This window comes from Passer montanus, unplaced genomic scaffold (genome assembly GCF_014805655.1).
Source record: "Passer montanus isolate IOZ18808 unplaced genomic scaffold, ASM1480565v1 scaffold8, whole genome shotgun sequence".
Taxonomy (NCBI): domain Eukaryota; kingdom Metazoa; phylum Chordata; class Aves; order Passeriformes; family Passeridae; genus Passer; species Passer montanus.
This window is the reverse complement of record NW_024373256.1, coordinates 6,068-278,549: the sequence shown is the minus strand read 5'-3', so window position 1 is coordinate 278,549 and position 272,482 is coordinate 6,068. Positions and strand designations below refer to the sequence as shown.

Genomic DNA, 272,482 nt, shown 5'->3' with positions numbered 1-272,482 from the left:
TAGAAGGCCTTACAGCTATATGGACTTTCTCCTTGTGACATTCTGCAGAGATATAATTTTAAATATAGGTATTTTTCTCACTCAGATATGAGAAATATTAACTGGCCAAACTTTGCTGTGGCTGTCACCCTCCTTTTAGCAGTGTGATTGCCAGCAGGGATTTATTGTCCTCCCTGCACCTGGGTTATTTGAGTTTTGCTTTGCTGCAGGGCCAGGGCAACAATAAATTTCCTTCTCCTCTGGAACATGCTCTAACCTCTCATTTTCTAATAAAGTGTTAAACCTTGGAGCAACCACAGTGGCCTGGTGCTGGAGAGCAGTGGAGCTCCAGCTCAGCCAAGGAGCTGCCTGTTGTGGGCAGGAGGGCAGCCCTGGGGGCAGGACGGCTCTTCCCACGGTGGCTGTCTGAATTCTGGCTCCCTTTTCCTGGGAGAGCCCCCTCCCCACGCAGAGGCTGTGTCCTGCCTCTCCCTAGCAGCCACAGCCAGCAGAGAAGCGTGGCTGGAGGCATCAAGGGAGGGTGCAGGAGAACCCACCCAGCCCAGGACACGGCAAAAGGGAGCAGCTCAGGAGATCCCCCCCAAACAGTGTGTCCCCAGGGCAGCCCCTGCCCACTCCAGCCCCAGCAGGCAGCCCTCAGCCACTGGTGGAGGGACAGCAAGAGCTGCTGGCAGCACTGAGCCCATCACCAGCACAGGGTGAGGCTGCCAAAGGGGTCACAGCCAGCAGCCTACCACCCCACCACTGCAGCCCCTCCTGCTCCTGCAGGGCTGCAGAGAGGCTGAAGGGCAGGAAGGATGATGGCTGGCTGGCTGGCTGGGTGCCACAGCTGCTGTGACAGAGCCAGAGGTGACTGCAGCACCAGGTTCCACTGGCTGGGCTGGTCGGTGAGTTTTGGCAAGGAGCCGTGCTGTGGAGATACAGTTTTTCCAATATATTCTGTTTGGATTGGCAAGTTGGTCTCACTCCTTCTCAACTGACTGATAAAGCACTAGACAGGGGATTAGTCCTCTTGGAAGCTAAAGAAAGAGGTAATTTGGGTTGTTTATAGCCTGCAGGGGTAGAATCAAAATGTACAATACTGAGAGAGTCAAACTTTTACAGCGTATGGCAGAGCCATAACTCAGAGCAAGTATCACACATTACAGTCCTGTGAAATGCATTCCTGTGACAAAGGGCTGCAAAGGCAGAAAGAATGAGAGGAATTAATCTGTTCTTGGGACAAATATTGTAATGAAGACAGGAAATGCCAAGAAAACTAACCCCCACCTGGTTCAGTGCTGGAATTAGAGTGTTTAGCCCAGAAGTCCTGGCTCTGTGCTTTGGGCAGTATTGGAAACAGCCCCAAGCCCCAGTGTCCCTGCGGTGTGGGCAGAGGGGAACCCTAGCCTGACCTTGGCTTTTCTGTACTAAAGGAGTAACAGCTTTCCCTCAACTGGGTTTTGCTGGATTTCCATAGCTATTAAATCTAATTGCTGAGATAGAGTTATAAAATTATAATTTTAACCATGCAATTTAGATGGAGTAACCGGTCGCCTATTTCTGTGATTATCCCTGATTATTAAATGAACAGCTGCCTCCAAATATGTTTGCAACAAACTAATTCAATGAGTGCATGTGCCTGAATATTCATGGCTCTTATTCACAGCACAGACTTTTTCACTGTGACTTTAAAAGTTAATTTATCCTGGCAATTTAAATAAATCCACTTCCATCAGGCTTGGTTCAAGCTCCAGACGCTGACACGGAGTTTGGCAGCCAGGAAGGTGTCCCAGCCCCTGCCTCGGCAGCCACACCAGCCCAGTGTCAGTTCCAGGCTTCTCCCCTCTCTTGTTTGCGGGTTTGACAACTCTTCTCTGCACAGAACTAACACAGTGTGACACTCCACAGTCTGTTTGCTTTAGCTTTTCCACTGAAATTTGCAACCATGCCAAGCAGTGAGGAAATAACCCGCCCTCCCCAAGCACTGAAATATGGGTACAGCTGGCCAGCACGACAGCCAGCCGGAGGCTCCCCGGCCAGCCTCGGCTGAGCAATGGCTCCAACAGCTAGCAGTCATCCTGCTACCAGGAATTCAATTTTCCTCCTTGCAAAGGAGGTGCCTTGCATTGCCACAGCAGCATCCCAGAACTGTTTCCAGCCTGCAGTGTGCCAGGGGTGGCTGTGGAGCAGCCACGGGGCCAGGCTCAGCTCTGGGGCAGGAGAAGGCAATGGGACGTGGTGCCAGTGCCCTTTGGCACCTGGCCCCTTTGGCCATCTCCTGTGGTCAGGGCAGACAGCGCAGACTGGGGCAGAGCTGTGCCAGGGTCTGGCTCCCCGTGGGACAAGTGCTGCTGTCCCCAGCCTGGCCTGCAAGAACACTAAATGGATTTCTTGGCCTTAAATCTCTGTGCACTCTTCAGGGCAAGCTGCAGTGCTGCTGACCACAGGAGCATTTTAATAATAGCCACAGCATGATACAGACTGCTCAGAAACCTGAAAGTACTGCCTGAGTGCCCAAGAACTGTTATTTCATCTGATGCTGTTTGCATCATGAAACTCTGGAGTTCCCCCTGGGGTCTTCCAGTGGCAGCATGCAGCCTCTGGACCCCAGCAGAAACCTCCTGCACTTGGGAATGTGCTAAGCTTTACATACTTACTGGAGAGAAACAGCAGCTGCTCGGGAGGCAAGCTCAGCTCCCAGGACACATTTCTGAGGTGCCTATTAGGCAAATGCTGGCAGCACATGCCTGGGTTCTCCAGGCAATCCATCCATCCTGCCCCTGTGGAGGATCAGCAGCCACTCCACTGGAACAGGCACGCACCAGCCTGGAACACCAAGCCTAGTTGGGGCAGTGACTTGAGCAACCTCTGAGTGCAACAGCTTCCTCACATCCCCACTGACATGTCCTTTGGCAAGCAACCACCTTAAAAAAAGGGTCTGTTTAAAGCTCTTATTAAAAATCCAAGGAAAAAAAAAGAAAAGAAAAATCTGTTAAAGCATTTGAAATGTAAAGTAGGGCTTTCATTTCAACAGCATCCCTGCTGCCTTTTGTCTCTTCCTGTACAGAGGTTTCACAAAAAGAGCCACAGTTTGACAGATGTTCAGATAATATTAAAGAGGGCAACATCTGATTGTGGGGGAAAAGAAACAGTTCAGCTGAGCCAGGCCAGAGCTGCTGGACTGTGACTGGCTGTTCTGCAGAACCAAAGAGCAGCAGGAAGGAGGGCTCAGAGGGGCCTGGCAGCCCCTGCTAGAGAGAGGAGCCCATTCCACAGCCTGCCCAGCTCCTGGAGCCCAGCATGTCCTCCCAGGGGACATCCCTCCATCAGTGTGTCCTGGGCCCCAGGTACAGGGGTCGGGGTCTGGCTGGGGGTCCCCCACCTCTGCAGCTCCCATGGCTCAGTCAGGGCTGTCTCCCCTGTTGTTCCCTGGGCGCTGAGGCTGCATTCCTGTTTGCCATGGGTGGGCACAGAGACAGGCATCTGCTCCAAGAGATTGCCCTGTTGCTGGGCTCTGCTTGTCCCAGGCATCACCTAAAGAAACTTCCAAAGATCCACATGGAAACTCATCCCTGTGTACCAATCCCTCTGGGAGAAACAAAACTTCTCCTCAGCTCCTGTATGGTTGCTCTCAGCCCTGTGTCCCTGCTCTGTGGGGCTGTACCCATGGGCAGGGCAGCAGCAGGCCCTGCCCTGGGACCAGGGCTTTGGGTCCTGCCCTGGGAGAGAGGTTTGGCAGGGATGCCACCCTCTTGCAGCTGGGGAGGCAGGAACAGGCACCAAGGAAGGCTCCTGCTGTTCTAACAAGGAACAATAGATTAAAAAGCTAGTTAAAAATTCATCCAGGAAAGGCAGAGTTTCCCAAGCATATCAGAGTTAATATTTATAAAGGGGATTGTTGCTCAGTCTCAATTATCCTAAAAGCTTGGTACAACTGATGCATTGGAGAAACCACGAACACAGACTTGTCAAGGGAAAACCATTCCCTGTGACCGCTAACAAAATGCAATCAGATCTACAGCATGTGGAGCCAATTGATTTTCAACAAGACCTACAATGTAAACAAATGATTGATTCTCAGCGCTTTCATTTCTGAGCAAGCAGCCAGACACCTCTCCAGCTCCCAGTGCAGGTGAGGCTGGAGGTAAACGCGGCTGCAGTGGGGCAGCTGCAGCCCTTTCATCACCAGAGAACAGCAGGAGCTTTGATTTTTGTTTCCCTGGCCCCTTAAGCAGCCACTAAATAATGAACAATTCCTCATGTAAGCAGCCCCCGATCATGTGAAATCCTTCTGCTGCCAGTGGTCATGTCAGACCACATTCTGCTTCAACGGGAGTCAGGAGTTTTTCATTGCTTTTGCATTTTGCGTCCTCTATGTTTCCAGGTCTGCTCTGATTTACTCGAGGCAGATGAGACAGGGATGTCTCCAAGAGCTGTATCACTGCTTTGTCAGTGGCTGCAGCAGTGCTGGTGTGTGTCTGTGCCAGCCGTGCCGAGCCGCCCAGGCTGCTCCCCTCTCCCTGTGAAACCAATAAGCCATCCTCCACTGCACAGTGGCTGTTGGACCATGCCCCTGGGGATGCCAAATTAAACCTCAGCCCAGCACGGGCTTGAGTGAGACTGCCAGCATCAGCACCTGGCCCCGGGCAGGGGTGGGTGCCCGGGAGCTGGGGCTGCAGCTGCCAGTGCAGCCCCACAGGACCCAGGCTGTCAGCCATGGGCACATCTCCTTTCCCCCCTCATTCGCTCCCCTGGTTGCCCCCTCCAAACTGTTTTGGTGCCATGGGGGCATCAGTGTGGGGCCTCCATGTGCTCCCCACCCCCCAAGCCCTGCTGGATGGAGTAACGGAGGGGAAAAATCACATTTCCATGAACTGCAATAATTATTGCAGCAATAGGTATAAAACTGCATTTCCAGAGCTCTATGACCTGCCTGTTTCTGCCTCGTGTGCAGAGTGATGAGCTGCCTTCTGCAGCACAGGGTTCCGAGGGTCCCCGGGGAGGAGGAGCCACTGCCCATTCCCAGAGCCCCTGGAACAAGGGGCTCTGCTCTGCCAGAGGTGCCAGCCGCCTCACAGCAGCAGCAGAGAGCTGCCCTGGGGGCTGGGGGCTGCAGACAGCCACATCTGGGTGTGCAGTGCCTTCCCTGCATGGTGGGCACAGTGTGGGGCTGCTGCCGTGGGTGTCTGTCCTGGGCTACAGCTGGCCACAGAGCCGAGCCCTTCCAGAAACAGCCTCCTCTTTCCACATCTCCCTGGGGCTGGGCAGTCACGACCCCGCGGTGGGGGTCCCACCTGGCCACCCCGTGTGTGCGTGGTGGGACAGAGCTGTGGGCAGCCTTGGCGGCTCCTGTGGCGTGCCAGGGCCGCCAGGCATCGTGCCTGCTCCTGCTGCCAGGGCTGGCACCCTGCCCCGTGAGTGGGTGCAAATTCTTCCTAAAACACAAACAAAGAAGGAGGCTTGCGTGGGCACTGACAGATTCCTGCGCATACAGGGACTCCAACAGGGCCAGGAGTGTTCCTGTTTAAAACTAAAATGGTCTTTTCAAAGCAAATTAAAACTCGTGAAAGCAACCACGAACATCTGTGATCTCCTCACAAAGGCCTTCCTGGCTATTTTAGAAATTACCCCGTGCCCGTTATAGTATCAGCATAATTCTGCCTCTTTATTTCCAGCTTGCAAGATATTTATATTTTAAATATTTTTTACATAGTTCAAATGTGAATCACAATCTGGTTTTTCTGCTTGTGTATTAATTGCATGTGTGTGTCCAGTGCTAAGCCTTATTGCCATGTAATTTGTACAACGTAATTAACCATGTAGAAACCATATTACGTTGTGTTTGGAAGTGTTACATCCAGTTAATCTAATTGACTAATAACATGTTTTCATTTAGCAGCACGTACTGTATTTCCAGTGATTGAATTAATGTCATGTTAACGGCTGCTTTTTGCAACAACATTTGGCATAAATTGCATTAAAAATTGATGTTCGTACAAATGTATTTTGAATACAGCTCAGCATGTGGCCTGGGAAAACACTCCTGCTGTTTATAAAATCAGCTCCACTTACGAGTGCACTGCGAGGCACAGCACTGCTGCCCTGCCCGTGCGCTGGGACCCCCTGGACCCCTGTCCCACCCCAGCTGTGGCACAGATTCCTTGGGCTGGCAGTGCCCAGGGTTACCACTTTGCTGCCTGGGCTCTTGTGAAGGGTTTTTAAAGGCTTCTGTGTTGGTGAGATTGTGATGGGCAAGCTCCAGGCATGTGCTGGTACCCCTGCCATGCCCTCGCTGAGCGCCCAGGGCTGCCCTGGCCAGCCACAGGGACAGGGGGGACAGAGCTCCACAGCCACCTCCTGCCCCCCGCCGTGTTCAGGTGCTCCCCAGGGCGGCGGCTCGATGCACCTGTGGCCAGGAGACTCTCTCACCTGGACTGGCCGTGGGAAACAGCTGGAAGAGCAATGCCCAGCCCAGTCTCCACAGCCACCCCCTCTGGGGGGCCAGGAGAATGGCACGGGCAAGGCCCCTGCTCACAGCCAGGCCAGTGGTGTCCAGGTCTGGGGCCACAAGCCCAATGAAGGAGCCCAAGGCTCTCTCTGCTTCTCTTTGACAGATTAAAAATCCTGATTTTTGTTATTCTATACAGTGTATTCTGTTTCTTCTGGAGGGAGTTGGTTTAAGATTGTGAAAGCAAAGCTAAAAAAGAACAGGAAAATTGTTGGTTGTGGTGGCACTTGTCCAAAGGCAGGAAAGCAGGAAAACAAGGCACAGATATATTTGTGCTGATGGCAGCTTGATGTCTTGTTTTCTCACGACATTTGCCATGCCATTGCAAAAGCGCTCTCTGCATTTTCCCCACCTCTATAAGCACCATTCTGGTAAACTGGAGGGGCTGTAAAAGACACCGCAAGTGGTCTGTGAGCCAGGGAGGGTTCACAGCTCTGCGGGGGAGAAAGTTTCCCTTCCTTGGTTTGCTGTACAAGCCTGTTCTTTGCAGGCTGTACAGGCTCCATTTTCCATCTCTCCTACAGTCGCTGCTGATCAGCTGCACGGGTGAGCATCCTGTGGAGGGAGACACTGGAGCCCCACTCCTGCTGTGGATGTGCAGCTGTAACCCCACGGCATCCACGTCCCTGTGGGAGCAGCAAGGAACCACCACAGCTGCTGTGAGGGCAGCGGTGTCCTGCAGACCCTTCTGGGATGGGAGGGGGCAGAGGTGTCCTGCAGACCCTGCTGGGATGGGAGGGGGCAGCGGTGTCCTGCAGACCCTGCTGGGATGGGAGGGGGCAGCGGTGTCCTGCAGACCCTGCTGGGATGGGAGGGTGCAGAGGTGTCCTGCAGACCCTGCTGGATTGGGCAGAGGTGTCCTGCAGACCCTGCTGGAGTGGGAGGGGGCAGAGGTGTCCTGCAGACCCTGCTGGATTGGGCAGAGGTGTCCTGCAGACCCTGCTGGAGGGGGAGGGGGCAGAGGTGTCCTGCAGACCCCGCTGGGGTGGCAGACACGGTGCAGAGGGCAGTGCTGAGCAGGACAGCACCGTGCAGCAGGGCACAGCCTTTGCCTCCCCGCACTGTGGGAAGGCTGTGGGATGGAGCTCAGCGTTCAGCCAGGAATGCTGCTCTCAGGAGCCATCCCTGTGGGTTTCACAGGCAAAACATGGACTCAAGCTCCACCTTAGAATCAGGACAAAGAGGAGTGACAGCCTTGACTCATGGCAATGTACCTCATTGGACCCCAGTGTGTTACTGCATCCCGGCAAAGACCTCTGAGAAACAAAACCAGAAAGAAACTTAAATCACAGAACCTCAGAGCAATTAAAAGTCATGTTCTTACAGAGCCATTAGCCCTGATTCTCACACTCTTTACATAGGAGCAGAACATAATAATAATTTACAATTAAATTATGTTTCTCCAAGGTGCATTAACCACTTTTATCCGTCCGTTTAATTGGATGCATCTCTGCTGCATGGAGCAGCTACACCACTCTAGAGGGAAAGCAGACAGTTAATAACACCTGCTGCTGTGGTGCTAAAGCAGGAACACTCTGCTGCCAAACCCACAGGCACATTCACTGCTAACTGTCCACCCAAACACAGCTCTGTGGCTCCCTGCTCCTGCGCTGTGCTCTGTTCACTCCTACAGTGTGACGAGGGCATGCACCAGACCCCGGGCTTCACACCAGCACTTGGATCTTGTGTTCCCTCCCTTCCAGGACATGGCACCTGGCGGTTCTGTGGGAAGTAGCAGCTTCTGAGAGGAAATTGCAGAGGGCCCAATTTGTGCAGGGAGAGCTACCCTGCTGCCATGACCCAGGGATGAGAGTTTAGTTACTTGAGAGGGATGTATGTTTCCATGCAAATTCTTTGGGCACCCAATTCTTCAGACTCCTGAGTGAGAAGTGAAGGCAGAATTTGTCTCATGCAGAAAAAGTGAAGTCTGTGCAACACAGCAGCAGCAGCAGGGCAGCATGTATCTGAAATACTGGAACGGGACACCCAGATGTGTGTGGTGGCCTGAGTGTGTCTGCAGAGAAATCACAGACACGAGGGCAGCTGCACCTGGGATGGAGCCCCAAGGTCCCTTCCCACAAAGAGGCAAGAAGAGATCTTTAAAAGAACTGTTTGCTGACCATGGGGCTTTGTGAATCAGCTCAGTATGTTCCATGAGCCCTACCCCCTTCCCATGATTGCAGTTCCTCTGTGGGAGCAACCACTTGGGCATCCCTTGGGGATTGAAGTATTCTCCTGTGACAGGAGGCAGTGCCAGCATGGAAACAGCCAGGTGCACCCAGAGCAGGGCACACATGGACCCAGGTGGAGGCACTGGGGAACAGTGAAACTGGGAGGGCACTGGAACGTCCCCAGGGTCCCTAAACCAGAGACGTGTTGAATTGAGCAGGAATGGGACAGAGGCAGCCCAGATCTGAGAGGCAGAGGTCTTTTCCAGGAGGCCTGATGAGTGTCTGACCTGACTGGAGGGGAGGTGTTGGGATGGCAGAGGTGTGTGTGTGTGCTCCCACGTGCCCGTGCCCACGCTGCAGGGACAGCAGCATTCCTACTCATTCTCTCTGCAGGCGTGGATAACACACCCTCAGGAGCATGCAGTCATCAGAATGTTACAAATTGGTGCCTTTTAAATAGTGTGGTAATTTGCTAGTCCATTACAGGAGGAGTTGTAGGATACAAGGAGCACGCTATGAAACATTAAGCCTTCTGCGTCACTGCTGACCTGCGCAGCTGAGGTGCTCTCAGAGCTGCTCCTTATGTCAGCCTGCCCTGAGCAATTAGCCACCCGGCAGCCCTCATCAGCGTGTCACCGTGCCTCAGAGGCCAGCGGGGCTGGCAGTTCCCTTCCCCGAATCCTTCTGCGGGTGCCAGTGGCCCTGTGCCACCCGCCAGCCACCGGGAGCTGGTCCCGGCAGGGAACCCCCTCTCCTCTGCAATTAGAGCGCTGCCACAGCCATCGCTGCGACCTGCACCGCCTCATTTCAGCCCAGCAGCTTCACTCTCCAAATTCCCCAGACTCGGAACAATCCTCTCCTGTGAGAAGCAGTGTTTTCGGGGGCAGTGCTGCTGCCCAGTGCTCTCGGTGCAGAAGGCAGCCTGCTCCAGCACAGCACCACTGATGCTGCCCAAGTGCAGGCGCTGCTCTGGGGCTGGGACAGCTGTGCTCCCCGTTCAGTGTCTTGCTGGCAAATTCAGCTGGACATCCAGCTCACACCAGGAGAATTATCTTCCTTATGCCAATTTTGTGCAAGGCAAAGGGATATGTCTCCTAACCCATGTTTAATTTCTCAGCAAAAATCCCCTGAAACTAAACTTCCCCTTCATTTTATATGCTTAGATATTTTCTCACAAGCTGCAGGTGAAATCCATGTCCTGGCACACACATAAAAGCAAATGCAGGAGGAATGTGTCCTGGCAATATACTCATCATCCCTGGAGATATATTTTTTCTTGCTGGAGAGGAAATGCACAAACACCAGCTACTATTTTTTCTCAATATATATACACCTCTCAGGACAAAAATAAATATGTGAACACAGGACATGCTACTCCCAGGCTTTCTGCCCAGAGCCAAGGTGACAACCAGCAGTTCAGAGGAAACTTGCACACAAGTCACGCTCAGCCAGCTCATTAAAAACACATCAGGGATCCTCCAGTACCCTGGGAACCCCAGAAGCAGTTTCTGATCCTATCACACAAAACACATGGGCTGCTGCCATTCTGCTCTAGCAAAACCCTTCAGAATGGGAAATGCGAGAATGGGTGGCAGCAACATGGGGCCAGAGGCTGGCAGAGCCCTGAAGGGACCCCTGCAGCCCACCCACCATGCCCGGGCACACAGTGCACCGCTCTCCTCCCAGGGATGAGCCAAGGCTTCCACCAAGGCTGGCTGTCCTGGTCCCTGTTGGTGCAGGACAGCTGTGGGCCAGCAGGACCTCCCTGGTTTGCATCCTCCACATCACATTCCTCACAGGAGCACCAGCAGGGAGCTTTGTGGGATGGTGAATATGAATTGCTTTGACCTCACTTAGTCTGATATGGTAGAGTATTAAATCTCTATTTTTCAAGCATTAAGCCTGTGTAATAGAAGGATGCTGTGAGCAATTTGCAGTAAGATGAAGGGATATTACTGTCCTGGGAGACAGACAATCCAACCACATCCACAAATTGATAACAGAGATAGTGGCTTAGGTTCATGCTAGCTATTAATTAAGGGCATGTTTTATGTGGAAGACAATAGCAGCTTACACTGGCAGGTGCTCGCTGGCCTCCTCTCCCCTGCGGTGAGCGGCGCTCCCGGAGCTGGAGCGCAGCCAGGTGGGTTCATACCTTGCTGAACCACAGTTCACACGTGCACATTTGAATTTTTGACAGGCAAAATTAATTTCTCAAGCCTTTAGCATCCGCAGCTCCAGGAGCAGCTGTTCCGGCTGAGGAGCGGCCGGCAGCTGCTGGAGCTGTGCCACAGGAGCAGCGTGCTGGCCCTCCTTCCAGGACAGCCCAAAGAGCAGCGTGCCGAGGGCTCCCACATCTCTGGCTGCTAACGAGCACTAACCATGGCCCAAGCTCTTCCTCTGCCCCCAGAACCCACTGCCTCGTTAGCTGGCTGATCCGCAGCTCTTAGCAAAGAAATCCAATACCAGGTTTCACTCCTCTTGCCTTGGCTGTGGCAGCATCCCACTCAGCTGTCACCCCTCTCCTGCTTGGTGCTCTCAGCAGGCTTGTGTTTCCTAGCCCTGTGGCAGGACTCTCATCTCACATCCACCGATTAACCTAGGATGATTACACAGCCACTAATTTTGTCCAAATTACCAACAGAATATTACCCTTTTACAATGTTTTGCTCCTTGCCCTAGAATTTAGCAGCAAGCCTGCAACACGCCCTGACAGCTGACCCCTGTGCTGGCACAAAAGACCCACCATGGCTTCAGCTTTGCTGAACAAGCCCTCTCCCCAGCCTCAGACAGGTTCCCTGAGCAGGGCAAGCCCATGCAGGGACATTTGCCCTTGGGAGTTCACAGCCACCCATGGCACAGGGTGAAACATTACAGAGGGGAAGAACCAAGAGACCCCAACCAGTATCCCTGGAGCCTGCCCAGCTGATGGAGCCAAGGTACAAGGCAGATCCAGAGCACCAGCAGTGCCACAGTGTCCAAGTGCTCTTCTGGAGAAGAGGCTGCTGCAAAGCCAAACAGTGCAGGTCAGCCATGGAAAAGAGCACAGACAAACCAGGGGGCTGGTCTGGGGAGACAGAAGAGATTTGTTTTTTCCAGATGGGACTAGGGAACAGCTGGAGAATTGATGAGGTAGCAAGGACAGGAGATAGCTCCAGGCTCCTGCCAACACATGAGAGCCCCTGTGCTGGGCCACAGGCAGGTCACACACACCTTTCTGGAAAACTGTTCAGAGATGGGGGCAGCCCTTGTCAGGAAGCAGCAACCCTTACAAACCATGGCAGCTGCCTTCAGGCTCTCTGATAAAGTGTCTCCTGGCCACTGGCTCCCAGAGACATCTGTCAGAGCCATGAGCTGGACAGAAGCAGACCTGCTCAGGCATCCCAGCTGAGCAGAGCAAGCACAGCAGGCAGGGAGCTGGGTAGGGGCTGCTGGAGAGGGGTGTGCTGGTCAGGGGTGAGAAATGGAAAAATTAACAAAACAAAGGGAAAGGAGGACAAGCTGGAAGTCAGGCCACAGAGGATGGAAGGAACAGCCCTCATAGTGGGAGAGTGCACAGCTGCAGATATATCTGGCCACAGGTTCACCCTGTCTGCAGGGTCTCCTTTAAATGCTTATGAAGCCAGAACATGTCCTGGGCTGAAGTGACCCTCCTCCCAGCAAGTGTGACACACCTGGCACCTGTAGCCACATCCCCACGCTCTCTGGAGCCAGGTCTGTGCCACACCCAGCATCCCAGGCTGCCTGCTGCAACCCAGCTGCATGTCTGGTCTTGGGTGAGAAATTTCTCTTTATACCAGGCTGTCTATTCAAGTCATAAAAATAGGCTTTTTTTCCTTCTGTAAGTGCAACACTTTTCATATTTTTACTTCCAGCTGTCTAGATAGTATTTCACTTTTTTCATTTCTAGTACTCGCTCTCAGTTATTTAATGTGAATTTCTAGGGCACGGTGCCCTTAGCAGACATCAGAGCAATATAACACATGAAATCAGATATACACTGTTCTAGGAGAAGGCAGAACAAAAAGACAAACTAGGCTCTTAATACATATGGTGCTTTTGATTCATGGAATATAGAAAATTGTATTTGATTAAATCTGTAATGGATCCTCATAACTTTAGATTAGGCTTATGCTGATGGCCCAACTAATGGACAGTTTATTGCAGGAATAGATTTCATCCTATCATATTTTTTCCTGATATCAATTACTTGGAATGTTTAAATGTCCCATTTCTGTGGATGTTTATTGCTTAATTTTCCTTTCTAAAAAAAGCCTACATGCACACAATGCCCTGGTGCTCCTCTGCTAAGGGGCAAGGAACTCCAGGGCTGTGCTCCTGAGCCAGAGTCTCCCATCATCTCTGGCTGCACAGGCCAGGAGATCCACTCAGGGGTTCACAGCTGCTGGCACCACTGTGGCTCTGAGCTGTGAGGGAGCACAGCCAAAGTCCCCTGAGCACACAGGTGCTGCTACTGGGAAAAAATAATTAAAAATTAAAATACTTATTAAATTAACCTCTCTCAAAAGCCAAAGGACTGTGTGGGATTGCTGCCACGAAGTCAACAGCAGAGCTGATGATAAGAGAGGTTGGAAGTAAAGATGGTTTGGTGGAGAGAATCTCATTTGCAGTCAACTGAAATGGTAATTTTATTAATAACAACAACAGTAATAATAATTCCAACAGCAATTATTAAATAATAATATTATGAAACCCTGAAGAGAAATGCTTGTTTCCTAGTAAAGAGTTTAGGAGGCTGTTGAGGCACCAGAGAGGTTATTTATTGATCCCAGAGCCAGAAGGCAAAGAAGTGGATTTTTAATTTTTTTTTTTACTTGGCCTAGCTGTAATCACACCTGAAATCCTATCCAAAAAAACCCTGAAACAAACAAACAAAAACTCCCAAAGAAATATAAAACCCCTCAAAACATAAAAAAATTCTAAGCAAAGAACAGTAACAGAAAGATCCCAAACAATAAAAAAAATCCAACAAACCAAAAAACAACAACAAAAACACAAACAACCAACTTCCCCAAAAAACCCCAAATCCTAACAAACTTGCAGAGAAACATACCACCTTTGTCACTTTAAATACAGCTGTTTGACACCAGTGACACCAGAATGCCCTCTGCTATTTACTTTACACAAGCGTGCCTTGCTTCACTCCAGAACAGTGAGTTCCAAAGGAGGGCCGTGAGCTTGATCTCCCTGAAGAGCAGCAATCCCAGACCAGGAGCAGACACTGAGCATCACGGGCACCTGTCAGGGCCGTTGGCACTGGCAGGGAACACAAGCTGCACGTCCCAAAGGGTGTCCAGCAAAGGGAATTTTTACTTTTATTAACCTTTAGCTGAACTCTTCCATTTGCCCTGCAGGCTGAGAGGGTGCTGGGGCTCTTCTGTCCCAGTGCCTTTCGCTGCCACAGCCCCTGTTTCCTGGGGAAGAAGGAGCCTGGCAGCAGGGACACACGGTGGCCCTGTCAGAGGGCAGGGTGGCAGCGAGAGGCATTTCCTGCTGTGAGGGGACATTGCCTCCTGCTCCTGCTGTGAGGGGACATTGCCTCCTGCTCCTGCTGTGAGGGGACATCGCCTCCTGCTCCCGCCTCCTCCTGCAGCCTTTCCCCCCACACTCAGTGGAGCCCCCACACCCAGAGCCAGCCTGAGCAGGCAGGCTGCTCAAGGACACAGGGAGGGAGGGAGGGAGGGGACGTTGCCTGGGGACAGTGCCCCACAGGGCTTAGTCCCCCACAAGCCCCCTCAGCTCGCTCGGCCGTGCTCGTTCACATACAGGTGGCATGTTATTGCCACTTCAAGAAGAGAGCTGGCTCCACTTATTTTTTTTCATTAAAATGCAAATTAATTTAATAAAAAGTGGAATTGTAAATTAATGAAGCGCTTTAAAATTCTACATAATACAAGGCTAATACTTACTCTATAGTATTTCCTCTAGTTAAAACCACTACTAACTCCCCTGAGTGGCACCAGCTCCACCAGTCTCACTGACTGGGATGGGGTCAGAGCTTGCAGAAATGGGCACAGTGCCTTCCTACACTGGCCCAGCTTCTGGGGCAGCTGCCAGGCTCCCTCGTCCTCAGGAATCTCACCCCAGAAGGCCAAGGCACTTGAGAGCAGGGACGCTGCCTTTGCTCTATAAATAGCAATGGATCCCTGCAATTTACTGCAGCCCAGCAGTTCACATGGAGACTGAAGGGGCTGCTGCCCAAACCAGCCCCAGAGATGAGCAGCCCTCCCAGTGTGGTGTGCTGTAACAACAATCAGAGCTGCCTCGGGTGCTGGGCTCCCACAGAAACTTTAGGCATATTTGAACTTACGAGAGACTGTGGATCCACACAGGGATTTTGTCTTTATTTTTACCCCCGTACCAAAAGCCAGGTTCAGGTACTGACTCTGAAGCCAACCCGCTCTGGGGTGTCTCTGCACACAGGGCTGCAGCCACACAGCCCCACGGTGCTGCCATTGCCTTCCACCACGAGCAGCTGCACAGATCCCCCCACACCTGGCCAGGCTCTCAGCAACCCCTCCATCCCCACCCCTGCTGCCCCTTCACTGCAGCAGGGAGCAGAGAGACAGGAGAAGGCACCCAGGCAAGGCTGGCAGGGGGCAATTACTGCTCAAGACCACCTGTCTTCAGGGCAAACCTGGCTCAGGAAAACATTACCTTGAACAAACACGTGCAAGGCTTGTTCTCTACATCTTCCCTTTCTAACATCTACTTGCATGGAAATACTGCAGGAGATCCATCCTTAGAAAATGCATCCTTAAAATAAAGTAGAATCAGAGAAGCACATTACGAAAATATTGTGCATTTCCAACAGGTATTTCCAACTGGATCTATCCCTCCTGACTTACAGCTCCACATCTGAGACCATCACCTTCTGCTTTTTTTATAGTGAAAGGAAAGAGGCAATTCTGAGAATAATTCATCCCTGAAGGAAGCATCTCAAGTGGGTCGGCAAAACAGCAAAACCCTGCCCTTCGCTCTCTGCTGGTGATGGAGTGCTCAGGCAGAGCGCTCCTGGAGATGTGGCACTGGTACGTCCAGAGCTGGGCAGCAGCAGTGCCCCCTCTCAGCTGTCCTGGCAGGACCCTGCTCAGCTCCAGCAGAGCCACGGCTGCACAAGCTCCTTTTGCTCTGACCACGCAGCTCCGTGCCGGTGTTAATCACCCACCACGCTCCTTTTCTGCCGCGTGTACACCAGACATTATCCCTTAAATAAAGCTCACCCACCCTATTATTGTAATGTCAACCCTGAACCTGAGATAAGCCCTACAGACAATTTATAATTACACAGCAATAGCTCTTCTACGCTGCACGGAGGGGCCATCGAGAGAGGATTTAGGTCTTTCACGGAGCCAGCGTTTGACAGGTCTCTGCTGTTATTTCATCCTGACAGCTCCCTGCCACCCGACTCCTCCCGCGACAGCACACTCGGCCTTTGTGCTGTGATCTCAGGTGAAGAGAGCACGTAATGGGCGATAATTGCGGGCGATTACTGTTTACTTGTTAACTCTGCTTGGCGGAGCAGCTGTGATGGACACAGGGACTGGAATATTCCCTTTTATCGCCTGTAGCACTGAGAGTGAACTGGTGCTTAATTCAAAGGCTGAAATCTATAAAAAAGAAGACGAAACCCATCATTAAATTTCTCTTAGTGGCTATGTGCATAATTCATCCAAACACCATCAAATATAAATGGCCTCGTGTCAGGCTGAGCGGCGCAGGCACAGCACACCCTCCCCGCGATGAGCCGGCTCCCGCAGGACGGGGCACGGCAGCGCCGCTCCTGCCTCCGTGCTCCTGCCAGCCCCGCTCCTGCCTCCGTGCTCCTGCCCTCCGTGCTCCTCCTGCCAGCCCCGCTCCTGCCCTCCGTGCTCCTGCCAGCCCTGCTCCTGCCCTTCGTACTCCTCCTGTCAGCGCCTCTCCTGCCCTGCGTGCTCCTGCCCTACGTGCTCCTGCCCTCCGTGTTCCTCTCAGTCCCGCTCCTGCCTCCGAGCTCCTCCTTTCAGCGCCGCTCCTGCCCCGCTCCATCCAGCCCCGCTCCTGCCCTCCGTGTTCCTGCCCTCCGTGCTCCTCCTGCCAGCCCCGCTCCTGCCCTCCGCGCTCCTCTCAGTACCCCTCTTGCCCTCCGTTTTCCTGCCCCGCTCCGTGCAGCCCCGCTCGCTCCGGCCGGGCAGGCACCGGGGTCCTGCCCCCAGCGCCAGGAGCCCAGGGCAGGCCCGGCCCCGATCCCCCGTCTCTCCTGCTGGCATGCTGTTGATTAACATTTCCCCCTCCTACAGTTAAAAAGGCTTGCATAGATTACAATATCCACATTCTTTATTGCTCTCTGCGAGGGTCTGGACGTTGATTAGGCTCTGAATGTCCTCGATTTCACCAGCCACAGCCGGGTACACAGCCCTCATTCCACACTGCAGATGTCAATCTGCAGCAGGTTAGTGAAAGCTTGCAACAAGTTTTCCAGAAAGTTTTTTCCAATTATTTGAAAAACACCTAGCTGTTTAATAAATCACAGAAAGTTGTTTTGCAAAAGTATCCTTTGAACCATTAGATATTATTTTGAATGCCAATTTTTCTTCCCACCTTATGGCAGGATAAAGATACCCCACTCAATTTTCATCAAAAGCACATGAAAGCAATTAAGGCTCCTGTAGTTTCTATGGAAATAAGGGATGCAAATTGGGATTGTGTGGTGCCTTTTTTCTTGAATTTATCCATAAAAATGCAAATATTCTTCAACAGATACTGAAATATTTGCCTTGTTTTAAGGGAGCAGAATACACAGACGAGGCTCTTCTGTCCACTGGCTCTTCTGGCAGAGGTTTGACAGCCTGTGGAGCTGAACGAGTTCTGCCAGAGCCCGGATGGCAGCAGAGCTGCTCCAAAAATGTGTGCCCAGCCCAGAGGATGGGGCTTCCTCTCACAGGTCCTGCAGTCAGCAGCATTAGCAAATGGCTTCTGCTGCCTTTGCCTGCAAGGGGACCCATCTCAGCCACAGCACTGCACTGATCCCTGCCCACAGTGCCAGGCCACCGGCCCTGTGGCTCTGGATTAGGACAGTGATGCCACCTCCTTGGCGTGGAGAGCATAAACCAAGGGACCAGCCCAAACAAATCACACTTGATTTGATGCATCTGCTTTACTTTCCTGCCAGACACTTCAGAGCAGAACATCCAGTACAGAACATCCTGCTCTGTTGCTGGGACTCATCTTGTCCTGCAGCAGGGATGGATCACAGCCCTGCAGCACAAGGTTTAATTAATTCCCTTTCAGACTGAAGGATACAGAAGAGTTAATACTAGCAAAGGTCTCTGGATTATTCCCCGAAGTGCCGTCCAGCTCTCTCCTCTCTCTGCAGGCTGGATGTAGTGAGCATCATAGAGCATTCACTAATAAATAATCCAACATCCTGAGGAGCTGCCAGTCTGCAGCTGGGCACCTCATGCCTGTCAGCTCCGGGTGCTAAGTGCCTCCCATGTAGGAGGCTGGGGCTCCTCCCCAGCGTGTGCACTCTGCCTGTGGACTCACCGATGTTGAAAAGGTCAACGAATGCTATTTCAGATCACTCTTGTTTGCCAGAATTGATGACAAACCCTGGCAACTCAACTAGTAAAACTCTAGGCATGAACTAGAGCATGCTGCAACTGCACAATTAGCAGCCTGCAATTAATTAATTGTGCTGTCACTATATGCACCTGAGAACAACAGTAAGATCAAAGAACTGAGCAGAGATCAAAATGATTTGTAGATCACCTTACTTACAGCTGAAAGTGCCAATTAGATACAGAAAAGACAGAGTCTGGCTTAGCTGCTTAACAGCTCTGGGAAAGAAAAGTCACTCAATTGACTGTAGGAAAAACCCCGTGAAAGCTGGATTGCTTCCAGCCTGGGCAGAGGGGAGCTGTGATGGACTGTCCATTGACTTCTCCCCAAGGGTATAGGATATCTCTGTGCCTGTAACACTCGACAGGTGAGTTGCATCCACAGCTTGGGCTGTGCTGCAGTGAGCTGGGCAGTCCCACTGACTGGTGCTGGGACCCAAAGGCCCCTCCAGCAGGTCCAGGAGCCCCAGGAGAGCCAGGAGCAGGAGCCCAGCTGCTGGCACATCCTCTGCCTGTGACCTGCAGCACTGTGAGGCTGAGCTGTGCAGGCAGGTTGTGGAAGTGACTCAGGTGACAATGCCCAAGGTCTCAGTGACATTTCCCAAGGCATCAAGGGCTGACCCATAGCACCATTCTCTCCTGCAGCCTCTGCAAGCTGCTCCACACTGACTGAGCCAAACACAGCTGTAGTTATGGTGTGGATTTATAATTTTCTGTAAAGTTATTTGGAAAACACATTCCAGCTGCACTTTCCTAGCCTCCAGGAGGGACTTGTCCTGCCTGTAGACAGCCTCTCCCCTCTGCCAGCACACTGAGGGCAGCAGTGAGGAATCCTGCAGATTGTTATCTTTCAGTGAGCCACACTCTAGCTCACCCAAACATACGAGCTCCCTGGAGGAATTAAGACTTCATTTCTGGCACATGTTAACCTGGATGCCATGTTTGTGACCACAGAGAGCAGCTCTGACTGCTGGGCTGGTCTGTCTGTCTGAGCTCCAGGCTGAGATGATGCATTAGGCTGAGTTCAAGGGATGCTGCCCTTCCAGAGCTGGCTCTGTGAGTCCGTCGAAGTCCCCACATTCCTCACCAAGCACCCAGCTCCTGAGGCCAGAAAACATCTGCCCAGGTGCCTAGAGGAAAAGGATTTGCTGGACTCTGCTGCTGGCACAGGAGAGAAGGTGGCAGGAGGAGAGGCCAGACCAAGGAGGAGAAATCCCTTAAGAAGAGGGTCCTGAGCAGGCTCAGGTGCCAGCCCCCCCTGAGACAGGTCCCACGCTGCAGTGAGGTGGCTGCACTGACACAGACAGCTGTTCGTGTGGCTGCTGTACTGGGTGTCCTTCCTTAGATGTGCCAGCTTTGTCTCCATTGTCTCCTGTTTATCACATTGTTTAATTCCTCTTTTTAATTGACTCAGACATTTTTTAATTTCTCTGTTTAATTGGTGCAGACTGAGAGGCTGCAGGCAATGTCATCTTCACATCATCTCTCAGAAACCTTGCCAACATGAGGGTGACATCATTGGCCATACACAGCAAATTGTGCAAAACCTACAGCCTCTCCCAGCTGGGGCCAGGGAGCAGGAGCAGGAGCAGATTCACATCATGGGTGTCTGCAGGACAAAGGTGATTAGCAGGGAGCTGTCCTGGGCTGTAGAGGAGCTGCCTTCATTTAATATACAAGTGGGATGGCAGGCAGACAACTCAGCTCCAACACAGATGACACAAGTATGTGCATCATTCAAACCCAGAAATTCCTGGAGGGAGCTTCTGAGGCATCTCACAATGAGGTGAAAACAGGTGAAGACAGTGAACAACAAAATCCTGCCAAGACATGTGGTCTGGAGCAGAGACTGCAAGGTCTATTTAAGCCACAAGTTTTTCTTCAGCAACACAGATTCAACAGATACCTGAAAATCTATTGAACAAATGTTCCTTTGTATTTTAAAATGCCTTGAATCTCACGTCCTGTATTTTTCCAGTCACATGAATTACTTGAACAGATGCGTTTATTTCCCTGGGTTCAACAGGGACAAGCCAACGGCTGCTTCATCTGCCTGGTTTGACAAATCCAGGGGCTTCAGGAGGTGATTTTCCACACAAGTTTCTTTCAGTGGGTGCTGGACAGGACTAAAAGAACTAGAGGTGAAAAATGCAAGTTCTGACTTTCCCTGGAGAGCTGTGAGTGTTTGGAGAGATGCAGCACTGCTCACTGAAAAGATTTTTAATAGCTTTGACCTTTGTGGGGTCTGTACAGTCTCCTTTTGTCAAAAAGTGTATGTGGAAGAATTGTGGGAAAGAGCTGAAGATAATACACATGTTCTGCAGCCTGCAAGGGGATTACAGAGCACTCCTTACTTGCTTGGATTATTGTTCCCAAGTTTAGACCCTCAGCATCAGCTGCTGCAGGTGTATGGGGACTTATCATCAGAAAGGACAAACCATTGCTGGTCATGAAGCAATATAAATATTAGTTATTGCAGATGACGTATAAATAAATAATTTGAAATTACAAAATTAATCAGACAATTCACCTGACAAATAAGTATTTGATCAGCTCTGTCTGAACCACTGTGACCAGCCAGGCCCTCTGTAAAGAATCCCTGAAATTTATGGGAAGCAATATCCCTTCACCTCAGGAGGCTCAGGCACAGAAACTGTGGGGCTTGGTGGGGAGGGGAACAAGGCAGGTTCCAGAAGGTTCCTGGGGGCAGGGGCAAGAGCAGGCACAGGGCACAGCCCTGGAGTCCAGCACCCCCAGGCTGGTGGGACACCGACCCCTCCCTGGACACGTCCAGGGCACCCTCGAGGGGCCCTGAGGTTTTGGGCAGAGAGGGGACTGCTGCCAGCCAGGCGCTCACATCATTTTCTGACTGTGCCAAGCTAACTCGAGCAGGGGGTTATTTTTTCCCCAAACCTACAAAATGAGTGTGTGTCAGTCTAATAGCTCTGTGTATTCTAAGTCTCATTTGTATTCAGCACATCACCAAAATGAGAGGAAGAAAATAGCCCCTGAAAATAAAAGTGTGAGAGAGAGAAGGAGACACGAGCCATTAAAAAAGCAAAAAAGCTCCCTGCATGTGCTCCACCAAAGCGGGTGCTGGACACAAGTCCTTCCTGCTCACATTCCACATCTCCAGTGCCTTTATCAGAACCATAAGCACTGGCCTTCCCTTGGGCTGGCACATCCTGAGGAGTGAGGATCCCTTGAAAAGGAAAGATTCCATGTCCCATCTGCATATTTTAAGAGGAAGCTTCCTATAAAATTGCATACATGTAATTTTCCTATAGTCTCCAAATCCCCAGCTGCTTTCAGCTGATGTAAACAAAACCTGTTACACGTTTTGCAACTCTTGCACCTCCCCGGGATGGGGGGATTATCTGAAGCCACGAGGAAGGTCAAACTTCTCATGTCCAACAATTTCACGGTTGATTTTTATACGGGAGTTTTAATGCCACAGAGAAAACAGCATCAACCCTGCCAACAGCAGTGACACCACAGTCCCCGTGGCTGTGTGGCAGGGACACAGCAGTGGCTGTGCTGGACAGGCCCCAGCAATGAGGGGGGACCACGGCTGGCGAGACCCTGCCAGGCCAGAGCCACCCTCAGCCAGGGGCTGTGTCAGCCCAGCTCTGATTTGGCCAAAGCCTGCTTTGGAGACGTGTGTGCCACCCTGCAGCACACTCCTCTCCCTGGGATGCCAGGGCTGATCCAGGCTGGACGTGGCAGAATTTTCAGGATTGATGTGGATATTTTCTACTCTGTCAACCTTTTATTTAAATGACATTTGGCTGCAGTGCTAGAAGTGTGATATTGAAAATCAATAGCTGGAAAGTGTTTGAAAGCCAATCTAAATCAAATATTACAATATGGTGAAGTTAATCATCTGAAATTAACCTTATAACTGCTTGAATCACTCTAATCTATAAAGAAAATCAATATAAGCATATCAAACCCTGCTGTGAGCTGCTGTCTGTTTGAGCTGACCACGCAAATGGAAAATAATAGCCAGAGGATGTTTATTGCTCCCTGTATGTTAACACTTCTTATAGGGCTGAGATGAGTAGATGGATTCCCCAGGGAGATGTGGTTGTGAGATGCAGGCAAAGACTCCTGCTCCAAAGAGCCCCAGCAGCTGTGGAGACCCCCTGAGCCACCCTCCCAGCAGTGGATTTCAGAGAGCTGTGAGTGACTAACAGGCTGTTTCATGAGGAGAATTGATTCTCCCTGAATGAAAAACACTTGCCCATGCACAGCATCCCCCGGCAGCAGCTCAGCTCCAGGTCACACCATGGTGGCACTGCCACCCTGCTCGCTCAGCCCTGGGCTGAGGGAGGACACAGGCACACAGGTCCCCAGCACGAGAGCAGTGTTCCCCTGCCAGCAGCATCCCCAGCTGTGGCAGCTGCACTGTGCCCACTGCAGTGCTCTCCTGGGGCCCTGGCCATGCCACAGCAGCAGTGCCACTGTGACAGGGGTGTCTGGGACAATTCGCCCCTGCTGGAGGCTCTGCTGGCTGTGCCACTGTGTCCCAGCTCCAAACCAAGGTGACACATGCCCACCCTGGCGGGGGCTGCAGCCCCGTGGTGGGGGCACAGGTGACAACCCACCTTGTCCAGCTGCATCCCCAGAGAGGCCACCAGCAGGCGTTTACTGGAGGCTCTGGGGTGTGACAGGGATAAGTGCTTTGGTAGCAGACAGATATCTATAAATAACAACAGTTTCTCTCAAACCCCTCATTTTAAAATAATGAAGACATTTCATAAAGTGACAAGTGTCTCAAACATTGAGAGTAAAAGCTTCGAGAGGCTTTTTGAAGTTTTGGGAACAGGTGGGAGGAGTGAGATCCCAGCAGCAACTTGCATGGCCTCAAGAGCCTGGGACTAGTCAGAGCCAAGGAGATCAATCACAGGCTTTTCCCAATGCTCCTCATGGGCACCAGATTTGAAGAAGGGTGGAGGTTTCGGAGCAGATGCCATTGTCCAGGGAGTGCAGCTGCTTCACACCACTCCTGCCTGTGCCAGGGTGAAAAGCAGTATTTGCCTCCAAGGTCTGCTTGCTGTGCAGCTTCCTGAGCTGCCACAGACCCCAAGGTGAAATTATTTTCTGCATTACAATATAAGAAAAAAGTAGTGCTAATCCTTCAGCTGCCAATGTGGCATATGCTGGCTCCCATCCTGGTCTTGGGCCAGTGGTGTGGGCAGACAGACAGACAGACAGCAGCAGCAGCTGCATGTCCCATGCAGAGGGGTGGCAGCTGGACAGGGGTGCTGTGGCATCAGTGGCACATGTGCAGGCTGTGGTGCCCCTGCAGCTCATGGCAGCAGCTTCCTGGTTGCTCATGATTTACCTTTTGCTGTTCCTGAGGTATTTCCTGCATTCCAAATGGAGATGTGAACGATGTGGATGATGTGCTGCCCCAGGGAGGGGCAGGAGAGCAAAGGTGGAAGTGGGCAGCAGCTGTCCCAGAAGTGAGCACACCAGCTGGGAGGCTGAAGCTGCTGTTTGAAGCAGCAGGTTGCCAGGGATTAGGAATGGTCCTTTGATATTGGAAATGTGTTTTAATGAGTTTCCTGCAATATATACATCATTTGGGTTCCTGTGGAAAGGTGCCAAATGATTCCCCCTTTTCCTCACCCAAAAGGACATGAAGATGTAAAAAATACTTCATTTTTTCATATTTTAAGCCAAACAGGTTTTAAAGAACTGGGAGCTTTCTCAGTGCTTAAATATTTCTTGCTTTCTTTAAATTACAAGGACAAGCTGCATTTTCAGAGTCAATACCCAGCATGTACAGACAGCTCTCCAGGTGAGGAGGCTCAGCAGCAGAGCTGGGCTCTCGGAGGTTGCTCAGTGGTGAAGCTTTCTCTCTGAGCTGTGGAACAGGGCAGCTACAGCCCTGACTGCAGCAGAGCCAGGCTGTGACACTGGCAGAGGTCACGACTCCAGCAGAACTTGCTTGTCCACAGCACAGGAGCCCCTTACTTTGCATTATAATTTATTTTAGAGTTTGAGCTTTATGAGGAAGAGACTGTATCTAATTTAGTGTGGGAGAGAGCACACACTGGCCAGGACAGAAAATCTGTGTCTGCTGAAGCTGTGAGCTCCTGCACAGTGCAGAGAGTGAAGTAAGGGCCAACATTAATGTGAGCATTCACCCGGGGGTCTCGCAGCAAGAGCTCAGGGCAGGGTGGCACAGTGCCAGCGAGGAGGGGTGCCACCATGGGGAGAAGGGGTTTGCTGCCCTCATCCTGACTCTGAGCCTTCACAGACCCTCCGAAGAGGAGCTGGGATAAACGCCCCTGGACGTGGTACTGCTGTGAGCTCCTCCTGCAGTGGGGGAGCAGTGCCCATGAGAGGGGTCAGGCTCAGCAGGGTCCCTCTGCCTCACCCAGCCCGTCCCTCCCACACCCGGGAGCATTCAGGGGGAGGCAGGGATGCCCCGGCGGGTCAGCAAGTGCCCAAGGGTAATGCAGAAGGCAGGCTTTGCCCAATGTCACTAACACCATTCACAGCCTATTGGAGGGGACAATTGTCCCATCAACAAACCCAAAGACATTCTGGATTTCTTCAGCCTCAGGGCTTGGAAGCAGAAAGCATTTACTGCCTAATTAAATTTTCATATACTGGCAGAGTACAGCTCTTCTAGTGAATCTGTATTGGACAGTGTGCCAGATTTTGCAGAAAAAGAGCAGGCTCGAGTTGCCTGGGGCTGCGGGCAGCAGCTGCCGCTGGTGTGGATTGCCCCGAGCACAGCGGCCAGGGCATCCCCTCCCGGAGCTGCAGCTCAGCGTGCAGCACCCACCCTCCGCTGCCGGCTAACAGGCATCTCAGCCAAGAGGCTTTCTCTTTCTAGCAGATGAAGAACTCTGGTGGCTCCTCTGCTGGTTTCTAAGGGGCAGATAGCAGCCGAAAGGGCTGACCCTGCTCCAGGCAGAGGTGAACACCGTGCGCCTGCTGGCAGCGTCCTGGGCATGTGCCAGGCTCCTCGTGCTCCCACTTTGGCCCCAGCAGCGTCCACCGTGCAGCACATGGGCTCCCTGCACCTGCGACTCTCAGGGCCAGGGTGGCTCCTTGCCTGTCCCCACTATGCCAGGTCAGAGCTCCACACTGGGCTCAGCCTTCCTAAAAATCCTGCTCCTGACTCTCCTGGTGTCTGTTCTGCACACCAGGACACAGATGGAGAGCCCAGCAGACAAGCTTACTGCTCTTGGATGCCCCTTGTTGTTTCTGCCATGGCCCAGCCCTTACCTGAGTGCCCGTTGTCCCCTGTGGCAGGATGGGGACAGGGAGCCCAGTGCCAGCCCTGCCTGGGGAGAGCCCCTCGCACAGACGTGCGTGCCAGCATGGGGCTGGCACCACTGCCACGCTGCTGAAGGTGCCCAAGGGCTGTGGTACCCAGCCCGTATTTCCCTGGTAAAGAAGTGCCTGGAAAGCACCCAGTGGAGACCAGGGAGAGGTCCTGGCTCCAAACCTGTCGTGATCATTCACAGGGCAGCTCGTACATTCTCCTGTGCCACGGCTCTGCCACCACGAGCTGCACAGGAAACATTCCCACAAGACTCCAGAGCACAGGGCTGAAATAAGGTGCTGTCAAAACAACCCAGGTTTGTGCAGCTGCTGCCAGGAGCTGTTGCTATTGTATTGTTCTCTAACAGAGAGACAAGCCCTGGAGCTCAGACCACGGCAGGCGTTTGTGGCAGTGCTGGGGCAGCGTGAGGGAGCAGGGAGAGTCTCCAGAACAGCCCAGGGCTGCCACAGGCACCAGGCAGGTGCCAAGGGCTGAGTTTACTCCCAAGCAGACTAATGCAGAGCATTCCCACTGAGCAGGTCACATCCAAACATCCCCTCTGCGGGCATGCAGTGCCAAGTTACAGACCCCAGTGCTCTGCTCCCAGAGAGGTTCAGCACTCCTCTCCACACACATCCATCCATCCAGCCATGCCTCCCTCCCTCCTCTTGGCCACGCACCACTGCTGCCACCAGCCTTCAGCTGGGGCTGAATGCAGCAGGAAACCTGCACTGTGCAAGGTGCCAGCCACACACACCCAGCTCCACAAAAGCCACTGCTGGAAGTGCTGGAGGGTGAAACAGAGACAGCAGCAGCCACTGTGCACTGCCCCACCACAAAACATGTGCACACACACCCATGCAAACACTCCAGAGCTGCTGCACACAACGTGAAATCCTGAGCAACTGAGTAGTTGAAATGCTCTGTTTCAGTGCAGCCAGGGAAAAGCCAGTGTTTGATCAATATTTTCCACAACAACCACTTCCATGTGATAAATGCAGTTATAGGGAAGAGGAACAAATTAACCTTCTGGTGCAGATGGCAGCTACTGCCTGGGAAAAAAGATGGCTCAATTCTGCAGGGAAGCAGGGAAGGGCCATGCCAGAATTCCTGCAAAACTGACCAGTCGAGACAGCATCTGGAAGGCATTAATGAAAATCAGCCCAGGAGCACACTCCCACCTACCTGTACAGGGGGAAGGCAAAACCAGACACTGAAAGTGGCACCTGCATGACTCGGAAGAAGCTGAACCAGTAGAAAATATATGAACTTGGGACAGCTGATAGATGAAGACATCTGAGGAACTGTGCTGCAGCACCGTGAATGTGGGAAGATAAAAGGCATCTCGGAAAGTGCTTCCCAACATCAATCCTTCCACTGGTGACAAATTGTCTGAAGTCAGGGTAGTTCAGCAGCCATCTGGATCAGAGATTCCATCACAGATTCCTCAACCGCAGGCAGCTGGATGCAAATGGCCGTGAGTGGAGATGTGCAAAGTGTGCACTGTGTAAGGTACAATGCACAGGAGCAGCACAGCCCTGGGAAAACCAGGAGCCTCAGAAGTGGAAGGATGAAAAGGCAATTGCCCATGCAAGGAGAGGAAAGGCAAAACCAGCACATGGCAAGGCCCATCTTTGGGCTGGCCATCAATAACTTGCTCCTTAGTCCTGGAGTAGGCAAGGCAGACTTCCCAAACAGAAAAAAAAAAAACAAAAACAAAAAACAACAACAACAACAAAAAAAACAAACAAACAAAAAAAAAAAACAAAAAAAAACAAACCTAGAGAAAAAGATCAGAAACCTCATGGGGATGAAGACATCAATTTCTCTCTGACCATGTATCTCTGACCATTCAGGTTACATTTACTCTTCTACCAGCCATAAATGTGGGTGAATAGATGGTTCACTGCTCTGCAATCTATCTTGAACCTGCTTTTGTCTGTATCTGAAAGTAACCTTGTGCTGTGTCAGCCTCAGCATCCGAGTACAGCAAGGAGGATTCTGTGGAGCCTGGTCCCTGAGCTCTCCAGGAGCTCTGCTTTCCTTCTGAGCCCCGTCCTGCTCCTCTGTCACTGCCAGGCTGCCTGGCTTCGTGCTGCTGTCACTCTTGCTGTGGGGACAACACCACAGGCTGCTCAGGAGCTGGTCCTGTGTAACAGCCCCCTAGACTGGCTGGGGTTTTTCTATCAGATTTTGCCTCCTGGAATGAGTGACAAATGCAGTTGCACACTCGCATCCTGTAAACGCCTCCCTGCCGTTAGCAGTGAGCAGCCCCAGGTGCTCCACAGAAAAGCCAGAACTGTTACTACAAAGCACTGCTGGGAGGAGGCCCAGAGCAGCTGCACTGCACAGCAGAACCCTGCTCTGCTCCGGGGCTGACACCCTGCCTCACCTGAGTCTGCCTTCCAGGCAGGAGATCCTGACCTTCCGGGTCTGAATCCTGCTCTGGAAAAGGCGATCAAGGAAAAAAAGGATCACACGTGACCTGGTAATGGTGAACGCCGAGGCACAGGGGTCATAAAATATTGCTGAAAGAAGATGAAAGCTTCTTTGTGTTCTGGCTTCCCACTGAAACAAATACACACGGCATGAATTTGCTGAAAATTCATTAATGTTCTGCATATTTCCAGGAATTTAATTTATCAACTAGTAACTGCATAAATAGAACAGGCAAAAATGCTGAAAGTAGATTAAACATTGATGTAAGTATATATCGATTTGAACATTTCTGTGCCTTTGCTTGTGACACATCAATAAAATTAAATAATATCTTAATAAAATGTCTTGGTAATTATGTCTTTTCCCTTGCGTAAATGTGCCCTCCAGCAATGTAATTAAAATCAAAATTACATTAACCCTCCAGTGACCATTTGACAAAAAAAAATTAAGAGTCTAGAGATCTCTGAGCTCTCCCACCGAGCCAGATCCCTCTTGGTCACACAGCCTGCACACTCCACTTCCATTCTGATGGCTCTGATTGTGCTCACTCACAACGTGTGGTGAGTGATATCCAAGCAAGTCAGAGAGCTCTGCGTGGGAGAACAAAGATGGTTCAAAGGGGCTCTGGGAGGACCTGGCTCTCGTGCCCTGCAAAGCATTCCCATGGCTCTCGAGCAGTCAGACAGGCCCTGGTGCCTCCCTGGCACAGAGCAGGATCCACCCGTGGGCTCTGCCACTGCCATGGGACCTTTGCTGAGAGGACACCCAACCGACTTCTCCTGTCCTGGACCCAGAGAACCATGGCAAAGCCAGAGCTGCCTGGGTTTGCCCACCTGTTCTGGTGGCAAGCTCGTGCCTGGAGTGAAGAAAGGAGCTCCCTCCTACCTAGCACAGGGGCACCTGCCACAGCTCTGAAGCAGCCCTTCAGAAATGTCACCAAGAAGCTTTGCAGTTTCCAGGAGTGGTTGGAGAACTGACCAGTGAAATACCTCGTGATTCACATTTCCAGGGGGACTAGCCATTGTCCCACTGTCAGAGACACTGACAATGTGGCCTGCCAGGAGCCACCCATAATCTTTTTCTGCAACTCTGCTGTGTCACACTGTCAGTTTGTCACCCAAACTTGCCGTTCATATAACCTATTAGTTGTCCAGTTTGTCTTCCTGTCGTGGACCATGTGATGCTCAGCACAGTGACTCTGTGCGTTTTTATTGCTCTCCTTAGTTAATAAAGCGCCACTTTTGAATTTGGGGGAAATGAGAAGACATCTCTGTCACAGCACATCCCTGTCCTTGGCACGCAGCATGTCCCACCATGCTGTGGCATCTCACCAGAGCAACCCATCAGGACAGGAGCGAAACTGCCACAGCCTTGATAGGGCTGCCACACAAAAACACCTCCCAGCCCGCTCGGAGCACCTGCTGAGGCTGTCACAAAGGCATCTGCTCTTGCCTCAGACAGAGCTGGGCATGGATTCCACCACCTCCGGGCAGAGCAAAAGGTCCAGAGTGAGACAGCCCCCAGCCTGGCTTTCATACCTTCTGCTTCACTTCTGGACTTCAGAGTGAGAGGGGATTGCAAGCGAGTCCTGCCTGAGGAACAGGACGCTGCTGGCTGTGTGGATGGAGGGAGGCCAGGGGACACTGATCAGCTCCAGTGCCAGATTCAGCAGCAGATGTGTACTGCAGACAGGGACTTGGAGGCTGAATTGTGTCAGATCAGAGGCTTCTCCTCCTGCAGTGATGCTATGAAGTGTTTGTGCCAAGTAAATGCATCTGTGTCCCAGAGACTGGGTCCAGGACATTGGTGTGGCTCCATTGGGTGCTAGACCCACAACTTCCAGAACTGAAGGCAAAACCTTCCCCCATCCCTAGGAGATGATCATAGCTCTGTATCTGATCTGAATCCAGCAGAGCAAAGCCTTCAGGTCCTGGCTGGCAGCACACAGCATCCTTTGAAAGGTGACTGCACCCTTCACTGTGCTCCTGTGGGTATTTCATCTGAGGGACTTGCAGAGAACTTTGTAGCCATTCATTAGCACAGAACTTCCTGGCACCATCAGCTAATGAGAGAAGAGAGACAGATGAAAAAGCTGTTCCTAAAAACCAATATCAATCCTGAATTCACAGCAAAGCTTTTTTTTCTGCTTATTAGGTTTGGAATTAAAACAATTTGGCCTACTATTCTACTACTCTGCATATCTAATAAACAGACATTTTTCTATTTAGATACAATTACAAAATAAACCTTGAGTTGTACAGCAAAGAGCTTGGAGTTTCTGCCCACTCACCTTTTTATTGGAATCCTTGTAACGCTGTGTGCCATACTTCAGCAGGCAGTCAAACACCGTAGTTAAAGCCCCAGTATGACATTTTACACCTGACTTAACCAGCACTAGATTATCGGCTGTTGGCACAAGAGTGCATTTTTTACAACTTGCTACTCTCTGAACTTGTATTAAAGGGTTCTGGAAGCCTAGTGGGACTGAGCAGGCTCAAGACAGCGCTGGTATAACTTTGCAGCTCTTGGTGTGCTCACACAGACCATTAGCTGCAGATGTCCTTCTGAAGATCAAGAGCACTTCAAAGTCTTCTAAATTCCTTCCTAAGCTCAAGAGGCTTGGAACATTTGCACAGCTTACACCAGCTGACCTCGATTCATGAGACAGCACTCAGATCCAGACTAAGACTTCTCCTAAAAGTGTTTTAAATGTCTCCCATTCTCTGCAATGAAATAATCGGCAGACCTCATTTTCAGACATTTGAAAAGTTACATTTTCAGTAGTCTGCCTTGTCTGCAGACAGTTGCCTTCACAATAAACTCGGAGGAGACTCCCCATTCACTCTGTCTAGGCCAGCAGTGGGGACATTCCTGTTGTTCCTGGCACTCTTGGGACCAGGCAGCAGTTTGCATTAGTATTTGCAAGTTCACAAGGAACACTGAAAATAATTACTGATTTCTGAGGACTATTGTTAGCTAATCTGCAAATACTCTAGTGAGTGACAACTGCCTTGGAATTTGATGATCACTGATGACTCCTTTTGTCTGTGCTTATTGTTATGGGGGGATTGTTATGGGAACAACTGTTTTAATATTAGTAGCAAAATAACTCAAAGTCCGATAATGTAAATGCTTTGTGAAAGAAAAAGCTTTGCCAGGCAAAGATCCAGGGTTATGGACATTACCTGGGGAGGCAGATACTCAACCTTTACCTGGAAATTTGGGAGGATGGGAATCCCTGGAACAACAAGCTCATTCTCCCTCTTTCCACTGAGGACCTCCTGATTTACTGGCATGACAAGGATAATTAATTTCGATGTTTTTAAGAGAATGAACCAGGCATAGCCCAGGCAGGACAGTCCACAGCCTCGGAAACAAGCACCACAGTATTAACAGAGACCAGATGGGCCACACACGGCAAGTGGCACAGCAGCATCTGCTCCAAAGCAGGAGCTCACTCAGCATCATCAGGGGTGCTGCTCTGTGGAGACTGGGCTCTCCTTTAGCTCTCTCTCCTCCAGTGGATGTTGGCTCTCTCCACAGTGATGGAATGTGCTGATGTCTTAAGGAGCTGCCAATGGGATTATGCAGAGTTATTTTGTCAGGTTCAGGAGCTGTGGGAAATGGCATAAGCTGGAAGTACAAGACTGCACAGCCCTAAATGCAAAGACAATGAGATCTGAGACAAAAGCCTTGTCATAAATAAGAAAAGACATGCAGAGCCTGAACATCTTCCATATTTCAGAGCACAAAAGTCCAATCCCTGCAGATGGTGGGCATCAGGAGCTGCTGGGTTTTATAGCCCAGGCAGGGATTTCTGCTGCATGCACACCAGAAACTGAGAGCACCAAAGCAATGAACACCCTGCAGCAAGAGCACTGCAAGGCTGGTCAGCCCCCTCGTGTTCAGCACCACTCCCTCCCACAGGAGGGACATACCCAGGAAGAGCAAAGGATGGTTCTTTTATGACCTCTGCTACTGTCGGGACCCTATAACAAGAGCTCAGGCCCTTCTAGCCAAAGGTGAACAGCTTACCTAACTTCATTAAAAAAACAGCAACATTCATTATTTCAGCCTTCCAGGGCAGGCACAAAGATAGATGAAAGGAATAAAGGCAAGCTAGAAACATCAATAAATTACTGCATCTTCTTATTGGCTGCAGTATTCAATAGTTTCAAATGTTTTCTGCTGCCTTTGGCAAGCAGAAGGTTTGCAAAAGTGCTGAGCCTGTCACCTGTGACATGTCGCCATCACTTATCCTGGCTAAGTTGCATTTTCTGTCCCTTCCCAGGGAGTGCACATGACTGCAAATGGCTGCAGCAGTGAACTGGTGACGGCTCTGGGCTAACAGGGCTTGCTGGAAATAGGGCAGTCTCAGATGGACAAAAGCAACAGAGCTGAGCGAGTGCAAGATAAAAGATGTACTTCAACTACAGTTCCCAATTACCTACAAGAGTTGGACTTCTTCCTAGGTGAGGGGATGTGCCTGCCCACACACAGACCTCCCCAGCCTGCCTGCCAGTGTCCAAGAAGGACGCTGCTCCCCATGAAGACTCACATGTCCCCAAGCAGTGATGAGCCCTGCAGCCAGGGACAGAGCTCCTTGTTCTGTTACTGCAGGGGAAAGCAGAGGTGAAGTCTTGGGTTGTCTTTATAATGAGCAGCTGATAATGAGTCACAGATCCCATTCCTATGACTTGACTTGCCCAGCTCAGCAGCTCCTGAGCAAGCTGGGGGATGCCCAGCCAGGGGAGCGGGGCCACGCTGCGCTTGTGGGGCGCTGGGCTGGGGAGCAGCCTCTGCCCAGGGCAGCGTGCCCAGCAGCACTGACCCTTTCTGGGAAAGAGCTCTGCCTCCAGGTGTACGCAGAGAGCCCATGGACAGCCCGCACATGGAGGGCAGGGGATGTGGCAGACACGGTCTGGCCAACGAGGCACACAGGGTGCGAGCCACCCACAGCACCCTCGCAGCAGCCCGTGGGGAACCAGTCCAGTTAAAAACAATCCTGCATGGCCTGCTCCCTGACAGTGACGTGCACCTGCACCAAGGATTCTCACAAGTGTAGTAGGCTACACCACGTGGCTTTGACTGCTGTTGAAAATATTTAATAAACTCTAGAATATGAATCACTATCAAGAACCCTGAACATTAATTTCAGTCACAGCTGGCCACACTCTATCACCCTATAAACACCTCTCCAGTTTCAATTAACATTTCGCTATCTCCTGTCTCCCTGAATATTATATTTAACTAATTTAAGAGGATTGGTAAAGATAGTTTTCACACTTCACATGAAAGCATAATGAAATAATGATACCTGTACCCACAAAAAGCATGAGGATACTGCATAAAGAGCTTTAAAGTCATCTGAAGCAAAAACTTCTCCAGGAGACCTTAATTCTAGCTTTGGCTACCAAGGTTCCCGTGCAGGTGTGTGCCATCCTTGGCACAGTGTCCAGCTCTGGACCCCAGCCCTGAGCAGCCACAGCTGGCTCAGCCACAGTGCCCCTGCATTTGGGCTTCCCCACGTTGTAACAAATGCCTTAGGAAAGAGCAGGCATTTCCCATGGCAGACTTAGAGAAACTGATTATTGTTTGTCCTTATCTATAACCTCATTTGCAAAAAAATAGTACTGCAGGTTTTCAAAATAATGGAAATGTAGGCCTAAGAAGGACAGAAGACAACTGAATGCTGTCCTTTGTGCAATAACCTTTCCTCTGTTTGAGGACTGTCACTTCCCCACCTCTTATCTTCCCATTTCAGGTCAACAACACTCAATTCTTTCAGCCTTTCCTCATGAGTCATATATTTTGGATCTCAGCATCTCTCTCAAAATTTTCCAGTACTTCATCAACTTCTCTGTATTTTTTCTTAGAAGAAATATATATTTCATTATTTTTAAGAGATAAAATATTTTTATTCTCTGATATTACAGGCTGGGGGAATGTTTATACCTGGGCCCATACAGGCACCACTCTTGTTAATGTGTCCTAAAATAAAGCTTTGCTTTTTGGCATCGTCACACCCACATCCTTTCCTGCAAAAATGTTGCCTTGCCAGATATTTCACATATCAAAAGCAGAATATATAAATACTTAAGTATATATTCCTGTTTTTTAGTTCTCCCTTCTATGCAGAATGTGGACTTTCTGTATCAGTGCAGGCTACTTTCCTACCCTAATTGTGCCCCAGGGACTGCTCAGGCTCTCATCTACATGACTCAGGCCAGAGTTACAAGGTTTATAAGCATGTAGGCTCTGCCCTCATCCCCAGCTAGGGTTTAGCAGACCTCCCAATTTCCTATATTAAAGAAAACAATTTTCCAATAATGTGCTTGCTTCATGCCCCCGCTGTGCAGAGCCGCAGCAGCTCCCTGTGGGAGCACAGCTGCACCCGGCTGCCACGCGGCCAGGGGCTGAGGAACACCCCGGCTGGAGGGAGGTGTGGAGGATGCACCCTCACCCCGCTAACAGCACCATCCCCACCCAGGCTCTCCTGCCTTCAGCACCCCAAAACGCAGCCGCGCTGGGGCTGCAGTGGGACCTCCTGCTGCTGGCAAGCCCCTGGACCTACTGGCACAGGGCTCCAGCCCTGGCAGCTGTGACCCCTCTCCCCAGCTCTGTGTGAAGCAGAGTCCCACTGGCTGCAGCTCTGCTGCCGCTCCTGCTGAGCTGCCACCAAGCTGAGGTCACTGTGCCTGGGAGCACTGAAGGGAGGAGCTGTGCAGGCTCTACCAGAGGGGACAGGCGCTTCCCAGGCAGCCACCCCATGTGCCATCACCCCCTCTGATGTTTTCAGCCTGCTTTTAGACACTCCATGGCATGGCAAGTCCTTTCCTGATGATGCACAACAGCACAGCTGCACCATTGCGTGTTCCAGCCGAAGGCAGGAACACGTTGGGCTGCAGGGACAGGTCAGGCCTCCACAGCTTTTTCAGGGCTGCAACACAGCATGCAGCCACAGCCACACACCCCAGGCACTGCTCCACCAGCCCCTCCAGGACAGCTCAGGACCACCCCATTCCACCTGGTTTAAAGCTCCTCCTCAAAGCCCCGGGCTCCATCCTCATGGGAGAATGTGTGCGCCCACCTAGGCACAGCTCACTGCTGTGCCACTGGTCCACCTCCCCACCAGCACCTCTGCATGCCCTTCTGCAGAATGCCTTCAGCCACTGAGCTCCTGCTGGAGGCTCCCTCACTGCATTTCTACTGCTGACAAATCCCTCAGGCTCCATTCCTGGGAGGTGCAGCAGCAGCACAGCTGGGTCTTTGCAGAAAGCTCAGCTCAGCCTGAGAGGGGTTTCCTCTATCCTTCCCCAAGCACTGACTGTAGAAGCCAACAGTTTAATGTTGTCATTTCCTTTAGACTGCAATGTTCTCATTTTAGCACACCAACTTATTTTTTATGGAGTTTGGAAAGATTTCTTTTTGTATGTCCTCACTTCTACTCCAAGCATGTTTGCTCTCAATTTATTTCTGCTCCTCTTATCTTCTCAACAACTGCATCTCTTGTTCCTAGTCCTGCTCATTTTCTGCTCCATATTGTGATTTTTCTTTAATTTCATCTTGTTCCCACACTTCCCAATCACACATTTCATCACTTCTGCTTCCCTATTGCCAACAACATGTGATTTCTTTATCTTAATTGTATCACCCAGTCATCTGGCTCCAGGATGGCATCTCTTTACCTCACAGTGCCGTCCCTTTAATCATTACTGCTTCTGGCATGTGTAATAATAGTTGAGACCAGCTCTTAGCTTTCACCTTCCAGTTACAGGCACAAGGGATTTTTTTCCTTCCATATAAGTCCTAATGACAACACAAACTGAAACCATCCAAACATCACTTCACACAGGCTGCAGAAATAAAACCAGTGCTCCATGAGCTCCTCTTCCCTGCTCCCCGCTAAGCAGCAGGGAGCTGCCCAAGACCAGCCCTTGAGGAAACAAAGTCTTTCTGAAGGATCAGACTCACGCCCTTGCAAGGAGCCCATCAGCAGAAGTACCTGTGGCCCACAGTCTGGTCACAGATCCCATTTCTGCTGTTTGCTCCCATGTCACTCCCAGGGATGTCGCCTTCCCACAAAGCCTGTGCTGTATCCAGAGCCCTGACAGGGTTCTGGCAATGGGCAGTGGTCTCCATGGAAATGCAGCCTTCCCCCACAGCACATGGGACCCTTTTTCCTCCTATCTGCCAGGCTACACCTCTCTGATGCCCACCAATCCAGCCACAAGTGACAGAGCTCCACACAGTTGGCAGCCAGCCTGAGTGGGCTCCTGCCCACCTCCCTGTTAGAGGGTCCTTCTCCCACCAGGCTGGGGGACTGACACCAAGAGTCTTTCTCAGTGCATAGCATATCCTATAGACCAGTTGCACTGTCTGGGGTGCTGCCCTTGTCTGTCTCCAAATGCAGGAGGTTGTGACACTATGGCATTCTCTGGACAGCAGGTACACAAGCTGCTGTAGGCAGTGCCCTCTGTGCCTCAGATCTCCATCCAGCTCCTCCCTCCCTCCCTCCCCCAAAAGAACTTCAAATAGCTGATTCAAGTTCAAAGCATCTTCAGGATTTGGGGGGGGTCTTGGTCAGTGCAGGCAGTGACAGCTCCTTTTCAGGGAAGCTGAAGGGAACTGGAAGTGCCAGCCCAGGTTGGGAGGAGACAGCTGTGCCGGGCTGTCAAGCAGCCAGAGTGGAGGTACCACCACGGGATCCAGTTACTGCCCATTCCAGGTGAAAATTCTGCTGTCTGGATCCACCTGTCTAGCTCCAGGAAAAGGCAAAGAGCTTTGAATGCATCACAAGTTATCAGCAATAAGAAGTTTTACATGGTGGTATAGGGAATAAAAACTGAACTACAAGCTGCTTAAATGCCACTGCAAAAGGCAGCATGGTACAGGAGTCACTGTACAGGTCTAACTCAACACCTCTGTCTGTATCCTGATCCACACGTGCTGCTTGGAAGGTCAGCAAGAACCAGGCTTCTGCACAGAGAAACATTTTACATCTGTCAGAGGGTGCTGTGGTGCCAGCCATGAATCAGCACAGGAGAGTGTCTGGTCACCTGATTTACACAAAGGTAGAACTGAATTGGAGCTTGAATAATACAGGTCAAACAAAGAACAGAGTGGGGGATTATACAGCAGGAAAATCTGACAAAAGGACTTATTTGGTCTGGAAAAAAGCCATTTACACAGGGCACCACACTTTGTCAATGTAAAGCAATCCTTGCTGATCTGTGTCTACACAGGCCCATGCTAAAAGTCAGCAGCTCAAGTGGAGAAAGAATGTGCTCCATCAGCACTTGGGGCTTGAGCTGTGTTCCCACTCTGCAGAGCAAGGCCAGGACCATGGCACCCAGATGTGGCCAACACAATTAACTGTTCTAGCACAGCAGCAGAGTCAGTCAGAGGAGAAACATCCTGTTCCTTGACTTTGCTTTGGACTTGATTTATCCCCTGGAGCAACTGTGCTTTCAGGGCTCAAACATTTAACTCATCATAGGAGTCACCACTCACAAAACCTGGGCAGAGAGAGAGCATGGAGCAGGTGTGAAGCATTGCCAGAACCAAAATGTGCATCAGCTGTTCAGGATGAAGAGCTGCATGTAGGAGAGAAGAGGAGAGGAAGTTTCTACCCAGTGGCAAGAAAGCAGATGTTGTACAAGGGCTGGATCGGGATAGCTTTGCTGACCTAGATGTCTGCATTTACCTACAGAGAAGGAAAATGCACAAAAAACTAAACAAGGCTCTAGAGTAACAGAATGTGTTTAAGGGCCCCATAAGCCTTCCTGCCTCTACTCCTGCCAGAGCCAGAGGAGCAGGCAGAGGTTCAGAGGGCAGTGCCACAGGCTGGTACTGAGCCTTTGCCTGAAAGGCTTTCACAAACCAAGGCGAGTGAAAGGGCAGCATGTACAAACACTGACAAAGATGTACATTTTGACTGTCAAAAGAGATGTTGGCAGCTGGCAGAGATGAGGGGAAGGTGCTGCCTCATCCCTCCTTGTCCCTGTATGCTGAACCTGCACAATGTGTGGTTTAAAGCTTAGGCATTCAAGGCATGTTGATGTATTCAAATATTTCTGCCATGTAAATAAGACTCTATATAATCCATTCTAGGCAGCTGTAACCTAAATTGACGGCTGAGGGAGCCTGCCACAACCACGACAAACAGATAACAGATAACAACCTTTGAGGGTAATACCCCAAGAGTCAGTCCTGGATGGATGGGGAAAGCCCTCCTGGGCACTCAGGTCAATGAAACCACAATTCACCACATGGGTTTGGGCTTATTGAGCAAGTCAGTGTTGGCACTTTGATTTTTCCCCCTAAAAAAGAATTGCTGAAGGAAAAATAAAATCAACAAAGAATGCCATCTGAAGCAAAGTCTCAGAGTCTTTGAGAGGAGCTCTTTGAGGACGCGTTCTCCCTTCTCCCAAGGAAGAGCAGCTGCCAAGAAGCACACAGAGCCCAAGGTGCTGCCCTGTCAGCCCCCACAAGCAGACACTGCAGCCCCCAGGCCAGCTGCTCTGCTCTTCGGTCTCTGCAATGCTTAAAGACCTCACACCTGGCTTTGACCTGTCACCTGCCCTCACTGCTTCCCCAGGGCCCACTCCATCCCTGCCAGGCCCATCACCAACACAGGGCAGCTCTCCACTGTGTTTCTCCAGGCAACTTCTGACAGTGCTCACCCTGCTGCAGCTGCCCGTCTGGAGCCCTGCACTCAGGCCTCGCCATTCAGGCCTCGCCAGGCTGATGACAGAACATACATTTGTGGGCAATAAGGCCAGGAGGGATCTGATCAGAGAAGCATAGAATGGCTTGGGTTGGAAGGGACCTTAAAGCTCAACTAGTTCCAATCCCTGGCCATTGGCAGGAAATCTTCTATTCGACCAGGTTGCTCCAAGCCCCATCCAACCTGACCTTGAACACAGAGGAATGGGACATCCTCAGCTGCTCTGGGCAACAGCTGCAGCTTTTTTTCCCTCATGGGGAAGATCTTCTTCCTAATGTCTAATCTAAACCTACTCTCTGACAGTTTGAAGCCACTCCCTCTGGTCCTGTTACTACATGCTCTTGTAATAAGCCTCTCTCCATCTTTTTTGTCAGCTCCCTCCAGGTCCTGGAAGGTCACAATTAAGTCATCCCAAAGCCTTCTCTTTTCCAAGCTGAACACCCCCAATTCCCTCAGCCTTTCCTTACAGGAGAGGTGTTCCATCCCTTGCCTCATTGTCCTCCTCTGGACTTGCTCCAGCAGCTCCGTGTCCCTCCTGTGCAGGGTCCCAGAGCTGGATGCAGCACTGCAGGTGGGGCCTCACCTGAGCAGGACAGAGAGGTGATGATCACCCAGGATGACCTTGTGCCCAGCACAAGCCTTCAGACTACTCTGGATTAACTCCAGTTTGAGCAACCAGAAGGTTTTTTTTATAAAGAAAACATTTGATCTTCACAGACAGCATTTCTAATGAGGAAGAGACCTGAGGTCCATTGTTCCAGTGCTTAATTACATTCAGTTCCCACTGTGTAGCTTCTCTCTAATCTAAACTTGTCTGTGTTCAGCTGCATCTAGTTAGAGAGACCTTTGTCCTCCAGACACAGTGTCTGCTACCTGAGCTCTGTCCCCTAAGTAGGGGCTGAAGGAAGCTGCTTGCACAGCCTGTCTCTGACAAGGAATAAGAGATCCTTTCCTGCAGGCTCCCGCCCCACAGCACGAATTCATTCTCCATAATCTCATAGCTCTTCCCAACTCTTCTCTCTTAGACATCAACTTCCACCTGCACAGCTGGCAGACCCAGGCACTGTGTTTCAGTCACAGATAAACTTCAGCTTCAACCTATTCTGTCCCGTGTCCGTGAGGGGATGACTATTTAGATTTTATTGTGTTCATACAAAAGAAACAAGTTGAGCCCTAACACCCCCCAGCTCTCCCTTCAAAGCTACCTGGAAGGTCTGGTTCAGGGACCATGTCCTTGGAGCAGAATGGTTAACAAGGTTAACAAAGGATTAACAGCTGCTTTTCCTTGGGAAAAACAAGGGCTAGCACAGAACTCCTGAATGCAACTCAAAACTGGGCACTTGTCATGTATGGATTTGGAAACATGGGGTCATTTTAGCTCTGGTAGCATGGGACCTCCAGGCACATGACTCCAAGCAAAATATCCTACGTAAACCTGGTCTTTTGTCCCCTTTCCGTAGATTCACGTGGAGCTATCCTCCTCCATCACACATCCTGTTTTCCACAGCAATCAGCCACCTCCCCACCTCATACCCTACACACCAGGACACCCAGCACACTGACCCAAGAGCACTTCTGCTGAGATGGACCTTCCCCAGTCCCAGCAGCTTTCTGGCTAGTGGTTTTCCCACGTAACTTTTCAGTTAACTTTCCCAGCAGGTCCCAGACACAACAAATAGTTGCAATGGACTCTCATAAAGCAGCAATTCTAAATCTTCTTGTGTATCTTCCTGGCATTGATACACAGCAATTAAATAACCTTGTTAATGTATCTTTCCAAGCTTCTTACTGCACAGACAGGAACGCCTTGAGATCCTATCACCCCTGCCCAGAGATTTATAAGCACAAGCAGCAACTTAGATAAGATAGACCAACTAGTGCATGAAATCATACCAAAGCTCTCCCCACTTGGCTCACAACAGGAAATGCAGCCTTTGGGGTAAAAAAACTGCTTCAGAGAGAACCAGAGCTCCTTTCTAATCAAATTGTCGTGCCAATGCCAGTCTTTACCATCAGTGTGATTAACCCCCTCATGCAAAAACACAAATGATTGAAACATTTCTGCTCTCCAGGCTCTGTGGGACTCACACATCAGGTAGGAGTGGTGCTGGTCCACCCCTGTCGCTGGGAGCTTCTGTGGCTTCTCCTGCCTCCAGCAGCATCGTCCTCCTGCACTCATCTCCTCTCAGTGTGCACTAAGCACCAGCACCAACCCCACCTCTCTGTGCTCCTCTTGTCTCATGGAAGAAAGAACAGAAGAAAAAAACCCTGAAGCCCACAAGACTTCATAAACAACCGGTCCCCTGCTCCTGTAAGAAGGGCATGTCCCACACACTTGGTGCCACAGTTGCCACCATGTGAAGCAAATCAGATCTGCCCAGTGAGAGCTGTTTGTCTCCAGGTGACACCTGCCTGGAGGTCAGCCACACTGTCAGCAGTCAGTGCTGGCATCTGGAAAAGAGGACACACCAAATACTGGAGCTTTTCCCTGCACCTAGCAACAGTGCCCAGTGCTGAGGGAACCAGCCCTCAGCTCTGCAAGAAGCACTGGGAGCGACAAGCTCTCGGGCTAATTCACATGAAATATAAAACACTTTACATGGAATGAAAAAACACTTTATACATTACTGTGGCAGCCATTTCCTACACACCAAACTAATGCAGTATTGGTTGTTCTTTCAGCCAGTCTTTCCCTGCCCTAGAAAGAGCTCTGAAGTGCTCTTGAGCATCCACAGTGCTGCTAAACTGTTGCTGACTGCATCCCCTCCCCAGGGACACTTCAGTGGAGGGCCCTGGCCAGGCTGTGCTGAGGTGCCATTCCCAGGGGCCGTTTGTCCCTCCACAGCTGCTCCTGGCCCTGGCAAGCCCCAGTGAGCAGAGCCCTGGCACATGAGTGCAGAGGAAGGGCCACAGCCAGGCAGGTCCAGGGCTCTGCTGCTCCCTGGCCATGGCCGAGGGTAGCCAGGTGGGCACAGAGCGCTGCAGGCTCTGTGAGCAGCTGGACACAAGGCCACATCTGCAGCAGGCAGCTGCCTTGTAAAGCCCTAAGAGCTGCTGGAGTATCCATTTGTAGTCAGTACTGGTGATGTATTACGGGAGGATAAAAAGCCTTTTCCTCACACACGCACTGGCAGCAGCCACAGTCCCTGCAGCAGGCTCAGCGCTGCGGCACAGCTCTCCCAGTAATCCAGCCCCACCACCAACCCCAGCCTCCCCCTGCTCACAGCCACCGACAGCCCACTGTGCAGGTCTCCCAGGAGCAGGCACTCCCTGCACATCAGCAATTCCCAGACAGGGATATCAGAGGCTGCAGCCCAGTGCAGTGAGCTGACATCATGTGCCTGATGTTGCCAAACATGGATGAGCTGTTGCTAGAACAATCAATTTTTAAATATCTCTGTGCTTGTTACCCTGAGCCTGCAGTAACTATAGTAACATGCTCCGGGGCTCCTCTTCAAAGGCACCACAGCTGTGCCTGGGGCTAGGGGTTTCTGGGGGCTGGGAAGGCTGATGCTTCCTGGGCTGTGTCCCAGGATGCTCTGTGGGTCACCCTGCAGCATCTCATCTGTTCTGTTTTGGCAGCACCAGTCCAGGAACTGGCAGAAGGACTCTGCAGACACCAGGCAGCTCTGGCCCCTCTGACCAGGGAGGAAGCATTCCTGTAAACACTGCCAGGGTCTGCCTCCATACCTTGGGAACAGGAATCCTCTGGAAGGGGCCACAATGCCCAGCCACAAGGCTTTTGCAGGGCTCTTTCAGGGGGATCCAGCATGGTCCTGCAAAGCAGATTTGCTCTGGCACATGTGGCTCTTGGCAACAACTGGAAGAGTCCCTGACTGAGTGTGCTGAGTGGCAGGAGCTCTGTGAGTGCCCCCCACCCTAAACTGCTCTGTCTTCAGCACTGGTGCTCACAGTGCATGCCATGAACACTAATGAAGAGGAAACCAGACTTAGCTTGTTTGCTGAGCTGAATTAAAGGATCAAGCAATAAATACCAGGCTCAGAAGTAGGAAAAGGCAGAAGAGTGATGTGCACTGCCAGTATCGGACAGCCCAGTGGCTGCCAGCTGACCTCTGGGCTCCCTCAGCGTGCAGCGTTGCCATGTCCATCACCAGTGCCACAGACCTCTTTCCAGAGTAAGTGCACAGACACAGCTCTTGTCCAGTGTCAGTGCAGTTCAGGGCTCTCCCATCCTCACCTCTCTGCACGCACACAGCCTGCTCCAGAGTGCAGCATCCACCACCTGCAGCAGGATGGCATCTCCCTGGGCTCTGAGACACCTGCCCCATGTAGGGAACACCTCATGCTGTGGTCTGGGCTGTCCGGGATGTTTACCTTATTTTTCTCCTTACCTCTATACTGCTCAGCAAAAATGCAAACGAAGTGTTGTCAGTCTGATCACTCTTTCTGCAATGCAAATGCCGTGTGCTCCCTCTGTACCTGCTGCTTCCCAGATTGAGGGGGTGGAGAACAAGGAGGGAGGTGGGTTGGCTGAATTGCACCTTAATTAGGCTCCTCCCCAGACAACCCACACTGTGAGTTTTTCAAAATCCTATAAATTGTGTGATATCAATTATTCAATCATTCTGCTAATCTAAAGGCTTCCAGAAGACTTTTAGCTTTGTAGGAAAGCTAAACATGAAGTATCAATAATTGACAGCCTTTCCATCAGAGGATTAACTCCCAGAAAATATCCCTTTGGAGCACAAGTAGAGCATGCAGTGCTCCCTGGGGAGGTATTACTTCACTAGTCAAAGTGCTCTTGGAGAGGTGTCATCACACCAAATTCCATCACTGCATTTCATAAATCCTATCCTATTAGATGCATTTATCCTGCAAACAACTTTGCAGTAGCGTTCCTAGGTTTTTCCCGGACATAACTGAAGTCCATATAACCAAGGTACATGAACGAGCACATTTGACAGCCGCATTTGCAGATAATTTCTGGAGTGTCCCATGGGGCTGGACTCTGCATGCACGCACTGGATCAAGGAGGGTCACCTCCTCTGCATGCAGTGCAAGCTGAGAGGGGGCAGTCCTGTCACACCTCAGGGTAACTGCGTGCTTTGCCAGCCCTGTCCACCGCCCCCAGCCCCAAACCAGGCAGTTGCACCTTCCATCTGATCAGAGTGGGGTCGCATTTCGACCTTCTCTCAGAAGCCGGGTTTTCCCGGCACAGGCTTCTCCCTTTCCCTGGCTGGCTGCATGCAGCTCCCGGAGGGCGTTCCCCGCAGCCCGGGACGATCTCCGGCGGTTTGCGGGGACAGGGACCCTCCCGGCACACGGCCCGGGGCAGCAAGGGGTTGAGGATGATGGTTTTCCCCGGCAGCTCTGGAAGCACTCGCTACAGAGGCTGCAGAAAGCCGCGAGCCTGCCAGCACCACGCAGAGCCTTTGGATGCCTCCTACAGGCAGGAGGGGCGCAGAGAGTTAATTAAAATGCACTGAGCAAGTGTAAAGTTTCATTACAAGACACAAAGGTAAGCAGAGTTCCTCCTCCAGCAGACATATCTGCATAATTCGGCCCGGCCCTGCAGCTGCCGCTGCTGCTGTGCTCGCTGCTGCTGCAGACACTGTTTTCATCTGTTTTGTTGAGTAAACACTACCCCAGGTTGGAGCTGCATAACCAGTCCTGCTGCGCAGTAATGCCTTTGCTTTCTTCCTACAAAGCTAACATAAAAGTGACCATCCTGCAGAGCGGCATGCCCCTCCTCTGCCACGTCTGGCACAGGGGACTGAGCATCCCCATGCACAGTCTGCACATTGGCTGCTGGCATGGCTGAGCCCAGGACACCTCCAAAACCTCTGGTGGTTGCTGGGGTTGCAGCAGACTGGAGACCATCCAGGGTCAGCAGTCCCACTGCAGCACATCTTCCCAGGAAAACATCCACAAAAGTATTGCTGGTTCCCTGGCTGAAGCCCAGCTCAGCCTGCAGTGTTTGGAGTATGACTATACTGTACATGTGAACGGCAGATTTGTTCCACATATTTTCCTTGAAGACTGTATGTCTTTTCCTTTTTTTTAAAATAATGTCAGTCATAAATGTCATGTGTTGGAGCCCAGATCTCATTATTGTGAGCAGAGAAATGTATGCCAGGTAATAAATTCTTTTGTTGGAAATAACCCTGGTGACTAGAGAAATTTATGAATTTATTACTCTTTGTAGAAGCCTTTCCTCCTATGACTTAAAGAGAGATCTATCATCCTGCAGGAGACCTTGCTGGTTCACTAGAAACCTTTGTACAGCTTTATGTCGCATTCCCTGCCTTCCTGTCCTAAGGATTCATTCACATGCATGGCTCATTATAAACAAGGCGTTCTGAACGCGGGCAGCAGCTCAGCAGCACTGCCAGCGCCTCCCAGGCTGGCAGTGCTCCCACATGGCCCGGGTGCCACGGCCCTGGTGGGGACAGTGCCACCAGCGCTCCTCCTGGCAGCCATCCGTGGGATGGGGACAGGGCCAGCGGCGCTCTTCCCCAGCAGCCATCCGTGGGATGGGGACAGGGCCAGCGGCGCTCTTCCCCAGCAGCCATCCGTGGGATGGGGACAGGGCCAGCGGCGCTCTTCCCCAGCAGCCATCCGTGGGATGGGGACAGGGCCAGCGGCGCTCTTCCCCAGCAGCCATCCGTGGGATGGGGACAGGGCCAGCGGCGCTCTTCCCCAGCAGCCATCCGTGGGATGGGGACAGGGCCAGCGGCGCTCTTCCCCAGCAGCCATCCGTGGGATGGGGACAGGGCCAGCGGCGCTCTTCCCCAGCAGCCATCCGTGGGATGGGGACAGGGCCAGCGGCGCTCTTCCCCAGCAGCCATCCGTGGGATGGGGACAGGGCCAGCGGCGCTCTTCCCCAGCAGCCATCCGTGGGATGGGGACAGTGCCACCGGCGCTCTTCCCCAGCAGCCACAGCCACCGCCGGGCGAGGTGGCACTGGGTCTGGGCCCTGTGGCGTGGGGCTGGTGGCTCCAGCCCTGCCAGCTGAGCGCTGCCAGCCAAGCCCCTCCTCAAGCCCCAGCACTGACACTCTGCCAGCCGCATGGCTTAGGGCTGAGGGGCGAGGTGGGGCTGGCAGCTGAGGAAGATCAGAGGATCTGATGGCATCAGTTCAGCTCCAGACAGCGTGCCAGCTGCAGAACATCCAGAGTGCAGGGATGGGTGTGCGATCACCTCCTGACAGAGCCACTACAAAATTACACCTTGTTATCTCACTGTCAATTATATTTTCATGTAGGTCTGAAATACTTTGAATACAAACCTTTTCTGTAAGATTACAAATCACTCAAGCACTTCTGCAATTTGGATGGCAGGGGGTCAATTATTTGGACATGGGTTTGCATATAATGGCTTGCAACAGATTGTAAAGTTTCTCTGTTAGTGAAGCAATTATGAACACTGAATCCAAACTACGGCTGGAGGGCGGTGGAATGGGGCCATCTGGACGTGGAGACACATGCACAGCTGTGAGGGGACTCCCTTGCCCAGTGCTGTAGGTACTGGGGTATGTGTATGGTCTCCACAGAGCCTGCTGGGGCAGAGAATACGTCCAATAACAAAAATAAATACTACAATTATAAATACAAATACAAATGTAAAAATAGGAACGAGAAGGGTCAGATTTTTTTTTTGCCAAGAAAGAAGTTCAAACTTCACTTCCATGCGATTACTGTTTATTCCAGAAGACCATATCACTTCATTCATTTAACAATTCAAAACATGTTATTTTCAAAAATCCTTAAAAGCTTTCACAAACAGACTCTCATCCAGCCAAAATCCAGCTGGCAAAGCTCCTGGGTGTGAGGATAGACTAATTTATCACTTCTCAGCAAGGAATATTAGAGTTTATTTGTTGAAAAGGAAAACCAGTCAGGGTTTTGACTATCCAAAGTGGCAATCACTGCTGCTAAACACAGAACACAGAGTGCCTGCCATGAAAGACTCCAGAAACCACGTCCATAAGAGCACATTCCCAGCACCAGGCTCTGTTCCTGGGCTGTCTCCACAGCTAGTTTATCAGTTCCAGGCTCCTGTCCTGCTCCCCACCACCCAGGGCATCGTGTCACCTGCTCTCCTCTAGTGGCACACGGACCCAGCAGTCCTGTGCTTCTCTGCAGCATTTCCCCACCACGGTGTCACACTGTGCCCCAGCACGGCTGAAGCCCTGGCACAGCCTGGCACAGCCTCCTGCACTGGCAAAGCTGCCTGTTCCACACCCAGCCACACACCTCACAGCTACGGCCCTCATTTCCTGTTTTTTTCTATCCCTTCATAAAAAATGGATGTTGAATGAAAGGTTTTACACAGAAAACAGAACTGAGATTTAGGGCTACAAATGTCAGATTTCACAACACTCTGCCCATGAAACTGAAAGTCACATCACCAGTAGCATGAACCAGGGGATGGGATCACAGATTTCCTAAAAGTAAATGAAAATGACATCTGAAGTTATTTTTCTCCTACTCTTAAAAATCAGCCTAACAGGAACATCAAAGTAATCCATGAGCCTGGTCATTCCTGTAACACATTGGCATAAATCAAATACAAAACTGTGGTTGAGCAGGGTAGAAAATCATCTTCCAGAGACATCCAACTGAGCTCAGCAAAGGAGAACAGGCTGACACAACATCTTTAAACATTTTTAATTACCCTGTCAAAGTGACAATTATAGAGCTAATTATTAGGAAGACAATACCAGATATACTGAATAGCACATCAACAGTGTTTTTATGTAATTATGCAATTTAATGAATTGAAGGCTACAGTAATGGACTATATCTGGTTAATTAGGGACTCCCTTTCTGCTAATAATGCCATTTATTTTCAATTCACTATATTTCTTTTTCTGTAAAACGCATTTCCATAGACAATGAGGGATTTTTCAGAGCAGCTCATACTGCTCACCTTTTCATGTATGGGTGGGACACAGAGTTTTTCATGGGGTGGACAATGAGCTCCTGCTGTTGCTCTTTCCACCTTTGCCTTGTTTATCTAGGGGTTAGTTACACCCTGGGGCTGGGCTCCTGGTGTTGGCACTCGCCTGCCCAAAGCCACCCTCTGCCCTGCCCTTCTGGCCCAGTCCCCAGCCCAAAGACAGCCCAGGGCACTGGCACAGGAGGTCCCCAGTGGCACACAGATGGGTTGAGGTCGCTGTCTCTGGAGCCTTGCAGGACATGTGGGGCCTGTTGAGCCAATTCCAGGTGGACCCCACCCAGCAGCACCCAATGTGCATCAGACCCCACACCTCTGCCAGCCCCTCACCCTGCTCCTGAGCCACAGGGCAATGTGTGCACGCCTGGGGCTGGCTGGTGGTGCTGCTCCTCTAATACCAGTCACAGGAAGGAGAAGAAATAATCTAAGCATTTTCCCCAGCAGACAAAATTTTGGAGAGTTTCAAGCTTCCTAATTTCTCATTGTTGAACAAAAAATCTCTGATAAATTATTAATTGTATTTTAAATGTACCCATAGAAGTAATTTTAATTCTTTTTTTTCCTCTTTTTGAAAATAATTAACCTGTTTAAATTTTTTAATCACTTGAAGATATTTCCCAGTTGTTGTTACCTGGTGGGGAGGAGCCCTGCCTGCCAAACAAACCCACTGGCTTTGGAACACTGGAGAGGGAGGAACGGGCTGTGGGAAGCCTCATGGCCACACTCCACTGCTGCACCAGATCCCACATCCCAGATTCCCACAGCATTCCAGGGTGGCATCTGCCTCATCAGCCTGTCCCCAAGGAGAAGATGTTCTACAGGAGAGGTGTCATCTTGTGTCTTCCTCTTCATGGTCCACCTATCAAAGACAAAAACGGCCCATCTGAAAACAGCTGAAAAACTGCCCTTGGCCCCTCAGTTCTGCAAAAAGAGCAGTCGAGCTGCACCTGCTGCCCCATGCTCTCCTGCAGATGCACAGCAAAAGCCACAGCTGGCACAGAACCCATGGCCAAGGGGCATTTGGGCTGCAGAGAAGAGACACCTGTCATGGCAGAGGGGTCCCAAATGGTAACACAGGCACAAGCTCACTTTGATGCCCACCTTGACTCAGAGGGCAATAGAAAGCAGCTCAGTTGAGGGGTTGCATAAAGCTGCCAGTGAAGGCAGCTTGGACCATTGCCTGTACAGGGCACGGCAATCTGCCAAGGTGGGTATGAAAACGTGGGTGGTGAAGCTTCTGCTGAGTCAGATGGAGCCACTGTCACCACAGGTTCCTGCAGGAACTGCTTGATGTGCTGTCTGCCACTGAGGTACAGCTCAGATCCTGGCCTTTCTCCCCTCCTTGAGGAAGAAGTATGCCTGCCCAGGCCACAGCTGCAATCCTGCCAGCATCCCCCACACCACCTGCCAGCCAAAAACACCCCTGCCCTGCTGCTTTGGTCTCTGCAGCTCATTTAACTGTTGTTATGGGACAGGTTGACAGGTCCCAAAACATCGATAAAAACAGAGGTATTTAATTCCAGGAGCAGTGAGAAGTATCATAGTAACAGGCCAGCTTTTTCAGGTTCTGATGCCAACTGGGTACTTTCAAAGAAGGTGCCAATATGTATTTATGCCAGAAATATCCAGAACTTAAAGAAGATGTGGTGGAGGAAGAGCCTGTGTTTGCACCAAGTGCTGGTAGAACTTGCAGGCTGTGCAAGAGCCTCATGTCCCACCAGCTAGGTGACAGTCAGCTCTGCTCCCAGAGCCAGGCCTTCCCATGGCATGGAGGTGACTGGCAGTTTCTTCCTTCTGCAAAGAACTGCAATACCTGACAAATGAAAGTATCAAATTCACCTTTTCACATTTGCAGGCTACCAGCATTAATGGCACAAATATTTGGCAGTGACCCTTTGCAGAGTTTTACTGGCTTTACCCAAATACACTAAAGGACTTCCCATCTAAGTAGAAGCTGCTGTTAGGAAGGAAGAAATGCAATAATGTACTTGTAAATTAATAAAATCCTGGCAATTGTGAAAACATGCTGGGCTTTTGTTGGCCTGGAGATTTATTCAGTCCTGATGACTTCCCAGCTGAGGCAGAAAAGATCATAAACCTGCTAAGAGAAATGCCACTGCAAAATGTTCCGGGCTCAGCTATAACATCCCTCCTCCTTTTGGCACAGCAGCCAAGGTGCCCCAAAAAGGCCAAGAGCTGAACTTGCAAACCCTGTCCCATCTGTCCTTGCCAGTGGCTGGTCAGGAGCACTAAAGCTGACAAGAGCTAACTGTTCTGCAGTTAGAATTTGGTTTGGGAGGATCTTTCAAAGCTTCCTTCTTTCTAGGAGTATAGTAACCCTTGAACTGTGTTATGTACCCATCAAAATTCCACGGGGGAGTGTTGGGAGGGGGTTGTGGTTGTCTGGACTGTGCACAGTCCCTGCTGTCAGCTCAGGCTGAAGAAGAGCCTCTGCTGAGCTGCAATGGGAATGGTCAGGGCTGAGTTCACATGTGTTGAGGCAGACCATCCAAGTGTGGGGACATGCCCCGTTCAGAGCACAGCACCCAAGTCAGGGAGACCAGGCTAAGCTGCAGCTCAAGGCAAGGGCGGCAGGAAAGGGACCAGTTGAGTGCTGCAAGGCACAGCGGCAGCAGGAGCAGCTGTCTGGAGTGATAGTCACGTTCCTGCTCCTGCCTGTTAAACAGGGTAGACACAGCTCCCCGGCCCTCGCTCCCCCAGCGATGCTCTGAGGCAGTGAAACATTTTGCTCCTGCTGTACAAGTCAAACACATTAACTCCAGCCCTCTGGGGAGTCTCTGAGCACTGTACCGAGCCACTTCCCCGGGGTCAGCAGCTGATCCAACCATCCTCCCAGCTATCTGTCAAGGCAGCAGAATTCACCACATGGTGAATTCACCACTCGGATTCATAAACACTCCGAGTCCCCGAGCCCAGGTGCAGGAGATAAATGCTCTCTATGAGTAGCATCACCACAGGACAGACCCCAAGGACTCAAAGGTGCTGATGGGAGCTCTGGCTGAAGACTTGCAGCCCAGATTCCAGTGGACAGTGTTGCTTGCCTGGGATGCTTTGCCTTCATAAATTTAGGAACAGGATGATATCCAGGGTCTGGAAAGGGCTGAGCAATGAGGATACCAGGGCTTCAGTCAGACATCACCAAATATTTAATAGAGAAATGATCCAGAACCAGCTCTTCTGAGGCACAGCAGCAGTTCATTTTCATCAGGCAATACTCAACTAGCTGATTTTATGACAGTATGTCTTCTTTATGTATATAAAATATGTGAATTAATTTAGTGCTTGTGAAACCAAAGAAGTAATCACACTGCCATGGGCCATGGATACAGTGGAAAGAGTGGCCAGCAACTTGGGTCATGAGCTAGCTCAGAAACATGTGCCGCACCACTTGTACCACAGCAGGAACAGCAGGAAGGCAGCTGCCCTGCTATTCCAAGCACTCCAGATCAGACAGGGCCACTTTCTGAGACTCAGTACTTCAGAAGGAGAATCTCCACCAGCTTCAGTGCAACACTCATGAAAACAGAAGTTGGTTGCACCAGTCCTTGTGTAGTGTAAGTGGTGCCAAGGAAGATTCATGCAGCTCTGCTGGATGGAGATTCACATGACTTGTCTCCAGGGTGGTTACTCAAAATGTCCCAAGAGGCAACAAAAGAGAAAGGCACAACTTGTTTAATCTACTTCCACACTGGTGTAAGAAGAACTGAGCTTCTCCTTCTCCAGCACCCCAGAGCACCTTCCCTGTTGTGGTCTCTGTTCTCTTGCTGCTCCTCATTTCCAGGGCAAACCAGTACTGGGGAGCCCTGGGAAGAATCTCAGGCACACCACGCCTTCCCACAGCATCATTCCTGCTTCCAGCCCTGTCCTCAGCCTTCCCTGTCTGGATGCATTAATGCCAAACTGTCTGCAACCTTATCCAGGCCTTGGCAGCATCTCACTGCAGAGCCAGCAGTGACCAGGGTGACATCACACGTGCTCTCCTTTGCCTCAGTCCTGTGTTCCCACCTGTGTTCCCACCTGTGCTCCCACCCCTCTGGCTTCTCTCCTTCATTCCTCCACAGGTTTATTAACTGTGCTGTCACTGTGGGTTTGATCTCTCTTCTTCTCCTTTCCATGCAATGACACAGGCAAACTTTCTTTTCAGTAATTTACAATTTTTTTTTCTACTTTACAATCTAAGATTTTCTGGCTGATAACAGAAGGATTATGAGGATGGACATCCCCACCACTTTGCTCAACTGACTCCCTCTTGCACCTGCTGGGCTTTCAAATATCCAGGGTGCCTTGGATGTTTTATCTTTCTCTTTCTGCTCTTCTGCTGCCAATCCTTCTGGGCAGCTGCTTCCTCTCACCCCTCCTGCTCTGGCATGTCTTTGGCACTAGGTCACGTTGGATAAGCAAAGTCATCTTCTCTGGTCTGGACCTGTGAAATGCCAGATTTTGTACCCGAGCTGAAATTCCATCTCCTGCTCAACCATCCATCAGCCAGAGATACAGACTAAGCCTTCACAGAGCCCTGGAGAAGGTGAGAGGCTGGCAGAGCTGTGGGCTGAGGGCAGGAGGGATGATCAGAGCAGAGTGAAGTCAAAACTGGTCAGGCACAAAGGCAGCACCACTCCCAGCAAACATTATCCTCTGATGCCACCATCCCATTGTCCCAGGAGCAAAGCCATCCAATGCCAGAGCGTGGTGTGCCAGGGGGCACTCACAGAAATAACAAGGGGGGTTCTGGTGCCAAGGAGCTCACCCTGTACAAAACAAATGCTCCTTCTGCAGGCCCAGAGGAAGGGAAAGGCAGAACTGGGGTTTCAGGGAAACAGCCCTGGAACTGAGGAGTGGCCCAGAGCCCCCCAGGGCCAGAGCAGAAGGAACAGCACTGGCCACAGGGCTGCTCTGCTGGCAGAGCCCACCCAGCCTGGCCATTGCCAGTGCCAGACTCTCTCTGCTGAAGCTGCTCAGCCATCACCCATGGGGTGCCCACTCCGGAGCATCCACCTGCTCTCACTGCACCGAGGGTGCCCCATCCCACTCCTGCCTGCAGACCATGGGATTGGCTTCTGCCACCCTAGCACGAAGATCAAGATTTTCCTAATGACCAGTCCACAGGGACTGTAGGGTAACCGGAGAGCTGTTTCCTGGCTTCCAAATGTTTTTGCAGAGCTCCATCTAGGGGGGATGATTCTGGGCCAGGCTGCAGATCAAGACAGGTATTAGTAAAAAACACAATGGCTCCTTCCCCTGGCCTGAGGCCTCTCATCACACACTTACGGTGCTAATTACAAAGGAAGGAAACAGCCTATAAATTTTACAGTTTATTCTAATTTCGGTTGCAACTGATTTCAAAAGAGCTGGTGAAGGTAAGTGCACCTGTGCAGATCAGTGGTGCATCACAGCAGAGAGCCAGAGCACTTAATTAAATGTTATTCTAGGAATAGCCCTCATTGGACAAGACTGAGTATTAAAGCATCAATTTTCCAAAGGAGACTGAGTGTAATCAGAATCTCTTGCTATAGAAAAACAAAACTAATCCCAACTCCAGACACTAATGTCCCTCAGAGAGTGGCAGAGGAAAGTAGCACAGCCCTGGAAGCTCCTAGCATTTCCAGTGGCCTGCAGAGAGAGAAGCCCCTGGGAGGTCTCAGAAGTCTGCTCTGCTCACAGTTGGCCCTGCACAGGGAGCTGGGTCCCAGATCACGCTGACAGTGATAGCAGCACAGGTGCTGAAAACAAATGGGTATTTCCCCAGCCCTGCTGCAAGTAGAACTGATAGATGCTGTGTTGGGAAAATTGTCACAGCTGTGACAGCAAGCAGCAGGTTGGGTCACTGACAATCCCCTCAGAGGGGATAGAACAGATCTAGCCTCATCCTCAATGCCTTTTTATTTTCATGGTGTCTCATTTTATGGCCTCAGCCCTGAGATAAAAGAATGGTGTTAAACTTCACAAATCCTCTAATATTGCTGTGCCTAGAGTTGGAGGCCTCACATATGCAGATATTACTTCTCTATTGCTCTGAGGTCTCTTTCTAATTTAATACTTTAACAATATTGCAAAATTCATAATGTGGGTTTCTCCAGAGGAAAACAGTTTATCTTCCAGCAAAGGGGGCCTGTCACTGCAGTGGATTCTGCTGTTCCACCCTGTCCCCATGTCTGGATGGCGAGGCAATGGCTACGATGCCAGCACATACCTCTGCCTCCAGCCGGGCATTTGGGGTCCGTGCCAGCCTCGGTGAAGCTGCAGCAAGCACAGGGCAAAGGTTGTGTCTGTGGGCCCTTTCCATCCTCCAATGGTCTCCACACCCCCCACACGAGCAGGAGGAGAGAGAGCCAGGGAGGGAGGAAGGGGGACAGAGGGGCTGGCAGCCAGATTTGCCCTTTGCTGTTACTGTCACATCAAATAGCTGCTAATTGACCATTGTGTCTCCTTTTGCTGAGCTATTAGCCACGGCACCATGGCAGCTTCCTGACATTAATTATCCGTGAGTTAGCAGGGTCTGAAAGCATAAATAACAATTTGCCATGATGGCAGGGTGAGCTCAGTGCTGCAGGCATGGTGTGGTCACTGTGCCCTGGTGTGGTGGGTGCCCTCGCTGGGCCCGTGGCCAGCAAGGTGTCAAGCACAACGCAGAGCAGCCAGTTCTTCCCAAAAGCACTCAGTTTGATTGGACTACCATGGTGCAGGGGTGCCCTGCTTCTTGGGCCACTTCAGCAGGACAGCAGTACCAGAGACCTCAGCACCAGACAATGGTATCAGCAGGAGCACAGCACGCTGGTGTGAGCCACGCTGGCTGGGCTTTGCCGCGGTTTGGAAGCGCTGTCTTGCAGCCAACACAACCACGAAATGCAGCATGAGGGTCATTCCTCCAGCAGACCACCACCACAGAGAGGAAAGGATCAAGTACAGCAAACCTTGGCACGTGTTCACTTTCCTGGCAAGTCTAAGAAGTTCCCATTAGCCCCCTTGGTTAGAGGGGCTCTGACTGCCCCCTCAGCAGCCACCTCTGAGACCAGCAAAGGAGCTCCTGCAAAGCAAATGGGCTCCTGGAACTGCACTGAAGGAGCAAGGAGGCTCTGAAACTTCCTTGCCTCATTGCAACACAGCCCTGCACAGACCTGGCCCTCCTGGGCTCACTTGGGGGCTGGGACACTTGTGGCACCTCTGCCCTGAGGGGATGGAAGTGGCCCCAGATCCATGGCACACATCATCCTCCCTGGCATTTCACCAGCTACCAGGTGGGCTCACCTCCTGCCAGAGGGGGGCTGCTTTCAGAGAATCCAGACCTTTAGCCAAAGGGTAGATGGATGTGACCTGGAGTGTAATTACAACAATTATGCTATTTTTATTTCCTAGTAGTTAAATTATTTCAAAAAGTGAATGACCCAAGGTCATTAAGCTTTCTAAAGAGATTAGTGCAGGTATTTCCAGACATCTATCAGAAACCAAGTCACCATGACTGCAGTTGACTAGAGGAGAGCACAGGTTGGCAAACAGTAAATCACCCTCGTTTATATCCCTTCAGAATTTTTGCTGAGATCTCCTAGTTCTTCATGTCTAATTTGATGACCATATTGCTTAGAGTTGAATAAGAGGTACCCTTACCCTTTTATCACCCTCTCTGCTATGAAGAATGAGTCTAACTTGTGAGAATATAATGAAGATAGATAACTGTAGAACTTGGGTTCTTTAAACCAGTTTCTGATTTAAGGATTGTAACTTTTGGGGATAGTTTTGCTTGCCTGTAATATTCAAGAGACATGCAAAGATTATTTAAAAGTTATAGGTTGCAGAAGTACAACATCACCCTTGACTCCATGAAAGGGGCCCTAAAGAGCATCCTTGCCACTCCCCTGGACAGCAGCATCATCCCTGGTGTGCCCCACGCAATGGACACCATGTAAGCAATGACACCCTTGATGGCCATAGGGTTTTCCTGGGGCCCTCATAGGGTTTTCCAGGCCAGCAGCCCCAGTGCTGTGTAGGACTGGGATGGCACATCCACTGCCAGAGTGAGCACCTGTTCCCAGGAGGACCCTGTCTTTAGAGGCCACACAGCAGCACCAGACACTGCTGCTCATGGCAAAAGTATGACACAAACAGATACAGCAGGATTAGATTGGATTATTTTTTTCAATCTTTTTGCTCTGTTTCAGTGTGGGAGAAAAAAAAATCAAGCCAGAGTTAACATGATCAAGGTGTGAACATGAGCAGCCAGAATGCTGTGAATCACATAAAAGATTTGATCACAGTCAATATCAGCTGCTGAGCTATAATAGCTTTTGTGACTCTCCTAACAGGATTTTAATTTTATGTTTATTATTTGGGGACTAGCAAAGCACAGGAAGTGCCCTTGTGGTAGTACAGACCCCCTTCCCTGTACTTGTTCTATGCAAGCCTGGGAAGACTCAAGTGCAAAGCAGGCTGACTTTCAACATTTTCAATTTTTGCTTGTGTTCCCCAGGCTTGGCAGGAGAGGGTGAACTTAATTAAAATCAATGGAGAAACAGAACGGAATAAATCACAATATGAATATTCTCGGTGCCGTCATTGAAGCGCAGCACATGGCTCTGTCACACTCAAACAGTGACTCCTTCAAGGCTGGAGGAGCCCCCAGCCCTCTGCTGTCCCCACTGCAGGGGCTGTGCCCTCCATCCCTCGCTCAGTCTGCCAGGATGGGAAGTGGGAAGCAGGTGGGAAGCGTTGCCTGGCCAGCCTGGGTGTGCTGTCCCAGGCACACAGCTTGTTCTCCAGCAGCCTTGGCCTCAGACCCAGCCCTGCCTCACTGGCCAGCACAGCCCTGTACAGAGGGTCAGCCTCCCCAGTTTGACAGACCCCAGGTCTGTTTCCAGCAGAGGAGTTATCTGATTCTTTTCCTCAGCCAGGAAGTTTGGTTGGGCAGTGCTTGTTCTCCACAGCCACACACAGCACCATCCTCTGCGTGCTGGCAATGCCTGGGACACTGTCGAGCCAGAGATGGGGACAGGCCTGGGACACAGTTGGAGGGGGCAAGAGGGGGAGTTGCTCCTCATGGTGGTTCAGCTTCTGAACCCCAGCACAGACCACGAACAGGCCAGGAAATGAGAGCAAAAGAAGAGGTGAAAGAAGAAGGAGAAGGGGATACTGTGAGGAACTGCCAGCCCCAGCCCCTGCTTACTCCCAAATAGGCTGTTTATGGGCAATCTTGGATTGCTTTTCAGAAGCAAATAACAGCTTTTTAGTCACCTGCCAGCAGGTGTATGTACTTTAAAGCTTTTCCACATCAGAACAGAATTGCCATGTATAGTGTGCTGAGTGGTTAGCACCAGCAGGTTAGAAGAGTGCCAGGAGTGCCTCACTCCAGGCTGGCCCCACATCGCAGTGCTTGCCATCCACGTGCCCACAGGGGCTGTGTTTGGGGCATCCAGGTGTCTGCCCCAGACAAGAGCAGATTCTCTATCGCTGCCTTGCAGCCTCCTCAATAGCCATTTTCCCAAGCCTCTCTGACTGTTACAAACGCTATATAGAGCCACAAAGCTGAGCAGCAACCAGCTTGTGCCTCTGCAGCAGGGGAGAACCCTTGGCTCAGCGAGGATCATAACGAACCCCAGAGCCTCAGGCAGGCCCAGGCAGCCTGTCTGCCTCACCAGCCTCAGCGCTGTCCTGATCTGCCTCCTCCTCACCCTAGAAACCTGCAACCAGCACCACACCGGGGCTCAGTCCTCCCACCGCATTTAGCTGCTGCCATAGCTATCATGCAAGAGCAACAGGGCTTCCTCTCTCCATGCAGCCAGGGGTTCAGATTTCATAAAAAAATTCATTATACCATTGTTTAACACCACATGCCAATCCCTTCCAGATGACTTAATTTGTTAATCACACTTTTAATGGTGGAGACGGTTAGCGCCCATGAGGGAGAGGTTAATATTAGTGCCATTTAACTGTCGAAAGCTTTTCATGTCGTAAAGCAGGCGCACGGTCGAACAATAAACCCACAGTGTAATTGGCGGGTAACAGGCCCCCCGGCGCTCATCGCTCCTGCCTGACAGCCGTGTGCCAGGCCAGGATGGCCAGCGCTGAGAGGGCACTGCCACAGCCCCCGGCCCACAGCCCCCGGCCCCGAGCCCCCGGCCCACAGCCCCCAGCCCAGAGCCCCCAGCCCAGGTCCCCCAGCCCCGGGCAGAGCGGGCGGGTCCCGGTGCCACCGGCAGGAGCCGCGGGTGAGGACGGTGGGGTGGCGGGGCCACAGCCCCTGGCCCAGAGCCCCCGGCCCGCTCGGTCAGCGGGGTGACCACAGAGTGACTGGGGGGCAATCACCGCCTCCGGGCTGGGTTGCTGCCAGTGGCAGGGATGTGCGAGTGGGTGCATGGCATGAGAGAGCACTCAGCAAGTACGTGGGCTGTTCCTGACTGTATTTTTCTTACAGTCAATCTTTCACAGATTTATGCTGGAGAAATGGGAACATTAAATATCCCCTTGCTGTAATTCAGCATGCCGCAAGAGATACAGATTTAAATATTTAGTAGCACATAACTGGCTAAAAGCCTCGGCAACATTTTAAAAAATCACTTTTTAATAAAACTGGACTGAAATATTCCCCACAGTTAGAATTTATGGTTTGTAATCGGTGTTCTTGTGATAAATAGGAGTGAATATATATTTATGAACAACAAATGTTAATGAAGAAATAATATGGGAGCCCACCTTCAGGCTGCTGTGTAGCTGCTAGTGCTCTGCAGCATTCCCCGAGGAATGCTGACATTGAGCAAACAAAAAGGCCAGATCAACAGTGCTGTTAGACTGAAAAATCCAAGCGGGAAGGAGCATGGCCTGGGCACAGAGGCCAGTTCAGAGGCGCTGCACTCAGCGAGAGCCTCTGCACACGACTGCAAAGGCACGAGTGAGCTGAACTCGCTCCTGCCTGCGGATCACAGACACCGCGTGTCTGCATCGCAGCCGGCAGCGCTCCAGCACGACTGATTGCTATCGGGTGAGCCATTCATCTGCATGTGTTTCCCCGTGATAATAAACCTGGAGGCAAAGCCCACAGTACTGCTTCTCTCTTCTGTCCGATGGCAGGAAGAGATTTATCTCGGGGTGGTGATCTCGATTACTGCCTGGGCGCAGCTCAGGCAGGAGCAGCATGCTGATTTCTCTGCACTTCACACCCAGTAGCAGCAGTCTGGGTTTTAATACTGGCCATCTTCTGCACCAAAACGTCGAATTAACACAAGCCAGACTGAGGAATGCCAGAGAGTGTGGAGGATCTCTCCTCTCACATAGCAGCATCTGCACCTGTGGGGGCTGTGCACGCCAGCCTGGACTGAGTGGAAGGAGGCACTGGGCTGCCCAAGGTTTGTGGAGGACCTGCATGGACTGTGCAGGCAGAAAAGCAGTTCAAACACCATCCCAGGGGACCAGCTTCAGGGAGTGAGATCCACAGCAGGAGCTCTTGGAGCAGCCGTCACATCTCTCTGCCCCACGGGGAGGCTGGCACTCGCCCCCACACTAGCAGCACTGAAGAGCTACAGCAGCCAAAGGAAACATTTCCAACATTAAATAAAACAGACATGTTTATTGTACAATAGAAGCTCTGTGATCTTGGAACACAATTTGCATAAACAGACAATTTGGCTATAAACAATTTCAACATTAACTAGTATTTACATATAGAACAACTCACTCGAAGTACAATTAAAGTCCTTGATGGATTATAAAATGTCAACATATTTAAAAGGCTACAATACATGCTTGGTTTATGTCTCCTTGGTCAGACATAAAACTGGAGTTTGTTTACATTTTCTCGGCCAGAGCCCAGAGCACAAGGGGCTTCTGGCTTCCTGCATCAGGACGTGCAGAGATCAATTGGCTGGTTATTCCTCCACATGGGGAATAATCTCTGTTTTATCTAAGAACATATTTAAAATAGGGAGGCTATGGTTCACCTCATCACCCCACTCACTCCATACCTTAAAAGAATCTGCAGGGCCACTGTTTTCCATATTGCCCAAACAGAGGCTGGTAGGATGGCATTCATTCAAGACTGAGATATTGCAGCAGAAGACAAGACCTGGATCTCACCACAGGCTGCCTGAAAGCAGAAGAATCCCAAATCAGCAGCAGCCTTTTCCAGTTTGGGCCAGAACCTCTAGCTGTCCAAAGCATCAGACTCCTCAGCATTTACCAGAACAATGCCAAAACCCACTTCTCCCCACTCCCCACAGAGTCTCCTGCTCACAGGCTTGCTACTTCACCCCACCAAAAAGCTAAGTACCTAACACAAATGGGAACATCTCCAGTATCAGCAGAAAGTCCTCCCCACCTCAAAGAGGCTGCCTCACTACTGTGAGACGTGGGAGATACATGTCCAACCACCCTTGGAGAAGAGGTACAGCACAGCTCAGTCACCCACATCCTGAAAGATGCTCTTTCCTCCCTCCAGGAGGAGGGTGCAGGCAGGAGCTTTGCTGGCACGGCAGACCCGCAGAGCTCAGCTCACCAGGCAGGAGCTTTGCAGCACATGGCAGCCAAGCAAGGTGGTGAGAACCAGGCTGCACACTTCTGTCTGGTTGAGCTTCACACCCTCAGAGCTTGGCTGTCAGAACCAGCACACAAGTCACCCAGCCAAGACTGTCCCAACTGCCAGGAGTGACGCATCTCTGAAAATCTCACCAGACACTTGGTAACTTTACCCTCAAGTTCTCCGCCTCTGACTGCACACTGAGGTTACCTGAGAGAAAGAGGAGGCTGGAGTTTCTTCCCAAACCACACCAGCCAAACACACCAACTACTGCTGAAATAATAAGCAAGAGCAATTGTCCTGTCTGATCATTCTGAGAACATTTTGAAAGCTGCTCACAGCATTTCTTCTCTTCAAGGTCAGATTCTTCAGGGACTGAACAATTCTGCATTCATCCTAAAAACACAGAGCTTATTTATAAACTGCCTAATATGTTTTAAAGGGCAGACACTCCACATTTTACTTTTTATTGCCACTTATCTTCCATCTCTGCTGTAGTTTTTTATCCTCTGCTATGCCAAGGCACATCTCCGCAGCCCTGCTGGTGTGTGGCTGCCACGGTGGAACACTGTGAACTCAGTTAAGTGCAGCCCTTGTAATCTGTCAGAGCTCATGGAGGGGATCCGGATGCTTCCCCAAATACCACTGAGCTTATAAAGCAAAGCAAAAACCCATAAGCAGTCATTGACTGTGTAGCTCAAGGAAAGACTGAGAGCTATACTCACAAAACCCACAACATCAGCCTGGGAAAGTGGTGGAGGAGCAGCTCCAAAAGCGAACAGGCTTTGCTCCTGGCAGAGCAGCACCCTTGCTGGGATTCTGTTCCATCCACAAGGAGCCATTTGCCACCCTATACTCTTTTATTCATTCCTTCCAGGCTGCAGCAACTGTCCAACTCTGTGCCAGCCTGTGGGACAGGCTGCACGTGAGTCCAGGCTCTGCCAGCACACTGAGAACCTCTGCACCCTGCTCCGGGGGCACAGACAGCATGGGCAGCTGGTGCAGAACCTCTGGGACATGGCTGCAGCTGGAGAGAGCAGAGGTGCTGCCCAGGCAGCCTGTGTGGGGCTACCCACTCCTCTCCTACTTCCCAGCCCCTCTGCTGGGCAATGCTGCCCCTCTGCCCACAGACCCTGCCAGCTGCTGGCACCACCAGCCCCACTTAGCACAGCAGCAGAACAAAGAGCTCCTTCTACTCCACCAGGTTCAACAGCTGTGTATTAATTTGGCTTGTGGAGGGTTCTTATCCCTCTTTAACCTGTCCCTCAACGCCACAAGTACCCAGGAGGGCCTTCCTGTGCTGACTCCTCAGCTAAACCCTCCTTCTCTCGCTGTGGTAGAGCCCTTTTTTCACGCTGCTGCTGCTGCTGCTACTGCCCAGCAAGTCACAAGCATTATTTATTGCAACACAGCTTACGGATGCTCTCTTTTCTATTTGTCTGCATTAAATAATTATTTAAGCTATATTAGGTATTTATCAAAAAAACTGTCAGCATTTGAAGTTTCCTTATTATAGTTGGAGATAGAAGAGGGCAATTCGTATGGATCCTAGCCCTTGCATGGAAAGGACTTTCTGCAGGCTGAAATTATGACATGACCATGTTTTCTGAGATACTAGAACTTAACCTCAGAATCTGGGGAGATGGGAGAAAGGAGTGAGGGGAAGCAAGCTCTCCGGGTGCCTGACACAGCAGGAGGCTCCCAGTTGTGCTTCTCCTGGAAGCTCAGGGGCAGCAGCTGATGGTGGGGCAGTTGCAGACAAACCAACACGACTGTCACCTCTGCTCAGGGCACCCACTGAGACTCTGCAGTGCTCCCCTCGCTCCTCCTTCCTGAGCAGGAGAGGGACTGTGCCTGGCTCAGGCACTGATGGGGGACTGACCCCTGCCCTCCTGTCCCTCCTGAGATCTCAGAGGCCTCTATGAAAGTGCTGCAGCAGCCAACACAAAGCTCACTGGAAGCTGAGTGCTTCCTCTCAGGATCCTGTCCACAGCCCCTGCACAGCACATTTGGACTGGGTCTACATCATGGGATGATCAGTACAGAGATGGAAACCCACACAGTTTTCAATTCCTGAAAGAAAATACATTTTTTTCCTTTATAGATTCTTGATAATCAACCTACTCAATGCTTTTTATTTGCATTGATCACATTTTATAGTATGATTAAATTTGTATGGAAGCAAACCAATTAGTTTTGTTTTACACTTATTGAATCCACTTTATGGTCAGACAAATTAACTCAGTTAGTTAGTTTGATTTATCTAGCAGCATAAAGCTTGACAACCTGGGCTCTCAGAGAAACAGTTTAAATTTGTTTTGTTTTGTTATTTTTCCTTCTTGGGAAAAACCATTAAACCTGGAGGCAGGTATGAAGAAGCAGCAAACACCCATCACAGACTGGCCCTTCCCAGCAATTTCAAAACTCAACCTGACTGCCCACTGCCAAAGTGTCTGTTGAAAGGCACCACCATATTCTGCCCAGAGAGTGAGTGCCAGCACAGTGACCCTCTCCTGAGGAGTGAGTGCCAGGCTGTTTTAAGAAGGTCACTTTACCCCCTGTTAGGGAACTGCATGTAGGCACAGGACTAATGGGTACAGTGGGTGTCCAAGATGCTCCCCCAGGGAGCAACTGGAAATGCTGAGCCAAGAGGGTGTACCCAGGCAAAATTACCTCTGGGAGAGCTAGAGGAGATCTCAGAAAAGCGAGCAGCCTGGACAGCCTATACAGCCCTGCAGGGAAACCTGCTAATAGATGCCCCTTCCCTTCAGTCTCCACCTGGGCTCTGCCTGTCCTGAGGACAGGAGCTCCCACTGCTGTGGCAGGCAGTGGATGGGATGGCCCCAGTCAGAAGTGTGCCTCAGGGGGCAGGCCTTGCTGTACCCCCCACAGGTCTCAGAGCATCGTTCTTGCCAGCGCTGTGTCACTACAGAGACGTGTGTCAGGATGGGGCACAGGCCACAGCTGATGGCTGCCCTTTAGAAGTGGCCTGCTCCAAGGCTGGCCCCTCTCTCTCTATCACTTGGGCAGGGCACACAGTTTGGAAGAAATGATTGCCAGTGCTGGGGATGTGTTCCTCTGCACTAGAACAGAGCTCTTGCAGCTCAGCACCAGAGATAGGTCTCTGAGCTTGGTCTTCCTCCTGTGTAAGCATTCCTTAGCCTGGGGCTCAGCAACCCTCTCATGGATAGCAGGGCCCATCAGAAAACAAGTTTTTTACTGGCAGAGTGCAACTGTCATTGATAGAGGGACAAATGGGCCAAGGATGTTTCCTGGCACCTGGGCAGCTCTGAAGCCCAACCTCATTTGTATTCAGCAGTTACAAGAAAAAGAATTTGTTCCCAGTTCGTAAATGAGATTTAGTTAATAAATTGGCACATGTGATCAAGCTGCCAGTCATTCCCATGCAATGCAATAAATGAAGAGATGGAAGCTTATTATTTTACGAGAAGAAGCTGTTTTGTTACAGGATGAGGTGCAGGAGAAATGTTATTTTTTGGCAGGCAGTGGCCACATTTGATGATCATTCATTTCATGGATCTTCACACGGCAGTCAGAATACTGCCAAGTCTGCTGAACTGTGCAGGGGAGCCCCTTCCTGACAGCTCCATCACCACCAGACTCCTCAGGTATGGGGGGCTTCTGTCACTGATGCAAGCCCCAATATAACATCTACAGAAGAAGCCACATCAGGTTACCCTGTATAGCTGCTAGATAGGAAAACCTGTTATGTTAGAATGGAAAACTGCTGGAGAAAGAAGGAAATCTGGAAATCCATTATCAGGCCTATCATATGGGGCCCCATTCCTTTGGTCCTTATTGATCCTGTAACATAAAATTCAAAAGTAGCATCTATTACCAGATAAACCACTAGTTAGTCTCTAAAATATCAAGCCTAAATATGATACTGAGAGACTGAGACAGCAACGGACTTCTAAGGTGGGGAACAGAACTGTAGTTTGGAGGACTGCATCCAAGAGAGAGGAGCATCCCAGCACTCCTCTGAAGTGGGTACAACTTTGCAGGGTCCTTAGAGGACACAGTTGCTCCTCTCCCTTACAAATGGTCTCCTTGAGAGGCTTCATGTGCACCGATTCCACAACTGCCATTTGGCCAAGGCATGAAGCACTATGAAAGTCAAGCCTTGGACTGGGAGCAGCACACCATCTGTTCAGGCCTGAAAGACAGGAAATCACTATCACAACTACAATCGAATCATGATCAGCTTCCTGGCAGCCGACAAGAACACACGCTGTCTGGTGAAGAGCAAAAATGCCTATCAGCTGAGCCCTGCAAGAGAGAAATGAAGTGTCTGATGGACTGAGGGAGAAGTACAGAAGTGGGTAGCTAAAACAAGGTTAATGAAAGAGGAGAGTGATGTGGTCCAGTGATAACCAGGGAGCATCTGCACAAGGTTCCTCTACTTGCACCTGTACACCTGTACTTTGTACCTCTAAGTTGAACCTTGTTGTTTTGCCCTTGAAGAGTTTTCTCCCAGACCCTATCTCAACTCATAAACCCGTCCTTAATTTTTTTCTCTATGCTGTCCACCTGTGGACACCTGGAAGATAAAAAAGGTGAAAAACTTAACAGAGCCATTATCTGCAGTAATGGTGTAACAGCTATTCCTTGAGCAGCACAAATCACAGTCCTGCCTGTGCTCAGCTGTGCACAGGAAATGTAGAATTTGCCCATCATTGTTGTTTCCTTATTGATGACATCTGGGATCTGTAACAGACATAGATTGTCCTGAAATGTCTCCTCCACTTTTCATTTCAAGCTTGCAGTTTGAATCAAAGGACTTGCTTAAAGGTATTTCGAGGATTTTTTTTTTTTTTTGCATTTTTGCTGTGTATGTAAGAAGTTTTAATTGTTTCCAAAAGAGCTTAGTTTCAGACACCTTCAGCATTCAAGGTAGTGCAGCAACACAGGTGCCACAAAACACATGGTGTCACACCTACAGCCTTCCACAAGTAAACACGAATCCTGCGTGCTGATCTGGGCCAAGACACAGTCAATACACCCAGTACTTAGGGAAACAGAAGGCATGTTGCATTTGAGTAAGATGAATGGCTCACTCCAGGATCACTAAACACCCTCATGGATCACAGAAAAAGGGAAAGAGTACCAGGGAGGACAGGAAGGAAAAGTCCCTCTTTCCCCAGCCCCACAGCCCATTAGAGCTGCCACTTAGGGAGAATCTGACACTCAGGACAATGCTGACCACCCTGTCACTTGCTCACAGACACAGATCCATAAGCCAGGGGTAGCTGGGTGCAGGCCAGGCTGGCTGCAGGGACAGGGATGAGCTCGGTGTCTGTGCCATGCAGGTTTGGAGGCTGGGGGCAGGGCAGTCTGGTCCTCTCTCCTGGGGGCAGATGGAAGCAGAGCCCAGGCCAGGAGGGTCTCTGCAGAGACAGTGATGGAGATGCAACGGCCCTGTTTCCATGTCAGATGGAGGGAATGACAGCACCTCCCAGAAAAACAGAGCATCTTCCTTCAAGAGCTGTAGCTACAAAATCACTTCTCTGTGGTTGAAGTGATTCAGGATGTGCATCTCAAATGGTGAAGGGCTGCAGCAGGAGCAGCTCAAAGCCCTGACCCAGAGGAGGCTCCTGCAGGCACGATGCTGTCAGAGGAGGCAGTGCAGAGTCTGGGGAACGGTGCATCCCCCCACTTCGGGAGACCCTCCTCCAGGGCAGAGAACACACGTCACTGAAGAAACTGAACTGGAAGTTTTCAGGCTGCTATGATACATCCAATTTTGCTTTTTAACAATTGCTTTTCTTTTTCTCCTGTCTTTGGTCTTTCATTTCTTTCTGGAACAATAACGAGAGCAGATAGGCATTCTTTAATCTGCTCCCAGGGAAAGGTGGAATGTGGATTGCTTGCTGTGCCTCTTTTGGTCAAGCAATTTTATCCTGAGTTGCTATGGGGAAAGGTCTTGGCTCTTCAGGCACCAGCTTTTGTCTTTTCGTGAGCTGAAGGATTTTTCCCAAAGTGAGTACCGAAATGCTTCAATGATCTTTAAAAAAACATTGTGCAGATTTTTTGAGATTTCAGGCTGCAGTAAAAGCAAAATTTAACATGCCGAATGTCTTTTTTTTAAGGAGTTAAGCAAAAGGCTACTGGAGCTGTCAGAGTTTAAGCTTCAACCTTTATGTTTACAAAGCAAAAAGGGCAATTAGATGTGGAAAAATAAATTTTTCCAGGACTCTGTCAGCAGCTGTGGTTTGTAGTCAGACTTCTGAATGACAGGCTAGTTTCGTGCTGCAGGCAGAGAGTCAGTGTAGAGCAGCCCTGACATTTCTTTGATGCTAAGCAGTGTACCCTAATAAAGATGTGCTTTGAAGTCACTCCCTCTTGCCTGGCATGCAGGCATTAGAGAGCATTCCCAGGGCAGCAGGACTGGGACTGGCTGCATGCTCCAGGCCTCCCATGCCTGGCACTCTGCTTCCCTCCTTGCTTCAGACTTCCCCCACACCTCCATCCACTGAACTTGAGGAAGAAAGTTTTGGAATAAATGAAAGATATAGCTAATAGGCAAGTTCTGTGCTTTCACCTCCCAGCTATCTCACAAAGCCTGTTTTCACCAAGGAGTTGAGGACAGAAAACCTCACGGTCCTGTAAGCAGAGTCCATGAGTGAGCACAGCCCAGCCTGAGGCAAGGACAGGTGCCCAAACTTGCAACCAGTCACAGTCCTCCAAGCACCTGGAGCAGCTGAAGGCAGACCTGCTTTCCCAGCAGAAGGAGCGCGCTCCTCTTGGCTCTTTCCTGTGCACCCTGCCACTCAGTTTTGAGCCTGTGGCCAGGCCAGCAGAGCTCCCTGTGAAGGGAGGGCATGGACTGCAGACAGCAGTTCCCAGTGCCAGCTGTGGTCCTGGCTGCCATTCAGGGAAGGACTGCACTTTCTTCCCATTCCCTTTCTATCAGCCTCCTGTTCTTCATGCATTTCTTCTCTCTGCAAAGACCAAAGTGCAAAAAGAGAGATGTACAGAAGTGGGGGAAGGCACTGGGAAGCCCATCTCCAAGTGTGAAGTGAGAGCAGATGGCAGAGGCACTGCTCTGTGGCAATGAAAAACGTGTCAAAGCAGTCATTACAGCAGCCTGCCCGACTGCCTTGGCTCCCAGCTGCCAGCACTCCTTGGACTTGGATCTCCCAGGGACACAGCACTTTCTTGAGCCTCCTCCCACAAGGCTGCAGACACAGGCACTGGAGCAGCTCCTCAACCCCTCAGGAAGGATGCAGCAGAGCAGGGTCAGACCCCGGACCTACAGCGCAAATTTGCTCAGCACTGCCTGGGCATGAACTGCTCCTCACACGCTCAGCAAAGTAACACTGTTCCCTCTGCCTTTTGCTACCCAGGGTGGCTCATGCCAAGCAGGCTTTTGGCACAGCTGGCACACAGCCTCCAGCCTGGGCACAAGGCTGGGAGGGAGCAGGGCCACAGCAGCAGCAGCACACAGCTGCCAGTGGACAGAAGACCATGGTCCTACCTCAGCACTGGAGCAGGGCATCCCAGAGTGAAAACTTAATTAATTATAACACTAAGCACTGCTTTGATGCCTTTACATTTACAAAGCACTGGGTAAACACTAACTAATTCATCTACTCTACTTAGCAATTATATAGTTCTTTATATTTTCCAGGTCCTGTGCAAACATTAGCTAATTAATCCACTCAATTATTTCCATGTTTTGTATTCCAGAGCACTGCACACTGGCAGCATGAAGAGGAAGCCTTAGCAGGGGTAGTGTAGCAAGCACACTCAGCTTTTAGGTGCCTGACACATTTTGGGGAGATGTATTGAGAAGGTGACAGCAGTCCAGGACAGTCCTTCCACCACAGCATGCCAACAAAAGTAGACAAGTCAAAACTAAAGAAATGTGAAGCATTTTCCATCAGAAAGATCCTAAAAGAACTGAGTCTGCCAATCACACCCTCTCCAAACAAGGATTAATGTGCACCCCCTCATGCAGAGCCACAGCTCTTGGTTTATTGCATTTTAACATTGTCAACAATGGTTGCTGCGGTACTTGCTGTGCTCTGCTGACCTCCACTGTTTGGGATGGCATGTGAATTGATTGCAGTTGAAAGATTCTTACTGGAATAAAATGAGCTTTTCAATTATTGCTATCCAAATAAATCCCTGTGTTCCAGTGATCTCCACCAGGAAGCACTTCCAAAACCCAATGACATGGGGTTTCATGACAACAGGTATCTCCAGCTCACAAAATAAAGGTAACTGTGTTGTCATCACTGTTGAGGTACAGGACAGGGGAGGTCAGGTGATGCTCTTTACGACACAGGGAAGGCAGGCTGTGGGGGTAGTGTAGGGCTTAGTGGTGTGTCTGATGAATAAATGATAAACTCTCTATCAAAGCAAGCTGCGGTCATTTTTTATACCTTTTGTCAAACACAGTGCAGGAGATATGCAGGAAGTATTAACAGGATGATGAACAGGTGAACTAGATGAACCAGCCTTTCCTTGGATGTCTTACAGTAACCGAGGAGCTAGTTGCTTCTTTACTGTGCTTCTCTATAGCACTGCCACAAAGGCACGTATGCAAAATCATAAAAGAATATAATTTGGCCAGAAGAAAACATTTTTTTTCTCTGAAGAAAGGGGTGTCTAATACAAATGAACTCCAAATATCCAGAATTATCCTGAAGAGGCACATTTGCTTCTGGTGAAACATGTCCTGTACTGCAACAGAGGCACTTTTTTATTTCTTTCATTAGTTGTGGAGAGTACACACACACTCTGAATATACACACCAACAGAGCATTGCAGTGGCAATATGTACAATCAAACAGCATCCTCAGGGGGAAAGGAAAATAGTGAGGTTCCCTTTTTAAAGATGTCCTTGGTGTACTCACTGGGAAGTGATCTGAGATCAGAACTCTGCTGCTGGTCTTCCTGAAAGGGATTTCCTTGTTCTTTGTGCATGATGGAGAAAAGCAAGTGCAATATTTTGTGGGTGGTGCCATAAAATTGATTGATAATACTTAAAACGAGGCATCGTGCTGTGACAAAGTGAATGGTAACAACTTGCCACCAGTCTGGTAGTGAAGATGTTGGTGCATGTTCCCCTGGCTATGAGAAGTTTCCAGGAGAATAAAGAAGAGCATCTGTCATGATAGAAGAGACAATGTTTGGACAGCAATTTGCAAAAGTTTCATGTTCCTAAAGTAGATTTCTTTGCTTAGAAGTAACCAGCACTTTTCAGAGGTCAATTTCTCTTTAGCTAGTATATCTAAGAAAAACCTTCTAAACACACCATCACATAACTCATACAACACACACATCCCTCATGTGTGGTGCTGTGCTTCCAGGACATTACATCCTCTGAACAGAGGTGCTGTATCTTCTCCCATGTCGTCTTTTATACTTGATCTTGCTCAAGTCAGCCAAAGCACATTTATCTTGCACCAGTTTTGATGATTCTCCCCCCCACATTCTGCCTGCAATGTCTTTTGGAAAGGGAAATGATCAAGGACTCGGTATGCAGATCAGGAGTGGAAGAGCCATTGGCATGAAGGTGAGATGCACCAAATATTGTTTCTTATCACATTTTCTGTGAATTCTTACACAATGTTTCATATTTTGACTACAGGTGTGTATACTGACCAGTTTTCTCAGCTTGACTGCAATAATGCTGCTCTCAATTCAGAATCTGTATGGTACACTGATGATTCAGGTTGATCGTTCCAGTGTGCCTTGTCCTGCATTTGTCAGTGGTGGCTAACACTTCATTTCACTTTGCTCTCAGCTGACACTTCCATGAGGAGAATGGCACACAAACTCCCCGTTGAAGTCTCTACTGCACATGTTTATCCACTACTGGAGGAAGTGGCTTTCTTGAGGTGATCCTCACCAATCATCACCTCTCAGACAGACACTCCAAGAGATGGATACTCAGCAAAGGAAGTAGAGTATGTGTCTTGCAATTCAAATGTGATCCCATTTTCAGATGGTCTGCACCAGCCTGGATCACTGAATCACTTTCTCCTGTGTTTCAGATTGTTCTGCTGTAGATGAGGTCACCACCCACCAGCTGCTGCACAAAGTGCTGCACTGTTGCTGCTTCTTTCTGAGCAGGGTCTTCTGTGATGAAGGGCTCCTCCCTCCTTGAAAACAATTGTGGAGTGGGGAGCAGACCCCTAAGCACCCTAAGGTTGACATCTATGGGTTACTACATCAAGCATCCAATGTAGACCATAACTCATGTGTTATATCTTCATGCAACAGGAAAATATTTGTTATAGTCCTGTTCTCACCTGAAGCCTGTCAGCATGCATGCCCCTTTCTCCCAAAGCCTGCCAAAGAGGGCTGGCCCTCTCTCCCTGCAGTTACAGATGGCGGTGCCAGCCAGCTCCATCACCACAGTGTGCCATCCTGTCCTGGCAGCCTGTGACTGCTCAGTTGGAAGCAGGGAGATTTTCATGATCCACCATAGCCCCTTGGTAATATCAAATCAGACAGAGGCAAGCAAGAGGCACACTCTTTCCCAAGGTTTCCTGAGTCTTCTGTTGCAGACAGATACAGCTTGAGATTTGAAGAGTGCCACATGTCCTCTGCAATAAGCAGCACCAGCATGAGCAACAGCTGTGACAGGTTTCTGCCACAGCAGAAAACAACTACATGGTCCAAGGGACAAAGGCCAGAAGCTGGGATGCAGCACCTGCCAAGGACCAATGATCACACAGCCTGATTTCAGCATCACTCCACTGCTGAATCAGCCACACCACCCCAGCCTGCTTGGACCAGCACCCTACACACCTACGCAGTCCTGCAGCCCTGCTGCTGGCTCAGGCCACGAGCCCAGGCTTAAATCTAGGCTCAGCATCTGCTTCTTGCCCTCTGCTCTTGGGCCATCCTCTCTGCACATGCCAGGTGGAAAGGAAAGCAAGGCTGAGAATCTGGACAAGAGATAAGGAAGCCATGGTGCTGTGCCTGCTGCTCTTGGGGGAGTAAGGGGTGAATCATAACTTTATCAGCCTACAAGGAAAAGAAGCAATTATCTGGCAATTGTATGAAGTCCATTTCAGTGAGAGGCTCATAACCTAACCAGCCCTTGCAGTCAGGGGGAATAAAATATATGCTGACATCAGTATACAGAGATTCCCATTGGAAGCCACTTTCACTGCAGTGTTGTGAATCTTTTCAGAGGCAGCTTGAAAAGATTCACTCAGTGTATCAATCTTCCTGGGGAGCAGAGCTGACGATGGTTGTACATAATAATGCTTAAGCCAATTCACATGCACTGTTAGTGTCTGTCTACAAGTCCTGGCCCTAATCAGTGCATTAAATATAAACATATAAATAATAACTCTGAAACACCCTCTTCAGGGGCAGTGAAATCTTCTGCCTTGGCCACTCTCAGCTCCTCAAGCTTCCTCTATAGTGGCACAATCTCCCCTTGACTCCAAGAGGGAGAATGGAAAACCATAACTCTTCTTTTTGTTCAGGTGACATATTTTTTATGAGCCAGATTCTTTACTTTCGGTTTTGATGGTGATTCTGTGACTTTATGTTTGCCCTGTAATCACAACGCTCCTCTGAAGCAGGAGCAGAGCCCATAACTGCTACTGCCTTAACCAGCTTGTGCTGGAGGGGAAGAAGCTGCCCCACTGCAGCCCCCTGAAACAACCCATTGCTGGGGTACCATGGGTGCCCAGCTTTCCACCACGACAGCTTCCCTCTGGCAGCCAGCCAGCCTGGACAGGCGGACCTGCACTCTCCTGGCATGAGGAGCCCAGGAGCTGTAAGCCAAACAGCAGCTAATGGAGCAGGTGACTCGGAGCTCTCTGGATCAGGACCTCCCAAGCAGTCAGGATTTCTTGAGCAGTATTTGTATTGCCATACCTGTTATCACACATACCCCTTGGGGGTGACACCTTGGCAAGGATGGAATAACCTTAAATGCCACATCTTCTGCAGAAAGTATGTGATAAATCCTTACCAGACACCCATGTGCTGCAATACTGCTGGCGCCACTCACTCCATGTGCAGGAAAATCCCTCTAGAAGCAGCATAATGCTGTTGCAGACTTTCCCATGTAATAGAGTCAGTGTGTCTTTTTCTTTCTTTTTGATTCTTGTCGGGTTTTTTAACAGGTAGTAAACCACCTTAAAACTTCCCCTTTCATCATTACACAAACAAAATCTGACCATTAATCCCCTGTTTATCCCCTGTGCATGTACACCTCTGGTTACTGCAGCTGTGGGAGTCTCCCATTTACTGAATTAAATAAACAGGCACCTAGTTTTTGCTGCCAGAGGAATGTGACATTTGAGAGAGAACACAGTATTCCCCCTTCCTTACCTTGGTGTCTGCTTTGCTGCTGGCTCACAGGTATGCCCTGCACTTGGGCCACTGAGGAGGCAATGCAGGTCACTCCAGAGGAGGCAGCCCCTGAGCATGCTGTGAGCTCAACTAGGGGGATGCTGCCATCACTTGTTAAACTTGTCAGGTTTGTAGGAATGAAGTGTCATCCTAGACCAAAGTCTTGTGAGTGACTTTCTGTGAAGAAAGGGGATAGAAAAGAAAGCATCTTACAAAGCAGATTATAGCTACCTTCACCTTCCCCACCTCTGTATGACTGAGGTGCAGCTCCTGATATATTGGCTGTGCCCTGACTGTGTGGGCAGCAGCTCTGAGCTGGTAGCCTCTGTGCCATCCTCCATAAGACACTGAGGGTAGGACAGCCCAGATGGGGTGTCTAGGCCAGGCTAAGTCCAAATCCAGTGTTAAGAGTCCTCTCTGTATGTTGTTTTCTATAGCAGCTGAATCACAGATGCTGCTTCATCAAGCTTGAGATTCATCAGCCATTGCTAGTGTTTCACACAGTAACAAAAAAATATTTTAAAGAAAATGGGCATCAGAAGAAAGCAAGCACACTGGCTTCTGGGTCTGCCATCCCCCACTGAAGCCTGGCAGCCTGCCTGCTGCCAGGCCTGACAGGTAGGCAGAGGTGGGAAAACCCCTTATGGCTCTTTTTATTGTGATAGCCCTATATGAAGCTGCAAACATATCTGTCACCTTCCAGCACATTGTTTACCAGCTCTCCTCAACATTCCCCAAACAATATTTTCTAGAGACTGTAATTCAATACTCACACCCCAGAGCTGTAGCATCAGCCCAGAGAGCAGCATGATGAATGTATTGTGTTCCTCCAGAGCTTGGGCTTGGGAACTGGTTTGTGCTGTTCCAGCTGTTAATTATCCCTCTGCTTTTTGCTATTCTCATCCCACCTGTGCCTCTGTATTTATCATGTGGGTCTACATGCACTAAAAACATCCTTACTCTTTAAAGTATAAGGAGTAATTTATCCCTTTTGTGCAGCACAAGGCAGCTCAGGGGACCAAATGGCAAGACTTGATCAATAAGGTGCTCACTAGATTAGAGGCACTGGGGCTCAGACCTCAAAGTGCTTGTTTAGAAGAAATGCAAGAGAATGAACTAAGAATGTTAAGCACAGACACAAATACAATTTCCACCACTCTCCCTTCCCCATCCTTTCACCAGCCTGCATCCCAGAGGCCTCCTCCCACTAACCACTGCTGAGAACAGCCTCCAGAGCCAGGCCAGCCCAGGTCAGGCTGCTCAATGGGAAGAGCTGCTCCTGGCCTCTCAGGCATGGCAGCGCTGTCTCTGCAAGCAGCCAGTGCACTGGAGGAGCACCCACGTTGCTGGGACGCAGCACACCAGCCTCCATCTGTTCAGCCCCCGGCACCCGCTCCGCACAGAGCACTGCTCTCGGCTGTTGTTACCTGGGCTCACCCAGCGAGCTGCAGCTGCTCCCCAGAACACTCCAGAGTCCCACCATGGTTCACTCACTCCTTCAAACCTTTAGTTAGTGTGGAGTATAAATGTTGAAGGCTGCACACATTCATGCTCATAGCATGTGATCCAGAGGACCAACCAGTAAAAGTGACAGGTAACTCAGAGGCGCCAACACCTGTCCTTCCTGTGTTTCTAGAGAGCATATCTTAGACCTTTGTCCACACTGTTCTGCACCTTCCCTTTCTTACCACTCCAGTACTGCTGCAGGTCTTTCTCACATCTCTGCTGAAGTCTTGTTCTCTGCTTATAATGACAGCTTGGATTTCTTAGGAAACCTGCAGCCTTATGAAACAGCCATGATGTACCCAACTCAGAATCCCTGGCAGGATTGCTGTCCTGCTTTCCACCAGTGGCCAAGAGGCTTCCTCCCACTGAGGCACCACACATCTCACTCCTTACAAAGGTGAGGGGTAGTTGCTGACCACAAGGACACTTTGGTTCCAAGGACCTCATACAGATAATTAAGACAGGTAATTAAGACCCATGCTGCCATTTCTTGCACTGGGAACTGCTGATATTTAACGACATTTCCAAAATATTTTTAATAGAAATTTCAGGTCTTGTTTCTAGTATGACATTTATCTTCTATTAGCATGAAAACAAATAGAAAAGTCTGAAAATCATTGCCTATATTATAAATTACTTTATTGTTGGTTTTATTACCTTCTCCATTAAGCTGTCATAATCTGTGCTTCCTCCCATTTTTGTGATGGCCAGCCACTGAAATCCATCGTGTTTTCCCTGTGATTTATACAGGACCCTAGTGATAACTTTATTCACCACGAGGATAATTATCAGCTATATTATTAAGGCTGCTCAGTTGCCCTAGGGGATAATGTGTCACAAAGGTTAAAATATTGACAAGCAATAAAGTATGTATTATAATTACACCAGTGCTGGGATAGATAACTGGCTGTGAGCACGGAACTGACCTACATCTTTGCAGCCTTCTCCCAGGAAAGACAGCAATGCTGTGGTCACACTGAACACATCCCTACAGGACTGCAGCAGTCTTGGCCCATCACCGGGAGGGGACCCCAACAAAGGCAGTGCCCCAACCCATCCACATGGACCCCACAAAGGGCATGCTCCTCATTCACATATATTGACCATTTAAGCCCTGACAACTGTGCCCTCAGTGAGTTTCTTTATGATTCATAATTGAACAGCATGCGTAGCTGAAGTAGAAGAGGGTTTTCCACAATCCTTCTATATTTCTTCCCATGTCCCTTAAAAAAGCTTTTCTTCATAAGAATGGCAGAAGGAGGGAGAGGAAAGAACTGGCATCTTTGAAATGAAACATTGATTTCTTCTGGAACTGGAGCAACCAGGTGCATGCCTTATTGGTATCATGGTATATAGGTATAATCTGAAGGATGTTACTGAGATAAATTGCTTTTTGGTTCAGGCACTAACAAAACGAAGCACTGAATAACTTGGCACTGCATCTGAAGTGAGACCATAAAAGTAACCTTGGTCATTCCTCCAGATCTACTATTGTTACATCAAGAAGACTAGACCAGGGATGGAGGAGCTCATAAATAATTTCTCATGGAAAGCACGTACAACACCCAGACAAAATCTCTCTCTGAGAAAATGTGGAAAAGTAGTAGACTTAACCTACTTCAAAATGTCATTTTTTGAAGAAAGAAAAAGCCAATCCACGTCTCTTTCTTGATGCTTAAAGGATGTGTCTGTACCACAGCAGCATGTTAAGCACCAAGCCCTAGACCTGGCTTTTAGCAGCTGAAAGAGCTTTGCTGCATCAAATTCTGCCACTTTCCTCCAATATAATCATATTGGAAATAGATGGTCACCTATTATGGGTAAACATGACTGAACAAGAACTGTAAGACATTTAATAAACTACATTGCTTTACTTTCTTCTGCTAAGGAAGTGCCAAGGACTACAGAAACTGTATTTACCTCAGGTTCATCTACATCTCACTGGATTTGTCCAGGGGAACATAAGTAGTATAGAGGACTGTGGTCCTAGAGATGAGGGTCAGAGCTCTAGCCCAGCCAGCCTGAGACACCCTGCAGCATTTCTCTGGAATATGGGCTCATGCTACCCTTTCACTGCCCCTTTGAATGAGTCACGGATGCTGGAGAATTAGAGGTAATTCAACAAAATATAATTTCTCTGTTCACCACAAGTACAAAAGTTAGAGCTTTTGGCTTTCTTTGATACAGAACCAAGAAGCCTGGTGCTATAGATGCTGCTTTGTGCTCATGAGCAACAGCTTTTCAACCTGAGAGGTGATGACACAGCCCTGGACCAATAAGCAGATTCGAGAGCCCTACAGTAATTACAAATCATGCCAAAAAATAGCTATAGGGAGCCCACAATGCACTCCAGCTCCCCTCTGCAGACGCCCTGGAGTCCCACAGGAGATGCTTAATGCAGTTCTGGTGGAGAAGCTCCTTGGGTACTCAGAACCGCATCTGTCTCCAAGCTTAACATTTACCCTAGTGCTGGACAACTTATTTCTGCAGCACACTGCTCAGGGCTTCAAATGAAAAGACCTCTGCAAGGGTGACTGGGGAGCTTGCCTTCCTGCCTGATCACCAGGTTTTTCCTCCTCCATCCAAGGAGTTGTCTGGCACTCAGGAAAGTATCAGAGCCAAGCCTGACTTGACTTAAGGACCTACCCGTGTCATCCCCAATGCCATCTCCAGCACAAATGCACCAAAGTCCTCAGAGCATGCCATCTGCTGCCCGTGCAAGGGGGTTTCCACAAAGAAGCATCACTGCAGTCAGTGCTCCCCTCACACAAGAAGGAAGGCTGAACCCCCCAGAAAGGTTCCTTTTCTCTGAAAATTTGTTGTTGACTTCCCTGATGACCCCCACACCATGCACTGCAGGAGGTATTAAAACATGGACGGATAACCACGAGTCTCCTCAGATGACAACTTTGTGGGACTGATTTAGAATGCCTGGTTCAGCCTGGCCACAGCTGGTACTGCCCAACACCCTGTGACAGGATGAGGGAGACATGAGCAGCACAAGCTGCAACAGGAGCTCATTTGGTCCACAGGCACCTTGGGAACTGAACATGTTTTACAGTGTCACATCAGCACACGAGGAACAGATGACATAAATGGAGGTGAATTAAAACCTACGTCTCATGAGGGCAAATGGCTGTGTATGCAGCATCTGCTCAGCCTGCAGCTTCAAAGCAGCAGAAATTTTAAGTACTACCATTTACAAAAGGTTCATCTTCACCTTTTGTTTGACCATAAATCTCTGAAGCTCACCTTGTTAAGGAAAAGTGTGGAACAGCAGGAGTCTTGTACCTCTGCCACACCTCCCCCAGTGCGTTCCTCTCTGATGCATTACAGATCATCTCTAGGAGAGATACATCTGCATTGCAAAGCATGACTACTCCTTTCAATAACAGACATGTCCACCACACGCCTGACAGCAAGAGACAGAGTATTTCATTTGCAGTCACCTGCTCCCACCACCAGCCCAGCCTGCTCTGGGCAGCAACCCGAGGAGGGGTTTCCTAGGTGTGCCACAAGGAGCAAGAGCACTGGGCTATTTGGTAGGAGTTTCCCTGTGCTTGCCTTTGGCCCATTATTGGAACGTCCAGACAAAATCACAGAGAGGGGCTGGTGTCAGCCTGGGGAAGGCACAGGTAGATGGTCACTATATCTTCTCTCCTACCAGAAGCACTGAAGGCTGAACTCCCTCCTCATTTGAAAGAAACACTTCATATTTACTGACAAAGAATTAGACAACACAGACTCTTAGAGGAAAGCATGATTAAATAACACACCGTCCGTGGCACAATGCATACAAATGCCTATGCTGCCTCTCTGTATGCTATCATCTAGCATTATCATTCTTTCCAGAGCACCAGAAGACTGTCTCTACAGGACTATTACCTCTGACTCGTGATAAAACCTCTCCTGAAGTATTTTCTTTCCATTGTGCCTTGCAGATGTTTCCCTTTTTAATTTGTCAGAGACAAGTAACTGCATCTCTGAAAATAACATTCTTCAACAACACTCTGTTTACTGCCAGGTCTCCTTCCTCAGCTAGTACTGGTAATGTTTATCCTTGTTTATCAGATGGAAAACTGCAACCAGGCCCATGGTTTAGGTTAACAGCACAAACATGTTCAAATAAAAATCAACTTTATATTATTGAAAGCTCTATAGCTACAAAAAGATGGAAAACATGAAGTCTTCTCACAGCACAAGGGTCCCTGGCACTGGGCTACAACAGCAGACTGGAGAGCACTGATGGTATAAAGTCACTTCCCCGTCCAGCTTCTGCCACAGAACCTGCAGCCAGAATGTACTTGATTGCATGCAGGTCACAAGCCTCTGTCGTTACTGGGTTGCAGCTGCTGGGAACATACAAATCACTCGGTGCCTCTTCAGGAAACCCAATAGCACAGGGCTGGGAAATTCCTACCAGCTGCTGTCCATTTGTGCTATAGTCAGCATAGATTCAGGAATCAATACTACTGCTTGTAGGAATTACAAGTATTAAGGATGTTAGATAGAAGGTGAGCTTGTCCTTTCCTAGAGCTAAATGCCTCTTCATGGCATTTAAGCAGCCTAGTAGTAATCTGCCCTTGCTGGATGTACAATCACAGGGGCTCTGCCAGCACTATAAACAGATGTGGAGAGTAGAATCAGCATCTCAGAGGACAGTACATCAGCAGAGCAGGTGCCAATGTGACCAAGGAAAGTTTGAGAACAGAGCTCTTTCTCAAGGGAGGTGGTGCAGAGAGGTGCCAAAGTCTCTTCCTTTCCTCATGGGATACCCTCAGACTGAAATAAAAAACACTGAGCAAAGGTGTCCCATGCTCTTAAGGAAGGTAGAAATTTCAGGATTCACCTACCCTGGACCCAGAAGCACTGCTGTTGAAACCCCCAGTCTTCACAGCCCACAGACCCCTACCTCTACAGAAAGTCCAGTTCTACTAAGATATATAAAATGAGGCGTTTTGTCCTGCCAAGCTCACCTGTAAGAAGAAACAAAATTACCTGTCCCCGTTTCCTTCAGTGAGCTGTAAACACACTTCTGATACAGCCCTTTGACAACGGCATCCTTGTTGCACCTGAGACTGGCAAATCCATGTTAGTGACCTCACACTGTCCCCCAGGGTAAGTGCAGGGCAGGTTTCCAACTCTGCAGGCTGATAACCTTGCAGGGTTGCGTAGGCCAAGTAAAAAGTATAGGAGGGATTCTTCCTCCTAAAATTAAATAAACCTTATGTGAAAAATGCCATTTTGAGTGTCTTGAGCTGTCAATTGCAGGAGAAAGTGATATTGATTTCTACAGAAACTTTATTTGAGTAACCTATTAAATGAAACTTATTTGACACCAGATGACTCCTGCAATTTAATTCCCGAGTGAAGTGTTGTCTCCAAGGCTTTGTGATGTTCTTTAACCTGAATGATGAAAGGCATTTTCCTTACAGCCATTTGCTGGTGGATCTCAGGGTCTTTGCAAATAAAGTCCTCCAAAAAATCCGGAAGATGCTTTCACTGGCAAAGTGCAGCTGATACCCCAGATACCCCAGAACATACCAGGCTTTAGGAGCAAAGCTAAAGGTACAAAGAGCCTGACAAGAGCTGCCAAACTCTGCGGCCTCCACCTAAACAAAAGTGCTGAGAAAAGCCCCAGGATCCAGGAGTTGAGTGGCCACAGGTGTTACAGTCCTGCCCCAGACAACACTTGTGCCAGGGCAGCCGAGCTCAGGGCTGGGGTATGCTCAGACCTCAAAACCTCCTCCCCTTCCTCCTGCACATTTCTATCCCCAAGTGCCTCAAGGCAAAGCTAGAGCTGCAGAGGCATTTGCTTTTCAGTCCAGCCCCCTCTGCATTGCACCTTGAAGACTTGTTAGCTGCCTGTGATCATGAAGCTGTCTGCCATGCTTCAGGGGCCACTCACTTCTGCTCAGCAAACCTTTTACACAGTTTGTTCTTTTAAAAGAAGCCAATTTATTTTTTATTTGAATTTTACAATAAACAATTAAATAGGAAAAGTGTCAGATTCCATTTCTTTCATCAAAATGGCTTAGTCATGTCTGGAATGCCAGCACTAACAACCCTAGTCCTTTGGTGCTCACAGCCCCAAGAGCTCATGCTGCAGCACCAGACCAGCTGTGTAGAGCCCTGTGCTCTGTCATACATACATGAGCTGAAATATAACAGGGAACCCAGTGGTCATTGATCCTCAGAACAAGGCCCAGAGAAATCAATTCACTCAAGGCACACTACAGTCTGCTTGTTCAAAGAGGACACGGTACTGATGATACATGGATTCCACTGCAATGCACCCAGCTCAGCTCAGAGCTTCTCCCTCTGCTCCCAGGGTCATCTCCATCAAATTTAAACACAATAGCCGGGGATCTGGGACCTAAGAACTTGGACAGTAAACACTGCAGCCCAAAGAAAATCAGAAGAGCTTGTTGAAAACAGATAAGCTCTCAGCTAAGATGCACAGAGCACCACTGCCTGTCAGCAGCAGTGGAGGCTAGCTGGAACTGCTTTCTTGCAAAGAATCACATATGAGTTGTCATTCCAGGGACTGAAACTGGGCTTGACGTATACAGAGTTAAATTAATGATGACCCTTTCCATGTTAGCTGCCTGAGGGCTGGCAAGCAGCTGCCACAATCATGTTCTCACAACTGGCCTGTCTGCTGGGAGCCTGCAGGGCATCTCCTGCCCTCAGGAGGGTCCAGCCTGATCCAGAGCCACTGTCTCAGCCACTGCACAATCCAGCTAGGTGCTGTGCTCCCAAGACAACTCATACCACAGGAGTTATTCTAAGATCAGCCCAGCCTTCTGGAGGGAGACCTGAAAAGCTTACTAAAGCCTCAGATGGAACAGCAAAGGGAAATTAGGGCTCACTTATGCCACTGGCAATGCTTGGCAGCCCAGGATCCTGTCAGTTCAGCTCTCATGGGATCAGAATCTACACCACTCTGAAGAAGAATGAGGTTTTCCTGGTTGAGCACATGGCATGTATTGTCACAGAGGAGTAACCAGTCTAATCACCCTGTCAGGTCAAAGCAGCAGCTCCTGACAGAGACCAGCAATTTGCCACTGAAGCCAATTCCTGCCAAAGGTGTTGGGGGGCTGCTGGAGTCTGTTACACTCAACATACAGCTGATGGGCTGCCACATGGATCTCTCACAGCTGTGTACTGATAGCTGATGGAGTATATTCTTAAAGACAAGTTTCCATCCTTTAGTATGTTTGTTTTCTCTCCCTGCTTCCTTTCCAGATGCCAAGCCTTCTTTAAAAAGAAAGCACACAAAGCAGCATTTAATTTATAAAACACTACTTTCTTTCTGAAATTTCAGCAAAGCTGAAACTTGACTTGAAAATTAACATCAGCTGCATTTACTCTACAAGTAATTAATTCACTTCATCCAAGTGCTACCTTGGGAAAGAGAACAAGTCACAAACATATTCACCTGTCATTAAAAAAAGGCAGACAAAGTAAATAATTCAAGAGGTTTAAAAATAAATTCACACATTCATAAAGGCAGACTTCCAAGCTTCTTTTCATCTCCTCTCTGCAGCACCCTGCTGTATGTAATGGAACAGTGATACAAATACAAAGGGAGAGAACACAGAACAAGTCCTGGGCTTGACTCACTTGGAAACCAAAGGAGTCTGTTTGCAGTGACAGAGCCCTGTAGAATACACACAAAGGCTTCTGGATTTGCAGCTGGGCCCAAAGGAACCAGACCCTTGATATTCTGGAAGCAAATGCTGGCTTACAGAGCAGATCAGATCAGATCAGGCTCTTTTGACTGGATCGGGGAGGGAACCTGCAGTGCCTCCTCAGAGCTCTGAAAGGGGATATACAGCTGTGTTGTCTAACAGGAACCACATCAGCTTTGCTGCTGCATTTATGATGCAGCATTCATTACTATTGTGGTTCCAGCTGGTACTTTCAAGCCCTACATTTATGCTCAGCATCCTTACTAGAATGAAATAGTACTGCAGGTGCATCAGTGAGGGGGCTGGCTGCCCCTGCTCTTCCCAAAGTTCTGTGTGCTTCTGAAGGATGCCAGGAGAGTGGCATGTGCCTGACTCCACTGCCGTGGACCTCTGTCCCAGGCTGGGCCTGGGACTGTCCAGGGCTGGGTGCTGGCAGACCTCACCACAGTCCTTTGCCCAGGAACAGACTGCTCAGGGACTTGCCCCAGAAGATTGTCCCTTCAGCAGTTAAAAAGCATTTCAGAAATGATGGGTTTGGAGATCATCCCTAGAAATAAGGAGGAAGAGTCTTCCCTGGCTCCAGTCTGCCCAGGATATTTTAAACCAGGGCAGTAAGGCTACACAGGATCGATGTTTCTTCCACCTAGCAGTATGTGCCTGACTATTCTACATAGAACTGGGAAACATAATTCCTAATACCAGGAGTAATGATCCAGGACTTTTAGTATCTTCAAAGTCTGTAGAATTTTATTTCCTGAAGTGTTTGAAAATTACTCTTTGCTAATGGCTAGCTAAATGTCTTTGAAGCTAAACATCTTTCTGGAGCCATGTCAAGTAGCTCAAAGCAGTCACCATCCCTTGGGATACAGGAGTCACAGCTCACACAGACTTAGAGAAGTCCCTAGTTTAGCACTCACAGACTGAGGCAGGGAACTGTGCAGAGACAGAGCCCCAGCAAAGAGCTCCCTTTAAAGTATACAGAAGTCACGTGGTATTTTGTCTGTAATATTCCCAGTGCAGATTCTTTTTTTCCTCCCTTGACATCCACCAAGCTATCCTCTTCACTTTCAGGTCAAATATGCTTTATTTTTGAGAAATCCTTTTTCCTCCCCTCTTTCATAGAAGCAGCAACAAGAGTGGGAAGGTCTCTGGCACCTAAGACAGAATTCCTTGCAATGCCTTCTTGCTGAAGTCAAGAGGCTTCCTGTCACGTGAACTTAAATCGACCAACCTCACACAACAAAAAAAGTGAAGCCATCTTTCAGCAAAGAGCAAGAAATGGCAAATTCTGGCAGATCCATCCAAAGCAGTAATAGCATATTATTCCTTAATGCAGTGTCAGATACTTCCATAGTACAAAGGAACTATATGGATGTTACTATACATTGCTCAAAGATTTTGTGCTGAACCCCCTATTTGGGCAGCTCTGTGGTAGGATGCTCTCACTCCTCATCAACTACATGAGTATGTGGCTCCTTGAAAAGATTGCATTTTATCTTTCACTACATGAAGAGCTCCTATTTTCTTTTAGTTCAGTGTACACATATCCATACCGAACAGCACTTTGCTCACATGCTGCCTGCTTTCCCAAAGACTTAAAAAAAGTCCTTCCAGTGTGTGCTGGCAAGAGACAGGGTCCCAGCAGGTCTGCTGCACTTGGACTTTATGATACAGGCCAGAAGGAGCAGAGAGCCAGCATTCAGACTGACAAAAAACGGATTCTTTTAGCATCTCCTGTGGGGACTGCATGGGACACCAGCATTCTTTGGGCCCACGAAAACTGGCTTACAGCTGGCTGTGACAGAGAGGAAAAAAAAACTCTCTTACAAATGTAGTTCCCTGAAAGTGTTCCTCCTTGGAGAAGGATAGAAAGAAATGAGGATCTGAGGGTGCCCCTCTTGGGGTGTGCAGCAGAAGCAGGATAGCTCAGGTTGTGCTGCTTTGTGACCTGTGATGACAGCTGAACACTGGGGATCTTCCAGGAGCTGGCTGAGCCAAGACTGAAGAGGAGTTGGTAAAGATGTGCTCAGGGTCTAGCAGGGAGGCAAGATCAATGTGGATCTGGAAGCCTGGCACAGAGCCCTGTGGTTATCTGCTGGGGTGAGGGAAGAAGAGCCCTGTGTCAGCACAGCTTCTGTCAGAACTGCTCTCAGTCTGCCTCAGCAGCCACCACTCCTCTGCTTGGGAGGAGAGAGAAGAGCTCCTCTTTGATAGAATTTCATTTGTTCTCTTTTGTAATCCCAGCAACAGGATGGAAACAGATAATGTGCAATTTGTTTTAATTCAGCTTTATCTTGTCAGTCCTAGCTATAACACTGCAACAAACATCATTCTGAAGAATAGAAATGTGATGGAGCAGGGTGAGATTCTGCAAACCTTATTGATTACATCACAAGTCATCACTATAAATATTTGAAGGAGAGAAAAACTCTTGATCTAAACATGTTCATGTAACAAATTGTGCAATTGAGAGTGAGTGAGAGATGGTTCTAACAGAAGAGGGATGCTAGAAAGCAAAGCATTTAAGCTGCTTAGCTTTCAACCCAAATAACATCCATTAAATGGAGCATTGTGGAATTCATGCTGTGAGAAAAGACATACAAAAGGCTCAGTGTTCAGGAGCCTCAGAAGCACGTGAATAAAGCATGTCATGAAGGAAGCGCTGTGTTTCTAATCACTACAGAGAAACTAAAGCACTTTCTACAGCTCCTTTAGGGACCGAGAGCTGCTGTGAAATTGAGGGAGCCTCGAATTGCTGAGTGGAGAAGGGTGCTGACAGCCATTACAGACAGGAGAACACCGGTGTAGCACAGCAAACCCTGCTCGGTGTTCCAGGTTTGTTGCTGTGCCAACACTTCTCACTGTGCAGGAAGCAGAGAACAGGGATGTCTGGCAATCCCTGGCCAGCTCGTCTGCCCTTGGAAAAACCCTGGGCTCTTGCTCTTCTTCAGAATAAAGTCAAATTCAGGGAAAAGGCAATGCATGCTGTCAGCACAGCAGTCAGTAGCAGCTGAGGGCTCTCACCAGCTCTGCAGAAGTGATGAACACAGCCAGTGGCTGCTCCCCCAGAGCCAGCACCTGTGGCCACAAAGCCTGTTCTTTCCTTGTCTGTAGGAAGGAATCCTGATTCATTCAGACAGCTTGTATTGATCTTCTTTTTTGTTTTTTTATAAGAAATTAATTGTGAGGCAATTTCCCCTCTGTTTAAACTTGAGGAGATATTGTGACACTTCCCTCTCTGACAATTTTATTGGGTAATAGCCACAGACAGTGTAGGTGTGCACAGTCAGTCAGACCTTTTATACTATGTGTGTTCCCATAAAAATGATTGGGTTTAAAGCATTATTCTAGCATTGTTGTGATTGTACCACAGGACAAAGCAGCCTAAAAGGCAGATGTGAACTGAAGGCAGATCAGTAAGTGTGCCCTGCTCCTCCCTGTCCTCCATGCCCAGCAGGGAGAAGCCAGACTGATGTCTGCCTGCCAAAGCAGACAGCATAGAAGAGGAAAGCACAGCTCTGCTGAAGTTCAATCTACAAATTATATGCCGACACCCCAGCTCTCATGGGAAAGGGCCATATCATATTTCTCTGGCATCCCAAAGCAAACATGGCTCTTCTGTCACTCGAGGCACATTCTGCCCATGACAATGTCCCTGACTCAAGCTGTGGAAGTGCCCAGGCAGACAGTGCTGGGCTGCCCTTCAGTGTGACATAGCCAGAGCTCATGGACCTCCGGAGCCTCTGGTACCCCATCCCTGCCCCCAGATCTCCTACAACAATGTCCAAGGGCACGTTGTGCTGCTGCTATGAGAACCCAGTCATGCAGACAGCAAGCTCCGTTTATGGCACAGCTTCACAAGACAATCACTGAGAGCTGTCCTATTTTTTAGAATGTTTTAAAATACTCCACTGTATGCAGCTTGGAGGGGTTTTGATCTGACTGTAAAGCAAAGGACAGTCCCTCTTAAAAGCAAAACTGAAGGTATAATGATGATATTACCATCCCTACTATTCTAATTCCAAAGGAGAAACAGCTCCCAGTTTTAATCCTCGGGACTGTAGTGAGTTCTGTTTTACCCTTGAATTCTGTGATTTCTCTTGAAACCAATTGTCCTTTCCATAACCATTATGTGCCTTGGGGCAAGGCTTCTAGCAAAAAAAAAAAAATTATTATTGAAAACATGGAAGTTCACAAAATTGACTTCTCAGCAGCTCAGACAACAAAGGCAGGTGACATATTTGCTGCAAATTCCAAAGACAGAAAAGTACTGTTTTTATGGTAACAGGAACACCTGAATGAGACATTAATAGTTCCTTGAATCATAATTACAGAAGCTGTCCTTTTCCTGAAATGAATGAACACATTGGTAGCTTACCCTCAAACCCTCCCTAGTTAAATTAGTATTCCCTAGACTGGAGTTCAAACCAGACTGATGAAAGCCTGTGTTTCCTTTTGCTGTAGTAAAAGCATAATGACCAGGGATGCTCCTCTTGGCACAGGAATTTGCTCTGCATAAAACATTATAAACCATCCCAGGTTCAGCTCATCTAAAAGAAAGCTGCACAAGACGAGCCAGATGGCCCTACCCTGCAACTCTCACTTGGTCCTGAGGGAAATATACTGTAACCTAAGAGGTCTTTCCCAGCTTTTACTGTGATGACTTTGGAAGGAGAATATTTTTGCCCTGAGTAAAGAAGAATCTACTCCTATCTATAAGTATAATGGCAGAATTGCCTCTGTCCAACAGAGAGAGTTCCCCCATGGACTGGCACAGAAGCCAGTCCCTCACGGTCCCTCCACTACCAAAACCTTGCCATGTAATCCCAACACAGGACAACGCTGCCTGCTCCACCTATTCCTCTGCTCCTCCTGGCCCTGCCTCCACCTCTGCAGCAGGTCATGGAGGAGGGCATGGAACCAACCAGGTAAACAAAGGGGCTAAGAATCTAGATCACTCTGGATAAGTGCCTTTAACTGACACACACACCTTTGGCACTAGCTCCCTTGTCATCTAGGTCCTGCAGGTATTTATTAATGAAACCCTCCTGATTGTTGATTCATTTGATTGTTAAAGCTTGTGGAACTTGTGCCATTATTATTCATTGTTATTAATGTTCACAACTCAGCCTGTCTCTTTCCAATATGCTCCACAGAGGAAATCGAAGGCTGAAGCCAATCGTTGCAGTAAATGAGTGATGGAGATGCTGGAGGACAGGACAGAGCCCATTGCTCTGGGACTGAGGCAGCTTTTGGGAAGGACGTTAATCTTCAGGCACAGGGATTGCAAAATGAGTAGCTGTTTCAAGTACATTCTCTGGTGTGTGCAGTGGTTGCTCAGTTAAGTCACCAGGGAGCATCACCCTAACAAATCTGTATGTGCACAGGACCAGTGACCCAGGCCAGATTCTGATCTGTGTGCAGAAAGTTCAACACAACAACCCACACAGATGCTACAGGCCACATACAAAGCCTTGCAGAAAACACATCTCCATGTGATGGCTGAAGATGCACTGAGGAAAAGCAGAGCTGGATAACCTCTGGAAGCTCTCTTCACTCCTTTGCAAGGCACAGGACAACACCAGAAGGACACAGCTGGTGGTGTCCCAGACCTCAGGAGTGCAAAACCCCAGTGTGCTGAGTCGGGGCAAACAGCATGCTGCTTGCTTTAGCACGCTCCCTCTCCTCCCCTTCTGCAAGCCTCCTTCACCTTTTCACAGCCTCTTTGCTGCACAAAGGTTTGCCCATTCTTGCATTACATATAAACACCACAGGCCAAGATGGTCCTGCTCCTGCAAGTTTGGTAGTTGGAATGCTTCTAAATCTTCAGCAGTGTTGTTATACCAGCTCTCCAGAACAATGTATTTGCTCAAGTTATATCTTTAGAGTCTACAGAGCCATCACATACCATATTCAAACCATTATTCATCTCAAACAGAGAATTCTGCAAAGCAAGAGGAAATAAAAGAGAGTTTAACACAGCTTTACTAAAATGGAATTTGCCAAAGACTCACAGAAAAATGGATTTAATTAGGGCTGCTAATGGGGAACAGTTTGTTCCTGTGATTTAAAACAGAAGTTAGATAGTGCCTGTAATTCCAACATTTTTAAATTATATATAGGGGGTTATTTCTCATTTCTACCTTAATTATAAAAATCCATCTTTATGAATCACAATTTTAAGGCAAATAAAGCAAAGGCAGTAAAAATGATGTTTTAGTTAATAAAACTTTTAAGAACTCACCAAAGAAGCAAAAGACTTCAGCATGGATGAAACAGACTTAACATAGCAAATCATAGTTGTAGGCAGTCCTCTGGACACTACTTGAGAACAGCATAACAAGGTTAAGATTTTTACTTGGGAATAGATGTGTTCTGTTACAAGAAATGAAATCAGGTGTTGATTTTAGGGAATAATGGAAATGTCCTCCATTTCATTTCACAGCTAGGTCTCTTTAAGTTGCAGGCATTAATTGGCCTGACATGCTCCAGATAATAATCCCAAATTCTAGAATTCTCTGCTACCCATTCTTACACTGACTACTATAAAATTTTCTGAATTGCCTGCAAATTATTCGTTCTGATTCAAGTGGACACAATTATAGAACTGTGAGCCTCTTCTGCAGCCTTTTGTTTTATTTTAAACTAACAAATGTTGGTTTTGTGAAATTTCTCCTGTTAGCTGGCTCTGACCACATGACCTACGTAAATGAGTCCCAGCATTGTAAAGCACTGAATGATTTAATTACAAGTAGCCCAGACAACTGATAAGTAAGCTGGGTCTAACTTCTGTCACTGCTGCAGATTCTTCACCAACCATACTGCATTTTAATATTACACCTTGGATCAGAACAGAATCAATGAGTGAAGTTCAAATGTGGCACGTTTCCTATTTCTCTGACAGCTTATTTCATGGATCACAGGGACCAAAGTACAGCTGCTTATTCAACAGAGGAAAGAATGAATCAATTTTCATTCTTTAACACACTGTGTGACCTATTCTCTTATGTTCTATCCTTTACAATGGCTTCGGTCTCTTCAAGACCTTCAAATTTGTCAGATACAGAAAATTTAAAATAATGACAAAATCCCCTGCCCTAGGTCTGCTTCCAACTGACTGACTGCTCTGCTGGTAATAAGTCCAAATCGAAGCGATTAGGTCACTCAGGTTGAATTAAACAGACAAATTATAGTCCTAGATCATTAAAAATGAACCAATCTTCTGGAAGATTTCTGTGACTTCACTCCAAGCTCCCCACAAAAGGCACTGGATGCCACAAAGCTTGTGATCCTCATGTGCTCCAGTTTTCTTCCCCTACTTCAAACATGAAGGACTAACATGAGAGGATGGCAGCCAGGCAGCAGCTGCTGACCTGCACATTGCACAGGTGGCCCCAGCGTCTGCCCCGTGCAGCAGCACTGAGGCCAGCTCTGGGCACCCAGGCCAGCAGGCGGACAGCCACAGAGGTGCAGGGCCCCCTCCCACCCCACTGTCACAAAGACCTTGCCACTCCAAGGGGATATCAGAGCTCTACTGCTCGGCTTACCCCCCCAGACTCCCTGAAGCTAGCAGATAATGTCACAGTTCTTTAGGTACTGCCATTTGGCAGAATTAACACAATGAAATGCATAATTTTCCAATTTCAGTGTGAATTATTTTTTTTTTTTTTTTTTAGAAATAGCCCTTGGTATTGGGGTTTAAAATACTTTCTGTGTACCCTGTGTTTGTCTTCTTTTACTGTTAACCCCAGTTAATTGGTGACACTTGTATAGTTCCTTTCATTGATAACTTCGTATCAGCTTGTGCTTTTTACTGTAATCAATTTTCAGAATAGGAAGCTTATATTCTGAAAAGGAGAACAGAGCACAAGGGCGAGTGCTGTGGTCACCCTCGGCAGCCATGGGCACCACAGGCACCATGCTGGCACCCCAGAGTCAAGGCAGCAGGGCCCCTGCAGAGCCAAGGGCAGCGGGCAGCAGCCTGGCACCAAAACAGAGGGGCAGCTAAAGCGCCAGACAGATGGTGGACTGACAGCATGGCCTGAAGTAGAAACTCTGAAAGTGACAAACTAAGACAATTCTACCAGCAAAGAGGATTTCTGGATCTCCTTTTTCAAACTCTTCTCCTGCCTCATTCTACTTTATGACTGACCCCGTGAGGTTTGCCTGGCCTTAAGACATAAAAGTAATAAATCCAACCTTACCAGGATATTACCCAGATGAAACACACATATCACAGCCAGCTTTTATTTGCTTCTCGCTCTGCATATCCAGTAGTTCAAATCTAGGGCTTTCAAAGCAGTGGATTTGACAAATAGCAGTACTTCAGGACACTCGGGCAGACAAATTGCTTTTTCCAGTTCATAAGATGAATCTGGGACAAGCATGGGTCACTAAATGGTCACAGCAAATGTTTTAGTCCAGACCTGTGTTTAAACAGGCCATGAGATGTAGCAGAGGTGGATGGTTTGCTTTGTTTTCCCCTGAGAGACTAATTTTCCTTTTTTATTTTTCTGCCTTTTGTGAAGGAAGACCAAAGACCCATCACAGCTCAGGATGGCTCAGCAGTAGTAGCCATTCCACTTGCTGCTTTAGTGTAGAAGCAAACAAAACAGTCAGCTTGTGAGAGCTGCTGGCTGAACTGTAAACTCTTCAATATCTGCCATCTCTTTTCTTACCCAGCCAGGAGTGCGCTGCAGCTAAAGAAAACACCTGAAGTTCCCAGTGATCAGGTTTTGGCACAGTTCTGGAGGACTGTAATGTGAAATGGAGGCTGAGCAGCCAGCAGGCAGTAGACAGATGATGGTTTGGATGACACTCACCAGATCAGCTTTGGGTGCACTAATGAGAACTGTGCATGAACAAATACCACCACAGAGGTTACGCTCAGCGTGCCTGTCACCAACACCCATTTGTCCCCTGGCTAATGGAGACAAATGCCCACCATGTTCTGCTGAAGTAATGTTCACAATGGAGTTCTAACATAGCCTTTTCCCTTCATACAGTACAAATTAACAGTCCGCAGCATTTGAAAAATGGCCCTAATCCCTGTCCACATGGGGAGTTTGTTCCCAGTGCAAAGTGCCAGATTATGACAACAATATATATTTCAAGTGGGTGAAAATGAATGAATAACAACATCCTGACAGTGCTGCTATTCCTGAGTCTTAGGAGCTGGATAAAACTGACAGTGCAAGATGAATATGGCACTGAGATGTTACTATGCATAGCTGGTCAGGAGAATCCAGACTTACTTGTCGTTACAGATGGGTTAATTCTAAAGGCTGCATTTGATTCTGAGCCATAGTTGCTCTCTGAGGAAATAGGGAAGGGTCAATCACATGAAGGACTGAATTGCAGTGATAAATGGGTGATAGTCCCATTTATGAAGAAAGCATCAATGATCCTAGAAACAAAGGATGCAAATTTGCCTGTTGCCTCTGCCTCCAAGAGCAGGCTGAGTCCCCTGCCCACCCCTGAAGGATCCAGTCAAACGCAGTGGACAAGTCACCTACAACTGCAATCAGGAAGGCAGGACTGTCCCCAGCTGGTGGGATCACCTGTCACACACCAAATATTCATTAGCCCATTTTCATAGCATAAACATCACAATGTGCCAGGGAAATTATTTGCTATCAGGCTGACAGAGGAAAGCCAGTGTGACCCCAGGATCAGATGTGGCTCTTTACCAGGAATCCTGTGGAGCCCAGATGTACTCAGGATTTCAATAGGCTTCAGAGACACCCCCGGAGCACAACCCCATGTGCTAGCTCAGAGCAATGGTCGAACACAGACACTGCTCCAAAGGACTCTGATCATGATATCAAGAACACCTCACCTTGTCTGCTACAGGCTTTTCAGAACCATCTGCTAATGGCTGTGGCCAAAGAGAGGCCCTCAGTCAGCCAGCCTCCCATGGCTCAAGGAGCTTTCTCTAGATTGTTTTCATGGTGGTGCTGAGGGTCCTTCCAAGGCTTGTAACTGCCAGCAGCCAAAAGCAGCACTCCCCAAGCTCAACAGAGGATCCCCAGCAAGGGGAATCCCTGTCTCAGTTACTTCTGCCCATCCCCTGCAGTGCTGTGGCATGTCCCCTACACCTGTAGCATCAGGTAGGCTACATCATCAAAGAAGGCTCGGCCTGCAGTAGCAGGCAAGGGTCACTCATTCCCCAATACTTGACACAGCTGCACCTTGTTCCCACTTCAGTTTAAACGCAATCAAGGGCAGATCTTCCCTGTCCTCAGAAGACACAGAGCATGTCCCTTGCACCTGTACCTCTTTCCAGGAGTAGAGATTTCATATGACAATAACCTTGCAGTACATTATCCTGGTGAAATCATCTTTGCAGTGATGTCAGGATGGTCTCTGAGCCTCTTACCCCAGACACCCTCCTCCCCAAGAGAAGCTGGTTCCTGTAATTACAAAGTGGAGTCATATTAGAAGAAAACTAATCAGCTTCCTGGATGCCAACAAATTAAATATTAATCTAACTATTGTGAAAACAAAAATATTCATCTTCAGATATTTTCTGGCACAAGTGTCAAAATCAGAGTGGAACTAAGACTTTATTCATTTTCCATTATCAACTCAGATAAAAACACTCAGAAAAATGGGCAATGATGTGCAGAACCACTCAGCACAGATAATTACAGAGTAAGTTTAGGCAGCTAATCACTTCTAGAATATGCTTCAGATCAAGATAACTGACTGGCTTGTTTCCTTGCCTTGTTAAATCGGGCAGATTCTCAGCTTTGCCTAACGGGCACGGAGCTCCCAGAGTCAGCATCTTTAACAACAGGGCTGTCTGGCAGGCATGCTTATCTCACCAGTCAGAAGCAGACTGAGAGATGGTGTCCCTGCATCAGGAGAGCAAGACACAGCAGAGGCAACAGTGGCAGTTGGGGCAGGCAGTGGGCAGGGCAGGGACAGTGGGAGAAAGGCAGGGCAGAGCAGGGTATCTGTGGCAGCGGACAGGCAGACAGCCACAAGCAAGGACATATTGAATAAGGATGAGCCACAATCTTTGGGTGTATTCTGCTCAGGATCCCAAGGGCTTGGCACATGGTACTGACAGAAGTCAGTGAATTATTCCAGCTGAGCCTAAAAAAACTCGAGCTTTTGTCGATATAAACCAAAAATGACCGTGCTCTCATTCTGGAAGAAACTGTGGTATTAGAAAGCATAGGTTTGACAAGACAAGCTAAAAACCTACACTCTTCAGATTCCAGTAGGTCTATGCCATATTAATTATTAATCAACATGTTTTCTTAAAGTAGTGTCTCTGTGCCTTTAATTTTCAATTCCCTTAATGCTAGGAGGATCTCTGCTGGCAACACATAAATTATTAACAGAGTTAAAACAATATTTGTTTTGCCCCAAAAACATTTTTGAATGCTGTCCTCATACCAGTTACGTTTTTCTGAAACTTTAATGAAGGTCTCTCATTTCCTCCAGACTCATGGCTGAGGCAGAGGCTTTGCTGGGCCTTTGATTTGGCTGTGGGAGCACATGTGGCACCACATCCTCACACTGTTCATCCCACTGGCGCTGGGGGAGTGATCAAGAAAAACAGCTGTGATGAGGCAGGAGAAACAGCAGCATGTCTGTAATTGGGAATTTCAGTAGCTGAGTTCAGAGGTTCTGTTTTTCTAGTGACTGTTCTTCATTTTTTTATTTCAGCAGCTGTCCCTAGGCTCAGCATAGAGAGCCCATGCTTCACTCTTCTTGGAATACTTTTCTCCTAACAAAGAAAAACACAATGCAGTTCCTTTAATCTACAAGAGAGCCATTTTGATTCAGCAAAAGGATACTTGAAACATCATGGGTTTAAGAATTTTATGCAATCTCAGCCACTTCTCTCTCTGCCAGGGAGCATATAAAAAATTAAAACCCCAAATATTGCTTCTTGCTCTTCTAGGCCCTAATTACAAATACATTTTCAAAAGGAGGAGTCAACTTAAGCCTAATATTGTGTGAAATCTCATACTTTCAATACAGTCTTCACTTGATGTGGATTGGTAATTGGAGCTGTGGAATCAATTTTTCCCACACTTGAAACACTCAAATGAGTATGAAATGTGTTGCATTTGTTCCATGCACGTTTACAGTTCTGCACTTTGCTTGGAGTGGAATGATCATTCTGATGTATTTTTTATAACAGAGCAACATTTCCTCAGACTTTGATGTTTCATGTACAGAGCTATTATAACCATTTGCCATTTAGGTGCATGATCCATGGCTAATCTCCAAAGCTTTGATGCATGCAATAATTATTACTATTGCACCATATTTAAAATATGAACATCTCATTGTAAGTCTACAGCTAGCAGAAAAGAAAGGCAATCAGTCCACACCAAGATGGGAAATTCCCTGTTGGTAAACATCTGAAGGTGTGTAAGATGACATTCCACAGGCTCCAGTGAGGCAGTGATTGTCAGTGCAAGGGCTCTGAAAACAGAAGGGTGATGCAATGTGTGTGCTGGCCTCTGCACTGAGAACAGCACTGGGAAATTGAGAACTGGGGTCTCCAGATGACATATTCTGACAATCTGTCTTTGAAGTTTGACTCTGAACTCAAGCACATGGCATGTTTCAGCAGCTCCTGCACCTAGACCTCTGAGTAATTTTATCTGTGCCCTGTGTCACTGGCATTCTGGATACCAATATTCATTCAAACCATGGTTTCCAGACATGACTAAGCAGAACACCTGGAAGTGCCTGAGCTCTCTCCTGCCTTTTTATGAAATCTGGGTCTGAATAGATTGTTAATTGGGACACTGTCATGCATGTTTTCAATGAGGGCTGAAAATGTGTGTGCCTGTATTAATACTTTCAACTTGCTAAAATGTACCTTACAGGTCTCTAATTACACTGAAACAAACTGCATTAATGTATTTAGTTAATGGTCCATTTATGCTACTGACAACTGTTTCTGGAAAGTCAAATTAACAACTCTGAACGTCTGACTAATAGAAACAACATTATGTTTTGATTGTACATGAATGTTAATGGTTAATAAATTTTCAAAGCTTCTGTATCAGAATGAAATCAATATTTCCTTTAATTGCCTTAGCATAATGCTGTAACTGTGGAAAAACTTACTAGAAAATAATGACAGAAAGCAGACCAATGTCTTCAGCCTAAAAAGTCACATGGGTCTGAATGCACTGGAAATAGTCTGCCTGGAGCATATAGGACAAGATTAGTTTACTTCTGAAAGGTGGAAGGCTGAAGCTGCTAAGCTTGGCCTGTGCCCTGGGAAGGCAGTGAGAAAGCTCAGAGGAAAAAAAGAAAGCAATTCTTATCTCTATTTGCCAGTCCTGTTGTTGGGCACTTGTGGAATGTGTTATGGAGATTGTTTACCAAAAGTGATTTCTTAATTGGACTCTGGTGATAGTTGTTTGGATTGATTGACCAATTAGGTCAAGGCTGTGTAGTGACTGTCTGGTAAAAGGTCACAGATTTTTCTTTAGAATAGTTTAGTATTAGTATAGTATAGTATAGTATAGTATAGTATAGTATAGTATAGTATAGTATAGTATAGTATAGTATGTGGTGTAATATAATATAGCATAGCTTAATAAAGCAATTGTTCAGCCTTCTGAATCATGGAGTCAGAGCACGTCATTCCCTGGATGGGGGTCGTCCTGCATCGATATAGCCCCACTCTTATCTTTGGGGTGGCTCACTGTGAAGCTATCGTGGCACCACAAAAAGGCCTTGGCAGAGCTCATGTTTCTCTCTTTCACTTCTGAAACAAATGAGCTGAATGCAGCATCTTGATCTTTAGCTGGTGACAAAACACCTAACATGCTTCAGCAAGATGACACAGAGCACCCAGATGTCATTATCACCTGTCAGGGCACTTCATTTTATTTCTTCAACAGAGATCCTTTCTAAAGCTGCATTGTGAAGGAGAGACGAAGTTAATCTAGAACTGAATCAGGCATTTCATTCTGCAATACAGCAGTACAGATCAGAAAGCACTAGGAAGGAGGTTAAGCAAATTCAGAATCTCTCTGAAAGGGCAATATCAAGCACCTGACAAGCCCAAATGCCTGTCCAGAGCACCCTGGGGTCACAATTCTACTGCTGGGAACAACCACCTCACAGAAGCCCTCCCTAGCTGCCAGGCCACCTCCCATTCTGGCATTTGCCTATTGGTGAGACAAAGTCTAATCACAGTTTTAATATTATATTACTTGAGCATTATATACAGCAAGTTTAGAATGCAGGAGATTAGTGAGCAAGCCTGGTCTGCAGTCCCTTCATTGTGGATCTGGCCAAGAGATCCCCAGAGTTGTATGTAAGGATGACACAGATTTGTTTGTATCTGAGCAAATTGCAAAAGAAGAACCTCTGGGATATTTAAGAATTCAGGTGACCACATAGCACAGAACAATCTTACTTTAATACCGATTGCCAGCTACCCTTCATCATTAGGCTGTTTAAAATAAAACAGAAGCACCAATGAGGTGCATTTTCCATAAAAATAAGTTCATGTATCTAAATTTGGTGGTAGTGGTTTGACCCCAGCTGGAGGCCAGGCACCCACCAAAGCTGCTTGATCACTACCCTCCACAAGTAGACAGGGGACAGAAATTATAACGAAAGGCTCGTGAATTTATACATTGGCAAGGAGAGGTCACTCACCCATTAATGTCACAGGCAAAAAAGACTTGGCTTGAAAAAATTTATTTAATTTATTACCAATCAAAATCAGAGCAGAATAATGGGAAGCAAAAAAAACCCCAAAAAACCCCACAATCCCAAAAATACCTTCACTCCACCACTCCCTCCTTCATGGGCTTAACTTTATTCCCAATTCTCCACCTGTCCCCCTCAGCAGTGCAGCAACAGGGGGAATGAGGGCTACTATTAGTTCATCCCACGTGGTTTCTGCCACTGCTTCTTTCCTCTGATGCAGTGGGCAGTCCCTCACAGGGAGACAGTCCTTCCCTCACTTCTCCAGTGTGAATCCTTGGGCTGCAGCTCTTCATGAACTGCTCCAGCACGCGTCCCTTTCCAAGGGGTCAGCCCTTTCGGCACAGTCTGTTCCAGTCTGGGTCCCCCACAGGGTCACAAGTCCTGACAGCAAACCTGTTTCAGCTCTCCAAAGGACCCTGCTGCAGCACAGGCTTCCCATGGTGTCACAGCCTTCTTTGGGCATCCACCTGCTCTCGTGTGGCATCCTCCAGGGGCTGCCGGTGGATTTCTGCTCCCCCACTGACCTCCACAGGCTGCAGGGCACAGCTGCCTCACCATGATTTTCACCACAGGCTGCAAGGAAATGCCTGCTCTGCCACCTGGAGCATGTGCCCCTGCACTCCTGCAATGACCTGGGCATTTGCAGAGATGTTCCTCTCGTATACTCTCACTCCTCTCTTCTCTACCTGCAATTACCTATAAATAATAATTTTTTTTCTTTCTTAAATATGTTATCCCAGAAGCTTTAGTGCAATCACTGCTGGGCTCTGACTTGGCCAGTGGCCTGCAGCCAGCTGGCATTGACTCTGTTGGACTTGTGAGAAACTTCTGGTAGCTTCTCCCAGAAGTCCCTGTTACCATCCCCTGCTACCAAAACCTGGCCATGAAAACCCAATACAATGGTGTGCAATCCCATTCTCTGGCATAATACTGGTAACACATTAACCCTAGCTCTGTGTGTTTGACCTTTCCAGTGTCAGCCTTGGCTTCTTAACTCCCTATTCAAACTTAACCTCTGCAGGAAGCAGAATGAACAAGGCTTGCTCAGTACCTGTAGCACTTTGCCACTTAGTAGCTGCCCAAGTCTTACTGTGCAAAGAACACAGCAAGAACAAGACCCACTAGGAGGGAAGCATTACAGGAACCCATAAGGAAAATTCAGTGTTGAAAATGCTCTGAATTTATTTTTGCTTTTTCAGGCCTACTTTGGAAATAATTATTGTTATTACTGAACATTTGACTTGATTTAAAAATTAATATAAAACTGAGAATAATGGTGATATTGTGTTACCTTCCCCAAGGTGGGCATCAAAGGTAGAGAGTTGTGTCTTTAACTCACAAGTCTAAAGATGGGATGCAGGTACCCACATAGCTTCCGAAGTCCAAAAGGGGTCTCTAGAAAGGATGCAGGTATCCCTCAAAAAGAAAGAGGAGGAAAAAAAATTGGGCAGCTATTGCTGCCCTCGTCACTCTGTCAACAAATCAATGAATAAGCTCAATATCAACCATGAGAGCTTCAAATGATGCATTATTTTGTCATCCTCAACAACTTACTAGACAGCTTCCCTACCTTTGATTTCTGTTGCAGAGAAATACAAACTTCTTCTGAACAATCTGACAGTACGGTGGCAGAATAGGCTCTGCACAAGTTCACCATATACCCTTATCTCCTGCTAGCCTACAGAGATGGTATAAAAACTATGGAGAAGTGACTGCATCCTAGACAGCAACAACTACAGCCAGTGCACAGCAAAGTCACAGACAAAATGAAGAAGGATGGAATGCCATGCATGGAAAATTGCAACTACCTTTTCTTACTACCTGAGGTTTCTCATTTTGCTGCTCAATCACTGTTACACATGCAGTGACTACTATCTCTGTTAGACCACAGCTTGCTGTAGCCAAAGACTGTACATACACACTGTGTGAAACTGTCTACAGCAACAGAAGTTTATATCCCACTGGATATATTTCTTCTGAACATCAGAGCAGAAAACAGTAGCTGATTCCAGAGCAGAAAGGTAGACCCTGTGATAGAACAGCAGTCAGACCTTTATCACATTACTGCATCTGAGTGGTGCTTGAAAAACTGTCCCTGCATCATGTCTCCAGACAGATTTCTCCTCCTTTTTCCCAAAGAGGCCTAAAAACATCTCAGGGCTAGGTTCACAACAGCTCTCCCCAAGCAGGCAAAGAATGAGACACCAGCACCCTTTTTGTCTACTCAGCACTCTGTCCCTTTCTGTCTAGGATCTTTTTGGCCAACTAACTATTCAGAAGAGTGGAGAAATTCAGCTATAAGGAGCAGTCCCAAATTCTTGCAGCAAAATGCCAGAGTTGCTTATGATCTGGACACACAGAAGAAATACCTGTACAGTATATAAATCACCTGTCATCATCCTCTCTGGAAAACTCATTACTATAATAGTCTAATCATTGTGATATCCAGTGGCATTATTCCTGCTAACATTAATCCTTATTAGTTCATCTAGTATTAATGTACATGTCACAAGTATTTCTACATGATTTTCCAGCTTCTTGTGTCCTTAAGACCATCCTGGTTTCTGCTTCAAGGAAAAAATCTGTTCATTCATCACCTGTAAGACAGTCAGGCACTCAAGTGCCCAGATTTCAACCTAAGGAATCCCTTCCTTAGGTCTCCCAGTGTCTTTCTCTTAGTGAAAAACATACATCATACCCCACCACCTTGCAAGTTCCTTGGTATAGGGGATGTGTGTTTTCATTTTGTTATTTTGTACACATACCACAGAACTGAGGCTGAGTTCAGCATCAGTGTTCAACAGGTAGTAACAACCTGTCCACAACACTGGAGTCACAAAGTCCTTCCAATATGCAGGGTCAGTCTTTCAAAGGGAGGGAGGCACTGTGGTTTCACATACCTGCTTTTCTGTGTCTGCACTGTCCCCTGGGGACCAGTGTGGGACCAGCCTGCAGGCAGGTCCCCCAGTACCAGACATTAGCCTCAGTCTGCAGCAGGCACCACAACCACTACCGAGAGACAATTTTTCCTGTAAGAACAGGAGTGGGGATCACTTTGCTCAGCCTGGGCATCTCACCACAGAGCCAAGAGTTTTACTACCAATTCCTTCAATGCTGTTTTACGTTTCACTAGCTCTGCCTTAAACATGGCTGGAATGTAAAGCAGAATTCCAGGCGAGGAGCATCAGCTAAGCCATGCTGCCCTCCTCAGGAGCCGAGCACAGCCTGCACAGGGAATGACGGGCTGCTTTGCATAAACAGGCACACCATGAATTTCATTTTAGTAAAAGCTAAAGAGCTTCTCAAAAGGAAGGCCCTTGTCTACAGCACTAAACATGCTCGTCTTCAGCTGAAGCTCAAGGAGTGAGAATAATCCTTTCTTTGGCACAAACACACACTCAGGAGATGCAAAGGGAGACAAAGAGCAGGTGCTACATTAGTGGCAGCAGCAACACCCACTGCATACACCTGGTGGAGCAAACAGCTGGGTGGAGATTAAAGGTAGCAAAACCCGTACTCCTTGTTTCACATCCTTATGCAATGAACAGCAGACAAATGGGGATTTCTCCATAGCACATGCCATCACACCCACACCACAATGAGCTCTGCTGCTCGATCACAGTCACTGACTCAAAACACCAGTACCATCCTATTGCAACAGATAACTTTATAGCTCAGAAAGAGAAACATCCAGAGACAAAGCAATTGGTCCACCCACTAACAGGATTATGTTTCCCAGAACCAAAAGGGGATTGTCCAGTCATCAGCTCCAAAAGGGGAAAAGGGGCGAGTATCAAACAACAGGGAGACAGCAATCAAAATAAAAACATCAATGAATCACCTGAAGTGGGAAAAAGGAGGATTTTAGCATCACATCAGTATGGGGAAAAAAAAGAAAGTCATTGAGAGAATTCCAGCTAGTTATGTTCCATTGAAGAGCTAGAATTCAGCACAAGGTTATTGTGTTTGAAAGATGCAACTCCATATGGGAACATCATGGTCTGGCATGTGCCACAAGGGCTGCCAGGAATGGTGTCACAGTAAAGGGCCTTTAGCTTCTTTTCCCATGAGAGGAAAAAGGTAGAGCAACCATATCCAAAGCAGATATCTGGAGGCAAGCTGTGGCACATGTCAGAGATTATGTCTATAGTCCAATGATGTTTAATTCTTTTGCTCTCATCTACCACCTAGAGACAACTTTGCATTTTGCTTTTATCACCAAACTCTATTCTCATTCCAGTCCACAGAGGCTGATGAACAATATTTCTTTATTTTTCATTTCAGAGGATCATTACTTATGTTGAACTCATTTGTCCCTAACAGAGATGTAAGATGTAGTTCCCTATAGGAATTCAGAGGTTATTTAAAGTTCTTTTCCAATATCCAATTTGCCTGTTGTTTATTTAGGGAGTTATTTCTGCAGGAACACTGCAGCTGAGAGGCACTTTGACTTGTTACCAGCACTGGCCCTAAAGGTGGCCAGAAGTTGGGGCAGGCAGCCAGGTGGTAACATTGTAGATTAAAGTAGTAATTACAACAGAGAATCCAATGTTAAAGAAAGCAAAAGTAGCAAAGTCAAAGGAGGAAAAGAAAATATAAACAAGGAAATACACAGTGGTGCTTAGGGTAATCAGAGCACAGGAACTAGAGTGTGCTCCTGAGAAAACACTTCCCAGACACCATTCACTTCAGAGTAGCTCTCCTTTTGCATGCCGAGATGCTGCTAGTGTGGCTGGCATACCACCTCTCCGGAGGCCATCAGCCACACCTGTGCTGGCAGGATGGCTCCTGAACCACTGCTCAGCAGAAGGGCCTGCCTGCACGCAGCAGAGTGAGGGGCTGGTCCCTCCTAGGAGCAGACTTGCAGCCCGGGCTCTGCTCTGCTGCAGACATACTGCACAGCCCTGGGCAAGCCTCTTCACCTTTCTCTGTCAGAAGCACTGGGCGACAATGACATTCCCCACACACTCACAAGAAAGTGATACATTTGTGACTGCCTGGACCTGCACTGAGCCTGTCTGAGAGGAGAAGAGACTGAACAAAGCCCTGTCACCCAGCATTCCCAGGCACCCTCCCATGCAGCTCTCAGCAGACAGGCAGTGAGGAAAGGGAATGGACTCAGGCAGGTACCAGGAGCTGAGCAGCCTTGTTTGCACAGAACTTCTCTGGAATAAAGCTCCTTGTGAGTAAGACCTAGCCAGGCCCCTCTGCACAGCACCATGATGCCCACCCAAAATTCTGTGGCACTTGCTTGGCAGCACCAAGATTACCTGCATTCTCATTAACTATTATGGGCTTCTGAATGAGCATTAAGGAGGTAAGCCCATGCCCCAAACACAAGGTAGCTGCTAATTATTCCCACTGCTGTTAGTCTCCTCTGGTCTCACTCTGATCATTTAATGGGAAGAAGATTATGTAATAATCAAATGTTGGAACCAGCAGAACCCCCACTCCAGCAGGGGATACACATTATTTACCCATAAAAAAGGGTTATTACCATGTAAACTGTGATTAATTGATTTCACAGAAGTTATTTCTGTGGCATGTAAATGGAAAGCTTCCTGCAGAGGAAAAGCTGGGGAGCTGGCTCCATCCTGACAGTAACACAGACATGCAGTGAGGCAGCCCTGAACTCAGCCACAGGACTTTTGTGCTATACAGTGAACAACCAAGTGTGCAAAGCAGTGGGAATGGTGGAGACTGGAGTGAGTGTCTGCTTAACCCAATACCCATTTCCATCTATCCACAACCTCCTGACCATCTCAGTTTCTCCAGCTAGCAGGCTGCTAGCCCCTTCACAGGAATATAAATGCATGTTCTTCAACCATCATCCACTGCACAAGAGTCTCCATAAACATTCCCAGGGCTTCAACTGAACACCTCACAGAGAACTCTGAATGGATCCTAGATGCTGACTGAACCTCTTCTTCCCCTTTCTTCCTTCACCCCAATCAATCACCAAAACATCACTGGATCAGGACCTTGCCTACCCATCTGTGACATCCATGCAACACAGCACATGCCTCCCAAATTTAGACCTGACTTCCATTGCTGGTATTACAACTTTCACTGCAAGAATTAAACACACCACAGCTTATAGCTGCAGTTATCCCTGATGAGCCAAAGGAAAATTTTAGAGGTAAATAAACCAACAGTAAAAAAGACTAGCCCTAAATGTAAATCTGCATCATACATAGCTTCTTCCCTGGAATGTCTCAAGTTGAGAATAACATAGACATGTAGGAGTAGCCACATGGCTTCAAATCTGAAGTCCATTCAGCTTAATATCCTGCTTCTGGCAACAGAGAGAAGAAGAATGTCTAGCAAAGAATGTAAGAAATAGAAAAGCATGTAGCAGCATGTTCCCAATCTCCAGTGATGCACATACAGTTTGAAAAATTCTGAAGAGAGAATGTGGTGGGGCTTTGGTGATTAATATTCACAGGTGGATTTCAATTCCACAATTTTTGCAACTTTTAGCACCTACAACATCCTGACATAAGGAGTTCCACAGCTCCAGTATGCAGAGTGTGAAGAAGCACCTCCCTTTTGATTTTTTATTTGAGTTTGACTCATGTATTTTCATGTCGTCCTTCCAACTCCAGGCCCTTCATCCACACAAACAGTGAACAATCATTTTTTCCTCATCCTTCCTATTCCACATGATTTTATACACATATATTCCATTTAATTGTCTCTTTTCCAAGGCAGAGCTCTCCTCATAAAGAAACCATTCCAGATCTTTTATTATCTTTGTCAATCTTGGCTAACATTTTCTAGTTCAGTTCTTTGCTTTCTGAAATGGGGGAACAGCACTGCACATAATATTCAAGGTGCACAACATTGGGAATTTAGGTAAGGACACAATCCTGTTAAGTGTTTTGTTGCTTCTCTAAGAACTCCTAACATATTATTTACTCTTATGACTCAGTGCTATGCCAGCTTTTCCATGTAAGTATTTATTACCATCCCAGGTCTCATTCATCACTTAACAATCACCTCTGTACTTTTGACTCTCTACACAAAATTAGGATTATTCTTCCTTCTGCTCATCACTTCCTAGTTCTCTACACTGGATTACATCAGGTCAGTCACTCATAGCACAGGGCAGCTGGGAGAGGTGCCCCACTCCTCTGTGGACATTGCAAGTGGTCAGAGGTGGTGAGGCAAGGTGAGCACTCACATCCCACTTACATGATGTTGCTCCTCTGAGGGTGCAGAAAAGCTCCCTGGTTCCAGGGTGCCAGTGTAAAGCTCTGCCATTGGCCATGGGCTCCTCATACATGTCCCTTTATGTCTCCTGACATCACTACCACAGGGACTCCCAAAACCAGCTTCAAGCCCAGGGGTTCAGTGCACACTAAAAACATCCACACTGGTGAAGCAGACAGGAGAGTGAAACAGCATGTGTGACTTGGGAGCCATTTGTCACAGAGTTTTTTTAGTTCCTCATAGTGAAGAAAACAGCAGAACATAGAATTCAAATTTTTTAATTCTATATAGCGACAAACTAGCAAGTGCATTTAACTACGAAAATACACTTCACAGCCAGTAATGGATACTGTAAAGTGTAAGCTGGTACTTGGATTATCAAAGGCAGAGTCTATCAATTTTTGGTTTTGTATTACAGTTGCTTTTTCCATCTGTTGAAAGTGGCTCTTTGTGATTTCACAGGGCATTACACTTTATGTGTCTCATTTGCTGCACCCAAAGGAATTTCATTCTGCTACATTAAGAAATACCTTGGTACACTGGCTAAGCTTTTAACTTTCCAGAACACACTGTTTCATGTCTGTCTCCATCTCAGCAATTACTTCCTTTAAGTGTCTCATTTATACACACACACATACAAGATATAGTGTAATTCACGTGTCATATTGGCTTTGTTACAATGAGGATTCTGTCTCTGTCCCTTTGTGACCTCTGTGATCACCACCCCAGCTTCTGCCACATGTGTCCAGAAGGGACCTGCCTGATCTCTGAAACGCACTCAGATCTGTAGCTTTTGCTCTGCTCTGCACTACACACAGGTGGAGAAACAGGAAACTACACTGAAACTCCTTTTGCTGGGGACGTCCCACAAATGCACACTGCAAACACAGACAGTTGTGCCTTCATTCTTGTGAGCATCTCATTTTTTCATTTTACAGCAACGTACATTCCAGCAGGGTGTTCCCATGCCAAGACACGGCTGCCTCTTAGCAAAGGATCACCCCAGTCGTATCACAAATACCATCTACTACAAGTGCCATCGCAAAACACACTTCCAGATGCATATTCTATTCTTTCTTAAAAGCCATGGCAACCAAACATCTGTAATTATGCTTCAGTAGTAAGCCTGGTCTCCCATTCATCCAAAGTTCACAATGCCCCCTTCTCCCTGCATACTTGTCCTTCCTTTTATTGTCACTATACTGCAATCAGCTCAGATCTTGCTGTCATTAGATACATATTCTGAAGGATCTTGCTACAAATTAAATTTAGGGAAGGTTTAGTATATTGCTGAATCTAAGCTTCCCATGGGGTTTTTCCCACCTGCACTGTTACTTCACAAAACTGTTAACAGGAACTGATGGTAGCTAGGCAGGTGACTTGAACCTGCTCCGCAACTCACACTGGCAAAAACACCTGCTCTAGGTGGACCTGCTTTAGCCGTGGGTTGGGCTAGATGATCTGCAGAGGCCCCTTCCAAGCCCAACCATTCTGGGATTCTGTCAAAAGCAGAGACAGTGTGTCCTGCACCGCCTTTTTGGAGCAGTAGTGTTGTCCGCAGTTCTCAAACACAAGCTGTGTGTAAAGCATGGCTGGGTGACTTGTTGGGAAATACACTGTATTTCCACAGTGATGTGTATTATATTCCTTTAAAGATCATGATGCAGAGAATCTCCAGGGCAGAGGAAGCTGCACAGCATTTTCATAGACTATTACAACATGAAGGGATGCTTCTTCCCTTATCCTCACTGCAGTGATCCAGAAAATCCTCTTCCCCAAAAGCTCCAGCCTGTCTGAACTGGAGAGTTACTCACAAATAAATGGAGGCTGTTCCTTCTCAGAACGTGCATGAAAATACACCCATTTCTACTAATTCTCCTTACCATGCTTTCCAGAGCACAGTGGGAGCATAGCCTGGCCTTACAGGACACTAAGATCTCCCATCCTGGCCAGACTCTCTGTGTGCTTTGTGAGGAACTTTGCTATCATGAGCATCAGGCAAGGTGGGTACACAGCTGCTCAAGAAAAATCAACCCCAAAATTCCACACAATATCTTGGAATGAGTCAGGAGGAGGCAGCAGAGCAGCATACCTACCATCTGCCCACATGGGAAAAATCAAAACCCATCTCCAGTCCAAGGAGAACACAGCCGAGAGCCCCTGATTGCTGCTGGGCAAACATGGAGCCACAACAGAGTCAAACTTCTGATTTTCTAACACAATTCAAGCAGGGACACCAAGCTATACAGAACGGACAGATGCTGGACACTGCAGACAAAACTGAAACATACGAACCTGACGGGTTTCTTTCCTGCATTTTCTTCAAGCCTCTAATATTGCTATAGTGACGCACAACACCAGAGAATATAATTGCTGTAGTGATTACTTACAGCCATTACATTAAGTTTTAAAATGCTCCTTTCAAACTGAACAATGTTTTTTTCAAAGTCAACAGCTGGTTCACAGCTTGAAAGCACCAGTTAAGATAAATTAAATTAAAAGTGTAATAAAATTACAGACTAAATTTAATTTTTGAAGCACATGCAACCTCCAACAAAGACTTTAAAATATTTTTCAAAAGCATCCACAGAAACAAAAGGCAATACAACCAATAATTGTGGTGTGCAACCACTGTGCCCATTAATAAGAATGTGATTTAGGAACACAGATAAATGTGTATACTTAGAGCACAAAACAAATTCATGCAGCATTTATGGCTCTAGTCCAAGGGATGAATCAAACACAAGTTTCAAATGAGATTTTTAAATCTTGGGAGGAAGGCAAAAATGTTTATATGTATAAATATTCTTTCTTTTAAGGTACATAAATGTATATAAAATGTGGCTAATGAAAATTACATGTCCCAGCCCTTAGCACAAAAAGGGAATCTTGTGTGCACTCAAGATCAGTACAATGGCAGGAGCCTGCATCAGCTCTTGAAATGCACTACTGGAATGACGAGTAAGCCTTACATTTCCAGAGTGTACAACATCATCTAAATGCCAAGAGACTTTCCTCCAGCCTGGCCCTCTGTTTGCCATTGGGAGAACATTGTTAACAACTCCAATGGCCTCTGCCTCACTAGCAATGAGGTGCCAAAGCTACACATCCATTTGGATAAACAGAAAAACATAAAGGACCCGTGTCGTCACTTCCTTCCACACTCCTGTCAGGAAGTCTACTACCTGCAGCAGCGTTCCAAACAGGCTGACTACAAGCCAGCTGTCTCTGTGCCTCAGACCTTCAGGCTGCCAATCAGCTGTTCAGCAGCTGACATTCTGTGGCACTTGAATAAGAAAATGATAGAAGAATCAGGAATACATATTCTACCTTCTTCATCACAACAGGGTTTTCTGCCTCATGAGAAAGGCTGTTTTTCATTAATGCTCATTAGCAATAAGAAATATCGAAATTCAGTTTTCTTTGCACCTGCAGCTATAAAGATTGTTTTAAAGATTTGTTCTTGTTGTAGTGCATCTGCTTCATTCCTTCTTGGGCCACAGTACAATCCAAGAAATGCTGGCTAGGCTTCGGCCTTGACAAACAGCACCTGCGCCAAGCTCCTCTTGAGCTTATCAGAAACAGTGTCTGTTCCCAGGAAGTGGTGCTGTCTAATGAGCTCCTGCTTTTAACAAACAGCCTTGGAAACTTATTTTTCTTGCCTGAATAACATCCCGAGTGGAAAAACATTTTTGTTATTGAAATTTCAAAGAAAGTTACCAAAGTGAACTGCAGCCAGGATGAAAAATTACTGTGACTGAAGCCCACTCTCTCGAGACCCTATAAACAATGGTCCTGAATGAGACCCTTTGAACTCTCCTGGACTGCAGCAGGCTGCAACCAATGACCTCCTTTTGAGTGGGGCCCCTCAGAGCCAGTGAATTCTCGTTTGCTATACTCAGACAACCACTGCTGAATGACAAGATAGATCCTGGGCTGATGCCTCCACTCCTTGAGGCTCAAACCTTTGCCTGTTGAGAAGGTGCAAAGACATCCAGTGTGAATCTTTCACTGAATTCGAGGGGAATTTTTCACAGGTATATACCTCGTACATAGTGTTTAGTCTCTATGCGTGTAAATGTGAATATGCTATATGAAATGTACTATAAACGTTGCTCTCTTAAATTCTTAAGAAGTTTGAATGGAAGTTGGAACGGGCCGCCCACGGAGGTGTTTAAGGTAAGTCTGGAAGTGGTACTCAGTGCCACGGTCCGGGTGACAAGGCAGCGTTAGATCTTCGCTTTGACTTGATGATCTCAAAGGTCTTTTCCAACCTAGTTGATTCTGTGATTCAAGACTATTGATGCTGTATCAGAATTCAAACTATTGCACCAAAACTGACTAGAAATAATTGTCTTCCAGTGTATGCTTACAGAGGAACACAGCCTCCCTGAGTACTCAAAATCTAAAATCACCTGAAGTGAAACTGATAAAGCTCATCATGGCCTCAATGCCCCACTGCTGGGCTGGAGATTACTTGTTCAGACCTTGGTTTTGTTTGAAATTCCAGAAAGAAAATCCTAATCTTCAAAGTGAAACTCATGAAAATATTACTCATATTTAAATTACAAAAACTATTATTTAATGAGAATTGTATTAACTAACCTAAATGCAAATAAAAGCTAATGTAAGTGGTTATAAAAGTGGACAGCCCACAAACACAAGACTAACAACACTTGCTATCATCCTCAATTGCAAATAATGAACACAGAGTCTAACAAGAAAATCTCCTCACCACTTAAATACTTTCTCCTATAGCAGCATATATTAACATTTAGCAGTTAAGGAGAAAATACTGAATGAAGGTGCTAAAATCACACTGTCACAGAAAGAATTTAAGGTGCTAAGAGAAAGGCAGTCAGAAGACAGGCAATAGACAGGCCAGCATGATAAGCAATGCACAAGTCTGAAGTGTGAGAAGTGTGAGAGCAGAAGTGATCATTTCGAGGAGACAGCTGGGGGCAGGGGGAGAGCCACCAAGAGCAGCAACAGAAGGATTCACATAAACTTTTTTTTCCTTTTTGGAAAGCAGCAGTGACTGAGCATGGAACAAAGAAGAGCGAGTGTCTGAGTACAGAAAATGATTATTTTAACTTTTTCTGTAAATTAGGATTTGTCTTAAATCTGAAGATTTCAACCCTAAGTAGGAGCTAACAATTCCTCATTTCTTCTTATGATGATTTAGCTTGGTTCACCCTGCAAAACATTCCTCAGTTGCAGAATTCTAAGTAAAATATTATTTTGCCTTTGCAGTCAAGTATTAAGTCCCGAGAACGTTCAGGGCACATTTTCAAAGCAAGCTGGGGTTCAGTGATGCTGTGCCCAGAGCGTTAGAAAGAAGACTTCCGTGCATATCCCATGCAGAAAGCACATCCTATGTGCAGATTAACAGGCAGCAGCTGAGCCAGCGGGAGGACACGGGCTCGGCGCCGCGCCGGGCTCCGCTCGAGCTCCTGGAGCGCCGCGGGGCCGGGCAGAGGCGTTTCCTTGCAGCACAAAAGGGAAGAGCGCATCTTCCCTTTCCCCCAGCACTCACCGCCTGCGCTCCGCTGTCCCGCCACCGGGACCGAGAGGCTTCCACAGCGCAGGCAGCCACCTCCTCACGCCGGCCCCCGGGGAACGGCCGGAGAAGGGACCGTGACCTTCGCCGCGTCTGCGGGCTCCCCTTTACTACGAAAGCAGCGCCGATCACAGTCACGCAATTCCAGCTGACTGGCTGGTCTAGTGCACAGGTAAGAACGACGAGACCGAGCTTCGCCAGTACAACAGAAGCGCCGGTACCGGCGCGGACACCGCGACTGCCCTCCGAGCGCCGCCTCAGCGCCGGGCCCCGCCCCGGGCCCCGCCCCAGCCCCGGGCCCCTCAGCCCCGGCCCGCCCCGAACCGGCCCGACTGCGCCGCCTCGCGGACGTCGGCGCGGGCGCGGCCATGGCGAGGACCGGCAGCGCGGAAGGCGAGGGCGACAGCCCCGCGCTGTGGGCCGAGGTGCGGGCGCTGCTGCCCCGCGCCGAGGAGGGGCTGACCTTGGCGCTGAGCGGCGAGGTGGAGGACTGCGTCCTGCCGCTGCTGCGGCGGGCCCGCGCGCTGCTCTACGGCGCGGCGGGCCGACCTGAGGCGGCAGCGGCAGCGGCGCTGGAGCGCCTCAGCGACGTCCTGCGTGACTACTCCTGGGAGAAGCTGAACGCGGGGCCATGGAGGGAGGTCGGCAAGGGCTGGCGCCAGGTCTACGCCTACGGCTGCCTGTTCGGGGCGCTGGCCGAGGTGGCCGCGGGCCGCCCGCTGTCGCGCGCCGTGCGGCTCTGCGACCTGGGGCTGCTGATGGGCGCCGCCGTGCTGGACAACGTCCTGGCGCGCCTGGTGCGCGCGCTGCAGCCGCGCCTGCCCCGCGCTGCCCCGCGCGCGCCTGACGGGCAGCGGCCGCTCCCGAGCGGCCGGCCGCGGGGGCCGCCCCCCGCCCTGCAGCCCCACGAGGCCATTCCGCACCTTCGCTGTCCTTCGCTGGAGCACTTCAGAGACAACTACCTCCTTCCCCAGCGGCCCGTGGTCCTGGAGGGCGTCATGGATCACTGGCCGTGTATGAAGAAGTGGAGGTGAGAAGTAAGTTCCTTCCCTGTCCAAGTGAAGGCACGATCGTTCCTTGTGTTGGATATCATGATGCTCGATAGAGCAGCAGCCCTTCCCGGGTGATGGATACCGTGGGCAGTGCATTTTGCTAGCAGTACTGTCCCACTGCTCTGTGGAAGTGGCTTCATGGATGAGGGAAGCTCTTCAAAGCATTCAAGGTGGATGCTACCCTGTCTCGGAGCCAAAGGTACTCTTTGACCAGCCTGTGGCTCTTCATGGGTGAAGGCCACCCTCTGCCGTGCCTTTAGCCGTCCCAGGAGCCCAACACCTGGGAACTCACGAGAAGTGCACATTGCAAAGTGCCAGTGAGCTGTTCAAAGCTCAGTGGATCTGTGTCAAGCACACATATCAGTGGTTTTTACCTCTTGGAGCTTTCCAATAATTACTGCAATAGAACGTGAATTCAGAGCCAAGAGTAAGCATGGTTGGCTTTTTCATTCATAAGTCCAAGCACTGATGTTTGTTCAGTGTTGTGTTATAGAGTGTTGAGTTTCAGACACGCCTGTGCAGGACTGAGTAACAGCATTGTGCTGCCTGGTTACTGCACGCAATAGTGCCCACATTTCCAATACTGAGCATCAAATATTTGTGAGGTGAAGGTCATGATTCCCCAGAAAAGGGGAAAAATCACTCATGTTTAGTTTGAGTAATTGCTTTTGTTCAACAACCAAAGGTAAAATTATGTGCGCACACTTGTTATGTTGTAGCGATTTAATTAATTTTTGAGTGAAGGTACTGCACTGGTTCACTTTAGACACTTAACAAGATTAACTTTTCAGTTTAATTAGTGCTGTTCTCCATGGAGAGATGTATTCACCCATCAAATTAACCCCTCTGGCTACAATTGGAATGGGTATTATTGGCACCTGTATAGACACTGACAGAGAGTTGATCTAATGTTACTGAGTAAAAGATACAACATTTTATCAAATGTGGCAGCAGGCAGAAAAAGGATTGGCCATCCTTGCCAAGAGACAGTAACAGCTTAAAACTTCTTATTTTGGAATGAAACAACTGAGGCAAACAGGTTTTTAAACCAAAACAAAAGAGAAAGTTGTGGGGTCATGTACACACAAACATGCCTGCTGATTTCCTGGTTGCTTGCGTTCTTTTATTCTGCCTTTTTCTTCTGGTTCGTTTGATTTAGACAGGAGAAACTCAGGGTAGTAGAATTTCATTACCCAACAAAATTGATTTGGGTTGATTGCCTTACATTCAAAGTTAATAAGAGCAGTATAGAAGGTAATGGAATTTTCTTTATTTCAGTGTGGACTATTTCTGTCAAGTCGCAGGGTGCCGCACAGTCCCCGTGGAGCTGGGTGCTCGGTATACAGATGAGGAATGGTCTCAGCAGCTCATGACTGTCAGTGACTTCGTCAGCCAGTATATCATGGATGAGGTCTGTTACACTCCTTTGTTTCATCTCCAAACACAGCAGCATGGTACTGACAACACTTCTGTTTACAACAAACCTACTCAGAGGTGATATCAGAGGAGGGGGTGTACTGTAAGCACAGCTCTGAATTAAAAGATTTGACATATTTTCAAGACCTGAAGCCAGGAATAATTATTGCAACAATAGATTTGATTTTTACCTATAATCAAATGTACCATAGCTGGAATTTGATTAATATATACACACATACATATGCAGCAAAAACCTGAATGGTGGAATCCAAGAATAAGGGATCCTCAGCCAGCAGTGTTGTTCCTCTTTCTCATTAAACTGCTTAGTGAGATTTAGGATCAGATCCAAATTTACAAGCCATGAGGCAAAAAAATACAAAGTTGATTAGCATCTGGGATGTCCTTTTGCTTTCACAGATGAGGATCCCAAGCCCCCATTTCTGTTTCCTGGCCTTCTGGCAGGAAGGATTATGTGCCATAGCAAATTGATCTGTGGTGTACCCTGCAGTAGAGTATGGAAGTAGTTCCAGGGCGTGAAGGAGAACTGGTCTGTGTGCCAGCAGCGTCTGGCTAGAAAGATGCAGTGCATTGTCAGCTGTCAAGGCTCCATAGGGAGTCCCAGCTTCCTTCAGTAACTCAAGCTGGATGATTTATTCATTGTGGAGACACACCTACATTCTCACTATTTCAGTGGAGCTGTAAGGTGCTGTTTCTGAAGACACCTTATACTGGTGAAATAGTTATGTACAGTACTCTGAACAGGACACTGGAATTTACTATAAGTAAATTCTATTCACATGTAAGTAAATTAATTCACTGTCTTACCTGTATGTTACTGTGTTTTTTCTTCCTCTGCTATCATTTCAGAGCAATGTAGGATACCTTGCCCAGCACCAGCTTTTTGATCAGGTAAAACTGAGTGAATGTTTTTATCTTCCTACAGTCATGTCTTCCTTTTGTAGCACAAGTTGTCTCTCAAGATGTTGACTGTACTAGATTGAAGGGCATATGGAGAATTCACAGTAATTCTGAAGTTTCTATTCCCATAATTTAAAGGATCAGAGGGAGAAGTTTGTCCATTTGGCTACAGGACATGGAAACAAATCCTGTTTAGGATGAAGACATTCAATCCTAGTGCTGTTTCAGTACAATGTAGCTTATACTTAGGGGGATATCACCTGGAAAGCCCCTTTCATAAGTCAGGGAAAAGATTTGGACAGGAAAGTTTTCAACATTAATATGTTTACCATAATCTGAAGTGTCATTCCAGTTTACTGGAGCTTTTGTTGGTGTGAGACATAAAAAGGAATTTCACAGAGAAGCAAACATAGTATAGAAGAGATAGCTGCTCCTTTTCCATGAAGAGCAAATGTACTTATTCTTGTGGGTGTCTCTGATTTCTGCAAAAGCAAAGGGTCTCTGAAGAATGAGGAAACCCCTTTCTTTCTCCTGCTTCTCCTTCCAACAGAGTCTGCTCACTAGAACAGAAAGTTTGAGAACATTTCCTGCAGATTCCTAGCAGGTCAGCTGCTTTTCTCCTACCCTTGCTATACCAGCCAGTCATTTGTTTTCTTTTCATCTAGCCTTGCTCATCTGTTTGATGAATTACATATTTTGGCAAGTCAGCACATACCCTTTTCAATGTTTCTTTCTTTGTGGAAATAGATCCCAGAACTGAAAGAAGATATCAGTATCCCTGACTACTGCTGCCTGGGTGAAGGGGAAGAAGATGACATCACCATTAATGCCTGGTTTGGTCCAGGAGGCACAATCTCACCTCTTCATCAGGATCCCCAGCAAAATTTTTTAGCCCAGGTATGTACTCTACTTGCTGTACACATGCCATTAATGCAAAACTTAGAGAAAATGTTTATGGTATATGCTAGAGACAAGGGGAGCAGACAACTTGAACAATTGAAGGTTAGAGAACATGCAGATACTATTTTGCTACTTTGTTGTATTTGTCACTACTGCAACTTACTACTGAATGTAATCTTATAGACCACAGGTGTTGCTCATTGAGAGACCATTACTTCCCCTTGTTTTACAGATGATAGATAGAAATCACAAGAAGCAGATTTTCCAAGGTCACATGGAATTTGTAACAGAGTTACAAGAATCTGGATCCTGTCATGTTGTACTAAGGAGTTTATTTTCCTGGTGTTGTGGTTTGAGCCCAGCGAATCCCCAAGCCTCATGCAGCCACTTTCTCATTCCCCAGCCAGCAGGATGAGGGAGAGAATGGGGAGAGTAAAAGCTAGAAAGCTTTGGATTGAGGTTTAATAGGCAAAAACCGTGCATGTAGGTAAAGCAAAACAAAGAATTACTTGACTGCTTCCCATGGGCAGGGGAACACCAGGGCGTTCAGTCATTCGGGAGAGCAGAGCCCATCATGCTTAACAATTACTGGGGGGGACAAACACTGTTACTCCAAACATCCCCCCTTTCTTCTTCTTCCCCCATATACTAAGCATGATGTCACGTAGTCTGGAATATCTGTTGGTCAGTCAGTTTAGGTCACCTGTCCTGGTTGTGTCTCCTCCAGTCTCCCAGGTACCTCCAACTTCCTTGCCAGCATGGCAGTATGATAGACAGAAAAGGCTTCAGATCTGTGTAAACCCTGCTCAGCAATAACAAAAACGTTTCTATATTATCAACCCTGTGTTCCGTACAAATCCAAAACATAGTCCTATACCAGCCACTTGGAAGAAAATTAGTTCTACCCCAGCCAAAGCCAGCACTTCTGGAAAGCAGGGTTTTGAAATTGAAAGCAATCTGGTTAAAAGCATTTCCTTCCCAAAGGTATTTCAAATTCTTATCTGTTCCAAGGGAAGAGGTACTTGAATTCCAATAGCCTGATTTAACTTTTTATTATAGCAGTGTCTATTACTAACAATAATTATGTTCCTTGTAATCAGGTATATTTTACTGTTAAATGCCAGCTATGGCACACAGCTTCCAGTAATGTGCCAGTTAATGACCAATGGAAAACATTTATTATGTACAGGTATTTGGAAAAAAGTATATCCGTCTCTATTCACCACAAGATTCAGAAAACCTATACCCCCATGAAAGCCAAATTCTTCACAACACCAGTCAGGTAAATAGTTGCCTGAAATTTTAGTATCAGTAATGTTATCAAATCATATTTGAGTAAAGACATTCTTCTGATGATTGTTTTTTTATAGGTTGATGTGGAAGATCCAGACTTGGTCAAGTTTCCAAATTTCACAAAGGCTGCATTTCAGTCCTGCATTCTGATGCCTGGGCAGATTCTGTTTATTCCAGTTAAATATTGGCACTATGTGCGATCGCTTGAGCTCAGCTTCTCTGTTAGTTTCTGGTGGTCATAGTTCTGAAATGTAGTCAGCAGCACTGAAATTAAATTAAAAATCAGGCAAGTAGCATCTCTCTTTCAGAAGAGGTTAGAGATGGAGCAAAACCAACAAACTCTTGCTAAAGCATGGAGAAGTAGTCATAATGGGTAAGTGGAAGGATGATGCTGTTGTCACTTCATTTTTGTATATGTTTCTAATAACTCCTAAATAGCATATGTTAGGTCATTGGCCTGTGTGTGCATCCATCAGAAAGAGCCTCTGTATGGGCACTGCCAGGGCTCTCCCTGAGCCTGTCTCAATAACCAGGTCAGGGTTATCTTCTACTTGGATTTGGTAAATAAAACCCTGGACTTAGCTAGAGAGATGGTGCTACCTGAAGATTCAATCAATGAAAAAATTAAGCTAACACCAAGCAAGGTACTAGTCTCCTGCATGAAAAAAGTTACTCATGTGCTGGTTCTGGCCAGGATAGGGTTAATTTTTGCAGTAGCCAGGAACGGCATGGCCCAGACCCAGAGGTTATGTTGTACTACCTCAGCCTGCCACTGCTGCAGGCCAGGGGCAGGAACGGGCTCCTTGGTATTACAGTGACTGAATCTGTGTGAATCTTTTGTCTCTCTTGTACACTGTTATTGAGATTGTTGCTATTACTGCTCATTTTCTTATTCCATTGCTGTTTCCAGTAAATTGTTCTTATTGCAACTCATGGTCTTTACCTTTTGGACCTCCCAATTCTCCTGTCCATGAGGGAAGAGGTAGGGGGAAGAGGAAATGCGCAAGCATTTCATGGTTTGGAGTGTTTTGGTGGGAACACTAATTTGGGGAGTACTGTTTCTAAACCACAACATCCTATTAAAGCCTAGAACATAACTGAAGTTAATCCATAGTTTCATTGCAGTTAGATAACCTGAAGTTTAATTATATTTTGATTCACCATCATATGAACTGCTGCCACAGCTCTTCTGCTGTGTCACATATCTCTACCAAGGACAAGGATGCTGCCATTTTAGTCTGGTGTCTGGCAATAGCCAGTCCTTGGCTCCTTTCCAAGTTCACTCTTAAAGGAAAAAGAATCCTTTCTTAAAACTGGAGACAGAAGTGCCAAGATGAAAAACCTAAAGAGTCGCAGTATGGTAATGTTTTCAGCAGTTTGCAGACATAAGCTGACACTGCCCCAAGTCCTGCCCTACTGCTTCCCAATCCTTCTGTGGCAATATTCCCTCCTTACAGAGCACAGCTGCTCATGACATGGCCTTATGTCAAGACAAATTCTTCTGCATCTAAAGAAGGGACAAAACACAACCACAGTGCCAGCTAGAAGTGTTCCAACTCCGGCCCTAGGTCAGAGACTGAGCCAGCTGCCTTGTGCACACCACACTGATTTTTCACCTGCTTGATGTACCACAGCAGGTGTCATTTCCATTGTGCAACTGAATTTGTACTGCTCCTGTACAAACAAGGAGCACTTGTTGAGAAAGGCTTCTTTCAAGAGTTTAGCTGCATATATCAAATTGCAGGACTGACTAAAACATTTACATCTTTCATCCCCAAACATGCACTGAGAGTCCCAACCCAAGAATATGGAGAATTACAAACACAAAACAGCCTCCAAGAAAGCTGTGCAGGCATTACTGTGAACAGGAACATCAATGATAGTTTTATTCTAAGATTCTAAGAACTTTAGAAAATGAGTACACTGAGCACTGTTACTAATGAATACAATACAGTCTGGCTGTTCTGCCAGAGTGGGGGCAAATAGATGTCACTGACATCAAGTTTTACTGGCATCATCTAGGGCCAAGAGTGGAGCTCTGTGGTAAGTCTGTACCATTGGAACCCATCCGATTCACACCTGTAAAGAAAACTAAAGGAAGGTTAATGGACAACACACAAAAAAAAGTTAACGTTGTATAACCACCTTTTCTAAAATGCTTTGTATATTCCTCTGTTGCTGTTCACAATATCCAATTTCCCTGGACAAATGGAGGAAATCCAAAGAGATTCTTAGAAGCTTGGTATTTCCAGAAGTTCTAGTGTCATGGGTTGTGTGTGCTTCTATTACTTCCCCCCTCCTCTCCCCCTCCTAAAGATAGTTATAAAAAAATTTGCACAGGGTCTGCTAATGCCCCTGTGGCACTCTTTGGGCACTGTGGGGGCTCAATGCTGCCTGTGTGTGGTTTAGTGCCTGAAGTGTACCACTGGAGTCAGAAATAGCTGATACAGTTATAAATAATACAGGCAGTGCCACTGAACATGACAGCCCATTTCCTAGTATTATTACATTCAATTTTTTAAAAATACATTGCTTAGTACCTGGGGTGTCACAAGACCAGAATTCATTACACTTGGGACAGCGGGGTTCAGTCTGGCCTCTGAAGTACTTTCTGACACAAGGTAAGTGCATTCCAATTCCACAGGATTCACATACTTGGCTCTGAAATCAGGAGTGTTGATTCATGAAATCATTCTAAACTGTCCTTCAATTTAAGAGAAGGTTGTTACAAAGAGCAGCAGATACACAATGCTTTGTTCCAAAGAATGGTTCCCACAATATGGGTGGTAGACACACTCAACAGTCAAAGTTGGTAAATCCTAAAAGAAAGTCTTTTTCTATAAACTGGGAAATACTATTTCCCTATATGGACAAAACTTAGTTTGAAAGACAGCAATTTCAGTGCAATAAATGAGACTAATTCGGATGGAAAAAGTAACATGGAAGCATGTATTAGTTGGGCAGATCAGAAGATGCAGGCTCACAGAGCAAGAAAATGTAGCAGTTTTGGAATATGAATCCAGGCTGTAACTACTTTAGCAAGATGGAATGGTAACATCCCAGCTATCAAAACACAGTGCTTTAGCATGCTCTACATAGCACGTGTGTTCCTTCTGAGGTCCAAACACAAGCAATTCCTGAATTAAAATCCCAAAACCAAGAATGAATGTGTCACACGATGACATCTACTGGCAAGGCCCAAAGAGGACTGCTAAACCTCTTTCAGCATCAGGAGCTCATCTCTAACCTGCTGGTTTGGAAAGCTAGACAGCACAACCATGTTCCTCATTGTGGGAGTGCACTTTTGCCATTTTATACTTGGAGACACTGCTCCAAGACAATTTTATTTCTAAAGACAGAAGCTAAAATGCCTAAAATGGAGAAAAAAATTTTTTTACAAAATGCACGAGCGCCATGACCAGATTACAAGACCAAGATTATACCCAAGAGAAAGCATCACAAACCTCAGCTACAACCATGCAAGTCCATTGGCTGAGGTGATAAAACATGTTACCTGGATGGCAAGGCTGCGACAGATGTTACATTTCCTTGCCACATCCTGGTAGTTGCTGAGAATGTACTGTTCCATCTCAATTATGCAACGAGTATGCAGAGTGTAGTCTCCATTTTTCTAAGGAAACAAATGTTGAGATGAGGGATTTCCTTTCATTCCTTTACCTTTTTTGACTTTGCTAACCACCTGTTAACAAGCCATTCTACTGTCATGAAACCATCATACTGGTACAATGCAACACCAGAACACTTTTGAAATAGCAGAACTCCTTTGTTTAGAGGAGCAGAATAAAAATCCCACACCTTTAACAGAGATCTAGTCCTTGGAAAACATAAATGAGCAAGCATGCACTCCTTAACAGCAGTATGGTGTTTTGGGATCCTCCCAAAAAGAATGTTAGAGGAAATTCTCCCAGCTTTCAACAAAATCTAGGCATTTCCTGCTTGATGTATCTTTGGAAATATCTGCCAAATCAACTTAACATGTAAGTAACTGTGTGGCAGCTGGTTGAAGATCTATGGTGCAATGACTTCAGCAGAAAAGGGATTAAGGTCTCACTGAGCAAGCAACTACAGTATCCATGTGGTCAGTCCACCATGGTCCACATAGTGAGCTCATTTCCACTGCTTCCTCGTAAAATAAAACAGGTAACATGCACAGTGGCCCATGCATTTCTGGTACAGGAGTTTTCAACATGTCTGGAAATTCCAAATGCAACTAACAGCACTGATCACTCTGAAGAGCTTTCCCCAACTCCTGTTCCAGGTTGAAGGATGCTGTGCTGTTGCATACAAAGCCATGTACAAAGGATGCTGTGCTGTTGTGTCTGTGCATCACTGGGCAGGACTGGACACACAAACCCACCTGGCTCCGGTAAAAGGAACCGAAACCATATGGTCCTGTACAGACCTACCCAAGGACTTTTGTCCATTTAAGTCCTTTTCTGCAAAAATCACTGGAGCACCAATAAGCATGGGTGCCATAAGACCATTTTTGCCATCAGAAGAGCTCCAGTCTCAGCTACCACATCCATAAGAACATGGTAGCTGGACCCTTTGAACTAAGAACACTTGAATGCAGTTACCTCAGAAAGCCACTTATCCTCCACAAAAACTTTCAGCACTTGTTCTGCTTCTTTTTTCTTCATTTTCTTTGTCTTAAGTTGGTCAGCCAAGTTTAAAATATCTGTAGATGAGGCAAAGCCATTTTCTGATAAAATTATTAGGTCCATCTACAGGAAGAAACATTACCAAGTATTAGAAACACTGCAATTAGGCAGACACACCTTACAGTAATGTGCTGATGTGCATATTTTTTTTTTTTGCATCCATGTATGTGAAAGATACTACAGTATACAGCTTGACCCAGAATTGTAAAACAAAGGCCAAAAGGTGAAACACTCATTGTCTCCTTAAGATTTTGATCTTTGCCAAGAAAACATTTCCACAAATAGAAGTATACATGCTGCCTAAATAAAGCTGTGTTCAGGGACACCACACTCAGTGGTGACAGATCCATTTCTTCTTATCTGCTCTTTGTCAAAGGTGTTTTGAGGAAAAACCTCAATAACCATAGACAAATATTTAAATGCAAATCTGCAAATTCATTTTGTAAGTTACTAGCATTAAAAACTACTGTATATTTACTAAACTACTAAATCCAGTGAAAAACTCAGCAGTTATGACTGCAAATCCTGAAGAAATCTGCTTGTATAACTAGAAGTAGGCATGTCTTGTCCCTAACCCAAGGAGCCATTACCTGGTGCTGATTTTGCCTTACCCATAACTGACTAACAACAGCAAATCATTACTTGCACATACTTTCATCCCTGCCCACCCCATCCATTTGATCTCAGATAAACTTAGGTGAAATGGCAACTACTTCTTCAACCACATCTCCATTTCCATTTTCATTCATTTTAAGATGACAGCTTCACAAATAATGTGATTTACTAAGTGATAACTGACATACATACTGTTTTTCTGAACAATTCCAATTCAATTTCTGTATAGTCAGATGCCATTTTAGTTACTTCCGTTTCCGCCAAATTCACCTACAAAAAATAACATGATATAAAGTGCCGATGTAGTTTCATACCAGAAACTGTAAAAAAAAACCTGGGGTTAAGAATACATCATCTTACAATTAACATAAATGTTAATTCTTTTAGGGGCACTTGATGGTACTCAAGTTCTTTCTTTACAACCCCTCATGTTCCAGCCACAAATTCTCCACAGCTTCCTCTGCCCAGGCAAAGCCATTCCACAACACAAGCTCCCAGAACTGACACAGAGTGCTGCAGCAGAGCTGACACATCACAGGTGCTAGATAGTTCCTGCTGCTGCCTACCACCAGACCTATGTTATCAGTCACCTTTTTAATCACTGTGAAAATCAGCTGCCCGTGTTTTCTACTGTTATTGCACATGCTACTACTATTAATTATTAGCTCAACTTAACTGGAAAACGGAAAGGTTAAAGGCAGCAGCTAATTTAGGATACCTTCTGTATGGCCTTCTGAAATTACCAGATAACCTTCTCTGCACATTGAAACAACTTGTACAACTCCTTAGCAACCCTTTTGTGCTAGGTTGATTTTTGAGTGGGAGAAAAAGAAAACTGATGTTGAATAGCTCTCTGTGTTTTCTAGTTTAAAAATCTGTCTCAGGAAAGAAAGTCTCCAGTGGAAAAGAAATCTCACTTCAGCACTTAAGCAATGTTTATGTTAAGTAACTCCAACGCTGCTGTCATCCTTGCTGCCGTGTCCTATTCCCATACATCTGGGCTGTGACAGTTGAACCTCCCAGCAGCTCCTGCAGCCACTGCCAGCCCCATGCAAACACAGCACAGCAGGTACCTACTACAGCATAATGTGCTCTCCCATCATCTTCTGATATTCCTTTCCGGATCTGCATAAACAAAGGCTGCAGGTGGCTGTTAATAGTGCTGATGAAATCATCCAGTTTATCGTGTGCATAGTAAACTGAAAAAGAATGAGAAAAGTCATACAGAGAAAAAAAACATAAGTCAAACAACTATACATCAGACAGATCTTTTTATGTGAAACATTTTTTCCCAGGTAAGACTGCTAAAACTGAGACAGAATTCGAACATGAATTCAAACTGTTCTATTCAGCAGAAATAGCATTTCCTTGTGCTACTGTCTCATGACCTTCAGAGATGCTCAGCTCCTTTAAAATCAGTTGACAGAGTCCAGACATTCTGCCTTGTTGCAGGGAACCCATAGCACTGATCCAGTAATTACAGTGACCTGAACTAAGCTGAATTGAAAATAAAATATGACTGGGAAAAAATATTATGCACAACAGAAAAATACACTGATTTAAATTCCTTTATATACAAGGGATTTCTTGTTTCTGTATGCTCTGTTTCACAAATTAATGGCACATAAGTGCTCAAGTTACATATCAGAAAACCTAAAATTCCAGTGTTGTAGAAACAAGAAGAAATATCTTGAGTCACATTTTATAAACCAAGCAAATACTAGCAGCAGTTTTATCATAGACATAATTAGGATGGACTTTGCAGTAGTTCTGTGGAAGAGAATACAATGGGTCTTGCCTGCACAGCACCAGCACAACCCTCACATCTATCCAAAACAAGACTTTGTTGCTCTCTGTGACCAGAGAGCTGGTGCCACAAACTAACAGCTAATAATTTTAGATAAATGATTCACGTTTAAAATTACAACCAGTTATCATGAAATTAATCCTGTTCTCAGCCACAGGAGTCCCTTGCTCACTTAGGAGCACCGGGCCAAGTCCCACTCCCAAAGCGCACCGCACTATCCAGCCCAGTGCCAAACAGCCCTCATAGGATGCTCCTGCCCAGGAGTTCCTGCTTCTGATATACAAGATTCCCTCAGTGAGCAATGCCAACATACAGCAAGAACAATAGTAAAGTACAAAATTAAGTACAGTTTTGCCACTGGCTTGGCCCCTGTCAGCAGGAAACTGCACACAGCAGCCAGGGAGCTTTAGTGACTGATCTCAGAGATGGTAAAAGATGAAACGGTAACAGAATACTCTTGGGTACAACAGCTTTAATACTTTAATGTTACATTTTAATGTTAAGTGGCTGCTCGAGTAGTTCTCATGTGGAAAAAAGGGATAAAAATTCTCCATAAAAAATGAACAGGGGTTAGAGAACACCAAAAGTTGCACTTCACAATTTTAGCATCTAAGAAGTAGGTCAAGTTACAGTTCCTGACTCAAGAGACTATACAAATAGATTACTATAATCTATATAAATATATTACTTTGTGGGAATCTGATGTTGCATTATGGGTAAGGGTACAAATTCACAGAAAACCAGAAGAGTCCCTGCAGAGTAGCATGGTGGCATGGCACAGGGACACTCCTAAGCCTAGCAGGAGCACAGCTTCCAGGACTTGGAATGGACAATACATTGCAGGTGAGGTGGAAAGAAAGCACAGCAATTCATCAGGAATTGCTCACCCTCATAGAAATATTTTTGCAGCAGTCACTTCTCCCACAACACCTGGGAGAAATGACTGAAGTGCATTTACTTAAAAGCATTCAATATAGTGAAGTACTTCCAGTGTCAAAAATTATTTTTAAAAATCGTCTATATGTATAACCAATAAACAACAACCTTGGCAAAATAAAAAGTACTATATACGAATCTGGCCTGATTAGAAGTTAGTTTACTCATTGCTGTATAATTTTATCTTTCAGGAAAGAGACAGAACACTCATACCATTACAGTTTTTAAACTTTTTTTAGCTGATGCATGCCCTTCAGAAATCAAATTTGCAAGCTGCACCAGGAAAAAAATCCAGTTCTTTCATCACCAAGACAGACACACCTTTATCAGTTTCACAGCAGTGCTGGTGTAATTTTCTGGCCTCTGATCCTTCTGTTATCCCATTAGACATCAGAACCTGCAAGAACCGCCGATGAGCATTGGTCATCTGAGCTGCCATCAGTATTTCACCAGGCTTCAAGTGCTGCAGGATGTTTAAGGTGGAATTAATGCACATGTTAATGCAAATTAAGAATACAACAGTCCAAGTATACACAAGATTTTAATTAAAGTCTATTACATTGAATGAAGGCAAAAAAAGCAGATCCCAAGATTGTCCTCAGAATGCAGAGGGTGACCAGCTCGGAGGTTCTGGAAGGGTACAAGAGATAAAATCCAACTAGTTTTAGCTGCAGAAAAGAACAGTGTTGTGTCATTGCCACCCAAAATCGGGAATCAAACTCCTTCTTAACACCAGTGTAGTATTAAAAAGCAAGCAATACTTTATTGCAGCACTGATACACAGGGGAATGACTCCTGCTCAACACGCACAGTTGGCTCAAGGTTATACACATGGTAGTCGCTCGAGTCTGCAGTTAGTCTCACACGGTGCTCCTGGAGGGCTTCAGGCACCCCCGGTGGCCACTGAGCCTCTAAACCCTGACAGAGATCTTCTCCATGCGGCGCAGCTTTCATGGAAGCTGCAGAGCATGTTGCTGAGCAAACGGGATCGGGCCGGTTTGGCCTGCTAGGAACGGGAGCTGGAGAGCGCCCCACGCCCCACTAACCGCTACAAAACGCGCCCTGCGGTATTTGCAAACGCGACAACAGCAGCGCCGGGTGACAAACACAACCCCGCCTGTCCTTCTGTGTCAGATCAAGCTCCTGCTCCCCACACAGCCTCATCTGAGCACAGGCAACAAGCCTCAACAGGTTTCGAAGAGCACCTGAAGTAATTAAAGGCAGCTCAGGAAATTCCCTGACCACTGCACCACCCGAATGCCCGCTTCGGGCTGAGCTCCGGCCTCGCCGCCCGGGCGGCCCCGGGCCAGCCGCAGCAGACGGAGGCAATGCCCCGGAAAAACGCCCGGCCCGCCAGCCCTCGGCCCAGCCGGGCCCTACCGAGGTTCCCCGGGGCTCCCACCGCGGTGCCGGCGCCCCACCTCAGCCTCAGCCCCACCTCAGCCTCAGCCCCACCTCAGCCTCGGCGCCCCACCTCAGCCTCGGCGCCCCACCTCAGCCTCAGCCCCCGCCGCACCCGCCCGTGCTCGCCTGCTCAGCTGCGGCTGCGCGCGCCCGCCATCAACGGCCCGGCCCCGGCCCCGCCCCGCGGCGGGCGCAGGGCCCGGGCCGGGCCCAGCCGCGTCCGGGGCCGGGAGCGCTCGGGGCCGGAGCGGGCGCCGATAGACGCAAGGTACGTCTGGCGGCCCCTTCGTCCTGGCGTCAGGACCGGCTCCTGCTCGTTGCGTGCGCTTGGCGTGCCCTTTGTGCGGTCTGCGTTTTTCTCCGTGCCGGTTCTGGCGAGGGCGGAAGGTCCGTGCTCCCTCCGGGGCTTGGCCGGGCGCGGATCCCTGGGCCCGTCCCGTGCGGTGGCTCCGGCTGGAACCCGCGGCCAGAATCGCTTCTCTTTCCTGAAGCTGTTCGACGCGAGTGCTCCTTTTACAGTATTTTACGCAGAAGTTGTAGTTCTCCGAAGTGTTCGTGCGGGGCGCGCCTGTCCCGGCCCGCGTTCCCGGCCGGAGCCGTTCCCGGCCGTGCCCAGCGCGGCGCTCCGGCTGCGCCCCCCTGTGCCCGCGGGCCGGCGGAGCTCCGGAGCGGCTCGTGCTGAGCGCCGGAAAGGAGAGGTTTCTCGGCACAAGGCAGTACACTCCGCACGGGTTTTCTTTTCAAGGTTTGATGCAGAATCTGTTGCTGAACCTTTTGCTCTGCTATGTACCGCTTGTCTCATTCTATTCAGCGTTTCTAGTCAACGCTTTAAACTAGAGAGTAAGACAAGATGTGCATCAGTTTTAGAAAGAGGCAGTTTTAAACAGGGAAAGATGTTTTAGCTGTACAATTGCAGCAACCGTGCATTAAGCAGTCTTGTTTAATATGACCTCTTGGTTTGGGCAGAGTTACTCTTTGCACATAACAGTTTTGCAGATTATACCTGTTAATGAAATGTGACCCTAATTTCCACAGAAGACCAGACCAAAAATTAGTACCATTTTTCTTGATAGTAAATGAAATAATTCTAATCACATCCTATTTTTTTTCAGGAAACAAGAGGGTAAGTGATCAAAGCATGTAGCTTGTGCCAGTAACCATGTAGATCTGCTTCTAACCCTGACAGAGATTTCTTTCCTGGTTTTAGGGAAGTAACTTATGTCTTTGCAATTTACTTTCCTCAAGTATATCAGAGCTACTAGGTTTGCTGCAATTTTAATATTGTCTATATGTGTTACATACTTTTTTGAGATTGGTATAATGAAAAACTTAAGAGGTAACAGGCAGAAGAGCTGTGGATTTTTTAAAATTTTCTCCTTTTGCAGTTTCATTAAAGCACTGGCTTAACTCCACTTTCATCCACATGTGCAGATCCATTCTTCCACGAGAAGATGGTTTTGGTCTGCCATCTGCTCATTTGGACATGCTTACGTGATTCAGGATTCTTTGCCAAAGTTCCAAGAGTTTCTTGGAACTCCAGTCATGTGGCAGTATTACCTAACAGTGGAAAGCTGCAAATGCTTCCTCTCTTGAGAATTCCAGGAAAAAGGGAAATGAATTTTTTTTTTATGCCAGAGCAGTTGGCTCTTTTTTTCTGAGCAGCAGCAAAGGTGCTTGTGTTCTTTTAAAAAAAATGTATTACTGTGCTTAGTAACATTTCATCTATTCTCAGAATATGAAAAAACTCAGCTCTTGAGTAATAGTTTTCTCAAGCTCTTATGAGAAATTTGTCTTTCAGGTTTGTTCTTTATTACTCGATGAGCAGTGACTGCCCCAGAGAAGGTCACAGAAGAGTCTCCATTCTGATCTTCTATTTTGACTAACAATGTCCTTATCCTTTAACTTTTAAGGTGGATATATTCAATCAGACAGACAGACTCACCTTTGTCAGACACATATAATGTGGTTCTGCTGCATGGTTGGTTTGGGAAAGAGAGTATTGAACCACCATCCAAAAATACCTTCTAGTGGTCTTTTCTGCTTCAGAGTCTGACCAATCTTATACAGAACACCCAGTACCATTCACCTGCTGAAGAGGATTTCCCTTCCCTTCCCTTGAAATAAAAACTAGGATACTACCTGGGAGCCCTACAGGTATAAACAGAACAGCTGAAGCTTGCAGGCAGCAAGAACACTCTGTCCAGATATGAAAGTTATAAAATTCCAAAAGCATGAGAGGAAGGGACCAAAGGGTTGTGTCTTAACAATGTGCTGCTGAACAAATTTTATCCCTCTTTATACTGAAAACAAAGCCAAAAGCATATTAGCATGACTTCACTTACACATTTACCAAAATTTTAAATGCCTGATATCCGTTTATAGTTATATGAAAGCTGGTAGCCTTATCTTAGGCATTAAGTAGCTATATTGGTAAAAAAATCTTGGGGGCACTTGCTATTTTTAATTCTGAAATTAATTATTTCATCTGTTTTCAATTTACCTAGACAGTTTTGCTATGCTTAGGGACATAAAAGCTGCATTATTTTCCTTTTCCAAAGTTGTTCTGGTTATATCATAATTAGGTGTGTTTTACAACTTTTTAATAATTAATATTTTAATGAATCTGTATTCTTTTGGAGCAATGCTCAGAGTTCTTTGCTAAAATTCTTTTCTTAAAGAGTTGATACTCAGATTTTCAAGGTACTGGTGACAGGACTTGGAGAAAACATTTTAGTCAATAGATTGGACACTTCATTCTTAAATTCTTTTTCTTATCAGAGTGGAATCATAAGGCTTTGGTGACGTCACTGGTTTTGGTCCAGTGCTTGCCCTTTATTACCCTTTACATACTAGCAGCCTTTCTTTTCTAGTAGCTAAAGAGAGCAGCTCCACTGCCAATGTCAGTCCCGTATCCTCTGTAATGGAAATTTTGCAGAAAACTCTTCTAGCTCATTTGTGTTCTCCTTATTCTTCTACATGTCTCATTCCATGAGCTAATTTTAGGTTCCAGAGGTGGGAAACAGGTACAGCAGGGAGTCTGAATTCTAACATCTAGCAGAAGTGGTAGGGAAAGCTACACCTTTACCTTAACTGAGACAGGGATATAAGCTTATTATGTTTTCTGTTGGCAGAATTGCAGCACAGTTTTTCCTACTGAACCTGACCATTGTCAATAATGGCAAGGCTCCCAAGTGCTGCACCCTGTACTCTGTGGATCCTTTTCTTTTCGTATACAACAAATGAAGGTATGTTTGTCAATATTTTAAATTATTATAGTGAAGTTTTTCTTGATAGCCTTTTTCTATGACCACTAGGTAACACTGTTACCACTAATTAACTACTATGAAATTTGTAACTTCAAATGTCAGAAGTAACCCTGTACTAGAAAAAAACTTAGAGGTTTTTTTTTTTTAATCTTTATATTGACCTTTTCTATGTGAACAAGAAAAACTAGAAACTTGCAGAAAGGAGAAACAGGTTTGGAAAGCCATTGCCTTCTTCCCCAGTATCTGATCTGCACTGGACCGCTCACTGTGAGCCAGGTCTCTGTAGCCCAGGCAACTCTGCAGGAAGCTCCAGTGTCCCCTGGCTGCTGTGGTTTGCCCGTGGGGCTGCGGGGGAGCCGCTCGCAGAGCTGCTGCCAGTGTGTGCTCTCCACTGGTGCCAGTGTGTGCTTTCCTCTGCTGCCAGTGTGTGCTCTCCACTGGTGCCAGTGTGCGCTCTCCACTGGTGCCAGTGTGCGCTCTCCACTGGCGCCAGTGTGTGCTCTCCACTGGTGCCAGTGTGCGCTCTCCACTGGTGCCAGTGTGCGCTCTCCACTGGCGCCAGTGTGTGCTCTCCACTGGTGCCAGTGTGTGCTCTCCTCTGCTGCCAGTTTGTGCTCTCCTGTACTGTATCAGAGTATGCAGAAGTTGGATCATGGTAAATAACACAAGTGGACTACAGAAAAGTAGACATGTAGGGAAGTACCAAATGAAATTTGGTACTTTCAGCAAAAAAGGTATGTGAGGAATAATCTGAAATTTAGATACCTGTGGGAAGGAATAAGCATGTGAAGCAGAAGTGGCTGAAGGACGAAGACCTTGCAGGATGTGAATAGCTGACAACTGAGTCTTGAATTTGCAATGTAAATGACCAGCATGGAGGGTTGGTAATGTACCGGGCCATGTACACAAAATTTGGTCTTGTATAATTGCCACAGAAAACCTTCTAGCAGAATCCCTTTGGAAATTCTCAGATAATTAATAGGATTTTAAAAAACAGGTATTTTATTTTTTTTACAGGAGATTGACATGTAAAGCAGAAAAGTATTTATGTTTGTTCAGGTTGTGCAAGAAAAGGGAGATACTGTTGTTATTATTTACCTGTGAAAGAGAAGTCAAACATCAGAAAAGGCAAATAATTGTCTTTGATGATAAAAGTATTATTTATTTCTAGCTATTTTCTTATAATCACATTCCAGGGTCCAGTATCAATATTGGGTTGGCACACGGTTAGTCCAAATAACAACATGGCCTTACTGTCACCTGGCTTCTCCTCTTCTGTTCTGTATATCACTCTTGTGGAGCACATTGAAATAAAGGAAAGTGAGGCTGGAATGGATACTGAGGATTGTGGATTCTATTTCCACTTCCAGTGCTAACAAAGATATTTTGACCGCTATATTCTCTTTTTTGGTTAAAACCTCCAGTGAAAATAGTTATAAACTTGAACACTGGAGTACAGAGACTCTGGGCTTTCATGTACCTCCTCAGTGCCTGGCTCAGTGTGACTTCATCTCCTCAGTCTTGAATGCTCTCATAACAATGATGAGTAGAAGACAGAGCAGGAAGTACTGAGTGGAATGAAGTAAAGGTATATATTAGAAGAAACTGTGGCAGGAAGATCTGCTAGTCTCTGGGGAGCTGCTCTGGGAGCATGCTCTCCCATGCATTTGGGAAGCTTAGAACCTTTTACCTTAGTTGTAGGTAAAACACGAGTCATGACTGTAAGCAGTGATCCTGGTCTGACTCTATTAATTATCTGCATTTTGGGTTTTGAACCTTTTGTATTTAATGCTGTTTTGTAATTTAATGCTGATGTGTTTTAAATAGAGCTATTGCAATTGGATTTTCTTTCTTGGAAGTCTGTGTTGGCTGAAATGTGCCTTTCTATCTCAATATTACTACTGCAGACTCTTCCTGTCCAAGACCATAGACATTGTCTCCAGAAAGGTGGAGACGGTCTCAGTGTCTGTTACTCTTTCCATTTACTCAGACACAAAAAATAAAAATGTTTTCACTTAATTTGTAGAGGTGTGGCAGCTCTGTTTAGATGGAAAAGTTAGTATTTCTGCTTAGTCCAATATAGTCTTCTGATTCTCTTGCTTCTCATTGTATGCTGCTTTCCCCTAGTTTTGACTGCAGGACACATACATGAATTTGCATGCTTCACTGACTATGACAAAGAGCTGGTTTGTCACTGGAAGGTGCCTGCACAAACCAATTGCTCCAAAGAATTCGTGCTCTACTACAGCAAGGAGACTTCTTCTGTGTCGTAAGTATTTAATAAGATGTTACACTGCCATTGTTAGAGTTTCATGTATCCTATAGCCACTATTTGCTTTAATTTCCTCCCTCTACTGTGGGTGTCTGGGAAAAAATTTACTTCAGTAATTTTTTTTAAAGTAAAATTGATTATTTCCTTTTAAGTAAAACAGGTTTCTGCAATTAACAGCACCCTCAGTTCAGTGGTCTACTCTTCCATAGAACTTTCTGCTCTCTTAGGACAGAGGAGGGATCAAGTCCTACTGGTAGGAGTGGTAGGGCTCTTAGAAGTTTACAAAACCTTAACTTCATGCAAAAAGTTACCTTCTTCATGAGAAATCTTTCTTTATTCACTGGTCTGTAGCCTATGTGAAAGATGCTTTCCACTGAAGGCCAGGTGATTGTCTCTGCATATAGTGTAGCTCCTTGTTCAGGCACAGACTGCTGCCCCTGTTCTGAGCAGGGCCAGGCATCATCTCTTACACAAGAAGATGCATCTGGGTTCTCCTGTCCCTTGCTGCATGATTTCAGCACACCAACATTCAAATAACCTTGCTATAGATAGAGTGCAATAAACCTGTTCCTATACTAACAAGCTGTTAGTATATTCCTTTAGAAGCTGAAGTGTGACAAAGGGTATTTGGGATCAATCCTGGGCCTTTCTGTCAAGTTTTTAATTTGTGTGATACAGATATCCAGGGGGTAGCTAGGGAGGGTGGGTTGTTTGGGGATCTCAGTTTTGTTTTGGAAACATTTCTGGGAACTGACTTGTCTCAGTTCTGATTAGTTATACATGTTGGGAAACTTGATTTCACCTTTTCAAGGAATAGTGTGTCACATTCTCTTAAATATTACATAGTTTTGTGCCTGTTTTTCAGAGACAAGTGTGTTCCTGAGAATGAAAAAGACAGTTTAAGGTGCACTTGTACAATATATCCGGAATATTTTGTATTAGGCCTCACATATATTCTAGCCCTGCAATTCAATGGCACTGATTCATGGAATTACAGTGTTACACCAGCCCTTGTTGGTAAGAACTTGTTTACTTTGTTGCTGGCGCGTCTGGCTCAAGGCTTTTTAATCCTAGCTGACTTCTCATTCATGTCCCCAGAACATGCTTTGTTTCTTGTCAAGAAATTGACAAGAATTTGCTGGTCAGAGGTGCAAAATGTCATGGTAGCTTAAGTGCAAAATCCATTTGTTTTAGAAACCTGATTCTGCATTGGATTCTTAAGGAATTAATATAAGTAATGGGGAAGGCAGAGAGTGGTTGTACCTCTAGCTGTACCCTTTCAGCTGCAAGCCAAAAGGAGTTTGGGGACTTAAATTATCTTTAGTGCCTTTTACTTGTGGCTTACAAGAGGAACAGAAATCATGCTACTTTCAGTTTCTAAAAAGAAACTAGGTTATCCCTACTGAAATTCTTCCCATTCCTGTCTCTGTCATACTCTGATTTTTCACTCTAGTTGAATCATGCCAAATGAGCAGGAGATTTTTACAGTAATTGCTGTTGGATTTTAACAACTGGTGATAAAAATGTTTAAGAGACTGCTCCTAAACAGGACAGAGTGTAGACACAATTCATGTCTGCGCCTAGACCCCCAGTTTTGTCAGAATAGTGTGCTTGTTGGTTACGCCTGTCACCTTAAACACTCAGAGAAACCATTTTCATACCTTAAGCAGGCCAAGGAGCTGTTTCTCTTGAGAATACTTGATTGGTGCTGGTGCTTATCTGCCAAATAAGCAGAAGTCCACATTGATTTTCAAGAGACAGGGAGCCAGGACAGCTTGGCGATGATGTTGAAGTTCTGTGCCCACCCGACCTCACAGCTGCTACTGTCAGGGCACAGGTTGTTCCTGTTTCTCCAGGCTGAAAGCTGCATCCAGTGCACCAAAAGGCTGTGCTTGCAATTGGTTCAGCCAGCTTGAGGAATCAGTGCTTAATAAATACCCTCAAGCTGCTCAGGTTCGGCCTCTCTGTTCTTGTGCTGGAGCATAGTGAAAAGGGTATGAGCATTGACTGCAATGATATTCTGGTCTCTGGTGAATGCTTCTCTCTCTGCTTCTATCTATCAGTGCTCTCCCATTACCCTGTTCTGTGTTTTTTAACATACAGTTAAGCCAAGAGCCCCCAAAAATCTTGCCATTGAGAAAGCTGAAAATGGTAATTTCAATCTGAGTTGGGAGGAGAGCTACTCTCATCCATCATTTCTCTCTGGACCAGTCATCTATGAGGTGAAATACTGGAGGAAGCAGCACCCGACAGAGGTAAGAGACACCCAGTCTCTTCATTTTCTGTCTCCAGAGTTAAGGTTTAAGAAGTCCTCTACGAAGTCACTTCATTAATAATGTAAGGGCCAGCCAGAGCACAGTGATCCTGATTACACACTTGCCACAGTTCACTTTGCCCCCAGAATGGTTCAGCTGGGTGTCAGAGAATTGAGACTCTTCTGACTGCCACCCCAAGATGGTCTTCTGCTTGCAGTAGACAGGGCAGAGATTGAAAATACAATGCTTCTGTTCCCTGAACTTCATTATCTCCTTAGACATCAGGAAGCTGGAGGCTGATGGCTCTGTGGGGCAGGTGAGTTATGAATAATCCAGCATTACTGGGCTGGGCTGCTTCTGGTAGCAGAAGAATATGCATGGTGGCAGGTAACAAATGCCACCTGCTGATGACATGAACTGCAGTATCATAAACCGTCATTCATTTGTTCATTTGTGAAAGGTCACTGAAACACATATTAATATGTAGTTGCTGTCTCTAACCCTTCACCCTATAAAGAAAACAAAGTGAACTTTCTCACTTTCTTTTCAGGTTTCTGTAAAAGCAATTAACTACCAGGCAAAAAGCTTTGAGATTACTGCAAGCTCCTTGAAGAGAGGCTATGATTATGTTGCAAGTCTCAGGTGTAACTACGTGTACTACCCAGCCTACTGGAGTGAATGGAGTGAAGAAGTTGAATTTCGCTATGGTAATAGTGTCAGAAATAACAGATTGGTAAAAGGATGGTATACAGTCTTACATACTCTGCTGCTCTCTTGGACGAGAGTTATGGACTCATCATCTTCATCATTTTGGTTGTAATGTGAATACATCTGTAAAGGCTTCCAAAGACACTAAACATAGACAGGCAACTCCTTGGGAACTAAGGAAGAGAAGACCAAGGGAGGTTGGATTGCTTAGCCTTGTGAAAACCAGGCTGAAAGGAATCTGTATATTATTCTCTATAAATATTTCATGAAGTAGAAGAGATATTTGAACTAAACAGCATTGATGTGAGAGCAAGTGAGTATAAATTTTACATATATATATATATACACACATGTATATATGTGTGTGTATATATATGTGTATATATATATACTGCAAATAAAGCAGTATTTTAATAGAGGTAGGAGGGTTTATAAAAACCCCTGAAGAGCAACAGAAAGAACAAGAAACATAGCTGCACTACAGTGACAATGATAATGCCATTTTAGGCTCTGTGTGATAGCCCTTGTCCTTGAGGGCTGACACGCTGGCTCTCCTAGCTCCTGCCACACCCAGCAGCTGAGCACAGACCTGTGCCAGGTCTCTGACACACCACACACACCATTGCTGCTGGCAGCTGTAGGGGTCTGTTGTTAACATGCTGGAAGCTTTATTTTACATCCTCTAAAAGAGAATTTTTTTGGGTTGCAGAAGAGCAGCAAATAATTTGTTATTGTCAGTGCTTGCATGTAGATGCACATTCACATGTAGACATTTGCTTATTTAACAGATTACCAGGTGAAGGCTGAAGACATTTTGCAGATGGCTGTGCCCACATCCTGCATACTGATCATGGCAGGATCTATAATTTGTTACTTCTGTTTCACCAAGTAGGTATCCTGGTTGTTACACAGTTTATAGAGTAACAGTTTATACGGATATCAGTATTGCTACTGGTTAGACAAATGTCTGGTAGCACAGAAATGTAATGTTTTGGGTTTTCTCAGCACCTTTATCTAGCTGTCTGTGAGCAGAGATTTTATAAACACAAGTCAGTTTTATAAACTGTCATTTTCTGAATAGTCTTATTAATCTTACTAGAATAGGCTTATTATAGTAGGGGTTGTCAGTTTTGGACCTTGGTCTTTGCTGGAGTTCAAGTAATGATGGCTAAATACCTTTATTTGTTTCAAAAAAATTTAAATGGTAATATGAAATTTTCAAATGGTTATGAGATCCTATTTCACACATCCTTTTAAACATGATTAGAAGTACAGGTGACTATTGTAGTGCGGAGCAGTCACATACCAAACATACAAACATCTTTGCATTGGTTTAATGAAAATCAGGAGATGTCCAAAATGAACACTTTCCGTTGCTGCAATGCAAATGCCTAAGAGGGAAAGGAGAACAGAAGAGAGAAATGTACACTCATTAAGCCCAAGTGCAGTCAAAACAAGTTATTTTCATTCTTCCCTTGCAGAGTGAAGAAAGAGTGGTGGGATCAAATCCCAAATCCAGCAAAGAGCCAAACGGTTGTAAAAAATGTCAAGGTAATTTAAATGTTTTGCAAAAAATAGCTTTTCCTGATCATCAGAAGTAGAATATGTAGTAAATTCTATTGTCTGTCTAGTGTAAGGGATAGTAAATACAGCTTATATGTGTCCTAAATCCCATTTGTATCTATTAGTTTTCAGTTTTGTACTATTTTGATGAAATTAAGTTCCCGTTCCAGGACTTAAAGCAGAGTCACATGGAACAACATATGTAAGTAAGATTTTTTTAAAAAATCCCTCTGCTTTACAGCATAAAATTGTTTCCTGTACCATAAACATTAACTGTCCTTTCCTCTTGACTTCCAAACACAGAAGTTGCAAGAACTGTCTGGCTCGAAGTTTGTCAAGCCAAAACTTCAAGGGAAAAGATAACATCAGAAATGTTGAGAAATCTTGCAGTTGCCACAGCAAGTCTGAAGAGTGGTTGCCAAAAGGCAGCAGTGCAGTTTTAACTCCTGATACGATACCCATTGAAGAGTGTATAGAAATCTGTGTCTGTTTAACAGACAGTGAAACTGAGAGCCAAGAAGAAACTGGCAACCAGATCACCATGTTTGAGCCTTGTGAGAGCAGCATTGGTGCTTTCAGAGAGCATCCTGAACACAATGAGTTACTAGCTAACATGTTTGATGCACTCCTGGCAAATGAAAATAACATGCAAGACAATAAAGGCCCAAACATCCCCACAACTGAGAGGAAAACCTTAGAGAGCATTGGGTCAGAAAATCCATCACAACAAAATCCAAAAGAAAGTACAGCCCAGAGTCCACAACCATGTGGTATTTCTCATACAGCTCCCCTTTTCACCAAAGCCTCTCAAGATGACTACAATTGTAGTACAGCCAGCAAAGAGTCAGAACTATCAGAAGAATCCTTTGAATCTGGCTATCGGAGCTCCAGCATAAATTCTGCTTCTCTGGATGCAAGAGATCTTCAACAAATGGTTCATCAAAGCCATTTTCTGTGTTGTTCTGAAAGTGAGCTTGACTCTTGTGTCCTGACCCAGGAGTCTACAAATAAATCATTGTTTGGAACCAAAACAGACAGAATAAACAGCTCTGCAGACAAGAGTTTTGATACCCTTGTGCCTGCATCCATGGGGTTGTGTGGTTCTGCCTACAAGAGCTGTGACACCCTTTTGTCTCCATCCCTGCAACCCTGTGGCTCTGCCTATAGGAGCTTTAATATGCTTCTGTCTGAATGCAAGGAACCAAGCAGCTCTGCATACAAGAGCTTCAGTGCCCTCATGTCTCAGTCAATGGCTAACAGTAGCCTGACTCTGGGCTTTGAAAGTGTGCCTTCCTCATCGCCTTTGAGACAATTGTCAGAGATGCCCAAATGCAGCTGCAGAGATCAAAGTGCTCAGCCTGGTAGCAATCAGATGTGTTATAACAGCTACAGATCTCCCAGCACGGAGCTTGATTTTCCAAACACTTGTTCAGAACATACTGATTTTCCATCTTTCTCCTCACATGCAAATGAAGATGCTTCAGCTTTTCTTTCAGAGAAAGAAATGCATAAGCAAGTAATATATCAAAATGTTCAAAGGAAAGCCAATATAGTTTCTTGCTCCATTGCACCTCAGCCATCCGGCTATCAGCCTTTTGGTAGTGCAGGTAAATGTAATGGTATGTACTGGGACAGTGACAATGAGGTTATGTCTACATCACTATATGAATCCTTCATTAATCTGTGCAACAACCTGAGTGAAGCACCTCCAGATACTGCAACCTATGAATCTGACCCAAGGATAAAGGACGGTGTGTGTTTGACTGTTCAGGGTTCTGACTGCCCCATTGTCCCAGGTTTAGCATCTAGTGAGAATGACACACAGACTAGTGATGGCAGTCCTTGGATCAACAGCACTAATGAACTGTATGGTGATAGCAATGATGAAAATACCAGCAGAGATGAACAGCTGTTGCATTTGTTAGAGATGAAATGTCAGGATTTAAACAGCAGAGAAAGAGCTACAAAGGCAACAAAATGGAAAAGCTTTAACCCTACTCATAAAGTAATGCAAGAGGGTGGTGATAACAAACTAAAATACTGACTTCCACTGCCACTCGCACAACCATTTGAGGGAACTTGGAGATGCAGGGGGAAGTGAAGAGGTGCTGAAGCATGCACAGATGGGGGTGGGGGGTGGCTCAGCAGTCAGTTTACCAGCATCACTGAACAGTATTGAGCTAAACTTAGACAGAAAAACTGCAGAGCCTCTGGAGCTCCATAGCTCAGACAAGGTGCTACCTTGTAATTTTGTATCTCCTATCCTTCTGACTCACACCATTCACAGAGAGGACTTCAGACTGGCACTTGCAGTTTAAAAAAAGACCAGTAGAACTATTAAAGGAAAGCAGCAGGAAAAATGAGAGAAAAATGAAACTTTTGTGCGAACCCTTGCCCAAGAAGACAACTGCTATATGGAGGTAGCCTAGCTACATTTGCCAGAACTGAACTAGTCTTTGGAAATAAACTGTATGGCAAGTTGAATTGTTGCTTGTTATTTCAATCGTTACTGAAGTGAGGACTACCACAGGTCACCCATGATTCTTTGGGTTGTAGCACTTACGCCTGCCTGGGACTGGCAGCTGGGCCATGATGCAGACCCCAGGGCACAGTTGGGTTTGGCACCCAGCAGTCGCAGCCGCAGCTCTACAGGGACAAAGTCAGAGCTGGTGTCTCCAGCTGTGAGAAATCTCTAAAACGGAGCAGCAGCTGCAGGAAGCAGGAGTTCTTAGTGGTTATTGTGGTTATTGCCCTGGCTGTGTGTTGCTTGGGAAGCACACAAAGGTTACATGGAATGTGCTGACATACCTGAAAGTGGGATATGGGTGCAGGTCCAAAGGGAAGGTGTTTGATTTGTGACACAGCTTCCATATTACTTCTTTTGGAGTGGGGGGTGTTGCCTTGTGTGCTTAGCCCTGGTATGGGGTGTATGTTTCTACACCTGCACAATCAAGATCTGAGGTAAAGATTACCATCATTTGCACTTACACAGTGCTATTATTGGTGATTAGTTTCTTACCTTGTAGAAACAAGCAGTTACTTCAGCAGCTGTAAAAGGAATCAGGGATTTCTAAGTAGTGTTTCTTCCCAGGAAGATTATCCAGTGTGTGGTCCGACACCCTACTTTAGTGAAACACTTTTTTTAGCTTCTTGTTCTTGTCCAATCAGAATGGGAATTAGCCCACACTTTAAAGGCAGTATGTACTTCTTGTTGGATAATTACTCAAGAAGTTTTACTGACAAGTTCTCTACAGCATATATTTCAGTGTGGTAAATTCCACCCTAGTATGTTGGCAACAGCATAAAACAAATAAGAACCATTAAGTAATGGAGTTTTTCTATTGAAATGTGTATATTTAGTCTCATTTAGAAAACTCTATTTGTATTACTATTCATAAAATAGGAAACCATAATGCTAAGCACAGCAACTGATACTGCAAATCTCTCTCCAAAGCTGGTAAAGTAGTAGAGGTGTCTGTGTAGGGACACCAGTGGTGCTTTCTTTCCCTTCTACACCTGCGCTCTCTTTTGTGTTGTTTGTGAGAAGAAAGATTTTGCATCCATGCAGGCTTGTGCTTGGCTGGAGAGGTCTGCTTAGGCCAACTTTGCTGCAGCACTTGCTTCTCTGCTGAGCCCCAGCTCTGTTCTGCCTTTCCCTGGCTTTTTTGTTCAACATAGCACTTCAGTCTGCACATTTCCATATGATGGTTTTCTGTGTGGGGTTATTCTTCCCTTTCTCTCCCTTCAATATTTCTCTGGTGAAATGGAACCTAACTCTCAAGAGAAGGGGAATCCCTGTTCCTATGTCTTTGTATAACCCAGAACTGGAGACAGACAGTGGGGTTGAGGAGGCAGCTGTCTGGCTCACCCTCTCCCTGCAGCAGGCATGGTGCCTGGCTGTAGTGTGAGCCGAGTTCCCTGTTCCATCCTCTAACCCTGCCACTTTTGCCATCCATAGCTATTGCCAGGCTATAAAACCCAGATGGGTTTCAAGTGACAGATTTCTAGCGCAAGCTGGTGATCTGCCCCTTGGGTGGTGAGTGAGAGTTGTGACTTTGAGCTGGCAGTGAGGGGTCTGAACTGAGGTCACCACTTGGGGACTAGCCTGTGCCTGCATGCTTATACAGAGAGAGGCAGCTCACCCTCCCAAGAGAGGAGCTTTGGTACCCTCCAGGTATGTCCTATTTGTGAATGGAGGGCTCCTGCCAGGACAGAGAATTACTGATCATGGTAAGCATATATTCATTGGTTTTCAGTTTGTTTTGAAAGACTGCTGTGCAAGTGAAGGCTTGTGCCAAGTTTTAGCCTAGTTGTAGTGCCATTTATTACTTGCTCACAATCACTCCACCTCCACATCTTTCTCACCTGTCTACCAAATACTAGCAACCTGACTCACCGTGAGTGAAATAGGTTCCTGAGGAAAAAAAAGCTGGTGTACTCACAGTTCAGGAAAAACTAGTTCAGATACATTCCTTTTCCGTTACAGAAATGCCACAGGCTTGGCTTCTTTTCATTTCTCTTCTGAACAGAGTTGGCTCCTTGGAAATATGCACCTGTTAGGATCAGCTGTTGGCAAATTCCCATCAGTCATAAGGTTTATCATTGCCCAGAAAAAGCTAACAATAACCACACGACAAGGGTGATCCTAGTATAGAGCAAGACCTTGAGGATGTGGCGTCAGGTTCTTGGGGGTAGGGACAAGTTAATTTAGGGTGAAGGAGGGGTCAGCTTTTTAAATAGCTTGACTCTGCCTCTTGCTTTGTGACCCTACATTGTTGAGGCAGGGTCCAGGGATGTCCAAGTCTTCACCCACCATGAGGTACAAACTTTATATAAGAAAACCAGTTATTTTAAGTGTTGCAATGATAGGGCCAAAGGAGCAAAGGGTTAGAGAACTAAATGAGAGGGTTGCAACTCCCAAAACCCTGCTCCCTAAGGTTTACCTCTGACCATTCAATTATGTGACAAAACTCCTTAATGAAGAGAGGCTGAGAGAACAGGGGTTTTTTTTCTCCTAAAAAACAAACTGTTGCCAGGCCTTCTCTGTCAAAAACCTTTTAGGGATCATGATTCATGCAGTTTGTGTTCTAGCCCTCACAGACGTGCTTCCAAAATGTGTTATTTTGTATGCAGTTGCTTTTACAAATAAATAGGTAATTTTTATTAATTGTTGGGAGAACTATGCCTGGGCATTGCCCTGGCATGTGTGTCCATGCATGCACACAAACACACAGATCATTTCTCACCTGTGCAGATTGCTGAATACAAGGTTTGCCCCAGGCTCCCACATGATGATGTGTCTTGATCTCACATTACCCAGAATTTTCATTTCTTCAGCATACTTCTGTGACTGAGACCTTGCAGTCATGGCCACAGCCCTCAAGGCCCTCCTACTATGCCAAAGTCACAAAGTCAGAAGGTAAAAAAAGCAGGGAGACCAGTGAACTGGTTTGGTTTTCAACTGCAGGACTGTTGTCTTTCTAAGCAGATTGCTCCAAAGCAAAGGAAAAACAAAGTCAAAGGAGGAAGAGAGCACTTTCTCTTCCAATGTTAAAGCCTAATGAATTGCCATACGTTGGCCTGTTTTCCCAGAGTGCCTAATAACAGCTATCAGCAGAACAGCTGGATTGCTAAATCCTGAGTGTTTTCATTCCTTGCAGCAAGCTTGTTGAGAGGAACTTTACATCTTTGCAGTACTCTGGCCAAAGGCACTTTGCTCTATTTGTCCTTTTTGCTGTCCTGCTTCCAATCTGCCCCTCCTGTGGTTTTCTATAACACTGGAATGTCCATGCTGTCCCTTCAGTAAGACTGAAAGATGAAAGAGAAGAAAAACTGGCAACAGCCCTAGCTGAACAGAATGGGGAACTGGCTGCTGTGGCATGTTTAGCTGCATGAGGGGAGGAGCAGCCGTTTTGGTCTTTTTTTGCTCTTAGCCAGAATGCTGTCTATAAAACTGACCATCTTTGCATGAGACCTAAGATTCTACATTCTGAATGCAGTGAGGCAATTGTCATGGCAAGGGCTGTTACAGTACAGCCTGTGAGTCACAATCTGTCTTTGGTACAGGGATTACTGAGCTAGACCTGCCCCAGTCCAAGGAGCATGGCAGGCGTCCTAAGGAGCTCCTGTCCTAGTTTAGTGGTGGATCAGCCATTTCCTTCATCCTGTCTCTACCCAATGGTAAAGAGCAGGGCATTCATAACAGTGTGTATTTGTGCTCTGATTGAGGGCTACAAAGTTGGTGACTAATATGTAGCACTGGGATTTTCCAGCTACTGTTTCCCCAGCTCTTAGAAATGGGGAAATTCACTATAAGCTGAAGGGTTTGAGGTTGACTGCTTCTCCCCAGCTCAGCTACTGCTGGTTTCACTTGCAATGAGCCACCCACACAACAAGAATTATAATGAGGTGAGAAAGCACTGGACGGTGTTATGGGGGTAGAATTTCCATGCCTGGGTCAGCCTTATAACCAATCCCCAGTTCTTGTTTTGATGCCCTAGGGAGTTTCTGTGAGAACCAGATGTGCATTGGCCATGGCTGGCCATGGAGCCAGTGCCTGTGGTAAACAGCCAGCTGAGGTCTGGAGGAGCTGGCTTGTACTGTGCTGCAAATGCTGACCAGTGCACATGTCTGGCAGGCCCTGGGCTTGAAGTTTATGCAGGGCAGTTCACTGTTGGGTGGTCTTCCCTCTCCACTACCTGGCTGAGATGCTTCAGAAACACATAGAATGCTCCTCCACAACATTACGGGGGGGAATGAAGCCATGAAATGCCTTGTTTCTTCTACTACAGCAGGAATTAGGATATACAGTTTGGCCTGTGCTATTTCACAGCCTCATTCTGAGCTGTGCTGTGCCCCTGCAACAGACACTCTTGTTCAGAAGTATTAGGAAGTCTTCCCACTTCTGGTCAAGCTGTCTTTGCTGTTCTTACAACTTAAAAACCTCTGGCTCTGCTCCTATATTGGGTTTGTGTAGCAAGATTTTATAGTGGAGGGGGGGCTACATGGGTGGCTTTTCTGAGAAGCCACTCCCTTCCTGCCTTTTCTCCTAAAGACACATCACATTGCTGCCAGTGACATGGGAAGTCACCAAATGTGTTAGGACTGCATGTTCTGTGGTTTACAGATGCAGCTGGCCACCCTCCCTGCAGCTTGCTGTGTGAAGCCTTTGCTTTGCACATGCTGCCAAAGCCAGAGGCTGAAGACAGCTGGTGTTTTTCACCCTGTGACAGGTGCCCGAAGCTGCTTAAGTCACACTCCATTGCTGCACCAGTCCCAAGTGTGGAAGAGCTGCAGCCAGGCAGGATAGGTGGGACATGCTGATTTTTGACAGCTGTGGTAAAACAGAGCTCCATGAGATGCAGATGAGAATCTTGCCATAAACAGCTGTGTGCCAGGGGTAGAGTTCTGGTCTTGGTGCATCCCCAGTGGCAGATCTGGGAACAAGGTGATCGATGTTGCCTTTAGGGGGTCAGTTTCTGCCAACCTGTATGGAAGGCGCAGGGAGTTCTGCCAGCACTGCTAGCTCAGGTGAGCACTGTGGGAATGCATGAGTCTTGCTGACCTTGTGCAGAGGTGCTCTGGGCATGCTTTGCATGGTGCAGCTGCGGATGTTGGGTTCGAGCCTGAGCAGAGCTGTAGGTTTCTGTTCCAGATGGTCAGGGTGAGTTCACAAGCACAGTCATTCCTGTTTCTCTTTACCAGCATGTGTTGGGTGATTTCCTAAGAGAAGATTCAAGCCTCTGTGCAATCTCCTCCATGTGAGCAAGACGTACATAGCCACAGCTCTGTGAAGGTAAGCTCTTTTCCCCTGCTAGAGCCAAAGTGATGTCCTCTTACTACAGCATTCATGCAGTATGGGCTCAGACTTGATGGATATTGGGGAAAACAAGAGGCTGACCCCAGTGTTGATGGCTACAGATAACTGGCAAAGGCAGACGGGAGGAAGGAGGGCAGGATGCTGGGCTCTGCAGGTGACATTCAGTATTCCTCAGACTGAAAGAAATGCACTCCTCCCTCCCCTGCAGCATCCTGTGTCAGCTCACAGCCACCACCTGTGGAGCTTCGGTGTTTTTCAACCTGCTGCTTTGCTGACTAACACCTCTGCTTTCTGCCTGGCTCATTCATATTTTAGCTTGTTTCCTGAGCTTTGAGGTGGTTTCTTCTATTGCTTTCCCTTCCAGCAGAGCACTGTTACTCATGTCTCAGCTGTTCTCCTGCCATTTTTCACTTATTTGTATTGTAATGTATGATTATCTTCCTACTAAATGTCACCAGCCAGTAATGGTGCCTTTGATTCTAAGGTTATGCCATGTCTGTATCTTTGACGCTGCTGGGGATATTGGTTTAATTCTGTTATGACAGGAAGAAAGTACAGAGGTAGTACTGTTTCTGTGGAGTTTTTTCTCTTTTTCGTCAAATCATGAACCTGATAACTCTGAGCATGACTGGTTTTATATTCTAGAGAAAGGAACTGTCAGCTCTGAATGTTGCTTTTTCAATGATTTATCTTGCTGATAAATACGTAATGATGTTGTCCTTCTTCCAGTGATGGCAAAATGGTTTTGGGTCATGAATAACACAATCTACCCAGCCTTCCCTTGTGTGCCCTTCACACTTGCTTCTTGGTGAATATTACCACTGCAGGCTAGGCTGAAATTACACTTTTTATGAGTTAAATTTGAGGAAAACAGGCCTTTTGGTGCAATATGTTTAAATTTATAAAGCCTTTGGCCTTACAGTTCTACCAGTGTTCCTGTTTTTAAAATTAGCTCTGTAATATCAAATGCATATTATTGCATGGTTTAAAAGTACTGTGGCTTGTGACTGCCAGACTATCACTCTTTGGAGTGATCACACATGCTGCTCTTTCCCTCCCTCCTGCACAAATAACAATATTGGCACACATTGGAGAGTCCTGTGTAATCAGGGGGCAAAAGCTACACCACTGTCCTGGTGTGCTATCCTCATAACAGAAAGATATTACTAAGAGCCTGGGAAATTTCTGACTTAGCCACTCAGCCTCATTAACCCTGTACTGTCCCACACTGCACCCAAGAGAGGTGGCAATCTCCACAACCCACAGGTACCAGCAGCTGAGACAAGTCTTTTCTAGAAGCTTGGCCCTGACATTGTGCCTGTAAGTGATCCACAAAGCCTGCAGAAGGGAGAGCTGGTCTTTCACAGAGGCTGCTCCAAACACAGTGAGGAGCAGCTTCTGGATTAAGTCATGTGACCTTCTCCATGCATGTTCTAACAGTGTACAACCAGCTCAGTTACCAGCAACTACCTGGCAAGCATGGTCAAGAGCCACCTGCCCTGACCTGAACATTCCAAAACATCTGTTTTTCAAAGAGTGAGTCAGAGGTATGGAGGGCTTAACATGGAGCTCCCTCATCCTGCACTCTGCTGCTTTGTGCCAACTTCACTGCTGCAGTCTTCTTGGGTTATTACAGCTCCTTGTTCTTGCTCCTAGCTCCTCCTACCTCCACACTGTGTTGTGTGTGCCAAATCCCTCCATAGTGCTGCTCATTTCCCTCTTGTCCAAGAATACAGTGAGTGTGCATGGGTTCCTTGAAGCCCCTTTAAAGGCATGATAAGTGAGTTGATGGACCCTCCCTCAGTGTCAACCTTGCAATCTAGAGACCTGGCCCAGACACAGGTCACAGGCCCTCACCTTGTAGGAGCCAGGTGACCTCCCTGCCTGTGATCTAAGGACTGGTGCTCTTGCCCTGATCCTGGGACCATTTTGGGAATGGATGGAAGCAGAACACAGTGGTATTTGACTGTCTCCAATGTGGCACATGCTGTACTATGTAGTTTGGATTAGCCCTTTAATACCTTGACACTGATGCCTCCTCACTGCACAAGTCTAAGCCCCACTATGACCTTTTAAATATGAGGCTTGTGAGTTTTTATCAGTTCTCCCACCCTTTTCTCACGTAAGAAAGCAGAGCAGTACAGTAATAAATGTTGTGTGGGTGTTTGGACATGAATTCATCACCTCCTCTCACCACATCCTTCTGTTGGCACAGTAATACTGATACAGTGGTGACGTCAATCTCCACTTATCGCCGTGTATTCCAATACACCACGGCCCTTGGTTGTGCACAAGTAGGCTTTGCTCTTACTCTGTGCTAAGGAGACCCACCTGCTCCTCAGCTCCCCAGGTGGGGTTTGCAATTGCAGTAATGATTTAGCCAGGCTGGTCATGGAAGTGTTGGAGGGCTGAGATGTACAGAACAGGGCAGGTAATATCCATGTTTCCATCACTTTTCCCTGCTGCCAGTTTGTCCTGCTTGATGTTGCAACTTCACTGTATATCTTTCTTATAGCTGATGTGGCCCTTGTGCCCCAGCTGTCATTGCTCTTACTCTCTGGACAATCAGAGCACCCCTTTGTCTCCCTGTTGCTTCAGCTTTCTGATCAGATGGCAGTGTACATTGATAATGATTTTTTTCTCAAGAAGAAAGCTTATTTGGGCATATAATTGGTGGACTGTATCTTCCACTCTTTTTTTGCTTGGGTGCAAAAAATTCATTTCCTCATGCTTGGAAATATTTTTCCCTTTTTTTTACTTAAACTGAGCTCTTAATTAGTTTTTATCTGGGATTTGATGGGGGGTTTTTTTGTTTTGGTTTGGTTTTTTTGTTTGTTTGTTTTTTGGGGATTTTTTTCTGGTGGATTTTTTTTGTTTCTTCTTTTGTTTTTGGTTGGGGTTTTTGTGTGTGTGTGTGTTTTGTTGTTGTTTTGGGGTTTTGGGGTGTTTTTTTTGTTTTGTTTTTTAAGTACATACATTTCCTGAAAACAGTTCAAACTGTGAGCTTAGACTGCATCAATGTTTGGCAGCTTATAGCATCATATTTCCAGATCCTTAACAAAAATAATCTTCATAAAGGTCTGTCTGTATTGGTCCTATTTCCTATTCTCTGGTATATTAAAAACTTGTAGCAACATGTACATGTGTATATTATGAATGGCTACTCAGCTTTATTGCTGTGATCTCATAGGGATATTACAGAGTTTGCAGATGTGGTACTTGGCAGCTGTACAATGCTTGACATTTTATAACAAGGGTCTGCGTTGCAAGGATGTGTGAAGCTGATTCTGAGTCCCCATTTCACAGACCAAGAAAATGAAATGAGGCAGTAGAAAGGACTTTTCTAATGCCAGACTGGGAATAAGTTCCTGCCTCTGCTCATTGCCCACTGTCATTCTTTCCTCCGGGTTAACAATCACATGCTGACAGATAGAAGAGATGGGAAGGGTGTAACAAATGGAGGGATGCAGGAAAGGTGGGGGGTCCAAATAATAGACTGGGATTGAAGCTTGCAGGGGGCCTGACTGGAGCATGCTTCAGAATTAGGGCTGCTCTACGTCTCCATTGAAGTCATGAGGTCTTTGGCATCAAACACCACGAAGATGCTGCTGCAGAGCTGCAGCTTTCCCAGCTCTTCTGCACATGTCTTGTCTGTCCATGTCTTGTCATAACAATCTGGAGCACAGCCAGGAGGTCAGACAGTTTCAGCCGTACTGAAACTGTCTGTGGTGCTCTTAGAGGTCATAGTCCTTTCCTACTACACTGAGGTAGGGAAATAGAAGGAGATAAATGTTGGACTAATCTGTGGGCACTGGCAAGGGTAAGAGATGGGACAGTGGCATCCCAGCTGAGGAAGTATTGTCTCTTTGTTTCAGCTATTTTAGCAGATCCTACTGTTTTTCTTTTTTGCTACTGTGCTGCTCTTCATGAATCTTCCCTCTAGATTACAAGGCTATGTGCTAGCCTCTCCCCATTGTGTAATGGCAGTCCCTGGTAACTCTGTAAGACACCTACTCAATGAGCTATTTGGGCTCCTTGTTTTGACTTTTTCCAGTTCAGTCCTGCCTGTCCCTTCTGGTTGATGGTGCCATTCTCTGAGCAGAGACAGAAAAGTAGTGTAGGCCCTTGAAAGAAGCCACAGTCCAATAAGTAAAAGCAGCAAAGACTTTCCTTGCATTGGTCTGTTCATTTAGTCAGGAATAGGCATAAAATCAGGGAGTTACTGCAATATTGTGAATACAAAGCGTCAGAGGCCCTGCCAGTTGGATTCTGAAATAAGTGGTGGGTCTGCAGATCTCTCTGAGGGCCCAGCTTTTCCCTTTCCCTTTTCTTTCCTTTTTCTTTCACAAATTGCCTTCCTTTGTTTTCCATGGTTGCCAAGAGTGTGGAGCATGACAGTCACAATACTAAGTGATGCTGAGATGGGCTCATGGTGCAGCCAGTCTCAGCATGAAGTCAGCTGAGCAGGTTTCAGATAGGATGACAGCAAGCCTTCCTCAAAGGAATGAGGATTTGCAGAAGAGCCATTGAAGATGGGTTTTATCACAAGGTGGAGTTAGACAGTGGACTGTATCTCAGTGACTAGGGACTGCACCACCAGAAGTAGTGGTAATGACAGGAGTTATTATGCAAAGAAAACTTGGAGAGCTTGGACCAGAGTGGTCAAGAAAAGGTGTTTACACAAGGCAATGTGTGATGCAGAAAGAAGGGCTGGAGTACGAAGGTAGAGAGTTTGCCCTGCCACTGGCAACAGGTGAGGGAGGATGGCAGGGTGCCTGGGGCTCCTTGCTGAGCTGGAACAGTGCTTCATGGGCCGGGTTTGTTTGGCAGGAAAGAAGGGGCAGAAGCTGCATCCTTGCTTCCAGGAGGGAGCACACAGCAGGGTGTGACATAGTGTGTCTGTGGCACCTCCAGAGCGAGTCTTGTTAGTCTCACCTGGGCATTGACACCCTGAGAGCATGTCTGTGTGCTCACATGAGGCTGCAGGGGCTTTCTGGTGGCTGCTAAATTTGTTTTGCTTTCATTATTTGAGTAAACCTGGGAAATTTTTAAACTCCACAAATGTTCCTCAAGTCTTAAAGGCTTCATGAGTTTCTCTCTTCTGGGTGATTGCCTGGGTATTTGTTGCTTGTGTTGGATGCTGCATAGGCACGCCAGGACCTGAATACCTTGAACCCCCCATATGAATACAGGCTGAGGGACAAACAGATTGACACCAGCTCTGCTGACAAGGATCTTGGGGCAGTGGTGGAATAAAAGCTGGCCATAAGCAGGCCATATATGCTGGTAGCCCAGAAACTCCTGTCTTGGGGTTCTTCCCCAGCAGTATGGGCAACTGATAGAGGGAGGAGATTTTTCCCCTCTGTTCTGCTTTCTTGAGACCCTACCTGGTGTTCTGCCTTCAGGTCTGGGACCCCCAATGTGACAAGCATGTAGAACTGCTGTGTTCAGTCCAGGGGAGGCCACAGAAATGCTTCAAGGGCTGAAGCATGTCTGCTATGTATGACAGGCTGAGAGAGTTGGGCTCGTTCAGCCTGGAGAAGAGCAGGCTCTGAGGAGACCTTACTGCAACATGTAAGAAAGATAAGGACAGGCTTTTTAGCAGAGTCTGTTGCAACAGGACAAAGGGTGATGTGTTTTTTTAAATCAAAAGGGTAGATCAGACTATGTGGCATGGCATATGGGCCCTTCCTGCTGTCTGTGCATCCTTGCAACTTGCTTTCAATGAAACTATGTCACCAAAATAATACACATTGCTTATCCAAAGTTTTGTCCCATTTGAGAGCAGCTTGAGAAAACAGTGCTGAAGTGTGTACCAGGTATCAACAGCCAATACTCTGCAGAGAGCACATTTTGAGTCTTTCTATGCACATCCATGTATTTCTATAAATATTTAATTGTTGTGAAATCACAGCCTTAAATACATTATATGACCTGAGGGCTTTGTCTTGGAGCAGGGGCTGTGGGTTGAACAGTCATTTGTATGTGATGCTATTTCCTCTGTTTTAAACATCCTGCTGTCATCTTCTCTGAAGACTTTCTTGCAAGTTCTCTTCCCTATACCATCTGGGCAGCCTTTCCCTGCAGTCAGTACTGTACATTGTTCTCTTGGATGCTATATGAGAGGCTGGGTGGTTTTTTTCTTCTTTTCTTTTTCCTCTGGTCTGTCTTTCTGGAGTCCCTTAACTAGATATTTCATGCTTATTTAACTATAGGTAGGCCAAATCAATGAGTTCTCACCAGCTTTCCTCACACAGACCCACAATGACATTCAGACTCCATTTGGCTAATTCATTGCATAGCTGTTTAATCTGCAGCAGTGTCACTTCTAGTGGCAAGCCATTCCTAGTTGCAAGATACCAATGAAGAAAAAATGGGTTAGCAATTAACCCAAGAGTCTTTCTTGTTGCCTGGATAGCCAGAGCTGCGGTTACTTTGCTGCTTTCTCTGTGCATGTGCTAGCAAGGAGCAAAGATTTCACTGACCTCGCTTATGGCAAGTTGGCAGGCTGTTGGTCCTACCCCCCTAGCACATGGAAAGGAGCAGGAGAGCTGAAATTAATTGTCTAAATAAGGCACTCTACTTTTAGATGTTTAAATGAAAGCAAGATTAATTCCACCTCAACCTTAATCAAGTTAATGTCCAAGCAGAGCTCTAAATTGGTCGTGGGAGTCTTGTGTGTGTTTTTTTTGTTTTGTTTTGTTTTTTTCTTCCCCAGGATATCCAGTGAGAACTACCATGAAGAACAAACTGTGGCTCCAGAATATTTTCTTCTGCCTTTTATTTCAGTACAGTAAGTCCTCAGATATTTCTTTCAGGTTGTGCAACCACAGGATTTATCTTAGTGACCATATGTACCAGCTCTGATGAGATGTGCATGGCACAAGGTTGCCATGGGACAGCAAGCACGAGATGAGGTCCCAGGGGAGAGAGTTCCATGCAGTAATGAGTGGAGGACAGCACAGGAAGGTGCACAGCTGGGCCGAGTTCAGCCAGGCTGTATACAGCTCTGGGGAGCAGCACCAGTGGAGAGCCTGCAGAGGCAGTACCTGCCTTGCACTGAAATGTCTCCTAGTGACATTAAAGTAGGATTCCCCCCACCAAAAATACCCTTTGCTGTAGAAAAGGTTCTGATGGCCAAGACCAGGATATCCCCAGGGTTGCTGTTGGCTGGTCAGCCAGGGTCAGTGTAGTGAACCTCTCCTAGTCTGAGTCTCTTTGTTTAGGACTGGACTGTGCATACAGTCACACACTCCACACGCCCCCTCCCCCTTTTTTCTGGCTCCTACCCACACTGCAATCTCCAGCTGACTCATAGCTGACTTTCTGAACAGATCAGCCAGACAGAAAAAGGCAGTGACAACCATGTCTGCAGGGAACCATGCAAGTTTAGTATTTTACCTGCTGCTTGTAGGCAGAGCATTGGACCTGCCCCAGACCTAAATAAAGAGAAAAGATGCATTCAGAATTATATCTTTCTGTCATAGGGGACCACTGTGATGTCTGGTCCGAATTTTGTGTGATGCAAGCCAGGGAATTACCGTGTACTAATTTCAGTTTGGATCAATCTAGATCTTACTGTTAAAAGTATTCAAGTTTTTGTTTCTAAAGCTGCCAAGGAGAGACATTTCATCCTAGATCTAACTAATTGGTTTTAGGACACTTAATTATTCCTTTGCCAGTAAAAAGCTGTCCTCTTAATTTTGTTAACAGATTCTTGCCCAAAGATACCCTTGCAACTTACCAGCTACCTAGGAATAGTGGCCTGTCTACCAAGGAATAATAATCTGTTTGACTAATTAGCACAATAGCATAGAAGAACACTAATTACTGATGCTTAATAGCCTATTAATACTTGCTGCCCTTTCTAAAGGAATGCAAGAGATTCCTAACCCAATTCTTTTCTAGGAGAATAAAGTTAGGCTAAAAGAGAAAAAGTACATTGCTCAGAATTCTGAACTAAACAGTGCTTGGTCCAGGATCCTCAGAAGAGTCTATTGAGGGTTCAAAATAAAACGTGAGAACTTAATGAAAATTTTAGAAAGAATTCTGAAGATGATGTGAAATTAAAAAGTCAAAATAGAAGTTAAAAAAAATCATATGTTCATCTTTTGGACCAATCTGTTCCAAACATGCCCAAATTTATTCTGCCACCATCCTAAACCTTTGGGTTAAGGAGGATTTTGTATGCAAATCTGAGTGCTGCCCCGAGCTTGTGTAGGGAGAGTAGTGTGTGCTCTGATATGTAAGGACTAGGAAGTAAATGTTGTGATGGGTGACTTCAGCAGGGAAAAGTTGGACTTTGTTTTCCTCTGGACTAACCCCTCCCAAGAAGGAGGCTGCACCCTCCGCTGGACACACCTGCAACTTGTTGTGACTGTAAATGCAGACAGCTTGTTTGTGTGGGCAGCCATTTAATCTGAAGGGAGAAACAGATGTTTCTGGTCCATCATTGCACACACTGTCTGCATTCCATGGTGGTTCTCTGCATACAGCTTCAGCTGTAAGATTGGGCATTGGGGTTGTTGAACATATCACACTTGCAAACAACACTCTGGACTTAAGCATGTTGCAACAGAGGAGGAGGAAGCAGGGAGTGCAGCTTCTCTAACCAAGAAAGCAGCAGAAGAACAAAGGGAAGTGAGCTTGCAGCGTGGTTAGTATCAAAGGGTTTGGTTGCCTGATGGCTGCAGAGTAGTATGTTCTCAGGAGGCTGGGAGCAGCCTTTACCTTTCATTAAGATTAAAATTAAGCATTAAGATTAAATTAAGCATGTGTCCTCCCCTTTACGGTAGGGGAGGACACATGCTTAATTTAAGCATGGATGTAACAATCTTGAGTCTTTTCCTAGATGATGACCATTTTATTCCCATTGAAAATGGGTAATACTTTACGTGTCAGAAATGACTGTCACTGCAGTAGGCATGGTTTGAACCAGCATGGCATGCTGCATCACCTGCAGGCCTTTCCTCATTCAGTCTTTCCTAGTGTAATGGTGGTGGTTCTTGTCAGCCCAGGGAGCTGACAGGAGGGGACTTGTCAATGCAGACATTTCTCACTGTGCTACTATCTTACCTGCCTTGAAATCCAGGGAGATAAGTGTGTTATGTACGGAACAATTGTACTTTTATAAAGCACGTACTGGATATTGCTCTGTGAGCAGAGCTCCTGAAGAACAAGTAGAAGAGTATAAATGCTGCTTTGTGACCACTTTCAAAATATTACTTGATTTTCCTAATACCAGTGTAAGTTCTACAATTGCATTTCAAGTTCTCTTGAGAAGTCTGTAATTAATAAATTGTGCTTATCAGAATGTTTTATAGAAATTATAGTAACAGCAAAAAACTGCAGTATTTTTTATTCCCAAATTTAATTTAAAACATACTTCAAGGCTCTAGAGCTGCACATAAAAATTATTGATACTGTAGATATCAAGCTTTAGAAAACAGAAAAGAGAATGGCAAAGAAAAATTACTAAAATAGCACTTGAAAAAAATGTGTAAAGTGCTATGTAGATGTACAATGAAAACTAGACTAGCAATGAACAGTACCCAATTTTTTGGTATCATTAAAATGTTTGAATATGCTACTGTTTCTCACTGGGTTTCGGGCCTCTTCTCTGTGCCATATAAGCTAAGATTCTTGCAGAAATATGTGACTGTGCTGTAGTGATTCTATGAGAGTCACAATTTGGACATTTCCTGATTTTGGCTGCCACGGCATTTTTAATAGGTTTTTGTTTGACACTTATCTTGGCGTCAGTGACTTGTCACCCTGTCGAGTTGGAACACATCTTATGCCCCAAAACTGGAGACTTTCAGTGAGAGGGAGGGTGGTTGTCAGAGACTGGTCTGTTCTCTCCAGATTTAGTGGGAACCCTGAGGAGTGCATATGTTGATTTGTCACAGAAGTTGATATTGTGTTTTCTCTTTCCAAACCTACAGCTATGTGTTGTGAAAACCTCACTTGTTTTGTGGACTATGTACAGACCCTGTCCTGTATCCTGCGAGATGAGCTGGGTGCCGGTTCATACAATGTCACTGCTACATGGTATGTCTTGGTGGGATGAGCAAAGTCCAGTTAGCAGGAGCTTCTACATGGCCATAGCACAGTGGCGACCTTCTGTCCTCCTTGCTAGGTAGAAATCCTGGTTTTGCTACTATGCTGTTTTTTACTTGGTATTTTGCACTCCAGTTACAAACTAACTTCTTCCCTAGCAAAGGACCCCTGGTTCCTGTCTCCACTGACTGTGCTTCTTGCTGCTGACTGCTATGCTGACTCCAGCTTCCTTAGCATTGCCTTCTCTGCTGCCGTGGGAATACCTTGCCCTTTGTTGCTGTTAAAAGTGAAATTTCACCCCTGTGCATTGGTGGGGCTCATGTAGATTGTCCAGTCTGCTGCTGTTCTGCCCCAGTAAGGAAGTGGATGTAGTCTTGGGCAGTGTAGGCCTGAGGAGCACCTTTCCTTTCCAGAAACACTTTCCTATTTCTCTCAGAGATTATAAGCTGAGCAAGTAGAAGGGGGAAAAATATCTGTTGACATTCAAAGATAATTTTTTATTTGAACATGTTGATTTTTCATTTTAATAATAATATAATAATTTCATTTTAATAATTTCCTGGTGCCTGGTGGTTCAGCAACAAATTAATCCAACTACAGCATGTGATATATGCAGACCTCTTTGTTTTGTCTTTTTTAGGGTTCCTGGGGAAGATACAGAAAATACTGTGGCTGCCTGCACTCTCGTGCAATTGTCAAGAAACACCAGTCACATCCAGTACATGTGCACTGTGGATATGACTGAACTCCTGGCAGATACCAAAGTCCAGGTGGATGTTATAGAGGTAGCTGATAGGCAGCCCGTGCTTTCCAAAGACTTTTATTTGTCAGACAACAGTAAGTACAAAAATGGTGAATTCCATAAATACTGTTTGACTTTATGTGCTAGGATAGTCTGGACAAGGAGTGAGCAAGCAGTGTGGGGCTACATTTGCTGTACACTCATCTACATAAAGCACTGTGTTCTTATTATTGCTATTATGCTTGAGGCTGAGCTTTGAGCTGGCTTGGTCCATGCTTTTTGTGTGGAAATTCCTTTTCCTCATGAAGCAGTAGGTGATAAATATCCACCTTAGACCAGTCTCATACCTAGGCTATGCAAGAGCTTGTTCTTGGCTGGATTCTAAAGGGCAGGAGGAATTACTTTATAACAAATATCACAAATCACAGAAACCTTAAAATGGTTTGGGTTGGAAGGGACCTTAAAGATCCTTCAGCTCAACTCCCTGCCATGGGCAGAGACACCTCTCACCAGACCAGGTTGCTCCAAGCCCCATCCAACCTGGTCTTGGACACTTCCAGGGGTGGAGCAGCCACAGCTTTTCTGAGCAACCTCTGCTAGTTCCTCACCACCCTCACAGGCAAGAATATCTCTCTGATATCCCACCTAACCCTGTTCTCTGTCAGTATGAATCCATTCCCCCTTGTCCTATCACTACATGCCCTTGTCAAAAGTCTTTCTCCAGGTCTCTTGTAATATCCAAGGAGCTGGAGGCTCCCAAAAGGCTTTTGCAGTGAGCACCTGAACCAACACGGCTTTATTTTGGGTGGCACAAGGTGTCCCAGAGGTACTGGATGTGGCAGTTTCCCTTTCTGGAGCAATTCCTAATAATTTCTCCTGCATGGCACAAAGAGTGAATACAATCCTGTAGCTGACTTGGTGGAATGCTGGTATGTTCTGGGCTGTGTATCAAACTGAAAAAAAAGGAGTGGTTAGCCAGGCAGATGGGTACCATGCAGATGTAGGAAAAGGATTTTTCTATTTGGCTTCTTCTGAAACTTTACTTGACAAGTGTCATCTTTTTGACAAATGCCTTAACATTTCAGGAAGCCTCCTGGCTGCCACTTACAGACTAGAGATTGGGTAGTGGTGCTTTGTATATCTCCGAAAGGCCCTCATTCAAAGGCATCACAGCTCAGTGATGGGCCCTGCAGACTGCTGGAGTTCTGCATTACTGCTTTTTCAACGTATGAACACTCTCTGCAGGGATACAAAAGCATGCTTTTTGAGCAGATGGGATGTGGAGTTGCAGTGGGTTTATGCAGGGTCCCCTAGCCTCAGCTTTTCCTCATGACTCTGTTACATTGAGGGGTATTTCCCCAATCTTGTGAATAATCATGACTACACAGAGTTCTTTTATGTCATGAGAAGAACAAGGTGTTCTACATTTTACATAATCTCCTGGGAATTTATTATCTCTGTGTACTATCTTGCCTTCTCCATAGGCAATGAGGAGATTCAGAGACAAGCAGAAAATATATTCAGAGAAATGTGGTCTGGACTTCATTATATTCCTCACATGTGGGATTCTGTGCATGGCTGAGGACAGGAATGCTGTGGATGTTCTCTAGTCCACTGCGAGGGCAGCTTTGTTCTCTTCTCACTCTGCATTGCTGATACCATGTCGGGCCATCTCTTAACTGTAGTAATCTTAATGAAAGGTAACACTATCCTGTCTTTCAGTAAAACCACAGCCTCCATTCAACCTGACCGCTTTGTTCTCAGAGGGTTACAATATTTCTTGGGAAACTATCTACCAGAACTCTTCCTTCTACTTTTTGAATGAGGAGCTGGAATATCAGCTGCGTTACAAAAGAATAACTGACACCTGGGAGGTAAGTGAGATGTCAGTTTACCGTCAAGTAGGGTGTACCAGAAAAGAGGAGGCCAGCACACCTAGGACGGTAGCACTGGTGGGAAAGAAGGGTTTTCATGGTTTAGAAAAAATGTCTCTCTGCTTGACTGGACTGAAAAAAAGGCAAACCCAAAAATTAATTGAGAAGCGGAAGCTGTGTGAGAAGTATTAGATCCTGTGACGAAGGCTGGTAACTCATTTGATTCTCATGCTGTCCTGCCTGGCAGGCTCCCCTAGGACTACATGCAGCTGCTGACCAGTCAGAGCATGGCCTTGCAGAAATAACATGAAAGGAGAAGAGCTTACTTTGCAGGCATCCTCACTGTGCAGCAGTGCAAGCAAAGTAAGAGCAATCACTCTAGTGTTTGGTATTTAATAATTTACAGACTCAGAAGACCAAAGCTGTTCACGAAGATAAACGGACATTGGTGATCCTGCCATGGGAACTACAGGCGAACACTGAGTACGAGTTCCAAGTGAGAGCTAGACCCCGTGAAGACAGTGGCTATGGTGGTTTTTGGAGTGAATGGAGTTCTCCACTGTCACTGAAAACCAGCCCTGCCGGTACATGCTGCCATATCTCTTTGCCCTTTCCAGTCCAGTGTCAGGGAATGCTTTCAGAAATTTAATAAAATCTAATTCATTAGAACAAATTTTAAGCAGTCCAGTGAAGACAGGTATGGTTAGTTTCTTTACTGGTTATGTGAACCCCAAGCCTGGGCTGTCAGTATTGACGTTCTCACTGTGCTGCAAAAGAAGGGTGTTTGGTGGACTTGGCTGTACATTTGGATGCTACTTGCAGAAATGCAGCCTCTAGCTTCCTTTTCAGTGTCAAATGTCCAGAGTCCTATTTGGAGCTTTCAGAAATGGGGGAGATCTCCTCTACTGGGTCTTAGTGTTGTCTTCAGCTGAGGGGAGGGGCATCCTGCTCTCAAAACTGAGTTCTGTGTCTGGACTGGGATGTTGGGTCATGCTGGGCATGGATGTTTTGTTTGGTAGCCACCACTCTGCAATACTCTGCAGGGAGTTCACAGTATACAGAAGTACACTGATGCACATCATGGTGGAACAGAGGCTGTGAAAATAAGGAGTCTTTGCTCCAATAGAGCAGGTGCAAAATTACTGTGGTTGATGCCAGCAGTGTGTGCTGAGCTTCCCTGCTCTCACTGCTCTGCAGCTCAAACTGAAGTATTACAGGGTTTACCTGGTGCAGTGGCAGCATGGCCAGGCCCATTTGCTAAGGGATATCTGAGTTCTGGATCTCAAAGGTGCTCCTTTTCATCACAGGTGGAGAGCAGCTACCAAACCATCACCTAGTCAACACCTTTCTCTAATCAGCTGCACTCTTTCACCTCACAGATCATCTGTGGAGGTGTCCCGAACCAGGAGTCAGAACTCCAGGGGTCTTTGTGGCAAGGAGCTGTCCTGCCCTAACTATGTTGGCTGTCTATCTGTGGTGCAGCCAGGTCATAGGGCAGCTGATGTACTGCTCCTTTCATTGATGCAGTCATCTCTGAGCACCCTCAGTCAAATCTGTCTGGAGTACTGATGCCCAGGTGACAGCCTCAATGAGATAATCTAGGATAGAAATTAATCATTTAGGTTGGAAAAGACCTCCAAGATTATCAGGTCCAACCTTTGACTGATGGTCATTTAATCAACTAGACCATAGTATTAAGAGTGACGTCCAGTCTCTTGACCTCCAAGGATAGTGACTCCGCTATCTCCTTGGGCAGTCCATTCCAATGCTTGACAACACTTTGCATTCCAAAAACCCTTTTTCCCCTCACCATCTCCTGTTTATTGATCAGGGTGTAAACACAAGGTGAGCTTGAATGACCTTGTCTCTTTCTCCAGCAGCGACACAGAGAGCAGGCATGGAATGGCTGTTGCTGTTTGCTATTGTCGTGGCAATCATGGCCTCAATCACAACATTTCTGGCCAAACAGCAGAGGTAAGAATACTTCAGGAGGCAGAAGTTAATGCTTTTATTCTATCTTGTTAAAGATGGGGTGTTCACATGCAGCCCTCCTTGAGTCTTGTATATCTGTGAGTGGGCAGCATGAGCCTGTGAGGAACAGCCAAGAATGGTCACTGGCTGATGTACTGCCCCGAGTGACCTGCTTTTCTCTGTGACTCTGTTTCCATTCAGATGGCTGGGCCAAGATGGTGGCACATGGGGATGAAGCAAGAGCCACACAGCCTTCTGAGCTGTTCTCCTGGTCTTGTCTGTGCTCTGCAGTTGCCAGATAGAGCACAGTAGCCAGAGCAGCTTCCCCTTTCCAAAGCTGACATAGGTCCCTCAAGGCTGGAGGCCTCTATCCCTCTCAGAGGCTTGTTATGCCCTTGAAGAGATACGGGGTGCTGACATGGAGGAGGGCTGGGCTGGTGCAGCAATAGGGCTGGCACAGCCTAGGTCCACAGAAGAATTGCATAGGGAGGATTTCTGGCCTGCAGACCACAAACCAGCTCAGCCTCAGTGAAAATTTCTAGCATTTGGTGCTTTTCCAGGAAGGAAAAGACTGGAACTTCTTACCTTCGTGTGAATGTGTGTGTGCAAGTGCTGAGGTCTCACCTCTAGTGAGGTTCACAGGAAAGGCTATTAGATGGCTCTGGCAGCACAAGACATCCTTGGAACATCAGCTGCTTGCTAACTCACAAGGCTGGGCAGGTGATTCCCGTTGCTTGAATGGATCTGGACATACCTTGCTTTGCATTTGTAATGTGTGCTTAACCCCAAAGCCTTTTTCTTTTCTCTTCCAGCTTGTGGAAGAAGATGGCTTGCATCCCAGACCCTGCTCCCTTTTTCAAACCTCTTTACATGGCTCATAATGGAGATTTTAAGGTACAAATGGGCTGCACAAGTGAGTGGAGTACATGACAAACTAAAAGCCCATCATGCTATCCTGAGCAAGGGATTCTCATTAGGGCAGTAGAAGGACAAATCTATCTCAAAGGAATGCCAAACGTCTCCAGATATAAGAACCAGAGCTTTCCAGTACATGTTCGGTGCCATGAAAATCTTTGTTATACTCTTCATTCTCTGTAAGTGCTGTCTCAATGTGTGAGCTGAGTTCATGTGATTTCTGAAGCCTGGGATCCTGACGGGAGTGTCAGAGAAAACTGCAAAGCCATGCAAAGCTCTAAGAGGAAACTAATTATTTTCAATTACTTCAGTTGGTTCTCCTGCAGTTGCCCATGTCTTATAATAACAGCATCCTCCTATGATATTGGAGGAGTCAGTGATTTTAGAGTTTAATTTTTGCCTCCAAAAGTGTAAGAAATTTGATTATTTCTGTGGAACCTCAAACCTTGTGATGCTAACTTCTCTCTCTCTGCGTTTCTTTTTCTGCAGAAGTGGGTTGGTGCATCCCATATGAAAATGACCTTTGATTTCTTTGAATGGGGAATAGTCCTTCCAGAAGTCCTAGAAGTTTACACCATGCATCCTTCCAACAGCCCCCCACAGGAAGAGCTGCATGAGCTAAGAAAGAATCTGCCTTGCAAGCCCTGTGTGTCTTGCCTGACTGCCCCAAGTCATGGTAGCCAGTCACTGTGGTGCAGTGTGAACAGTAGTGGTGGGACTGAGGACCAGTCATATGGGCACTTGTCAATTGATACAGTGACTGTGGCTGATGAATTTACATCTTGTGACTGCCAGTGCAGCTGTAACCATGTGTACAGGGAACATGACCATACCAACAAGGAAGATGATAGTGCTGGAGAACCTGGTTACCCCAAGGTTAACCTTGATGAGGAAGACAGAAAAATATCCAGTGACTTGCATTTGGCTGATCTGAGTACACAGGACAAAATACTTGCTTCAGGCTCTGTGTCCACAGACCACTTGAGGAGCACAAGTGTCCCAGTCAACCAGCAAGGAGAAAGGGGAGTGGAAGGAGGGGTGGGGAGCATCCTAGAAGCCCTTTGCTTGCAGCCTTATCAGTGGGATTTGGAAAATCCAGGTTCCCTACCTTCCCCTGATGGTGAAAGTGTTTCCTACAGTGAAGGCTCCTATGACTTCTTCCCTCACAATACAAAGCCTGGTGACAGTTATCCTCTGATCTGTGTAGATTTGGACACTATTGACAGTGGCTTTATGGACTCAGACTGTGGAAGTCCAGTTGACTCTGAATTTGGGCAAAACAGTCAGACCATTTGTGGGCCCATCTCTCTTGAGCAGGAGGGGCAAGACTTTACACGGAGCTACGTCAAGCAGTGGGTCTCCTGTCGCTCTGAGAGCCCTATCAGTGGAACACAGACCAACTAGGGACTGGATGAGTGTGGAGCCTTTTCCATAGTGTGCCAGGAGCAAACTGCTAGCAAAATTCAGAAGAGAAACAAAGTTTACTTTGTGTAAGCTATATTGCATAAACTGACACCTGTTAGGTCCACAGAAGTATGCCTGTTTCTATTCCCACTTATCCTATTAATGTCTCAAATGTGTTGTGATTGTTTCTGAGTTTTGTTGGGTTTTGGTTTTTTTTTAGAATCATAGATCAACCCTCCTTTGATGGTAGAAAAATATCAGAAAAAAACAACTGTACTTTGAAAATTATCCTTTATTATCCTTATAGGTATGCAAAATTTTTTGCATTAACCTTATAAAGAGTACAGAACTTTAAGTTATTTTCCCTGGTATTCTCACTTGAATTAAGAGTTTGGCTGCACATGGAACCTTAGAATCATAACCCACACATGCTTGCTATGTTAAAATTTCCCTACCTTTCCAAACAACATGTGATGTTACTTTTCCTTCTACTACCTTTGGCTCTTTAAATTCAGCTGTAGTAGTCTGTTAATTACAGAGGACTCCATATTTGTCCATGGGGATCAAAACTAATTCTTATGAAATTATTGCAGAAATGCATGTACTAGAGGCTAAGCACAACTCAGGTTTCAGAAAGACTTTCCAGGTGGAGTCTGCAAATGAAAATACTTCAAAATATATATCATTCTAAACAAACTCTCACCGCTAGGCTTTTCTATTGAGTCAGACTCTCTCCCTGCACTTTTCAAGCATTTTAATTGACCAGCTTTTAGAATTTTGCCAAAACTATCGAAACATTGTCCTACCTGGATATGCCTGCCCCTTCTGCCTTGGACTTGCTCTGCTGCAGTTAACAGGTCAGTAGCATAAATTTTGAGCAATTTCTGCTAGCTAATAAAGTCAAATATGAAACTGCACTGTAACCTTGAATCTGTTTTTCTCTCTGACATCTCCACATCTCTGATTTGTTCAGGATAATTGTCTTAAAAAGTCACTGAAAAGTAATACTGAAATTGAATGTGAAAACCTTCATCTTACGTAAGCATACTGCTACTAACCCATAGACTGCTTGGCTCCAGAAGGTCATATTTTGAGAGAATCTTTGAATGATGCATGTTTCCAGTGTAGTAATAATCTGTTGTTGCTGTGATACCAATAAACTCCCTTCCCTCAGCCCCTTCTCTTACCTGAGACTATAGGCAACCTCACAGCTCCCTAAACAGGAGCTCCCTCACAGCTCCCTCTCCTCTCTCAGTGGAGAGAGCACTGTAGTAAAGAGAAGCTGATTTTTTCATAGGTGAGTGCTGGGACAGTACTGCATTGCATCCACATTCTCTGGTTTGATTGTTCAGATCCACTATGGTATTTGCTGTGTTGATTTTGGACCTACATGACTTAGTTTTGTCCGTGTTGTTATTGCTCCCCCTGTACAACTCTAGCTCAATGGCTTCCTGGGTACTGCTCTAAGATATATTAGCTTCTTTGGTTTCTTCCCTCCTTATTTTCCATTTTTCTTGTCATATGCTGTGATAAGTCATGGGAAGTGTTGTCTTCATGTGCTGATGCATGCTCCCTGCTGCTATTGGTCCCTCACATGCCCTCCACAAGGCAGCACAGAATCTCCCCAGCTCTTCTGCCCTGATGAGCTGACTGCCCCACGCTGTCCTATGAGAGCTGCTTGTGAGAGATCACACTGTGATCATGTTGATGCAAATGTGTACTGGACAGAAGCATTTCTGATGGTCTCAGCACAGTCTTCTGCAGCTTCATCTCACAGGTCTTTTCACTTCAGAAACTACACTGTGGTAACTGACCCCAGGCTGCTTAAGGGAGAAACTTCTTGTTTTTCTGGGGCCCTTTACATCTCAGTCCTGTGTGCTCCAGTTCCATTTGTGTTGATGGTCCCAGGACTGCTGAAGGAGCTGTTTCTGTTACTGGAACACTATTTGGTTGTACATCTGATAGATGGTGGTGGTTTGGTGTCATGCTGTGCTGGAAGTTATCTCTGCTCACCCTAGGAGTCAGACTTCATGAACAAGTGTGTGACACAAGGGTATTAAAATAAGGGAAGTTTTTCCCTTTGAACCAAGCTATAACAAATAGGCTTTTGGTCAGTGAGTTGTCACTGTGGATGTGGAGGGGTTTGAGGGGGGGATTTTCAGTGCCTCTTAGGAGCAAACTGCAAATGTCCCTGACCTAGCAGTTCTGATTTGGAATTTTTTTTCCCCCAGGAAGAATGGGGTCAAAAAGCAGGTACTTTCTGGTGTACCAATTTGGAAATGTCCATCTCCATTTCTGCATGACCCCTGCCTCCCTGTCTCTTGGCCCCAGAAGCTGATACTGACAGACTGTTAGTCTGTTCTTTGACTGCTTCTCTCTCTTTCTTCTCTAGCACTAGACCCATGTACAGGACTGACTTGATGGATCCTGGCTATAACACTGCCATTGCATCATTGCTGCTGGGCATGGGAAGAACTGCTCCTTATATGGTCTAGGATCAGGACAAGGAAGCACTGCAGTGGTTGTTTGCCTTTGCTTCCAGAGCTGCCCTTTGAGCACAGCACAGCAATCGGCTGTGGAAGTACAGGACAGGGCAGCTCAGGGGTGCCACGGGGGTCTGAGCACAGCTGGGCACAGGTCCTGGGTGGAAACAGTTTAGCCCCATACCCACACGGCTACGAAATGGCTTTAGGTTACTTAGAAAGTTATTTTGTTGACCTATTTATATAAAAGTTGCAAGCAGATACTTTTCTATTCAGCAATTACTTGGCCTTTTAAATATTAACCCTTTAGCAGAAATTCCTGTTTCTCCATGACTAACTGAGAAATTACATATATAGCTACTTTAACTCAATCTGATAATCAGAGCAGTTTTTCATTGGTTCTTGAGATAATCTTTAAAATCAGGCACAGTAAGCTCTGTTTTATTATGCCACTGCTGCTACTGCTTGATCATCAAACCACACAGCTTAAACTATCAAGGGACAGAAGCAGGATGAAAAGTGACATTTCTTTTTTGCTGGTAAGACAGTTTACCATATTTTTGTTCTATGCATTCCCGTATGTATGTTAGGGGACATCTACTGAACAAAATATTGAAAAATATTTTCTTTATCTAAATGTGCAATTCTATACTGTTTCTTGAACTAGGAGCCTGAAGAACAGAAGTGTCTTTGTACTTTTGTTCTGACAGTTTGCTGAGCACAAAACACCACTATTGCAATAATTCTGATGGATTTTGCTTGAAAGAAGGGCCATCTTGAACAAGGTACTCCTCTCTGACTGCAAGAGATGAATGTAAAGGAATCCAGCAAAAATAGTCCTCAGTGTTTGGGACTTTGCAGACGTGAACATACTTTTTTAATGTATGTGTATATATATTTGTGTGTGTATGTATGAATATTGCTTTATTGCAGTCATCCTTTGTAGCAGCTTTCTTTCTGGGATCCAAGTATATCACATCTAAAAGTACGTGGCTGGTTTTGGGCATCAAATTGTTGGGAAAATGGCTCTCCAAAGATTAAGAGAGAAAAAGGCTTTTTATATGGGTTCTCTCGGATAATCTATGCAGATAAGAAAATCCAACTACTTTTTCCTTATTCCCCAGGACAAGTCTCATGTGAGCCTGTTGAGCACATTCAATGTATTTCTGCAAGACGTGTGCTTAGAGGCCTAGATATTCAGAAGGTAGATAAGGTATCACTAATTTTTCTTAAAGGACCTGCCTTTTCTTATAGGCAGGGATGATAGTTTGCAATGTGTACCCCTCCTACTACACACACTAGCATGACAGATTGCTCTGGAGACTCTGCACTTTGGGTAATCTTTGTGGATGAAGGAGTGTACCTGTTGGTACGGACACTGTTTTACTTTGTAGGTGCTAGTCAGTGTCCTATCTTTCTTTAGTGCCTGTTGCTTAGGCCTCTGGAAGAGACCTAAGCAAAGGAAGGGATTATGGCCAAGGGAGAGCAGGTCATTTATGATTAATTGCTAAGATGTAAGGAATGGAAACTGAGCATTCAAGGGTCCAGATCTGCTGTGTCTCCTCCCACTGTGCACCACTCACCATATCATAGAATTCTGGAATAGCTTCAGTTGGAAGGGATCTTCAAACCCTCTGCCTTGGGCAGCAACATTTTCCACCAGACCAGGTTGCTCCAAGCTCCACCCAACCTGAGCTGGAACACCTTCAGGGATGGGGTAGGAATGTCTTTTCTGGACAACTTGTGCTAGTGTCTCATTGATCTCACAGGGAAAAATTTCTGTACCCCACGTAACCCTGGCCTCTACTGGTTGGAAGTTATTCCCCCTTGCCTCATCCCTACATGCCCATCTCCAGCTTTCTTGTAGCTCTTTTATGTACTTAGGGACTCTAAGATCTCCCTGGAGCCTTCTCTTCTTCAAGCTGAACAAATCCAGCTATTATCCTGTCTCCATAGCAGAGGGACTCCCATTCTCTGATCGTCTCTGCAGCCTCCTCTAGACCTGCTCTAGTAACTCCATGCCGTTTTCATGTTGAGGACCCCAGAACTGGACACAGTACTGCAAGTGGGGATCTCACAAAAGCAGAGTAGAGAGGTAGAATCCTCTCCCTTAACCTGCTGGTCATGCTGCTTTTGATGCAGCCCAGGATACAATGGGCTTTCTGGGCTGCCAACATGCATTGTTAGACCTTGTCAAGTATCTTGTGAACATCAGAATCTTGTTCTGGGAGTGATAACAAGTAAAACACCTTTTGAAAGAGTCTGAAGCGACTGCCAAATCAGAGCCTGAAGCTTCTGACTTCCTCTAAGATTTAGGTGAGCATACAAGATCATGTGAATGAGCTGCAACAAGAAAAAAATTCATTAATTAAGCAACATACCTTATAAAAAAGTTGATGTCAGAAGTGGAATAAAACCCAGAACTCCCAGCTGTCTTCTGTGGGCTGGCATATAATATCATATGTATCAAAGGATACCCAAGCATATTGAAGAATCTTATGTACATATCTCCATGCAAAATCCTTGCTCATGCTCTTATATGATACTCCATGTTTTATCAGGCTTTTGTAAAGCTGATTGTACTTGCAGCCATCCAAAAGTCAGAGACACAAAAATCCTATTTTATGTCCATTTCTTTGAGTTCTTTGCATTTCTTCTATCTCTTTTCTCTATCTCGTCAAGCTTCTTGTTCCCACTTTTAAAGTCACTGACAGCGTCTTCTTGTCATCTCTCACTTCCCTATCTAGAAGTTAACTCTATGATGTCAGCTTCTACCTCCTACTAGGTCATTAAATCTACTTCTCCTAATCATCCTCCATGCTACTGCTTACACATTGGAAGTACTGCTTACAATTCTCTTGGGTTACATCAGCCTCATTCTTCAGGTCTCCCTCTAAAGCTCTGCTTTGCAGAATTTCTGAAACTAGATGATATCTAAGCTACCCACATGCTGAGACTATGTTTTCAACTGCTTGCACTACTTCCTCTCTCAGTGGTGTCTGTCAAATAATTTATTTTACCTTATACATTCTTATGAGAAAACGTTATATTTTTATTGTGTGTTCAACTGGACCCCAAATCCGGGGTAAATCCCAGAATATTAGTTTCTGGTGACAGATTTAGCAATAACAGTCAGTTATCTGTTTTTCTGTTAATAAGCAGTTGAGATCATTTGGAAAAATCTGTATTGTACAAATTCTGGTTAAAATTACTTAAAATTACTTTTGGGAAGTGGAGAGAGGAACCACAGGAGGGAAGGGGAAAGGCGCAGATACAAGGTCTAATTTCCTTGAGCAGATAACAGGCAGAATTCTGCTCTGAAAACATACACAAAGGATGGAAACACCATTGCAATCAGCTTGAGACCACTTTGGAAATCAAGGTCACTACCACCTCCTGGTGCTGATAGACTGCTGGCAGCATACCTGATGTATCATTTCTGGGCATTATCTCAGAAATGTTGTCTCTTTCCTACAGGTGAAGGTAGTTCTCCTTTCTTGACACTAGTTCTCATACAGTTTCTCTGCCTTCACCCACAACTTTGCAGTGCTGCAGAAACTGGACATTAGAACACAAGAAAGCAGCAAGCAGTCTGGTCCCCAAGACATCCAGCTAAGAAGCTGATTTGTCTTCCACTGCTAGAAGCAGCTGTAATTGTACCTGCACTGCTAGTACTGGGCTTCCATCTGAGCTAATAGGAAGACTACAAGTCTTGCATATGTTTAGGCAAGAGGTTTCATAAAGATAATTCCCCTTTGTAAAAATTCTTCATTTCTGTATAATTGTATCTACTTTCAGTGTCCAACTACTGGACTCTTTTCATATTTCTCTTGTATATTTAAAAAAGAAGAAAATACTTTCCTCATACCTGAAATCATCTTCTCATGTAAGATACTTATGGCTTGTGAGAAATGACTACTTAGCCTTTCCTTCAGCTAAGTTAAAGAGATTTACTTGGTCTGTAATTGTTAATTTCTGAGTAAAGTTATTCAGGACTAAATCATTCACATCTCCCTTTTCAGAAGCTTTTTCATATTGGCAGCTATTTTTTGTTTAAAGTGTTGATTCCAACAGAAGAAATTAATTGTGTTTCAAATGCTACATGTATTGATATGTATCCACAGTCTGCATGTTAGCTCCTCTAATTGTATTAATGTACTGCAGAATCTCATTCAGCTGGTTATGTGCTACTTCCTGAAATTATTTTCTGGTAAGTCTTTCAGAATTCAGTGCTCCGTGACCTAATTATGACTAATGTTTATGCCTTCTAACACAAAAATTTGCATTTAAACATGCTGTATTTATTTCCAGGAGAGTCAGAGAGCCAGAAATGTCTAACGCATTTCAAACATTGCAGAACTGAACACAGAACTTCTTGTGTGGGAGTGGGGGGAGTTTATCAAATAAGTAGCAATTGCCTGGAAACATTCTGTCCTGGTTTACTTATCTTGACCTAAGTTTGTTTATTTGTTTGTGTGCCTGAACAAGTTCTTGTAAGCACATGAATAATTCTACTTAATGCAGCTCTCTCTATTTCATATTTAGTCAGTATTACTGTATTTATCATAGGGACCATAAGCAAACCTGATCTGAATGATAAGCACTAGCGACTTCAAACCTCCCAGCCTCTCGGCTAAAATCAGCTAATGGTGATGTTTCCTCTCAACAACCCCCACCCTGAAGAAAGTCTGCAGCAAAACAGGATATTTATGAAAAACCCATAACTGAAGAGGTGGTGAAGTGAAAGCCAGAAATACTCCTTTTCTCTTGATCAGTTTCAGAAACATCATAATTATTTTACAATTTAATTTAGACAAGGGAAACTATAGACAGACATAATCACATGCAAGAAGTTATACTTGGATGCTGTTGTCTAGCTTTGTGAAATTCATGACTGGAAGGATATTCTTGGTCATGGATCAGGTTGCTTAATCTCTTCCATAAAACAATCCTAATGAGTACTATATCACAGCCCTTCTAAGCACAGGCTTTTTCTTGCACACTTCTATTCAAGACTGCTTCAGATCCTTTGTTGATTAGAAATCACAATATTATTCTATAGTCAGGCTATATACCCTTGGTCCTATGCTAATGCTGTACTTATTTTTTCTCCTATCCTGACACTCCTTCCCTTCTCCCCACCTTCTTCTGAAAGAGAGATCATAATCTCTGGCAAGTTTTGTTTGGTCTTTTTTTTCCTTTTTTCTTATAATAACTAACCCAAGCTCTTTTGAGACTGAACATTACCTCTTGTTACCCCAGTTATAAAGCTCGGTTCAGTGTCTGTGCTAGTCAAGTAGTGCAAACATTGTTCTTTCAATATTTTTTTTAACTTTCAAGAAACTGTTTTTTTTTATACTGATTAATGGTCTCTGTCTACAAAATCAGTCCAAGTTTTCTGGGTTTCAGGCTCTTTGGAGCAGCCCTCTCCTTGCAGTGGTGCTGGGCTCATTTGCTGTGTTCAGGTAACAGCAAATAATGCAAACTGGAAACACCTTTTTAAAACATTGCTAAATAGATCAGGTCCATATTCTTCATATTAACTGTTGTCATAAAATCATCAAATCAGAAACTTTTAGTGAAAAAATATAATTTTAAATTAAAACTTCATCGGGAGAAAATTCAGAAAACTGAATTTTTGGCTAAAGAGAGTGAGTCCACTATAACTTTGTAGAGATGTAGAGTCCCATATTGTGGAAGATACTCTTCAAACATCCTTGCACAATGCTTCAGTGAATTGGGGTAATGACTAGGCCCTAAGTATTCTATATCTCCCAATGAGTGCTTTGACCAGGATCATATCAGTTATTCTCTGTGTCTGTTTTCTGAATACGCGAAATAACGTTGCTCCAGGAGGCCCCTGAGCTGCAAATGTCCAGAGGCCGAGAATGCTCAGAGAGGAACATCAATGCTTTATTGCTATGATTCCCTCTAAGCATCTGGTTTTAACTATGATCAGAAACAGGATTTGGGGTAACATGAACATTGGTTCCAATCTACTGTGGCTCTCTACTGCTCTTCAATTGTCACAAACCAGATGACAAAAATGCAGGAAGAAAGAAAAATAGAACACCCACACCTTCTCCCACCCTTGATAAAATTGTAGGAATTTTAGATTTCCTTTCAGGCAGTTGGTGCTTTAGTGCAAAGTACTGTTTACTGCTATGAGAAGAACAGTTCCTATAGAAGAAATTATATAGCTGAGTTGGTGCCTTCTCTGACAGATTCAGGATCAGCTTTTGTCAGGCTGGCAGAAGAATGCAGCTAACGCTTCAACCTGCTGGTAGAAATACCAACAAAACTGCTCTTAACGATTATTCTGTTCTAGATACTATCTGGAATGGGAGGAGTTGTGTGGCATTTGGGGCTCCAGCTGTGCATTGCTGCTGCACTGCTCTTTGGTGGAGGAAGAGGGAGAGGTAAGAGGAGATCTGGAATATGACCACTGTACAAAGACAGGTACATGCCTGTGCTCATTTTTCATTCACAGACCCTTCAGTATGCAATCCAAGATCTTGCGACTGCCCTGTCCCAGGAGCCAGTACAGCTGGCTGACAATGCCAGGCCTAGGGGACTGAGCACATACAGGACAAGCTGGGCACCAGAAAAAGTGTAGCCACTGCCCAAGGTCCCTGCTCTAAGATCTTACACTCATGTCATGCAGTGAAGTGTGTTGCAACAGAATAAGAACATGATGAGGAACACTTGATGCAGTGTCAGCAAAGGAAGTACTAGCAAGTAATGCATTTATTTAGTGTGCTGAGCAAGGCATCATCCAGTGATATATGAATCCAGTTCTGGTCTCCTTCCTCTGCAGAGCTCTCTGGCAGCCTGAGCTGCCTGAATAACTACGTGACTACTGTGAGCTGCATGTGGGTAACAGAGAAGCCCATGGGTGATGGACCTTTCCACCTGCATTTCACCAAGTAAGAGCTGCACACCAAGAGCTGTCTGTGGCAGCCCCAGCTCTGGCTTGGACAGCCCCAGCACTGAGAAGCAGAGATGGAGCCCAGCTATGGGCTTTGCTCCCTCCACAGCAGGAGACCTGTGGAGCAGCTAGCTCTGCCATCCCACCACCCCAGACCTCAGAAGCTGCTCTCTACTGTGGTCCCACAGCCTCAGGGGCCACAGCAGTCAAGTGCACATGATCTCCTGTCAGCTGTGGGCTCTCCATCTGTTCAGCAAACCATTCTGGCAGGCTTCTCAGAACAGAGAACCTTTCCTTCCTGGCCTCTGGGTTCCCATGACCCGGGAACTTCCAGAGCCCATCATATGTAAAGCTGTCTAATCAACTTCTAATAATTTCTTTCCTTTTTTGCATAGAAATTAAACATCTAATGGTTTAATGCATATTAGTAAATATATAAATATAAATCCAGTTATAAGCTTTAATAAGAGATTAATAGATTATTAGAATAACAGAATATTGTCTGAATAGTTTTTCCTCTAAGAAAAGAAATCAGATTAATAGTTTGCTAACTGATAGGATAACTTGAGTTTAATGTGTTTAGGTTATGTAGAAACATTGTCTTGACCAGTAGCTATTATATGAGGGTAAGCCACTCTGACATTAGATGCCTTATATTCTGCTACGGTTAAGTAAAAAATAGCCTCTTATTAATACTGGATTTTAAATCTATGGAAAGATGGGCAAGCTGATAAGCTGTGATATCCCAGTTTCCTGTGGGATCACATGCAATGTGAAAAAATTGCTAATGAATGGCTAAACCACAAAAAGAAAAGCAACTTCTAACACATTTTGCCGTCAGTACTGGTTTGTCTCTAGTGAAAGAGGACTTAATGTACAGCTTATTGTTACCTCTATGCTATGCACTTGTAACCAACTGTCCATCCACTCCTTCCCCCTACCCAGCTGCTTTCCTGCAGTGATAGCAACTCTCTCACTTTCAGAGGGAGCAGGGAACAGCTACTGGATGCTATGTGCAACTCCAGTGAGATCTGGTGCTCTAAGCAGTAAGGTTATAAAGGTGTCCTCCTATCCAGCCCTGCCATCCATCCAGCACTTGGATTGCTGGTTTGCTTCCTGTCTGCGCTAATGAGGTTCATGGTCTTCCATAGAGTGGTGCTGTGCTCAGGTGCCATATATGCATAAACTGAAAAGGACTTAAAGAAACTTTCAGCCTTTTTATTCTTCTAGCCTCTGGTCAAAGGGTCACAACGCCAGCTGCAAACTGACTGCCACAGAGAACATGCAGAATCAGTACCACTGCACAATTCATTTAGCCACCCAGATCTTGGAAACAGATGGTTATAGAGTCTCTCTCCAAGGAAACTTCTTTGGATGTAATCAGACATACATGACCTTTCCAGAGTACAATCCCCGCAAGCACAGTAAGTATGAACCAGGACAGCTGTGAGCTGAGGTTCTGTCTAGCAGCTTCAGGATAGGTCTGATATGCTGCCTAACAAAGGACAGGAAGGGAAAACAATGAAAACAAACAAGAATGTCCATCCCCAGAGAGTGCACTGTGTGAACTGCACCAGTAAGGATGCAGTCGCTGAGTCTCTCCATCCTGACTTTTCCTGGACTTCAGAGGGGCTGGCTCTGGAGCACCATCCAACAATACTTCGCAGCTGCATCATGGTTTTTTGTGCCATGGGTAATTTGCAATTGGATTGCTTCAATTATTGTTAATTTTGTTGTTTTATTTTTCTCTAAGAAATTATGTAATGAGGAGTCATGGGTTTTATCTGAGGGTCCCATGGCCTGGTACCAGGGAGAAATCCTCAAAACCTGTCCGTATTTGTGATACGTTGTAAGGGCAGAATGTGATTTTCAGAGTGGTTCTTTGCTTGCAAGATTAGCCCTAGGGACTACTGGATTGCATTTATGTCAGATCTGTAGCTGTTCTGATGCTGTAAGCTAACTTGGTCTACTGCTAGTGTTAGTATCCCTCTTTAGACCCAGCTTTATCTTCCATTTCAGTCACCCTAATATCATGCATTTTTCTTTTGTGGCGTCCCAAACACTGTAAAAAACCCCCACCTCCTCTATTTCCAGTAAAACTTGATCCACCTTTGAACATCCAGAGCAATGCCACTGCCAGCAAGTGCCAGATATGGTGGAATGTATGGAATGTGCCTTGGTACCTCGCTGAAATTCTCCAATATGAGTTGCAGTATAAGGAGTACAGCATGTCCTGGGAGGTAACTGGATGAGGCATACAGTGATCCTACCTTTTTCTTTGTGTACAATGGCCTTGCCACTGAGCTCCACCAGCTGACTTAAGATGGCCGTTCTGGTTTCCCATATTAAGGCTGAGAAATTTTACATTAAAGTTCAATAACTCTTCTTCTTACGAACCCTGCATAATCATTCAGGCCCTCTTCTTTCATCTAAGAAAAGAAAACATGGAAAAGAAAAGGGAAAAAACAACAAAAAAAAGAGTATATAAAAGACCATCCTTTTGCCCAATCTCATTAACAGCAATGCATTGTAATATTTGGCAGGTTGCAATGAACAAGACACTACCAAGTTCACTGCCACATGTAGAAATTGAAGCCACAGAGCTCCGCAGTGGCATTGCTTACGCTGCAAGAGTTCGCTGCAAAGTTTCTGAAAATGAGAATTCATACCACAGTCAATGGAGTGAGTGGAGCCAGACTACAGTGTTTCAAAGAGCAGGTACAAGAATGTTGCTTTCATCTCATTTCATTTCTTTTAATGTCCGTGTTCAAAAAAAAAAAAATGAAGCTTTTCAAATCAGAGCTAGCTTTCTTCAAGTATTCATAGCCATATTATTTTCCTTAAGACCTTTAGCTGCCTGTTTAATTTGTAGTCCTTGGTTATTTGGGGTTCTATCTTGACTTCAGACTTTTTATTATAAATTTTTGTGCTGATTCTTTTCCTAGATGTCCCAAAAGTCTCTGAAAAGATTCTGAATCTCAAAACTATACAGTACTTATTCATTCCTCTGAGTTTTGGCACTCTACTCTATGTATTCTGGAACTGTAAGCTTTCCTCAAGGTATGTGATTTTCAATAAGTTCCCCTTGATCTTTATGGCCTGAAAAGGGTAAATCAAGAGCTGTTTTATTCCTTTTCCTTCCTGTTTCTGCTGCACACAGTCATTTCCAAAAGGTCTTCTGACAATCTTGGAATGTGACATGTTCCTCAGCTGATGATAGTTAAAGACCCACTATACAGTCCTTAAGGGGACCAAAGTACCTTTGGGACTCCCAAATTTGGCTGAAGTCCAAGAATGATGGTATCTTAAAGGTAAAGAAATTTAAGCACATGAAAATATTTGAAGTTTCATGTAGATAAATTAAAAGTGCAAGTACACAGTAACCCATAAAGGCAGTTAAACTGATTTCAATGCTAACTACATGTGATATTCCTGGCAGGAGTCACTAGGTAAAAACTAATATAGGCAAAATAAACCGACTCTGATTCATCTGAGACCAAGTTGTACTGAGAAAAAAAGTGGTTTTAGAACCTTGGTTCAACAATCCTCTGCAATTTTTTATGCTGGCAGAGCATAAGTACCTCCTTCTTTTCTACCTTGACATACATTATTATGCTCCATATACACATCATTCTTGGAGAAACAGAATACATTATGTCCACATGATAAAATATTTTTATAGGATAGACTCCAATAAAGGGACCAGGATGTTTGGCAGAATTTCTCTGTTTAAATGTAATGAAACTACAACTCTTTAAAACACTTTCAGAAACAGTGGTTTAGATCAAGTAAGCTGATACACAAAAGCTTAAATAGCTCAGTGTATATAATGAGTAATAGACCAGTATATTAAGTTTGTGACATATTCCAAAGAAACTTATGAGACTGTGCTTCAGGTTAGAAACATGAAATGGATGCACAGGTGGCAGAAAAATAATTGCATGAGAAGTCAGAAATTATGATGAGTGGGCTTCTTGTGTAATTTTACTAACATAAGTGGGGTGGGGTTCATCTAACCAGTATCATGGAGACAGAACACAGAAAAACTATGAATGTTTTTTTGAGTGTTGTTTTCTCACTTTAGGGCAAAAAGTCTCGCCTGCTTTAACATTCCCACACCAGCTGCTTTCTTTCAGCCACTCTATAGTTTGCACAACGGGAATTTTAAGGTAAGAAATAAATTTCATTTCTTTCTTATGAACCTCCATTCATGACAGAAGGACTTTTTTTTCCAGGGATTAATAATTCTAGCTCCTGAGCAGAGTTACTGACACATGGTTCTGATCTTCCTGAAAGTTTATAGTTTCTCATTTTACTGCTTCCACATACTAGCTAACCACCAGAGCTTCTGTCCAGCCTCTTGCTCCTTAGAAGTGGAATTCCTCCAGTGGCTCCCAGCTCAGACTGAATGCAAAAGGTGCACCTTTTCAAAACCAAAGCAATACCAGCAGCTTGCATTATATTCTAGTGTGTAAAAATTCTTGTAAAATTTTGTGAAATTAGCTGCTGGGTTTTTACCCTATTATTTTAACCTTGCCTATTAGATTTGCACTAAACATCTGGGTTATTGTGCCAAAGCCATATAAAGAAAGAAAAGTTATTTTGTAATAACTATACAAAATGACCCCAAGTTATTGATGCTTTCATTAGGACTGGGTTGGACTGAATGAGGCTTGTAGCCAACTTGAAAGAGAAGAGGCCAGCAACTCAAGCAAAGTGAGTGCAGACAGAGTTTCTGATCTAAACACCCAAGAACTGATTTCCCAAATCCCATGGAAACCTACAGGAAGCACAGATGTGGCTACTGCAGAAGAAAACTTTGCCTCAGGTCCAAGCCAGCAGTATGTCCCCAGCAGGTACATAAAAGCAGAAGAGATAGAGACGTGGCCGGGACTATTGTTTGCTCCAAGCCATGCTGATGATACCATTGGCCTAAAAATCTCTGAAATAATTAAAGACAACCTTGAGAGCCCTAGTATTGGAAGGAATTATCCTTCTCACTCACAGCATGGAAAGGGTGACTTTCTTATGCTTCAAGAGTCTTTAGGGATAAAAGATGTGTCTTTCAGTGGTAGTGACTACTGTACTTTGTGTGACAATGATATCACAGGAGGTTTGATTTCTGCTGAACTACTGAAGCTTTCTAATCACAATAGTCATGTTAAACATCAGAAAGATCAGTGACCTTACCTGAGGAATACTGCCTACAAAGTTCCTTGTGCTCTCCTATCACCTCCCAACACTGTCCTCCCAAGTGGCACAAATGGTGACTGTGCAGACAGTTTCAAACATGTATCATTTTAAAACATTCTCAACTTCTGTACTTCAGAAGAAGATTGTGACTAGTCCCGTCTAGCAAATACTACCCCTACAGGCATTCCCTAAATTAACCTCCTGACTGCAAGATCCAGTAGCAGACCTGCTGTTTTCCTCAGGAAGAACTATTACAGTTGTGTGCCTCTTGGAAGCAGCAGTATTTTCAAGGTGATCAACCATGATTTAAATGCCATCATTTTGTAAAAAATATGCATGATTTTTCACAAAATCATGAGAAACCATTTTTGCTTTAGAAAGTAATTCTGCTTCTTAACACGATATTGATGAATTAAAGGGATTTCTGATTTGATCAGAATTTGTTATTGCTCTGTTTAAAGATAATCAAACAGTAGGCCTTGTTCTTTATTATCTTGTATGGCTGTAACTTTTTGTTTTGCAATAACTAAGCCTCATGTACTGCTTTAACAAAAATTTATTTCAAGGTTAAGTGGCTGGGCTGATTTAATGGAAAAAAAGGTGAAAAATAAGAACAGCACAAATGACCTTTACTTAATCACAGTATAGGCCAGGTCCACTGCCTCTCCAGAGCTTCTATTATTTCTCCAGAATTCATGAGTCCTTTGCCTATCTGCACAGCAGGTGCAGCCTTTGTGAGCTGAATCTCTGGAGGTTTACTTTCTGCCCTAGACACAGAAAATCCTATATATGATTAATAATCTACCAAGCAGATTTCTGGAGTCTTAGTTGCATCTCTTAGATTTAATGGGCTCAACAGTTTTAGCAAGCATGCTGAGATGTGTACACATACATCCGAACTAGCTGACACATCTATATACACAGTCACATACATTCATTCCTTACTCTTTGGAGTGCTTCCCTTGTCTCTCTGGTGAGAGCACAGATTAGTTTTGACAAGGCATCCCCGGGGCAGTGTCCCCATCCCCGGGGCAGTGTCCCCCTCCCAGCACGATGCCCCTCGGCGCGTGGCCGCCCCCTGCTGGCGGATCCCGGACGGTTCCTCCGCGTCTCCCACCACAGGCAGCGTTTCCTTCCCTCGATCCAACTGCCTCACATCTTCCTGAAGGCACCATGCCTAGACTTGGATATACCTATTCAACTGCATCCTCATTTGTTACATGAAGAATGAAATAAGTACTAGATGCCGTTCTCCAATTCTGTATGTCATTACATGTTAAAATAGCATTTATTTGCAGTAACAATTAATTCATTATGTAAATTCTGGTACCCTGTAGCTCTCACATCCTATTAGAAGGATGAGAAAACTGTCATACAGGAAAGCTGATTTAGGCTGGCTTCTTAAAAAAATCTTTCTGAAAAAAGTGGATCAGCCCTGGGACACGGCGATTACCACACGCCACCCCCATTGGAAGCTAAATATCTGTATTGTGTAGATTCTGATGTTCAGTAAACTAGATGGCCTTTTCCTGCCTCATCCTTTTGAGTAATCCCTCACAATTCTAGGAATTCCTTGACAAACTCAATTTGCTCGCTGCAGCGTCGTGCATCGCTGGCCCGTTCCTCCCGGGCCCCGCGGCCGGCGGCTGACAGAAAGCCGTTAACGGGCACCGCGGGCTCGACCGGGCCGCAGGGAAACAGCCTGTCCGAACGGGCACGGCACCGCGGGCGTTACGCAGACGAGGCGGGTTCTCAGGAGCGAATACCCGCACTGGAACTGCATTTAAGACGCCCCGAGCTCCGAGCTGCGCGGAGGGCGCGGCAGTCCCGCCCGCCGCGCTGCCGCCGTCCCCCGCTCGCACGGCGCCGCAGCACGGACCCGGCCGCCACACACCGCGGAGGCGCGGCCGGCCGCCCCTCCCTCTTCCGCCCTCAGCATACGCAGCTTCCTGGGGGCGTCATCCCACAACTGCGCATCCCCTCTTCGGCTCGGGCGCTGAGGCTGCCGGGGGACGCTCTGGCCGGGCCCGAGTGTGAGTAACAGCTATCGCCACCAATGAGCGAGCGCAGTGCGCGGAAAGCCCGCCTACGGTGGGGGGATTGTTGTGGTGACGTCAGGGGCGGGGGACGCGGGAGCCCCATTGGCTCAGGTTGGGCCGAGCGCCTGGCGCGGAACGGGTGGGGAGAGGTCCCGGTGGGCCATGGCCAGCACTGGCAGCCCCCTGGTGAGTCTGGGCACGGGGAGCGGCCCGCGGGCCATGGCCAGCACCGGCAGCCCCTTGGTGAGTCTGCCCGGGGCCGCGGCCCTCAGGGTGCTGGGGAAATAAGTAGGCCCGGGCGTGAGGGCCGGCCTGTGCGAGGTGGCCGTCCGTGCCCAGCGCTCTGGCGGCGGTGGGGTCGCGGTGGGCTTTCGCGAACGGCCCCGCCTCCTGCACCCGCTGGAACGGGGCGGGTGAGCGGGCGCTGCCGCCCGTGGGGCCACTCTTGTGGCTGCTGCTCGCGGTCCTTCCGCCCCCCGCTCCTGGTTCGCCGCGGGTCTCGCGGGAAGGTTCCGTTCTTCCCCGAGCGTGGCCCGTTCGCGGGAGGAGGTGAGGCCGATAGTGAAGGGGCCGCACCGCGGCCTCTCGCGGACCTCCGTTTTCGGTTCCGGTACGGGGCGTTGGCGTGGCTATGCCGGGCCGTTTCCCTACGGGAGATCAGGTGTTGTTGCTCTGTAGGGGCTGCCTGTCACTCTATAATCGATTTCTTTTGTAGTAGGAACAACCGCGTGAGGAAGATCGCAAGGGTCACGGTAGGACGCCGTTTCAAGTGGAGTTGTTTACTTTAGTCTGACAGCGTAAACTCGCTTTGTATGCAGTGAGATATCTAGAAGATGGAGTTGTAGATGGTATACAGAGGTGGTAATGGTAAATTTTCTTTTGTATTGTAAGTTATACGGTTCAGTTAGCGTAGACGTTCCCTCACGAAAAGGAAAATAATCATCAGCTTTCACTCGTGTTGGCAAACCTACCTGGATATGTTCCTTATCCTCATGTGCATGCTGCTGTGCTTTTGGGTCTTGTGTTCTGTCAATTGCAAGTTGCCAAGCTTCATTCTGCAACACTTAAAACCTTTTCATCAGTTGGAATAGGCTAAGGAGGGTTTTCTGTGGAGAATAGCACAGCACTGTTGATTCTTGACATGCTGTTTCAGTGTGCTCTCCTCTTCATGCTCAGTGATTTTTTTCATCAGGGTATTACGCAAAATCATTTATTGACTGAAGATGAGAAGTCCTGTGTGAATAACTCTATAGAGCACATAAATGCTACATTAAAGGACTATGAGATAAACCAATTTTTGATTATTAAAAGAATTAGTTTTGCTTTCTTGCTAGTTGATGCAGCTCTATAAAGCTTCTTCTTAGATCAGAGATGACTTCTGTTTACTTGGACTCTTAAACAGAGAGTATGCTTCCCTTTGAGTTTCTGCTCTTGTTTTTTTCACTTTTTTTTTTTCTCAAAAGTACTTGCCTTTCTGTTCCTTTTCTATATACAGTTTAGGTCCTTGCCCATAAGAAAAACATGTATAGAGGGGAAAAATTAAGACTGCAACTGATGACTATTTAGGTAAAAATTAGGGTATTTTGTCAGGATAATTCTTTCTAATTCCTTCTCTTCCATTCTATTTAATATTTTCCTGGTTAGGTGAGTGTACTGACAGGCAGTACCAGATACAGGTGGCTCAATTCACTTAACCTTTTTGTAATTCAGAGGATATCAAATATGGGAAATCCAGTATTTCTGAGACTGAGCAAGTTACTGTTAATGTTTATGTGATGGAGTTAATGACATATAATGAGTTCCATGATGACTGAATTATAAATGCATAAGAGGGATTAGGGAGGGGAGGTGTGAACAGAGCACAGCTTTGAAAGGAACGTTCTAGCAATTTTCTGCCAAAACAGTTTTCTGTATTTCTGTATGCACAGACAATTCCTAAAATGTTCCATTATTTTCTGAAGACGTGTCATAAGGAGGGAGTTGTACTTCTAAGAAGGAAAGTATTTTAGTGCAGCTTTAGTTGCAGATTCCAGTCTGGTTTTAGTTATTTGCTGTTAATCTTATTGTGAGTATATTGGGTCTCAAACCAAGAAGTGCCCTTCCTCTCAAAATGAGGAGTCTGGAAGTATGGTAATTAACATCTTCATTTGCAGCAACATCTTCACTGGACTGTTCAGCTGCACTAGCAGTTACTAGATTCTACCAGTGTTCCTGACCTGATAAAGCCTATAGTGTAGTCATGGACTGGCTGAACAAAATTGATAGCTTCTTTTTATTCCCCCAGTAGAACTAATATGAACTACAAAGAACTGGGTTCACAGAGCTTACATAGTGTAAATTTTGCATCTATGTTACGAATTAGATTACACTATGTTAAGAGTTCTGTTTGTAGTTATTTGTAGGTGTAAAATTTCCTGATACATATGTAGGAAAAAACCCCTTCAAGCCTGTGTATTTAATGTTCTCTTCTTTTCATAATAAAGCCATGACTAGTCTTTATCACTCATATATGGGCTTTTAACTGGGATAAGTTTTCAGTAGATGTTTTAGGCATCAAATCCCTTACCAAAGCAGGCTGCAGGAATAGAAAACAGGGATGTTGAAAGGATGCTCAAAGGTGGAAAAATCAGAAGTTTTAAGAGGAGCAGTTTTATATGCATTCATATTTCAAACATTAAAAGTTCTTAGAGTTAGTGGAAAGAACATGATCCGCAGGATAATCTGAGTATAATAGGGATGTTCTAAACAATGATTCTACTATGTGGGTAGGCTTTTTAATACATTTTTCTTTGGGTTATTGATCTATTACAGTGCCAGAAGTAAAATTTAATTTAGCTCTTGAAACTCTACAGGTAGATTACTGTAGCTGGATGTTGTAAGATACCCTGAAGGCTCACACTCATTGCACTTTCCTAAACCAGATCAGTTAGAAGGCAGCATTGCCAGAAAATCTTGGAAAGGGATGCTGACTACTGAGGTACTTGAAGGAATTTTTGTACAGAAGTCATGAAACCAGGGGCACAATCACTTTGTTAGACTGAAAAATGTAGTTAGTTGGCAAAGTAATAAAAATAAATTTGGTCTGTGAGTATGTGAAATATTTTAGTAATACCTGTTTTTTAACAGAAAACTTGTATTTTTATATATGTATTTGTCAAGAAAAGCTATACAGATTGGTGTAGAACTAGCACGTTTATGGCATTCAGAAAATACGTGAGTGACCTTAATTTAGAAAACACTGTGTTTGAAAGATAATATCCTTTTCCATGTTCCTCATACTAGAGCTTTCCAAAGAATATGTATGATGCCAAGGAATTATTGTTTCTGGTATTTCAAATGGATAAACTTTCTTTGCAAGTGGCCAGGTTAGATTATGTATATATAATAAAGAAGGAAAAAAGTGGAAGAAGCACTTCCCCACTTCCCCTTCTGACATCTTATTTTCAGGTAAGCTTGTAGAAACTTACTGCAATCTAAAGCACCTGAAAGGACTGTAGACAAAATACACAAAGCTAGCTGTTTGGTCTAGAATCTTACTTTTCATGCCATATGAATTCAAATCAAAATTGCTGTAGGAAATAAGTGGTTTGCTGTGTGGTTAAATATTGAACTTGAAAATTGATTTCTGCTTTGAAAGACAAGCTGTAAATACTTCACTTGCAAAAATTTTATAATTCTTTATGGTGAAAAATTGCAAAGATTAACTTGCTTAAAGTGCATTCTTCTGAAAAAATACTAAATTCAGTGTTTGGTTCTTTAGTAATCATGCAGGAATTTACATTTCTTGACTGTGCCATAGTTCTTTGTACATACGTTCCATCTGTATTCTGCCACCTTGGTGCGTATGCTTCTCTGTTCTTCACCCCAAGCTGTTCTCTTTGCCTCCTATAGTTGCTAGCAAGGAGCCTGGCATAGGAAGCCGTTTGTGTTTGCTAGCCTGAGCCCCATCTATGCCGTGCAGCACCTGATTATCAGTGTGCCTTGTGAGATAGCTGGTGGTGTATCCTAAGATCCAGACTATTGTGATCACAGATGGCTTTTGTTTTCTTGTGAGCTAGCCTAGATTTGTTTATGTTAAATTAATTCTCAGTGGTTTGTTTACATGATAGCTGTTTGGGCTGTAGGCTGACTTTAGGTTCTTGGAGATTTGAGTGGTTTCCTGTTTCTGATTTGTTTTGAAGTACTAGGCAGTGGAAGGAGGCCTTAAATAGTGTGTCTCTGAAGATGATTGGAATTTAATGCTTTGCTTAGCAGTAGAGGAGGTTAGAGGGTAACTGGCTGATATGCAGGTTCTTATAAATCCTTTCATTAGCTTTAATCCCTACCTGATTTTTGAATTAGAAGTGGAAGTCAGTGGCAAGAAATACCACTATATGTAACGTTGTCAAATTTAGAGAAGGGCATTTGCATAAACTAAAATTTTGGATCAGCATTACTTGGTATGTGAAAAATTAATTTCTCTGGAAGTGAAAGTGGTCTTGTGGATAAAATACCTTTATTCCCTAAAGGCCAAAACAGTCTAAGAATGTAGAGGTGTTCTCTGTGCTTCCAAAGCATTGAACCTCTTGGCTGTATTTTTGCTAATATAATATGAAGCTGATATCGTCATTACTCACTTAGGGATGAACTGTGTTGTGGATTTTCTTGCTCAAAGCAAGAAATGGCAGTAGACAAACAGTACTTCTGTTTGCCACTACTGCAGAGGTACCAGCCATTTTTGGTAAAATAGTATGTTTGAATAGGGGAAACCTTGAAGCTTTCAAGCTTTCTCCTTCCATTAATTTGTACAGTGTTTATTCTTGAAATGTATTACCAGGACATGGTTTTTAAAGGTCTTTTATCGTTTTTTTAAAATTATGGTTATTTCTGTCAAGATATTTTGTTAAGAAGATTTTTGGGGGAAACAGTTTTATGCAGTACTTCAATGAGTGCTTACCTTTCAGCATTAGAGAGATTTCAAATGATACTGGGCATGAAGGTGAGCGTAGTTGCTTCGGTGGGTTAGAGCCTAGACTTCTTTAATCAGTTAGTATAGCAGTCTGTCTGGACAAGAACAAAAAAACCCACTCCTTTTATGCAGCCTAATGCTTTTGAAATTTGCATGGTTAATTCATAAAAATACTCTTTAAACAACAGTTTTTTCATGTGGCAACTTCTGAGATCAAAAAACTTCACCGTAGATAGATATGACTTACAATTCTCTTGCAAAATGAATTTGTGTTAAAATAGTTTTTATAATTGAACTATGAGGTTTTAATATGTTCATTTAAATGTAGTAGTAGGTAACCATTTATGAACCTTGATCAAAGTATAGATTGTGACAAATTGTTTGGCTTCAGACTGTTTTGCTGACTGCGAAAATCAGTTTCTTCAAGTCATGTGGTGTTAAAGGAGCAGTTTGTTGGCTTATGTGCTAAATTTTAAGTTCTCTACAGTAATCTTTTGCATGCCATTTGATGATGAGGTTTGAAAGAGCGCTGATGCAGCTCTATGCAACATAAGTGCAAACCACAGCTACATGAGATCACAAGATTAATGTTTGAGGTCAATGCTTCTTAAATGTCTACAAATAACTTATACATAGAGTGGGGTTTCTTTGCTGCAGTTTGACTTACTAGACTTACTATTGCTATTGTCTTCAAATAAATGTATAGGAAAGTGTGTCCTGTCTTTTTTTTTTTTTTTTTTTTTGGAGTAGTGTTTGCTCTTAGAAGTCCTGCTGAACTTCTGTCAAGCTGAAAGTGTGAGCAGAGTACATGTCTTTAAATACCTCCCAATTACTGTGATGTTTTAATATGGCTGTGTATATTTTGGTGTCAAAGTTAACCTGTTCAGTGGGTGAACAGTTAACAAGCTGTCTGATGCAGTCAAAGTACTTCTGAGACTTGGCTTACTGTGAGTTTTGTCCTGTTCATTACATGCTTGATTTTATGTTACAGTAAAAAGACAGACTGATAGCATCTAGTGACCTTTTCTAGTGAACATTTTTTTCTCTTTAGCCTAGTATTTTAATTACTTAAAGGCAATAATAATCTTGGCAGATAGATGTACTGTTGAATTCTTGAGATTATCTGACAAACTTCTAAGCATATTCAAAGTGTATATAAAGAGAAAGTGGCACACAATGGATTTTCATTAGTCACTATATTTCTCTCTATACAGATACATGTACAATTGGTTAATAGAAAGAGGGTGCTGTTGGTCACTTAGCAGAAAGTCTGGCAATCCATTTTTAGACAGACATACAGAGCATAAATAGACATGAGCATATAAGGTCTGAGAACTGATGTTTACTGCAGTTTATGAAAGCACACTATCTGTTATTGCTCTGGGTTTTCTTCATTGAGGATGCTTCACTCTCATGCAGCAACAGAATTTATGAAAGGAAAACTAGTGTTAAATATTAGTAAGGGTCCCACAATAGTCATTACATTTCCTGCAAACAGCTCCTATATGGGATTGGTATTTATTGGTGCAAACTGTACTGTGCTCTCTGCACTGAAATGTGAGGCCTTCAGTTGGATTTTGTTACTCTGAGTCAGTGGGTTTGTATCTTCAGTTTCTTGTACCTGAACTACACTGCTTTTGCCTGAAGTCTCATTTTAGGTACTATGATAGTTTGAGGACATATATTCAGGCCCATCTAAGTATCTGACCTGATCAGTTGCTTTTTCTTTGGAATATGCTGGAGCTCTCAGGGTGTGTTACATAGTAACCTTTGAACTGGAGACTGTCACAATTGGAGAACATAGAGAAGGTTAACATTTTAATTGTGGGATATGAGGGGTGAGGAGGCCAGTGGAAAAGCTGTGTGTAATATCTGTTAATTATTCCTTTATCCCTTCAGATGCTCTTTTTCAGATATGTGTGTCACATGCAGTTGGTGCATCTTTGTCAACCCTCTGAAACACCACCGTGCCATGAAAAGAATATATTAAATATAACTGCTTAGCTTTTAGTTTTTTTCACTTTAGACCTCTAGGTTGTCAATGTTTAAATTGTAAGCAATACAAAATAAATTTCACTTTCAGAACTTTTGGCTTACATGACAAGGTCAAAACAGTTTACAAAATAGCTCAGGCCAAACCTGTCTAACTTAAACTGCCTTTAGGAGAATCTTGGGTTGTGCCAATCTTGTAGCTTATAGTTGCATTAGCATTATTTATAATGAAAACAAATGTACCAGTTGTGGTTTAAAGGTCATGTTGCTTTGTGTGAAAAATACTTTCTGTTACCAAGGTCGGCTTCCAAAAAAATTAGCTTTATAAGTAGTTAGATGGAAAAGGTTCTATGATCACGTCTGCCCGATGTCTTAATGCAGCTTGAGATTCTGTAATAGTCAGCAGTCAGACTCAGTGTTATCAGACACCTGAGAGGTCAGGATCCTGTTCATACTGATTTTCTTTGTAATAGATCTTGCTATTGGAATTTCAGCAATAGCAAAGATGTTCTCAGTCATATTCAGTGTTCAGCATCATGTCACTTAATACAGAAGTAAAGGATATTATATTGGAAGTTTCTGCTGTCAGTGTTGATAGAATGGTCTCAGGAAAATAGTGTTGCAGGTTTTGTGGTGGGAAAAAGCTAGTGGAGATGGCAGTTGTAGTGGTGGTTGCTTTAGAGAAGTGTGGTATGTGCATATAAATACATCAATAGTTGTAGTGATAGTGCAATTGTCAAAATGCTGAATTGCAGAGGGAAAAGGTATGAGTCCTTTTGGGTGGCGGGGAAGAAAGGATCACATTTTTCCTATCTAGTGGGCTTTTTGCATTGATTCCAGTTTACTTAGTTTATTTCTACTGTTTGCAGACTGGTGGGGAAAAGAACAGTATTAGTACTTCATGTATAAATAGAATGAATACTGTTTCTAGTTATTTAGTGAAAACTACTCGATAGAGATGTTGAAATGACTGTTGATCTGTAATGCCACATATATTCAGCAGATTTGGTGTTTTCTTCCTTGAAAGGTTTTCAAATTCAAGTATGTTGTACTAAGAATGAAACTAGTTCTATATGAAAGTAAATGAAAAGAACCCTTAAGGTTTGGAAAAGTAGTGTTAGAGACTAGTTTTTAAAGAGACAGAATTACTAGATAAGTGGTTATCAATATGGTCTATGGTGATACATGACATGCAATAGGTCAGTCTGTTGTTGCCATGTGAGGATCTGTGCTTTCACTGGCTGCCAGCAGAGAAATGTTAATAGTTTCTAGAAGGAGAGAATCCTCAAGCTTCTGAGATTGCAGATGCAGTTTAGAACATTTTAAATTTCAGTTAGTGACTTTGTTTCTCACTAATAAAATGTCTGCATCTGGTAGAAGAAGGATCTAAAGTCTGATTTTTACAAAAGAGTATGGTACAGGGTTACATTAGATAAGCTGGCCTGTATTCTGTTTTAGGCATATGTGAAAACCTATATGTAGAGGCATATATGCTTTCTGCAGACATGGTTTTTTGGAGCCTTTTAAAATAAAACTGAGAAGGTAAATAATGCAGGACAAAATACTAAAGAAGAATATATGGAGTGTGAAAAGGCGAGTGTAGGAATTACATTTTTCAATAAACGTTGAGGTGTAGACCTAGTTGCATAGTTCAGTTCTTAGGTAACTGATCCTTTTAAATCTATTGCATGTTTCTCTGTCCTCCTTGTTCTTAATCTTGACTTTCCTTTGAGAAAGTCAGGGGACTAATTGATGTTATACCCTGGCCGAAAATAACCTTTTCCTACGAAGTCCATTACTCCTGTCTCTTCCCTCAGGATTTTTCTATACTTGATGTTCATTGTGACTTAGTTTCAGCTGCTGTGTAATGAAACACTGCATCCAGCACCTTTTTCTCCCTTTCTCAGTGCTCTGATGCTTTTGTGATGGATGTTCTTCTTGCTTGTTTGCTTTTTCTAGGTGATCTTGCTAGCTGCAGAATCTAATCAGACCCTCCCGCAATGTTACTGCTTTATTTACCTGTAAAACCTCATTTGTGACTGGAGCCAGTTCATAATTTAGATCCCGATATTTAGTCTGTGTATGTGTGTTTTGTTTACTGTATTTCATTTAATGGGATGGTTTTTATACTGGCATCACTTCAGTTGCTGTGCACTCATGCTTGTGTCAGTCTTGCTGCAATCTTGATGGGAAAAGGTATAATCTGTTTTTAATTCTAGCTAGTGTGTATCTTTAGACATGCTGCTGTGTGAGTAGCTGTCTGAAGGAGAGGTGATTCATGTGGAATATGAAAATTCTGGGGACAATAGTTAGTCTGCAGAAGGTGTCAGCTAAAATATATGTATATAAGGCATAAAAGGAACTGTGACCTACAGCACATAAATTTTAATGTGTATGTGTGTAATAATAGTATCAGTTTTAGCAGTAAATAAAGGCAGCTTTTCTCTACTGCACAGAGCACAGCCAAATGAGGAATCGCTTATTTGGGAGCTAGGTTCCTTAAGAGTGAGTGCCAGTCCAATTCCCTTCCAAGGTGGTTTCTGACAAAAATGCAGAAAACGGTTTTGAATTGAAATGCATGAGGTAAAAAAATTTTTTTGTTAGAAGTAATTTTTAATTTGGTAACATGATGTATGATATAGACTCTCTGACATGGTTGTACAATACATCTGTTTTGAGATTAGGTGATTTGGTGATTTTCATTAAGGCATAGTTTAATTCTGCTGGATGTATGTTAGAATATGGAGATTTAAAAAATGGTGTTAACTTTCTTAAATATTTCCTCTGTTTACATACTATTTTTTTTTTTGGTCAGTGGTAGCTTAGCAGAGCTCTCCTATCTGTTTGTGTTTTCTGGCCAGTTTCAAGTAAAACATCAGAAGCAGTCCCTGACAGACTAATTGTGGTGTATTACCAAAAGGGGCAGAAAGCAACTTCACAAGGTTCCTTGATCTTACTTAGGGAAAATTGATAAAAGGGTACCAAATGACAATTTGCTTTGTATATTACATTAATCAGTTTTAGGAGTGTGTCTTCTTGTATTTGCTGTTTTCTGGGCTATCTATATCTGTTCTTTTTGTTTTGCAGTTGGATTGTCTTTATGTGGCCATATGTAAAATTTAAGTAGTGCAATCTCCCTTGTTTTAAAAGGTCATGAACCAGAGCATTCTTCAAAAAAAGTTTTAGGTGTTGCTGATTATTAAACCCTCCACCTGATCTTCCTTTTTATGTTATGTCCTTTCCCAGTGTGTACTAAAAGGAAATATCACCAGAGAAATTGAAATTCTGAGTAAAAAAATAAGAATGTGTCCTTTAAATAAGAATGTCTCCATTAAAGTTTTCAACATGTTCATTTAGAATTCATTGTAACTTGTATCTCTGAACTAGTGTTACCAGTACATACTGGTGTTTATTGTATGACTAGAACTTTAAGGTCATGTTATTCATAGGAGAAGATGCCATGAAATTTGATAACTTGGTGTTAGGAGCATTTTTTTGAGTTCAAAAAAAGCATTCTTGAATTAAAGTGTTCAGATGTTTTGACCTCGGGCTGTATGACAGCATGACCTAAAAAGAGTTATTTATCAAATTGAAATTGAAAAGAGTTATTTATCAAATTGTTGCCATTTCCAACATAAATATTTTACTCCCTCCTAAAGAGATTTTTAATGATAACCCTTTCAGAGAAGAATTTTTATGATCCTTGTATGGAAATAAAATATAGTTGTGCATGGTAATTATGTCAGGTATGAGAATAATAGTTTAATTTTCTTTTTTCAGTACGATGCTGTTCCAATCCAGTCAAGCGTGGTCTTATGCTCCTGTTCGTCCCCTTCAATGGTGAGGAACCAAGCAGATTCCAGCACTCCACCTGTCATTTCCGCTTGTGGCAGCAGACAGGGATCTAACATGGAGGGTACAGCACCTGAATCAGGATCTGATTCAAACTCCTTGCAGCAACATACAGGACAGCAGCCTCCACAGCCTCGAAAAAAACGACCTGATGATTTCAAATTTGGGAAAATTCTTGGTGAAGGATCTTTTTCAACGGTAACTTTACTTTTTATCAGAAGTGACAGATATCTTAGATAAACTTGAAAATTTGTTGTGTAAGATTGATGATATTGAAATATGGAGAGAACAGCTTGAAGAGTAAATGAATAGCACTTAGTGGATTTAAGCTTAACTATTAAAATTAAGTGTCATCCTAAATATGGGTAGCAATTTTTTTTAAGCTCCTCTTAAATTGATCAGAAATCCTGTTGTATCCTAACGACTTGATGGCTGGATGTTTAATCAACATTGCTTTCTAATGTAAGTGTGATAGCCAGAAAAGGTTATGTAAAAAGTTTGATATAAAGGATTGGAACTGTTCTAGGAGCTTGTAGTAAAAACTGTGATGTCCTGTCTATGGCAGGAGGTACTGCCAGATGCTTTCAAAAGAAAGAACGCTGATACTTCTCTGGTGTTGTTACTCAGCCCCTGGTCCTTGAGGATTTAGTAAGTCACAGTCAGTATGTTTGTGTTCAGTAGCCTTAAATGGTTTGTTTCTTACATCCACGGCATTGCACAAAAATGAATTACTTAAGTGTTACCTTAATGAATCCATGAAGCATTTAATACTTTCATTTGATGATTTGGTAGTTTCCCAGTTGTAAGACAGTAACATTTCTGTATCTATTTCATATGATACTTGTTGTGTACAATTTTTGGTTGTAGGTCTCTAACAACAGATTGGGGATTTCTGGTTCTTCCAGTACAGCCTACTGCAGTGTTTAGGATGCAGGCCTATAGTACTTGCCAAGAGTAATTTGCGCTCACGCAGTTTGCGCAAATTACACGTAGTTAGTGCAATTTGCAGGTTTCCCTAAAACATCCAAAAGTGGTTTGGGTATACCAGGACACTTTGCTTCAGTAGTACACTTTTCATTTCTGCTTTTGGTCTCTGAAAGTTAATGCCATGTTCTGTGTAGGTAGAGAAATTCATAGGGCTTAGCCCAGACTCTGAATTAACTTTGTCCAGCACTCTGCTACCTGTCTCACTGGACGGCAGCACAATCCTCTGAAGTATCAACTTCAGAGCATTTGATCTGTGGGGCATGTATCTTTGTGTTGTCATCAAAACATCTTGTTAAAAAGTATGACTTGTTCATAATAAACACAGTTGTAGACCCAGAGATCTGACTGTACTCCCCAAGATCCTCATCGATATTCTAACTAAAAGGTGTTTATCTCAAAAAATAGGCGCCCTCAAATTACCATATATCCAGTGACAGCTTTAGATTAAAGAAGTATTTTCTTCATGGTCGTAACAAGTATATTCCATTTTCTTGGACTTCTTTTAAGAGCTACCACAAGCTCTTACCTAATGCCAGGGCTGCATTTTAAATTCAACGGAGAGACACATGGTGTGGCTTCAGGGTTTTTCTTCAGAGCCCTCTCCAATTTTGTGGCATCTTCTGCAGCTGCAACTTCTTGGACCCATGCCTGATATAAATGAACACACAAATACATGGTCTTCTACTTTTTGGTCTGCACTTTTAAATTAATGAGAATCTACTTGCTTTGTAGACAGCTTCAGGCTTCTCTTAGAGTAATATCTCTTATTGGTGGAAAAATTGTTATTCACATGATTGAGGAAGCATGTTGCATAGCTCACCTCCTTCAATATGGTGGGTAGGGTACATATATATTCCACCTTGGTTTTGTCTCCACCTATAAATGTGGCATTTCTTAAAAACAGGAACTCTAAGGAAGTATGATTGTCTGACCAAAACCAGTTCTTAAATGCAGATTTAATCTCTAGCAGCCTGAAGTATTTGTTTAAATTTAGAGTGGGGCTTGGTCATGATGTATGCCAGGTATGTTGACAGTTATTTCTGCTTTGTAGCCTCTGAGGGTTCTCTGCTGTACCTGTCTCGCCTTCCTCTCCACTTCCTTTGATTTGGGATGTTTAACTACATTTCTTACCTTGCTGTTGTCTGAATTTACAACTTACACATTTACATGTTCTGTGAATGCTTTTGTTTTTCTGTTAGTTTTTATAGCTTTTTTTTTAAGCTATCCAGTTAATGTCCCATTTCTTTGTATAGAATTTACATTCCGTATTGATATTACTTCTTCTCATAGGGTGGATAAGATTCAGGCCCCTGATAACAGAGGCATTGTATTAGTACGTCTGAGGGGTTTTCTGTTTGTTTTCTGTGCATATCTACTGTTGTTTTCTGGATTATTAGTTAGGAGGAAATTAAGATACATGGTGTGCTCAGATCTGATGGGTGAGAAGGAGCTTGAGGGTACCAAAGTACTCCTGCTATCAGGTAAGTGCTCAGTGTACTTAGAACACAGCTGCTCAGTATCAATGTATGTGGGTAATACCTGTGAAATACAGTGGTAAAAAGTTGGATACAGTACAGGACTGGAGGAGAGTCAGTCCTTAGCTTAATTTGCCAAGATATATTTTCATCTATGTCAGCTGATACCTTCTGCCATCTGAGTTTGGTCTCTGCATATGTGGGGTTTTATTTAATAACTGCCTTTTAAACTGACCTGCTTTCAGAAGCTTTCATGGTAGATGTGGTTAATGAAACCTAGCTACAAAAATTAGAAAAGTTCACAACATTGTCATTCAGCTGCACATCTTATCTAGTGTTATGTGTGTACACAGAAGGATCTGAAAAATTCCTTATGCAGAGACATAGATGTTAACAGACTGGTTGTTTGTAACATTTCTAGTAGAAATTTTCATTGATCAAATACTGTAAATGTCAATGTGGTTTTAGGAGATGAAATTTTAAAGAAAGTTAAGGCTGCCTGTTACTACTGAACTGAGGTCAATTTTCTAGTACTAAAGAGTGCAACTGCATACACTTCTTTCATCTGACAAAATGCCATATTTAGATTTCCTAAATACCTAACATTTAGCATCAGGTGTGTGTAGTAATATTTTGGAGTACTCTGTTATAACTGATTTTGCGAGGGATTAGAAGCAAGCCTGGAGCAGTGATGAAAAAAAATAGTATGAAGTTGAGATTTTTAGCAAGGTGTTGAAATGGATATAAACTTAAAATGAGAAAAACAAAGAATGGTACTCATCTGTTGTTACAAGGTTATTGGTTGCGTTCATGCAAGAAGACTTCAGATTGTCTCTAAAATGACCTTTTATAGAGTTCTGTCTTGAAAATGTGCCTTGTGTTCCTCCAAAAGCATTTCTCTTTAAAAATGTAAACCTGCTTGCCTGAAATTTCATCCCTTGCTTCTACTAATTGGAAATTTTCTGTTCCTTTTATTTAAATCTTTTTCTTAACAAACTGTAAAGAGTTGAAAAGTTCTGTCTCACTTCTTACTTTTGCTCATTTGTATAAAATTTATCTTTCAATCTTTGCCATCTGTATTAAGGAAAGTACTGTGACAATTGTTTTTATAAGTATTCCTCAGGGTACTTGTTGCTTTTTGTTTCCCCCTTTAGGAAAATTTGTGACTTACATTACAATCTTCAGAATTCTTCTGGGAAAAAAAATCAGTATTTACACTTAGATGTGTAACTCTTTTGGTAAAACAAACATTGGTCAGCTGAACTGAGTTTCTGCAGAAGTCTTGCTGTAGCCAGCATAATATGAACACATGCTTAAATATTTTGCTGTGTTCCAAATACTTACTGAAAGATCAATGTTCGTGCATGTGTTTAGTGGCCAGTTACAATATGTTTTCTTTCCTCTGACAACAGGTTGTCTTGGCTCGAGAATTGGCAAGTTCTAGAGAATATGCCAGTAAGTATTGACTCCTTTAACATGATTTTTTTTGAAAATATAGTATCAGTGTAGTCCAGTTACAAAACACCTGTTGAAGGAACAGAATTAATGGTTTTATGTTAATTAAATGTAACCAAAAAACTCCAAAACAAGATGGGCTTCATTTACTTGTACCTCTTGCATTTTTACTCTCTCTTTTTTTCATTAAGTTAAAATTCTAGAAAAACGTCACATCATAAAAGAAAACAAGGTACCATATGTGACACGAGAGAGAGATGTAATGTCCCGTCTGGATCACCCTTTTTTTGTGAAACTCTACTTCACCTTTCAAGATGATGAAAAGCTATGTATCCTTTGCATATTAAAACTTGCTGTAACACTTTCTTAAGAGTAATAACAATGCCCAGTTTTGATTCCTTGAAAAATGGTCTGATGAAAATGATGGAGGTAACTTGAGGTATTTAAAATATCCTAATGTATGTGATGCAATTTTTGTAGTCATGCTTTTTACAGAAATTAAGCAGATTGAATGAGTGGGTCCTCTCAAAGAGAAGATCAAGGGTCTTGTGAGACATGGGTGAGCAATTAAACAAATTGTCCATGTGGGAAATTGTGAAGGGTGACTTGTAACAATTCAAGTTCAAAAATAATTTGAAAATTCTAAAAGGATGGATGGAGGATGTTGGATGTATGAGAAGTGTTTCAGAAGTGTTTTATTCCTGATGTATATATGTGTCTGTGTATATCCATCTGTCTTCTGTAGTAAAACACAGTAATTCCTGCATTCAAAATGGGGGTAGTCAGCTAATATTTCCTACTAGTTTCATTTCTACAATTAGAGCTATTATTAAAATTTTGATGTAAAGATGAAGGTGCTTATAGAATAATGTGAATCCTCTGTTTGGGCTGCTGTTTTCCCAGCTCTCTCTAGCAGTAATTGTGAAGTGCAGTTTCATCCTGGAAGCGCATTGCTTGGCAGTTGTTTTTTGGGGTTTTTTTTTTTTTTGGTTTTTTTTTTTAAGAAAATGTTAATTATGTGAACTTCCTCTTAAACCTTCTGCTTGGAATTGGCTGTCCCAAGCATAAAGGTATAAATCAGTCTATTTCTGAGGTCAGTAAGTAGTTTTCTGGTTTTCCCAAAGGCTGCTAATAGTGCTGGCAAGCTCTACATATCATACAGTATGAGCTCACAGGGCCTCTTTTGTATGGTAAACACTTGCTCTGGTACTTTCCAGGTGATGGGACAATTTTTAACTACTATCAGTTATTACTGTAAGCAACTCTGAGGACAATTTTGTATGTCATTTAAATGAATTATCCAGGTCACTCTCTGGAAAAACTGTGAAGTTAACACTTTATGTAGTTTTTGCTATGCTAAGAAATTTGGACCCATGGCCTAAGTTGTTGATATAGTTAAATTGCTTGGGCTTGCTATTTGTAAAGTTTCAAATTAACCAACTTCCCTGTTGTTCATGTATTTTTAGTAGTATTCTTCTCTTTGGAATAAGATTGTGGGCATTTTTGTTTTAGAGTGGCTTAAAGATAAACCTTAACTAAGTTACATTCAGATTTTGGACTTAGCTATGCCAAAAATGGAGAGCTGCTAAAGTATATACGCAAAATTGGCTCATTTGATGAGACCTGTACAAGGTTTTATACTGCTGAAATTGTATCAGCCCTGGAGTATTTGCATGGCAAAGGAATCATTCACAGGTAATACAGAGTTGAGACAGACATGCAGTTGATCATGTAAGAGGTGGGTTTTTGCTAAAAATGTTCTTTGTGAAGCTAAAAGCAAAGTTGGATTTTGTGGCAAGCTAAAGAGCACAAACAGTGTTTGATCAGCCCTAGCACAGTTAACATCAGTAGTTAAACATAGGAAAACTTGAGGAGGAGAGCCAATCACTGTTATACCAACTGTTGGAGCAGGAAAAAGTAAGAAAACCTTCTGGCCTGGAATTAACATTACCAAAAGCTTGTTTTTCAAGCTTCATTGGTTGACTTGAAAACCAGAAAATGACTTTGTTTAACTGCTTTTTTCCTGTGCTGTTATGTAGCAAAAATAACTAGAATTCTTTTTGTGTGTGGCTTAATGTGTACTATATAATCAAGTAAAATTAATCTATATCAGTTTTCACTGAGTAAACAAATTCCACAAAGCTGCACAATAATTAGGTAAGTGGTGGAATTAGCGAAGTTTTAAGTAGTACTTTCGAATTTGTTCTTGATGTAATATATTGTTTGCATAGTCATGTTTTGTCATTCATATTTATTAAATAAAGCTTTAAGTGCTGGACATCTGAGCTGCAGAACTTCTTTTTGGGTAAGAAATCTGTTGTGTTTTGGCTACCAAGCCATTGTCATGGGACACTAGATGCTAGTTTGCAAAAAGCTGACTGATTATAATTCTGATAGCATTATTTCTTTCAGTTATTACAAAAACAGTTTTTCCTTTTAAATACGAATTTTTGTGGAATAATTTGAATTTGAATCTAAGGGTATGGATGTGTAGCGTACTGAAAACATAATATATTCTATAGGGACGGCGGAAAGTTCAAGAATTCCCAATTTTACAGTGTTTAGGCTGAGAGGATGCTTATAAAATGAATGTGGCATGATTGTCAGTATTACTAAGCCTATATTGGAAACCTCCTACTGGAGAAGAGGTGCTTTATACTTGTTTTTATATGAAGGACCCTATGAGGAGCTCACAAGAAAACAGTAAAATTGTGCAACTGGAGAACTTAGTATGAAGTTTATGAGGTCACAGCTCTAGCAATGCCTGAAAACTCTTGGGATTTTTTGCTGCCTGAAGAAATAGGACATGACATAGAACCACTTTAAGATGTCAGGCTACCCTGGAAAATTTATTACAGATATCTCTCTATGTATTTAGATATATAGCTATAGATCCATAATCCAGTATTAATGTAGGTATAGGATATATTATATAAACAGTATATGTGAATTGTGTATAGGGTACAATTATCTACATACGTACGTATCTTAAAGCCCTACACAAAACTGTTAAAAGGGTCCATTCCATTCACGTACTTTCTACTTCTCTCATAGGACAGGCACAGGAAAATCAACCAGATTTTTATGGCTTGTTGCTCTCTGTGGTAGTTTCCAGACTTTAAACTGTACAACTCATACTTTTCCATAGTAGGGGGCTTTAATCTGAAGAAAATAGTGCTGCACAGTGATTGACAGAAACAGCTTTCAGTTTTTACTGTTTTTTTCTTGCCAGTCAAACAAAACAACTCCCATGCTCCTAGATTTCTTTATAAGCATTCAAAGATTCTGCTTAGGAGGGAAGCATGTAGGTTTTTTTTGGATCAGCTAAGGAAACTTGATGCAAAGGCATATCATATCAGTGTAACTGAATGCTCTTAAGTTGTTTCTAATGCACCTCTTGACATCTAACTCTGTACTGCTATCATGTTTGTGATACTGTGAAGTCTGGTTTTATTCCGAATCAGAGGCTGTGCCTATGCAAATGGTAGGCATACATTTGAAATGCAGATTATGCGTGGGGGTGATCCATGGTTCTTACCTGGTCAGGACATTTAGCTGGGGCTGGGTTTGCCAGTGTTTGACTAACTGGAGTCTTGCAGTGAGGAAACGGACATAGAAAATCTTCATGCCATATCAACCTGTCAGATGTTATGTAAATTAAGGCTTTGGAGTGAACGGGCTTAGGGTTTTGTGTATGTTTTTGTGAGGTGGGGTTTTTGTTAGGATTTGTTTGGGTTTTTTGTTTGTTTTGGTTTATAAATTTTTGAACATATGACATACACAGTAGCGTAGTTTTGAGATGATTATTTATGTGATGTTTTAAGAAAAAAGTTAATGGATTTAACAAAATTTGGTAGTCTGCAGGTTGACAGCTGCATGATAGAGAAGTTGTTGTAACAAAGTTTATAGAATATCTGCATCATTTATTATAGCATTATGTACCTAAGTCACAAGACAGTTTTTTCAGCTTTAATTTGTGTGCTGTTTGAATATAAAAATCTGTCTTTTCCAGGGACCTTAAGCCAGAGAACATCTTATTGAATGAAGATATGCACATTCAAATAACAGACTTTGGAACAGCAAAAGTATTATCTGCAGATAGCAGACAAGGTTTGCCATTATTCATTATGTGACACCAATAATTATAGCAAGTGATCCTTTAAAATGTACATGTGTTGTATTTGCCAAGATCGTAACCTTCCAATGTCATTACCTCGCCTAAATCACTAAAAGATCTCAAAACAGTTTTGACTGTCACTACTTAGATTGTATCTGAGGAGGTAGCATTTGGTGTAGTGGAACACCAGCTAGATTACCAAATAGACTGGGAAGTTGAACTACTTCAGGTTGCTTAGTTTTCCTTTGCAAGACAAGAATACAAACAAACAGGTACCATGGCTCACCTGATACAGTAAGTTTTATCTCAGCTTACATGTTTAACTCCAGTGGCTGAAAGAATTACACAAATGTGAAGGTTGTAGAATTAATGTGTCTGCAGTTGTTACTAATTGCCTCTAAATAGATGCTGCAAACAATGCCTGAAAAAAGCACTAGGCTGAACTGAATTCAATTGACACTTTTTCTTAACTATAGCAAACTTGTGTTGGTAGATATTATAAATAAGTACCTAAATGCCTAGCTTCTTGAACCAAACAGCTATCACTGAGATTGATTTGTTTCTTCCAGGCAGGTTTTGTGGATAGGTAGAGAAGTTAAATTCTCATGGGTTCTTTGCAGCATTACGTAACTTGCAGTGGATTGCCTTTTGGGTTTTGTTTTTTTTTTTTAAACTGGATGGCAACAGGTGAGGAAGGGGAATATTGGCTTATGCATAAGTATGTGTTTGTTTATTTCTTTCTATTTCCTTAACAGCACGGGCAAACTCATTTGTAGGAACAGCACAGTATGTTTCTCCAGAACTGCTGACAGAGAAATCTGCCTGTAAAAGGTGAGGGCTCTATATTCCAGAACTTTCCTGACTCTGTCAGGAAACTGTCAAATGGGGAGGAGTGGATAAGTCAAGCAAGAAAGCTTAGTATTTTAAAGAAACAAGATGCTTGAGTATTTTAACAGAGTTTGAAATTTTTTTTCTTATGAAGTATTGCTTCTTGTCTGAGGGCTGGTTTCCTCAGTTTATCTACTTTGAGTTCTACTAACAGGACTAGGTGTTGTTGGAGAAGGAGATGTATAAGGTGAAGTTGGATTTCCCACCCATAAATAAATCAGGAAAATCTGTTATCCAAGTAACACAATTATTTTAATTCCATTTGGTATAAGATTGCTCAAATATGGTATTTCCTGCTGTAGAAACAACAGACTATCTCATGCTGTCCAGTTAAGGAGAAAGCTGCAGCTTTCTTTGACTTGTATTTAGATCAACTTGCAGTTATCTTTTCTAAACTGTAGGTAGGATTTGCAACATTTTAAAGCTCATCTCAAGGGTATGAGTGATGCCCTTAAGAAATTTCTGAACTCATTAAAATTGCTTATTGATGGTATCCTCCTGAATATGTATATTATTTTATTGTAATGATAGAAGAGTAAGCTAGTTGCTGACAAATGACAGGTTAATTGGATCATTTATGTGAATAGTAGTAGTAATTTGTGCTAGCATTTCTTGAACTGATAGAGATACTATCAGACTTTTCACATCTTCTTTTAGTGAAGAGCTTTTGACAATTTTGGCTAATGGAAAGACTTAATTAGAATATCATCTCCTTTTAGAAGTTGCATAATACTTCACCTGTACAAAAACCTCTTATTTTGAGTAGTTTTAAGTATTTGTTAGTATTTTAGTCTTCCATGAGGGTTTTGAAGCTTTAATCAAATCTATGGGTAGCTTACCTCGAGGTAAAATAAGTTGAAAGTGTTCTTTCAGGTCAACACACTAAAGCTTAACTTTCCTTTACCCGCCACACTAGAACATAGCTTTCCCTCACCATTATAGCCTGTCTTTTTGTTTGAGTCTTAAGAAAAGCTTCAAGTGAAAAGGTAAAAAACTGTATTGTAATATATTCTCTTTTTAAATTCAAATATTTAGAGGAAAATATTTTAACTCTGAAGGGGCATATATTGAATTAAGTTGGATGAATCTTTGAATCATCATGTGGATAGTCAGTATTCTTTGCAAAGTCATTACTTACCCATTATTTTGACTGAGAATTCACCTGTCTTCCACTTGCTCCTCCTGTGCTTGGAGTCAGGTTTTATGGGACTGTTACTCTACGTTTTTTTCATTTAAGTTGTGTTGCTAGCCTACTCTTCTTTCAAGGGCTGAAGTAAAAATAGTGTGGAAAATATTCAAAGCAGGTTTGTCCACTGGGTTCATGTTATGTTTTAAGTAGCAGAAGATTAAGAATTTTTTCTTTTAGATTTCATTTTAAAGACTTCTTTTACAAAAAAGATTCTATGTTTTTTCCTCCTTGTTTTGAAGCTCTGACCTCTGGGCTCTGGGATGCATAATATATCAACTTGTAGCTGGATTGCCTCCATTTAGAGCTGGGTAAGAGATCTGAGCTAATTATTTACATGTGGATCATAAATATATTGCCTCTGATTGGATTTTTACCTCACTACCAGTTCTGAAGTATTTTCATTATGCAGAGCTGGTATTAATGTCATGCGTGCTTTTATTTGTCCTTTTTGATGTCATGAAGTTGCTTAGACAGCAATAACTAGAGCTTCTGAGAGACAGATGCCTTAAACTATCCTAGAATTTCACATCTAATTTGTGCCATGATGGTAACTATATAACTTATAACTGTATGTGAAGAGGTTTATAAGGCACATCCTCAGCACTCTCTGTTAAGTCATTTGAGCTTTTGTTGTTATTGCTCAAGTATCTGGTGCTTACAGGATCACAGTACCTCTTCACACTAGGAAGAGTTATGGGAACATAACTGAACTTGTAGATTTTTTGTTTAATATTTGTCTGGTTTATTCAGGTTAAGGTGAAAGAACCATGGAGGACTAATAACAAGAGTTAATATTTTTTCTCTTCTGCAGAAATGAATATCTTATATTCCAGAAGATAATAAAGTTGGAATATGACTTCCCAGAAAAATTTTTTCCTAAGGCAAAAGACCTTGTGGAGAAGCTGTTGGTAAATATTTGTGCTTTTCTTCTCAAATGTAGTATGCTTGTCTTGACTTCTTTTTTTTTAATAACTGACCATGTGCCTAAATGCCTAACTTCTTGAACCAAAAGGTTTAACTGAAATTGATTTGTCATTAAATGGTTTGATGACATTGGAAAACATTCAGCTTATGTAGTTTCTCTTTTCTGAAAGTTTCTATGCACTCTTGCAAATCTTATAATATGAATATCTGTGACCCTTACTAACTGTGTAGAGGACTGTCTTGAAAATTGACATCTCTTGTTAAACAGCACTTTGATTTTTTTTTTTAATGTGAATTCTGACAAGAATTGTTAGAAGGACAAGGAATGTCTTTCTATGAAATGGAAGCAAACAATTCTAGATACTGTGCATTGCAAACAAATTAAGATTCAAATACTTAGGCTTATATAGTTCTCAGATTAATTGGTTTTGAGTTGTATAAGGGATCATTTAGTTGAAAACAGCTGAAACAGTACATCACAGGCACATATATTCATTACAATATAAATCCAGTTGCCTTGCATTGTAGCATGCACTTAACATGTTTCAATAGTATCAGCCTAAGAATTACTGTGCCTGTGAAGGTTTGACAAGTAGGAAGAAAAAGTAGTTATGTTCCATCACTGAGATTATAGTCATGACACTCAAGTGAACATTTTAGGTGTTACAAGCTTTTTAAAGTTCAATAATCTATCATATTAGCAGGGGATGGGGAGGAAACACTAACCTTTGTGGGTGATGATAAATACAACCTAAAAGTGCGTTCCTGTGTCCAAGACCAGTTCTATGGCCAAGACAGCGACTCCTGAATGGTGAAGTCCAGATTGTATTAACCTGGTTGTATCCTGAGAACTGTGTCATTTTGAGGTGCTTGAGAGGCTGATGTTTAACAACAACTGTAGTTTCCACAGCTTCTTGCATCACTAGAATGTGATGGTGGACTAAACTTAAAATGAGGTGTGCTTCATCAGGCCTTCTCTGTAAGGTTTTCTCAGTCTTTATGAAGAAGCAAAGCCAAAAAATTGTGTCGACCTAAAGAAGTGCTCCTGTCCTTAGATCTGTGAGCTGATCTAATATGCAATGTTGTTGACAAGACATACTGACAAATAAAGTCTTTTATTACAAACAACCTCCTTACAGATACGTATGCTTAGGGCAGGAGGACAAACTGGTTTTATGTTTTCATATGGTGCTTTGCAAATGTGATGAATAATGCTTGCCCTTTGTCATTATTTTAACTTAATTTTCATTTGTTTAGGTTCTAGATGCTACCAACCGATTAGGCTGTGAAGAAATGGGAGGATATGGACCTCTTAAGGCTCACCCCTTCTTCGAATCCATTGTGTGGGAGAACCTACATCTTCAGACACCCCCTAAACTTACAGCGTATTTACCTGCTATGTCAGAGGATGATGAAGACTGTTATGGAAATGTATGTTTGTCTACTGCTGTATTCAGCTCTGATGCTGCCTGAGGCTTCAATTATAGCATAAATATTGAATATTAATATAAATGAACAATATAAATACTAATATAAATATTTTTACTGAAACTATGGATTAGTTATATTTTAATGAAGATTTTAATTATTAAGAATGTAATAAATATTGCTGGTTATATTTTTACTTACATCAGCATTTGTTTTCTGATCAAGTGAGTATTTTGAAAAAACAAGGCTTGCTTTTGATCAATCATACTTTTTTGCATAGATGCCTGCTGATCTATAGGGAGTAGGCTGGGGTTTGGCCCAAAAGTAAAATAAACTAAAACATGCTTAAATTAAAAGCCACAGTTTAGTGCAAAACAAGCTTTTTAATAAAAGACATTTAATTACTTCATTTTGTTTCCTCCTTTAGTATGACAATCTCCTGAGTCAGTTCGGTTGCATGCAAGTTTCTAGTTCTGCCTCTTCCCATTCACTGTCTGCTGCAGAGACAAGTACACCACAGACATCAGGAGGAAATATTGAGCAGTATATTCATGATCTTGACAACAATTCCTTTGAGCTGGATTTACAGTTTTCTGAAGACGAAAAGAGGTTACTTCTGGCAAAACAAGCTGGTGGAAATCCTTGGTAGGATCTTTGAATGTAGCTAAATAACTTGCCCAGCAATAAAGAATCCTGGAAAATAAGTGATTTTCATTTAAATTCATATTTGTCAGTCTTAGTATTTTCAAGTAAACAATTAGCAACTAGATTTTGCTTGGCTTCTATTTTTAAAGCAATAGCAGCAAAACACTAATACTATATTTCAAAAATTTACAAGGTATAGAAGATGATGTGGAGTGTATTTATAAGATAGGCAGAATGATGCTATCAGTGCTTCAGAGTCTTTGCACTACAGTCCTAGAATTAGAAAAGGTTCTTCCTATTTTACAAATGCCATAAGTTGTTGGAAATTTTTGCATGATAATATTCTGTGAATATCTAACCAAAATACCTCCAGACTATGTAACAGGATTTCTTTTCACTCTTTAGAGAAGTCTGTCATGTGTGAACTTTTGTCATTGTTGTTCCTTGGAGGTTGGAGTGGGGTGTGCGAAGGGGTTTGGGGTTTTTTTTTTGGTTGGTTGGTTTCTTTACAGTTTTCTTGTTTATTTTTTGTTCCTGTTTTGTTAATTTTTTGGGGGTTGTTGTTTTTTGTGGGGGTTTTTTTCTGTTTTCGTACTTTTGTTTGGTTGGGTTTCTTCTGTTTGATTTTGGTTTTTTGTTTGGTTTTGTTTGGTCGGTTTTTTTGCCCCCTGTCAAATTTTGGAAAAAACTCAATGGTCTGGACTAAGGAACAGTCCAAAACTCACGTACTAAAGTTGTTCAGGACTCTCGTGGAAAAGGACATGCTAGGGAATGACATGAAAAACTACTTGATCATTATAGCTGTTTCTGTGAAAGAATTACTTCTGGAGTAATAGTTATTTTTCTTTTTCTAAGGCATCAGTTTGTAGAAAATAACTTAATCCTAAAAATGGGTCCAGTGGACAAAAGAAAGGTAAGGGCTTTTCTTAATTTCCTGTAACAAGATTGAGCTGTCAAATTTTTGCACAGCTGCAGCATAGATAAGCAGCCTGTTTTAAAACTTCCTTATTTAAACAATTTGTCACCTATAAATAAGTTATTTTAAAAATTCAGTGTTTTCTTGTGAGTAGATTGGATTTTTTCTTGATTTAGTGATGTGCTCTGGATTTCTTGGAAAAGCCTAAGTAAATCTGCTATTGATGCTTTCATTTTGAGATTGTAGCAAATGAGAATTGCTTGTCCTCCTTCTCCCAGTCTGATATAATCTAATAAACACTTTCTTGATGCATGTCTGAATGTGATTTGAACTAAAAATACCAAAAAATTACCAATGTTATTCTCAACTGTGCTTTTTTCCTGAATCTGACTTTGTGCCTTTATCCTGAACGACGCAGAGATGATCTTAGAACAGCTTTAAGTGTTAATTTCAGCAGTTTACAGATAAGCAAGGATAGTCTGCATCAGCTTTAGCGGAAAGAAGGTTCTCCTTCGTCTAAATTACTACCTGCTTTGTTGTAGTCTTTTCTACAAAACCTGATTATTGATTTCTTTGAGAAATAGATTCTGCTTCGCTCTGTGCTGCTAGATGTTTTAGGTTTTGCTAGAACTTGAAGATACTTTCCTAAAATAGTAATTGTTTTTTGCCATGTAATAGAATAATGCACTGCAGCACCCTAAAAAAGGTACAAGGTCAAATAGGTAAAGTAAAATTAAACATCCCCCCCAAACCCAAATATACCATCCTAGCACTGAGCTGGTTTTATCCTGCCTCTGTTGGTCAGTTCAGAGATGTGTAAATTTACATTTTTAATTTCCTCATGGATTTTGCTGGGGTTTTTTTGTTTTTCTTTTTTTTTTTTTTGGTTTTGTTTTTATTTTTGCATTGCTACTTCTACTTTTCTTGTTAGGGATTGTTTGCACGTCGGCGCCAATTGCTGCTTACGGAGGGACCCCACCTGTATTATGTGGATCCTGTCAACAAAGTTCTAAAAGGAGAAATTCCATGGTCTTTAGAGTTGCGTCCAGAAGCCAAGAATTTTAAGACATTTTTTGTTCATACGGTGAGTTTACTTTCTGAATTTTCATTGTAAATTGCTCTAAAGTCCTTGGCCAATTTCTGTAAGTTATCAAAAAGATTTTTCTGGAGAAATTAGAAATGCTTAGACATAAAATTTCATAGTCCTGATTTAAAACAAAACTGAACAAATACCTGAACAAAGTCAATCATCAAAAAAATGCACAAAATCTATGCCCCTAAACAAAATTGAATAATAATTAAACAAAAATCACACAAAATCTCACACTGACATACACATTTATCATAAAAATGCTACTGTATTTTTATTATTAGTGTTTAAATTAACCATAAGTGGATTTTATGCTTTGAAGGACGTTCTTAATGACTTAACATTTAGCCCTCCTTGTATGTAGTGAATCATGAGATGTGTATAATATATTGTCAGTTGACTGCTTAAAAATATTCAGGTGCCAGATGTATGGTTAATCAGTAATATATAATGTTATATAGCTGTAATTGAATTTAACTTTCAGAAAGTTAATGAGCTAATTCTGAATAATTTTTTTTGTTGGTAGGTGCAGAATTACTACTGCTTTTTGGTTAAACTATGTTTGGAGTAATCATTAAAATGTTGTTCACTTATAGCCAAACAGGACATATTACCTGATGGACCCAAGTGGGAATGCTCATAAATGGTGCAAAAAGATACATGAAGTTTGGCGACACAGATACCACCAGAATGCTGCAAAATAGTAAAGCTCATCCAAAATTTCCCAGTTTCCCTACTTGCTGCTAGAACTCCGTGTGCAGCCGATCAGAGGAATCTTTTCAACCCACCTATATACCATCTCAAGGGGAAGCATACGTCTGAAATGTTCTTGGGGTGTTTTTGTTATGTTTTTTTTTTGCTTTAGTTTTTGGTTTTCTTCTTTTGTTTGTTTGGGTGGGCTTTTTTGGTTTTTTTTTTTGTTTGTTGTTGTTTTTTCTGGGGGGTTTTCATGGTTGTTTTGTTTGTTTGTGTGGATTTTTTGGGGGTTTTTTGGTTTTTTTTTTTAAGAAGAAAAAAAAAGGAAGAAAAGCAAAAACCTAGTGGAATTCAGGGTTGCTTTGCTCGCTCTTTGTGCTTCTGTTGAGGCTTCCACATGCATATCATTGCTGTGAAGATCTTGCTTTTGTGCACTTCAGTTCTGTTCTTGCTGCAGACTAGTGGATAGACCTTGCATTACCAGCTTCACTTAAGATGAGTTAAAACCAACCCACACGCACACACGCTGAATCATGTACCAGCCTTGCATTTTATTGGGCTGGAGTTTTCTGTGACTCTCAGATTATCATTAAACTGTGTTTCATCAGGGAGCTTTTATATGCCTCTCCTAAGTACCACCTCTTTGTTTCCTCTTCCTTTCCTCACAGTCCCCCAGCTTATTGGTATATGGCATTTATAGCCAGGTTGGTTGCACCCTTGTGTAATTCCTAACATCGTTCTGGTTGCAGGATTTGTGTGGTACTATAGTAATCATGTGAATGAATCAGATGTATTTGTCTGGCAGACAGGCTCCACTGATAAAGCTTTTGAGAGAGTAAAATGCTGAACACAGCACTGAAATTTCTAAAATTGAAATATTGGCTTCTGAAGCATTTTAAACATTAAGTTTAAATTTTAATATAGGTCATATGTGTGTTTAATCAAGGGACAATAAACTTACCAGCATGCTTTTAACTAATGCTAACTAAAAGAGAAACTAGTTAGTATGGGGGAGAAAAGGCTACTATTGAAATAGTAGATAGTTTTTCACCTTTTCAGCAGATGAGGGCTGGAAGCTTTCTTTCCAGGGTGTGTGTGTTGTGCATTTTAGTGGGGCCAACCTATTTTCTTGGGTAGAGAAGGAAGTGTGAAAATGTTGTACAATTGATTACTTGGCTTTTTTTTTTTTTTTTTTTTTGTCTCATTGTGTAATGAGATGTCAATTTTATTTTTGGTCCTTGGCCAAACATTCAGGAACTCTGGAAAAAATGTAAGGAATTTAAATACAGATAATAAAGTAATATGGTGAGAAAAATCAAAGGCAAATATTGATACAAAGGGGAAAATATATGGTACTTAAAGCATATCTATAAAATGAAAATGTTTTTCATATTGATCTCCTTTATCCTCTTCAAATTATGGCTGTTTTTTGTGGTCAAACATTTCTTGTCATGTTGCAAAAACACAACTTCCTATGTGCTAAAAAAAAACTTCCCCAGTGCTATTTTCTATATCCTTGTGTTCCTAAATCTTGCAGAGGAGAATGACCTAGGTCTGGACAAAGGCATTCCTTCCTTGTTTTAAAAGCAGTATAATCATCACACCTATTTATTCACTCTACATATACCATTACTTTGTATTTTGAATTGTCATACTATGATGTGCTTTTCCTTCCTCCAAAGAAAGGTTTCTCTACAATGTTGAAAAAACTCATAGGCTACTGTCCTCTAGAAGCAGTATTTTAAGAACAATGGCTTATCAGCTTTCTCCGAAATTATGTGAATGTTGAATATTTTCTTGTACAGGGTGAAGGAGATTTATTATTGATCTCTTAAAAACTGCATTATGTGGTTGAACTTGATGGCAGTTCATCTTTTCCAGTCTTTAGAAGAGACAGTGCAGTTGCCTTTTCTCTTGGAGTAACTGAATTCCTGTAGTCGTCTGCAGCCCACCACATACGGAAACCTAAGAGAAGCAAATCCCTGGCTTACTGTGTCTGGTGTTAAAGGGCAGAAGGGCCCCTGTAAATGGCCGAGGAAGACAGAAAAGTGTTCCCCTTTGCCTCGTGAGAAATCCCATCACATACAAAGTATACTCCTTGTTGCTCAAATTTGAATAGCACACTGTACCTTTGATCTGTGTTTGTAGTAAGCTATATGTGCTGTTCTAACCAAGATGACATGTATTTTAAATCTGTTGCAGTGCTATCCATTTGTTCTCTAGCTGTCAAATTCCGGCCATGTATTGTGTCCGCTGGAGACAACCCTACCACTTCTGGATTTACTCTCTGATATTGAGATCTGAACAGACATATTCCCAGCTTCATACAGGAGTTTGGCAGTGATGGAGATTCACAGTGCCACTGCTGTTCAGTGTGATAAAACTTGGCCTCACATAAAAATGTCTGGCAAAATGACCACCATTGGCTTGTTAACTAGGTAGAGATCTAGGTGTGCTTTAACGTGTTTTCTATAACATTTAGATTTTTAGTCATTTTACATAGCAAATTAATTGTGTTTTTTCACACCTTGAAAATCTTCTCTCAGTAGGCTTTCATCATGCCCAGCAAAAGCTTTCAGCCAGCCTTGTAGATCTTGGTAGCAGTAAGCTGTCAAGAAGGTATCTGGAAGGCTGATGTCTGCATTCTAGAAGTCCTTTTTTAATTTTTTATTTGACAATGCTGTTATTGGAAAACTGTAAGCATCTCTTACAGGCATCACTCCACTTAGAGCTTCAGTATTCCTAATCCAGTCTTACTTAGCTACTGCTTTTTTGGGAAGGAACTAGAACTGTCCTGGGAAAGGTATTTCTATTTCTTGGACTATCTGTAGAATCTGTGGGTTTGAAAGGTGGCAAGAGTATAGAGTGAGGCATCACAAAGCAATTGTGGATTTAAGTATGTTTTGCCAGTTTGTCCACTTAAATGTGTGTTGAAAGGTGCTGCATACTATGAAGGGCTGGTACCCATTTTAAATGCTTATACCTGATGTGGGGTAGAATCAGGTCTTTGTCCTGAAGATCACTCCTGTGGTTCATGGGAGTTCATGGAATGAAATGTGCAAAGGAGGTTCTTCAGAGCTGCACATAGGCCAGGTGATTTTTCTGCTTTTAATCCAAGGTGTTCAAAGGAGAAAAAAAAATTAGGTACTTGAAGACTCTCCTTAAGATTTTTCCTTACTGCAGACCTACTGAAAACCCAATCTGTTGATTCATTCCATCTCTTGAACTTTCAACAGTTGTTGATAATTTATGAAGAATCTGGCCAATAGTGTTGTAATTTTGGTTTGCTTGGTATTTAAACTTCAGAAAGGTATTTATTCCATCTTTTTCTGTGGTGTGGAGCTTAACAAAAGGATGAAGTACTACTGCCCAGTCACAAGAAATTTAGGACTACTTTAATAAACTGAGAAATTAGTTTGTTACCATTTGCCTTAAAGTCCAGTTTTGTAAAGGTTTTGTATTAAGAAAAGTTACTTCAGATGTGATGTTGAGGCATTGTTAGCAGACTGATACTGCCTATTACAATTCTGTTTGCTAGGCACTTAGGTGCTGAAAAGATCAAATTATCAGTACTGTGCTCTACTTGTCTCCTTCTGATGTGATTTAATTGTGAAGTATCTGCTATATATAAGTCTGAAAAGAATTGTGGATTGAAACAAAGATGTGATTATTCTAATCAGCTTTCATAGTTCAAGATGCTTAATTTAATGTGCTAGATACAATTATTTTCTGTGCTGGGAACTTTGAAAAATTATGGGAATTTCCCACATGTACCTTTTTTTCTGAATGATTTAGTAAAGTCAGGACAATTACTTCATTTGGCCTGTGGATAAAACACTTGATTTCAACATCTTGCTGAGGACAAAACTTGTGTATTAATAGTTGCCTAAAGATGTGGCCTCTGGATGGATTCTGATAATTTTTTCTACTAGTAAATTGCACAAATAGATGTAGTATTTATATCTGAAATTTTGCTGAATGCCTGTAATGCTTCATGGAAATATTTTATGAATCAAATGGAAATGCTCCTGCAAAGCCTCGTGATGCAGATTGTCTATCAGGTGATCAAGTGAGCTTACAGACAAGTAGTTCTGTAATCCAAAATGGCATGTTTTCATTTATGACTGATAATTTCAGAGTGTTTCCTCTTTCATAGAAGAAATTACCATTATGCAACAAACAGTTGGAGAGGTTCTTAAGCACCCAATAGCCTGGTGTTAGAGTAAAGAGAATATACTGAGTTGGAAAGGACCCATCAAGGTCATCAAGTCCAACTCTTGGCGCTGCACAGGACTCCCCAGCAATCCTACCATGTGCCAGACACCTTCTTGAACTCAGGTAGGCTTGATAGTGTGACCACTTCCTGGGGAGCCTGTTCCAGTGTTCGGCCACCCTCTGAGTGAAAAGCCTTTTCCTGACACCTAACTTAAAGCTCCTGTGACTCAGCTTCATACCATTTCCTCAAGTCCTTTCCCTGGTCAAGAGAGAAATCTGTCTGTCAGCTGGGCCATGAATGTAGATGATTGCCATTTGACAAAGCTTCCTATGGCCATGTATTAACTGACTTGATGTGGTGAATGTTCACAATGGTAGCAGAACTGAAAACTACTCTATCTGACAAAAGAGAAAAATTAGGAACCAAGAACCATAATTTTTGATAGTTGTATGCTGTTTTCAGGTTGGTGGCAGTCAGTTACATGTGTAATATGCTCTACCTGGTTTGTAGCTGTAACTGTGATGTACAGAAAAAAAGAAAAAACTCACCCCAAAGAAACAAAACCCCTGACCCCCCCTCAACAAACCACAAAACAATCTCCCCTCCTTCAAGAACTCGTGAAAACAGAAGCAAATAATGCAATGATGTGATACACACTTTTGTATTTTTATTCTTCTAAGGTTATTTGCTGGCTCTTGTTGGCCTCTAGTTCAGTCTGTGTTATTTAAATTCTAATATATGAATTATTTGGATTGATTCATGTTCGGGGCCATGGTGTTGTATGTATTGATGTACAGCCTTGAATGTGAATAATTATTGTAAACTATATTTTACACCTTTTTTCTGGCTTTATTATATAAATTTTCTATTGGTCGATGATTTAATCATATCTCATAATTTAATGACTGTTTATTCTCCTCTCGACAGATCTCTGTGCTGTAGATGTGTAGTTAGTGACTGGATGACGGATTTCACTTATGCTTGGTAGTCTGTAATAAAGGCATGTAGGGTTCTGCGCGGCCTCCGCCTCTTCCTTCCGCCGTGGGGCGGGGGGCATGGGGTACAGACAGGCCCGCGGCCTCTGGCCCGGCAGCGGCCCTGTCGCCGACGTGGGCGCTGCTCCCGGGGCCCCAAGCCGGAGCCGCTGGGGCCGCGGGCGAGAAGGGGCAGGGCCCTGTTCCAGCCGACGCTTCCGGTGGGCGGTGCGCCGGGGGCCAGGCAGCCGGGGCGGCCCCTTCCGGCGGTGGCGAGGATGGCGGCGGAGAACCACTGTGAGTTCCCGGTGCCCCCGGCTGGCGGCCTCGGCGCGGGCGGGCCGTGCCGTCGGTGTAGCTCGGCGCCGCTGCCTGGCGCGGGGCCCGGCAAGTGGGTCAGGCTCAACGTGGGGGGCACCTGCTTCTTGACCACTCGACAGACGCTCTGCAGGGACCCTAAGTCCTTCCTCTTCCGCCTCTGCCAGGCCGACCCCGACCTGGACTCGGACAAGGTGAGCGCGGGCCCCGCTGCGCCCGCACCCCGCTTCGGGCTCGTTCGCTCCCCCCGGCGCCGCGCCCGCTCCCCGCTCCGGGCCCGCTCCCCGCCTGCCGCGCTGAGGGTGCGCTGCGGCTGGTGCCCGCTCCCGCTGTGACGCCTGCCTAGGCGGCCGCCGGCGTGAAGGGAACGCGCGGCTCGGCGCTGCGGTGAGGGGCGGCAGGAACGACTCTGCTGTCGTGGAGGGAGTCTTCCTGAAGAGTGTTGCTTAATGAGTATGTCGTGCGAAGCAGTTGGGTTTGTGGATAACAAAACTGCTCGTAAATAGAGCAGACAGCACAGTATCGTCTGTACGTTTGTGTCATGTTTTTATGTTGTTTGACGGGGTTTAGTTTTAGCGTTTTTATGAAATATCTGTATGCATTGACACTGTGTTATTTCTGCATTGTCATTATTCTCTTGTTCAATAACAAGAACCAGAGCAAAGTACTTTTGATAATAATCTCTCACTTAGACGTAGCATTCTGTCTTTTCAGCAATTCTTAGAGGAAAAGAATTCTCTGTGTTACATAGAGTTGCATATTCTGCATAGATTGCAAGTAGTGGGTGAATATTTTGGTATTCACTCTGAGTCATTTTTAGTAGGGAAAGAAAATTATTAAGATTTTATTTGTGGTGTGGTATGTAGTAATGGATGTAAAGTATATAGTGCTGGCTCTGAAATAAATTTTGAAGCATCACGGACAAAAAAGCATTTTCCACAGGGAAAAGAAAGGAACAACTTATACCCTTATAACCAACAGGTTGAAAATAAGGAGTTGTTTATTATATCTAAATTTTGGATATTTTTTTTCTTTTCAGTGAGGTTAGTAGATTTCATAATTTTTTCAGGTGTAACTTCCAGAAAGGATAATTGAACAGTTAAGATAGGGAATGTAATGTTCCTGAGTTAAAAGTAAAAAAAGTTGAAATGTGGTGGTGGGGGAATTGTTTTGTAGTTGTCTTTGGTTTTGGTTGTGATTTTTATGCAGACTTAAATTTACCTATAAAACTAAATTTAAAAATGTAGGTGGCTTGCTGATAGGTCAGCTTTGTTTGGGAGAGAGTAGGAAAGCATTCCTCTAAGGTTTCCTAATTAAAAGATAAATCACTGCCGTATGCTCTGGCAAATAGGAGGGCCGACTGTGTCCTGCACTGTTGTCCAGCATTGCCAGCTGGGCAAAGGAGGAGATTGTCCCATTCTCCTCTGTTTTGGGGTGTGGCCTCACTTTGAGTCCTGTAGCCAGTTTTGGGCGCCACAATAGCAGAAGGGTCTAAGGCTCTTAGAGAGCATCTGAAGGAGGAATGCAAAATTTCTGAAGGGGAAGCCATAGGAGAAATAGCTGAGGTCACTTGGCTTCTTCAGCCGGAGAAGAGGAGGCCGAGGGAAGGCTCATCACTGTCTGCATGTTCCTCTTGAGGGATAATATCGATCTCTGTTCTGTGTGACCACTGACAGGATCCAAGGGAAAGGCATGGAGCTGTGTCAGGGAAGGTTTTGTTGGATATAAGGAAAAGTTTCTTTTCAAAGAAGTTGGTTGAACACAGGAACAGGCTTCCCAGGGACTGTTCATGGCCCCAAGCCATGAGGTTGACAAAGCTCAGGCACACGGTAGGAGTGTTGGGGCTGTGTTGTGCAGGGCAATGAGTTACACTTCATCCTTGTGGGTCTCTTCCAACTCAGGATATTCTGTGATTCTATGATTTCCTTAATGCTTCCTACTTTAAATAACTGAAAGGTAGCATGTTGGCCTTTAAACTCCCTTCAGGTACTAATGTTGAGTAGGACAGGGCAGCCTGTCTCTTTGCTGTCTGGTATGTTTCCACTTGTAATGGGAGAAAGATTAACCTTTGGCACACCCTGTGGCCAAACTAGTGTTGAATGGATTAGGATAGTGAAATTGACCCTCTGAATTTAGGATGTTTCACAATGTCACTCACAGCTTTAAAACTGTTGGAGAATCATTTCAGATTTCAGCAAAAAATGAGCTGTAGTGGTTATATTTACTGTTCAGAATAGCATTTGTTTTCCATGGTATTTAAATCTTGGTTTAGAGATGGATACGTAAAAATAGACAAGCAGAGCTTTGCTCACCTTGTCATCATTGTTTAATGTAATGCTTTTACTGCATTACTGTTAATAATTTCCATCTATTTCCTTGTTTCAGCGTCTTCCTATTTTAGCTATATACCAGTTTTTTGTTTGCAAACTGTTCTAGCATTCTTTTAACTTTCCTCTAAGAAGGAGATTGTCAAACTTTCATAATAAGGTTTTGGCAGTAGTATTCATGCTTGTATTGTAATGCCTTTCTAAAGTTGGCATAGAATCTGTCAAAGAAGGAAGCATGCACGCACTGAGTGGTTTAGAAAAATCCAAGTCTTCCTGCTAGCACAACTTTGACTGTCAGCATTAAGAAATATCTAAATTCTAGTCATTATTCTAGGAAGTAACAGATGCATTTCATTTGTCCATGAGATTTCTGACTTGTCAGATGGGTTGTTTTACTGGTATAGTTTTGATAAGTACCGCTGGTTTGCAGGCACTCAAAGTTTTTAGGCCACGCAGTTTGTGAAAAATTCACTAGTTCAGTATTTAAAAAGCACAGATGATAGGGATGACAATTATATATAAATCCAAGTTTAGTACCAAGTACTACTGTGTTTCTCTGCATATTGCTGCCTTTATAAGAACTCAGAATATGTAAATGATGTAAAATTAAAAAATTATGTAAAACTAAAATATTCATGTTAGAGCCTTGAGCCAAGAGCTTGATGGTATTGAGTCATACCATCACCTGCCATACCATACACCGTCTTGTATCCAGATCCAGTGCTGATCCCAATGAAGATAATTAATTGGAAATAAATTTATGACATTTCAGCTAGTGTTTTAATGCAATTCTTGGGGAGATTATTAAATGGGATTAGAGAGATGTATGTATTTGGTCCACCTTTTGAGTCCTTCTGGAATCCTGTACGGGATTCTAGCATCCACAATTCAAGGTCATAGCAGGGTAGTGACTAGTCTCAAGGTGAAATATGATTTAATGTAAAGTTTTAAAGAACAAAACTTTTTTATGGCAAGGAGTTTAAGGAGTGACTTCCAGAGGTACATACATGGAGACAAGAAATCTAATAGTGAAGCCTGTTCAGTCTAGTAAAGGTGTTGTGAAGTACAGCTAGCAAAGTGTCAAACTATAGATGTCCTTGGTAGAAAGTACATAATATTACCAGTGACAGTAATTATTTATTGGAATGGTTAGGTTTCACTGCTACTTTCTAAACGTTGTAACTAAATTAAGTTTTTTATGTTTTTTAAACTAAGATCAAGGTAAGTGTTCATTATGATTCCTTCAAGCCTCAGCCTCTATAAAGATCGAAGTGAAAACATTTGTAACGGGAATACATGATCACTTAATTGCTTTGGTCAGTGTTTTTCAAAGGAATGTAGTTGTGAGCTACACTGACTTTTCATTGGTATGCTGAACCAGGTGTTTGAAAATTTAAGAGCAAGTTACTAGGTTTCCTCTAAAATTCCATGATGTTTGTAACTTGAACTAAACATTACTGTGGGAGAGTGGTAATAAACAAATGTAGTCTTCTCTGTATGTAGGCAATGCTGTCTTGTAAATGGTGTCCTTGTAAATATGCATGAAAAAGGCCTAGAACTTACAGACAATGAAGAAAAAAGCTCTCGGAGAAGAATGTAATGCAGAAGTAGAACTGAGTAGAGATACAAACAGTCCTGTGATTAACTAGCAGTTTAGGGCTGGATGCACAAAGACAACATGCATTTGTTTTGAATTTTCTTATGAAGAACGTCAACATTTGCAGGAAACACCTCGAAGTGTGGGGTGATATGACTATACTGAATAGAGAGGAAACTTGAATTTCTGCTGCTGTTATGGTAAACAGTAACACCTATTTCTATAATGTACATCTGAAAGGGAGAGAACTTTGAAACCTTATTAGAATATAAGTTTGTCTGACATTTGTGGTATTCACCTGAAGTTTAGGAAATGGCTTCAAAATACCTACACTAGTTGTGTCAGTGAAGATGCTAACTTTCTCAAAGCTCGTAGAAAAAACAGCTTACTAGTAAGCAGAGGAAATTGCATAGATGAGACATCAAAGTCTACTAATACTTCAGCTAGCAAGCCTAAAGCTAGTTATGTGCATGCAAACTAGCTACCTCTTTAAATTGTCCAGTTCACATTGGATCATGTTTGCAATTTATTATTTTATCTTACAATAAAACAGTTTTTATTAAAAAGTGTCCAAAAGCTAATTACATGTGATAATACAGTGTGTTTTCATGTACGTGTGGATGAAAACAGCTCTGATAATATTCTGAAATACTTACAATCTGTATTTTTAGAGTTCTAAGTAGAGCAGATGACTACGCTTCTGTGTCAGCTTGTACTGGATTTATGTTTACATAAATATCCTTAAAGATCTAGTGTAATCGGCCTTTCTTAGTGATTTCAACGTGAAGTGCTTAGCATACACTGAAGAATATTGAGGCAGCTCACTCAAAAGGAGGAGTGATAAGGCATTTTCTACAGGAAGATGCTGAGGAAGTAAATTTTTCTTCGTCACTCACTATATGCGTTATTTGCATATGCTTACAATATTCTTTACTGATCGGTTTATCTCTCGGCTCTTGACTCCCTGGTGCTGGTGTGTAGCATATCTGAGCTGTCAGGTCAATGTTCAAGACACACATCCTCCTCTTAATGTTAATGCATATTTTCTATGTCTGTAATCTGAGCAAGCAACTTTTGCATGGAATTTAGATGCTTAAGTGAATCCTGTTGACAGAATTTGGGTTTCACACTTAGAATTTAGCCAGAGTTCTTTAACTGCTGATATTTTCTAATGTTTTTAAAAAAATCTATTACAGCAAAAATTGTAGGACTTTTGTGTGCTTTCTTTTTTATTATTTTTCAAGGTTTGATCACATTCTTGGTAGTGATGATTTTTTGAGTATCTCCTGTAAACTACTAGAATACTAAAGAATAAGTTAAAAAGTATTTGGGGTGCTGACACATCTCTCTAGTATATATCTGTAGGATATCCATTGCACCAAAACCTTATGTACTAATGGATTCATACAGTCAGTAATCCACTTGATAGTAGATAAGAGCAGTGGATCAGTTAGAAATCTTTCTATGAATCTTCCTTAGATCTCCGGCCAGCACAAAGTATGTCAGTACTATCTTGATTGCAGGAGTTCACACATAGATTCTAAATAACATAGGAATTACCAATTTTGCTTCTTTATCTCTTTGTCAAGAATATCAGCTCTGCAGATAAATTTCTTGAACTGTTTTGCAATTCACAAAACGCTGTGGTCTGTTTGGTAAAATGAGCATTGGTTTTCAAGTATTCATCTAGCCATCTATTACTTCACTTGTCTGCATGAGATAGGTAGGAATTGCATCTTCAGTGTACTTTTTTTTTTTTAGAAGATGCATGTACAACCCTTGCTTGGTACACAGCAGTTATCAGTGAGTATTTGTACATGTGAGCAAAGACAAAGGCAAATGTTTTTAGAGCAAAGTGTTGAGGTTAAAAAAAATAGGTTTGTTTGCCTTTAATTAAAAAAAAAGAAGCTTAAAAAGGAAAAATTGGTATTTGAAGCTTGCTAGAATGTAGCCATTATTCTGACTCTTCAGGCTCCCAAACAAGATTACCTGGTTTTAAGTGCTATTTTTAACCTTAACTTTTGGTGTTCTCACTTACTGCTTGGATCTTTCATGCTAACAATGTTGTTAATCATTGATAAGGGGTTAGGGGGATTGATCAGATACAAAAAGTTGTGTATTGGATTATTTGATTGATCAGTCTGATACCATGACAGTTATATTGTTTAATTCCTTGTACTGTCTTTAATAAATCCGGCTTTCAGGGATTTGGCTATATCTGAATACCTGCTCACTGCAAGATGAATATTAGCTTGCAGTTCCCACTTGGATGTTCAAATAATTGTGAGGTTTTTGATTTGTTTGGTTTGGGCTTTGGTGTTCTCTTGCTTTGTTTTGGGTTGTTTGTTTGGTTTGTGTTTGTTTTTCTAATCTAGGATGAAACAGGTGCCTATTTAATAGACAGAGACCCAACCTACTTTGGGCCAGTGCTGAACTATCTCAGACACGGAAAACTGGTTATTAACAAGGACCTAGCTGAGGAAGGTAAGACGTCTCTAAATATCTCATTTGCTTGCCACTTGGTTATTATTTTCACTTCTTTTGAATCACCAAAATTAACTTAGAGCAAGATGGCAAACCTTAACCAGTGTAGCATTTCTATCTGTTTCAAGCAGAACTGATAGGTATCATGCAGTTATAGTATATAGGGTTATTTGAGCATTTTGAGTACAATTCCTGATTTCACAGCCTGCATTTTCAGTTGGAACATAAGTATTCAAACAAGAGGGGAGATGTCTTTTATTGTGTAACCTTGTATCTTTCCTGTGTAACTGTGAAATATTTGGGTTTAGTTCTCTTTAAGCAAAAGAGCGCTGCCTAGGAAGCAAGCTTTAGAAGATGTAAAGCAAACTGAAAGTGAAATTCTGGCATGTTCAGATGTGTGGAATATGGTTTTAAAGACTGAATTCTTCCCCCAGCTTCTCCCTCCTTATTCCCAGTTTGTATCAATTTTACCCTAATGGAGGATGACTGCTTTAAAACATATAGTAATAAAACTGTATTGGTAGCATATTGAAGGAATTTATCAAAGAGTGATACAATTTAACAATACTAGGGGGAAATGGTATGAAATATAATTTCCACGTGCACTGTGGGTGGAGAACAGGTAGGCCTTGAACATGTGAGTAGAAGCAGTATATATCTTTAAGTTTTTGTTTCAGACTCTTAAGATCGCAAATGACAGGAAGAAAAATGTTATGCTTGCTAGCAGCTTGCAGAGATTTTTCAGTAGGATTATTTAAATTTCTCTTTTGCATTCCAGCCTGAGGCAGGGCCTGAGGTATGGTAGTCTTATCAGTCTGCTATGGAACGGTATCTGTGAGCATTTTTTTGTTTCTTGTCTCATTTTATATGTGAAATGGCATCAGTTTTCTTTGGGATATTTTTAGGACAATTTTTTAGAATGAGCCAAACATTGAATTACATATACCTGAAAGAAGCCAGAATTGTTAGGTTGGTGAACTGCCTTATCGTAGGGAAAAATAAATAATTTTCTCTAGTTGTTGAGAAGATAATCTTATGAACTGGTTGGTGATTTTGGCCTGGAGTCTTTAGTTACACTGTCTTCCCAAAAAATGTTTTCATGCTAGGTGTACTGGAAGAGGCTGAATTCTACAATATCACATCTCTAATAAAACTGGTAAAGGACAAAATAAGAGAAAGAGACAGCAGAATCTCTCAGGTGAGGCTGTTTTCTCATGTGCTTTTGATTATTTGTTCTATGACAAGTAGTGAGTGGATTCCATTTGTTTTTTTATGTAACTCCTGATTTCCCTAGTGAAATACTGAATGGTTGCCTCCATCGCTGGATGATCTGGAACCACTAGTACACAAAGATTAATATTCTTAATTGCTGGCTCCTGCCAGTCTGCTTACAAAGTTCACAGATCGTTTTCAAAAACTGAAAACATTCTAAGTAATTGTTCCAAAATGTTCAGTAATAGTAGAATTTGTCATAATATTTCTGGAAATAGTTATTTTAGAGAACAGCTTTTGTAGAACATAGCTTTCTCATTGACTTTTAAATATTCTGAATATGATGTGGTTGCCTAACTATGGTATAAATGCTGTTTATACAGTGTGTTTATGCAGCATATGTACAGATACTGTTTAGCTCCTGTCATATGTTTTTGTAGTAAATTTGCTTTCTTTATTTGTATTGCTCTGTGATTGAGAAGGTTGCCTCTTCTCATAGCGGTTCATGTTCTCCATGAAAGTGAATATGATAAAGTTGGTTTATTAACTCTGCTACTCAGGTAACTGGTAACTTCCCTGGTAACTGAGTATTCATGGAGATATTACAAACTTATATTGTTATTGACAAATTTCTCTTGAAGCTAGGCTGTTGGATCGCAAGGTTGCTCTGATAGCATTTACTATGGTGTCAGCTGAAGTGGTCCTAGTTATTCGTTGCTCTTGATGGGTTCAAAGTGGTGTTGCTTACAATTTCTAGAGAGTAAGGGAAGCTTCAGACAAGTCACAAACATAGTGAATTTCCATGCCATGTTGAGCATCTTATATTTCTTCTTGAAGGTGCCAGTCAAACATGTATACAGAGTGCTGCAGTGTCAGGAAGAGGAGCTCACTCAAATGGTTTCCACAATGTCCGATGGCTGGAAATTTGAACAGGTAAAAAATCCGTATGGGATATAGTTAACACAGTCTTCTATGAAATGAGTGTGAAGTACCTTTTGTGAAAGAGGAATATAAATTAAATTCCATGCATCTTTTTTTATTCAGTAATTTTCAGAATTTGGATAAAAATACACAGCAAAGTTAAAATGCAATATTTGTGTTTGCATTTATCATTAAAAAAAAAAATCAGCTTTCCAGGAGGTAAATTTTGCTGACTTTCTATAAAAACATCTGCAACATCTGAAATGTAATTCTTCAGTGTCTACACATGAGCAGTTGAAGGGTGGATCAACCAGAATTAAGTAATACAAGTTTATGTGAATGATAGGTTGGATATGAAGAGCTCTGAGTAAAAGAGATGAGCTTGGGAGATAAATGTTTGCCAGGCCCAAAGAGTGATTCTTCAGATAAAAAAAACCTGATGCACAAGGGAGGGTGGACTTTACCTGTGTAGATGTGAAGCTTGATAGCTGTGAGCTATGTGCATGTTCTTGTTCTTTGCAGTGCATAAAAATAGCTTTGTGTGTACATTCAGGAACACACTGTAAAATCGCAAGATCTATCTGTTATCTTTGATAATCTGTGTAAGTAAGAAATGAACTGTACAGCTGCTTTATCCTTCACATTCCTAATCCATCAGAGTATTTAAACTGCATTGAAGCAATGAATCTGTTAACTCTGAAACACAAGTGTTCATCTGCTAGCACCTTTTTCAGTGTCTGATGCTTACAATAGGAGAAATGGAAATAAGCACAAGCCCATTACCCTGTGTAGTCTCACTCTAACAACACAACAAAGCAACATTTAAAAAATGTTTATGACACAAAGGTGAAAGAGAACATTTTGTTTATATTTGACAAAATATGTAAGGTGCTAGTAAGGTGGAGACAGCCATGAGCAAATAGACTAAGCACAGAAGTACAGAGCAGGCTTTTTATGCTTCAGTACTCTGCTTCAAGTATTACCATTTGGCATGGCAAGTCAGTTTGCCATGCCAAATGTTATTTAAGTCCCTGAAAAAAACTCTCACTTAATACACGACTGTTTTTTGGCTAGTGCACGGAAAAAGGTTTTTCAACACTCTTTGTCAGGAGAAACTAGCTTTCATTACAAATAGGGCTTCTTTACTTCTTAGCAGATTAAATGACACCATATCTTTTACCTATCCTAAATCCTTTGGGGATATTGTATTTGGGAGTAATACTGCTTTGATAGTGCAACTGCTGAAAGACCTATTATAATCTCTTTTAGAACTGGAAGAATCCATTGGTTCTTTTGGACATTACATCCTTGTTTCATCCAGCTGTCTCCCTACTTCCTCCCTCTCCCATGTTGCATATTTTTAGACACATAGTTTGAAGAAGATAAACACAATAACTGTTTGATCTCATAATACTTAGTATCTCATTACCTCACACTAGCCCATTCCCTCCTTTGTACTCACTTGAAGCAGGATTAGAATATTGTGCATAAACAGTTTTATTGTTAATACCTTCAAACACTGTAGCATTTCTGTAATTTTTTCTAAGCCCATGCTGCTCAGCAACATGCTTTCTTTCAGAAGCAGTGTCTGGGGCAGTGCCCACCATGCTCTGTATGTGAAAAAAGAGGGACTCATCAGCTTTTCAGCTTTTTCAGAGGAGTGATATTTTTACAGATTAGGAGTCCTTGTGCTCTGAGCCACATATAACATGCTCAAGTGATTGGTTTTGAAAAAAATGCTATTTTACACTTAGCATTTCAAAATTTTATCGTTAAATATGATTGTCTATGATTGTTAAATAGGAGTGGAATGTGCTGAACTGTTGATGCACTAATGCAGACGTATTGATGCCCTTTTCCAAAGAACACACTTGAAAGCTCTGCTAGAACAGTACAATCATATATTAGTCCCAGTCCAAAATCTATTACTAAGGATTATGCTGCCCCTCTTTTGTGAGTTGTTTTGTAGAGGACTTTTAGCTTTAATTGTTGCCTCTTCAGACAATCAGAAAAAAAACGGTATTTTGGCAATACAACAGTATAAAAAATTGTGGGCTATACAAAGTGGCTAAATAGAAATGCTTTAGACAGCGCTGGTGTTGATCATGTAAATTTTAGTGATTAATGTAACCTGAGTCTGGCACCATAATGCAGTCATAAGTATGTTCACTGTATGAGGAGGATGGTGTTTAACTGCTGTCTTCAAAATTACTCACACACAAAGCAGGATATAAATAAAGTTACTGTTCAGGGGCTTTCTCATCTGTTGTAATCTCCAGTTTACTCAGAATAGGCAATTGTTGTCTAATTCTTCCCATATAAATTAAAGTCCTAATCTCTCTAAAGTGCCCTGACAAGCTGTGCTTTAATTTAAATGGGCTAGGAATTGCCATGTGTTAGTAAGGTAAAATTTGTTTTGTAATAAGAGATATTTAGCTGAGGTTGAACTTTAAATTATTAGATGTTTGGCCAGTGTTCTTGGTGGTGATTTTTGTGGGAACAAGACAATTGTTTTACATTCCAGTTATTTTCTTGGATCTTCTGTAACTTATTCCTTCTGAAACTAATCTAGACCACTCAAAGATTTTTCCTCTTGTTGAATTGTTATGTTTCCTTAGCTGTATTTTATCAGTAGTTGGAACAAGATGAAGCTCTTTAATATACAGGCTTTATATATTGGTTTACATAACACCTTCCAGTCTTATATCCATGCTGCCTTCTCCACTTGTCAATGTATGATAGGAAAATAATGGTTACTTTTATAACGCACCAGACTTTGTTTTGCAGAGTAGTTGGCTACTACACAGTTATATGGGGAGTTTTCTGTCTTCTTATCAGTAATTCTTAACTTCCATTTAAATTAAAAAGGGCTTTGCAACTGCCTCAGTAAATTTTACGTTGAAATGAAAGTTGTAGCTTGATAGAAACCTGTTCTAGTGGCGAGTAAGTGTTACCTGAAGGTCTGAGCTCATCTGTTACTTGTACAATTTGGATAATGGTATGTACTTCAGCTTTACAAAGGTTTCTTTTTGTGTTTTGCTTTGATTGGTTATTTCAGCTTGTCAGTATAGGTTCCCAGTACAGCTGTGGCCGGGCTCAGCAGTCAGAGTTTCTGCTGATAGTGTCACGGGAAGTGAAAGGGGAAGAGAGATGCTTCCAGAAATGCTGCAGTGAGGTGTGTCACACCATTCTTTTTGCCCTCACGGTGATATGCTTGGCCTCCTTGCGTTTCTGCTGCTTTCAGATCATTCCACTTTTTTTCTGGATGTACAGCACATAGTAATTTGTGTGTATATGTGACTGGCTTTTATTTATATTCACAATATTTCATTACACATTATGAATGTCCACATTGTAAAAATAGAAAAACAACCGAACAAGAACCCCTCGGTTATTTAGTTCAGGGTTTTTCTTAGGAAGAGTTCTTACCTCTGCAATAACGTCTTTTCCTTAAATTTTCCTGCAAAATTAATAGCCTTTGATCCATACTTGTTAACTAAGAGATAAAAATCAAACGTAAGGAGCCCTAAAAATACACCTTTGAGTTCAGTGGGTCCAGAAGGGGACATTTCTGGTAAACTAGGAAAATTATTATTTCATCCACCAAAGTTAAGTTCTGGGTTTGAACCCTTTATTTCTGGTAACTCAGAACTTAACTCTTTTTTAGGTGGATGAGATATGTTCACATTTGAACAATGAGTAACGGGAGTTTTTTATAAGTAAAATATGGAGAAGTGAGGGGAGAACAAAATAGACAGTTTTACATCTTGTGTCAAGTTGGAAAAACATGCTGGGTGTTTCCTTAGCCTTATTGTTTTGTTGTTTTGGGTTTTTTTTCCATCTTTTGTTGATGATGAAATTTTCTTGAAATCCAAATGGAGAATCCTAGCTTCATTCATTCTCTATTTTTTTCATCCTTCCTTTTCCCCTTGTTCTGCTTTTTTGATTGCTGTGTTACTTCCAAATATTTGTGTGTTTGGGAAGGATTTTTTGCTCTCAGTAACATTGGAGGCAGTTTCTGTTTCTTTAAATATCTGTGCTACATTTCAAAGTGTTGTATGTGAATTGATTTGGGAACCTGGTGCTTTGTAATTTTTTTCGTCAAAAAAATGCCTGGAGTACTTGTTCTTTTTCTTGCAACATATATGGTTATTTAGTCTGAAAGATGAGTATAACATTATAAATATAACATGATAGTGAAATGGCTTAATAAAAACAAACCTTTCTTGTGACTTTATATGGACACATAATCATGCAATTCTAGATTTGAAACAGGGACTGTTACCCAGCCATATAGCAGAATCTGCTTTCAATGTACCAAGCACTGTCTCTTTCTTGCAGTTGTATAGGTAACATTTGGAGTGTGAAATGTGGGTTTTTCATACTTCCAACAACAGAGAAAGAATTGTGGCTTGTTAGTGATGTGTAGAGTACAGGCAGAATGATGTTATTCATGCGTTCATGTCCTGGATAGCTCAGAGTAAAAGACAGCATTGTAAAATGGAAGGTGGGGAGGGCAGTGAAGAGATCAATGTGGGTATAAAATAAAATTTTAAAAAATGAAACTTTGAAGTCTGACTATTGCATTAAGAGACCTAAAATAAATATTCTTTCAGGCCTGGTGTCAGTCATCAGTGCTGAGTTTTAAGAGCTGATATGTGTGTATCTTCATGACCTTTTCAAATCCTTTGGGAAGGCAGAACAATTGCATTATATGTTTAAAAGGCATAGAGTTGATTCTTAGATTCATACAGTTTGATTCTGTAAAAAAAAAAAAAATTGAGTGGTGGATTTTCTTTGATTCTGTTAGCTGATAGTATAATTTAAAATTTTGAAAGGAACGTTTTTTCAAGCTTTCTAGTGTACAAGGAGTTCACCACATCTGAAATAGAAGCAGTAATATTCAAAGTACAAGAATATTTAAAATAAAAATTGGTTTTGAGAATCAGACGATCACAAAATAGAGAAGGAAATTGCTAGTGGTGAAGTAGGAAAGTTAGTTAATATGAGTAACTCCAGTGGTAAGCAGAGGAAGAAGGAAGAGGAAGAAGACTGGGCTGCTGTTTGTGCAAGCTGGAGTGGTTATCTGAGATAGCAGTACTATTGCTGATTTGTCTGGTAAATATATTATATAGATTTTGAATCAATATTATTAAACCAATACAGCAAATCTGTATAGGCATGTTGCTGAAATGTGTCTGGTTTAGAGATCTGTCTCAGTTCAAGTAGGCATGAGATTACTTCACTTCAAAAATAAGGTTCCTAATTATGAGACAGGAAATTCCTTCTTATGATTTCTTTTCAGAAAAATTGTGATCTTTTGGCACATGAAGCAGTAACTATATTTCTTTTGATTTAATAAAAGTAAAAGTAATGCTGCTTTCCATTCCTGCCTTTTTTTAGCTGTAGCTGACAGCCTACTAGTACCATCAACCCTTATTGCATACAAGCAGTAATGGATCCTTATCTAATGAATTTTCTGTGATAAGTAGCATTGGCATTTTCCTGTGCTCAGTTCTGACACTGTTGCGGCTCACAGGGATGCTTAAATAGGATCACAGTGCTTTAGTAAGGAGTGTAATGAAACAGGTCATGAAAGGAATAAACCAATGCAGAAAAATAGATATATATGCACGTATACGTACATATGTGTATATATATAAAAGCATACAAATCTATGGAATTTACCATTTCAACATGTAATTTTATCCTTCCTTAAGTTCTTGGTAATTTAAGCTACATTAAGCAAATGTGGCTTCAAAACAAAAAGTTTGTCCTTTCAGAAAGTCTGAGAAACAGTAGTCTGGATAATCTGAAATCCTTTGACCTCTTTTTCATACCTCATATTACTCTGATGTGTTGTGGCTTCTTTTGGGGTGTGGGTTGGGGGTGGTATTGTGGGGGCAGATGAACATGACAGGGGTTTATCAGCATCCTCCCAGTTTATCAGCATCCTTCTTAAAGTGTTGTCACCAAGACTGGGAACAATGAAGTGACTTTTGGAAGAGGAGTGCTAAAACATTTTTCTAATCTCAGTTCCTGACAGAACAGTTCAGTTCTAATCTGCAATAATTTTCCATTGTTTCTTTTTCTGCCATCAGCCTTGTTGACCATTTCATAAAGCTACAATGACATTTCTAGCATGCAGTTGCTTCTTATGCAAATGCTACCTTTTTAGCTGCACACATATCAAACTGTTTATGAGAGTATTGTGAGTTGGAGTTTTGAGGAACTTGGGTCTCATTCTGCAAAAATGACTTTATCAACTGTTCAGTAGTGGCAGAAAGTCATTAGATGTTTTGCAGTCAGCTAAACTGATAATCCTATCCAACTGGCTAAAAGCATTCAGTCTGCATGTCTCCTAAAAAGACTTATGTGCAATAGGTTGGTTTACGTGGTTGGATTATGAAGCATTTGTTCATAGCTATCAACTGAAGACCTGTCAACCTGGTTGAAACAGGATTGATGATTTGGCTGATGTTTGGGTCTTGTATGGTATCTACTTTCAAAGTGGTCATTTGTTTCTTTAGAGTGTCAATAAGTAAAGAAGTATTTTTCCTTCTGGTAGTTAACGTAGTTTACCTGATAATGAGTTGTTGCCATTTTCCAAGAAGAGTCAACTATATATTAATTAAGATGTATGTTTGAATTCTTCAAACTTCAGAGAAGGTGAATTTTGAGTGGCTTTATTGAAATATGTATGCAAACTATCTAGATGTTTTCTAGCCTTAAGTGGGTTAAAAATATTGCTTAATGTCCTACCTTTACCTTAGTAATTGAAGCAGTTACTGTATTTGTATGAAATGGTTTATAATTGCTATATAATGTATAGTGTAAACTTTATACCACTTTGTAAGCTTTAAAGCAACTTAATTGCTATTATTTTCTGAAAATCTGTGCATGTTTTTTGTTGATAGGGAAATTTATCAACAAATCATTTTAATATACAAAGTAAATTTGAGTTGATTTTCCAGCTTTTCAGTAGACTTTCTTAGTCCATCTTGTACAACTAAGGAACTAGTTACTTTGTGGGTTTCATGATTCTATATTGCACAAATACATTATGGTGCAGACTGCAGAGTATTCATTATGAAAGATTAGCTGATTTAACATCTCAAGGTAAAGACGTCTGTATATGCATTGGTGCTTCTCGAAAGCCTGAGTGTTTGTAACTTCATTACACAGTTTTGGTTGAAAAAATGTCTTTAACAATAATTTTTGATCAGCCTGTGTTCATTACTGTTTATGTATATATTTTGCAGAACTAGAGTGATGTTAGAAGAGGATGAGACAGGGAAAGTTTCTGGTTATCACATTCAGTGTAGTTAAAGTACATAATTTGAAAGTGATGAATTTTGATGGGCAGTGGTGCTCATGGGAGGCTGAGCCTTTTATGCTGTAATATCATCAGGCTCCAAAAATTTTTGACAGTGCCTAGGCCTGAAGTCAAGTTGATTCATTATATAGACACACTGCCTGCTGCTCTTGGTAGATATTAGCTCTGTCCATCTCTGGAACTGCTTGCTTGGCTGTCTTGCTGCAGTGCAGGAACATCTGAACATCTCTCTCCTCTCCTTAGAAAGTACAGTGAAGCTTGGTTTTCTTCTGACAGTGCTATATGGAAGCTGCTTTTAACCTTGGTCTAACTTCAGTTTTTGTTGGGGAATAATTTTATCCCTTAAGTGCAAACTCTGCATCAGGATTTCATCTTGACTTCATCTTTCAGGCTTTAACAAATCTTTTGCTCTCTTTGGTGTTCTGCTTGACTAATGGTAGTACACTATTTGTCTTTACAGAGATAACTACAGTGTTTTAAGTGCCATTACCCAAAAAAAGTTAGGCCTTTCCTATGTGGCTGTTTCTAGAGCACTGAAATGGTACAGTAGAGATTGGGGAATAGGACACTCTTATTGTATATATGTGGTGATTTGGTAGATAGATTAAATATAGTTTGGGTAATGACAAATTGACACAGTGTGTCTGTGCAACAGTTTTATTTTTAGGACTTTGTGTCAGTAGATCTGACATTATCTTGTAGATCACATATTATCTTGTGCTTTTGAAATAAAACTTTAAAATAAATGAACCAGCTACATCTGAATTGAATCTGACTTGGAAAGGCAGGCAAGCATGTAAAGCTGCTAGCATATTAGGTAAGTGTATTGTGTGTAAGGTAAGACAATTTCTGCCATTTAATAAACATGCTGCATAAGAAGTAGTAATAATGTTGCGTATATTCTTCTTTCTCAGTAAATTGTCATTTGTCATTCAATGTAGAGACTGTAGAAACTTGTAAATATGTCACATTTCATTATACATGGCTTCTGCTTGTAGCACTTCCTTAATTAGCTTCCTTGTAGCAGTATGTATGAATTTCAGATGTTAATCTTGATGTCCCGCCATACCGTGTCTTGTTTTCCAGTCAGATGCAAATATTGTGTTTGTTCATTCAAAATATGTTTTAATAGAGATACCATTGTTCTGTAAGTAGTGATGGGTATCCCTTCAGGCTAAAGAGGTTCCTGCATGCAGCCATTTACATGTTAAATCATGCCACGTTAAGATACCACATATAAACTTTAAAAATTAACTTTGGAGGATAGGAAGGTTTCTAGTAAATAACAGAAACAGGGAACAGGCTACTTCTTCACTGGCCTGCCTCTACAGTCTTTTCTTTCACAGTGAATCATTAATTCTCTAACTGTTAAAAAAAACCCCTGTGTGTATCTTATCATCAGAGTGTATATTGTCAATGTATTTGTCAGCATCAAAACGTATTTGCATTGAAGTGGAGAATCATGCTTCAGGCACAGCCTACAGTCTGACGAGTGAGGAATGTTTGTACTAATCATAAGACTTTATGGAATTTCTTTTATGTGGAGATACAATTGACTTTTTTTTAAAATTTCATCTTTCAGCTGGTCAGTATTGGTTCTTCTTATAACTATGGCAATGAAGATCAGGCTGAATTTCTGTGTGTTGTCTCAAAGGAATTGCATAACACTCCTTACGGCACAACCAGTGAACCCAGTGAAAAAGCAAAGGTGAGTTACTAGACATTGGACTAAAGAAATGGTGTTGAATTGCGTGGGCTTCACAAGTCATGATAGATCTACCTCTGTTCTAGACTATTATTTCATTGTCCTTTTTTCCCCCTTGTTCAGGGCTAATAATATTCCCTGTCCATTGTATGAGGGACTGTAAATGGTACAGTCAGCATGCATTTGTTATGCATGCCTGAATTATTTAAATACATTACTCTGTACTTTTTCAGTATCTGGTTTTTTTCAGGTATTGGCAGATACTTGCTCTTTACAGCTGAGAAGCTAGGTTTTGTTTATGATACATGTGAATGACAGTGATTCAGTTAAAAACTTTTTCTTGCTTGACTTCTGCTGAAGAAATCTTACTGTCGAGAATGGAACTCGAAAGATACTATCTCTGTAAAACAGTCACGTGCAATATGTTATAAAATGATACTTGTTAATGTTTTTAGGGTTCTACCAAGTTTACTTTCTGTAACCAACTTTACGAAAAGATTGTAATGGGCACAGTATCTTAGTATTTCACTCAGTTGTATTTCAGAATTTGTACAAAGGAAAACGTAAAACCACAGCCAACTAACCGTAAGGCAGAACAGTTCTGTAATGTGTGTTCAGTGTCGTGAATAGTGAACAGCTTTTATCATTCTGTTGCTGATTTGTATCAGGAGATGACTACAGACAAACTGGATACACCTGTAGTTGTCTTAAAAGCTTTTGATTTCCCTTATGTAGATTGAAAACGATTGCTAAATCATCAAAGCTTGCTTTTTCAAAAATCACCTTCAAAGAAATTGATTTTGAAATAATGCTAAGAATGGGTCTGAGTCTTGGTACTGAGGCCTCAAATAGATAAAACCTCATTACTTTCTATGCTTTGTAGCATGCTTATGCAGCTACACATGTGGAATAATTTTTATAATTTGAACTATAGAAATATGTAGAAATACTCTAAGCTGTATGTTGGATTCCTAGTGAAATGAGTAATTTATGTTCATCCCTGTTGAGATAAAACTTCCAAAGAGTTGTAAAGGATTAATCTAGTTAGGGATAAATAGTGAGACTGGGTAAGCTATGTCTTACTCTTTCAAAACCCTAGTTAAGGTCTGCTTTTGCCAGGATGCTTGAGGAAGACTTTGAAAGTTGACATGTTAGAGGTGCGTGGTAATAATTTAGGGCTGAGATATCTACCTGAAATAAAATGTGGAATTCTAGAGCCTCATAAAAATCTTCAGGTAATTTTAGAAGTTGCCAGAGTTACATTGCATGCTTAATGTAATAGAAAATATGAGTCAAAAATAAGTGTTAAAGACAAAAACCAAAAGCTAGTTGAGACTGCATTACGACTGTGTAAATGGAGTAGTGCTGAGAGAGGCTGTCTTCATTAGTGTGCTGCTTGGTCATTGTTTGAGAGAAGAGAGCAGAGCATCGCTTGACCATTGTGATGAAGAGGAGTTACTGTTAATTTTGATTGGAGGGTCCCTCCTTTTGTCCTGGAAGAGTTAAGCTGTTCCTAGCAATTAATAGGCAGTACTTGAAGAATAATTCTCTTGTATATTAAGTTTCTAAAATATAATATTTTTGTATATAGGTATACGTTGTAACTGGGAAAAAAAAAGGAAAAATAATTTATTTTTTTTCTGGAGAGGTTTCTGACAGCTGTGTTCAGGAGTCTTGACTTTGGGAGATGTTGTGTCCATAGTTCCCTCTTAGCAAGCATTATCCTCTAGCCTTGGTAGCGGCTGAGCTGGTCTTCATGAAGTGCATATGATTGAAATTCTGGCATCCACTTTTATGTACAGAATAATATGTTCATGTACTGGGACTGACTTATAAGAAACTCCTCCTATTAGTTTTACAGCAGATTGAGTTAGAGAAAAAGAAAAAACATATACCTGCCACTATGTATTTTTCATTGACGAGTACTTCAGTTTTAGTTAATAGTCCTGGATTTTCAGAACAGGAGAGGGTATCTTCTGATAGCCATCTAATCATGTTTCACCTTCATTCCTTCTTAGGAACCTTTTTCTTGTATTTTCTTTTTTTAGTTAATAACATAATAAGTTAGTAGACAACTTCTGTGTAACCTTCTAATACACCTAAACAAAGGAAATCCGTCTTAAATGGTTCCACTGGCTTTTACTGGTAGCCATGGCACAACCAAAAGATAACCTGTATTCCCACAAGCAGTATTCTCTTTCAAACCACTTTATGGACCTGACCTTTGGCTTCTATCTGCTGACTTCAGGATATTTGGAAGAGGAAATTGTCATGAAATCTGTTACATTCCTTTTTGAAATGGTCAGCTGTCATGCTTTTTTGTAGAAAGAGTGGAGGTCCCAGGTAAAAGTAAATAAATGTCATTGCCACACGCTTCAGGTGTAAGTGGAATGTGCTTTGTTGCAGCTCTGACTCACTTGCAATCTCTTCTTTTCCCTTCCTTCTTCTATATGTGCTGCATGCTGCATGACACTCAGAGTGAGGATGAAGAAACGGATTACGATATGAATGACTCAGATTAAGTGTAAATGTCATGGTGAGCACTAGCTGCCCTAGGATTTTAACCAGATTCTTTTCTGCCCCATCCAATTCCCACCCCCACTAGTGCCGTCCTTCAGCTAGTCCTGGTGGTGTGTGTGTGTTTGTGATTATAGTTGTTGCATGGTTGGCAAAGGTAGAATTTGTGTTCTGGATATTGCTTCTTTGACAGAATAATTAGTGTTGCTTTTATAAACTGTATTGTGAGTAGTACCTTTAAAGCTTTGCTGAGAAGGAAAGTTCTTAATGTAGATTCTAGGGCCAGAATTGCTTTAAATTCATTAATTTCTTTCTTACTTTATGTGCACCATATTTTCTGTCAGATAGGTTTTCACATGTAGAGGCATGTGATACAAACTTACTGTGTACATTTTCAGTAAATGTCTGATTTGGCAATAATTTTCCGAACTTGATTGAAGTGCAGCTTAGTCCAAAGGTGGTCTTAACCTGATAATTTCGAAACTTAAGGATTTTTTTCAGTAAAGATGTGGCAAATATAAGTAAATAATGTCATCTTGGTGCTGCAGTTGTATTTATCACAGGAAACAACTTTGAGGAGGGATCCTTTCCGCTGTAGTTTGACATCTGACTGAAGATCAAGTTACATTAAAAGTCACAAGTGGAAGAGCACAAAAAAAGCTGTATCTGAAAAAACAACTTAGGCACTTTTCCTAATGTGTCTTTAAGTACTACTCATATTTATTCCACTCTCTAGTTTCTAAAAGATAACATACCATTGAATGTTCAGTTGCATGGTGTGGGTGGTCACTTGAGTATGTATAAATTGAAGATATTTACCATTGCATGAGATTAAACTTCAGCTTCTCACCTATACACCTGAACTTTTTAGCTGTAAAGCAGCCTTAGCACTTATGTCTGAAGTTTGGACCATGCTGTCAGCCACATGGTGTGGTTTTTGAGGTTGTCTTGTGCTAGGCCAGGATCATCACTTAATGATTCTTGTGGGTCTCTTCCAGCTCAGGATATGCTGTGATTCTGTGAAGTCACTGCACGTGGCTGAAAAAGAACTACGTTATTTTCTGAAATGGTGCTAACAGAAGCTACTGCTAGGGTAGTGTAAAGGCTTTTGCCAGGTCTTCAGGAATGGCTGAAAGGAATCAATCAAATCTGAAGCTTTATTGAAACAAAGTAAACTGGCACTTTGCTGGAATTTAACGTAATATTCTTAAGGTGTCTGGGAGGCAAACAGTCCTTAAAACACATTTCTAGCAGCAGCAGCTTTATTTTGAGTGGGAAGAAATAGTTTTCATGTTCTGCTTGCCTAAGAAACAATCACACTCAGGCCCCTAGAATATGAGAGTTCATTCAGCATTGTTTAGAATTTTTAAGGTAGCTTTGGATATGGTGTACCTATAGAGAAAATAAAACAGAAATATGAAAATAAGGAAAATCCTCTATACAGCAGATCTGTACTAGAGTTGATACAATTCCCAGCATCAGTACAGACTGGGTGATAGATGGATTTACTGCAGCATTGCAGAAGACTTGGGGATACAGCTGGGTGAAAACCTGAATTTGAGCCAGCAGTACTTGAAGAGCAGAAAGCCAGTTATCCAGGACTGCAACAAAAGATGCATGGCTGGAGTGTTGAGGGAAGTGATTCTCCCCCTCAACTGTATTTCTCATGAAATCCCACGTGGAATGCTGCATCCAGCTCTGGGATTCCCAGTACAAGACCTGTGAGAGTGGATCCGGAGGAGAGACACGAAAATGACCTGCAGGCTAGAACACCTCTCCTGTGAAGATAGGCTGAGTCAGTTGGGGTTGTTAGGCCTGGACAAGAGAGCCCCAGGGCCAATGTTACTGCATTTCCAGTGCTTAAAAAGCCTTATGAGAAAGATGAAAAAAGACTATTACCAGGGCTCATGGTGACAGGACAAGGGGTGAGGTTTTTAAACTGAAAGAGGCTAGTTCTAGATTGGATATAATGATGAGCATATTCTTTACCATTAAGGTGATGAGACATCTGGCACAGGTTGTCCAGAGAAGCTGGGGTTGCTCCATCACTGGCAGTGTCCAAGGCCATGTTGGACAGGGCTTGGAGCAGGCTGGAACAGTGGAAGGTGTCCTTGCCCATGGCAAGGGTTTGAATGAGATGATCTTTAGCATCCCTTCTAACCGAACCCACTCTTATGATTCTATGGTTACTCTTTCAGTAGAGATGAAGGTTATAGAACAAGCATCAAGAAAAGTGTGTTAAAATATTGCCTGGTGGAATCGAATTTTCTGCTTTATGTTGGGATTACTGGTTCAGTAAAGTGTGCAAAGTTCAGTGTCCAGATCTGGCTCAGCTTTATCTTACTGCATGTGTTCCTGATGCTACAGAAAATAGTTCTAAGGCTATTAATCGTGCAAGTACTCTTCCAGGAATGAACAAACTTAAATACTTCATATTAAATCGTAAATATTAACAAAATTAATAGATCCAGTATTATTTTCTAGTTGCACAGGTATTTGTTTCAGCCATGTTTTTGTCTCTGTTGGATATGATTTTACTTACTGATTCCATTTGCTGCATCAGACTGTTCTATCCTTTATTGTGGGTGTCTACTCCAGCACTTTGTTCTCTGCTCTGACCAACAGCAAATACTTGGGGAAGGAGTTTAAGTATGAAGTATTTATGATATCTGCTCCTGATATATTTCCCCACCTTCCATTAAAACTCAGTCTGTGAATTTTGTCTACAAGCCTTCATCCAGATCATTTTATGGAAGCTACAATGACATTGTAATACCATGAGTTGGTATCAGTGGCACTATCTTCCGTAAGTTTATCTAGTCCCTTTGGCAGGTATTACACAAGCAGTTGCTGAGTAATTTACAGAGCCTGGTTCTTCCCCACAGAATTCACTTATCTCTTTCCTACAGTTTCATATGAATGCTTTTTGCTTAGTACACATAGTCAAGTGTAACATTCATGAATTACCTTCATGAAATAAGAGGTGTTTGCTTCTGAAATGTACCTGAAAGCATGATAATGACCAGTGGAAAACGTCCTTCTGTATTTTGGAAATTTTTCAAAGTGGTTGTGCTGACATCTGGCTTCATAACTTCAAAACAATAATGCTGAATTTGAAATGGAAAAGAGCTTTGTATGCACAAAGCTAGATCCAGGTGTAGGAGGGAGTACAGTGAGCAAGTGATAAAGTGGATTTTTAATTGTTTGAGCTAACACCACATGGCCTCTGAACTGTCCCTGAGCTACACAAATGGTAATGGGTGTTTCATGAACTCCAGCCCTTAAAAAATCCCATGGACTTGGGCAAAGCAGGTGAGACCTTGCTTGACTTCAGTCACTATGAAAGACATAATAGCCATTTTAACAATATTAAAAGGAAACCAAATATCTCAGATTTTAAAATTTAAAACCATACTTGAAACTGTTGTGTGAATCAGCTGCCAGCCTTTACCCTACAAGCACAGAGATTGAAGTGTTTGTGTGTGCTGGCAGATTCTGTGGGCCGGAATGTGCTACTGAGTGTTTGTTGTAACATCAGGTTACACAAAGATCATAATAGAAGGAAAATCCATCTTGAGGGCAGCTCTGCCATTGTCAAGGGATTGTGCCTTTGCTTTCTTTTGAATGCTTTTGAAATAAAGAGCCCTTCCCAATACTAAGAAAATTATCAAGAAGCAAAAGAAAATGAAGTATCATAAGACTTTGACTTACAGATTAACATTCTTAAGTACTTATGCTCAGTACGTTTGAAGCTTTGTTTAATGCTTTGTTTGCCTTTTGTCATGATTGATTCTACAGCCTGCTGACACAGTTCTAGAGTACTGTGCAGCCCAACAGTTTACCTCATTATTGCTGGTTGTGATTCAGTTTAGAACAGCAACATTAAAATATAGTTGCTTGAACAGTCAATCCTAAGACTTGGATCCTTTCCTTCTCTGGAGGAGGCAAAATAAACTGAAACAGAAGAGGAAAAAAAATAGTAAAACTGGAAGTAAATTGTATGTTATTGTTTTAAATCTTGCCAGGTTGTACTTGACCTTTAAAAACTTGCATCAGTGCGCATCCAGTGTGACATTTCTGCACATTTTGATTTGCTAGTTCATGTTTTCAGTACTAATTTATGGAACACAATTTGCTTCTGAAACTTCAGAAAGTTAAGGACATGTTTCTGGAACAGGAAAAATTAAGATTAAATTCAGTTCCTAGTGAAGTACCCAGGTTAATATACCACATAGGACCTCAGGATCTTCTGAACTACGTTGAGGTGCAATGGCTTACTTTTTGCAATTGCCAACTCTTAAGTCATATTAATGTATTAATGATTTATATTAATAATACTCAATTCCTAGCAGTATTTTACACCTGTTTTAATGGCATTTGATAGTAGACATTGTACATATCAATCTGGTTTTTTTCAGTTTTAAAGCACAAATCCTAGGAATTTCCTCAAACCAGGTCCCTGACACATAACCAGTTATTTAAAGTAGTCATTGTGTTGCTCTTTGATCTCCATGCTTTAGGAATGACATTGAGCTAATTTTCATTTATAGAATTTTTATTGGTCTATTTCAGATTTTGCAAGAACGAGGTTCCAGGATGTGAAGACAGTATTGAACGGTGACAATTTTTTTCTTGTATTCGAAGATGCAGTGAATTGTCACACTGAAGAGGCTTGGCTGCAAAAGAAAAAATCTGATTTAGACAATTTTCTGTTGATCTGGGTTCAACCATATTTGCCTATAAGCTGGTGTCAACTTCTGGAAGCATTGCAAGATTACATAATGGGAATAGATGGTGTGGGAGTGTGTGTTAAGTTTTGGTTGTAGTGCATGGTTGTGCTCTCTTGTCGGCTTATTGACACTGGTCATTTGAAAAGAAATGACCATGCACTCATATTTTCCTTGGAGACATGTAGCACTTAATGTCTGGTGCTGGATGACCCAATGTTGATCAGTTTGGAGACCTTTTCCTACTAATCATTGTAAACCTTAAAAGGACAATGTAATTGGTGCTACACACACACACACTTACACACACACGCACACACACACACACAAATGTTACAGCCCAGAAACGCAAGTGTTTGGGCATACGTTGTTTCAGAATCAGTGTCAGCCCCAGTTGACTGTATTATACTGCACATTCCTTATGGTTCTGTGACATAATCTATTATGTAATAACAGCCTAGGAGATCAACTGAAACTAGCATGTGTAAGTTACACAACAGAGAAAAGGTTTCTCTGAAGGGTGTATATATTGACTGGATATATAGCTTATTTTAATACCCAAAGGGAAGACTAAACTCAGAGAAAATGGCCTTCCTCTGAGTTATTCTTGATGTTCCCTCTGTTAAAACAGTCTCCTGCAAAAGTTACGCTCCAGTCCTGGTCACATGCTTGAAAGTGGAATCAAAATTCACTTAAAATGACCAACTGAACATTCTGTTTCTTTGGAGGTGTTTGTACTCATATGTGTGTTTGTGCTTCTATAAAATGCTTATAAGCATTGAACTGTGTGGATTAGAGTAGAGATTTTTCTAGAGCTGAAGGTTTTACAGAAATACAGCTGGCTAGTCCTAAGTCCCTGTCTCTATGACTCGGATTAAAATCAACCTTAGTGTGAACATAAACTCATCCAGTTGAAAAACCTGATTACTTTGGATATTCAGGATCCCTGTAATCAACCTTTCTATACAGTTTCAGCTATGCAGTTAAGAACAGTGTTTGAACAGAATGTGGTGCAGCTTTGTTAGTTTGTCCTTGATAAAGGTAATACACAAGACACACACTATGTTTTGAGCAAAATCTTCAGCACATCTTTAAAACACTTAATGAAATGGACAGTATAAAACTTGGCTTCATTGACTCGTGGAACCAGTGGAAGGGAGTTTGAAAAAGCTACAAGATGGTTTTAAATTCTAAAGACATTACCGTTTTCATTCTAAGTAATTTCAGAATTCATGCATATACTGTAGGTAATCCTTTACACAAAAGCCTGATTTTCAAACACCCAGGGTCTACTTTTTTTTATTATTATTTTATTTTTTAAAGGACTTAGACATTGATAAAAGTTTGGCAAAACAATTTGTAAGAAACATTTCTACTAAACAGATTAAGCAATGGGCTAAATGTTTTGTCCGTGTGCCTAATGCTTGAAAGGATTTGTAATGCATTTTGTGACTTGGATGTGGTCTGCACAGGAAGATGCTGGCCCCTCCACAACACATACAATTTTTGTCTTTTTTTAAGAAATTAAAACTGAATTTAATTTACTAAAGCTGTAATTGTGTAGGGGGAAATGTTTATACTTTTATACTTTTTTAGGTACCCATATTTTATCAGCTTAAATTGAGCACAGAGATGTCCCCTAAATAGTGACGGATTATCTTGTGTATCTGAAAATAAGCATAACAATTGTCTGTGTTAATTGCATATTAAAACATTTCCTCTGCTGCAGTAGTCACTGTGTTTTTAAGCAGTATGACTAAACCAAAATCTCTGAGCTCCCCGGCTCATTGCAGCCAGTTGCAGCCAACCACGTTACTTGTTGTTTTCTCGATGTGCTCTGCAGAGTAATTCAGCATTGATCTAAGTGGATTTTAATGTCTAAAATACCAGTTTTACAGTGATCCTTCTGAATCAGCATTTCTGCTGCCTCTCTGAGTAAACCCAAAAAGGACAGACTATTTAATAAAATGAAATTTTCCTGAATGACATCAGCAAAGCATGAGTAACAAACAGAGCAAACTGAACACATTTAGAGTATATATAAGAGTGGTTTTTTCTAAGTATGGAGGTTTTTCCCCACTGGAATATTTTCAGTTTTAAAACCTACTTCTATGCTGAGATTACCTGCAGTTTAGTTTACATTGTGTCCCTGCTGTAGCTAATTTTAGGGAAATGAGTGTTTAATAATTTCTTGCACTTTGTTTCCAATATCTCATGAAGATTTTAAGAAGGAAAGAAAAGAGAGAACTTCAGTAGGCAGGTAGTTTGTAAATTATTTTAAATACACTGTTTGAGGCCACCTGAACTAACTACTTTCCTGTTCTTGCTATTGCCATTATTGCTTTAATTTTTATGATAATGCAAGGCTTTCAGATAGATGGAAATCCTCTCTTCAGCTTTTTTCAAGGCATTAAGAATTTATCCCTAAATAAGTTTTGTTTTGTTTTGTTTGACTGTTCCAGTTTCAAATAAAGTTAGTGACAGTAACCAGGTAATTGCATTAGAGTCCAATCTGCATTACCAGGCTTTGCAAACATTGCTTCATGTGTTAAGATCTTGCAAGAAGGAAGTAATGTACAATTAAAAATGGATTCCTTTGTTCTTCTTCTGCCATTTGGAGAGTACCTACCTGAGAATTGCCTGTGACTGTGCAGAGCTGAGGGGGGTTCCCTATTAGGCTGGAACTGCAAAGCTGTACTGCAAACCCCTTGGACTTAACTGTGGACATACACAGCTCCACTATCGTTAAATCAGAACAGTATTCCAGGTTAAAATTTTAAATCCTGAACTTGAAAAGACCATAGCAGAAGGAATAAAGCAGGAAGGGAAAGAGATGAAATTCCTTAAAGACATTTATATGACAAACTTCTTGCAAAACTTGTTTAAAAACAGAAGTTCAAATTTGCTATAGCAATTTCTTGCTTTGAGTTAGGAGACAGCCTATTGTTGGCCTTAGGTTTTCTCAGAGGCTATTTTTTCCTTTATTGGAGATGGCATTTTTATATTACACGCTTTTGACTTCTTTAAGCGTCAAGTGAATCAGAACTTCTCTGTAATGAACAAGCAGTTTTGAGGCCTCGAAGACACTAATGTCACATGGTCCATAATAACTATCCAAACGTAGACTGACTCAGCAGCTCCCAGCCCAAAGGTTACCTGGGATTTTGTCCTGCTTACTGTGGGATTTCCATGGATTACAGTTAATTGCATGTTTTTAATCCCAAAGTAATTTAATTGTGTGTCAAAGGCTTGATTGAGTTTAGAAGTTTTTTTTTATTCTTTACTAAAGTTTCCATTGTCACAATCATATACTCATAAAAGTTGGAAAATGGTACTGTGTTTTTTTCAAACTTAGAACTCTTGTAATGATAGAAGTTCCTTTCATCCTGCATTGTAGCATTAGGAGAAGATATTTCTTAAAAAATGAAGCTCAGTGAATCCATCTGACTGTTTTGAGCTTTTCTTTAGACACTAGCTGTATAACTTCATTTCTAGCAATGTGAATGCACAGTTATAATTGATTAGAAACAGGACTATTTCCTGCAGATTCAAAAATTTAATCAATCTCCTCTTTTTCTGAGAGAGGGGTGTTTTTGGGATTTTTTCAGGAGAAAAATGAAAACTGGCAGATTAAACAAAAGATAACTTGGTTGCAGGCATGCAACCAAGGGAACAAGTCTGCTGAGTAGGGAGATAGTGTTATCAGAAAAGTGCTTCTCGTAGCACAGCACTATTCTGTGAATGTCTGTTGAAGTTGTTGAGAGTTGTCAGTCTCTGTTTAAGCTGCAGAGAGCTCCCACCAGCAAATTAACACACATTAGTTACAAATCTTTATTAATATTACAAAAATGAACTTGGAGTGCAAAAATGCAGTAGTATCTGGTTCAGTGGAATTAAATAGAATTTGGATTATAGTTACCCAGATACACTGGAATGTATTCCTTGGGAAGTACTGGGAGAAGAGTGAAGTTGTCCTGGGCTTTTTGGGGAAGATGGAAGTCAAAGCCTGAAGTCCGGGGATTTGTTCCCTTAAGATGTGATAAAATCAGAAAGTGCCATTCTCCTATTTTTATTCTCTCTTTCACCACATCAAAAGTTTCAAGTTTTCAAATTTTTCAATCAGCCCTTGAACTGCGGGGCTTTGGAAAAGAGATGAAATTTTGGTATGCCTTTAATAGTGTCTGTTATCTTAAGAGAGTAGGGTTAAAACCTGAGTGGACATTGGAGAAGTGTCTTTCCTGACACAACAGTTTTGAAATACTTTAGCCTAAGGGTGATGCCTGTTACTTCATTGTAATTTATACTGCAGCTATCTCCAGTTTTGAGGACAATCTTGGGCTCCGACGTGGGGCTTTTTGTGGAATTATTGATTCTTTAAATAGTATGAATATTCAGTTAAAAAAAAACATGAAATGTGGAAGGCTCTCTGAACTCAGTGTCATGCAGGTTTTCTTTTGTTTCACAAAAATCAGGAGCTGTCTTTATAGGCTTCTTAATGAACAGTGGCTTTAAAGGGCTAAAAAGATCACATTGTCCAGTTTGCCTGGATGACTGTCAGAAGGAACTCTTTCCATTTTCAGAGCAGAAATGCTAAGGGCTAAAATGCTTTCCAGGGCTAATTTGACTTTCCAGATACATACAATATCTAAAAAACAACTAGTCCATTTTCCTTTCAAATCATGGACTCTAAAATAATTTTTATGAATGTCTGAACCAATTGCAGATGTAAGTATTCCTATATGGCTTGGATTTTCAGTACCCAGATTGGATAAGGGCACACTAGAGAAGGCAGTACACTTACCCTCCACTTTATTATTACCTTTGCTGAAATCTAACGATGTTTATGAACAGCACTGGCAATAGAGAAGCTTTGGGGAAGATTCTGCCCCAGGAAATTGTCACAGAATAGTTCTTTGCAACTTAGTTGACCTTTACTTTAGTGATGTCTACCAAGGCATAAACTTCTGAAAAGTTCAGTCAGTAGATACTGCTGCCAGCATAGCTTTCTGGAGGCATCAGAGGGTTCTGTTCATGATGTTATGTCTTAATAAGTACTATAACGAGAGAAACTTTTAAAAATTATTTTGTTACTTTGGGGGTGAGTGGAAGAGGTTCTGTGATAGTGCTCTCCTCACCTTAGAAAGCTGAGCCTAAATTTTGACCTGAGACCTGCTGTGATTTTGAGGCCTCGTCATCTGAAATGAGTAAAGAGTAGAAGTGTTTGTTATGTACATGATTCTCGCTACTTTTGAAGATTTTCCAAAAGCTTATGCACAACTTGACTCACATTAACTTGGCTCATGTGTACTTGCTAGAATGAAGCAAGTGCTAAGGCACTCTTAAAAGGAATATTACCAGCCTCTCTACTGGAACTGAAACAAGATCACCAAACTGAAGGAGTATCAAATGGCAGCTTTTTCCACCTGCTTCTGCCCTTATCCTTACCTCAACTTAGGTATGAGAAATCGACTTCCTATGCACTCTTTAGGATCATCTACCCAATTCAACAAATGTTCTTTTTTTTAACCTTTTCCTCCAAAACACCGGTCTCAAAATTAGTTGTGCATCAGCTGTTTGTGCTTATACCCAAGTTGCCATACTTGCAACATGTTATTTCCTGGATAGTGGATTAGCAATAACACTTTATTTTTGTGCCAATTCATTATATCTGAAGTGTTCTTACTGCAGCAAATTTTGAGTTATGATTTGGTTTTAATGCATTTGCATTAACCAAAACTCATAGCACAGACACAGACAAGAAACTAAATTCAGGGAAATTTCCCTGGAAAAAAATCTGCTAGGGCTTCCCAAATAATTTGAAGATGGTTACAGTTAACCATCACTTTCACAACAAACAAATGAAATGCGTATGGGTATTTTTTTAACTTCCTTTTCATAACACTAGTGTATTGTAAACTGCATGGAATAAACCTGTTTTTTCCCTTTTAAAGTGTGATGTCTTACATCTGTCTTTTCTTATCCTGTGATAATTCCTAGTTTAGCACTTCAGATGTAAAATGCAATTGCATATTTGTGCAGTGATTCAAAGCATTAACACTTTCTTCTTTGTAAAGGAGAAGTATCCTTTATTGCTGCCCCAAAGACTTTGTCACAAAAAAAAGTTAGGTCTATTCAGACATATACCAGTTGGGAAATTACTTTCCTCTGCAGTTGCTGTGACGTACTGATTATTGTAGGAGGAAATAGTTGTCTCTTTTATGGATATGTAATCACATGAAAAAGTTTTAAGTAATCACTTTGCTTACCTTTTATTTCGCACAACTCAAAAATTACTCTCCCTAACATCCGAGATTCTAGAATCCACATCTTTGCTATTTAATATAAGTGCTTCCTTTGTTTGAAAAACTAAGCTAATGGAAATTGATGCTTTCTAATAAGGCAATCATATAATAACTTTCAAGGTTAGAAATGGCTGAAGGAAGTAAAATATTTAAGTGCAAAGTACAGGTTGTTGAAATTATCCAGGAAATTTGACAGCTGTGTCCTCTACAACTATAGAAAAGTTTATTATTGAGTATTAGGATTGAGAAGACCACTGGACAGCTCTTATTTTCCGAACTGCTAGTAAGAATTTGAGAAGCTAAGACCCATGATTTTTAAATTCCTAAAGGCTCTATAATTACATTTGAAGTGAATTTCACCTTAACAGTTTAGTCAGTTTTAAGTGCAAAGCACATTCTATTATTTCCTTGTATATCCAGCAACATCTGTAAAATTATTTTACTAATTTGCTGCATTTAATTGCATTTAAATTTTACTAAAATAAGTGCTAAGAACAAACACTGCTGTAGAAATCAAGTACAGCAATTACAGTAATTAAGTAATCAGTGTGTGCATCTGTATTTTCATCAGACTGTCCTACTAAAAGTACTGGTATTTTAGAGTCAGCCAGCATGACTTTCAGCTCAAATTCCTATTCTACATACCTGTTGCTGCAAGTGTTTTCACCATGTAGGGAAAATGAGAGCACAAAAAGGACAAGTGTCTACCCTGAACTAGAAACCAGGTTATAAAGCGGACATAAACTACTAAGTCATTAGCTACCTGTTTGGATCTTTTATAACATCTCGGGTTCATTTGGCACTAAAGTGATCCTGCAAATTCACTTTTTAGGGTGCTGTTCACCTTTCAGTGTGCTGAAATCTTGCCTGGTAGTCATATACACATAGTCCATATGTATGTGACATTATTAGAGACTGTAATGGGTACAATTTCATGAGAGAGATCCTGTAAGCCAGGTGCTTTTCGTAATGCCACTGGAATTGTGTGGAAAGTTACACAGGGAATATGTGTTTATCCTGGTCTACACTGGGTATTTGCTACTGGTGAAAGGTTTCTTAGGTACAGTGATCTTCAGCATATATTTTGATTGGGGCTGATTGGAATCTAGGTGATTATTTATTGAAATAGTCAATTCTAGAGTTCTGAAGAAAACCATTTTGAACTTCAGTACTACGCAGAACATCGTTCAACTAACATTGACACAGACTAGCGCAAGGTATAGCTAGGCAGTGGTTTCTGGACTAAAAATTCAGCAGTTTCATTAATAAAGAGAAGTTCAAGATGAGAATAGAATGTGATTCTTACTCTATTTGCCACTAAAAATGCGTTCTTAGAAACCCAAACAACACCCCTCCCCCAGGAAAGGAAAGGAAAGGAAACCAAGCCCAACCAAAATAAACCAAACTAACAAAGCAATGGGAAACAAAACCCAGGTCTCAAAGGTGGGTGAGAGCAGCGCGGGATGGAGGCGAACTGAAGGCCGCCCCCCGTGCCGCTGCCCGCGCGCTGATAGGCCCCTGCGCAGCCGCGGCCCCGCCCCCAAGCGGGCCCGGGGGGCGGGGCTCGGACCGGCGCGAGTGCGGCCCGCCAGACCTGCGCGCGCCCGTCGACGGACCAGGCATTCTTAAGTCGCAGGCGGCTCCCAAAGCGCCAGAGGTAAGGATTGATCCCGCTTTCCGTCGGAGCTGGTGGGAGCGAGAGGCGCGAGGGTAGCCCCGCGTGGAGTTTTTCCTGGTGCTTCGTAGTCAGGCATTGCTGAGGGCGCCTCTGGGTCCTGTGTCGCGGGGTGCGTAAAGCGTGACGATAGGGTCACAGACGGATCGGGCCGAGGGACAGAATAGCGCTTTCGCGCTCCGCGCCAAGGCGAGAGGGAGGGAAACTCCGGAGTGGAGACAAAGCAGCGGGAGCGGGAACATCCGGGTCACTCGCGCGGCCTCGATCCGGGACACGCGCGGCGGCGGCGGCTCTCGGTGAGGCCCGGCCGGGAGTGGGGCCGGGGTGGCCCCGGGGTCGGGGAGCGGACCGAGGCTGGGCCGGGCTGGCGCCCCCCGCCTGCGACGGGACGGGACCGGCGGCCACGGGCGTGCGGGCCTGGCGGCTCCTGCCTTATGGCTGGGCCGGCCGGCGCAGCGCTATCCGCCCGAGGCTCTGAGCGCCCCGCAGCTCTCGGTGGTGGCGGGCGGGGGGGGTCCCGCCCCGCCGGGTGTATGCCCGGGAACGACGGGCGGGCCCGCGGTGCCCCGTGCAGGCCTCGGGCGCTGCCCGGGCCCCTCGCGCGGCCCACGGGGCCAGCGGGCCCGCGGTGGCGGGCGGTGCTCGGCCCTGTCCGGTTACTTGGCCGTCGAACACGGCGCCCATCGCCGCTCGGCATCTTCTGTTGTTTAATGTGCAACTCCGGTCGCCGCTCGGCCTCTTCTACCTTTCTCTTGCCGCAAGCAGAGGAGACTTTCTACCCTAGTACAGAGTTAGAATGCTTACGCCGTGGCTTTCTCCACCCTTCTGAAAAATAAAGTTTGTGTAATTCGGGGAAAATTACTCCGATAATAATGTCTTTCTATGTCAGTATTTAACCTGCAAAGTAAAAATGTGAGGCTAGCAACCTTAACGTTTTGGGGTCTTTTTTGTTGCTGCTTGGAATCAATAAGTCATACTGAAAGTTCTTGAACCTCCAAGAGCATATTGTTGACGTATTTACAGAGTTATTTGTGGCACGGGAACGATTCTTTGCAAGACTTGCATTTTGGGTGTGGAAGTAGGTTGTTTCACTCCATCAGAGGACGTAAATGGGTAAGATACTCTGTAATGGGACACAAAAACTTGCATGTGTGATGGTTTTATTTTGTTCTTTTTCTAAAGTAGGCAGTAACAGCAGCAAAGGCAAGCTACTGAGTAAATTTGGAAGTTTCTGTTAACTTTTTGAGTTGATGGCAGTAAAGGGGACATTATTACCTCTTAATGGCAGGGGCTAATTTGGGGGATTAAACTCAAAATCTGAAGACTGATCTCTTTGAATTTTGTGGCATGTGCAAAAATAGGGTTGAATAAACTTCCTCTGCTGCAGGATTTTTTTTTTTTTTTTGTAATGTAGTACATGAATAGATTGGGATATAGAGAATCTATATGGACAGTTTGTTAGCAGAGTGCTTTTGAGGGGATGCTTAACTAATGGGATCTTAGTTTGTGAAATGGGCCTTTAGTTGTCTTGTTTAATCTTTATTTTCTAATAGACTGATGAGGTTTTAGATACTTGTCTGTTCTTGTCGATGTAACTGAAGTCCGTGGGAACCATATATGTGAAGCCTGTCGTCTCTCATACACACTGACATTTTTCAGTGCTTAACTAAGTCAAATGCCTCAAGATTTGGAAAGCTCTCTGTAGAGCATTAGAAAAATCTATATTGTACTAGGGCACAGTATAGTGTGTAACAAAAGCAAGTAGGATGCATGGTTTGAAAACTCGGGATTTTTTTTTTCAGTTACTTGAAAAGTTACAGGGTTACTGATGTTCTGCAGAAGATCCACTGTTTATTTACCCAGTGAGAAACTGGCATTTCCCTTGAGGTTCATGTCGTAAATAATTGGCTGTTAGCCACTGGAAATGGAACAAATCCATTGGAAAGCATCCTGTAATGTGTCTTTTGCCAGAAAAGGTAGCTGAGTTTGGTGAACTATGTAAGAATACTTGGATGGTTTATAAACAAATATGGTTTTCTCAGCTATGATGGGAAGGTTAGTATTAGTACTGTGGACTACTAGGTACCAAAAGCAGAGCTGAAGTTCTGCTGTATATGCAGTTCATTTGCATCTCTTACAATATATTAAAACTTGCTCACAACATATTAAAACTTGCTGCCTGTATAATTTGGTTAAGGGAGAGGTTTTTTGTTGTCTTTGGTGTTTTGGTTTGTTTGTTTTTTTTCAGTTCTACTGGTATCTTTTTTTCAATGGCTCTGCATCTCCTGCTTGTGAACAGACTAAAATCTGTATTCATGTGTACAGGTCCTGCAAGTCTTCTGCTATAATTAAGATACAAGTGTATGGAATACTAGAGGAAAATTGGACTGAATGTAGGAATATTTTTGTGTGTGTGCATGTCCATTGAGTGTGAATTGTCCCTTTTCAAAAGCTTTATCTGACATTAATTTAGTTGCTGCTTTGAAGGTGAATTCAGGAATATGGCCATCTAGTCAAAATGGGCTGAGAAAAGGTTGAAGAACAGATTTAAAATACATATTGTCCTAGGAACTGCATAAATTGCTTAATCTGGTGTTTTTAAAGATCTACAGTTCATATGATTATAATAGTAGTAGCCTGCAGTACTTCATATAAGTAATCAGCATATTGAGAGGTTGTGAAATTTTGCATCATTCTTAACCAGTGTATAAGGGTTCGTTTTAATAGAGTGGTAATGCTGCTTTCAGTCACTATGTGAACTTGTTAAGTGGAAGCACTCTACTATTCTGCTGTCAAAAAGGCTTATGAGGTACATGTCGGGTTGAGAACAAATTGGCCTGACTTCTCCCATTGCCAATTATCAACTCTTATTTAAAATGTGTGGAAGTGCAGTTATAAGAAGGATTAAAAACCTTCATTGGAATTTGAGCATGTAGATGGAGAAACCCTGAGTTTAGATACAGTTTGACAATGAAAAATAAACTCACTTTGAGTACTGTTCTGGGTGAATGGAGAATTGTCCCCTGAATTTGAAAGCACCACTCGTGCAATCATCCTGTTTAGAACTGTTGTTCTGTCATGCAGTAGTGAATGACCTGCGCTCTGCATATTTTTTCTGTAGTCGTGGTCACCATGCTTGGCTATTACTAAGACATTGAAGGTGCAGAAATATTCTTCAGTTTATACTGCAGTTTAAAATCTGTCTTGTGGAATGGCCTGCTGGCTCTTCCTTAGCTGAGCTCTGTGTTGTTGCTTGTTCCTGCTGTTGTCTAGAAGTTTTATAACGGCATCGCTGCAAAACTGAGGTGACTTTGTGAAATTCTATACCCCTGTTGCTTTTGTGGGGAATACTGGCTTTCAATGGGAATTTACCCAAAAAGTAGCATTTCTTATTCCCATTTGTGAGAAATGGGAGTAATGGAGGTGTTTGCCTACAGAAGAAATTTGCCATACCTCACGTTTTGTAGGAAGGATATAAACGGAGTGTGCGTCAGTTGCACAAGTAGGAAGTCTGAGCACTTTGCCATTACTAATAGTGCTTCTGTTGTCAAGCTGCTGTCAAAGTTTCTTCTAAGATGGGGTTCAAATATAAAGCAATAAGGTAAGGATGGAATTTTGTAGGTCAAGTCCAGTAACTAAGAACTTGAGGGCATGGGGAAACTTGATGTTATTCCTGATGATAAATTCTGCTGGCTGTGCAGAAACATGTGTTTAGGTTATTGACGTGAAAATGAGAGCTCAAAATTACTCTTGTGTGAGCAGGGCTTATAAATGCATAGTGATTGTTTATGCCATAAGTAAAAGTATATGCTAACAGCAATTACTTTTGTTTTAGAGGGACTCTGAATATGTCTGGCATAGCTCTTAGCAGACTTGCACAGGAGAGAAAAGCCTGGAGAAAAGATCATCCATTTGTAAGTATGAAAGCTACCAAATATCTGACTCTGCAATTGTTTCAGTGTTCTGGTGATGATTTTTTCATTACCCTGATAGGATTTAAAAAAAAATATCCTAAAATTAATATTTTTAAATTGAAAAGGGAAAAAAAAAGTAGTGCAAAAAGAAGTAACTTTGTGTAAAGATAAAATATGTCACAAAGTATTTTAAGTACATCTTTTAAAATTCTCACCATATGTCTTTTTGCCTTTATTCACAGGGATTTGTAGCAGTACCTACAAAAAATCCAGATGGCACAATGAATCTAATGAACTGGGAGTGTGCTATTCCAGGAAAGAAAGGGGTAAGATTTACTGTTCTCTTGATTTCTCATTTATGGTGAAAAGTAACTTAACTTGCTTATGCTTTACACTGACAACTAAAAGTGCTGTGGACTAGGAATATTGAACAAAGTATACCGTAAACCTGTTCAACTCCTGGCACTGGGCACCTGAAGAATACAAGTTTTCAGAGGAGTGTTTAAGAGTCTTGTACTGAAGCTGGAGGTTGTCCTCTGCTTCTTCTGAAATACTACTATTAATTGTTTGGGGGTTTTAATTCTTTCTTTTGGGTCTTCAGTGTGGGACTTTTTTGCCTTGCCTTTTCTACTGCCTTTTGCCAATTTGCCTAAATACCCTTATGATCTTGTTTCTTAGATTCTCAGAAGAATCTGTGTGTAGGCAAAACCTGCAGGCTCTGTGATGCTGTCTTAGTTGAATGCTGGGCATAACATTGCTGTTACAGTTGCAACTTAGTTTCTGGTAGTTGTCTGGGCACAGCATTAGTTAGTTATTAAAGAAGGACCAACAAATATTCTAACACAGTGTAAGGAAAAAATCATCCCTTTGTGTTCTGCCTGAACAAGATTATTTCCCATAACAGTTTATGTACCTTATGGAGGTGGCGCTTTTAAATACTTAGGTAAAATTTATGTGCCGTACAAAATCTTCATTGTATTGCTTTGAAGTTTTGTAAATCACAAAATGGAGCAAACAAGGCCTTAAAGCCAGCTTCATGTGTAGTAGAAAGTGTCACACCCGGAAAAGATCAGTTAGGCTGATGTGATGCCTGCTAATTAAAAAAATTACATTTAACAAGAAGCAGCATGACTTACTCGTCTCTGTCAGACCAAGCAGTTGCTCTCTATTCCCTTTGTATTTGGAGACATCCTATACTGCTGCTGAAACCACCAAAATGCTTTCTTGTCAGCCAGATTAAATATTGAAGTGGTGTTAGTCCTGAGTGGCATACTCTGTTCACTTATTTGACAGCAAATCACTCACTTGTTAACTACCTGAAATTTGACTCAAACATCTGCAATTAGTCCCATAATCCAATATGGTCTCCATGATACTGCGGTCATACTGTTAGCCTTAGCAGGGCGTGAGTGCTATCTTTCACCCATAAGGTATGTTGCTCTATCAGAAGAATGATAAAAAATTTGCCAACTGTTCTATTCTTCTGTGTAATAGGTAGTTTATTCTATCAAAAAGCTCATATTTTCTAAAAAGGAACTCCTCTGAGAAGGTATGGAGAATGGATTTTTCTAGTTGTTGACAACTGACTACAGCAGTTTAGAACGAGTTCTTTAAATACACTATAGCAAATAAAATAAAACTCATTCACTTCTGGAAATGTGTTATCTTATTAATTCCTAGCATGTTTTTCTTCCTTTTCTAGCTTGAGACTTTGCATAATGAATACGAATGACAAGGGAGTGATTTTTCTCTTTTCATGTGGGTTTTTTGGGTGCTTTGTTTTGGTTTTCATTCAGCTAAAAATCACATAGTTCAGATAAGAAATAATAAATAATTTCCTTCTAAGGTAGTCTTCAAACATAACTGTCTTTCTGTGAGGATAAGATTTAGTCTTATCTTTAGTTTTGCTCTTAAGATGTGAGACCATCTTTACTCCAGTTGTTTTAAAAAAATTAACCCAACATTTACTTTCATTGCCATGCATCCATAGCAAGGGCAAGTTACGGAGAAGTAGCAGAGAAATAAATTTTACAGCTATAAGAATCTTTTCTGTATTTCTACACTTCTTAGCAGAACTCATTTTGTCAGAAGACAGGCTTTTTTCTTTGTGTTTTGTATATTTGAGACGATCTTTTTCTCTTCTGCTAGATGGGTTTTTTTCTTGTTTATATGACCCTTTTGAGTAGTACTGTCTTACTTGGTTTGCTCTATGTCATGGAAACTGCTCCTAGGAGTGCCCTTCCCAGTGTTGGATAGGGATAAAGACCCTCTTAAAATTTCTTGTTATACAGAAAAATGGAATCTGTGAAACTACATTCTACCAAACACAGACAGGGTTAGTTTAGACTAGTGGATCTCATTAACTGTAGCAGTAGTACAGTTCTGTCTACATTTTTAGTTCATTTGTGGCTTTATTAGCCAAATTCTCTTAAGGTACGAGAGAAGCATTTGCATTCATATGCTTAATGGGTGTATCCATCTCCGATCTTCTCAAACTTCCGTGGGGGTACAACAGTTGCCCCTTCCTCATTGTACATGTATAGTGTAAAATTTCAGAAGTATTCTGTTCTTACGTAGTGTGAAAATTTTACTTTTATATGGAATTACTGGTGATGACCCTGACTGTGTTGATGAGTTGGGATCACTTACTAGCTGAAGAAAGAAACCCCTTCCTTTCCTTTTCAGTTTCTTCTATAGGTAGAATAGCTTGCCATAGTCTAGACAGTGTGCTACAGTGCAGGACAGCTATTTTCTGCTGTGTAGCAGAAGAATGTCTTGTGCTTTGCCTGAGAAACTGTATTCTTGGTAAGCTTTTTTCCACAATTTTGACTTTTCCTTGCTGTAACCAAAATTCTACATTAACTCTTGATAGACACCATGGGAAGGAGGCTTATTTAAACTACGGATGCTTTTCAAGGATGACTACCCTTCTTCACCCCCAAAATGTAAGTAAAATTACCACAGGTAATTGAAAGTCACTGGTTTGTTAGAACGGTGTTGAATTAATCCATGAGGTTCTTACAAATGGTTATTACTTTCTTACAGTTTTGTTTGATTTTGTTTTGTTGTTTTTTAAAGACACATTGCTTTTTTCTTTTTTCCCCACCCACTTGCATTTCATCACAGAAGGTTGTGATGAAATCAGCCAAGTGCTCGGTATATCAGAATTGGGAGGGGAGGGAGATTGGTGTGTCAGTTCCCTCACAGTTTGCCGAAAACATCTCTTGAAAGACTCACTACATTATCAGCTGTCCTTGGAGACTAATATGTAGGCACGCTTAGACTAAATCCTTATGTTGTTACTGTTGGTCTTCTACGCTGAGAACTCAGAACACAGGAACTTGGAAAAAAGGACTCTGTAACTCGTACCTTTTAATCAACTTGCTCTAAAATATGAATCTGTTCTTTATCTGCTACCGTGTATAACTTAGTAGATTTTCAGATACCTAGTCTCCTTAAGTTTTTGAAATTAATTTTCTTTATATCATCTCAAACGTCACCTATTATAGAAACTTGAAAACATCTATTGCATTGCATGGTTTCTTGGTTCTTGAATTGGCTACCTTCTCAAATCAATGACAGTGATTACAAATTGCTCTTTTGACAGCAATTCATCTCCCATCACGTAAGCATATTTCCTGGCTATCCCTTTTGTTTGATACCGCCTGAATACATGTAACACAGGAGCAAACATCTCTTGTAACTGAAAACATTTCACATTATTTTCTTGAAAAGTACCAGTTTTCACATCCTGACAGCGTTAAAGGAATTGTCATGCCTTAAAGTAAGATGTGTATGTGACTGATAAGACTGCCTACCAGTGCAGCTTCTGAAGTACCACTGAACTTCATAGGACAGCAAGACTGTTATGTCTTGTGGATATTTGCAATGTCAGATGGATGAGAAAACTGCACTAATCTGTAGATACTTCATGTACTGCAAAAGGAGTGTTCATTACTTTACTGAAGATGTTTACTGTTGCATTTAAGTCCTGTAAAGATTAAAAGCAATGCCAGACTATAGATTGAGTGGCAGAAGGAAAGCTGCACAAGCATTCAGTTGGTCTTGTAATTTAAACTCAGTTCCTTTTGTTCAGTGCATCTTGATTATACATAGGAAAATACGAAACTGAAAAAAATGCTAAGAACCTACGTCTTCCTTATGTGAAACTTTCATTATTTTAAAGTGAGGAGAGAAGAGATGAGTGAAGGGTAGTATTTTTCCTTTACATAGCAGTATGTAAAACTGAAAAGACAGAATTGTTTTGAAAAGGTCTTTATCGCAAAGCTACTATTAATTCCTTTGTCCATTTCCATTCCTAAACCAAAAGATTGCCAGTCAAAAAGACAGTGCTGGATTGCCTGGATTGATATCACAGATGTGATGGAGTTTGTTTTAGGTGCGGGCTGAGCCGAGAAGAAAACTGGTAATAATAGCTCCAGAAATTGGTGGGGTTTTATTTGGGGGTCTTTCGCCAGTGTTGGTTTGGGGATTTTTGGGTTTTGTTTCCCCTGACTGATCTAACCCAACTCTCTGATCTTCCTCTTAGCACTGTATGCAATTAATTTCTTCTTCTTTATCAGGTAAATTTGAACCACCGTTATTCCATCCAAACGTGTATCCTTCAGGCACTGTGTGTCTCTCCATCTTAGAGGAGGATAAGGACTGGCGGCCAGCAATCACAATTAAACAGGTCATTAGTTAGACATATTCTTAATGCTTTTGCTTTGCTTGCTTATCTGATACAAATATAAGATGTTCACTGTGTGTACCTAAATTGGTTTCTAAGGGTTTTTCACTGAATCTCTATTAGTAATACCCATAATATATGCCTGTTACTTCTATTCCTTTTTCTATAGATCTTGTTAGGCATACAAGAACTTCTAAATGAACCAAATATTCAAGACCCAGCTCAAGCAGAGGCTTACACAATTTACTGGTAAGTGTCTTTACAAATGAGTCTGAAAGCTGTCATATTGCTTACAGGTGCCTGTTACTTGTAGTATAACATGCAAATGTTTTTACAAATGACACGGGGAATTTTCTTACCTTCATTATTGTATTCTGTGAATTTGCCTAGATTGTGCTAAACTTGAACAAAATGGTAACTGCGTGGCTGTTAGGCTAGTGGAGCTTTTGATAGCAAAGCAACAGCAATAAGATGTGAAGACTCCTTATATCATTATTTTCATCCTGGTTCTCGCCTAACACAGAGTCTTAAAGGCTTAAAGGCCAGATAGTAACAATGTGGTGTAATGGTGTCGTGACACCAGGAGGAGACCGAATTAGGTGGCAGTTCACATTTGTGAGTACAGGCGTAACTTACTTCCGCCCAGCAGTGCATACCTGTAAAAACTTGTGCCTGAAGGACAAAGGAGAGCTGTGGTCACTGAGGGAACATGGCATCTTGGGAAAACTACATCTTCCAGAAGAGTAGGTTGAAAAGTACAGAATGCCTATAGCTTTAGCAGAATGAAGTTTGCATTGATCAGGAAAGGGGATAATTTGTGAGGTAGAGACTTTTTTTTGGGGTTTCTTTGCTTTTGGGTTTTTTTTTTTTTTTGTCTTAGTCTTAAAAGTTTTCCCACCATTAAAAATGGATATCTATTCTATAATCTTTAAGGAAGCGAAACATTTTAAACAAATGCTTTTGGCACTGGTAGATACTGGTAGTATTATTAGAAATAACAACCAAGGTGGAATTGTGGAATTACAGTTCTGGACGGAAGAGGCCTCCAGGAGAGTGCCAAGTTTGAAAAATAACATTTTATGTGACCATACTTGCAAGCTATGTTAAATGCGTTTTTTTTAATAGAGTCCTAGTGAAAAGGAAACGTAGGGGATGGATAGTGGCTTCACTCAGTGTTATTTTTTTAAAGTACTTACCGAAGGCTCGGTGGAGTTGAGTGTATATGGAAGACAGTTAAGTGGCCACAGTTGTAGGAGCCAGGAATGGTGAAGAAGGCTTCAGTAACGTACTTCTGTACATGTATAGATAGTCTGTGCTTTATTCTTTTTAATCACCTCCCACGTGCGTGTATGTACAAAACCAGTCTTGGCTAGTCTTGTTTGTGTTTAAAGTGCTTCCAGGGGGGACAAATACCTGTTTTGTTTTAAATATGACAGGATTTTTGTTACTTCAAGTATGTGTAGTCAACCATTTATGCTTTTCATGTCTCTTGGACATGCAGAGGATTTCAGATGGGTTACTATTATTCTGCAGTCTAAGAGTGTGTCTCTTGCTACTTAGTGAATATCTGGTGGAAGTTAAACAGAGCAGGATTGTGCACGCATCTGTAATGTTGGCATAATTGGTAAATACTGCAGAAGATGCACCATTGTTTACATAGAGGTCTTTTAGTTGTTAAACTTTAAACGAGTTGTTAAATTTTCAAGAATAAACATTCAGAATAGGAATACATATTCTCAGGATTCCTTTGGTACTATTGTTCAGTAACTTCAGCACTCCTAAGGTGCTAGCCTACTTCCTCCTCTTTGCTGTAGGCGTTCAGGGTTTACTATGGAAGGCATTCTTCTGTGTGGATTCTATGGGTGCCAGACTTAACAGCTAGGCTATGTTCTCATGTGGCAGCGCAATATAACTTAGAGGAAAATATGTAGAATAAAGTTTGTAAGTCTCCTCATGAGAAGAGAGTATCTTCAGTCTCTTTGCTAGTAATTGTTCATTGCATATGATCACAATTGGTTTCATTTCTTCCCCCCAGTCTGTCAAGTTCTGAGGATATAATTTGCTGCCTTTTCTTTCACTGCAGCAAGCCTTCATAGTGTGAAGTAAGTTAAATTTACTGCAAAGCTGACTGCAAAATCTAGTCACTCTAAACTATCTCTGGCAGAAGAGTAATGGTTACAAAATTCTGTTTAGCTCAGCTCACACTTCTGAGAGCTAATACAGAATGGACGACTGAATGTGAATGAATGCTTTACTATGCTACTGCTATGCGTTGTTGGCACAAGAACAGAAAACAAAGAACTTGCTCTTTTACGTCTTAAGTCTGAGACTTAGTGACTGGACATAGTTCCCCGATCAGTAGCAACTATACTACACTTAGCTGTGTTGAGCTAGCTTTTTTTCCCCCTGAAGATTAGGATAAACCTAAATCTGTGAATCAGGGTCTGTAGAGATAAAGGCTGAAATTACCACACCATTATCATTCTCCTGTTTCTTAGGAGTGTTTCCCTTCTCTCTCCCCCCAAAGCAGTAAAGATGATAATTTAAAACTATATGAAGTCCACCAACTGTTAGTGAACTGCTCTCCTCGCTTTGTGCTGTTAGGGTACTGGAATTTGTTATTAATGACCTCAGGTCTTAATGTGAGTGGGGTGTACAGAACTTCAGATGAACAAACATTCGGAGGGAATGTTTGCACAGGAGGTACAGTTGGTCTCAAGAAGAGCAGGTGCAAACCTGTTTGAAGAGACTGGTGCGGTACAAAGTAAGTGCAATCATTTGACAACTGGTGATGGAAGTAACTAGTTGAACAGTACCATACTCATTCAGCAAAGTCTTTAATTTATTGTAGTGTTCTGTGAATTGCTATCAAAAGGGTTTGCCTTCAGCAATGACTTCTGTTTCTCTTCATTATGAAACTAACTCTGTAATACAGCCTCTGATTTCTCCAGCTATAATTACCCTTTCTCTTTTCAGCCAAAACAGAGTGGAATACGAAAAGAGGGTTCGAGCACAAGCCAAGAAGTTTGCACCATCATAAGCATTTGTCATGCAGCATCTTAAAAAGGAAGGGATTGGTTTGGCAAGAACTTGTTTACAAAACTTTTGCAAAATGTAATGTTGCTATGTTCAGTTAATATCCACATAAGGGGAGGGGGTTGTATGTGTGCCATTTTCCATATTCGCCAGTTGTATACAGTTCTAAATTTGCTGAATTGCCCCCAGTTTTTTCATACAGGGTCTCTTCCTTCAGTCTTTTGTATTTTTGATTGTTATGTAAAACTTGCTTTTATTTTAATATTGATGTCAGTATTTCAACTGCTGTAAAATTATAAACTTTTATACTTCTATAAATTCACTAGTATCTCTAGTTACTTTGCTATCTGATGCAGGCATGCTTTAAAATGTTAGAACTATATTTAGCCTCTAGCTGGCTGTATGAAAAAAAATCATGCCCTCCACCCCCTTCCCTCCCTGAATTTGTTTTTTTCTATCTTTCAGAAATTAGGTTGTTATTGCTTAAGAAAGCCTCTGAGATCCAAAGTTAGCCAGCATCCTTATTCTGCATCACTTTCTTTGTGTTTATATGGCATTCTGTCTGTGTTGCTGTTTAGAGTAAATAAACTGTTTATATAAAGGGCTTTGTTTCATTTATCTTCATTAAAATTATTAAAAACCTGCCATTTAAATGGCTCTAAACACCATTCAGTGCAAGTTCTGTTTTTAAGGCCTGTGATGCTGCGTTTGCCTTTGATTTAGATGTTGCCTTCATTTGTTTTGCCTGTCCCTGACTTGGAGCATATATGTGGCTCATCCTTGGGCCATGTGTGGTAACTGCAGCAATTCTCATCGGTTCCTCAAGCAGAGATCAATTGCTTACTCTGCATAATGGGATCAGCATGCTGGTGTGACCACATTAATACAAAAACGTGAGCTTTAGACTGATATGAACAATAACAGTTGTCCAAGGAATGCTGATGATTTTTACTGGCGCTTGTTTATCAGAAATAATTTTGTGCCTCTTTCCATATATTAATGCACATAGTTTCTAGGGAAAGAATGTGCTCTATGCAATTAGTTTCCCTCTGTAAATGAAATCTGTTAAATCATGTAAGTTATTTTCATGTACATGAAGCTGATATGCTCTCTATAAACTTTCACTGCTTTTTTAATTATATTTTTAAGTCAAAATCATTCTGCAAAACAAAAAATAAGTGAAAGCCTTGTTCCATCTGAGCTTACTTTCTTCAGTGGTTTTATTAAAAAGAGGCTGCAGCTCAGCACTTAGGTTAATCTAAGTTATACAGCTCTGTTCTCAGATCTGTTTTGCTTGTCTGCATTTGATTACTACAGCCTAATAATGTAAAAGCATTCCCCCAAATGAGAACAGCTGACATGCTCACAGGGTTCTCAGTCTTTTAAAAGTTTTGTTGGATTGCTTTCTTGTTACTGTCTAAGAAATCCTTGCTAAAGCAGCACATTTGGAACAGATTTCATATGGGTGGGAAAGTTACTGAAAAAACCAAATCAAAGGGAATGTCTCCTTGTAGAATTAATTTACTTGTGCTTCTTGTTTTTAAAAGGGAAATTGAGTACATGTACTACCCAAACTGCTGCTGTTACTCCCAGCTTTAGCTCTAGTAGCACTAGTATTTAATCCCTCTAGTAGTAGAGGGAGAAGAGGAGAAAGTCCTGTGATGTGAAGAACTTGGATTTGTGAAGGTGAGTCTACGAATTGTCCTTAGTATCTCCAATTCCACTGAAGGATCGCTAAAGTTTAGGTTTCAGATGGGTGCTTGAATCTCCAAAGACTTTTCTATTTAACTATATAGAAAACAACTGCTAACAGCTTGTTTTCACTATACAAACTGGCAGACGTCAGGAAAAGTGACCTAAGATACTAGTGCTGGTACGAATCTGTCACAAAGCTTTAAGGGCCAGACAATGTGTACTTCTGATTTCGTACAATGCCACTTTGAGTGATGAAAATACACAGAGATGGCACTGATGAACCTGCGATGTGAAATTTCACAGTAAAATTCTGAAGTGCCCAAAACACTGTGTTGTTGCTTAGGACTGTATCAGAGTAAATAAAATGAGCAATTAAAAGTTCCTGAAAAGACATACTGAAATGTTAAAGCAATTCCAAGAAGCATTTTTTTTCCTTTCAGGCTTAGCTCAGTTTATTCTAAATGGATGAAGCAGTTGAAATATGTGCGGCAGGTTCAAGCCTGCAAAAAGTCTAGAGACTCCCTATGTGGTAGGTAACCATGAACAGGCCAATAACTTAGTCGAGTTCTACTGTTGAAATATAGACCAGAAGTTAAGAAAGTTTACCTAATATACTATTAGTTAAAAATAATCCCCTATAAACCACTTTCCAGACACACTGCTTAGAATACTGGGTTATTTTTTAACTTGTAACTAAGCTTCAAACTCCTCACAAAATAATTTAATGTTCCATACTTACCTAAAAATTAAATAACCTAGAGCTCTTGTGCATAAAAATACCTACAAACCTGCAGAGAGACCGAGGTTTGCTAAGCACCAAGTTACAGATGAAGAAGACACACTCAAGTATACACAAGAAAATTTCTTTATACAAGATGTTACAACTCTTTGGGATTGTTGGGGATTTTTATTTCTTCTGGATTGCTCTCATCAATGCTTTCGCTACTTTCAGTGGCATCATCTGGATTGCTCATGCTGTCCTCCTCAGAGTCTTCCTTCCTTGGTGCTAGACTGGAAACATTTTTCAAGATTATAAACGCAAAATAACTTACAGTAAGTAAAACTATTATTTAAATTAAATTTCATTACCCTGAGGAATTCACTGGCCTGTTGGGATTAAAAAATTCTTTTTCTAAGTCAACATCAAATGGATCTGGAAAAAGAAGATGGAAAAAGCATTTTCTTAATGGTCTTCCTTCATTTTCACAGATTAGTGGCAGGGAGGGAAAGGCACGGAAAGACTAGTTCACATCTCTCATAAGTTTACCATAGTTGTTTGAGGAGAAACTTGGGGAGATGGAGGAGAAACTGGGGGAGATGAGAAAATAACAGAAGTCCTGCCTGCACAGTCTAGGCTTTTCACTCGTTTCCCTCACCCCCTGCAAGGGATTCTGTTGCCCTTTAGAGGTGGTCAGATTGTATTAGTAGGTTTCTAAGGCTTTGGGTAAGAAAACACAGATTAAGTTCTAAAACGGCTGTCTAGTTAGCTGATATCCACTGAGACGTGAGTTACAGCTGCCCAGGTTTAGCTCTTGCTGAGTAAGGGTAAGGCTGGGCTTATGTTGGCTGAAGTAGCTGGGAAGAACTGTCAGAAAAGTCAAACGACTCTTGGTTCTGCAGTTCAACCAGAAAATACATAGGATTGTAGGTGGAAGTGTGCTTTAAGTGGCACAGCCATGTTGCCTCTTAAGAGCTGTCTTCAGTTTAATCTAACTAGTTAGGCCTCCAACAAGAGGATGGTTTAATTCAGTATCATGGCAAAGAGATTAGAGCAAGTGAAGGCTACTGACCATCTTCTTGCAGTATGAGCCCCTGGCCTGTTTTAAGGGCTTAATCACCACTAAAGGAAAATGTTGATTCGGATAACTGCTTTTCATATGTTCTTGATTATTTGCCTGCCTTTGTGCTGTCTTGAATGAGACCAGGCATTCACTGGTGAATACAGCCTGAAATACTGGGATTGCAATAAATTACTGGAAGACTTTGGGAATAAACTACTCATACTTATTATAAATTATTTTCATTATCTTTATAGATAATTAAATAAAGATCTGATTTTAAACATCTTGATTAAGGACTATATAAATATGTCTATTAAAAGTCCTTCTTAGATTTATGTGTAACTAACTTGGTATCGACTGTATCCCTATATTTGCCTTATAGTTCCTTCTCAATTACTAGTCTTTTTACTCATACTCTGCTTTTAACATCTGTATAGAAAACAAGGAAGCATTGTATTTTCTTTTTGCTCCTAAGTTTTCCAATTTGGTTAGCTGAATAAGGGTAACTGCTTTACAGTTCAGCTGTGAATACTCTATGCATTAAATTGCTTTAGTCATTTTCACCCTATTTGAGTTGAAAAAAATGGGCTAACAGGTACACTTAGCACAGTATAAAGACAGAACAACACATATCAGCAAAGCAAAGCACTTATCTTCTACCTGGCTAATATTTTTATGAGATTTAAGAAAAAGACTGTGAAGAAACTAGTTAGAAAAAGGGCATGTGTACTGTTTCTGTTTTTCTCTTACCTACTTCTTCATCTTTTTTTTCTTGGACACAGGCTAAGAAGTCCTTCTCAATGATTAGCATGTCGTCCTGGCAATGACAGGCTGCATATTTTTCCAAGAGATTTTTGTTCAGGTCAAGAAATGCCTTACCCCATTTAAATTTCCTTAGAAGAATGGTGGCTAGATCTGGGAATCCTAAAACAGAAAATAATTCATCAGTTTTCTTCTTTACTGTGAGATTTCACTTGGCTTCTAGTTCGGTATGTGCATTCATGTCAATACATGAAAGATGTTTGCCAGTGTTTCTTTCAGTGTTTGGGGATTAAAACTTTTGGAAAGACTACAAATATTTTCAAATTTCAGTTTAACTTGAAACATGGAACTGAACCCAAGAATAGTTCATAGCCTTCTAGCAAGTGCTACATAAAAGTATTCTATACAGGTAATGAATGATTCTGGGTCCCACAGCCTTTCAGTACAAGGCAAATTGTACAGTATTTTCAGAAGGTAAGATTTGTCTGCAGTATGGTTAAATATAGAGCATTTCTTATCAAAGTTCTGTGATGAGTCTGCAAAACATCACAAGAGGGGGCAATTTCTTAGTTCTTATCCAGACCTCACCCTGTTAACAGCCAGCTGTTACCTCTCATTAAGACAGTCTTGCCTAACCATTTGTGTTCTCTTCTTTTTTTTAACAGTTTTTTAAGGTTATGCACCATCCAGACAAAATGAGGATTATCAGTTTGTGTCCTGTTTAGTAGCTGACATGAATACTCCACGGATACCTCAGTGCAACCGATAACACGCACTTGGAAGAAAGCTAGACAATCTGATCCCAAAGTCAAGCAAGTGACAACCCATATGACAACATTACAGTTTATTTTGCCGCAGCCCATCTCTTCTGATTTATTAAAGATGTGGCAGTTGCTAGCACCATACTTCACATCACACAAATGGAGCCTACCAACAATGCAAAACGCCGCAGCAAAAGCTTCCACACAGGACAGCTTGCATGGCCGACCGTAGTTTACAGGATTTGCAGCCACCAAGTAAGGCAGCAATCGCAGATGACTTCCCCTCATTCTCTGAAAGGGAGTTTCTTCTAGCTTGGCCCATGAGCAATCTATGACTGCAATTCCATTCTGAGCAATGACACATCTGAAAAAAAAAGAAACGTCACTGTATTTGAAAAATTGTTACCATTATACTGATGAAGTGAGAATTCCAATTGATGCTTTATACTGGCAACAAACTTGCATACATCCCCTGATTTTGTTAATCAAAACCCATATGCTTTACAATAACCTCTAACAGAGATGCAATGAGAAAGAATAGTAGCACTGTTTTCCTCCACACATGCAAATGGCAAAAAAAAGTTTACCCATGTGGTTCAAAATCAAATGTGAATGATTCTGTGTTTAAAAATGTGACAGAAGTGTGGTTAATAGTAATGTTCACACCTTCAACTACACCGAAGTTCCTAGTAGGTTCTCTGCTAGGTTCTCTCTGCTTCTAGAGACAAATCTTTTCTCTGAGTAAGTATATCTTTATAAAAATTCTGCAGGCACATTTGAAGAAAATTCTCCTTTTCTGCAAAAAGTTTTTGGGTTAACACATTGTGTTGTCTAACTAAAGAACTTACATATAGCAGGATAAAAGACACAGCAGCTACAGGGCCATGCTCTGAAGAAATTAACCTACAGGACGTGCACTTTGATTTTTCATTGGGAGCTACAGATGCTTTTCTCATACTAGCTGTGTAAAAATGTTAAGCTGATTCGATAAAACGACTATTTCTCGTGTTCATGCATCAGTGCAACGTCATAAGAAGGTCAATTTTATTCCATATGAGTTTCAGCCATGTATCAGTGGTTCTTTAATATAGCATCAGGACGGTATTTGAACCAAGTGGTGACCCTCACAGTCTACACCTCCCCCACTTCCCTCGAGTTTTGCTAACAGGCACAGAGGCCTCTACCTGTCAGCCGGAGAGACGTACTCCGTGGCCAGCGGACTCAGGACGACGCCTGGGAATCTCTGGCGGAGGCGCAGGGTTCGCAGCAACCCCTTCCGAGCTAGTTTTCTCCCGGTGCATTTCTTGGGATCGCAGTGTCCGAGCTCCCACATGGCAAGGGGGCAGGGGAACTTGGCCTCCCGAGCGCCCCCATCCGCGGCCGTCTCGCCGTCCAGGCAAGCTGGAAAGGAGCAAGTGCAACAGCAACGGCACACCTCGGCAGGACCCGCCTGCCCTCGCGCGCGTCCCGCGGCGCCTCACGCACCTTCCAGCGCGGCCTCCGCTTCCGCCGCGAAAGCCTCGAGGCTGAGAGCTCCGCGCCGGTCCCCGCGCCGGTCCCCGCGCCGGTCCCCGCGCTCCATGGCCGCGCTCGGCGGAGACACCGCCCCGCGGCGTGGCGCACTTCCGCTTCCCGCGGAGCGGGCGATGGCGGCTCGGGTGCTGCTTGCGGCGCTGAGCGCGGCGCTGGGTGGGTGCCGGGGCCGCGGCGGGGGCGGGCGATGGCGGTCGCTTGGTCCATCCGTCGCGCCCAACTGCTCTCTCCTATCAGGTCTCTTCGCCTCGGCGGGGAAAATGAAGATCGTCGAGGAGCCGAATACGTTCGGGTACGTGGCCGCCTGCTCGCTGTGTCGTCCCGCGATCCACCTGCACTCGACGGGTTCGGGTCTATTTGCCGTCGTGTCCGCTCCAGCCCGTTTTTAGCAACGCAATTGGCCCGCCGGCGGCGGCCGTCGGTATTGAGACACACAGGTAGGGGAGGATGTGTGGACGCCCAGATGCATAACTCAGCCTTAAACGTTTAACTTTCCTTCTTTTGAAAGGTTGAATAATCCATTCTTGCCTCAAACAAATAGACTGCAGCCAAAGATGTCCCCGTCTGCAGTATCAGGTATATGCAACCGTTACTTTTTTCTTTCTTTTTTTTTTTTGGTACAGTTTTCATCATGTATCAACAGTTGTTTGCAGTGCAAATAGTCTATTTCGACTTTATGCATACAAAACCGAATTTTGTGTGTTGTTTTATAGGCATCATGTAAAATAAGCACGGGCAAATATATTTTATTGTGCTCCAGAAGGATTAAAACCTATATTACCTTCACTGGTGGTTCCAGGTCCCGGTGCTATTAATACTGTTTTTGCGATGGGACTATGCATATGTTTTATTTTGTGTTTTTCTAGCCTGTAAAAGATCCTTTTGGCCCACAGTAAACACTCTTTTCTCTTGACACAATCCTCAATGTCATTGAGATTATCATATAAAAGTCATCCCATCATCCAGTAGTACTTAGTACCCAAAAATATTTTTAAAAAGAACTCCTAAGAGTAGGTTTGGAACCAGTCAGAAGGGCTCGATTTCACACACACAGCCTCAGTGTTGCAACATAAATACATCCCTTAAGCAAAATTAACAGGAATGTACCAAGTTGTAGGCCATCCCTAGAGGAGAGCAAATAAACACCGAAGGCAAAGATTAAGCAAAAGGGAGTAACTCTTGTCTCTCTGCTAACCTTAGGCAGAAACTTAAACCTTGTTCAGATTCAGGAAAGGCATTTTGGTATGACGACATTGAATGTGATTATGCTTAATGATTTCTGTCACTTTTTATAAACTCAAGTGTATAATTCTGCATGTACTGCATGGGAAATGTGAAATAGTTAGAAATAGGATTAGTAATAGAATGCTGAATGAGAAGCTGCCAAAAGTAGTAGGAAAAAAAGGACAGCACACCAGAAATCCTTCTTTCTTTGTTGTGGGATCTTACATGTAGCCAAAAATTGGGAGTGTATATGGAACAGGAACCTAAGGGCATGGAACCCTGCCTTGCAGAATTATCTCTTTAGCATGGAAACCGTACTTGTTCTTTTCTTCTACAAAACAGTTGGGGTAATAGTTCTGGTAGTTTCTCTTCTACAGCATTTGCCCTGGAAAGGGAGACGTGAGTTTAATGCATTACTTATGGACACATTCACATTTGCTGTTTTTCATTTGCGGGGAGAGCATCATAATCACTGAGGCACAGATTTCATGTAGTAGAGGAGCAAACCCTTTGGCCAAGCCCATCTCTAGAATGAAATGCAAGATCGTGCAGTCAGAAGAACACCTGGGAAAGAGCACCTGCCTGTATCCCAGTATCCCTGCAGCCCAGTGGTTAAAGCATTCTGGAGGGCGTGATTCTGGTAGTCTGACCTTTGTTTGTAGGATTGCTTGTCTAGATACTTGGAAAAAGAACCTACACAATCCTGAGAGCGGGGAATTTGAATCCAGGATGGGGTTTTACTTTATTTGCTTTGTAATCTCTTTTCTTCTTTCCTCATAAATATTTAGTAATTCCAAGGTAAATTTCCTTATATGAGAGATACTGAAATACTCCTCTAGCATGTAGTTCAGAACTTTTTGCCCTCTTTTTAAGGACAAGTTACTTGTCTTGGATTTCTTTGGCGGCAAGCCTTGCAGTCAATACTAAAAGAATAGAATTGCAACTGCTGATCTGTCTGACAGCAAAAGTTTTATCTTGTTGAATACTACCTGGATCAGACCTGAAGGCAAATGGCAAAAAAGAATATCCAGTTTGAGAATCTCAAAATAAATCTGCAGCACTGTTAACATTTTGAAAAAATGAGCTTTACTAGTATAAACTTGTGGAGTTTGGATGAATTTGGAGCTGCCAAGCAAGAGTTTCAACTATTTCAATGTTAGATTTTGGCAGGATCTGCTCTGATGATTCCTCTTATGGACCTGGGCTCCAAATGTTTATTTCTATATGGGTTTCTCATTTTTGTTGTCAAATTAGGCTTATCTATTCCACTGGGTAGTGAGAATGATAAACGATTGTGATGCAATCCTGTATAGTGCTGGTAAGAACTTAAGGTAATTCACATGGAAGATAAAAATTTCCTTATGTATAGCAGAGAATTAAATTTGTTACATACTCCTCGCACTTTTATCACCACAGCAGCTTGCTTAAATTTAACCAAAACATTCTTTTTCCTTTATGTCATATTGTGATGTTTTTAGGCCCCGCACATCTCTTTAGGCTTGCTGGCAAGTGTTTCAGTTTTGTGGAATCCACGTGAGTAATGGATTTGGATATTTGCTTATATACTTACTAGGAATAAACTAGTTTTTTATTCCAATCTGAAACATTTCTTATTTTCTGTTTCTCTTCTCTCCTTTTAAGGTACAAGTATGAGTTTTGTCCATTCCATAATGTCACTCAGCATGAGCAGACTTTTCGATGGAATGCCTATAGTGGGATTTTAGGGTGAGGCATTTAGACCTTTTACGTTTTAGCTATGTTGTCAGCAGGCCGCTTCTTAGATTATAAAAATGAGGCCGTTTTAAAACTGAGATTCTTCCATTGCTGAGCTTAGGTCATGGTAGTTCCCAAGGCGTTATACATAAAAACATCCTGTCTTGAAAAATTCAGATTTTTTTTTTGTTGTTGTTGATAAATACTAACCTCCTATTTTAGCTGGAGACTGATTAATAACCCCTGCCAACTGCAAGTGTGATATGTTAATGTGAGAAATTCAATAATGTCTAATTACAGCTTATATTAACGTAGATTTCATGGCCATTAACTATTTGCAGTTTGGGTTAAATACAAATATTACAAAATTAAAAGAGTGCTTTATGCCTAATGGTTGTTAAACAATATAAACCAGACCATTGCTTTTCTAGATATTTTGTATATAGATTTATCTTTTTTTCCTATGTGCAAAACAGTAAGTGGGTATGTGAGGAAACTGGTACGTCGCCATGCTGAGAGTATCAGGCTTTAGGACTAACAGAAGTAGATTGGTTTTTGTAGGTGCTCTCACCAGCTAGTGCTGTCACCAGCACTAAAAATCCTGCAATCAAACCGAGTTGCACGGTGTACTTAGCCTCATGGAATTGTTGTAGGGTTGATCTATAAACTTTATTTTACTAGACTTAAACACAGATTTCTAACTGCAAATGGTTTGCAAACTGCTCTCAAAAGTGCTGTTGATGTGTCCTATATAGCAACCTGGATAACTACACTGCTTCTAAGGTGTTGGCTGTAGGAAGCGGAAATCCTGTGACAACAAAAATGAAGTATATACATTTAAATTGAACATGGTACAAGGGTATTCGTGATTTTCTTCCTGAAGGTTCATCTTTTTTTGTCCAGTAACTGAAAACAAAATAGCGTCCTCTTTTTTCAGAATCTGGCACGAATGGGAAATTGACAACAACACATTCGTTGGAATGTGGATGAGGGAAGGAGACTCCTGTGAAACTAAGAGCAGACAGACAAAGGTATAATAACTTAGACTATGCTAATTCAGACAGCATGACTCTACAAACACTTGTGAGACTACAAACTGAAATATTCCTACCCTGAAGAAGTCATCATTTAAGCTGTGATAGGAAACATAAAGAGGAATTCCTGCAGAGATTATGTGAATGACTGGAGGAGGAAAGCTAGAATCAGGATAAAATTTTGAGGACATTGGTTACTTACAACTCTTTTTTTCTTTGATAGAGTGGTATAATTATTACTGTAGAAATACAGTACAGTGCTTTGTAATGTCTGTCGAGCAAAATAAAGAAAAAGAGCTCTTTGCAGAATTCAAGATGCCAGCCTATTAAAAACATTCAGGAGAAAGGAGGGAAGAGAATTCGGCAGTTAACAATAGCATGCTGAGAAGCTAAGCGTGGTGTTAGAACAAGCACTTGGGACATTTTAAGAAAGACTTTGAGGTGATGGAGCATGTCTGGAGAAGGGCACTGGAGCTGTGGAAGGGTCTAGAGCACAAATCTGATGAGTAGCACCTGTCAGCCGGCACCCCCAGGTCTTTTTCCACCAGGCAGCTTTCCAGCTATTCTTGCCCAAGCCTGGAGCAGCGCACGGGGTTGCTATTATCAAAGTGCATTACTCAGCACTTCTCCTTGTTGAATCTCTTGCAGTTAGCTGCCAACTTGGCTGCCATATCCTGGCCATGGTGAAAATGTTATACTCTAATGGAGGTGCCTGCTTAACATCTTTATTTCTCATGGAAGCTGCAGGAAGAATTCATATTGTATGACCTTTGAGATTGCGATTGAATTTTTCACTGGCATTTCATTTTGAAGACAGAAAATGTTGGTGCTGCAAATCTAAAGATGAAAACAATTCTCTGCAGTCTGGATGTGTCTTGTATTCTTAAATTAGCACATTGGTCAGAAATAAAATTTAAGAAGATTGTGCTTATGTTAGATGACATTCTAAAGGCATCCTATTCACTGTCCTTTTTACTCTCATTCTTGCTGGAAATACGGTACTTAGTAGTTCAAGGAACAGTGGTTGGTGGGGAGAATCATTTCCCATTAGAGAAAACAATTTTCACATTTGATAAAATAAATGGATGATGTGCTTGCTGTGATGCTTTTTCTGTCTGAAAGAAGTAAAAAAAAGGCGCTGGAAGCTTTGACATGACAGTATGTGCAGAAATGCATCTACTGGCATTGGAACACAGCAGATAGATCATCAGTGATGGTATCGTTTCTTGTAGACATTTTTTGCTCATATTTGTTTTTACTGATGTTTAGGTTCATCTTGTTTGTGGGAAGAGCAATAAATTGGCTTATGTGTCTGAGCCAAGTACTTGTGTTTACTCTTTGACATTTGAGACTCCTCTCGTGTGCCATCCCCACTCACTTTTAGGTAAGATTTAAAAAATACTTTGTGGAACAGCTAGCCTATACACTATCCTCAGAGTGTCCATTTTTAGGTTGAGTTAGTACCTTAATATGAGTTAGTAATAAATGTTAACATATTATATGAAGTCATTATAACACAGGTATTTCTCAAATATTTTTTTAAATTTGAGATTATAAATTTGTAATTTATTTTTTTGTCATTGCTAGTGTAGACCCAGTGAATAATTTTTTTTCTTTTCTTGGTCTGTAGGAATAAGCCCTGTACTATCTGCCCATTTACTTACATTACAAAAAATCTCCATTAGAATTGAGCAAAGGAATATGAGGCCTTTTTCCTATTTCCTGGAAATAGGAAAATTTTCTGGTCATTCTCCAGAAACTTCAAATGTGCAAAGTGCAATTTAAGCATAAGCCTCTTGAAAGCAGTGGAGGCTGTGTACTGTAAAGAAACATCGAGTTCTTAAAACAAATATTCCTGCATGATACTAGAGGATACATTAACTAATGCAGGACAGCACTCCTGGTTTTTACATGGTTTGACTTCCATTTTTCAGTTTATCCAACTCTGACTGAAGCACTACAGAGGAAGTGGGATGAAGCAGAGCAGCTTCTGTACGACGAACTAATAACCGACCAGGTTTATTAATTCTTTCAACTCTATTTGGTAAAAAAAAAAAAAAGTTACTGTCAAATAGCCAAACCCGGCTTCTGTAGTTTCTCCTTTCGGAGTAGATGCATTTATTCTGCAGTTGGCAAATAGTAATTTTTGTGTTCTGTAACTGCTATATGAACTGGTAATGAAGCTTGAGGACTTGGAATGGCCAGTGCAAATTACAAGCAGAGATGGAGAGTTTAATAGATTGATCTATCACCTTTTGGAAACTTTCTTTTCTAGGGTTACAAAAAAATTCTGAAAGAGATTTTTGAGGAAGCAGGACTTCTAAAAGCAACAGAAGAAAATGAAGGTGAAAAACAGAGTAAGAAAATAACTCTGGAATTTGAATCAGTGGAAAAGTGCAGTAAGGTATAGAGCATAATATTTACAATGTGGAATTGCCAACTTTTCACTATATGACAGTATCAGTGAGAGAGCATTATGTAAATTCCCTTGGTGTTCAGCTGAATCTCTTCATGGGGTTATCCTTTCTGGTTTCAATATGTGACGGCCTGCATGTAGTGTGATTCGGTATCTTTATTATAGCCCCTAAGTCAAAAACAAACCAGCAAAAATGAATGCCCAGTAAGAAGATGGGGGGTTGCGAAGGAATTGGTGTATGCGCCTGGGTTATGAACCCCTTGTAGGTACTCTTTCTGGGGAATATCAGTCTGGAGACAGGAAGAAATTACTAGCAAAGATAAATGTGTAACCAACCTCGAGAATGTTGACACTTTAAATAATCTCTGTGGATAATTATCTCTGTGAATAATTACCCAAACTTGTGTAAGAATGCATTAGCTGTTGCACAAGCAAAAGGCAGAATGGCTGTATTTATTTCTGAGTGACTCTTGTGTATGTGAACAGTTCTCCTGCAACAGAGTTGGAATGGGGAAAATAGAGGCAGAAGGTGTGCTCTGCCTAAAAGAGCACAACCTGACCATCAGAAAAAGATCACGGATGGGAATTCATTCATTACAATGCAGAGAAGCAGTTGGTGTTGTCTTTTTATTTGAAAAATGTAGCAAAGACAAAACACCATGTAGTAATTCATTAATATTGCTAAATAAAACTACGGTTAAGCTGAATAGACTTTAATATAAAGACCACCATTTTGATCTGGTAGGAGCTGGAACAGTCACGTGATTATTTTTTTCACTCATTAACAATACAGTATTTTATAATTTCTATTTCTTTTTCTGGCTTCATCATAGCTTAATTGACATAAATTGGCTGGTTTGGTAAACACAGAATCTTAAATACTTATTCTTTTGCTTTATCTTTATTCATGTAACCACCAAAACACAGCAAAAAATAGGGGCTGCTCTGAGATTTCAGGTATGTGCTTTGAGTCTCAAAATAACTAAGCAATCCCCGTCAGTAAGGTCAGGAACAGAAAATGCTGAGAGCAAGAACATGAAGTTACTAGGCCAGGAGTAGAGGAGTTGACAAATTTCCAGACCGCAGAATTACGATAATTATAAAATAACGGTAGCCCCGAAGCAAACTTAAGATTTGTTCTATGATAAAATTCTAATTACAGGACAGATAGGAAAGCATTTCTAATTTTTACTCTTGGGCTTCAAAAAAGCTGGCTTCTCTTTTGGCAACACAGACATGTATCTTTTTCTAAAATTTGCTCTATGTTCTTGGAACAAGCACTTAAGTTCTTCAAAGCCAAGAAGTGTAACAGCTGTGCACAGACACATTTTTTTCTTAAAAGCTCTCAATCTAGGTATGTATTTGAAAAGTGGGTGGGCAATTTTTAATATATTTTCTTTCTTAGGAATACAAGCAACTTTCTGAAGAAATAAAAAAACTTAGAGTTTTATTAGGTCAACATGGTATTGCATACAAAGGAAATTCTGGTGAGTTTTTTTGGTATCATTCTTTTCCATTGTTGTCTGTTCAGAATGTGAATACCCCAATGCTGTTTTCAGTTACAGTAACAGTTAAAAAATCTGGCATATATGGTGGTAACATTCAGTAGACAAAGTTTTTAATAAGCACTTAGGTTTTGATTCCTGTGCACAAGGACTTACTTTGTCCTCAAAAAAACTGTTGATGACTTGAAATTCTAGCTTTAGAGAAAAATTTTGACCGCTGCTATAACTGAAGTTTGTCTCCAGTCCTTAAGGTGCCAATTTAAAAGGAAACTGATATTACATCATTAATAGAACAAACGTGTCTGTTAACTAACTCCACTTTTGTATTTGAACCACAAGGCCTGATTCCTTTCATAACACTTGAAGTTTTCTCTGTATCTTTTTGGATTGTTTTTTTCCCTTTTTGAAGTTGCCTGTTTCTTTCTTCCCTCTCTTTCATTTCTGTTCTTCCCTCTCTTTGATTTCTAAAAACTACCACATGCAGTTTTTAGTAGGAAAGACTAGTGCTGGCTGTGAAGGGGCACGGCTAATCTGGATTAATTCCAGACACGTTTGTTTTTTTTTTTTTTCCTTTGGAGAGGTTTGTAATTTGGTTTTCTGTTTGTTTGTTTGTTTTCCCTCATTCCTGCCAGACCATCATGCCCTTTATTACATGAACTATTTGTCAAAGGAGAATTTAATGTCCAGGAATACATATATATACATAAATACGTATATATTTTTTCTTTTACAGATTGTATGTTCAGAATTGGCACTTCAACAAAACAAAGAACCTTTGAGCTAATTAAAGTAGCTTAAAATTAGTGACACACTTGTTTTTTTTTTCTTTTTGCTTTGAGAAACTGTTCTAGGGAAAAACTCATATAAAAATTTTGTAGAACGTGTTATCTGCATATTTAAACTACTAACAATGTAATTTGCACAGTATTTCTGCCTGTTTGGTAGCTCTTTCATTATTGCACTAGTTCTTTTAATTATTGCAGACTAGCACTCTATAATCAAAAGTAGAATTCAGTTTACTGTAGGTGACTTACTTCAAAATTATTTAGTGAATTCTGTGACAAAAATGTTGTGGTGTTTAAAAGGCAAAATAACTGATGTTGTATTAAAAAACTAAATTTTACAGCTGGAAATACCAGTGTTGAGCATGTAAGTCACCAACTGGCAACTGCAGCGGCATCAGTTCTTAATGGGTCAAAGAATGATGAGCACCTGCATGGCGAAACGGGAATTTGGAATTACACTCTATGAAGAAACTTGGGTGATACAGAATGTAAATTAAACTGAACATGTATTATGCCATTAAAAGATTATTTACCGTCTTGTGATTATTCTTGACTTTGTTTCAATTTGTGCCCTAAAGCAAACAGTGTAGTAGAGTGAGGGCACACCATTATGAGAACAGCTAGCTACTTTCTGACAACGTTTGTAACACTTCTTTGGCAAGACCAGTGTTTGGCACGAACTTAGAGATTCTGTGCGCCTAGTCCCAGCTTTTGCTGTGGGAGAAGTTGGAGTGAATGCAAACCAGCTCAAGACCAGTGCTGCAAGATGTTTTAAGAAAGGTACTAAATGAAATAAATGGGCAGGAGATCTTTCTCCTTTTAAATGCCTTTATTAAAAGGAATCAGCTCAGGTGGGGAGAAATGCAGCTTTGTCCGCTGGTCTGCAGGCAGAGGTGGGGACTCCGTCCTCACGGGAGATTAGCAGATTCCGAATAAGTGAAGTAATTCAAGCCTTCAGGAGTAAGGAGGGAATTAAACAAAGGCTGCTTATATTTTGCCACCCACAGCACTCAGGAGAAATGAAAAAAGAACGAAGCAGACTAGTAAAATTAAGTTGAAGAAAATGATAGCAAAATACCCTGAGTAACGGTCTGAAAAATAACCACTGATGTTAGCAGCTTTATGAATAGCGATATGTTGTAGCAATAACTGCAACCTCCTTTGGCATTTAAAAGTAATATGAATAGTAGCAATAACTCATGCACTAGTTTACATCTGTGGCATGTTTTGTTTGGACTGCCCATGCCTCACATGGGCATGACACCCTAAGCAGCACTTCTAACAGACACAAGCAAGAAACCTAGTGCAGCTGCTGGCTCTGAAAGTGATAGTACATCTGGCTACATGACAGTGAGAGATTCTCACAGGATCTGGCGGAGCACCTGGATGTGAACTTGGATGTGTGGAGCATTAGTTAAAGGAGGTGCTGAGGGACAAACCTTCTTGCCAGGCAGCAGCAGCTTAGCAGATGCGCCAGCGCGTGGAGTTGCAGGGGGGAATCTTTCTCCTTTTCACTTTTGATTTCCTCTTGCCAGTCTCTCCAAAGTGCCCCTAGAAAAAAATGGGAATTATAGGACAAAAGGAGTTTAAGCAGAGGGAAGCAACTCCTCCTTCATTACTGTGTTTGAAATCGGGGGAATGAAGCAAGTAAGACCCTGCATGCCCTTAAAGCCCCACATGCCACCTCGGAGCTGATACTCAGACCCTGGGAAAATGACTTCTTTTTCCCATGGAAAAGAGCCTCCGTTTGCAGCCACTCACACTGGTCGACAGGGTTAGGGTTTAGGGTTGAGGTTTTTAAGGGCTTGAATGGAAGGGAAAACTTCCCCTTTTTCCATTATATGAGAAATTTAAAGTGAGGAAAACCCCTCTTCTCCCAATACTTTGAGGGACTAAATTAAAGGGCAGAAGCCATTTAATTACCATTGTATCAGTTTAAATGGAGGTTACTGCCCCATTTCCTCATTTCACTTGAAGGAAGCTCTCCCTTTTTCAGCATTTTAAGGGTTAAAATATGCATTTCAGAGTGCTTCTACCCATGCCCCAGTACCAAATACCTTGTATAGGAGCATGTTCAGCACATACATAATACCAACACTATCCAAGAGTCTATTATTTTTCTTATTTGTATTTATAATGTAGACAGCCCTAATTAGAAGCCCCAAGCAGACTGAGATCATTCATATAATTACTATTCTTCTTCACCCTACTTAATCACATGTGCAGTACTACCTATTAGTCCCTAAGGAATAACTAAATAAGTCAACAAAAAATTACCCAACTTACCTAGCTGTGCTACCTAAACACAAAGTTTTCTTTCTTGCCAATTTTCTACCCTTTTGCTCCAAGTAGTTGTAGCAAAAAAGAAAGTGCTGTCGCTTACCTGTAGAGTTTTCTCCTATATCAAGACCTTTACCCCCCTCAAAATCAAATCAGAGGAGCCAAACAGCTGCAGCCTCTCTGAGAGCTTTTATACCTGGTGGGATGTGTCCCCTCCCTTTTCCTGGGTGCCATGGGAATGAGAGGCGGGCACCATCAGGGGTATATTAACCCCAGCCTTTGCTAAGGGGCTTCATTCCCTCCCTGGGATTTGCTAGGTTAAGAGCTTTCTTCTCATTTCAGTGAAGAGGCTCTTTCAGCACATCTCAGCTTGTTTTCAGCAGGGGTTTTTGGGCATCTAAATCAAGAGAGGCTTTGAAGATAGAGTGAAGAAAACAGCATTGAACACAGGGATTATTTAAGTTCCTGACTTCAGGTTGTATGTTCAGGGGTGGTAAGGTGCTTTTGTAATTTCTGGTTTTATTGGGGTTTTTTTTGGGGTTGGTTTTTTTTTTTTTTGGTTGGTTGGTTGGTTTTTTGGGTTTTTTTAGGAGGAGTGCAACTTCTAGAAACTCCAGGTTGTGTCAAGTGCAACCCTTTTTTCAGCAAATTCATCATGTCACAAAAGAGAACTGCCCTGTGTCAAAGATGATGTTTGAGACTGAGGCTTTAGATGAGTTGAGGATTGTGACTAGGAGAGGGAGGGTGAGCAGGTACCTGGTTAGGAGTTATTGTGGGGGGCCTGAAGGCAGCAGGGTGAGAAACAGTGTCTATTTGGGGGCCCCCAAAGGCTTTTCACAAGCGTAGTAGGGGCATTCACATGTCTTACAGCACACAAGCTCATCCACTGCACTCACAGAAATGCTATGTAACTGGCTCTCTCTAACCCAGGTGCCATTCATAATAACAGCCACATCCTTGGATGCAGGGTGAAGCTGGGGACACGGGGACCCAGGCACCCTCAGGCAAGGGCAAGTAGCTGACTTGCTGGGACTTGGCCCATATAACACTAAACTCATACACTGTTTTTGTTTTTCTTTATTGTAGCTGACTGAGAGGCTAACGGGCAGTCACGGGGCCCTCTGAGACAGGCTCATTTCAGGTCCAACGTGGATTCGCATCACCGGTCATCAAAAAGATACGTTTGGGGTCACTGCCTGGAGATGGGATGGTAGGAGAATAGTGGGTTGGAAGTTCCTGGGACAGATCTAAAAATTAGCAGAGGGTAAAGGGATGTTCTCTAAGGGGCCTCTTAGGACAGCAAAAGGGAGAGGCTCTGCTTTTGATTGCAGCTGTAAGGTGTGCAGTGCAGAACAGTTCTGGTCTGTGTTGTGTTATCTGGTGTACTGTGTTACCTAGTGTGTCCTTGGAGTCCCTTGGCTGAGATCTCTGCCTTTTCCCCTCGAGGCCCTTACCGCAAGCATCAGCCATCATCTCTAGGCTCTCGAACCTAGGGCTTATAAGATCGTACAATACAGAGAGCATTCTAAACGTAGCATTGTCTCACAGCCATCTTGATCATCGTGACCAACAGCTCCTATAAGAGGTCACACTGTTCCAGTCTTTTCTTCTGCTCCTTAAAGGAGCCCCCTCCATCCACAGTCACCTTGGCATCGGTCATCCCTTTTGGCATCCACTCAGTCCCTGCCATTATTAATCTTGCCAGGAACATTTTTCTCATCCTTGTGTCACATTGTTAGTAGCATAACGTGTTGTTGTGTTTAGCGTCCCCTTGTTTGTCGTGTCCAGTGTCACGGGTGTCTGCACATATTTGTGCCAGAGCTGCTCTGCCCTGCTGCATAGCCTGGTGTAATAGGAAAAATCCTGGGGGCTTGAAATTTGTAGTGTGGGGTGTAGCTGGATTCTAGATGGGATTTGTAGATGGACACAAGGTGTCTGGAGCAGTGAAGTTATCCTGCAGCCCTTTGACATTTGTCCTGACTTTCTTTCAGATGCAGGCGGATAAAATCCGTGGCAGAGCACCCCATCCCGGCTGAGGGGGATTCCTCCGAGCAGGTCAGTCACAGTTTGTCTCTGCAGGGGAAGTGTCAATGGTAACTCTGTTACAGCACTGTTCTTTGTTTTTATTTTTAGGAGGTAAAGCCAGATATCAGCGCTGATGGACCGGTTTTGCTGCTCTTGTGAGCCCTGTGGAGGTATTGCAGGACTCTGTGATGAAGCCCTGAACCTTTCTGTTTAAAGGTGCCATCGGGCTGGCCTTTGGCAGCCACCGAGGAGTTGCAGTGAGTCGGGGAATAGGGAGGAGGAGCGAGGGTCCGCTCAGGTTTCAGCTACGCCACATCTCCCTGTCTCCCCTTGACCCAGGCGCACCTTGTGACCACGGCATCGGCCTCCAAGCATTGCTGAAGCTTACGGCCTGAGGAGCTGGGCATTCTGAGGAGATGGTGAGTAGTGGAAGAGTTGGGTTTTGGGCAATGTGCTGGTAAGACCATATACTGATGTTTTGTTTTCTTTAATGTAGCTATGAGACAGCAGCCCGGTGTCAGCAGGAACTTCCCAGATGGCGAGGTGGCCTTCTTTTGCACCTGATGCAGATTGGCATCCGCAGATGTCTGAGAGATAAGTCGAGGGCTACGACCCACGGAGGGGAGGAAAGGGGGTTGCTGGGTTGGGATTCGCCGAGAGGGGTTTTTCAGTCAGCCTTGGGGCTGAGGCTACCCA

General features: G+C 43.5%; 10 protein-coding genes and 2 long non-coding RNA genes across 40 annotated transcripts; 8 read left to right on the top strand and 4 right to left on the bottom strand.

Annotated features, from left to right (window-relative positions):
* Positions 1–58,265: 58,265 nt before the first annotated feature.
* On the bottom strand, positions 58,266–109,469 carry LOC120513210. Of its 2 annotated transcripts, XR_005630215.1 has the most exons (4): positions 109,179–109,469; positions 72,504–72,701; positions 59,623–59,744; positions 58,266–59,178 (listed from the first exon to the last, which is right to left on the bottom strand). It is a non-coding gene; the product is annotated as an uncharacterized LOC120513210 (long non-coding RNA). The 2 variants fall into 2 exon arrangements; XR_005630214.1 differs by lacking the exon at positions 58,266–59,178 and having other exon boundaries at positions 59,267–59,744.
* A 73-nt stretch (positions 109,470–109,542) lies between these two features.
* On the top strand, positions 109,543–115,714 carry KDM8 (lysine demethylase 8). Of its 2 annotated transcripts, XM_039732373.1 has the most exons (6): positions 109,543–110,232; positions 111,533–111,665; positions 112,541–112,582; positions 113,339–113,488; positions 114,681–114,773; positions 114,862–115,714. In XM_039732373.1, the coding sequence occupies exons 1-6, from the start codon at positions 109,571–109,573 to the stop codon at positions 115,024–115,026; spliced, it is 1,245 nt and encodes a 414-aa protein (XP_039588307.1). In that variant the 5' UTR covers positions 109,543–109,570; the 3' UTR covers positions 115,027–115,714. The 2 variants fall into 2 exon arrangements, with proteins under 2 accessions (XP_039588307.1, XP_039588308.1); XM_039732374.1 differs by lacking the exon at positions 112,541–112,582.
* A 917-nt stretch (positions 115,715–116,631) lies between these two features.
* On the bottom strand, positions 116,632–124,414 carry NSMCE1 (NSE1 homolog, SMC5-SMC6 complex component). Of its 8 annotated transcripts, none has more exons than XM_039732375.1 (9): positions 124,355–124,408; positions 123,384–123,454; positions 123,146–123,287; positions 121,159–121,280; positions 120,274–120,351; positions 119,383–119,529; positions 118,299–118,415; positions 117,325–117,445; positions 116,632–116,875 (listed from the first exon to the last, which is right to left on the bottom strand). In XM_039732375.1, the coding sequence occupies exons 3-9, from the start codon at positions 123,261–123,263 to the stop codon at positions 116,799–116,801; spliced, it is 780 nt and encodes a 259-aa protein (XP_039588309.1). In that variant the 5' UTR covers positions 123,264–123,287; positions 123,384–123,454; positions 124,355–124,408; the 3' UTR covers positions 116,632–116,798. The 8 variants fall into 8 exon arrangements, with proteins under 8 accessions (XP_039588309.1, XP_039588315.1, XP_039588310.1 ...); XM_039732381.1 differs by having other exon boundaries at positions 116,632–116,863; XM_039732376.1 differs by having other exon boundaries at positions 124,318–124,386.
* IL4R (interleukin 4 receptor) lies at positions 124,415–136,776 on the top strand. Of its 4 annotated transcripts, none has more exons than XM_039732364.1 (11): positions 124,415–124,496; positions 126,139–126,382; positions 127,360–127,473; positions 129,622–129,763; positions 130,632–130,783; positions 131,870–132,021; positions 132,572–132,728; positions 133,518–133,617; positions 134,211–134,280; positions 134,463–134,494; positions 134,596–136,776. In XM_039732364.1, the coding sequence occupies exons 3-11, from the start codon at positions 127,404–127,406 to the stop codon at positions 136,334–136,336; spliced, it is 2,616 nt and encodes an 871-aa protein (XP_039588298.1). In that variant the 5' UTR covers positions 124,415–124,496; positions 126,139–126,382; positions 127,360–127,403; the 3' UTR covers positions 136,337–136,776. The 4 variants fall into 4 exon arrangements, with proteins under 4 accessions (XP_039588298.1, XP_039588294.1, XP_039588296.1 ...); XM_039732360.1 differs by having other exon boundaries at positions 134,418–134,494; XM_039732363.1 differs by lacking the exon at positions 126,139–126,382 and adding an exon at positions 125,341–125,351 and having other exon boundaries at positions 124,431–124,496; positions 134,418–134,494.
* A 4,083-nt stretch (positions 136,777–140,859) lies between these two features.
* IL21R (interleukin 21 receptor) lies at positions 140,860–159,999 on the top strand. Of its 5 annotated transcripts, XM_039732367.1 has the most exons (10): positions 140,860–141,822; positions 141,997–142,087; positions 148,830–148,904; positions 152,056–152,161; positions 152,811–153,007; positions 154,635–154,786; positions 155,193–155,370; positions 156,664–156,760; positions 157,570–157,651; positions 158,162–159,999. In XM_039732367.1, exons 3-10 carry the CDS (start codon positions 148,850–148,852, stop codon positions 159,074–159,076), a joined length of 1,782 nt encoding a protein of 593 aa, XP_039588301.1. In that variant the 5' UTR covers positions 140,860–141,822; positions 141,997–142,087; positions 148,830–148,849; the 3' UTR covers positions 159,077–159,999. The 5 variants fall into 5 exon arrangements, with proteins under 5 accessions (XP_039588301.1, XP_039588302.1, XP_039588303.1 ...); XM_039732368.1 differs by lacking the exon at positions 140,860–141,822 and having other exon boundaries at positions 141,928–142,087; XM_039732366.1 differs by lacking the exons at positions 140,860–141,822; positions 141,997–142,087 and adding an exon at positions 142,124–144,542.
* On the top strand, positions 159,829–174,211 carry LOC120513205 (interleukin-9 receptor-like). 2 transcript variants are annotated; one of them, XM_039732372.1, is made up of 9 exons: positions 159,829–159,933; positions 167,888–167,978; positions 168,377–168,485; positions 169,718–169,911; positions 170,582–170,727; positions 171,031–171,205; positions 171,433–171,547; positions 172,572–172,656; positions 173,138–174,211. In XM_039732372.1, the coding sequence occupies exons 2-9, from the start codon at positions 167,900–167,902 to the stop codon at positions 173,669–173,671; spliced, it is 1,437 nt and encodes a 478-aa protein (XP_039588306.1). In that variant the 5' UTR covers positions 159,829–159,933; positions 167,888–167,899; the 3' UTR covers positions 173,672–174,211. The 2 variants fall into 2 exon arrangements, with proteins under 2 accessions (XP_039588306.1, XP_039588304.1); XM_039732370.1 differs by lacking the exon at positions 159,829–159,933 and adding an exon at positions 160,144–162,098.
* A 1,409-nt stretch (positions 174,212–175,620) lies between these two features.
* Positions 175,621–207,550, top strand: PDPK1 (3-phosphoinositide dependent protein kinase 1). Of its 6 annotated transcripts, none has more exons than XM_039732604.1 (14): positions 175,621–175,713; positions 186,440–186,709; positions 190,386–190,428; positions 190,620–190,757; positions 191,979–192,123; positions 194,441–194,538; positions 195,301–195,376; positions 196,862–196,930; positions 197,434–197,530; positions 198,804–198,977; positions 199,402–199,619; positions 200,475–200,532; positions 201,467–201,619; positions 202,222–207,550. In XM_039732604.1, the coding sequence occupies exons 2-14, from the start codon at positions 186,497–186,499 to the stop codon at positions 202,327–202,329; spliced, it is 1,590 nt and encodes a 529-aa protein (XP_039588538.1). In that variant the 5' UTR covers positions 175,621–175,713; positions 186,440–186,496; the 3' UTR covers positions 202,330–207,550. The 6 variants fall into 6 exon arrangements, with proteins under 6 accessions (XP_039588538.1, XP_039588540.1, XP_039588537.1 ...); XM_039732606.1 differs by lacking the exon at positions 175,621–175,713 and adding an exon at positions 175,782–175,905 and having other exon boundaries at positions 186,440–186,499; XM_039732603.1 differs by lacking the exon at positions 175,621–175,713 and adding an exon at positions 175,782–175,905.
* A 137-nt stretch (positions 207,551–207,687) lies between these two features.
* Positions 207,688–238,605, top strand: LOC120513312 (BTB/POZ domain-containing protein KCTD5). Of its 4 annotated transcripts, XM_039732611.1 has the most exons (8): positions 207,688–208,023; positions 214,129–214,237; positions 215,344–215,435; positions 216,287–216,382; positions 219,429–219,545; positions 225,289–225,414; positions 227,889–227,947; positions 232,501–238,605. In XM_039732611.1, exons 1-7 carry the CDS (start codon positions 207,790–207,792, stop codon positions 227,931–227,933), a joined length of 819 nt encoding a protein of 272 aa, XP_039588545.1. In that variant the 5' UTR covers positions 207,688–207,789; the 3' UTR covers positions 227,934–227,947; positions 232,501–238,605. The 4 variants fall into 4 exon arrangements, with proteins under 4 accessions (XP_039588545.1, XP_039588547.1, XP_039588546.1 ...); XM_039732613.1 differs by lacking the exon at positions 219,429–219,545 and having other exon boundaries at positions 207,695–208,023; XM_039732612.1 differs by lacking the exon at positions 227,889–227,947 and having other exon boundaries at positions 207,695–208,023.
* A 1,867-nt stretch (positions 238,606–240,472) lies between these two features.
* On the top strand, positions 240,473–252,937 carry UBE2I (ubiquitin conjugating enzyme E2 I). Of its 4 annotated transcripts, none has more exons than XM_039732615.1 (7): positions 240,473–240,614; positions 244,468–244,546; positions 244,789–244,872; positions 247,419–247,491; positions 249,130–249,239; positions 249,406–249,485; positions 252,213–252,877. In XM_039732615.1, exons 2-7 carry the CDS (start codon positions 244,481–244,483, stop codon positions 252,274–252,276), a joined length of 477 nt encoding a protein of 158 aa, XP_039588549.1. In that variant the 5' UTR covers positions 240,473–240,614; positions 244,468–244,480; the 3' UTR covers positions 252,277–252,877. The 4 variants fall into 4 exon arrangements, with proteins under 4 accessions (XP_039588549.1, XP_039588551.1, XP_039588552.1 ...); XM_039732617.1 differs by lacking the exon at positions 240,473–240,614 and adding an exon at positions 240,646–240,744 and having other exon boundaries at positions 252,213–252,937; XM_039732618.1 differs by lacking the exon at positions 240,473–240,614 and adding an exon at positions 240,774–240,928 and having other exon boundaries at positions 252,213–252,937.
* A 1,877-nt stretch (positions 252,938–254,814) lies between these two features.
* On the bottom strand, positions 254,815–258,882 carry TSR3 (TSR3 ribosome maturation factor). Its single transcript, XM_039732610.1, has 6 exons — positions 258,757–258,882; positions 258,456–258,672; positions 257,442–257,635; positions 256,499–256,672; positions 255,057–255,120; positions 254,815–254,978 (listed from the first exon to the last, which is right to left on the bottom strand). Exons 1-6 carry the CDS (start codon positions 258,851–258,853, stop codon positions 254,846–254,848), a joined length of 879 nt encoding a protein of 292 aa, XP_039588544.1. The 5' UTR covers positions 258,854–258,882; the 3' UTR covers positions 254,815–254,845.
* On the top strand, positions 258,813–268,027 carry GNPTG (N-acetylglucosamine-1-phosphate transferase subunit gamma). Its single transcript, XM_039732609.1, has 11 exons — positions 258,813–258,960; positions 259,042–259,096; positions 259,313–259,380; positions 261,507–261,561; positions 261,670–261,753; positions 262,679–262,772; positions 264,045–264,159; positions 264,710–264,792; positions 265,051–265,179; positions 266,597–266,678; positions 267,823–268,027. Exons 1-11 carry the CDS (start codon positions 258,852–258,854, stop codon positions 267,945–267,947), a joined length of 999 nt encoding a protein of 332 aa, XP_039588543.1. The 5' UTR covers positions 258,813–258,851; the 3' UTR covers positions 267,948–268,027.
* Positions 268,028–268,920: 893 nt separating this feature from the next.
* LOC120512886 lies at positions 268,921–269,987 on the bottom strand. The gene is made up of 2 exons (XR_005630153.1): positions 269,865–269,987; positions 268,921–269,032 (listed from the first exon to the last, which is right to left on the bottom strand). It is a non-coding gene; the product is annotated as an uncharacterized LOC120512886 (long non-coding RNA).
* Positions 269,988–272,482: the final 2,495 nt, after the last annotated feature.

Excerpts from the sequence above, each read along its gene's own strand:
- LOC120513312 (XM_039732611.1), top strand. The coding sequence starts at position 207,790 with ATGGCGGCGGAGAACCACTGTGAGTTCCCGGTGCCCCCGGCTGGCGGC. Across the intron at positions 215,436-216,286 it reads GAGACAGCAGAATCTCTCAG|GTGCCAGTCAAACATGTATA; the intron begins GTGAGGCTGTTT and ends TTCTTCTTGAAG. Across the intron at positions 225,415-227,888 it reads AACCCAGTGAAAAAGCAAAG|AGTGAGGATGAAGAAACGGA; the intron begins GTGAGTTACTAG and ends CATGACACTCAG.
- IL4R (XM_039732362.1), top strand. The coding sequence starts at position 127,404 with ATGGCAAGGCTCCCAAGTGCTGCACCCTGTACTCTGTGGATCCTTTTC. Across the intron at positions 130,784-131,869 it reads TGTTACACCAGCCCTTGTTG|TTAAGCCAAGAGCCCCCAAA; the intron begins GTAAGAACTTGT and ends TTTAACATACAG. Across the intron at positions 134,495-134,595 it reads AGTCACATGGAACAACATAT|AAGTTGCAAGAACTGTCTGG; the intron begins GTAAGTAAGATT and ends TTCCAAACACAG.
- IL21R (XM_039732367.1), top strand. The coding sequence starts at position 148,850 with ATGAAGAACAAACTGTGGCTCCAGAATATTTTCTTCTGCCTTTTATTT. Across the intron at positions 152,162-152,810 it reads TACAATGTCACTGCTACATG|GGTTCCTGGGGAAGATACAG; the intron begins GTATGTCTTGGT and ends TGTCTTTTTTAG. Across the intron at positions 153,008-154,634 it reads CTTTTATTTGTCAGACAACA|TAAAACCACAGCCTCCATTC; the intron begins GTAAGTACAAAA and ends CCTGTCTTTCAG.
- NSMCE1 (XM_039732378.1), bottom strand. The coding sequence starts at position 123,263 with ATGGCAGCTCAGATGACCAATGCTCATCGGCGGTTCTTGCAGGTTCTG. Across the intron at positions 121,281-123,145 it reads CTGCTGTGAAACTGATAAAG|TTTACTATGCACACGATAAA; the intron begins GTGTGTCTGTCT and ends ATTCTTTTTCAG. Across the intron at positions 119,530-120,273 it reads TGGAATTGTTCAGAAAAACA|ATGGACCTAATAATTTTATC; the intron begins GTATGTATGTCA and ends TTCTTCCTGTAG.
- KDM8 (XM_039732373.1), top strand. The coding sequence starts at position 109,571 with ATGGCGAGGACCGGCAGCGCGGAAGGCGAGGGCGACAGCCCCGCGCTG. Across the intron at positions 111,666-112,540 it reads GCCAGTATATCATGGATGAG|AGCAATGTAGGATACCTTGC; the intron begins GTCTGTTACACT and ends CTATCATTTCAG. Across the intron at positions 113,489-114,680 it reads AGCAAAATTTTTTAGCCCAG|GTATTTGGAAAAAAGTATAT; the intron begins GTATGTACTCTA and ends TATTATGTACAG.
- LOC120513205 (XM_039732370.1), top strand. The coding sequence starts at position 162,006 with ATGCCACTGCTGCTACTGCTTGATCATCAAACCACACAGCTTAAACTA. Across the intron at positions 170,728-171,030 it reads AGTACAGCATGTCCTGGGAG|GTTGCAATGAACAAGACACT; the intron begins GTAACTGGATGA and ends AATATTTGGCAG. Across the intron at positions 171,206-171,432 it reads TACAGTGTTTCAAAGAGCAG|ATGTCCCAAAAGTCTCTGAA; the intron begins GTACAAGAATGT and ends TTCTTTTCCTAG.
- TSR3 (XM_039732610.1), bottom strand. The coding sequence starts at position 258,853 with ATGGAGCGCGGGGACCGGCGCGGGGACCGGCGCGGGGACCGGCGCGGA. Across the intron at positions 258,673-258,756 it reads AGCGGAGGCCGCGCTGGAAG|CTTGCCTGGACGGCGAGACG; the intron begins GTGCGTGAGGCG and ends GCTCCTTTCCAG. Across the intron at positions 256,673-257,441 it reads TGCGGCGTTTTGCATTGTTG|GATTCCCAGATCTAGCCACC; the intron begins GTAGGCTCCATT and ends TTTCTGTTTTAG.
- UBE2I (XM_039732617.1), top strand. The coding sequence starts at position 244,481 with ATGTCTGGCATAGCTCTTAGCAGACTTGCACAGGAGAGAAAAGCCTGG. Across the intron at positions 244,873-247,418 it reads CTATTCCAGGAAAGAAAGGG|ACACCATGGGAAGGAGGCTT; the intron begins GTAAGATTTACT and ends AACTCTTGATAG. Across the intron at positions 247,492-249,129 it reads CCCTTCTTCACCCCCAAAAT|GTAAATTTGAACCACCGTTA; the intron begins GTAAGTAAAATT and ends CTTCTTTATCAG.
- PDPK1 (XM_039732602.1), top strand. The coding sequence starts at position 175,882 with ATGGCCAGCACTGGCAGCCCCCTGGTGAGTCTGGGCACGGGGAGCGGC. Across the intron at positions 197,531-198,803 it reads ACCTTGTGGAGAAGCTGTTG|GTTCTAGATGCTACCAACCG; the intron begins GTAAATATTTGT and ends TCATTTGTTTAG. Across the intron at positions 200,533-201,466 it reads GTCCAGTGGACAAAAGAAAG|GGATTGTTTGCACGTCGGCG; the intron begins GTAAGGGCTTTT and ends TTTTCTTGTTAG.
- GNPTG (XM_039732609.1), top strand. The coding sequence starts at position 258,852 with ATGGCCGCGCTCGGCGGAGACACCGCCCCGCGGCGTGGCGCACTTCCG. Across the intron at positions 261,562-261,669 it reads TTCAGTTTTGTGGAATCCAC|GTACAAGTATGAGTTTTGTC; the intron begins GTGAGTAATGGA and ends TCTCCTTTTAAG. Across the intron at positions 261,754-262,678 it reads GCCTATAGTGGGATTTTAGG|AATCTGGCACGAATGGGAAA; the intron begins GTGAGGCATTTA and ends CTCTTTTTTCAG.